The following is a 233815-nucleotide window of genomic DNA, read 5'->3' on the forward strand; positions in this document are numbered from 1 at the left end:
CCAGCAGCTTTTAAAGTATGCAGGTATATGCTGTCCTTTGGGACTATGAGTGTAAACCCCACTGACCACCAGGACCAGGTGACCTAGAAGTGTCCCTGGGCAGAAGCTGCAAAAATTAGGGTGCCAGACAAGTGTATAAGCTCCTTTCTGGGAGATACTGATGACCTAAAGTGAGGCAGAGGGAGAACACAAAGATACTGTCCACCAGCGTTCATTCCAAGAGAGCACCTCAGTAGGCTCTGAGATGCGTGCCAAACCAGAAGCCTGCCCCTCAGACCAAAGCTCCAGGAGAAGCAAATAGGCCTCTTTCACAGAAAAACTGGAGGTCTGTTTCAGTCTGTTGTCTGCACTGTACGCTGGAAGTGGTAGGTGCTCAAGAACTATCTCTGACTGTTATAACCCCATGGGACCCAGAAACACAAGCGCCATTCCACTGGCCTTGACAGCCAGGCGATCACAGGCCGTACCCCGGGCAGCAGCCACAAAAACAGGGCACCCAATGTAAAGTCTGGGATACCAGATGCATGTACAAGCTCCCCCCTGGGGAATACTGGCCCTCTGGAGCATGGTAGAGGGAGAGCAGGAAGATATACCCGCCCTCCAAGGTCTCTGAAGAAAATTACAGCCAGCCCTTAGATGTGTGTTTAATAAGAAGCCTGTTCTTCAGGCTACAGCTATGAAGATAAACTACTAGACCTATTTCACAGAAAGACTAGGTGCCTCAGTCTGTTGCCTCTCTGCTGTGCCCTGGGGTATAGCTGGTTAAGAACTCTTTATTTGTTGTTACAGTCCTGTGGGACCCATGAGCATAAATCCCCCTGGCCACCAGAGCCAGGCAACCTTGAGGTGTACCCAGGGTGGCAGCAGCAAATTCATGGTGCCAAATGAGGGTGTAAGCTTCTTTCTGGGAGTCACAGGCAAGCTGGAACAAGGCAGAGGGAGGGTGCAGAGATGGTAACCATCAGCCTCTACCTTTGGAAAATATCTCAGCAAACCCCTCCATGTGTGTTAAATTAGATGCCTTTCTCTCTGGCCGATGCTTTAAGATAAGCAAATAAGCCTCTTTCACAGAAAGTCTGTGTGCTTTTCAATCAGCTGCCTCCGTGCTGGGCCCTGGGGTGGGTGAGTCTGCCAGTGTGAACCCTTCAAGAATGATTTATCAGTTTGCTGAAGACTTCTGGGTCTCATGAAGGCAAGCCCTGTTGGCTTTCAAAGCCAGATTTTTGAAGGGCTCGTCTCTCAGGTGCAGGTCTTAAATATTGGGGTGCCAGATGTGGGGTTCAAAGCCTTCGCTCCTCAGGGAGAAGCTTGGGGTTTTGAGATACCTCCTAATTGTGGATTTGTAAGCCAAGGGTGGAGTTTATGGCAAAATCGTGTCTCAGCCTCTCCTACCTGCTTTGATGTGGGTTTTTTCTTGTTCACCTGATGTGTAGCCATCACTCAGCTAGTATTGGTCTCTTACAGAGGAAATTTTTCCATGTGTAGCTGTAGAATTGGTGTCTGTGGGAAGAGGTGAGTACAGGATCCTCCTACATTGCTGTCTTGAACCAAATCCCAGACACATCTTTTTTGGGCCCACACTTCAACCCACTCCATTTGTCTTCTGGCCTCCATCTTTTCTGATGAGAAGTCAGTACTCATTCAGGTTGTTGTTCTCCTGTATGTAATTTGTCACATTTTTCTCTGGCTGCTTTCAAGACTTTTATTTAATCTTCGGTTTCAACAATTTGACTATGATGTGCCTGGGCATGGTTTTCTTCATACTTATTCTGCTTAAGATCTGCTGACCTTGAATCTTTAAATTTATATCCTTCACCAGACTTGGGGCAATATCAGTCACTTCTGCAAATATTTTTCAGGGCTTTCTCTGTCTCCTCTTTCTGGAGATTGTCCTACAGGTCCCTGAGCCTCTGTTCACTTTTTTCTCATCTTTCTTCTCTCTCTCTTCTGATTGGGTAGTTTCTTTTACTGAGTCTTTCCTCTGTCACCTCCATTGTGCTGTTAACTCCATCCAGTGAATTTTTTACTTCAGATATTGTGTTTTTTTCAATTCTAGAATTTATTTTTTTAAAAATATGCATTCTCCTAACTTTCATTCGTTGCAAATCTGTTTTCCTTCATGCCATCGAGTATTGTCATAATAAACATTTTAAGATCTTTGTCTGCAAATTTCAACATCTGGTCATCTTAAAATTGGTCTCTATGGCCTGTCTTTTCTCCACAGAGTGGGTCACATTTCCCTGTTTGTATGTTAAGTAATTTGGGGCAGTACCCTGGATGTTCTGAAAGTCATATTGTGGAGACTGGATTCTGTTATATTCTTCTGAAGGGTGGTGGTGATGGTGGTTGTGATTTTAAGCAGGCAGTTAGTTTGGTTGAATTCAAACTGTAAACTCTGTCTGCTGGACATCAGCTTACATCTCAGTTCAGTTCTTTTATTCTTGGCTGGGCTGCTTGCAGTCAGCCCTGTGCATGCATAGTTTAGGGGTCAACTAGAGTTTGGACAAAGCTTATACACACAATTTGGGGCTTCTCCTCTTTCACCCTCTCCTTTCTGGGATATCCCTCCTCACTTTGCAGCCACATAATTGTCCTGAAGTTTGTTCTCTGGTTTTTAAGGCCAAAAAGACTGAGAATTTTCTTTCAGGGTTTGAGCTGCCTTGCATAGCACCAACTGCACCCTACCCTCAGGCTAAAAGCCACAAATATTGGAAACTCATCTCATACTATTCTCTTCTTTCAAGTTCCAACTCCCCTCCAGTATACAGCTGCTTTTATTTACTCTCTAGTGTCTTCAGGTCATCGTTTGTTGTTGTTGTGTTTTTGTTTTTATTTTCCATATTGGTCCAGAGTTTGTAGTTGTTATCTGTGGGAAGGTCAGATTTACTCATCACTCAGAGTATACCTAGGTTTTTTCCTTCTCCATCAGCTGGTGGAGAGAACCTTCCTCTCCCAATGAAGCCATAGGTATCAGCTGAAGGAGAGGCATTAATGGGGCTCAAAACTGGTAGCCTATTAAGTAACTCAGTGAATGGGTTGGAGCAATATTCTCAAGGGCAGAATGTGCCATCTCTGAAACTGGAAGAGGCTTGGCAAGCATGGTGCTTCTTTCTTAGCATTAGGAGTTGCAAGGTGCAATAATAATTCCTGTACCCTAAAGGGAATGTCCTGGCATAACATTCCCTGGATCATTGAGCACTTCAAAACTCCACTTGCATAGTAAGATTTTTATCTCCCAACCTCTTGGAGCACATGGTCTTACTGGGACATAGAGAGTAATGGCCACTTCTTGCTCATCAGGTCCAATTAATATTATGTATCCATATAATGGACCACTGTGATGATACATGGAAGGTCCAGAAAATCAAGGTCCATTTGGACTGTGTTTTGACAGAGAACAGGAGAGTTCACAGGAGAGCCCTGAGGTAAGATTGTCGATATATACTGTTGTCCATCTGTAAATGCAAATTGTTTCTGATCTTCCTTTCTGATCAATATTGGAATATTAGGTCAATAGCCACATACTGTGTAAGAGAGGCTGTGTTGCTTCCTTCCAGTATAGATACCAATCCAGCGTAGCAGTTGCCGTGTGGCTGCCCCTTAGCTAAGTTTGCATAGACCTCTGTCATCTGCCATATCTATCTGGTTTTTACAGGGACCAGACTGGTAAATTAAAATAAGATATAGGGCTTCCCTGGTGGCACAGTGGTTGAGAATCTGCCTGCCAATGCAGGGGACACAGGTTCGAGCCCTGGTCTGGGAAGATCCCACATGCCGCGGAGCAGCTGGGCCCTTGAGCCACAATTACTGAGCCTGCGCGTCTGGAGCCTGTGCTCCACAACAAGAGAGGCCGCGACAGTGAGAGGCCCGCGCACCGCGATGAAGAGTGGCCCCCGCTTGCCACAACTAGAGAAAGCCCTTGCACAGAAACGAAGACCCAACACAGCCAAAAATAAATAAATAAACAAATACTTAAAAAAAATAATAATAATAATAAAAAATAAGATATAATGGGGACTACCATCCTTGCATCCTTTAAGTTTTTTAGGTTAGCACAGCATTTGACCCAAGAGGCAGTATTGTTAGTGATTTACTATCTTAGCCAGATTCGGAGTGATGGGGAGGAAGATAGCAGTTCAGGGGCTTTCATTTGGCCTTTTCTACTATAATAGTCCTTATTACATAGGTCAAGGAACTAATGTGAGGGTTCTTCCAGATGCTAAGTATATCCAACCTGATTATACATTTAGGTACTGAGGAAATGATTATCAGATATATCTGTGAAGACTTCGGACCCACTGTAACAAAGTCTGGAGCCAGGACTACATATATTACCTGACCTCCAGAATCCCTGCTTTAATGATGAGTCTTTGATGTGCTTTAGTTTTGGAACTTTTACTCCCCTTCTCAGCACTGTCATGGTAGTTCCATCATAGTACCTCACTTAACGTGGCCATTGGCTTTCCAAGTATCTAAACACTATCTTACTATTAGGATCAGTTCCAAGGCCTCTTGTCAGCATATTAAACATTGAGTCCTGGAAAAGTATCTCCATGTCAACAAACACTCCTTTAATCAGACTAATAGTCCACCACCCCTGACCCTGGTTCAGCATCCTCAGTACATTTGCAGGCAAGCACTCCTGGCTTTTGCTGCTACATATTAGCCTGGTCCTGTAGCTCCTTTGGTGAATAATTCTTTTCCACCCTTAACAGGCCAGCACTTCCCCAGGTGGGTCGTGCTGAGACTTAACCCTAGTTATTGGCCTAGGGTCCAGAAGGGGATGTGGAGGAAGATCTTGAGGAAGGCAGGTACTGTTTTGCAGGATATCTGCCTCAGGTAAGACCTCTGCATAGTTTCTGCAAGGAGGGGTGCTGCTGTTATCTTCTAGCGAGGGGAAGTAATTCACTTTTGCATGCCCAGAATGTTCAAATGGATCTCAGGTTCAGTATTCTCAGGTGCATCTTTCTGGATATCCCTATCCCAAGTCTCAGCGTCCCACTTCATCCCTATCAGGGGCCTAACTTTGGTGTAGGAGACTTATTGAGGCTGTAAAGTTAGCCACTGCTGAAATTCTACTATTCTTACAGTGTAGTCTTGTGCCTGGTCTTTAGCACAATTTACCTTCCAGCTACAGTAGATGACAGTCTTTTTTGAAAGCTGTTAGTGAGACCTTCTGATTTTCACGTCTTGCCTTAAATTGGTAATTGTCTGCCCTGAGCTTGTCGTTTTCTCTCTTGAAGGCATCAATAGCATCCAGCAATAATGAACTAATTCCATAGTCCTTTAAGTTATTGTTTTCTCTGTATTGCACAAGCCCATACAACTCTTTTCAGTTGTATCTGATTCCAGTTTACCACAGGTACATATTTTAGTAATGTCAATGTTATGGTATATCAGGTGATAATAACACTGCACTTACCATCAGTGATGGCATCTTTATTGCCATCTGACCAGCAAGTGATCAGATTCCAAAATCTCGTCCTTAGAGTCTGTTTCCTGTGACCACTACGAGTTCCAAATGTCTTAGGTAAGGTTCTTCAGAAGCAGACTATGAAATGGGACTTTGTGTGCAAGTAATCTATTTAGGAAATGCTCCCAGGAAAAACTGGAAAATGAATAGGAGAAGCAGGAGGGGAAAAGCAAAGCAAAGCAAGTGTGTGATCTCAAACAAAGTCCCATGGAGGGTAGCTTCAGCTTGATGCCACAGGGGAACTTTGGAATATAAATTGCGCCTCAAGAGTTTTTGTCCTGACTTGTTGCCAGGAAGCTGGGCTTTCGTACTCCCACACCAGTCAGTCACTGGCTAAGGCCCGTCTCAGGGTGGGTGGATGTAAATTCCCCGAGCACTTCTGACTCTGCCTGTGGGCACAGTGGCTCCAGTAGCCCTTGAGTAGGCCTTTGAAGAGTCTCAGGTGTGGGCTGTTAGAAGCAAAAGACACAAGCTGGGGGAGGGGCAAAGAGAAACCTTTAAGGGGGATCTGGGTGGAGCACCAGGGGTATCCACTATAAGTGCTTACCTTTCCTTCCCCCCTTAACTCCTCTTTTACTCCTCCAGTCCTGGAGGAGCCAGGCACAACATAGTGCGTGGGGAAGAAGAGAAGAGCCACGTGGCAGAAATGATGAAGAGGCAGATTAGTTGGGACAGGCTAGGTTATACTGTACTAGCAAACAACCCTAAAATCTCAGCAGCTTATCACAGTAAAGTTTATGATTTCTTATGCCTCATGTCCTGTGTGGATTGACAGAGGGCTGTGCTCCACATGGTCACTGGGGGCTAAAGTTGTTAGAGGATCCACCGTCTTGTTCTGCAATATCTTGAACACACAGCTTCCTGGGTGATTTTTTTTTTTTCTTTTAATTGAAGTATAGTTGATGTATAATATTATATGTTACAGGTATATGATACAGTGGTTCACAATTTTTAAAGGTTATACTCCACTTATAGTTATTATAAAATACTTGCTGTATTCCCTGTGTTGTACGGTATATCCTTGTGGTTTATTTTATACCTCATAGCTTGTACCTCTTAATCCCCTAACCCTGTATTGCCTCTCCCTCCTTCCCTCTCCCCACTGGTAACTACTAGTTTGTTCTCTATATCTGTGAGTCTGCTTCTTTTTTGTTATATTCACTAGTTTGTTGTATTTTTTAGAGTCCATATATGTGATATCACACAGTATTTGTCTTTCTCTGACTTCTTTCACTTAGCATAATGCCCTCCAAGTCCTTCCATGTTGCTGCAAATGGCAGAACTTAATTCTTTTCCATTGTGTGTGTGTGTGTGTGTGTGTGTGTATGTATGTATATGTGTGTGTGTATATACATATATATACACACACACATATACATACACACCACATCTTCTTTATCCATTCATCTGTTGACGGACACTTAGATTGCTTCCATATCTTGGCAGGTGTACATAATGCTGCTATGAAAATTGGGGTATATGTATCTTTTCAAATTAGTGTTTTTGTATTTTCTGGATATGTACCCAAGGAGTAGAATTGCTGGGTCATATGGTAGTTCTATTTTTAGTTTTTTGAGAAACTTCCATACTGTTTTCCACAGTGGCTGCACCAATTTCCATTGCCCCCAGCAGTGTACAAGGGTTCTCTTTCTCCACATCCTCACCAACGTTTGTTATTTGTGTTCTTTAGCCATTCTGACAGGTGTGAGGTGATACCTCATTGTGGTTTTGATTTGCATTTCCCTGATGATTAGTGATGTTGAGCATCTTTTCATGTGCCTGTTGGCCATCTGTATTTCCTCTTTGGAAAAGTGTCTATTCAGTTCTTCTGCCCATTTTTTAATCAGGTTGTTTGTTTTTTTGATGTTGTATTAGCTGTTTATATATGTTGAATAGTAACCCCTGATTGGTCACATCACTTGAAAATATTTGAAATATAGGGAATCACATGGTGCAGCTGGTGAGTATCATCCCAGCCATTCCTGTCTCTTTCACTGCAAGCTTCTAAGTCTAGTTTAAGCTTGAGCTGGATGAGAAAAAGTTTAAATCAAATGTGAAAGTAAAACTTGGTAACTAGACTTGCCAAAATAATTTTAGAAAAACAATGATATTTGCCAGAGATTTTGTCACCAAGGCAGGGGAAAATGGTTTTACCTAGCACAGAGGATGTGAAAGAATTAAGGTTCCTAACAAAAAACTGAAAATAGCCAAAATGCCTAACTATATAATAGTGGTTAAGTAGATTATGTACATTCACAGGTGGGTAGGTTACTTAGCCATTTCAAACTATGTGTTTCCCGAGAACTTTTAATGGTGGTGTTAAAATGCTTATGATGTAAGGGGAAAAAGTTAGGATATAAAACTGCATATGAGAATTCCCATCTCTTACCTGGATTACTGTAAAGGCCCTACTTACCACCCTTCTGCTGCTCCAGTATGTTCTTTATGTTGCAGCAGTCACCTGTCTCCAACATAAAGCCGATGTCACACATGACCTTCAGGATAAAATCTCTGTTTCTTTTCATAGTTTACATATATCTCTCTGGTCTGTCTCTCCTACTTCATTTTTCTCAACTACCCACTTCATACCCTATTCTCAAATTTATATCCCCAGCCCGGACATTTCCTCCAAGCCCCAGATGTATGTAGACAAGCAACATCCCTCTTTGGTTGTGTCATAGCCATCTCAAATTTAACATGTGCAAAATTAAACTTGGTTTTTTTGGAGGTCTCACTTTAAAATTGAACTTTTGATTCCCTCTCTTCAGTACACCAGTGTCCTGTGCCCATCTTTTCTAACTCTGTAAATGCTACCTCTATCTACCCGGTCACCAAAGCCAGAAATTCAGGAATCACCCTTGAGTTTCAGCTCCTTTCCAACTTCAGCTTGCACTTGGACCCTCATGGTCTCTCTGATCCCTCGCTATGTCATGGTATTTCAGCCTCTCAATTTCCATTTCTAACTGGTTGTTCTCTGAGTATACCCCAGTTCAAATCACTAAGAGAGAGATTCCAGTTGATTCAGCTTTGTCTCTACTAGTTTTTTTTTTTTTTTTTTTTTTTTTTTTTAAATGAAATGAGGTTAAGGATTTTTTTTTTTTTTTTTTAAGACAATCAGATGTTTTTATTTATTTATTTATTTATGGCTGTGTTGGGTCTTCGTTTCCGTGCGAGGGCTTTCTCTAGTTGTGGCAAGCGGGGGCCACTCTTCATCGCGGTGCGCGGGCCTCTCACTATCGCGGCCTCTCTCGCTGCGGAGCACAGGCTCCAGACGCGCAGGCTCAGTAATTGTGGCTCACGGGCCCAGTTGCTCCGTGGCATGTGGGATCTTCCCAGACCAGGGCTCGAACCCGAGTCCCCTGCATTGGCAGGCAGATTCTCAACCACTGCGCCACCAGGAAAGCCCTCTACTAGTTTTTTGATGTCCTGAAGGAAGAGTCAACCCATCTTACTGGTTCTACCATTTCATCAATTTTTTAGCATGTTTCCTCTCTCTTGGAATTGGTAAGAAAAAGGTTTTGCAAATTTTTCAAAGTCTCATCCAAAGTGAGAAGACATGGACAAGTAGAGGTAGGAAGGATAGAGCTCCAAACTAATTTAATGATTGTTGGAGGCTTATGACAACATCCACTATTGTGCCTATACACTGAATATTTCATTTCAGTTATTCTTGTTTCATGTCTAGACTTTTTACTTGTTTCTTTTTTTTCTTAATAAAACTTTTCTTGAGATATAATTCATATACCATAAAATTCACCCTTTAAAATTATACAGGCAAATCTCAGAGATATTGTGGGTTCAGTTCCAGACTGCAATAAAGTGAATATCACAGTAAAGTGAGTCACATGAATTTTGTGGCTTCCCAGTGCATATAAAAGTTATGTTTACACTATACTGTCATCTGTGAAATGTGCAGCAGCATTATATCTAAAAATGCTTAATTAAACCTTAATTAAAAATACTTTTCTTGCTGAAAATTAAAAAACAATTACAATAGTAACATCCAAGATCACTTATCACAGATCACCATAACAAATACAATAACAGTGAAAAAAATTGAAGTAGTGTGAGAATTACCCAAATGTGAAGCAGAGACACGAAGTGAGCAAATGCTCTTGGAAAAATGGTGCCTCTAGACTTGCTCAATCCAGGGTTGCCACAAACCTTCAAGTTGTAAAAAACACAGTATCTGCAAAGTGCAATAAAGCGAAGCACAATAAAATAAGGTATGCCTGTACAACCAGTGGATTTGTTTGTTTGTTTTTTAGTATATTCAGAGTTACACAACCATTACCACTACCTCGTTTTAGAACACTTGGTTCCTTTTTAAACTTTTGTTTTTAGCTCTCTGCTGAAAATTTCGAATCACGTCCTCTGTCTCCTCAAAGACAGTAAGCACAGTGATTTTATACTCAGATTACTCCAGTATCTGGCACCCCTGTTGGTCAACTTCTAATGTTCATTGTTTCTGCCAGCTTTAGCTTTAATATTTTCCTATGTGCCTAGTTATTTTTTAATTGTGTGCTAGACATTTTATTTGTAAAATTGTTTGCAGAAATCATTGAAACCTAAGATGTTGTTCCCCTTCAGAGAGGATTCACCTTTGCTTCTGCCTGGAGCTTGTGAGCACTAGCAATACTGCATCACCCGAGGCCAATTTTAGGGGTTTTGATTATTTGAAGGAGAACTATAGTACCTATGAGGCCTGTTAACATCAGGTTTACTGTTATTCATGGGTGTAGCCTTTGAGGGCCCTACAGAGGCAATGGTTTCACTTGGGTCCCCTCCGCCCTGCCCTTATCAGGCTTCTAATCCTTGTGCTCTTGGCCCTGGGAGGTTGTCAAAAGCTCACCTCCACATTTCTGTTATCCACTCTGGGATCAGCAAATGCTCCCAGGGTAAAATACCAGCATCATCCCTCTGGCTCTCCGTCCTTGCTTGAATCCTAGCCTGGTAATTCTTCACTATCTTGTAGTTCTCATATGCCTTCAAGTAGATGTGTTTGTTACTGACCAGGGTCCTTGGCCTTCCTTAATCAATAGAAATTGATAAGAGGCCAGACAAGAAATTTAGGCCAGGCTTTATTGGGGCCCCTGCTGCAGCATGGGGAGAGTGAAAACAAATAACAGGTTCCCTTGCTCTCTCGCTCGCTTGCTGAGCGGGGACCGAGCTGGTTCCTTATATGGGGTGAGGGTAGGGGTGTGTCCAAGGGTCGGGCCCAAACTGTGGTTTGCCCACCCCTTAGGTGGTGTTGTGTGGAGGGGGTGTGCACAGTACCCTTCTTTTGCTCCTGTCTCCCTGCTTTTGCTCCCGGCTCTTCAGAAGTGGCAGTTGGGTTTTTTTGGTCTCTTTGTATCTTGTTGTCCATAATTTGCCCCAACTGCGTGGGCATGCATGCAGTTATTTTTAGTTCCTTATAGTTTCTTTGTTTTTTGTTGCTTGAGGAGACATTTGTCCAGGTGCAAGCATTGCAGCACTGTAGCAAAGGGTCCCAGGTCCCTTGTCTCATCCCCTGTCTCTCCCCCACTAAGGGATTCTACACCCCTTATTCTTAAGGGGTAAGGGGCCAAAGGTCTGTTCTTCTGAAACTTCTTCTTGCTGGACAGGGGCTGTAGGCCCTAGCCTACCCTAGAGGTACAGTTGCTGACTGTTCCAAGGACCTGTAGGGACCTGGGCCATCCTCCGCTGGAATGGGCTGAATTCCTTAAGCCATTATGAGTCTTACTTGAAACTGTTGGAGACTAGAAGACACAAACTTAACCAAAAAGTTAAATAAACAAGGGCCAAAAAGGGGAAGGACAACGATAGCCATTAAAGGGCCTAGAAAGGCAAGGAACCAGCTTAACTTCTGGAGGACTTCTTTAACTGCTGACCAGACAGTGGAGGAGATATCACCCCTACCAAAATTATGAAGCCACTCTGCCTGGGCGTGTATTTCCAGGTGCGGTAGGAAGTATTAGTTATCACACAAAGTATCTTGTCGATGGTGCCTGTCTTCTGAATGGGTATCTCAGATTTTCCACTGGCTCACAGGTGTATTGTTCTTCTTTTGCGACCTGCGGGATTTCTGGATGTAAAAGCTTTGGTCTGGACAAATGTACCCAACTAGCTGTCCCTTGCAGGTTGACAGCAGTGGGGGTGGTTAAAGTTACTTTATAGGGGCCCTTCCATTTTGGCAATAGTTGGCCTTTGGGGGACCCCTCTTTCCAGGCTTTAGGAAGAACTTGGTCCCCAGGGTTTATTTGTGAAGGAATTGCTCCTTCCTCTATATTTTTAGTGGGAGCTGGCAGTGCCCTGTGGGCATAGTCTTGGATTGCCTTCTGAACTTGTCCTAGATTAATAATGTATCTCAGGGCCTGGTTCACTTCCTCATCCAGTAGAATGTCAGTAGTTAGAAAAGGCCTCCCATAGGTCATTTCAAATGGGCTAAGACTCAGACCACTCCTGGGAGCTACACGGACCCCGAGGAGTGCAATAGGAAGAAGTTGGTCCAGGGTTCATGAGTTTCTTGGTAGAGCTTTGCTAAGGTTTTCTTTAAAGGATGGTTCATTTTCTCTACCTTCCCTGAAGACTGTGGGTGCTAAGAGATGTGTAGCTTGTAGTCTATCCCTAGGGCGGTTGTGAACCCCTGTGTGATTTTGGCTATAAAAGCAGACCCATTTTCGCTTTAGAGGGACTTTGGAAGTCCAAACCAAAGAATTATTCCTTTTAATTGGGACTTACAGACTTCCATAGCCTTTTCAGATTGCGTGGGGAAGGCTTCAGCCCATCCTGTGAAAGTATCAACAAACAGCAAAAGATATTTATATCCTGATCGCGGGGGCATTTGGGTGAAATCTAACTGCCAGTCTTCCCCCGGATATGTCCCTCCGTGTTGAATTGGCCTGAGTAACGAAGAGGGGATTGGATGGGCCTGTGGGTTATTCCGGGCACATAAACCACAGGCAAGCGTTACTTGTTTTACTGTTCTTTTAAGCCCCGTCCCTGAAAAAGTCTTTTGCATCAAGTTCCACAGTGCATCCCTCCCATAGTGGGTGGCGTCATGTAAGCTCTTAGTGAGTTTCCATGGTTGGGCCTCAGGGATTAGAGCCTTATCCTCCTTTTTGTACCAGCCTGTGCTTCCTTTCTCATAGCCCCATTTCTCAGCATTTTCTTGTTCCTATGGGGAATACTGGGGGGGGGGCTAGGGAGTTCACGGGGGCCAATCACTAGGGCCATAACTTGTTCGGGTTCCTACAGTCGAGCTGCCTGTTTTGCAATTTGATCAGCTTTGCTGTTCCCTTGGCTCACAAAGGATCCATCCCTCTGATGGCCCCTACAGTGGATTACCGCCACCTGGGTCGGGAGCTGCACCGCTTCTAAAAGATCCAAGATCAAATCTTTATGTTTTATGGGGGAATTTCTAGCGGTTAACATTCCTCTTTCTTTCCAAATGGCAGCATGAGCATGTAGCACGTGGAACCCATATTTAGAGTCAGTAAAAATACTTAATTTCTTATCCTTCCCTAATTGCAAAGCTCTCATTAATGCAGTTAGTTCAGCCTTCTGGGCTGATGTCTGGGGTGGCAGGGCCTTGGCTTCTATGACTTCATCTAGACTAACTATGGCATACCCCGCCTTCCAGGTTCCCATTTCTAGAAAACTGCTCCTATCAGTAAACCGTTCGACCTCAGAGCTGTCAGGAGGTTCATCTAGAAGATCAGGCCTGCTGGAGTAAGTTTGTTCTCTGGTCTGTATACACTGATGCAGTAAGTCTCCACTCTCGACCTCTGAATGCAGGGTTGCTGGGTTCAGGGTTTGGCACACCTTTAAGGCAATGTCTGGGGTGTCCGTTAGGAGGGCCTGACATGTTGTTAACCTTCCTCCAGTCAACCAATGATGTCCTTTGACTTCCAGCACAGAGTGTACCTGATGAGGCGTTAATACATCTAAGTGTTGTCCCAGGGTGAGCTTGGAAGCCTCATTAACCAACAGGGCTGTGGCTGCTACTGCCCGCAGGCAGCTTGGCCATCCCAGGGCCACTGAGTCCAGTTGTTCTGAAAAGTCAACCACTGGTCTCTGATCTGGTCCCAGCTTTTGGGTCACGAGTCCTAGTGCTGTCCCTGCCCTCTAGTGAATGTATAGGGTAAAGGGCTTGTCCAAATTTGGAAGCCCCAGTATTGGTGCTCTGCTCAACTCAGTCTTTTTTTTTTTTTTTAATTTTGGCTGCACCGGCTCTTTGTTGCAGCATGTGTGATCTAGTTCGCCGACCAGGGATCGAACCCGGGCCTCCTGCATTGGGAGAGCAGAGTCTTACCCACTGGACCACCAGGGAAGTCCCTCAACTCAGTCTTCAGAGTCTCAAAGCCCCGCTGGTGGTCCCTGTTTCATTGAAGGTTTTCCCTTTCTTCTCCCTTTAGAACCTCATATAGGGGTTTTGCTGTAAGGCCATAATTTGGAATCCAGATACGACAGAACCCAGCCATCCCGAGAAAGCCTCGGAGTTGCCTCTTTGTGGTTGGGGGTGGTTATACACTAATTGCTGTTTTTCGATCTATGGCCAGGGGTCGTGCCCCTGGGGTCAAAACAAATCCTAAATATTGAACCCTTGTTGTGAGATCTGAGCCTTGGTTGGAGAGACTTTATATCCCCTTTTTTGCCAGAAAATTTAGGACCCTAACAGTATTTTGATCTGAATCTTACTTGGTCTCACTACTTGTCAATAAATCATCAACATATTGTAGCAGAGTTCCCTTCTCAAGGCTCAGTTCCCTCAGTTCCGTAGCTAACACATTTCCAAAAAGATGGGGCTGTCCCGAAAACCCTGCGGAAGCACTGTCCAGGTGTATTGGGTAGCCTCCAGGGGGTCAGGGTCCCTCCATTCAAAGGCAAAAAGGTATTGAGTTTGGATGTAGGGGAATACAGAAAGATGCATTTTTGAGGTCCGAAACAGAGAAATACTGAGTGCTCCCTGGCACTTGGGTGAGGAGGGTGTAAGGGTTTGTTTGGCACCAGTGGGTGAATAGGGGTGAGTGCCTCATTCACTGCTCGTTAAGTCTTGCACAGACCGGTACTCCCCGTTAGGGTTCTGAATGGGGAGGATCGGGGGTATTGCAAGGGGATTGGCAGGACCTAATGGGTCCGTGTTTTAGGAATTTGGTGAGCAGTGGTTGGATTCCCCTCAGGGCCTCAGGCTTTAAAGGATATTGTCTTTTCCAGGGGTATTTTTCCCCAGGCCTTAACCTTATTTTTATTGGGGGAACACATTTTGCCCTTCCTGGCACCGAGGTATCCCAAACTGCAGGATCTACTTGTTCTCTAATTTCTTGGGGGATGTCTTGGGGGAATATTTTGATGACCAGCAGGTGGGTCATCTGGGGCTACTAATAGATGCATTCTCTGTTTGAATTCTCTACCTCCTTGGACTTCACCCTCTCCTAAGCTGTCCTACTAGCTCCTAACTTATTTAGCACATCTCTCCTGAGGAGGGGGACAGGGCATTCTGGCATATACAGAAAGGAGTGAGTAATAATAATGGACCCGACTCTGCAGGCAAGGGGAGACGTAAATCGCCTTACCTTTGGCTGTCCATCAACTCCCATCACAGTACAGTCATGGATGGAGAGGCCAGCCGGCCAAGTCAGAACAGAGCAGGCGGCTCCAGTGTCTACAGGAAATTCAGTTCTCCTACCTGCCACATCGAGGGTGACCCGAGGCTTCGCTGGAGTGACGAGGATGGACTGAGTGGGATCTGGAGCCCGGCAGGCGCTTGGGCCCCGTCAGTCCATGTGTGGGAGTCTGTCATCTGAGACATTCCTGGGGACCTGGGGCCGGTTGGGGTTGCCCCTCCAGCATCCCACAGGACATTCCCCCTTCCAGTGCCCCTCCTTCCAACAAAAGGCACACTGGTTTGGGCTTCTTGGCGGTCTGTCTAGCCTTCTCGGCCCTCCAGGATCCCCTGGAGGTGGTGGGTGAATCAGAGCAGCCAAAAGCTGCGTTTTCTTTATTAGCCTCTTATCCTTCTTGGCTTCCTCCGTTAAGTCTCAGTTATTTTAGACCTTGAAGTGAAGGCCTCCTCTACCAAGGTTGACAACGGGGTTTGGGGCCAAGCCTCAGGCTTTTGTAATTTTCTCCTGATATCAAGAGTAGCCTGGGTGATAAAATGCATGGCCAACAGTGTCCTTCCTTTTGTGGGCTCAGGGTCTGTATTGGTGTACTTCCTGAATGCCTCTGTCACCCGGGTCAGGAAGACTGCCAGGTTTTCATCTTTTTCTTGTGTAACCTCTCAGACCTTATCAAAATGTACAGGCTTCACCATGCACCTTTTCATTCCTTCTGATAGACAAGTAATATAATGTCTCATCCTAGCCTGGCCTACATGATCTTCATAGTCCCAGTGTGGGTCATGTTCTGGGACTGCATCCCCACCCACCTGATAAATTTGGTGGGGTAGATTGGTGGCCAGTAGGCCATCTGCATGTTCCCTGGCCTTTTTTAGTATACCCTTCTTTTCATCCAGGGTGCACCAGTGGGCCAGAATAACCATGACGTGCTGACAAGTAAGAGAGAATGTTCCTATAAGTTTCCCTATGCTGGGATGTATTCCTTGAGATTGAGCATCTGTAAAGCCTACGATGCGGGCTACTTGGAAGTGGCCAGCCCAATATGTAATCTGTAACAGTGTCTGGGCTGCCAAGGCCTGGAGTGATGGGGGACCTAGAGGTGCAAAAAGGAACTCCTGGAGGAATTGGAGTTAGGCACAACGGAAAATGCCACAGGGGTCAGGACCTGAGGGCCTAGAGGTGGGAGTATTCCCCCAGGGGACTGTTTTTTCCGTTTTTTTTTTTTTTTTCCTTTTGGACATAGAGTAAGGTGAGAGTCTAGGCAGCAGAAGAACCCAGAACCCTTTCCTCTATCTGTTTGGTGGCTACAATAAAATTGGGGAGAGCCTGATGATTCCATCTGACACAGGCAACAGCGAGTTTGGACAGTGTTTCCCATGTAATTTAACATATCAAATGAACCCAATTAGTTTAGGATTTCTCTTTGGGATGCCCCAGGGGTCCCTTGAAGCACCCCAAAGTTAGCTGGAAGTCAAAAGAATTTCAATTAGAATTTGATATTTGGGAAGCCTGTCAAAAATTTCAAGAAGTTTTAAAACACCTGGTCAAACAGGATCATAGGTTGCTGTGAAACAGTACTTATTTCTTGAGCTAAGGTGGAAAAAAGATTTCAAAAATAAATACAGATCACTTAAAGGCACAGAAACTCACATGATCTGTTATCAAAAGCAGCATTCCAGGAAAACTTTGTTCTCTTATGAGAGAGAGAAACCAAATCCAGACTTGCATCAGCCTACTCTTAAAATCCATTTACCTAATTAAATTTAATCCAGCCTTAGAAAGTCCTGACCACATACAAAATTCTTTTTCAATTGTTCCTTTTCCACAAGTCTACTGCAAATTTCTGTAGCCATCTTTTGTCCCTTATTCTTTTCCCATTCAGAAATAACCAGATCTAGGACAAAATCACCTTTTTCCTTTTAACAAAATATATTTTCGTTCCTCATACCTTCTTTTCTGAAAACACACATCCTACTTTCCTTAAGCAACCATGAACTGTCTTTTACAGTAGCATTCCTTGATTGGAATATCCCATAACCTCTAGAAACTTCTGTCTTCCCAAAGCACAATTTCTTTCGTTAATGTGGTGCAAGACATGTGTCTAATGACCCCAAACATTTTTAGTTTCCCTCTTGCAAGAAGACAGTAGTAGGTAAATTTAGACCTGTTTAGCAATTAATGTTCCAATATTTCATCTTATTTGAAATGGCCTGGATACTCAGTGGATTCCTATCATTCAACTTAGTTTAGTTTCAAGTTACCAAAATTTGGAGGGACTATTTAGATGGACATTTCCAAAACATAATTATTCCTATAGAGTTTACCAAAAAGCTCTTATCCCAGTTATATTTACTTAAAAGTTTAATTATATCAGGTTATTCTACTTGTTGACAGATTTTATAACAGAAACAATATGCACTTATTGACTTCCAGTAACCTTAGGTACAATAAAAGTATTGATATTATACTTAATGTTAATGACTCTAAAGACATGTCTGTATTAATTAAACCCACAGACTTAAGCTAGACAAGTTAATTTTTACATAAAGACAGAATGTCTCATAGTTTTCCCACTTGAATGTATTTTTTAAATTTTTTTTACATTTGTATTGGAGTATAGTTGATTCACAATGCTGTGTTAGTTTCAGGTGTACAACAAAGTGAATCAGTTATACATATATTGGGAAAAGTATACATATATTATGGAAAAACCCAACATTTTGTCCAGCCCAATATATATATCCATTGTTTTTCAGATTCTTTTCCCATATAGATTATTACAGAATATTGAGTAGAGTTCCCTGTGCTATACAGTAGATCCTGCTGTTTATCTATTTTATATATAGTATTGTGTATATGTTAATCCCAGTCTCCTAATTTATCACTTCCCTCCACGTTTCCCCTTTGGTAACCATAAATTTGATTTCTAGATCTGTGAGTCTGTTTCTGTTTTGTAAGTAAGTTCATTTGTATCATGTTTTTTGTGGATTCCACATATAAGTGGTATCATATGATATTTGTCTTTCTCTGATTTACTTCACTCAGTATGATCATCTCTAGGTCCATCCATGTTGTTGCAGATGGCATTATTTCATTCTTTTTTATGGCTGAGTAATATTCCATTGTGTATATATGTACCACATCTTCTTCATCCATTCCTCTGTCGAAGGACATTTAGGTTGCTTCCATGTCTTGGCTGTTGTACATAGTGGTGCATTGGGGTGCATGTATCTTTTTGAATTATGGTTTTCTCCGGATATATGCCCAGGAGTGGGCTTGCTGGATCATATGGTAGTTCTATATTTAGTTTTTTAAGGAACCTCCATACTGTTCTCCATAATGGTTGTACCAATTTACATTCCCACCCCACTTGAATTTAAAAGACTTTTTTTTTTTTTCTCTTCTCAATTTGGGGGACTACAGATAGATCAGGTAGTTCCTGAGAGCCCAGGCAGAATAATTACATTGCAGAAGCAGAGGAGAGAAATGCAAACTCCTTGAGCTCAGATGGAATAGTTACATTGCAAAGGCAGAGGAGAAAGATGCAAGCTCCTCTCCCCCCCCCGCAACTGCCTTTTTTTTCTTTAAAATCCCAGTAAGTAGCCCAAGGCTGGAGTCTCAGGCAACGTGGGCTGTGTTTGTATTTCAAGGCTTAAGTGCTCCACTATGCCCACAATGTCAGCGGAGACTTGTAGGAGCCGTTGGACAGACAAAACTATATAAAACAAAGATACCAATGACAAAAACTTAAAGACACAAACAAGAAGTTTTCAGGATAAAGGGGACCGGAGTGCAGGTATAAGGATCAAGGGAGAGATAAAGGGAGGAGGGACAGAAAAGACTGGAAAAGAGAAAGAGACAGCAGGAAGATAAAGGTGAGAATATCAGGACAATAGGACTTCCAGCCACTACACAGTATGAGGTTTGAGCCTCTATCACTCTCATAAATCTCCCTTCAGAGAGAGCCCGCTGGACCAGGATCTGCACATTGTGAGGCAAGCCTCTCCCACCTCTCCCACCTCTGCTTGTCACCTGTCAAGGTGAGCCATTGCCAGCCAGAGGGAGCACAATCTCACTAGCTGAGAGGAGTGATGCTGTAGCTGCCCGACGTCCACTCGGAAGGATAGGCCAGAAGTAGGAGGGCACAGAGAGAGGAGAGGTAGAGAGCTATCAGGAGAGGGAAAGGGACAAGGGAGAGGGGGAAAGCATTGCCTGAATGAGGGTACTGAGGCCCCCAGGGGCCAAGAAGGCAGACTTACCAAACATGGTGATGCTGAAGCAAGACATTCAGATGGCCACTTGTCACCCATGGGGAAGCTGCATTCGGTGTTCCCAGAGGTGCCCAGATCCCCTCCCGGGAAGGGGACAACTGCCCCACATTGGGTGCCATAAATCCGTTACCAACCAGGGTTCTTGGCCTCCTTAATCAATAGATATTGATAAGAGGCTAGACAAGAAATTCAGGCAAGGCTTTTCCCTTGCTTGCTCCCAGGGAAGAGGGGGTGGGCATGCGCTGGTTCCTTGTATGGGGTGAGGGTAGGGGTGTGTCCAAGGACCGGCCTGGAGGGGTGGCTTAGGTGGTGTGCCCAGCCCTTTGGTGGTGCTGAGTGGAGGGGGCATACATAGTACCCTGCTTTTGCTCCCAGCTCTTCAGAAATGAGAGGTGGGTTCTTTTGGCCTCTGTGTATCCTGTTGCGCATAACTTGCCCCATCTGCTCATGTACGCAGTTGTTTTTAGTCCCTTGTAGTTTCTTTGTGTTCTGTTGCTCGAAGAGACATTTGCCCAGGCGCAAGCACTGCAGCAAAGGGTCCCAGGTCCCAGCCTGTCTCATGTTCAGTATTTTTGTCCAGATTTTCTAATTGTCCTCAGTGTCAGGACTGATCAGGATGACCTAGTCTGCCATCACTGGAATTGAAAGTTCTCTGTTTCATTTTTTTTTTTTTAAACAGATTTTGAAAGGATTTTATTTATTCTTAATAGATGAATGGGAGTACAGGTTGTTCATATCCAATATGGACTCCCTGTCCAAACACTGTTTATATATTTTTTAAAATTAATTAATTTATTTATTTTTGACTGTGTTGGGTCTTCGTTTTTGTGCGAGGGCTTTCTCTAGTTGCGGCAAGCGGGGGCCACTCTTCATCGCGGTGCGCGGGCCTCTCACTCTCACGGCCTCTCTTGTTGCGGAGCACAGGCTCCAGACGCGCAGGCTCAGTAATTGTGGCTCACGGTCCCAGTTGCTCCGCGGCATGTGGGATCTTCCCAGACCAGGGCTCGAACCCGTGTCCCCTGCATTAGTAGGCAGATTCTCAACCACTGCGCCAACAGGGAAGCCCCCCTCTGTTTCATTTTTAACTAAAGACATACTTGTTAATCAGACCTAGTGAACACGCATGGTAGCACAGTGAGTTAATATACATACAATCTACAGCCCCCAGATCCCTACTGCTCCCTTTATGGCATGAGAAGCCCAGACTGGGTATCTTGGTGTTGCAGCGTGCTGGATTCTGGGTGTTTAGGGGTCAGCTAAGGTCTTACTCCCTGCCCTCATGAAGCCTGCAGTCTGCCCTTTCCTTCCTAAAGTCTCCAACCTTTGTGGGCCAATATTCCCATTTGATTTTGTCTCTGTTCTTCTCGGCCCATCTCTTGAGTTGCTACACTCATGATTTCAACTGTCCTCCCTCTGAGTAAACTCTTTCCCAGTCTTCGTACTGCTCTCGGGGCAGTAAAGGTCAGCCTGAGCCTGGCATGCAGGTCTGGCCCTGTCCTTTTCTCAGCCTCATGGAGCATAAACCATTCACTCTCAACTATAGCCCAGTCTCTGAACGCATGTGTTTTGGCACATACAAGTTTGGCCTCCTAGACTCAGTATCACCTCCACTGGGAAGTCTTCCCTGATTCTCCCGAGCTACATCAGCCTGAACTAACACTCTGCTTCACCAGGTCTGTTTCCCCAGGAGGACAAGCATTTTGAAGCCAGTGTCAATGTCTTATTCATTTCAGCGTCTCTAGCACTTGGCATTTAAGAGGTGTCAATTAATGTGGAAGGATCTCATGGGAAATCTCATGGGAACTTGGGAAAAGTGCCACACATCCCCTAACGCATTGTCTTTTCCACCAGTCGAATGAACCTTTTTCTCTGGGAACCTCAGTCAATTTCTACTCCTTAATGGGAGGCATGCCAGCTGCTTATCCGCCTGCATCCCCCAGACACGTCGAGTTCACAGCCCTGTGGGACACTGTGACAGTGGACTGCCACCTGCTGGTGAGAAGGTTTCTTGGCCAGTGACAGGAAAGTTTCTAGGCCAATGACAACTCAGGGCTACAGACAGAGGAGGGGTTCTTAAGGCATTCCACAAACAATATAAACCCCTTCTCAGAATAGTATTTTCAAATGCACAGTATAAAGCACATAGATTACAAGTGAAACCAGTCATAATGAAATAGGGGTGTCAAAATATTAGAAAATATATATACTATGTGTGATATATGTTATATGTATTTGTGTCTCATTAAATAACAAGATCCAGTAATAGGTCCAATAACTACTATAATTTCAAAATGATGAACGAAAATGATAACTGAAGATGTCTGCAACAGCTGTAATGTGAGATGCAGTCTCTGTGATTTCTACTGCTGACATAGTCACAAGTACTGCTAATAATATTAGAGTTTGTTGCCTATACCCATAAGGAAAGGAAATGCTGAATTTCAGTTAGAGGTTAGTGAAACTAAAGACCAAATATTTCCCATCCAGGTACAAAGATACCCTGAATTCTACCCATGGATCCCTTGTGTGTGTTTGAGGGGGGTCCATGGACTCCAGGTTAAGAACCCCTGAATGAGGTTTTAGAGGCATGGCTGACATTTTTTTGGCTGCGTTGGGTCTTTGTTGCTGCGCGCGGGCTTTCTCCAGTTGGGGCGAGCGGGGGCTACTCTTCGTTGCGGTGCGCAGGCTTCTCATTGCGGTGGCTTCTCTTGTTGCGGAGCACAGGCCCTAGGCACGCGGGCTTCAGTAGTTGTGGCACGTGGCCTCAGCAGTTGTGGCTCACGGGCTCTAGAGCACAGGCTCAGTAGTTGTGGCCCACGGGCTTAGTTGTTCCGTGGCATGTGGGATCTTCCCGGACCAGGGCTCGAACCCGTGTCCCCTGCATTGGCAGGCGGATTCTTAACCTCTGCGACACCAAGGAAGCCCATGGCTGACACTTTTTTTTTTTTTTTAAAGATTTATTGATTGATTGATTGATTGATTGCTATGTTGGGTCTTCGTTTCTGTGCTAGGGCTTTCTCTAGTTGCAGCAAGCGGGGGCCACTCTTCATCACGGTGCACGGCCCTCTCACTATCGTGGCCTCTCTTGTTGCGGAGCACAGGCTACAGACGCGCAGGCTCAGCAGCTGTGGCTCACGGGCCTAATTGCTCCGCGGCATGTGGGATCCTCCCAGACCAGGGCTCGAACCCGTGTCCCCTGCATTAGCAGGCAGATTCTCAACCACTGCGCCACCAGGGAAGCCCTGGCCGACACTTTTGAACATGGCAGAGATGCTGGTGGTTAAGTGTGTGTGCCTCTTGCTGAATGTAATGGGCGCAGTTGGCGGGAGAGGAGCTGTGGAGGAGACAGTGCAGTTCAAACTTTGAAGCCACAGGCACTTTATCAGCACTTACCAGTGCTCTGAGCTTTCGCCTGACTCTCCCCTTACCCAGCATGTTTCCTCGTCTATAAAACGAGAATGACAGTGTCTTCCTCGTGGGTTGTTGAAAGGATTCAGTAAGTTAACATGTAAAAACTCCTGGGGTCAAATGTTCACTGTTAAATGAGAAGGATATAAATGTCTGTAGAGAAAACACACACACAGCCAAGCGTAACTTCTTTCAGAACAGAAACCCCAACGTCTGACCTGCTGTACAACCTGGGAGGCACCAGTGTACTCAGACGATAGGAAACCCTTTCTTTTTTTTTTTTTTTTTTTCCACTGTTCAAGGTTTATTTATTGTTTTAGTTGGTATAACAGATAGTTGGCTGCATTATTTATGTTGATTTTTCCTTTTTACATTACATGGCAATGTATACTATTCTGATACATATAGTACATAAGATTCTTTAGAACAAGACATAACAATGTCTTGTTATGCACAAGACATGCAACACTGGATTTATAATCAATCCCAGAATGTGATTAATTGGAGAATAAAAGTTGGACTAGGCATCTTCGCTAAAGGAACCAGAAGTGCTATAACACAGAGTTAAATACACATCTGGTTTGAAGGGCAACTGCAGCATCTGCAACATTGTCAGTGGTACCTCTTGAGGAAGTAGAACTATTTTACACGAACCAATTTAGGACCACACAAGATAAGTGCCATGCAGCATCAGGATACAGCTGCAGGGGAAACCCTTTCTTGGTTAAGTCTGCCCTGCTTTTCCCACCCCAATCCAAGAGAACAAACCCAAATGCAAAGAGTTTCTCACCTTGTTATTTTATTAGAAGCATATTTACACTCTCGCAGTTAACTTTGCAGAGAACATTTAACAAAAGTTTTTTATATAAAGTTTGGAAACTACATAAAAATAACTTCTATTCTTCATAAAGGGGAAAATATAAGTTAGTTCTATTTACTCTGCTAAAAATTGACTGTAAATGAGAAACAGTTCCGTCTGTCCCTTCCAGAGAAAACGTTAGCACAGAACACAAAGAATACTGCATGGGCCTTCTCAATGTTGGGCATCGCACGCTGGCTCAATTGTGAGACTGGGAGACCCAACCAGACCCCATCCAGAAAGGACAGGGGAGGTGTTAAGGCTAGGGCAGCACTGAGCAGGAAGCAGCAGCTCCCTGAATGAGATTCCAATGTGAACGACAAACCAAAGAAGGAAATGATCAAAGACTTTCACCTACACCATGAAACTGGCATTTCACCTAATACTCATTCTCACACCCCAGGCTACAAAAGGCAGTACTGTAAATAAAGCACAAGTCAGCCCTGCCACTGGCCATCACCTGACCATTCGCCAGTGCTGGCCTCGCCTGGTGGAACTGGGTCTGTGTTCTGTAGTTACACTGTTAGTTCACGTTTTCCCAGCACGTGTGCACCAAAGACAATCAAAGGGGATAATTGTTTCACTTGTCTCATTTGTGTGAGACCTGAAAATTGTCCCTTCTGGGTCAAATACTGAATCAGGCAAGCTGAGTGCTCACTAACCGAAGTGGACCAGTGCCTTCCCATGGCCCCCAGTGCATCTTTACTGCATATGTAAGTCTTTGGAACCCCAAGTCCCTTTTCCTATTGAATGGTTACCCTACTTTCCCAAGATCCATTTACAGCCAGTGCCCAGAAAACCCCAGGGAATTGCTTTAGAAAGACAAAGCACTGAGCCCTTACCTATAGGAGTGAAGAAAGAGGAAGTCCTCCCAGGGTGTGTCAACCACCCCATCACCACCAAAATAGTACCCAGACTCAATACACCCATTTGATTCCTCAAAATCACCTTCAGTTTTCCGTTTTGTTTTTTTAAAGCAGGTATTTTCCTAAGGAAGCCATTCATTTATATTTTTTTCAAGTTAGACATAAAGGCAAAAAAAAGTTTTCTTTGTAAATAAACCGAATGCTGGGTTGAGCATTTGCTTTTACTGGGTTATCTACGCTCTGCAGCCTGTGGGGATCAGAATCTGTGGGAGGCCAGCTGAGTCATCCAAAGGCCCAGCATTCCATCTGCGATACAGAAGCTTTGCTTTTGCCAGGTTCCTGGGGGCAGGAAGCACTGCATTTCTCCCTGATGCTTTTTCTCCCTGAACAGAAGTTCCAGTGACTGCCAGCCTCTGTCTGAAGTGTAAGGCCAGACTCTGAACTAGGAGGGACACAGAGCAGAGGCAAGCAGCCTTCCCGTATCACCTGCAGACAGGATGGGCAAGTGTGAGACAGAATGACTGGGGTGGGAAAGTCTTGTGGGATGAGGAATGTACCCCTGAACACAGGATCCCGTGCGGGGCCAAAAGGAATCGCAGGCTGGCGGTTCAGCCTGTGCCTCTGGTGCCAACCCCCAGCACGCCCAACGGCTCCCCTCACGTGTTCAGTGGCACGGGCTCAGGCAGCGAACATGTTCCAATCCACCTGGCACAAGAGGCCCGGGGGGCCAAGGGGTGGGTGGGTGGGCGTGTGTGTGCAGGAAGGGGGAGTACAAGATGGCACGAAACACTTGCGATCAGGGTGAAGCGTTCAGCCTCTCCCCATCCCAGCGCTGTAGACACTGTCTCAAGAAGAAAGCAGGTTGGGGGAACTGGAGGAAGGAGGGCACCCCCTGAGCAGCTGGCTGCAGACCAGGCTCCACTGGGGACCAAAATGGCTGTTAGAAGCCGTGGTTCTTGGTCTGACACTGCAGGGAATGGCTGAAAAGCCACCGACAGTCACAATAGGGCGCGCCCACGGTGACTTCAGCAGTAGCACTTCGTGCCCACAGACAGCAGAGCTGGTGTTTTGGCAAACAGGAGGGGCCTCGAGGCCACAGAACACCTATTCCTCCTGGTCCCTGGCCCCCCCAACTGCCCAAATCGCTGACAGCTCAAAGGAACCTGGGGCTCAAATGGAATGCACGTTAGGATCAGGCAGCACGTTAGGATCGTAAAACCTCGCCCTCCACGACGAGCGAGAAGTCAGAAACGCCGGGTGGGTCTGTCAGGCACAGCTGGGGTGGCACAAGGCAAGGGGCTGGATTCGAGCCGGCATGGAAGCAAGAGGGAAGGGGCTCCTGAGTTACTTGTTCACAGAGAACGGGAGGGCCCCGAGGCCCGCCGGCCTGCCAGCCACAGCCCTGGGCGGCTGTTACGAAGCATCCGCAGAGCTGTAGGGGAAGAACCTGGTGGCCTTGTTTGGGGTGGTGGGGCTCAGGCACTCTGCCTCCTCGTTCATTTTGAAGAACATCTCCTGCTCTCGCTTCTTCTGGTTCAGCTCTTCTTCCAGAGCCTAGGACAGAGGGCAGACGGAGCTCGTTTGGATCCCTTAGGACACAAGTCTCCCCCAACCACAGGACCCCCACCGAAGTGGCCTTCTCTGGAAATTCCCCTCCCAGGCCTCAGTGCTCGGGTAACTTGGTCTTCCCTCGCTCCTGTCCCAGCGCCCATCACCCAGAAGGTAGGTACCACCTCCTCCTTCCTCGTGCCACAGCCGCGCAGGAGTTTCCTATGGACCAAGGGCTCTGCTTTGGGGAAATGCCAATCTAGATGGCATGTGAGGGAGAAGCAGATGCAGATCAGCTGGCAGGAAAACAACCAAAAGAATGGAGAAAAACCTGAGGTAGAAAATGGAGCAAGAGGTTTAACAGCAGAGGAAACAGAGATGTCCGAGTTACATGGTGTTCCTAACCAGGGCACCGTCCTGCAGAATCAGGGGACTTCTTTTCAAAATATACGTGCAGTCATGCCACCCCCCTGAGATTCTAATTCTGAACGTCTGTGGTGGGACAGGGGTTCTCTACATTGTAAAAGCACATCAGATAACTGCAAGGGGAGCATCTAGACGACAAGCACTGCAGGAGCTTCCCTTGGGCACATGCAAGTTTATCTAGCTAAATTGTGTCCTACCAGAAAAATTTCTTGAGGGTTCTCCAAAAATAAATAATTATTCAATTAAGAAAGGAAGCAGAGTGCAGAGGAAAGAGCAGGGGCTTTACAGTCAAATAGGATTCAGCTCCATTACCAGCTGGGTGGGCCTCTGCACGCTCCCTTTCCTCTCCAAGCCTGTTTCCTCTCGTGTAACGTGGCAATATCACTACCTGCCTGGCCGGGCTACTGCAAAGATTAAATTAAAAACTAATGGGCTATAATTACTTAGTACTTCCTACATGTCAGGCACTATGCTAAGTGCATTACATCTTATTTAAACTCCACCCTATGAGATAGACACCACTATCCCCATCTTAACGATGGAGAAACTGAGGCTCAGAGAGCTTAGGTCACTTGCCCAAGGTCATTCAGCTAGCTGGAAGCAGAGCCAAGATGGGCCTAACTGCAGAGTTCAAGCTCTGAAACACTGTGCGCCACCATCTGCAAAGCCAGGCACACATGAGTTACTCAGTAAATGTGGCTTCTTTATTACTTACTTTCACTGTAGAAGTAACCACTTTCACAGGATTTGACCAGCATTCTATTATGTCTCTCTTTTTAAAACTATTATTTGATGCCCTGAAATAGTCGCAACAAACAACTTAATTACTAGATATCCCCTTAAGCTCTCATTCCTTCAACAGTACTAAATTCTAGTGAGCTCTACCTCTAAGGAAAAATGGGGAAGGGACACTGAATCACAATGCCAGTTTTTCCAGTCTGTTGTAAGATATCCATATTCAAAAGATACTGGAAATCTAGATTTTTATGTAAAATTTCCTTATACTTAAAAAACTGGCAACTTAAAAAATTTTTTGGAATTGCTGTATGTTGGCCATACCTAATGCCTCTAAGCCAATTTCAGCCTGTGGGCCATCAGTTTGTAACTTCTGCTATAGGAATACCGATTTCATTATAATAGCTACCACTTTTTTGAGCACAGAGAGGTTTAATAACTTGCCCCGGGTCTCACAGCTAGTAATGGGGGAGCTAGGACTTTCTCCCACGTCTGTCTTCCTTCAAAGGCTATGCTCTTAAGCACTACTCTATTTTACCTCTATATAACCTATATATTCCTCTATATAACCTACGGCAGGAGTCAGCAGTCTTTTTTCTGTAAAGAGCCAGATGGTAAATATTTTTGGCTTTGCAAACCTTAAGGTCTCTGTTGCAACTACTCAACTGCTGTTTGGTGTAAAATCAGCCAGAGACGATACGTAAATGAACGAGCATGGCTGTGTTCCAATAAAACTTTATTTACAAATACAGGTGGTGAGTCAGATTTGGCCCATGGGCAATAGTTTACTAACACCTCTTTTAAGGGAAGAAATGTTATCTTCATCTTATGGCCCCAAAAAGCAAGCAAGGTTCAGGAGGGAAGACCTGTCTGAGGCCACATTCTGTGTCAACTATGACCCAAGCAACACCTTATTGACCTTACTAGATATTCTATACTTACTGAAAGAAAGAAATCTGAATTTGTCTAAAAATATTCCACGATGTACAGTCATCTCCCCTGCCCCCATATACATGGGCAGCAGCTCAAAGCTGCTGACTGAAATGCAAGAGTGTAAAAGAACGTTTATTCCAGGATGCAAATCATCACCTCTGGGTCAGTGTTCCAGCAGCAACCCAGGTGACTAAGGATAGGATGATTCTACAAAGAATTCTGGGAAGAGGCAGCCCGCACCAGCAAAATCCAGTGCCAGCTCTCCAAATACACACTCGCGGCACCTCCCCTAAGCCCAGGCACCCCCAAGAAGCAATCTGGGCAGTTGCTAGAGGCAAGATGATGATTCATTTTCAGACTCTCAGGATATGCCAAGGGTGCAGGAGCCCTAGGTAAGAGAACCAGGTGAACATCTATTTCCTGATGCCAGATCAGCCTGCGTCAGCAGGAGTATTATTGATTTGAGTGTCAAGTATCAAAAGTCCTAGCGGACCGTGCGTGGTTACAGATAAGTGTGGGCCTATTAACAGGAAGGTCTGGGACCCTGGCCAGCTTCCAGCTAGAAAGCTCCATTAGCACAGGGAGGGAAGCCTCTATTCAAGGACTCCCAAGGCCGTTATATGGCTGAGGTGGGCAACTGCCTCCTGGGCAGATCACAGTTACAGCAAGCAGAGTTCAAGTACGACGGCAGAACAAACCTCAGGGCTCAGGACACATGATCAAGGGTAATTAGGGCAGCTGTCTCCTCAGAGAGTTTAGGAGAGTGGAAGGACATGAGTACGTCCTTGGCCTATACTGTGGGCTGGTGGCTTTCTGCATAACACTATACAATATTATCTTCACTTTACAAATGACCACACTGAGGCCCTGTGATGGTTAATTTATCTGTCAACCTGGCAAAGCCATGGTAACCAGTTGTTTGGTCAAACACTAGATGTCACTGAGAAGGAATTTTTTAGATGTGATTAACATTTAACTCAGTAGACTGAATAAAGCAGCTTACCCTCCAAAATGTGGTTGGGCCTCACTCAATCAGTTGCAGGCCTTAAGAGAAAAGACTGAGGTCCCGCTAAAGAAAGAGGGATTGGGCCTCCACACTGCCCTGGGGCTCAGCACTGCAACATCAACTCTTCCCTGGCTCTCCAGCCTACCGTCTGCCCTGCAGATTTCAGGCTTAACAGTCCCAACAATTGGGTGAGCCAGTTCCTTCCAATAAATCCATAAATCTGTACCTTATCCATATCTGTGTCTATATCCATACCCCAGGCAGACACCGATGGCACAACACGAAGCAGAGCCCACCAGCCCAGACAGGGTTACCTTTTTGCGTGGCCGAAGCTTGTCCCGCCATTCCTTTAGGTTCTGGTTATGGCTTTCGTCCAGAGCCTTCAGTTTCTGGGTTTCATGCTCTACCAGGAGGTGACACTTTTCATTCTGCAATATATTCCAGGAAGTACAGGTAAGAAGCACAGAGGGCTGAGATATACCATGAAGGTACCAGCATCATTCATTTATTACTTCTCCTTGATTATAAACTCCATTTATACAAAACGCTCTACATGTAAATACACATGCACCAAAAGATGCCTGGAAGACTATTCCAGAATCTTAACATTAATAATTCTTATTGAGTAGTGGAATCTGCAGCAATTTTGCAACTTTCTTCTTTGGGCTTTCTGCATTGTTTGAATTTTTCAACATGAATGTATAAAACTAATAACAATAAATCTGTGCCCTAATCCCACCACACAGAGGCAACCACCACAGAATTTTAGATATATTTCCTGTCAGGCTCTGTCCGGTGCATTGTTTAGCTCACCCTGTATACACAATTCTGAAACCTGCCTCCCTCTCCTCTTAACATTATAATGTAAACATTTCTACATTTCTACAAAGGATTAACATTTTTTATAATCGTCATTTTAATTCCTACAAAATATCCCACAGTATGGTTTAATTTATTTAAACATTTCCCTATTTTTGGCCACTTAGGTTGCTCTTAATCTTCACTATTATAAATAGCATTGTGTTAAACATCTGTGCTATGTACTGAATTGTGTCTCCCCAAAATTCATATGTTGAAGCCCTAATGCCCAATGTGATGGTATTTGGAGATATGGGGCCTTTAGGAGATAAACAGGTTTAGATGAGGTCAAGAGGGTAGGGCCCTCATGGCGGGATTAGTGCCCTTATAAGAAGAGACCAGAGAGCTCATATGCTAGAGTGCTCCCTCCCTGTCTCCTTCCCTCCTTTTCTCCCTCTCCCCATCTCCCTCTCTCCCCCCTCTCCTTTTCTCTCCTCTCTCTCTCTGCCATGTGAGGACACAGCAAGAAGGCATCCGTCCGCAAGCCAGAGAGAGAGACTTCACCAGAACCCAGCCATGCTGGCAAAGCTGATCTTGGATTTCCAGGCTCCAAAACTGTAAGAAAATAAACTTCTGTTGTTTAAGCCACCCAGTCTGTGGTATTTTGTTACGGCAGTGTGAGCTAAGATAATCTGTGTGTATAAATATTTTGTATTTATATAAATTATATAATTTTCTGCATCACATACCATTTCTCCAGGAGAGATTTGTGACAGGGGTAAGGGCCGTGGACCTGGCTGAGGCTTGCCAACCAACCTCACTGTTCTCTCGCTGAGGTAGGTTACCTGCCTCACAAAACTTACCCTGGGATCTCTCATAGGCAAAAGTGACAGTTCCCTGTTGATTCCTCACAGGGAATCTTGTGGTTTATAAGGAGTGTATAAGCAGGGGGAAAGTGCCTTTATCCAGATACCTCAACCCTACTGGACTGGAAGAGTAGAACCCCTTGGGGATTTTTATTTGGGGTTTCAAGCTCAAGGGTTCTGGGAATTTAGAAATTGCCTTGGTTGGGAATAATACTTACAGCAGCCCTGAGTACCTCTGGCCTGCCCAGAGCTGGGCTCCCAGCACTCTTTACGGGTTTTCTCAGTTCATCCTTACAGTAAACCCACGAGGCAGGGTTGGTAACATAGATACAGAAGGTGAGTGGCCTGGCTAAAATTCACCCAGCAACAAGCAGCAGAGCCCCTACCTGACAGGCTTCAATACCTGCAATGTTTCCTCCACACCTCCCTGCCTTTCCAGAAATTGCCAGATGGATCCAATAGCCTAGAGAATTTCCTGAGGTCACAGAGGTTTGTGTCAGCCCATCTGTCAGGTATGGCAATGCCTCGCTCCACCACAAGGGGGCTCCAAGTACCAGCTCCCGGGTGGGGGACCCTTAGGGTGAGGCAAACCTTTTGTGAGGCGAACAAAAGGTCAAGGATCTCCCCAGGGAAAGAGGTCACAAAGGGGCTTGTCAATATCAGGATACCTTTTCCTGACTTCAGTGGGAAAGCTTTGAGCTTCTCACCATTAAGGATGATGGTAGGTAGCTGTAGGTTTTTATAGATACCCTTTATCAAGTTGAGGAAGTCCCCCTCTATTCCTAGTTTACTGAGAGTGTTTATCATGAGCAGGGAGTCAGCTTCTGTCAAGTACTTTTTCTGTATCTGTTGATGATACGATCATGTGATGTTTCTTCTTTAGCCTGTTGATGTCATGGGTTACATTAACTCATTTTCATATATTGCACGAGCCCTGGGATAAATCCCACCTGGTCATGGTGTATACTACTTTTTATACATTTTTAAATTCTATTTGGCCACGTTTCATTGGGGATTTGTGCATCTGTGTTCATGAGAGACAGATACAGGTCTGTAGTTTTCCTCCTTGTAACGTCTGGTTTGGTATTAGGGTAATTGGGACACCTTTTCCCAAGACACAGTGGTGACCGAGAAATCCAGCAGCACGCCCACTGCCAGGCCCCGGGCATGGCACGTTCAGCTCAGCTCTGTCATCTCATTTACAAAGCCTCACTCCAGTTCTGCAAAATAGGAATTATCATCCTTACCCCCTGCCTATTTTACGAATGTGGAAACTATGGCCTGGGAGGGTGATGTGATTTGGCCAACATCACACAGAACGGCAGGATGGAAACCATTCCACCCTGAGCTTCAGACACCTTCCCCGTTTGTAGGGTCTTTGGGCCCCCAGGGAGCTGACTGCCTCGGGGGCGGTGAGGCAAGCAGGGGCGGGGCAGAAGGGCAGTACCTGCAGCTGCTGCAGCTCGCCCATGTTGCTCTCACACTGTGCCGCCATGTCCCGCATCTGGCTCTCGTGTTTTTGCTGCTGCTGCAGCCGCTCTGACTTCTGCCTCTTCTCCTCCTGCTGGGAGAACTGCAACAGAGAACAGGTGAGGCGCCTCAGCGGGCCACGGGCCTGGCTGGGGGCCCAGCTCAGCCCTGTCCCAGGGAGACCCCATCTGAGGGTCTGGTTTGTACAGAGCCACAGTGCCCTGCACCACTCAGGCTGTGCCCCCCCGTCAAGTCCTCCCCCCTGAGCTGAGACCAAGCCCCTGCCCTCAAGGAGCCCCCAGTTTGGTGAGGACACTGAGACATGCTAGGACAGCGTATGTAGTAAGCAGGAGTCACAGGAGCCCACGGCCACCGACTCTATCCCCGAGCCACATGGGTGAGTTGTGAGCGGGGTCTCAGTAGAGGAGAGGAAGGAGTTTACCAGCAGAAGCAGCTGCAGGATAGACACCCTGAGTGTGACAGGGAACACGCATGAGAAAGCAACGCCAAGCCTCCTCCCCTGTCCACCAGAGGGGGAGTCAACGTGAGGCTTTTAGGCTTCCGGGCTGTGACTTCTGGCTTCCATTCCATTCCTCCCTCCAAGACCCCGTGCTGCGTCTTATATTCTATACTCCCCCAACCACAGAAGATTCAGGCCGCACCAAACCTGGATCTGGCCCCACTCCAGTGCACCCCCGGCCCCCACCTGCTTGATCTTCTCGCGCTGCTCAGCGGCACTGCCCGCCCCGTTGATGTGGAGGCTCTTCTTGTACATGGCCATGCGCGTCTTGCCCTCGCTCCTCTGAATCTTGGGCAGCCGCGCCTTTTCCTGCTGCTGCCGCACCTTCAGCTGCTCCATCATGCGCTGGTTGTAGCGCTGCATCTGCTCGCACTCCTGAGGGGGACACCCAGCCGGGGCCAAGGTCAGCTGCGTTCCACGTACGCGGGTGTGGTCAGATGCCAAGGCTGCCACACGCAACTCAGGAGCCCAGGACCTGCGTGGTCCAGAATGCTCAGCAGAGCAAGGCTCGTGTCATTTCACTACTCCTCTTAAGTACCATTTTCTCTTCTCACCTTAAAGCTTCCCGTTAGTAACCTCACCTTCTTACCTTCTAAATGCCTTCTTAATCTCCAAAATATACAAAAACAGCTCATACGACTTATCAAAAAAAAAACCCCCAAGCAACCCAATCGAAAAATGGGCAGAAGACCTTAATAGACATTTATCCAAAGAAGACATACAGATGGCCAGTAGGCACGTGAAAAGATGCTCAACATCACTAATTATTAGAGAAATGCAAATCAAAACTACAATGAGGTACCACCTCACATTGGTCAGAATGGCCATCATTAAAAAGTCTACACATAACAAATGCTGGTGAGGGTGTGGAGAAAAGGGAACCCTCCTACACTGTTGGTGGGAATGTACGTTGGTGCAGCGACTATGGAAAACAGTATGGGAGGTTCCTCAGAAAACTAAAAATAGAGTTACCATATGATCCAGCAATCCCACTCCTGGGCATATACCCGGACAAAACTATAATTCAAAAAGATACATGCACCCCTATGATCATAGCAGTGCTATTCACAATAGCCAAGACATGGACGCAACCTAAATGTCTATAAACGGATGAATGGATAAAGAAGATGTGATACATATACATAATGGAATCCTACTCAGCCATAAAAAAGAACAAAATAATGCCATTTGCAGCAACCTGGATGCAACTAGAGATGGTCATACATAGTGAAGTATGTCAGAAAGAGAAAGACAAATACCAAATTATGTCACTTATATGTGGAATCTAAAATATGGCACAAATGAACCTAACTATGAAACAGAAACAGACTCACAGACATAGAGAACAGACTTGTGGTTGCCAAGGCCAGGTGGGGAGGGAGAGGGATGAACTGGGGGTTTGGGATTAGCAGATACAAACTATTACATTTAGAATGGATAAACATCAAGGTCCTACTGTACAGCACAGGGAACTGTGTCCAATCTCCTCAGATAAACCATAATGGAAAAGAATATTTTAAAAAGAATGTATGTACGCATATAACTGAGTCACTTTGCTGTACTACAGAAATTAGCACAACATTGTAAAGCAACTATACTTCAATTAAAAAAGTATTCTGAGGGAATGCATGGGAAAGAGATATAAAATGAAAATGGAAAGAAAGGCAGGACCAAAAAAGGGAAAAGAGGAAAAAAGTGAGAGAGACATGTACATCAGGTGTCAGAGTCAGCGAGGGAGCTGCTTGGGCCATCTGCTTCCCTGCACAGTTTCCCCAATTCCTAGCCCCTGTCCTGAGGCAGGACATCGCCCAAGAACCTCTCAAGCCTCACTGTGGCCAACTTGGCTGCTCTCAGGAGCAAGTGATGCCCCACTGAGGGGGCAGCCTCACGGGTCTCCCAGGTCTCCCAGTGGCAGCCCCCGAACCCAAGCTGACTAGGAGCCTCACCTTCTCATGCTTGCGCACCAGCTCGTGCCGCTGGAGGAAGTACTGGTCCTTGAGCTGCTGCTTCACCAGCTGGTGCCTCTCCTGCAGGTGATGCTCCTCCATCTCCCACAGCGCTGCCTCCCGGTCTGCGGAGGACATGTCACCCGGTGAGGTGCAGGTGGCCAGAGCCCCGCCAGGCCCTCCCCTCCACTGCCCCAAGCCAGGTCTCCTCACACTGGCTGGTAACTGTGCCACGTCCTTAGACTATGTGGGCTGAGCCAACTCCTAGAAACTTGCAGGGATGACAGCACCCAGCAGCACGGTACAGCAGGGAGTGTTTGGAGTCAGGAGCCAGAGAAACCAGAGACCTAGGCTAAAACCCAGCTGCATCACTGGGATTTGAGATGAACACAAAATCCTCTCCAGGCCTCACCTTCCATCTCTGCCAAATGGGCACAACCATACCGTGGAGGGAAAATGTCCTTGGAAGATACTTTTATGTTCAATCTACATTGCACCTCTGCTTTCCTAATGGGCAAATAGGAAGGGCTCACGTGGAAACCCCATGAAGAAGACAGCCTCTTGTCACTATTTCCTCCTTTAAAAAATAGGTGAGACCCTTCATGTCCCATATATGCATTACTGAAACAGTTATCTGGCATTTTATCACTGGAAGTCTATTAACCGACCCTGTGGTCAGGACAGGGCAGGGAGCTGGTGTCAGATGGAGAACCTCACGCCCTGCAAGATACAGCTGGTCATGCTCAGCCCACTGCGAAGTTGTTTATTTCACTGCACTCCTGTTCCATGAAAGCCAGCATCTATCCACAGAACATCAAAACAGTGATTTGGCTTCCAAACCAAAATCAGAACCCCAGTCCCACATGTAGGATGGTTCTTACAGACCATCACATGATAAGAAAAGGAAACAAGGGCTTTTCTGAAACATCCGTGGCTCTATTCAGAAAGTCGGAATACCAAGGACCCCATTGTTCTTGGCCCACATCAAGTACTGAGTGGTTTATACTGTTTAACTGCCCTGGCCATCAGAGTCCTGGCTGTGGCCCCTGTTATAATAATGAGCCAGAGACAGCACTCGTATATTAGTCCTACGTTTACATCTTTACAACAGACAGGGACCATTAGCTCCAAAGCCCACAGGCACCAAACTCTAATTTTCACCCATCCAGTTGTTTTAAGTGCAGTTCAAACAACAGACTTCTGGCCATTTGGAGCCTGCTTGCTTTGCATACCCCATAAAATTGTACCCAACATCTGCTAGCCATAAATTAGATAGCCTGGGGGCTATATACAGACCCCAAGCTCTGCACCCTCCAGAGCTCTCTACCCCAGAGCCGCCTCAGCTGAGCTCCCCCTGCTGAGTGACAGCATCCAGATACATAAGCCCCCTCTCTGACCCCCTTCTTCCCCAGGATTTCCCCCGCCCTCCTCCCTCTGGGTGGTGGCTCACACTGTTGTCTCTGGAGAGTCTAATGCTGGGAGGGACTCGCCAGCATGCAAACCTGCCAAAGCGCCACCACACAAGGGTAGTTGAGAGCTTGGTTTCAAGATAAGGTCTGCAGCCAAGGCCCACTCTACCACTCATTAACTGTGCACCCCAGGCCGAAGAAGAGTCAGTCTCCAAGCCTCAATTTCCTCATCTATAAAAACGGGGAGAACAGTAGGGCCTACTGTGCAGGGTTACGGATAGGATGCAGTGTGACTAAGGTGCAGGATTAAGGCACGTGGCTCGGCAGAGGAGTTGCTCAATACGTGATGGCTGCTAGGAGCGGCTCTCAGTACGGCCCCCCGACCCCCGTTAACCCAGCTCACGTGCAATTTCCACCCACTCTACATTGCTTCCTTTTTTTTTTTTCTCCTTTCCTTGACATCCACAATAATGTCAGGTAGTGTTGTTGCTAACCGGTATCTCTGCCTCAGTCCTGACTTCAGTGGGGATCTTCCTCATGTTTCAGCATAAAGGCCGATGTTTGGTCTTAGGGTGGAGAAGACCTAGCAGCTCTTCCTTGCCCGGGGCTGGGATGTACGTTCGTGGAGAGTCTGGGCCAACATGCACGCCCGCTCTCGGGCACCCACCTCGAAGGAGCTCCTGCTTCCTAGTGAGGCACTCGCGCTCCTTGTCACAGATCTCCCGCCTGTTGTCGGCCGTGATCCTCTTCATCGCCAACTCCAGGTCCTCCTTCTGCTTGGCGAGGAAGTCCCGGTCCTATTAAGTATTTAAAATTTTAGGCGTGTTTATGTATATTGTGGATAATTTTTTTAGAGATACATATTGAGATATTAACAGGTGACATGATACTATGTCTGGGATTTGATTCAAAATAATACAGTAGAGCGGGGCAGTGAGTGGACAGGAGTTGATAATTACTGAGAACAGGTGATGGGTATATGGGGATTCATTATACTATTATACCTGTTTCTGCCTATGTTTTTAATTTTCCTTAATAAAGAGTAAAAAACTGAAATTTAAATTTAAAAGTTTTAGCTACTATACATGAAGTAGATAACCAACAAGGATCTACTGTATAGCACAGGGAACTATACTCAATATTTGGTAATAACCTATAAGGGGGAATTCCCTGGTGGTCCAGTGGTTAGGACTTGGAGCTTTCACTGCTGAGGGCCCAGGTTTGATCCGTGGTCAGGGAACTAAGATCCCGCAAGCTGCGCATCGGGCACAGCCAAAAAAATCCAAAACCAAACAAACAAAAAAAACCTATAAGGGAAAAGAATCTGAAAAAGAATATATATATATATATATCACTAAATCACTGCACTGTACAACCAAAACTAATACAACATTGTAAATCAACTATACTTCAATAAAAATATAATAAATTAAAAATTTTCTTTTAAATAAAATTTTTAGGAAACATGTTAAGAAACTAAAAATTTGCACTAATCTTATCACTCAATGCTAGCAACTGGTTTTGGTGTACCTATATAAATGTATTTACATCTGTTGTTGTTTCACAAAAATTATTTTAAAAGACTTGAAGAAATATTTGTACACCCATATTCATGGCAGCATTATTCACAACAGCCAAGGGATTGGAGACAACTCAAGTGTCCATAAACAGATGAGTGCATAAACACAATGTGGTATATACATACAATGAAATATTATTTAGCCTTTAAAAGGAAGGAAATTCTTATATATGCTACAACACGAATGAATCTTGAGGACAAGGTAAGTGAAATAAACCAGACACAAAGGGACAAACACTGTATGATTCCACTTATATGAGGTCAAATTAGTAGAGACAGAGAGTAGAATGGTGGTTGCCAGGGACTGAAGGCAGGGTGTCATGGGGAATTACTGCTTAATGGGTACAGAGTTTCTGTTTTGCAAGATGAAGAGTTGTGGAGATGGATCATGGTGATGGTACTCACAGTGATGTGAATGTACTTAATATCACTGAACTGCACACTTAAAAATGGGTAAGATGATAGCAAATTTTATGTTATGTCTATTTTACCACAACTTTTAAACATTATTAAAAAGACCTTTCCATGTCATAATGTAATAGTCTTCTATCAAAACTAAGTTTTAATGGCTGAATATATTTCATGGTATAGCTAGCTATACCCAACTTATCTACCCAATATATATAATAGTTGTTTACAGGTTTTCTTTATTTTAGATACGGCTGCTCTTCACAGTCTGGTAGCTAAATGTCCTTTAACCTCTGTGATGATTCATCTTCAAGATTAGTCCTAGAAGCAGAAAATCTAGGCCAAAGGATGTGTACATTTTTGAAGCTCTTGATGCAATTGCCAGAGTGGCCTCCTAAAAGGGCCAGTCTGCTCTCCCTCTGTGGGGACTAGGGCCTGTCTCCCCAACCCTCCCTAGCCCTGCATTCTTTTTCTAATCAACCTGTCAAGGGGCAGGTTGGAGGAAAGTATGATGGTGTCCTGGAGTCAGACTCAGCTTGAGGCCTTGGACCCCACTGTTAACTGTGCAGTGTCACCTCCGTGAGCCTTAGCTTCTTCCTCTGTAAAGGGGAAAACAAACAGCACCTATCCTGGTAAGCCACGAATGCTAAACCAGATAATATACAAAACATTTGTAATTGGAGACTCTAATTTTCTTTGCATTTGGGGGCAGAGGAAGTGGGACAAAATGAGAGCGTGAAGTGAAAAGAAGGCTACTGAGGCTGGGGTAGAGGGGACTGAGTGTAGCTGGGAGAGGCTGACAAGAACCAGACCTATAGGGCCTTGAAAGCATGTGAGAAGGCTGATCTGATCTTATGGACAAAGTGGGAGCCACTGAAGGTTTTAAAGGCCCAGGGCTGTTGGGGAAGGGTGCCATGATCAGATTTGGAATTCGTATTGATCACAACAACTGGTATGAGAGAAAGAACTGCAAGAACTGGAGGGAAACTAGCTGGGAGGCTACTGCAGTAGTCCAGGCAAAAGACAAGAATGGCTAGGGAGTCACAGAGATGTTGACAAGTTGATGGATCCAGAGAGAGTTTGGAGATTAAAAAAAAACAAAAACCAAGCTTCAAGAGGTGATGAAGGATTGCAGGGAAAAGAGGTGTCAGGAATGACAAGGCTTCTGGCCTGACAACACAGTGGAGGACGGTGTCCCCTCAGAACACGAGAACAGGACCAGGTCAGGGAGATCTGGGTTTGGTGTCTTTGAGACTCCAAAAGATGTCAAGTGGGCAGAGGGATGTACTGGGTTGGTCAAGGAGATGTGATGTACAAACAGCTATAAAACAAGGCAGGAAGCGCTAAAGGCTTTGGGAGAGGTGGATGTAAAGGTCTGTGGTATCTCCTAGAGATGGGAGAGCTCACTTCCAGCTGGAGCAAGGGCAATCAAGGAAGGCTGCATGGGGGAGATGATAACAGGGATGATAATCAGGATGGTCTGATTTACTCAGAATGAGAGATAGGTGAGTATTCAAAGGGCAGGGCATGGGCGTAGACAGAGAAGAGCTCTGGTCACCATTCAGGGACTCAAACCTGAGACTCCCCAACCCCTCCACTCCCCAGCTGAGGGGCGAGGACTCACGAGAAGCTGCTTCTTCTGTGCGTGCTCCTCCATCTTCTGCTTCATGCTCTCCTTCCGCTGCTGCCTGGGGAGCTTCTCCACCTCATTCTTCACCTGCACCAGAGACAGCAGAGAATGGCTGGGTCAGGGTACCTCCACACTTCATACTGAATAAGCCTTCAATCCCAGAACTCCTGGGCCAGGGAGACTGAAGATGAGGTTCAGCTTTCTAGGCACTACCCCGACTCTGCTCCCCACTCCGCTGACAGATGGCACCTACTGGCCACCTGTCTGCTGCTGGCTCCAGTTTCCAGACTCCTTCAGAGCAGACAGATGCTGTTTTTGCTGTTTGGTATCCATCCCCCTTCTTCTGATGACAGCACCTCAGTTTCCTTTAGGACAGTGTTTCTCAACCTCTTTTTAAATTGTTGCCCCCTCAAAAGCCCTTTTAGACATTTTTTCCCTGATTACCCAATACCATGAAACTTTAATCCCACAGATATACTGTCAATCTGTTAGATCATTATAATATCTAAGATGTTTTTAACTCCTTGGGGGTGATATCACCCCGGTTGAGAATGCATGCATTAGGTAGCCCCTGCTCAGTCTCCGAGGTTCAGGTGTGGCTGATGCCCCCAGCCCCATCTGACTCTAGGCTGGGCATATGATCCAAGCTGTCAATCAGCATATTCCATGCCTTGGCATCTGGGATTGGTTCAGAGATGAGCGTGTGATCTTCGCTGGGCTAGTGAGAGCTTCAGGATGGGTGCTGGAATTATTGGGGAAAGCCACTCTCTGTCCTTTGGGGTTGCTGAGCTGGGAGGATGTAGGCCATGGTGGACCACCCTGGAGGGGTCTGCCTGAGACAGAATCAATGCATGGAAGCAATGTTAAGAGATGAAGGATTCCTGGTGACACTTCTGCCCTCCTGGTCAGAGACAGGAGTTCTGGGTTTGATGTCTCTGAGACTCCAAAAGATGCCAGGTGGGCAGATGGTGAACTAATAGTATTCTCAAGCCAGCTGGAACTGGCTTTCTGTTTTTTATGACAGAAGAAGAAGAGATTCATGACACTTCACTATAAGGAAGCTAGAGTTCCTCAAACAGTTTTCTCTGAGTAACCCATACCTTCACAGTTACCTGACACCCCAAAACATGCACTCACTGACAGGGCTCTTAGGAGCAGGTAGTGAAGGATTTTTCCATACTGTCCATGATCAAAAAAGAGCACTCCAGGAGAGTTCTACTTCTGGCATGGTGAGGTAAGCCAATGCAGCCTCTCATTCCTGCTGATTACAGTGAAAAACTCTGGATAAAATACAAAAAGCAACTAACTGAGGACTCAAACAAAATCAGGTGGCTATGAAAGGGAGTCAAAACTTATAGAAGGGTCTGGTACCGGGGGTAAGTTTCCTGGGATTTTTTTTTTTTTCCTTTTGCTCTCCTGGCTTTGCCCCTGTCCTAGACAGTGATGCAGTGGCTAAAACTGTAAGAAACATTGTGTTTCTGGCCAAAGAATCAGGCAAAAGTCAATAAAATTAATAAACCTTTAGTCAGATTGACAGAGAAGAAGGAGGAAGTGGAGAAGGAAAAGGAGGAGGGAGAGGAAGAGGGTACTACAACACAAATTACCAGTATGAAGGGTGAAAGAGAAATCACTACAGATCCTAGTCATTAAAAAGGATACTAAAGGAATTCTATGAACAGCTTTATGTCAATAAATTCAGCCACTTAGGTGAAATAGACAAATTCCTTGAAAGAAACTACCAAAGCTCATTCAAGAAAAAATAGATAACTAAAACCAGAGTGACATTACAAGAAAACCACCAACCAAATCCTTTTTGTAAACATAGACTCAAAAGTCCTCATCAAAATATTAGCAAATTCAATCTAGTAATATATAAAAAGTAAACTACATAATGACCAAGTGGACTTTATCCCAGGAATGTAAAGCTCATTCAATATTTGAAGACAAAGCAATGTAATTCACAATATCAATAAAGAAGAAAAACTATATGATCACATCAATTGATATAGGAAAAACATCTGACAAAATGCAACATCCATTTATGACAAAATCTATTAGCAAACTAGGAATAGAAGGGAACTTCCTTAATCTGAAAGAGGGCATCTACAAAAAAACCCTAATGCTAACATCATACTTAACTATGAAATACTAAATGTTTTCCCCTAAAGACTGGAAACAAGGCAAGGATGTCCACTCTACTATTCCTATTCAGCATCCCACTAGAGGTCCTTGCCAGCATGATAAAGTAAGAAAAAGAAACAAAAAGCATATAGATTAAAAAGGAAGGGCTTCCCTGGTGGCACAGTGGTTGACACTCTGCCTGCTAGTGCAGGGGACACGGGTTCGAGCCCTGGTCTGGGAGGATCCCACATGCCGCGGAGCAACTGGGCCCGTGAGCCACAATTACTGAGCCTGTGCGTCTGGAGCCTGTGCTCCGCAACAAGAGAGGCAACGATAATAAGAGGCCCGTGCACCGCGATGAAGAGTGGCCCCCGCTCACCGCAGCTGGAGAAAGCCCTTGCACGGAAACGAAGACCCAACACAGCCACAAATAAATAAATTAAAAAAAAATAAAAAATAAAAAATAAAAAGGAAGAAATAAAACTCTGTTTGCAGACATTATTGTCTATGTAGAAAATCCCAAGAAATCTATTTTTTAAAAAGTAGTAGAGGGGCTTCCCTGGTGGCGCAGTGGTTGAGAATCTGCCTGCCAATGCAGGGGACACGGGTTCGAGCCCTGGTCTGGGAAGATCCCACATGCCGCGGAGCGACTAAGCCCGCGAGCCACAATTGCTGAGCCTGCGCGTCTGGAGCCTGTGCTCCGCAACGGGAGAGGCCACGATAGTGAGAGGCCCGCGCACCGCGATGAAGAGTGGTCCCCACTTGCCGCAACTAGAGAAAGCCCTCACACAGAAACGAAGACCCAACACAGCCATAAATAAATAAATAAATAAATAAATAAATAAAATTAAAAAAAAAAAAAAGTAGTAGAACTGATTCTTTTTGACCCAGCTCCCAGAGAAATGGAAATAAGAACACAAATAAACAAATGGGACCTAATGAAACTTAAAAGCTTTTGCACAGCAAAGGAAACCATAAACAAGACCAAAAGACAACCATCAGAATGGGAGAAAATATTGGCAAATGAAGCAACTGACAAAGGATTAATCTCCAAGATTTACAAGCAGCTCATGCAGCTCAATAACAAAAAAACGAACAACCCAATCCAAAAATGGGCAGAAGACCTAAATAGACATTTCTCCAAAGAAGATATACAGATGGCCTACAGACACATGAAAGAATGCTCAACATCATTAATCATTAGAGAAATGCAAATCAAAACTACAATGAGATATCATCTCACACCGGTCAGAATGGCCATCATCAAAAAATCTAGAAACAATAAATGCTGGAGAGGGTGTGGAGGAAAGGGAACACTCTTGCACTGTTGGTGGGAATGTAAATTGATACAGCCACTATGGAGAACAGTATGGAGGTTCCTTAAAAAACTACAAATAGAACTACCATACAACCCAGCAATCCCACTACTGGGCATATACCCTGAGAAAACCATAGGTCAAAAAGAGTCATGTACCAAAATGTTCATTGCAGCTCTATTTACAATAGCCAGGACATGGAAGCAAACTAAATGTCCATCGACAGATGAATGGATAAAGAAGATGTGGCACATATATACAATGGAATATTACTCAGCCATAAAAAGAAATGAAATGGAGGTATTTGTAATGAGGTGGATGGAGTTAGAGTCTGTCATACAGAGTGAAGTAAGTCAGAAAGAGAAAAACAAATACAGTATGCTAACACATATATACGGACTCTAAGGAAAAAAAAAAAAGGCCATGAAGAACCTAGTGGCAAGACGGGAATAAAGACACAGACCTACTAGAGAATGGACTTGAGGATATGGGGAGGGGGTGGGGTGAGATGTGACAGGGTAAGAGAGTGTCATGGACATATATCCACTACCAAATGTAAAATAGATAGCTAGTGGGAAGCAGCTGCATAGCACAGGGATATCAGCTCGGTGCTTTGTGACCACCTAGAGGGGTGGGATGGGGAGGGTGGGAGGGAGGGAGATGCAAGAGGGAAGAGAAATGGGAACATATTGTATATGTATAACTGATTCACTTTGTTATAAAGCAGAAGCTAACACACCATTGTAAGGCAATTATACTTCAATAAAGATGTTTAAAAAAAAAAAAAAGTAGTAGAACTGGTAAGTGAGTTTAGTGAGGTCAATATACAAGATCAATATACCAATATTTTCTATACTCTAGCACTGACATTAGAAATTGACATTAAGGGGGACCTTCAAGATGGCAGAGGAGTAAGCTGTGGAGATCACCTTCCTACCCACAAACACAACAAAAATACATCTAAATGTGGAACAACTCCTACAGAACACCTACTGAAGGCTGGCAGAAGACCTCAGACTTCCCAAAAGGGAAGAAAATCCCCACATACCTGGGTAGGGCAAAAGAAAAAAGAAAAAAGAAAGACAAAAGAATAGGGACAGGACCTGCACCTCTGGGAGGGAGCTGTGAAGGAGGAAAAGTTTCCACACACTAGGAAGCCCTTTCATGGGCAGAGATGGGGTGGGGGGCGGGGGGGAAGCTTTGGAGCCACGGAGGAGAGCGCAGCAACAGGGGTGCAGAGGGCAAAGTGGAGAGATTCCTGCACAGAGGATCGGTGCCGACCAGCACTCACCAGCCTGAGAGGCTTGTCTGCTCACCCGCTGGGGCAGGTGGGGGCTGGGAGCTGAGGCTCAGGCTTCGGTGGTCTGGTCCCAGGAAGAGGACTGGGGTTGGCTGCATGAACACAGCCTGAAGGGGGCTAGTGCAACACAGCTAGCTGGGAGGGAGTCCAGGAAAAACTCTGGACCTGCCTAAGAGGCAAAAGACCATTGTTTCGGGGTGCCCGAGGAGAGGGGATTCCTTCCCCGTCTGCCCACAGAAGGCAAAGCAACGCCTAAACGAGCTCCAGAGACGGGCGCGAGCCACAGCTATCAGCTCGGACACCAGAGACAGGTGTGAAACACTAACGCTGCTGCTGCAGCCACCAAGAATCCTGTGTACAAGCACAGGTCACTATCCACATGCCCACCCCCCACCCCCCCGCGAGCCTGTGCAGCCCGCCACTGCCAGGGTCCCGTGATCCAGGGACAACTTCCCCAGGAGAACACATGGCTGTTGCAACGTCACGCCAGCCTCTGCCGCCAAAGGCTCGCCCCGCATTCCCATTATAACTACTGTACCCCTTCCTCTCCCCCCCACTGGCATGAATGAGCCAGAGTACCCTAATAAGCCGTTGCTTTAACCCCATCCTGTCTGGGTGGGAACAGAAGCCTGAGGGCAACCTACACACAGAGGCGGGGCCAAAACCAAAGCTGAACCCCAGGAGCTGTGCCAACAAGAGAAAGGGAAATCTCTCCCAGCAGCCTCAGGAGCAGCGGATTAAATCCCCACAATCAACTTGAGGTACCCTGCATCTCTGGAATACCTGAATAGACAACGAATCATCCCAAAATTGAGGCGGTGGACTTTGGGAGCAACCGTAGACTTGGGGTTTGCTGTCTGCAACTGACTTGTGATTTTTATGTTTATCTTAGTATAGTTTTTAGCGCTTGTTATCATTGCTGGATTTGTTTATTGGTTTGGTTGCTCTCTTCTTTTTCTTTTCTTTTTTTTAGTACTTTTTAATTTTTTAATTTTGATTATTTTTTATTTTTTAATTTTAATTATTTTATTTTATTTTTTATTTTTTTATTAAAAAAATTTTTTTTCTATTTTTTTCTACCCTTTCTTCTGAGCCATGTGGCTGTCAGGGTCTTGGTGCACTGGCCTGGTGTCAGGCCTGAGCCTCTGAGGTGGACGAGACGAGTTCAGGACATTGGACCACCAGAGACCTCCTGGCCCCATGTAATATCAATCGACGAGAGCTCTCCCAGAGATCTCCATCTCAATGCTAAGACCCAGCTCCACCCAACGGCCAGCAAACTCCAGTGCTGGACAGCCCATGCCAAACAACTAGCAAGACAGGAATACAACCCCACGCATTAGCAGAGAGGCTGCCTAAAATCATGCTAAGTTCACAGACACCCCAAAACACACCACCAAATGCAGCCCTGCCCACCAGAAAGACAAGATCCAGCCCCACCCACCAGAACACAGGCACCAGTCCCCTCCACCAGGAAGCCTACACAAGCCACTGAACCAACCTTACCCACTGGGGGCAGACACCAAAAACAATGGGAACTATGAACCTGCAGCCTGTGAAAAGGAGACCCCAAACACAGCAAGTTAGGCAAAGTGAGAAGACAGAGAAATGTGCAGCAGATGAAGGAGCAAGGTAAAAAACCCACCAGACCAGGCTTCCCTGGTGGCGCAGTGGTTGAGAATCTGCCTGCTAATGCAGGGGACATGGGTTCGAGCCCTGGTCTGGGAAGATCCCACATGCCACGGAGCAACTAGGCCCGTGAGCCACAACTACTGAGCCTGCGCGTCTGAAGCCTGTGCTCCGCAACAAGAGAGGCCGCGATAGTGAGAGGCCTGTGCACCGCGATGAAGAGTGGCCCCCGCTTGCCACAACTAGAGGAAGCCCTCACACAGAAACGAAGACCCAACACAGCCAAAAATAAATAAATAAATAAATAAATAAATAATAATTAAAACATGTGACCTTGTGTTATGCAAAGATTTCTTAGATAAGCCGCTAAAAGCACGATCCCTAAGAAAAAATGATAAGCTGGACTTCACCAAAATTAACTGCTTCTGCTCTATGCAAGACACTGTTAGGAGAATCAAAACACAAGCCACGGACTGGGAGCAAACATTTGCAAAATATATAACTGACAAAGTACTTGTATTCAGAATGTAAAAATAACTGTCACAATTCAGTAATAAAAAAAACAAATCACCCAGTTAAATAAATGGATAATAGGTTTAAACAGGTACCTCACCAAAAAAGATATATAGATAGCAAAAAAGCACAGGAAAAGATACTCAACTTTAGTCACTAATGAAATGCAAATAAAAAGCCACAATGAGCTACCACCTCCTATCAGAATGGCTAAAACAGAAAAAATAAAACTGATAATACCAAGTACTGGTGAGGATGCGGAGCAACGGGAACTCTCACACATTGTCTTGGAGACGTAAAATAATACAGACTCTTTTGGGAAAGTTTGGCGGCCTCTCCTAAAGTTAAACATACACTGTCACCTGACCCCAAAATCCTACCAGCTATTCTTTACTGTCTCTTCTTCCAGTTCTTGGGTGTTTTCTTTCATGGTTTTAGGTTTGTAATCTGAATTCGGCCCCTTTGTTCTTTAGCTTTAATGGTCTTGGATTAGGGTTTCTCAACCTTGGCCCTATTGACTTTGGGAGCAGATAATTCTCTGTTGCAAGGGATGTCCTACGCACTATGCAGGATGTTAATAGCATCGCTGCCCTTACCCACTAGATGCCGTAGCACCCTCTCCCCAATTGTGACAACAAAAATGTTTCTAGACACTGCCAAATGTCCCCTGGTGAGCACAAGAGTCCCTGGTTGAGAATCACTGTGTTAGAAGTCCTCATAAAATATCTCAAAAATCTCATTTGTGCCACTTCACCTTCCATGTCCAAGGGCTACCTTGGATATATGGTACATAACCATAATTCAGCACCAGTCAGGTGTTCGTCAAAACGCCTCTGACAGCCCCATTCGAGGCATCGTACAATTGAAAGGATGCATTAGCTTAGAAGTGTGTTTTTCAAGCTTGATGATGTGGCTTTCCAGGACGGAAGATGAGAAACAGCAGTTTAGAAAAGGGTCTGGAGGTTTCTGCTAAAGGTACTGAAAACAGTAAGAAGTCTTATACCACTGACAATGGAGGGAGAAAGCAAAAGAACATTCAGAGTAGTCACATGGAGCTACTTAGCAAAGGGACACCTGGACCTGCCCGTAAGTAACCCCTGAGGACAGGGATGTACCAGCGCCACTCTGGCTGAGGTCTATAAAGAGAGGCTTTCTCTCCCTCCACCTCTTTCCCTCAAAAAAAAGAAAAAAAAAAACAAGGCTTTCTACTACATGTCAGAAATCCTGCTTTCTGGTCCAACTGCACATCTTTGGAACAGTCCCTGGACTTGTTTCCCATTTTCTCATCAGAAAAAATTATCTGGCCTTTAACTAAAACTTCTAGGGTCCTTCCAGGAATATAACTCCAGAGATCCAGACTATTTAAGAAATAGTTAAATTATGTTTAATGAGTTTTGCCTAGGAAGGCAGGAAAACAAAGAGTTCTGGAAAGATTTCCTTCAAGACTGATTGAATTTGTTTTCAAATTTAGATGATCTAAGAAGTAAGTTACAATTGTCCACTGAGTTTCTCGTGGATGTTAAGTGTACTGTGTGCATGGGGACTGAGGAGCAGACCATCAATTCCATTCTCATAGAACACACTTATTATACATTTATTATATTTCTATATGTAGACACACACAGTACTAGATTTAGTTAATTACTTGAAACAACAATGAAGAATAAATACGTCCCCATTCAACTAGCTTACTAATAATGATTTTTCCTATATGCATACCTTCTAAATGCTGGAAGGTCATTAGTATGATATTTCATAACAATTGCTGTAACCATGAAAGAGTTCCCATGAGGCATCTCAAGTTTTGCCCTCTGTTATTTTTGTATGTTTTCTATGCCTGAGATCACATCACGACTGGCTTTCTCACATTCAGTGGATCACAGGGAGATGGACAAGGTGAGCCCTTCCTTGCTCTGAACTGATGAAAGTCAAGTCCACGTGAGTCTGTGTATGGTCTTCTTCTCCAGCATCCACGTGTGGATTTCTCTGATGCAGCACTGGGCTGGCTAATGCATCTGTGGGTAGTTCAGAACCTGCTCACCTGGGGGTCCTACTCATTCCCACTTTTGTCCTTCACCCCTGCTGGTGCATCCTAACCACCAATCCAAGGGCGTACCCCTCCCTGCTGGGCTTCACCAGCAGCCCTCACACAGGTGACCTTTGTGATCAAAGGTCTTCAGACTGTGGAGTAGGCAATGGCAGGACATGGAATTGTGGGACACCTGGGGGCGTACCATGAAGCAAAGCCCTTCACCGGCCCCCACCAGCAAGAATCTCTAGACCTTACTTTGGAAACTGATAATAATGATAATGGTAAGAATAACCGAAAGGGCCACCATGCAGTAAGTGCTTACCAGGTGCCAGGTGCCTGGCCTGCATTCTGTCATTTAGTCTCTATCCAGAACAGCTTCATGAGTGATCCTGTCATTATCTGCTTTCACAGAGGAGACAGAGGCTCCGTGAGTTTAAGCAGCTTGCCTGAGTTCAGAGTCGGGATTCAAACTCGGGTCTCTCTGACTCCAGGCCCACACAACCACTTCCCTAGGATGCCATCCTAAAAGAACTTGCTTCTCTCTTTACAAGTGGAAAAGACCATCTTCCCCCTTTACTCCCTCTGATAAAAATGTAGTACGTTCTCAAACTTCTTATAACCATGTAACATGCAACTCTTTCCATACTGACAGCCTCTTACAACAATGGCAAATCTGAGGACAGGGGCTGTGTATGATTTGCTCATCACTGCCTAATACAGGGGTGACAAACAGTAGGAGCTCTAAAAATATATACTGATTAAGTAACAAAACCCCCACAGCTAGCTCTGGGAACCGGAAGCAAGCGCAAGCCTACACTTCGCCTGGCTCCACCATGAAGCAGGTTAAAGCCAGCAGCGAGCCCGAGTCCTGGCAGCAAGAATGCCTCATGGGAGGAGAGTGACAGGGTCACAGTCCTACCAAACGGCAGAAGCCAGAAGCGCAAAGAGGTCAAGCTTTTTCTTTCCATGAAAACTTTTTGAAGAAAAACACCCAGGGAAAAAGAAAAATCTAAAAACTGAATCTGAGTAGAAGCCCAAGTACCAGATCCCACGCACTGTCTCAGAATTCACTGACAGGCTTGAAAACCCTCCCAGAACGCTGCCAACAACGAGAACGTCCACCTTTGTTAAAGGTCAGTGCCGGCCAAGGGCGAGGAACTCCGTGGGGACCCCTCACACCTCCCCGTCCCAGGCACCTCCTCTTTTTTCCCACTTTTACAGTCCCCACAACTCCTTCCCCCACCCACACGTACAAAGGGTGTGCATACATGATGGGGTGAGGAACCAAGAGGAAACTGGAATCCGCGGGGTACTTGTTCTGGGGCAGACACTGGGTGCTTCTCACTTAATGCTCAAAATATCTGACAGGAATGCACGGTAAACAGCACCGAATCAAACAGCAAACTCCTGCCTCTGACTCACCTCCCTCCGTGATTTGGCTCCTCTCTACCTGTCTGATTTCATCTCGTACAAATCTCCCAATCGCTTCCTAAGCTCCTACCACACTGATCATTTTTTCAGTTCCTTCCAAGCTCTTTCCCACACCTCAGGGCCTTTGCATATGCTGTTCCACCCTCCTGGCATGTTCTTATTACTGGAATGTTCTTTGCACATGCCGTTCCACCCTCCTAGAAACATCCTTCTGGTCTCAGCCTAAATGTCACATACTGATCTCTCCGTAACTTCTCTAGTTAACCAACCTATTTGCTCTCACAGCATGTATGCAATGGGCAAGTGCTTTTTTATTTGATGTTGTGCTTTTTTTTTCCTGGTTTCCCTGGCAATTAACAACTCCTTGAGTGTAGGGACCCTACCTATTTTGTTCATTACAGTATCCCTGGCACCTCATACAGTGCCACACATGTAGATATTCAATACAACAGTAGCTGAATAACTCTCACTGTGACAGAAGGCAGCCAGAACTCAGGCAAGAACTCGAAAAATATTGCTGGGTCGGTTCCAGACCACCACAATAAGGCGAACATCTCAATAAAGCAAGTCACGTGAATATCTTGGTTTCCCAGTGCATAGAAAAAGTTATCTTTACACTATACTGTAGTCTGTTAAGTGTGCATTAGCATTATGTCTAAAAAAAAAACAATTGTATATAACTTAAAAAATATTTTATTGCTAAAAAAATGCTCATCATCATCTGAGCGAGTTGTAATCTTTTTGCAAAAGTAACATCAAAGATCACTGATCACAGATCACCATGACAAATATAATCATAATGATAAAGTTTGAAATATGCAAGCATTACCAAAATGTGACACAGAGACAGGAAGGGAGCAAATGCTGTTGGAAAAATGGTGCAGAAAGACTTGCTCAACGCAGGGTTGCCACAAACCTTAAATTTGTAAAAAAGAAAACACAGTATCTGCAAAGTGCATTAAAACAAGGCCTGCCTGTAGCTTGTCCAAAGCCCAGCAGTTTGCTTTGAGCCACACAGCCAAGACTTGGAACCAAGTCTGTGCTCCCGGCATTGGAGCTGGGGATGTGCTTAGTATCAGCTTCTCCCTCCTCCCCCCACACATCTCAGCCCACTGGCCCATCTCTCAGCAGGAGGTTCAGGACCAGGGTAAGTCAAGGCACTCACCTCAGGCACAAAAGGGAATGCCAAAAAACTCAGTAATCAAGATAAATACAATTTTAAAAACTCAAAATTCATCCCCCCAAAAAAATTATGAACAAAATTCAAATACAGACAGGATCAAGTCCTACATTTGCAGGGCTCAGCCACATCGCCTCACACTAACCCCAGCCCTGTCATATCCTGCCTATTTTATTTTATTCTATTTCATTTCATTTATTTTTGGTTGCACCACACGGCACATGGGATCTTAGTTCCCTGACCAGGGATCAAACCCGCGCCCCCTGCAGTGGAAGCGCGGAGTCTTAACCTCTGGACCGCCAAGGAAGTCCCCTGCCTCTGTTTTAAATAGCTGATATTCTGTTCATCATGAATATTTTACACGAATTTTTATTTTAAAACACTGCATCAGAATATTCTTTATCTTGATTATGGAGTTTTTTGGCACCTCCTTAAATTCTGTGCCCTAGACAAGTTGTCTCATCCCAGCCCTGGCCCTGCTCAGCCAGCCAGTGGCCCCGGTTCCCACAGGCAGCCACCGGAGGGCCCCTGGATACACCAAATGTCATGTCCGTCACAGTAAAGTCTAGGAGCTGGGTTCTGAGGTCCCCGAGCACCATAGAAGCTGTTCACCTACTGCTCCCATCTGGAGATTGGGAAGCAGCCTTGATTGGTACGGCTGCCCCAAGGCTTCTACCCTCCTCGTCCCCCTTTTTCCTCCTGAGAGTTTAGGAAAGAAAGTCTGTCCCAGCTTCCCAGTGTCTGGCTCTACAGGGGGAGGTGTGGGCTGGTCTCTGGGACCCAGATGCCCTTCCCTGGGCAGGCTGAGAAATACGCCACCCTTCCCTTGTCTCAGGACCATCTACCTCTTTGCCACCTCCCACTCCCCCTTCCAGCTGGATGGGGAAAGAGGGAGAAGAGGCACATAGGTCCAAACTAGGGGGCTGCTGTTCTGGGAGAAGGGAGAGTAGGGCATGGAGGACGTGTGTGCACCCATCCAGCACCCACTGCCCCTCTGGAGACAGCATCTCAAGTTTCCCTGAACTGCCATCCCTTCCTTCCCCCTGCTCTCTTTCAGTGAGGGCTGCTAAGCTGGGGGGATGTACAGGAAGCTGCCTGAGGCCACATGGCGAGGGCCTGCCTGAAACCAAGTCCACACAGAGGAAAGCAGAGCCCAAATGATGGGGAAGGGGCTCCTAATGGCACAGCTGGAGGGTGTAGATCCAGACATAGCTGGATGTGAGCTTTTCATGTATACAAGCTCCCCAAAATTCCCTCTGTTTCTGAGGCAAGGTTGAGTTGGGTTTTGATTACTTGCAGCTGAGAGGGTCCTAATCCTCCTAGACACCCCTGCTTCCACCCAGCACGTACTCACCTCCTTCTTCATCAGCTTGAGCTGCTCCTGGAACCTGGCATGGTCCCGCTCCTGCTCCAGGCGGATCCGCTTGGCCTCCTCCCGGCGGCGCACAGCGTGGTCTTGCTCCATCTTCTCCACTTGCTGCTTTTGCTGACGCTCCAGGTTCTCCAGCTCTGTGTCAAAGAACTTCTTCTTGGCCTGGAAGGAGCAGAAAGGGAAATTCAGGGAAGTCACCTTATACCTGGGAGGGAGATGGGGAAAGCCCAGAGCCCGTGCTTAGACCTGGGTTTGAATCCCAGGTCTATCACCTCTTTGCTGTGTGACCTGGGACAAGTCACTGAACCTCTCTGAGTTTTTTTTTCTCACATGCAAAAGGAAGACCAGACCATCTACCTCACAGGGTTGTTGCATGGGGCTCAAAGGTTATGTCCCCTCTAGAGATCCTCCTGTGTGACTCAGAGGAGCATCGTGACCTTCATGCAATGCTGTGTTTATAAGTCAATGCCTAATGAGATCAGGAAACAGAGGAATTGGGCAATTGTTGTGAATTACTCTCCATGCCCAATCATCCTCACTCTGCAACTTCCGCTTAAAGAAAACATGGAAGCAAGAAGCCCTATAGGGACCCATCTTTTCTCACGCTCACATTGATTTCTTGTTCAAAACGTTTGTGCATCTGCTCCAGCTGCAGCTCATGCTTGCTGCTCAGCTGGGTCTGGTTCCGATGCTCTTCTTTCTGGAGCAGCCGAAGTTCTCGGAGTTCCTGGCGCCTGAAGGGTGGAAGGATGAGGACATTTCAGTCAGAAAGTGCCGTCAGTGATCATATAACTCATAGCTAGGGACACTGAAGGCTGGGGCGTGGAGAGGCGTCACACAAGACTGGGGTAGAGGCATGACGCAAACTTAGAACTCAGACTTTATTTGACGTTTATTGACAGACAAAACATTAATAATTTTAATATATAAAGAGTGCTTCCAAATCAATAAGAAAAACAGGAATATCCTAATTTTAAAAAGTGGCACAGAACATGCACAGACATGAAACAAAAGACAAAATCTTTAAATTAGCTATGTGGATATGAAATACAAATTAAGAAGAAATAACATCTTCATTAAATAGGCAAGAATATAGGGGAAATTGATACTTTCATATACTGCTGATATGTACAAATTGACACATTTCTGGAGGACAATGCAATAAGTCTCTGCCTTTTGACATAGTAGTTCCACTTCTGGATACTGATTCTAAAGAGATATTCACAGATGCACAACAAAATTGAATAAGGATATTCATAACAATGCTATTTATAATAGTACAAAATTAGAAACAAATGTCCATCAATACAGTCTAACTACATATGTCCATCTGATGTAATTTTATACAACCATTAAAAAAATCAAGTTCTTGCTTGAGATATTGAATTACATGGAAAAAATCTATGAAAAATGCAGCAATTCTTTATGAACAGATAGGGATTGGTCCCTGAATGAAAAAAGCAAGCTGTTGAAGAGTGTGGGTCTCTTATGCTACCTACCATCTGGGTGAAAAACAAAAAGGACCCTATATGTGTGTGCACATGTGCATGTGTGTGTTTACTTTCCTATTTAAACACTGAGTGTTTCTGGAAGGATTACATTGTAAAATATTAACACAAGGAGGGGAGCTGGATGGCTGGCAGAAAAGTGAGAGAGGGAGATTTTTCGCTGTTTACCCTCTTTTTCTTGTCGAGTTTTGAACCATGATATTACCTATTCAAAAATGTAAATACAATCAAACTTTGACCCCAACCACACAGTGTACCTTCATTTGGTAACATACCTATTGTCACTGTGTATATGTGTGTACACAGAAAAAATACTGGTGGGATAAACCCCACCAATTGTGTTTCTTTCCGGGCAAGTCCATTAAAAATTGATATGTATCATTTATGGAATCAGAAAAGAAATTAAAATGATGCAGAAAGAACTTGGGCCTCCTGACTGTGAACGGCGGGCGGTTCCCTGGCAGCCTGTGTCCTATTCCAGTCCCGCGTCTGCAGCCTGTACCATGGCCACCCCCGCTGTGGGGCTTTCCTCACAGCTCTGAGCGGGTAGAGCTACTCAGGAACTGCCCACCAACAGCTGCAGGAGGAGAGGCCTGCATGCTCTCAGGGGTCGGGGGGCCTTATTTGAATCTTAGCTCAGCTCGCTTTCCCTTAGGCAGTCGCCCAGTCTTTGCAGGCTCTGTTCCTGCATCTGTAAAATGGGGATATAACCTTTACCTCTCAGGTTCTTTAAGGTTACATGAGCTGATACCTGTAGTGTCTGCCTGGCACATGGCAATCACTCCCCAAGTGGTAACTTCTCGAATGATAACGAGGAAGAAGAGGCTGCCCAGTCTCTGGGAAAAGCCAGAAATGCTTTCTAGGGGCACAGAAGAAAGCTTCCTTGGGAGCCTCTGCATTTGGGAAGAGAGGAGGCAGGAGGTGACTGCTGAGAGCTGACAAAGAGAGGGAGACCCTGACACAAGAGAGACTAAGGCTCAGAGAACAACCGACCAAAACACGAACAGAGAAGAAGGTAAGCAGCCAGGTTCTGACATTTCCTCCCTGACCAACCTGAGTTCTCACAAGGGAAAGGCAGGCAGACACAGGCTTAAGAAGGAAAGAACCAGCAATTTTAGGCAAAACCAGAAAGAACTCTGACCTAGCAGCCTCAATCTGTGAGAGCAACTATTCGGTGACACCATTCAAAAGCCTACGTGTCACCCAGTCCTCCGGAAATGCTAGGATCCAGGTACGACCAGGGACGTGGGCCAGAGCCCGCCACAGCTCGCAGCCTGGCGGCCTGGCCACATTGACAGGACGTGCGGACCTTCAGACCACAGCAGGCAGACAAGCAAAGCCTCGTTCTTTCACTGTGAGCACCTCTTCTCCACCGCGGCTCAATCTCACCTTTCAAACCTAAGTGGCACCCACTCCTCTGCTTGGGGGCCCAGTGCCAGGGCCAGAGGCATCGCTTCTAGACGGGGTGTGCTGGGTCTGGAATTTCAACCCTAGGAACCTAAACTGCCCAGAGGGGAGGTGACAGAAAGGAAACTGAGCCCTTGGGGTCTGAAGATTGAGGGGTACAGGTCACCTCCCAGGTGACCACTGAAACAGAAGGTGGTGTCATCGTCCAAGAGCAACCACACCCACCCCTCCCCCAGCCTCAAGCCTCTCCAGCGCACACAGATGAGGACACCAGTGCGTGCATGCGTGTGTGTACACGCATATGCATGCACGCAGAAACACCACCAACGAAAAGTCTGCCTCTCATCCCCCTGGCTCCTAGAGGGGAAAAGTGCCCCCAGGCATCCAAAACTGCTTCTATTTGGCTTTGGAATGTCTGTGCTTTTTTTTTTCTCCTTTTTATTTTATTTTATTTTATTTATTTATTTATTTATTTTTACATCTTTATTGGAGAATAATTGCTTTACAATGGTGTGTTAGTTTCTGCTGTATAACAAAGTGAATCAGCTATATGTATACATATATCCCCATATCCCCTCCCTCTTGTGTCTCCCTCCCACCCTCCCTCCCTATCCCACCCCTCTAGGAAAATCAGGCCTTGTTTCTTTTTTTTCTTTTTTTAAAAAAATATTTATTTATTTATTTTTGGCTGCACTGGGTCTTAGCTGCGGCACGCGTGTGGGATCTAGTTCCCCGACCAGGGATTGAACCCAGGCCCCCTGCAATGGGAGCGTGGAGTCTTAACCACTGGACCACAAGGGAAGTCCCTGTGCTTTTTAAAGATATGAATGTGTGTGATATGTTAGAGATGTCCTACGAATCAATCATGAATTTAGCCTTCAAAGGTCTGGCCTCAAGGGAGATTTGTGGGTCCAAGGCCTCCCTCCCTAACTGCAAAACCCCTCAACCCCGCCCCTGGCAGCCCCCCAGCAAGCTTCCTGGTCCAGTGGAAGCCGGGTAGAATCCTCACACAGACAGAGCTTCTCACCTGGATGACCTGAGGCAGGTAAGTTCCCACCAAGAAACAGTTTCCTAATTTACAGAACGGCCGAGATAGGGTCTCCCTGAGGAGGGCTGTCAGGGTGCCTGAGCACCTTTAAAGTGCAACGATGGTTCCTAGCAAACAGCTTTGCCTCACACCCTCCTCCCCACACCAATCCCTTCCGGTTTCATGGGTTTTGCCTCCAAAATGCATGCTGCATCCAACCACTTCTTCCCTCTGTCTGGCCACCATCCTGGCCGGGGTCTCCCTGGATCCCTGCATCAGTCCTGCCCCCTCTACGCCCAGACTCATATGGCAGCGGAGCTGGCTTTCAAAAGGGATGTCACCACTGGTCACTCTCCAGCTGCTTCACTCCAGCTATACTGGGTATGAAATCCACACTCTTCCACCCCTGCCCACAGGCCAACATGACCTTGGCCCTGCAGGTCCCGGGGACGGCTCCCCATCCTTTCCCTCCCACCTTACACTCCACACTCCAGCCCTGCCCTCTCAGGTCCCTAAACAAGCCACGCGGTCAACCCTCAGGCCTTGGCCTTGCAGTTCCCTCCGTGACCCCCGGCTCTGCTCGTGGCCAGCTCCTCTCAACCTTCTGGCTCTGCTCAGGAGATTTCCCACAGAGCAGTGTCCCCGACCCAGGGGCTCACTATCCTATCACCCATTATTCCCTTCACAGCATGTACCAGAGTTGGGAATTATCTTGTGTGCTGTTTGTTGGCCCGTGAGGTGTAAGTTTTACAAAGGCAACAGCCTCAACTACCTGGGTCACCACCATGTCCCCCAGCCTGCTGGGGGGTATGGATACATGGGTGAATGGCTGGCTGGCTGGAGGGGAGGGTGGAGGGCTGGGTAGGTGGGTAGGTGATGGATGGGTGGGTGGATGGATGGATGGAAGGGTGGGTGTGCAGAGGGGTGTGTGGACAGAGAGATGGCTGTGTGGATGGATAGATGAATGGATGGATGGGTGAATGAGTGGGTAGAGGGGTGGATGGATGGATGGGTGAATAAGTGGGTAGAGGGGTGGATGGATGGATGAGTAAATGGAGGGGTGAGCAGATGCAGAGGTGGGTAGGTGGGTGGGTGGATGGATGCATTAGTGGATGGGGGGTTGGGTGGGTTACAGAATGCAGGATCTCAGGCAAAGCCAGCTTCCTTTTGTGTCCTTGATCCCACACTTGGTGCTGTAGACAGACAAACAGCTCTTGCACCAGAAGGACCCACGCCCATCCCTCTCACTGCGTCCCCACCCTATTACCACCATCAGGGCCCTTCCCAGGCTTACCTGAGAAATCTCATCTCCTCGTCCTTCTTCTCATCGTCACTGATGATCTTGGAGGTGGTGATGCTCACCTCCACGCCGTCCACCACAAACTTGCGTGTTCTCTTGAGGGTCTTATTGTGCAGCCTCGAGTTCTGGCCAGGGAAGATCATCAGGCAAAGCTCAGCGTCACAGTTAAGAATCCATGGGCGACACAGAGGGTGCAGCCCACAGCCCTCCTGGCCCCAGAGCCTCAGCCCCGTCCAGGTAGGAGGCGACCGTCCATTGTCCCCCTCTTGCCTCAAGCTTTTCAATGGGGAGGGGAGCCTGAGTGTCTGACGCTGGGCCCTTTCCTCTCCCTGATCTCGCCCTTCAGACACGGCCCATCCCCTGCCCGCTGGCAGCCAGCACTCTCTCACACAAAAGACACGGCGTCAGAAAGAGCGAGCTGGGTTCCAATCTTCCCTCTACCACCTACTGGCTCTGTGAACCTGGGCAAGTCCCTTGAGGTTGCAAAGATGCGATGGGGGTGGGGCATACAACAACACCCGGCTCATGGCAAGGGTTCAACACTTGGTATTTATTTTTGACAGTTATTACTGCAGACCACGATCTCTTATCCTCAATGCCAAAATCCAAAGAGCCCGGAAAACCAGAGTTCATAACTGCTTTGGCAGCCAAATCTGACCTGACCTGAACTCCACAGGAGGCCACGCCCATCTAGAGCCACCATGAGATTATTCATAATCTTTATCTTTACTTTTTCCTATGAATAATCATGCCTTTCACGTGTGGTTGCTTACACAGTGCTGCCAGAACTCCTCCAGGAGGAGTTAAGGGTATTTAAATACCCTTTGAAAGTCCTCCATCCTGACTCGGATGTAGGCCTGTGGGCCTGCAAGGAAGGCATCACGGCCTCTCCCCTCCGACCTCTCCACTGCTTTCCGAGGCCCCTCCTGGTGCAGCGCAGGCCGGCCTTTCCGAGGGCCTGCCAGCCCTGCAAGTGCAGGGAGAGCCAGGGTGGCGCCCAGCAGGAGGCCTCTGCCCTCAAAGTCCCCGCTGACCCCCGTGCCCGCTCAGTCGAGCCCAGCAGACTGTCCTTGGCCCTGAGGTCTGGGTTCCCCTCCCCTGCAGGCTCCCACCTCTTCCCATGGCACCTCGCCCAGCAGCTCTGGATGCTCTCGGCCCTGAAAGGTCACCCTGCAGCTCATCGCCCTACAGCATCCAGCTCACGTGTCCCAGGACTCAGTTCAAGCTGAGTCAGACTAGCAACCAGAAATGCAGGCTGGCTGGAGATGGCGGGGGAGGAAGGAGGCCTGGGTGCAGCCCTCACAATAGAGCTGCTTGCTCCTGGTCGCCGGGCCTCCGCCTGGGGGTAACAGCCTCCCCGTCAAGCCAAGGGTGCTGACGCAGCCGTGGACTCTTATCAGGACAGCCGCGTTCCCTGACTCACTGCCAGCCCGCCAGCAAAGGAATGTTCTCAATACCCTTGAGAAGAGGTGGGGACCCAGCTCTGGGTGGGTCAACCTTTATTTAAAAGAAAAAAAAAATTACTGTTTTTTTTTTTAACCCTTAGTGTCTTTTTAAGAAGAGAAGGGACAGACCCCCTACCCTAAGGAAGATGATTATACATCAAAGCTGCTGTCATCTCCGCTTGTCCTGGTGACCTGTTAAAACTGTGCTTTCTTTCTGTTCCCAAAGCTAATTGTGCTGACTGACTGCCTCTCCTTTGGCTCCCTCTCATTTGGCCAATATTTTTGAGTCTCTGCTGTGTCATTGTCACCAAGTAAGTGACGGAAGGAAAAAACAAAAAAGATGCAGAACCTTCCCTAAATTCAGCCTTGGTTGGGGATGAGGTCCTCAGTGTGGCCAATCAGGTGACCAACAGTGAGTTCACGAATATCTCACGATTTGTGAGATGGGCAGGGAATGCGGTCTGCCCTTCCCGAGGACAAGCAGGCCAAAGCTCCCACCGCGAGGGCAGAATGGCATGTGGGATTCAGAGCTCAGAGTCTGGAGTCTGACCAGCTCCCCACCTCCCACCTGAGCCTCCGTTTGCTGGGCTGTACTTTGGGATGATTGAAGGCGCCTCATCTGTGGTTGCTTTTAAGCATTTTGCAGTACAGGCCTCGTGCTGAGCTCTCAAGTGCAGCGGCTACTGTCATTCACAATGCCACCTCCTCCGGAACAGCCACGAGCCAGGAGGAAGCCTCGAGCCCACTCCCTTTAACTGAATCAGTCGGCAGCTGGACCACATGGCTGACCTCCAAGTCAGAGAACTTTCGATTCTAGAATCATCTCTCCCCCATCTTAGCAGGGCCTTTAACCAAACCCAATTTAAATGGAAACCCAAACTGAAATTAAAACCCAAACCAATTAATTGCCTGACATGACTAAATCCCAGACCGAACTCAGATATTTGGGGGTTTTAACTACGAATCAAATGGAGAGCTCTTTAAAGAAACAGCAGCCTCATGAACTACTTATAATGGAAGGCAGCCATCATATGCTTTCAAACACCAAAACCGGGCAGCAACACATTCTGCAGTGCCCCTGCTCCAAGCCTGAGGCACAAGGGGCAGCATTACCTTGATAGACAGGGAGCCCGTCTCTCTGTTCAGGGCCAGGTCGGCTGAGAGGGAGGCGCCATAGTCCATGCTCTCGGAGGTGGAGAGGCTGCCACAGTCTGAGTCCCTCTTGGAAGGGCCTAGAGCCCCCTGGGCAGGGAGCTCCAGGCTGCCGTTGGCCAGCTTCTCGCCACCCAAGGTCTCCAGGGCGCTGCTGTTGGGACGGCTCTGATTTGCTTTCTGGGACCTGCTGGCTGCTGGACTGAGGTCCCCACCCTGGTCGGTGGCTTGCTTCTCCTCGGATACCTGAATCCTGGCATCCATGGACACCGGTCGGGACTTCCGGAGGGGCACGGGCACGGCTAGGCCGTTCTCATTTCCAGGGGCCACATCTGGGGGGCTGGTGGCTTGGAGGGATGTGTCCCCAGAGGGTTGGTTGGGCCCATTCACAATGTCCTGAGGCTGGCTGGGTGGCAGTGGGGTGAAAGATGATTCTTTGAGAAGCTTGTCAGCATCGAGGCTCAGCTGACTCACCTCAGAGGAGTCCCGAGTGTGGTTCCCCAGAGGCTAGGAGAAAAAAAAACATAGTCAAGGCCATGCTACTGTGTGTCCTAGGCAAGAGTCAGAGATGCAGTGAGGTCAGAAAGTCAGACACCCACAAGATGAAGTGGGCCAGGGAGGTACAACAGGCATCCCTCTCTAGTAAGCCACGGTCCTCCCCACTCCTTATTGCCTAACTAACAATAAAATTATTGTACTACTTGCTTTGAGGAACAGGTATTCCTCCTAGGAGTCGAGGCAACCGTGGCCAGCTAGACAGCTCATGCCCTGTAGAAAGGGGGCAGTGGTTACTCTGCTCCAGCCAATTGTGACAACGTGGGAAAATGGGTCCCCTGTGCCCAGACCTTCCAATTTTTCAAGACAAGCTCGAATGTGGACTTGTACATGACATCTCCCAATTTTTAGATGGCAACTCAAATTTTTAAAAAAATCACAGAAAGGCCAAGCCAAACCTATCCAGGGGCTAGATTCAGCCTATTAGCCACTTTTTTTGTTTTGTTTTTGTTTTTTAGAGCTTTTCAGGGGAAGAAAGTACTGAAAATGTTGCTATTGTGAAATAGAACACTGATTTCTGTGGATGAAACATCAATGTCCAGCCTAATGAATAAGGTGAGCACCCACATAGCCACCTTCCAGGTCAGGAGTGGGACACTGTCCCAGTCCTGAGACCCCGACCTGTGTCCATCCTCCCCCAACACAATCATTGTCCTGACTTTGATCTCGAAGTGTTATAGGTCAGTTTGTCTGCTTTTAAACTTGATACTAACAGAATCATACCAAAAGCACCCTCTTGTGCTTTTTTAACCTTGGATATGGAATCTTCAGAAGCAACTCCAATCCACCTTCTATTCAACACCCAGAGCAATGATGGTTCAAAAATTCAGATCTGATCCTGACATCCACACAACAACGCCCAACCCCTGCCTGAAACCATCAAGGCCCCCACTGTCTTCATGACAAAGATCAGCCTTCTGCCTGTGGAGAAACCAGGTGGGACGTGACACTTTCTGCCTCTTCCCCATCCTCGCTGCCTGCCCCCTCCTGGAACCGGGCCCCAGACACGCTGCTTCCCACTCCCACTCCCAGCCCACACCTGTCCCTGCCACCTATCAGCTCAGCGACTGCACCACTCGAACCTCAGTTTTCCCATCTGTAAAATGGAGCCTGGGTTCTCCTCTGAGTTGCAAGATGCCCGGCACCCAGCGGGGGCTCAGTAAGGGCTGTCGTTACTGTGCTGATTCCACTCGTCCTCCTTGGGGCGTCCCTTTCCTCGTCCTGGTGAGGATTCACGCCAGCTCAGGCTCCTCCCAGGAATGAATTAAACTTGAGAAAGTGCTGTATTGTCCATCCCCAACAGTCCAGCCCCTCCCTCACTAGGTCCACGGCACCATCTGGATAGCAAATCTCCCCTCCTGGGGGAGGCTCTCCCCCAATGGCTACACCAGGGATCCGAAAGTAGAAGCTCAGGACAGAATCCAGCCCACAGACATGTTTTGTTTGGCTCAAATGTTTTAAAAAAATGTAAATTAGCTTTCATTTAAATTTCCACTCAGCCAAGCACCGAAGCTTGCAGATGGGTTACGAATATGCCAAGACCTGGGTCCCCTGGGCCCTCAGGGCAGACAGTCGGGGTCTGGGGTGGCTGGAGCCCTTCGTTCGGCCCGTTGCCTCTGATCACGTGCAGCCTTTATGTGCATTGATCCCACAGTGTGCTACACGCATCCTCATTTGGTATGTGAGCCACAACAGGAAAAAGGCTGGGAAGCAAAATGAGTCAACTACCAACTTTTAAAAACTGGAAGATCTCATATAAAAATCTGACTCCTGGTCTTCCCTGAAAACGTACAGGATTTGGTCAACACACCCTGCTGCCTCATCCCGGCCCATGTGCTGTCTTACATAACTGGTGGCGTGGGGGCCTGTGACCTCTGAGCTGGGGATAAACAGAAAGGAACCCTTCCTGCACCTCCCGGGCCCCTCCCACACCAGTCAAGGCCTGCGGGGATCCCGTCCCTCCAGCACGCCGCCCCCACCCCCGTTCCTCCAGGCCTTACAGAGGTGGCATCCACCGAGTCCTCCTCTTCCGCCTCATCCCGGCCGTCTTCAATCTCCTCCATCACTTCAGCCTTGGCCTCGGCCACCAGTTCCCGCAGAGCCTTGTTGCTGGTGATGCTGCTGACGAAGGGATGCTGAGGGGGGGCAAGACAGCTGGATTAGAACCACTGTGGGCTGGGAGGATGAGGAGGGGCAGCCAAAGCTGGGGGAGGCGATCCCCCAGGCGGAGAAGGCCAGCGGCATCCCTGAGCGAAACGTGAACATGAACTTGGTCAGGCAGACCCAGAGGCAGCTCAGAAAGTCCTGTGTGTGGTGGAAAGTGAGCCAGCTCTGCCACTCACCAGCTGTGTGACACTGAGCAAGTCCCCTTCCCTCTCTGAGCTACAGGCTTCTCACCTCTGAAGTGGAGACAATAATGCCAGACCCACAGGGATGGCATGAGGATGGAATGAGATCACGCACAGGGAAGAGCTTAGCCCAAAGCGGGAGCAGAAGTAATGTTTCAGGAGGTTTGTTTGTGTATTTGTTAATTTACTTTTTTAAAAGGTTTTCATATATGGTTTAAAAAGTATAATATATACAGTATATACATGCATATACACACATACATTATTGAAGAATTACTTACACACAGTAAAGTTCACAAATCATTAAGCTCAGGGACTTTTTCCATACATACACACCTGCTGTAACCACCACCCAGCTTAAGATACAGACCACTGGGCTTCCCTGGTGGTGCAGTGGTTGAGAATCTGCCTGCCAATGAAGGGGACACGGGTTCGAGCCCTGGTCTGGGAAGGTCCCACATGCCGCAGAGCAACTGGGCCCGTGAGCCACAATTACTGAGCCTGCGCGTCTGGAGCCTGTGCTCCGCAACAAGAGAGGCCGCGATAGTGAGAGGCCCGCGCACCGCGATGAAGAGTGGCCCCCACTTGCCACAACTAGAGAAAGCCCTCGCACAGAAACGAAGACCCAACACAGCCATAAATAAATAAATAAATAAATAAATAAATAAATAAATAAACCCAAAGTTTAAAAAAAAAAAAAAGATACAGACCATTTCCATCACCTCGAGAAGGTCCCCATTCCCCGTGCAGTCAACCTCACTCCCCACAGGCACCCAGCTCCAGAGACTAGGTTTGCCTTCTCTTTAACTTCATCTGAACAGAATCATAGAGTACGTATTCTTTTGTGGTTGGCTTTCTTCACTCGACACGAGCTGAGCTGAGGCTATGAGATTCGCCTACCCTGTTGCACATGTCGGTAAACTCTTCCCTTTTGATTCCCGTGCAGTATTCTACCACGTGACTCTGTCACGGTTTGTTTATTCTTCCTGCTGGTGCTGACCATTTATGTTGTTTCCCATTTGGGGCAACTATTAATAAAGCTGCTATGAACATGCTCGTATAGGTCTCAGGGTGGATGTGTGCGTTTGCAAAAGCTTGAGGCCAAGTAGTGTATGTTCTATTCCTAGGCGTTTACAGAAATGCCACATCTTTAAAAAGTGAAGGCTCTTTCACGGACCTTGGAAAACACCAAAGCTTTTTTTTTTATAAACTTTTCTTAATTATCAGTTAGTTGTTTTTCTTTTTAAACGTCTCTTTTTAAATTTATTTATTTATGTATTTTTGGCTGTGTTGGGTCTTCGTTTCTGTGCGAGGGCTTTCTCCAGTTGCGGCGAGTGGGGGCCACTCTTCATCCCAGTGCGCAGGCCTCTCACTGTCGCGGCCTCTCTTGTTGCGGAGCACAGGTTCCAGACGTGCAGGCTAAGTAGTTGTGGCTCACGGGCCTAGTTGCTCCGCAGCACGTGGGATCTTCCCAGACCAGGGCTCGAACCCACGTCCCCTGCATCGGCAGGCAGACTCTCAACTACTGTGCCACCAGGGAAGCCCCACCAAAGCTTTTAAGACCTCAGCAGATGGTAAATCAGCCTGAAGATCTCCCTGGTACAAGTCTGTCTCTGAGCATCTTGTCCCCACCACCAGGTTGTGGACAGGGACATGGGATTCCTCAATTCCCCACACTCACTCGGGGGCTCTTAGAAAGGCATTGGCAGGGGCGGGGTGGGGCAGTTGTTAAGTTGGAATTTGCTCATTTGAAATGCACAGGAAGGCTCTGATGAAATTCACTGTTTTTACTGTCAGTTATCAGCGGAGGAACAGTGTCAACAAGATTGCAGGGAAGTATTTAAATGACTAAAGAGAATAAATTTTCGAGAATAAATTTTCTAACACCTTGAAAACATATTCACAACTGATAGGTCCACTACAAATCATTCCTATCTGCTTGTTCTTTCTTATCTGTTTAGTACATTTGTGGAAGGCCAGAGGCAACACCCTATTCAACCTGGGCACCCCACTCTGCACACGGGAAAGCAATACACCTCACTCCTTTTAAAGAGCCCTGTCATTCAGATCTTCCTAAACCAGCCTGACTTTCTCTAGTTAGTCCAAACTAGTAAAGACGTGAAGAATTTTATTTCTTATCTTTCTCTCCCACACCCCCGTTCACTCGTTGATTCACGCCTCAGCCCCATGTTGAGGCCAGTGATGCACCAGGTGCTGAAATAAGGCCAAACAAGCAGACAGGTAAGCTCCCTGGCCTTGGGGGCTCGCAGCTGAGTGGGAGAGACAATGGGCACGTAACCAAACAACAAGATCATTTTTCAGACCAGGTAATAGGATAGGCTGGAGGAACATGGGCCTGGATTGGTGCGGTGGGTGGGTGGCGGGAAAGTCTGCCTAGGTCTTTGGGCAGAGGGCCCTCCTTGGGAGGTGACATTCAAGCTGAGCCCTGAGGGATGTGAAGGGGCCGGCCAGGGAAAGATCTGGGCACAGAGAATTCCATGCAGGGGGAGCAGCAAGTACAAGGGCTGCAGCAGAGCAGTGATATAAAGAGTTACCCTTTGAAGGTATCACTCTGGCTGCTGTGTGGCTCCAAAGGGTCTTGAATTGGATATTAATAAGGATGTACTAATCGCGAGAGGCAGGAGAGTATAGCAGTGAAGATTGCTGGCTCTAGACTCAAGAGCCAGGCTGCCTGGAATAAAATCCCACTTCCACCAACTCGGGCAACTCACTCAACCTCTCTGAGCCTCAGTTTGCTCATCTGTATACTGGGAATAATAGTATGGCTGTTCTCAGCATTGTAGTAAGAGCTCAAAATGCGGCAGCTATCATCTGTATCATCACAACCACCATCAGCAGCAGCAGCACCACCACCACCACCATCATCCTCACCACCACCAACATCACCACCATCATCATCAACATCATCATCACCACCACCACCACGATCATCATCAACGCTACCACCACCACCATCATCATCACCATCATCAGTGTCAGCATCACCACCACCACCATCATCATCATCACCACCATCGTCATCACCACCATCACCATCATCACTACCATCACCATCATCCTCATCGCCATTACCACCATCCCCATTACTACCACCACCGTCATCATCACCACCACCATCATGGCTATAGCCACCATCATCACCACCATCACTACTGCCCCTGCCATCACCATGCCACCATTGCTACCACTGCCACTATCATCACCACCATCACCAGCAGCAGAACCACAACCAGAGAAGGCTTTAAGCACCAGTTTGCACTCCCAGCCATCCCCATTCCCTCCTGCATCCCCAGAGTGCAGCTTTCTGGAACTGAAGGTAAGAATCAGATCCCAAAGCTTCCCGAGCTTCACACTGCACAACCTCACACATGTGAACTTGAGCAAGAAGCCACGGGACACTTCACTGCAGTTGCTGCAGCAGATGCGGCAGAAACAAATAATGCAAACACAGGCTTCTGGAAATGCCAGGTTTTCATCAGGCCATATCACATATTGACCAAATTAGTGACTCTTAAGCTTGGCCAGGAGCCTTGCTTTCTTGAGGCTGAACATCTTCTGCATGGCCTCCCTTGAGCACCCCGGGGTCTTTAGGAAGCGGAGGGGGAGGCATGGGGAAGAAAGCCTCTGACAGAGGGGCAGGTGAGCGGGACCATTCCCCTGGGTGCCAAGCTCCTGGAATCCCCGGGCGAGCGGGGCTGGCAGATGGGGCAGGCCCTCCTGTGTCTGATTAGGCCCGGAACACTGTTCTGTAAACTGCTCTGGGACACAAAGCACAGACCCCCTCCTACACTGCATCAGCTCTGTTACTTCCAGGGTTGTGTTTAGAAAAGACGTTTCAACCGCCAAGCTGCCAAGGCCCATTAGAGACAAAGCCCAGCACAGAAGGGTGCGGGACCTTCCCGGGTGGCCAGTGCACTGTGCACCTGCACAGGGACGGCCTGGTCTGGGCACATGGGTCCCTAGAAAGGTGCTCGGTCACCCCCGTGGAAGACCCAGATCAGAGGGAAACTCAGCTGTCTGCTCCTTCAAGAAGAGGAAAAGCTGTTCTGTGCTATCTCTGCAGGGAGCCCCAAGGTGCCACAGAGCTCGCCAGCTGGCACCCACCCTCCGGCCAGGGCCTCTCCTGCCATCTACGCAGTCATCCTTCCCAAGAACTTGAGCCTAGTTTTCCTCTGTGTGCTTAGAAACCAACAGCCGGGGTGTCCCACACCCCAAGACTGGCTTTAGAAAATGCCTGATAACACTTTCAAGTTTTCAGGTGTCAGCAACTTTCCTTCAGTCCTCCTTCCCTCCCTCCTAACTTTATTCCACCTCTCTTTCTTTCCTTCATTCATTCAGAGAGGCAACGTACTAGAGTGGTCAAAAGAACAGGCTTTGGAACCAGATGACCAGGATCAGAAATCAGCTCTGTCACTTACACACTGTGTGACTTTGTGCAGGCTACGTAACCTCTCTGTGCTTCAGTTTTATCATCTGTTTGACAGAGATCCAAACAGTACCTATTTCATAGGGTTGTCATGAGGATTAAGTTAGCTAACATTTGCTAAGCATTTAGAATAGAACCTGGCATGGAGAAGAGGTTACATAACACTTTGTTAAGTAAAAATAAGTAAATGTATTTAACGAAGGCCCTCTCCATACCAGGCACTATTCTGGATGACTGGGGCACATCAGTGAAAGCAAAAACGAAAACAAAAACAAAGACTGCTGTCCCCAGGGAGCTGACATGCTAGTCAGGGAGATCAACAATAAACTTAATAAACTTGTAAGTTATATACTATAAGTGCTATGTGCCATGGAAAAATCAAAAGTAGGGCAGGGGAAGGAGAATTAGGAATGTGAGGGTGCAGTAGGTTTGCAGTTTTAAACAGGGTACTTGGGGGAGGCCTCACTGAGAAGCTGCCATTTGAGCAATGACTTGAAGAGAAAGAGTCAGCCATGGAGGTGTCTAGGGGAAGAGCATCCCTGGCATAGCGGACAGGCAGTGCAAAGGCCCTGAGGCTGGAGTGTGCCTGGAGTGTCTGAAGAGTAGCAAGGAGGCTGGTTGGCTGGGGAAGAGTGAGGGGGCAAGAGGAAGAGAAGTCTGAGGAGTCAAGGTGGGGTGGGCAGACCTTGCAGGACCTTGCAGGTCACTGACACTCTGGATTTTACCCTGAGTAAGATGGGAGCCATTAAGGGGCTTTGGACTCAGGAGGTATAGGAGCTGACTTATGTTTTTCCCTCTGGCTGCAAGGGAGGTGGTGAGAAGTGGCTGGATCCTGGGCATGTTCTGAAGCCAGGGACAACAGGATTCCCTGCTAGAATGGATACAGAGTGTGTGAGAAAGAGAGGGGTTCAGGATGCTTGCGAGGTTTGGGGCCTGACTGCTGGCAAGGTGAGGCTGCCATCGACTGAGACAGGAAAGCCATCGCTAGAGCATATTTGGGGAAAGATGGGGGCGCTCAGTTGCAGACGTGTTTAGTTTCAGATATCTACGGACACCTAAAGGGGTGGAGGGTAAACAGCCAGATACAAGGGGCTGTGGGCAAGGAGGGCAGTCTGGGCTGCAGGCAGAAATGCGGGAGTCATGGCGAACAGACGAGCCCATCAAGGTGATGGAGACGGAGGGAAAGGCCCTGGCGCACTTCACGTTAATCAGCTGGAGAAAGAGGAGCAGGCGAAGGAGACAGACGAGTGGCCAGTGAGAAGGAAGGAAACCAAGAGAGCGTGGAGACCTGACATCAGGCGTTGACAGCAAAGGGGAAGAGGGTCGCCTGCGGCTGCTGCTGAGTCCAGCAAGACCAGCACTGAGGCCTGAGCTGACCACGAAGTCCAGAAGGTACTAACGACCTTGACAAGAATGCTGTGCTAGAACGGGGTGGGTTTGAGAGCAAATTCAACAAGTGCACGCTGCGCACCGGACGTGTGACAGCCACGATGCTGAAGACAGCGGGTGGGCACAGAATCGCATCCACTCACACACTTCCGTGACGCAAGCACGACCCACCTCCTACAGAGGAGGAAACTGAGGCTCAGCGTGAGGACCACTCGGGTTTCAGGAGGGCGAGCCTGATTTCAGAGCCCAGGTTACCACCAAGTGATAAGGTCCCAACAAAATATCCGTGCCAGCGAATGAATGGATCATAAACCAGTGGGGGCATAAGTCAGTCAGCTGAAGGCGGGGTGCAGGGCAGGAGGAGGGGCCGGGAGGAACGTGGGGGCCGCAGGCAGATGTGAGGCTCTGGAGGGTGTGCTGGCAAGTCAAGGTCTGGGCTTACCTGTGGCCACTCCAAGTCAGGTGACCTCGGCAGGCCACTTCCCTGGCCTGAGCCTCAGGGTCCTCACCTAAGCGGGTAACGATGCCCCACCCTCCTTAACTCAGAGACGTGGAAAAAACTGACGGCAGCCTAAGCTCTGAAAGGAGCTTTCTTTGTCCGGAGGGATCTCTACTTTCTTCTGCAACCCTTCTGTCTCAGCGAAGAGTCCTCTGGCAGGACGTTTTTTTCTCCACTATGGAACGGAAATTCCTGGCTCTGGCTGAGGCTCCCGGGCTGCCACGAGGGGATGAGGGACAGCTGGTCTCTTCCTGGCAGCATATCCTGGAGGCCGGATGTATCAGGCCAGGAGGTGCCTGCTCACGGGAAACAATTGGCCCCGGGAGCTTGGAGCTTTTGCATCTGACAGTGACAGCAGGCCCATGCACCCCCACCCCTGGTTGGCCTGGTCCAGTCCCTTGCCGACGCCACCCACCAAACACCGCAATACCCCGAAAAGAAGGCCTCTGGTAACTCCAGCCGTGTGCTTTCAAATGCAATGCAGAAATCTACAAGGAACAATCATGAGCCCCAGCAGACAGACCGCATTCTGCATCCCCGCTTCTTTCCATTTTTTAATAATTCAATTCAATGCATCAACTATTCACTGCGCACAGCACTTAACAATTAAGCTAAGCGCTTTACAGTGTCTTCTCATTTAACCCTGGCTATCATCCTCCCTTCAGAGTGAGCACAGGGTCACAGAGAGGTTAAGCCCCCTGAGCAGGGTCTCACAGCCAGTAAGTGGCAGAGCTGGGATTTGAACCCAGGACTTTTCCAATCCACACACTGAATCACTGTGCTACACACCCCAGAGGGACGCACTGTAGCCCAGAGTGCCAACCACAGCCCCAGCACCTGGCGCACAGTAAGTCGGTGCTTGGGAGAAGCGGCTGAATGTGAAGAAAGACTCAAGTGCGCCGTGGAGCGTCGGCCCCCTTTGCTCCCACCACACGAAGGTGGAAGGACCAGAGTGGACAGGGCGTGGGCGGGCAGCCCCTCCACATCACCCAGGTCCACTTCCTCTCCCCTCCCAACAGCATTGGTGGCACGGGGACCGGGATCAGCCGCGCTAGAGACGGCCGGGCATTTCCAAACACAGCCGCAAACACTCCGACACTCACCCCGCCAGGACACGAGGCATCGGCCCCGGGCAAGGGCAGCTCGCAGCTACCTCCAATATTTCAAAGAGGTTCAAGGAAACAGTCATCCATTTCCCCACCTGGAGGCCGTTCAGCCAGCCAAAGGGATGCTCCCTGAGTCAGCTGTCAACCTGGCTGGTCTTGGAGATTCCACACCCAATAGCCAGAGGGAGCCTTGTAAGTGTAAGTCAGATGGTGTCTCCCTCCTCCAAACCCTCACGGGTGTGCCATCGCACACAGGGTGAAGCCTGCATCCTCCCGAGGTCCTGCATGACCCGCCATGACCTGGTCCCCCTCCTCTTTGAAAGGCCTGCTTCCACCGTTGGTCTTTCGCCAGGAACTTGGATTTGGGGAGGGTTCCCCCCATTAACTGAAAAGAGGGGCCAGCTCTGCCTGAACTGCAAGCGACGTGGCCCATGCTGAATGCCTGCCAGCCTTCTGCAGTCTGGAACCCTGCCCGTGCCAGGCAGAGGCTGCCCACGTGGCCAGCCCCCAGTGAAACCCAACCGAGCTCTCCAATGTGCTTCCCAGGTAAACAACACCTCACACGTGTCACCACAATGCACAGCTGGGGGAACTAAGCACAGACCGTGTGACTCCAGTGGAAGGGGACTCTGGAAGCTCCTGCCTGGCTTCCCTCAGGTGCCTTTTCCTCTGTATCTTTTTGCTGTAATAAGTCACAGTGGAGAGTACGACTAGATGCTGCGTCCCGAGTGTCCTCTTAGGGAAGCACTGAACCTGGGGGTGGACACGCCCCCGTACCGCTCTGATCTCATCTCCAGCCCTGCCCCCCTCCTCACCCCGGCTCCTGCACCCTGGCCCCCTGGCTCTCCCGGCTGCACCAATCGTGCCCCCATCCTAGGCCTTCACCTCTGCTCCTGAGCACCATGTGCCTGGCCCCCTGGCCTCCTTTGGGTGTCTGTGCACAGAGCCCCTCGTGTCCTCCTTTTATAGGAGAGCAACCCCTCCCAGGCCCCCCTCCCCTGTGCTGTTCTCTTTTCCTCCACAGCCCTGCTCTCCACCTGCCACATGTACTATCTGCTCGCCAGCTGCCTGTCTCCCCCGCTGGAAGGTAAGGTCCTTGAGGACAGGAGTCTGGGGGCTCCCTTACCACAGCCAGTCCTCCCCGCACGAGGGCCAGCCCGTGGCAGGTGCTCAGGGAACATCGGCCGATGAGTGAACAGTTGTGCACACCATCGCCTGGGCTGGGGGAGGACGAACCCAGCTTCCAGGTCACGGGTGATCTGTCCACAGGAAGAGCTGGGCAGAGGGACAGGCGGCCACCCGGGAGAGGAGACCACTCACCTCCAGGAGCTGTGCAGCGCTGGGCCGGGTCTCCGGGTTCTTATCCAGGGCCGTCTTCAGGAAGTCTCGGAACTCCGCAGACCTGGGAGGACAGACAGGTAAGCTGGGAGCGGGCGAGAGCCGAGAAAACTCCCCACATCACTGACTCCACTCTCCTGGGAGGCGCGTGCTTCCCAAACACGCCCTTCAAAGGACAAAGGGTGCCTTTATAAGCTAAATGGCAGAGGCGACGGGGCCTTCAAGATGCCCTTCTCGTCACAGACATCGCCAACAGAGAGGATGTGGAAATCAGAGGAGCAGGGACTTGCCCGAGGGCACACAGTGAAACACAGCAGTGCTGGGGTTCGAGCCCCAATTCCCAGCCCAGGGTTGTACCACGTGGCTGCTGGGGCTCACGTGGGCTCTTACTCCTGCAGTGGGATCCGGCTTATCTGGGTTACCCGGTCTCCCTGATGGAGAGCCGATGTCCACAGCACAGAGGGAGGAAAGAGCCAGGAGGGTCCAGGGAGCTCAGAGAGGCCTGCAGACCCCCAGGCCCAACTGCTCCCAACTGCGGAGCCCAGCAGCGACAGCAGAGCCCTGGCACCCGGCATCCCAGGCCCGCTGGCCGTCCAGCAAACACCCTCAGGCAGGCCTCCTGGCTACTTACCACTTAGAAGGCATGAGTAGCGTGGGAGGGTCTGACTTGGCGATCTTGAGCAGGACCCGCATGGGGTTGAGCTCGTGGTGCGGGGGCTCGATCTGGGCCATCTCAATCAGAGTGATGCCCAGGGACCAGATGTCGGCTTTGTAGTCGTATGGGGTGTCCTTCATGGTCTCACACATCACCACCTCGGGGGCCATCCTGAACCAACCAAGGGACAACAGAGGGCTCAGACCCTGGCCTCCACAGGCGCTTCTCAGAGACTCAGGGTCAAGGACCAGCACAAGCCAACATCAGGGGGTTGGCAGCACTCCCGAGTCATGAGTTTCATTCCTTTCCATCCCACTGTCTTCCTTAGGACCGTTTTCTCACAGAAAGATGCCTTCCAAGCAGCTCCACTGCCCAAGTCCTGCTGCAGTTCTGATTCCTACCACAAGATGGCAGCAACAATCCAGAACACAGGGTCCTGGGGAAGGGGTGGGTGGGAGCAGTGGGGAAGAGACCCAGGAAAAACTGGGGGCGGGAAGGGGGGTGAAGAGAACACAACAGCACATAGAGAAGGGATGGGAGAGAAAAGGAGAAAGAGGAATAAAAGGGCAGAGAGAGAAAGAAAGAGTGAGTAATAAGCAAGCAAGAAAGGAAACTCACTCCACGATGGGAAGTAAAACAGAAAGTAGTTAGGTATGAAACTGAGAGAGGTTTTTTTGTTTGTTTGCTTGTTTTTAAAGTAATAGTTTTGGAAAAGAAGGAAACACAATGGACTGGATAAGTCTGGGGAGATTTCATATAAGCATAGGAACTGAACTTGTATTGTTCATCTTCATGGCCCTAGCCCTATGCCTGGCACTCAATCAAGAACCATTTTTCAGGGGTGTCAGTTCTTATTAATGGAGCATTTTCTACATGCACCATCCCATTCAAGCCTCACAATAGCCCATTATGTAGGTGCTATTATACCCCTGATTTTACAGGTGAGTAAACTGAGACACACGAAGCTGAGCAACATGGCCAAGGTCTCAGCACTAGTAAGTGGGGGGATCTGGGCTCAGACCCAGTAGGCTGACTCAGGAGCCCCTGCCTCTGTCCTCTCTCCTCTAGACCAGCCAGAGGAACCATGGAGAGTTGGAGGTGTAGCGTTCAGTCCACCATCCCATTTCCAGAAGCTACACGACTTACCAGTAAGGCGTTCCTATGAAGGAATCTCGTTTCTGCAGAGTCTTCAGATTCTTGGCAGACACACCAAAGTCAGCTGCAAGGGAAGAATCTCAGATAGAGTACTGGATGGACATTCCTCCACCCACAGCCCTGGGGCATGGACTCAGAGACACACGTTCCAAATCAACTAACAGATGCCATTTTCTATCTAGCAAACTAGTGATCATTAAAAAACAATAATACCTACTGCTGTAAGATGTATTGAGACATGCACTTTCCTACTTGCTAATAAGAATAGAAACTGAAGGGGACTTCCCTGGTGGTCCAGTGGTTAAGAATCCACCTTCCAACGCAGGGGGTGCGGGTTCAATCCCTGGCCGAGGAACTAAGATCCTACATGCCGCAAGATGCAACTAGAGAGAAGCCCGCACGCCGCAATGATGGATCCCAGGTGCCGCAGCTAAGACCCAACACAGCCAATAAATAAATAAATAATTTTTTTTTAAAAAAAAGAATATAAATTGAAGAGGCTTTTAGGAAAGCAGTTTGGCAATAAATAGCAAGAACCTTTCAAATATCCATACTCTTCTGGTGCAGTAATTCCAAATCTAGTAATCTAACTTAATGGAATAATCGGGGGGGTTTAATTTTTATTATTTATTTTATTTATTTTTTATTATTTTTGGCTGCATTGGGTCTTCGTTGCTGTGCGTGGGCTTTCTCTAGTTGCGGCCAGTGGGGGCTACTCTTCATTGCAGTACACACAGGCTTCTTATTGCAGTGGCTTCTCTTGTTGTGAAGCACGGGCTCTAGGCGTACGAGTTTCAGTAGTTGTGGCTCACAGGCTCAGTAGTTGTGGCTCGCGGGCTCCAGAGTGCAGGCTCAGTAGTTGTGGTGCATGGGCTTAGTTGCTCCATGGCATGTGGGATCTACCTGGCCCATGGCTCGAACCTGTGTCCCCTGCATTGGCAGGCGGATTCTTAACCACTGCGCCACCAGAGAAGCCTGAAGTAATCTTAAATATTAAAAAAAAATTATGCGTAACGATATTCACCAAAGTGCCATCATAATAGAGACGAGTTAAAAACAACCACAATTGCTTAGCTTTCAGGGAGTGATTTTAAAACTTCTTGCATGCAATATATAATATATTCTGTCTTTTCCAAAAGAACTTAAGGGACTCTCCTGGTGGTCCAGTGGTTAAGACTCCACGGTCCCAATGCAGGGGGCCCAGGTTCGATCCCTGGTCAGGGAACTAGACCCACGTGCATGCCGCAACTAAGAGTTAGCATGGCACAACTAAAGGTCCCACACGCCGCAACTAAGACCTGGCACAGCCAAATAAATAAATCAGTAAATAAATATTTTTTTAAAAAAGAATTTAAGATGGTGTATCAAATACACACACACACACACACACACACACACACACACACACACACACAGAGCAAGATGAACTAGGAAATTAGGAGAAGTAAGAAAGAAGGTAAAGGGTAAATAATTGAACAGATTAAGAAAAATGTGATACACACACACAGTGGAATATTTCGTAGTCATTAAAGTTTTGAAGTACTTTATTCAATATTTTAATATTAAATTATACACATTAATATTAAATTTTAACATACATTTCATAATGATAATAGGTGAGGAAGGTTAAGAGGTACAAACTTCCCATTACAAAACAAATGAGTCACGGGGATGAAATGTACAGTGTGGGGAATATAGCCAATAATCATGTAATATCTTTGTGTGGTGATAGATGGTAACTAGACGTATCATGGTGATCATTTTGTAATGTGTAGAAATATCGACTCACTACGCTATGCACCAGAAATCAACATAGTGTTGTCAATTATACCTCAAAACAAACAAACTCACAGAAAAATAGATCAGATATGTAGGGGTTCGGGGGAGGGGGAATTGGATGAAGGTGGTCAAAGGTACAAACTTGCAGATATAAGATAAATAAGTCCTAGGGAGGTAATGTACAACATGACAAATAGAATTAACACTGCTGGGTGTTATATATGAAAGCTGGTAACACAGTACATCCTAAGAGTTCTCATCACAAGGAAAAAAATTTTTTCTTTCATTTTGTAACTATACAAATGGATGTTCACTAAACTTACTGTGATAATCATTTCATGATATATGTAAGTCCAATCATTATGCTGTGACCTTAAACTGATACGGTGCTGAATGTCAATTATATCTGAATAAAACTGGAAGTAAAAATAAATTAAAACTTTAAAATAACATATATTTAAATATTTCAATATTTAATAGAATATTAAAATATTTTATTGGTATATTTATATAGATTAAATGGGAAAGGGGGAGGATGTATATAATATGGTCAGAATTATGCCCCACTCCCTCCCCCACAAAAGGGCAAAAATATATTTTGCATTATTGGAGGAAATGTACCAGCCTGCTTAAATGGTTGCCTGTGGGTGGTAAGACTAGACGAGGTTTCTTCTATTTTCTGAATTCCCTAAGTTTGCTGTGAGAAACGCATATGACTTTCAGGACTAACAGAAAATAAATAAATATAATTTCTCTTTACACACACATCCACCACCACCGGTCTTGCTTCACACACCCGCTGCTAAGGGAAGAGCCCAGCGCCACGAAGAGGAATTTATTTTCTCCAGTGCTCCGGCCTTCAGGGGCCAAGTTTCATCTTCATTAAAAACTAAACTCAGGAGGAAGCAACACCTTGAGAGAACTGTCGATGTTCAGTCTGAAGCCTGGCTTCGAGAAACTGCAAAATTGTTATATAACTGCTGGCCACCCCCCCGGGAGCCTCCGCCTGGGTCTGGAAGCCACGATCAGGTGCTTTAATCAGACTCACAATTTCAAACCAGGAGGGAGCATAATGCTGAGAGACGGGCCTGAACACTAGAGAGGTGGGTTCCAGTCTTGCCCCTTCTATTTCACCAGGTTCATTCATCTATTCATTCAGGTACCATCTGGAACCACACACAGGCCCAGGGCAGAGAATACAGTGGGGAAAAAGCAAATGAAGTCCTTGCCCTCGGGCAGCTCAAAGCTTAGTTGTGGAGGCAGACAGCAATCAGACAAGCACCAACTCACAACCATGTAAAGTGATGGAAAGTTAGGGCTGCGGGGCTGGGAGGGTCTACAGTCGGGGGATGTGACCTCAAGAGAGCAGGGAAGGGAGGACCTGGAGGAAGTCCAGATAAGTGCCACCAGGCTATTCATTCATTCAACAAGCACTAACTGAACATCCCTCACGGGCCAGGCACTGTTCTAGGCACAGAGATGAACCAAAACCCTCACCCTCATTGGCTTGTTATCCTGGTGGTAGAAACAGGTTCTCCACACCACATGATTCCTGGTAATGAGAAGGGCCATGCAGGGATAAGGCAGGGCAAAGGGACAGAGAGTTCTGGATGGATGGGCGGCTATTTTAGACAGGAGGTCAAGGTCTAGGGGAAACTATTTCCAGGCAGAGGAAGCAAGCTGGCTGGAGGGCCGAGGAGGGGCAGGGCAGCATGGCTGGAAGGGGGTGGACTTGGATAAGTGGGGAAATAGGCAGGGGCCAGGATAGTTACCAAATCTCTGACCCTCAGTTTCCCCGCCAGTGACATGGGGATGGTGAGACTGTAGAACTACTTTGTAGGGTTGCAGTGAGAATTAAATGCCGCATAAAGCAAGCAGCTCCAAGCCCGGCTCTTGGTAAATGCTCTGTCATGATGGTGAATATTCCATGGGTACTTGAGCTGGCATCCTCGAGATCCTTAGGTCGGGAAAAGGACGAGGCTGTACTGAGACCCCTTCCTGGGAATGGTCAGGAAAGCTGGTCTCTGAGCCCCAGTCAGTGCTAACCGGACAACAGCTACTCCATCAGCCGATGACAGTGTTCACGGGACCGTCTGGCTATGGGGGTTGGGGGGCTGTCGCCTTCCAGGGTGGGAGCAGCTACTGCTGCAGGGTGAGATGCAAAAACCAGGAAACCGAGGTGAGAAGCCAGCTCTGCTGCTGACCACCCTGTGGCCTGGGCAAGTCGTCACCCCATCACTGGGCTCCTGGGTAAGAATGGGGACCCAGGCTCACCTCCTTCCTGCTGGGTCCGCCTGGGCCCCACGTGGGCCTGGCTATCCTGTAAATACCAACAACGGCTGGCACGCCATTCCACCACATCTTTGCAGGAGACTGACTGCCTCTCAGACCCAGGGTGAGGCTTCCAGGCGGGAGGCTGGAGCTGGCCACTCCCATACCACAGCGCCCACTGGTCCCTTCCGGAGAAGGGAGAGGAAAAGCAGAAACCACCGACTTTCAAAATGACACACAGTTGGTCCCCAGGGCCCTCCCTGATGCAAGTGCCTGCCAGCTTTTTGGGTGGCTGCTACTTCCCCTTCTGGGGACCAGCCAGGAGGGTGGGGCGGCCCCTCCCTGCAGCCCAGAACCCTCACACTGTCCCTGGGCAGCGGTGGCCACAGCCGTTTGCTCCCTGAAGGGAGTTTATAAGCCGTATCCTCCGATAGGTGGATGGCTGCTCTGGGACAATTCAAAGGCAGTCTGGGATTTTCAACAGGCAGTCTCTTCTGTTGAAAACACTCCTCCCTTCCCTTTTCCTATTTTAAAACAAGAATCAGAGACAAAGCAGCAGGCAGGTGAGGACTCCATAAATTATCATTTCCATATGGAAAGAGGCCATTTCTGCTTTGTCCACAGCAGTATCCCAGCACCACATGTGCCACATGAAACACTCAACAGGGCTATCAAATGAACAACAGAATAAATGAACGGACGGAAAAAAAATGGCAAAACTGGGTTTTAAGAAACATGTTTGATAACAATTCTATTTCTGGAAATAAATCCCCCCCAAACAGATTTCAAATATACATGGAAAAAAAATAAAAAGAAAAAAAAAATAAAAAAATAAAAATAAAAAAAATATATACATGGAAGCTTCTGAAAGCATTATTCAAAAAGAGTGAAAAATTAGAAAAAAACCTAAGCTGCTGCTGGAGCCTGGTTGGCAGATAGTTCAGTAAATTTGGGCTCACGCGGACCACGAGATAACATGCAGCCCTTAAAAAAGAACGAATTTGGGCTTCCCTGGTGGCGCAGTGGTTGGGAGTCCGCCTGCCAATGCAGGGCACGCGGGTTCGAGCCCTGGTCCGGGAAGGTCCCACATGCCGCGGGGCGGCTGAGCCCGTGTGCCACAACTACTGAGCCTGCGCTCCAGAGCCCATGAGCCACAACTACTGAGCCCACGTGCCTGGAGCCCGTGCTCCGCAACAGGAGAGGCCACTGCAGTGGGAGGCCCGCGCACCGCAGCGAGGAGTGGCCTCTACTCGCCGCAGCTGGAGGGGGCCCACGTGCAGCAGCGGAGACCCAACACAGCCAAAAATAAACAAATAAAATAAAGAAATTTAAAATGGATTTCTATTTAAAAAAAAAAAAAAGAACGAATTTGCCTTTGTACCTACTAACTTGGACGTGCGTCCATAACACGCTGCCCCCACCATGGTGCTGACAGACCAACGCACTGTGTGGAATGAACAGTAGGAATTCCAGTTGTATCTTAAAAGAATGACCCACGCACACTGCATGCACACAAAGACGTCCACCAACATCGAAAAGAGTCTGAAAGGCTGCACATCAAACTTAATTGTGACCACCTCCCCGGAAGTGGGATTTTGCTGGGGGCAGTATGCTGAGGGGGCCTTACATTTTTTACTGAATACACCTTTTATTCTTTAAAATGTTTATGACAGAGAGTACGCATCGCTTTTATGAAAAGCAGGTTTGAAAAGCTGAGATGCATATGGCGAAGTTTGGGGTGAGGGTTGTGGGGTTTTGTTTTTGTTTTTTCTTTTTTAAAGTAAAGCTCAGTGGGGGCCAGGATGTGGTGAAAGAACTTCACACTCCACTGGGGGGTGTGAACTGGCGCACCCAGCGTGAACGGCACACTGGCCACAGGTATCAACACCACCCGACACGCTGCACACACCCAACAGTCCTAATTCCAAGACTCCCTCTTAAAGGTGTGATTACAGACAGAGACTTGCAGACCCATGAACAAGCATGCCCATCACTACGCTTGTTAGAGGATAATGTGAGAAACCTCACGAGATGCCTAAATATCCAACTCTGGGGATTTCATAGGTCAATTATGGTTTGTGCACATGATGGAATGAAAGAAAAACATTAAATAACCATGTTTCCGAGGAATATTTAAGGATATGGGGAATTATCTGATATTATTCAATTTTTTTAAAAAGCTGACTGGAAAAAAAAAAAAAATATATATATATATACTATGATCCAAATTTTTTAAAAAAATACATGTTAATCTAATAAAAACTAATATTTACTGAGAACTTATAAGGTGTGCAGCACTACACAAAGAGGCTTATGCGTATCATTTACCTTCCTCTGTATGTCATTTTGCATCTCATCAGCATATATATTCCTATGTATGTCATTTATATCTATGACCCTTTGGGGCAGGGAAAAGTATTATCCCCATCTTACAGATGAGGACAAGGAAGTTTAGAGAGATTAAGTAACTTGCAGATGGTCACCCAGATCTAAGGACAAATGTGACGCTAAGCCTGTGCTCTACCACTCTCTGGTCTTTCTGAGCTCAGAAAAAAGACAGGAAGGAAGTAGTGCATCTTGGCAAGATTAGAAGAGACTTTAATTTCCTTCCTTGTGGGTCTTATTCCTAACTGTCTATACGACTATATCTACCTATATACTCATTCATATATTTATTTTCTTATTACCAAGGTAATACTGCTTATCAAAAATTCAAACATTTACAGAATAAAAAGTCTCCATAATCCTGGCAGAGATAAACACTTAAGAGTTTGCTGCATAGAGCTCCAGATTTATTTATAAAAATAAAAATCATATATGTAAATAAAAATATATTAAAATTATATGTATAGATCATTTTCAGGTATTTGCTACTTTTAACAATGAAATCAGATTAAACATACTATTCTGCAACTTGTTTTTCCCCCCTTCACAGTATGTATATACATCTTTACAAGAGACTACACATTTTCTACAACTTAATTTTCAATAGCTGAAGAAGATTCCATTGTATGACAGTACCATAACTTATTTAAGTAATTCTCTACTGGAATAAATTGGATCATTTCTGATTTCTTGCTGTTACTAATACTGTTGCAATGAATACCATTGTACATATTTTTCTATACATGTATAAATAGCACATATTACTTTTATAATCAGAAAATTACATAACAGTGTAAAATGCATTACGTATTATACACACACACACACACACACACACACACACGCACGCACGCAGTGAACTTAGAATGTATGAAGATATATAAGAGAATCTTTCATCTGTCCCCTTAACCGAAGGCAACCAAAAGAATCCAAGATAAGAGGAGCTTTTCCCCAGACAATGCCAATTAAAGGCAAACCACTGCCCAACTGTCCTCCTCTCCTGGACCCTCCACCCCACACCAGGGGAGTCCACAATCTAGCTTGGTCAGGGCTTACACTCGAATTCTAGGTGTCTGAGAAGCTTCCAGGTGGGCCTCAATCAGGGATCGTGCCATGTGCCCCAGGAAGTATTTGGAAATGAATGGGGTCAGTCAGGTTACCACAACAAAAGACAGTACTGCTGCCATTTAGTGAGAAAGAGCCAGGGACACTGCATCTCCTTACACGGCAAAAGTGTCCCATCCAGCCAGCAGTGGCCCTGTGGGCAAACACTAGCCACAACCCTCATGGTGCAGACAGAAAAGTGAACCCTCTCTAGAGGGTTTGGGACCTGCTGAAACTGGGGTGGTGATGGGAGAATCAAAGGCTCCCATCCCCAGCCCTGGAATCCCAGGGGTTTCCTTCCTTAGAGCAGCCGGAGGCATGCCTGGGCTCAAAAGAGGGAGGCTTCCACCAGTCACCCAAGTGACCTCTCTGAATTATCAGGACATCTGCCTTCCCAGGAGCATCATGGGAACAGTACCAGGCAGGGAAGTGAGAAGAGTCTACTGTGATCTGAGACAAACTACTTCCTGTTTCTGAGCCTCAGTTTCCTCATCTATTAAATGGGGGTCATATTATGCAACCAACTGTGAGACTGAAAGATCTGCTCTATTTTTCTGTTTCTATTTTTATTTTCTTTTGTTTTTTAGGCAACCAGGTACACATGACCACTAATGAGGGCTTTGCTTTCCCATTCATTCCCCTCCATCTTCGGCCTCCTACCCCACTGCCTTCATCAACTCTCTCTTCTCCCCCATAACCCTGCATTTTTCTGGTATTTTCTCTCTCTCTCAACCTCAGTTGCAAATTCAGTGCTTTGTTCTTGCTTTCCATCCATTTCTGCCTCACTCACTCCCTCTTCTGGGTCTCTATTACTCCAGCAGGCTGTGCCAGCCTACGGTGGACAGCAATTTGTTTTTCTGGCAAGTCCAAATCTTTTCTCCTTCTAGAAAACCATCTTGCCCACCCCCAACCCCACTGTTTCAGGAGGGCGAGGGGGACTTCCATACTGCTACATGATCCCGCCTCCATTCTCAGAGACTGACTACAAGCTGGGCCAATCAGAGAAGCCCTCCTTACTGGGCCTCCTTGATTGGTCCAGGGATCTGCACCCGAGCCACGCTGGGCCAATCAGAGCTCTTCACTGGGATTATTGACTCTGAGACTTGAAATGATGAGGTTCAGTTCATCCTGCAGGAAGTGATGCTGGGAAAAGTAAAATTAAACCCAGCCAGAAGCTGTGTGTGAGGGGTTGGACTGAGAGCCTAACCAACATGCACACAAAGGCAGAAACCAGAGACAGTCCTGGCAGCATTGTTTTCCAGGGTCCAACTAACTCCATGTCCAGCTGCATATCTTCCCCAGCACGGTTCCATACACCATATACACACATCCTCCTGTCTGCCTTAAGTCGCATGAGACCAGTTTTTATCACCTGCCACCAAAAGAGTCTAAGGAGGGTAGTGGTTAAGCACATGGGCTCTGAAACCAGATGCACTGGTCTAAACCCCAGTTGTTCCTCTTACTAGCTGTGTGACTTTGGGTAAGTTAATTAACCTCTCTAGGTGCCAAATCCTTCCTCTGTAAAATGTTATCAGTTGTCTGTGAGGATTCAATGAGTTACATACCAAACACTGGCTCAGTGCCTGGCAGCCACAATGAAAGAACCAAGACCCCAGCCTGCTGGCAGCAGCAAACAGGAATTCTGGGTTAGGGTCCAAGTGGGGGTGAGAGGCAGGTGACTGGTTCCTGCCAGGCCTACCTGCCAGGCCTCCTGAATATCAGGGGGCCTTTGGAAAGTAGAGATCCTGTAGTAACTTGGACTGATAAAGTAATGGCAATGCTGGACACTACTATTTACTGAGCACCTACTATGTGCCAGGCTCTGTGTTAGGCACCTTGATTTTTAGGCCAGTTCAGACCTCTTCTCGGAACTTGAAAGACCCCAAAAGTTGTGAAATTCACCTCCCACCTTCAGAGAAGCATCTCTGGGGAGAGGAACACAGGTTCTTTGGAGAATGAAGAACATTCCTCCTCACGACAGCTACTGTGAGACATTCCTCAGCCCAGGAAAGAAACTCAACCTTTGCCAGGCCTCTCTGATGGGCTGGGCACCTACAGATGCCTTGCATATATTGTCTCATTAAATCATCATACCAATTCCATGAGGTAAGAACTACTACCCCACTCTGTTTGAGGAAAGTAAGGTTCAAAAGGGTTAGGTGACTCATCCAAGGCCAAAGGCAGGTCCAGGACAAGAGCACAGATCCTTGGACCTCAGAGACCCCACCCCACTTTATATCTGAACTGTCTCTGGTGGCAGACACTCTTCCTTTCCCCCTCTGCACAAATGGATTCCCACCGGCCATGAAGAACTGCTTCACAGCCACCAAGAGCTAGAACGTGTGCTCTGCTTGGCAACTATCAAATGAATCTCAGAGGAAGTTTGAAATCCTAGACAGAAGTAAACATTTAACAGAAGGAAGAAGCAAAATGCCTAGCAGCAGAGAGGGACAGAACCCTGAGCCTCCCTGTGACAGTACTTTGTATTTCAGCCCACTGGTCACAACCCTGTGAGGAGGTTCTGTTGTTACACCCACTGCACAGATGAAAAGACTGAGGCCTGAATGGTTAAATGTGTTTGTCCAGCTCGGAAGTGGCAGAGCCAGGATCTGAACCAGGCTTGTCTGTGTCTAGGGCCGACGCTTTGCTCAGCTCATCCTGCTGCTTCCCATTTATTCCCACTCCATCGAGAAACACAAACTGTCTCTGACGAGGTGACAGCTCTGCTTGGGAGAAAGATCTGCTGAGCAATTCTCTTATGCAGCCCTGAGTTGCATAATGCCCCTCCAGGGGCCCCAGATGGTCCCAGGGACCTAGGGAGAGGCAGACAGACTGCTACCTCGTCTCCCAGGCCTCCTCCACTGCTTCACCAGGCAGATTCCAAGCCCCAGGGGGAAGGAGGATTTTCCAAAGCAGAATATCAGGCCTCAGCAGGCATCCACACCACGGCTCCCAGGGCCCAGCGGTAATTGCGCTCTCCCTGAACTTTTCTTCCTCCTTAATTGGCTTCCTGGTTTTCTCAACTGCATCTGCCAAGTCATTTGGAAAGCTGATGCCCCCATCTGCTTCTGCTGGGTTCCGAGTGGGGTTCTGGAGTCAGCTCGGCACGCCAGCGCCCTCCCGATTGAAGGGGTGTGTGGAGGAAGTCAGCAGGGAAAGGAGACCCTCACTGGGCACATCGTAGCCCGAGACTGCTGGGGCCCTCCCTCCATCCCTGTCTCCACCCGGGGCTTCCCGGGTTTCCCTGTGCTGACAGCCCCTCAGGCTGCTCCTGACCCAGGCTGTCTGTGTCCTGTCTCCTCCATTTGATATGTTCTTTTTTTTTTAGATATTACAGTATGTATTTACTTTATTTTATTTATTTTACTTTTTTTAGTATTTTGCATATTTTCTTCAATTAAAAAAAATTTTTATTGGCGTATAAATGCTTTACAATGTTGTGTTAGTTTCTGCTGTACAATTAACACGTATCTGTGGAACCTAGAAAAACGGTACAGATGAACCTATTTGCAGGGCAGGAATAGAGACACAGACGTAGAGAACGGGCATGTGGACACGGCGGCGAAGAGGAGGGTGGGACAAATTGGGAGATTAGGATTGACATCTATACATTACCAAGCTTAAAACAGGTAGCTAGCGGGAACATGCCATAAAGCATAGGAAGCTCGGCTCGGTACTCTGTGATGACCTAGATGGGTGGGATGGGGGGGTGGGTGGGAGGGAGGTCCAAGAGGAAGGGGATATAGGTATACATTTGATATGTTCTTGAAGGCTGAGCCGAAGGTTTGCCTTGAATTCCCCAGAGCATATAAGACTCTTCTGTCCCCAGACTCTCCCTGACCTGGACCTTCCCTGACCACCTCCCTCCACCTGTGACAGAGCCAGTCCACTGGCAGCTAGAGTCAGGGAGACCCAAGTCCAAACAAACCCTGCTGCTTCTCCCCCCTCATGGACTCATCCCGGGCATCTCATTCCATTGCGGGCCTCAGCGTCCTCACCTGTGATGGGCATAGTCGCCTCCCCTCCTCCAAGTGTCCTCAGGAGTGCTGACTAAATCAGATGACATCTAGAAAGTGCCTTGTCTGATGGCTGGCATCTAGAGGGTGCTTCATAAACCCGATACATATGCGTTTTTATTATCTTTTTTTTTTATATATTTTTTTTATTTTTATTTTTATTATCACTTTTAACTCTTCTCATATTTACCCCTGCATTTATGCAGAGGTAAATATGAGAAGAGTTAAAAGTGATTGTCTTGTGGGGAGGGACAGGGAAAGGAGATGGTAGGAGTAGAGGACACACGTATGCGTTATTTTGGTTAAGAAAACTCATTAGGGCTTCCCTGGTGGCGCAGTGGTTAAGAATCCGCCTGCCAATGCAGGAGACACGGGTTTGAGCCCTGGTCCGGGAAGATCCCACATGCCGCGGAGCGGCTAAGCCCGTGCGCCACAACTGCTGAGCCTGCGCTCTGGAGTCCGTGCGCCACATCTACTGGGCCTGCGCACTGTGGAGCCCACGGGCCGCAACTGCTGAGCCTGCGGGCCGCAACTGCTGAAGCCCACGTGCCTGGAGCCCATGCTCTGCGGCGGGAGAGGCCGCCGCGGTGGGAGGCCCGTGCACAGCAACGGGGAGTGGCCCCTGCTCGCCATGACTGGAGAAGAGCCCGTGCGCAGCAGCGAAGACCCAACGCAGTCAAAAATAAATTAAAAAAAAAAAAAAACTTATTAAAAATATAAAGAAATTCTGACACATGCTACAACATGGACGAAACTTGAGGACATTATGCTAAGTGAAATAGGCACAAGAACACAAATTATTGCATTTATATGAGATTCCTAGAGTAGTCAAATTCATAGAGACATTAAAGAGAATGGTGGTTGGGGACTTCCCTGGTGGTCCAGTGGTAAATAATCCGCCTTACAATGCAGGGCACGTGGGTTAGATCCCTGGGGAGGGGACTTAGATCCCACATGCCGAGGGGCAACTAAGCCCGCGTGCCTACAACTACTGAGCTCGTGCGCCTCAACTAGAGAGCCTGCATGCCGCAAACTACAGAGCCCACGTGCTCCGGAACCCGCGCGCCACAACTAGAGAGAAGCCCGCGGCGTGCGGCAACAAAGAGCCCATGCACCGCAACTGAGACCTGATGCAGCCAAAAATAAAATAAAAATAAATTTAAAAAAAGAGAGAGAGAGAATGGTGGTTGCCAGGAGCTGGGGGCAGAGGGGATGGGGAGATGCTGTTTAATGGGTACACAGTTTCAGTTTGGGAAGATGAAAAAGTTCTGGAGATGGATGGTGGTGATTGATGGTTGCATAGCAATTCAAATGTGCTTGATGTCACTGAACTGTACACTTACAAAGAGTTAAGATGATAAATTTTGTTATGTATATTTTACCACAATTGAAAAGAAAAAAACAGAGAGGAGACATAAAAAAAAAAATAGTAAGGTTTCACTGTATGCCCCTGATGTTCTATTTTCTGTCTGGGAATGGATGAGGGTGGTCTTTCCGTCCATCACTATCTCTCAAATTCTGCCTGTCAGAAGCAAGAGCAAAAGGGGTTGGGCCAGTGCCTCCTTGCAGCGCTGCTGGCCTATGGGCATGATCACTCTTGGTAGCAAGGGGCTGTCCTGTACACTGTAGGGTGCTAAGCACCCCTCTCTCTACCCGCCAGATGTCAGTGGTCTCCCCCAACCTTTAGTTGTGACAACCAAAGATGTCTCCAGACATTGCCACTGTCCCCGGGGGACAAAAATCACCCTCGGTTGAGAACGCTGGATTAGATGCAGGCACGATGGGAACTGTGGCCCTGCGGCCCGGGGAAGACCGGGGAGGACCTCGACATCCCGTGGGAGTGCAGACCCACACTCGCTCCCTCCTGCCCGCAGAGGCCAGGCCGACACCCCAGGCAGGTGGCGCAGGGCCCTGCTTTCCCGCCTCCCCCACAGACACCCCTTACCCAGCCTGATGTCTCCCTCAAGCGTCATCAGCACGTTGCCAGCTTTCAGATCTCGGTGGATGACCTTCTTGCCGTGCAGGAAGGTGAGGGCTTCCAGCATCTGGCGGCAAACCACCTGAATCTGGGGCTCAGTGAGGCCTCTGTCCAGCTCTGGAAACAGAGAGAACTTGTTAACTCAGCAAGTGCTCAATGCAGGCAACTCCATGTCAGGCCCCTGCCAGGTACAAGAAATACATAAGCCGCCAATGTGGTTGAGCACTTACTGTATACCAGGTTCACTTCTAAGCACTTCACATGGTACCTGCTTCGTCCTCACAGTAACCCTATGGAGCAGGCACAATTGTTCCACCATTTCACAGGTTAGGAAACTGAGGCTCAGAGAGGTCAAGTCACTTGCTCAAGGTCACACAGTAGGGAGTCACAGATCTGAGATTAAAAACAGCCAGCCTGGCTTCAGAGCTCAGGTTTGCAAACACAACCTTTCTGAGGGGCAGAGACCCGTTCTGTGAGCGGGCACTGAGTGTCAGGCTCCGTGCTGGGTGTGGGGACACAGAGAAGAGCATGGAAATGACAAGCAACTTTTGGAACACTGTGGGGTTGGGGGGCATGGGAGGGCAGGACAGGCAGCAATCCCTTCTGCCTGGGGAATCGGGAAGCTCCCCAGAGGAAAGGGCATTCGAGCTGTGTCTTGAAGGAAGAACAGGTGTTTGAGAGGAGAAAAGTGGGGCAGGGCATTCCAGGTCAAAGAACCAGCCGAAGCAAAGGCCTGGAGGTGACATGAGCCGGTGTTGAAAAATGTTAACTGGCCGGTGGTGGTGGTGCCAGAGATGGGGAAGGTGATGGGCCGTCACCAAAAGCCTCTTGTGTGCTAGTTGGGGTCGTGCATGCGCACGCACACGCACACACAGACACACACACACCCACTATATACAACCCAGCGTCCACTGAGAGACGGTAGGGCCTTCTTTTCTGAGCAGGTGAGGAGCGCAAAGAAGAGTATTCCACAGCATGTGCAAAGGACCGAAAGTTAAGTGGAGGTCGGAGGTTGGCAGGAGCTATGGAGGCTGCATTTTCTTTGGAATGCAATGGGCAGTCTGGGAGAGGCTCTGTGCGGGACAGAGATACAACCTGAGTTTTGCGTTTAAAAAATTCCTCCTGGTGCAGCGAGTGAAGAGCTTGCAGGGAACAAGAGTGGGCAGGGGGCTTGGCTGGGGGCCACACCGTGGTCCAGGAGAGCTAGAAGGTGGCCAACGCTTTGAAGAGGAAGGATTCCTGACCTGGGTCGGGGAGGGGGGAATGACAGAGTGTGGGACCAGGTGGGTGCAGTGGGGAGGAGGGGTGCGAGAAGAGTCAAGGACGACATGCCCCGCTCTCTGCCCCGCTGGTCACCGTGATTGTTGAGTTTTTGCTGCCGCCCAAGCGCCCTGTGCTGAGGTGAGCCTCACAGCCCTGCCTGCTGGGCCTTCAGGCTGCAGGCTCCCAGGCGGGTGGGCCAGAGCACTGCACTGAGGCCTCCCTCTGGCTGGAGAAGCACTCTCCCTTCTGACTTCCCAGGGCCAGGGCCAGGGTGGAGGCGCCAACTGCACTGTCCTGGGAAGCCCGGCCCCAAAGCAGGGCTCCTGGACCAGAGGTCCCTCTCTCTGGGTCCACAACTGCTCCCCTTCCCAACTGCTCATCCTTAACCCCTGCGCCTCCCCCAGCAGGGGTCTAGGCTCAGAGCCTGAGGGGACCTCAGGGCCACACAGACTGCGCCTGAACCCAGCGCTGCCTCTTACTGGCTATGTGGTTTCTGGCAAGTCGCTCTATCTCCCTGCATCTTCATTTCCTGGTCTGTAAAATGGGAGTATGATGGTAGATGTAGGCAGGGCTCCAGCGATAAAGCATGTTAACTTCTCAGCATGGAGTATAGTCAATAAAAGGTGATCGCTGTTACGTTGGTCCTGAGATTATGTCAGATTATCTGCAGCAAATTTTTTAAATGTCAAAAATGAGTCTGGCTCATGTCTGATTTACTTACATAAATGAAACAGGAAAAATCAAAGTGATGATGTGATGATCATGATCTCAACGCCACCATTTTTGGAGCCTTTACAATGCACTAGGCACAGGGATAAGGATTTGGGTACATTATTTCATTTAATCTTTACAATAATCCAGTGAGGCAGATAGATAAGACACATTTTTAAAGTCCAGTTTATTGAGATATAATTTACATACAGTAATATTCACCTTTTTTGGGTATAGAGTTCTATGAACTTTGGCAAATGTATGTAGTCACAAAAACAGCACCACAATTTATTAATAGAATACATATTTCCATCACTTCCCAAAATTCCCCTGTGCCCCTTTCACCCCCATTCCAGCCCCAAAGCAATGACTAATTTGATTCCTGTCCCTATAGTTTCATCTTTTTCTAGAAAGGCACATAATTGGAATCACACAGTATGATAAATTTTTAAGATGAATTTTTGATTACACAGCAATACATGAATCCTTTCTTCTTAATAAAAGAAGTTGCAACATTGCAAATGAGTCTAAGTCCCCTTTGAAATCACATCCAGACCTGCCCCTCACCCTACTGTTCTTCAGGAGGGCTGAGAGCCAAAATGTTTAGCAGCTAACAAGGCGTGGCCAACAGGATCAGAACAAACTAAGATGGCCATGTGGTGATGTGCCACGTGCATGTTCTTCCCATGCCGTAAAGGAGACAGCCCAGCACCCCACAGCTACCAAGCCAAGGAACCTGGGATGGACCTCAGGAAGCCTGGACCCCAAGCCCAGGCTCATCACTTTGCACAACTCTGCAAGGCGATGGGAGGCAACCTAGGGCAGAAAAGCCCTCTGAGCAGGGCAGGCATCTGCGGGACAGTCAACCCCTGACCACAGAGCTGCAGCCAGAACCTGGCTCTCCTTGTCCCAGCTTCTCTTCTCCCACCTTGATTTCTAAAATGGTGATGGTACTTTTCCTTTAACTGCTGCCACCAAAAAGGAGCAAACCACTTGGGGCTGGAGCAGTCAGTTCCGCCAGGAGAAGTGAGACAGAGAGCCCAAGGTGAGTTTGCCTGCTGGCTGAGCAATAGCCTGGGGTGATGTCCCAGCTGTGAATGAGCTCAAGGACCTGGGACTCATCAATGCCTCTTCCCTCTCTGATATCCTCCCCCAGGTCTCATTCAGCTAAGCGGCAAACCGGGAGAGGCAGGTTGCTAGTTGGTTCCCATTCTCCCCTCTTTTTTAAATATCCAAACATACGGCCAACCGGCCAGAAGACCACATTTGTCAGCCTCCCTTACAGCTATGTGTTACTATCTTCTAGCCAGTGAGATGAAAATGGAGGTGTCACGTGGGGCTTCTGTGATGTCTCCTTAAAAGAGTGGCAGTGGGATGTGTTTTTGTGGACCTGTCCTACCCTCCCTTCTTCTATCCTGCTATTTGGAATTCTGATGTGATGGCTGGAGCTCCCACAGCCATCTTGTCACCAAGAACAGAAAATCAGCATGAGAATGGGGCCAACACAGAGGAAAGTAGGGCCAAGAGTTGGAGAAGGAAACCAAATTCTTACAACAATGGTTTTAAAACCCCTAGCTCAAGCTGTGCCTGAAGCCTGACACTCTTAAACTTTTCAGTTATTAGTGGAAATAAATTCCCCCTCCCACATCCCCCACTTTTTTTTTCCTAAACCAGTTTGAATAGCCCTTATAACCTAGAGCATCTCAACTCATACAAGACCACCATTTTTATGTTGTCAGATTCTACCCAGAACAATGAAAATCTTCAAAGGCAATCTCTGCTGGGAGAAGGCACACCCAAGGGCCATATCACAAGTGCCTGTATCCTGTTCCCCACTGTCATTTACCCACCTGGGAACTCTGGGAGTGGCAAGAGGCTCTGCAAGGAAGGCCAGCATTCTATAGCTCAGGATGGGAAAGGGCTGCCATAAACTTGACACATTCCTGAGATAAACTGAGGGGAAAACACCCTCTTCACAATAAAAACGTGGCTGAATGGTGCTATGTTATACTGAGGGCCTCTCCTCTCCCGAACTGCCCCAGAATCCCGGACATGTTATTCAACCTTCTGGGCCCAAGACTCTCAACCTCTCCTCACTCACTGCTCACCAGGCTGGCAAAAGCAAAGGATAATGCAGGGCGGGCAGCAATTAGGAACAGCATCCCCCAGACCTGGGTTCACATCTCAGCTCTGTTGTGTGACTCTGGGCGAGCTCCTTAACCTCTCTAAGCATCAGTCTGGTCAATAAAACAGAGATGCTCTTTCTGATTTTATACATGAGGATAATATACATGAAAGCAGCTACCACAATCTCTGGCATATAGTGGCCATTCAAAAAATAGCGGTGATTACTAATATTTATTTTTTGTTACTGCTCAAGCTTGCCTGGAACAACAATTTCCCCACTGAGCTCTTATAGAATGGGTGGGGATCCCCACTTTACAAAGAACCTCCCTCAGGTGTCTCATTTTCACCTCCTAAGAGTACTGTGGGGTCCGGCAAGGGGGCACCACACCTGTCTCATGCCGAGGGCTTCAGGGAGCGAATGACCCGCTCAAGGTCATGTGGCTTTTTGAACAGGAAGTGTTGGTCTTCCAAGTGTCCTGCATCCTCTCCAGTAACCCAGCCCCTGCTCCCAAAAGGGGACAGAGTGGGGAGGTACTCAAACAGGCCACGGGCATTACTGGGGCGGAGGAGTGATGGACACCAGTCCTAAGCAGCGCCAACCCCAGCACCACTGCACTGCACCAAGGAAGACTCACCCAGGGGGCTTCCCTGGTGGGCCAGTGGTTAGGACTCCACGCTTCCACTGCAGGGGGCACAGGTTTGATCCCTGGTCGGGGAACTAAGATCCCGCATGCCGCGCCAAGAAAAAAAAACAAAAAGCAAAAAACTCACCCAGCATGATGGCGTCCACAGCTCCCCCAGGACAGAACTCGATCATGATCTGCAGAAAATACAAGGCAAAGTAACAATGAGCAGGAGCCTGGGAGAACCACCAGATCTAGGCCTTCAAGAGGCTCCCAGCCCAGCGCGGCGGATGGAAAAGGGCAATTAGAGTAAAAAGTGCCGTGGGTATTGACACAGGCCCTCCCTCTCTGGTCCACTCCCATCGCCACACTTCCTGCCCCACTCTGGGCTCCTATCATGTATGAGAAGATGCTTTCTCTGTTTTTTAAAGTGCGGATAGAGGTGGGTGGGGAAGGCAGAAAGTGACACAAAATTTAAGGCACTCCCGGCATCTCCTCCGGCTCCGGGCTCCCGGCCCCTGCTTGTTGTAAAGTCCCTCCAACCAAGTTCAGCAGAGGCAGACACAGTGCCTGCAGGGCGGTCAAGAAGGCTCGTCGCTCTAAATAGAAAAGAAAACCTCAGCCATGACCCAGCTGGGCCAGAGCCAGCTCTCCAGCCAGAGGACGGAGAAATAGCCTTAAAGTTTCAATGAGGCCTCTAAGCTTGTGGCCGACCTTTCAGAGGCTTCCTGGCAATGTAAATATGAGGATGTGGTGATGCACGGCTGGACCCAAGTCCCAAGCCCACGGCTCACTAGTTGTGACCTCGGGCAAGTCACTTCAATCGTGTGAGCCCGTTTTCTCAGCTGTAAAATGGGGCTGCTATGCTATTCCTCTTAGCTGGGCCCCAGCTCTGAGTATATTTAGGGGGAAGGACACCCCTGGGGGCAAGAAACCAAAGGAGGTCAAGCAGGGGGCTTTAAGCTGGGCCAGGGACACCAGAGATACTGGGACCAGGGGTAGCAAAACTGCACCACCCTCCCAGCCCAGGACAGCAGGCAGGCCTGCCACACGCTGTGCAAGGCTACTCGCCATGGGAGGGAGCGACGCAAGGGGGCACCCACCCACTCACACACCACCTCCTGCCGGGGAGGAAAGACCTGGCCTCTGACGCTCCTACGGTCACTCTGGTCCTGCCTGGCCATCGGAACATCAGGCCTGACCCCAGCTCCCCCAGACTACCTCTCTACCACTTTGGTGACTGTCGTCCTAAATAAAAGTCATCAGAGATGGATTAATGTCCTGCAACCCAGAACACGAGGAAGTGGTACTTCTTTCTCCCACTCACTCACTCATTCATCTGTTCATTTAACCAACCACCAACCAACCAGGCTTGTTCCCAGGGGTCAGGGTGACCTGGACACAGGCATTGACCTCTCGAAGCTCAGTGTATCATTCTGCCTTTTAATAATCCTCAGCTCCACAAAAGAGAACCCCAAATCCTGTTAATTGCTAGAAAAAACCCAGCTACAAGAGGCAGTGGCGGAAAAGAAGCCAAATTTAGTCACCAAGCAAGGCCACTTACTAGTTAAGTAGCCTGTAAGATGGTGGGATACACACCCAAACCCCACAGGAGTGACAAAGTCATCCGGGCCTTGCCGGGCGACGGGTGAGGCTCAGTCAGTATGAGCTATTCCTATGATTCCTTCCTTGAGCTCAGAGGTTCAGGCTTTTTTGGTTTTCGTGTTGTCCTTTGAGACCCCATGAAAGCCACCCTCTCTCCTCTCACACAGAAAAATGCAAATACAAACAAATATTTGTGTGCAATTCCACTGACTTCTTGCACGCCCTGAAGTCCCACCACCAAACCCAGGTTGGGAACCCCTGCTCTTCACCCGCTACTATCTGTGCGGCCTTGGCAATGACCTACCTCTCTGCAAAATGGGATAATACTATGGATGCCCCCAGAACTACTGTAATGATTGGATGAGGTGGTATTTATAAAGCAACAAGCCTGAGCCTCACACAGAGCAGACCCAGGACAGGCTCAGCCACTCCCTCCTCTAACAGGGGGCAGCTGAAGAGGAAAAGGTGGTAGTGCCTCAGACGGGAATAAAGACACAGACCTACTAGAGAATGGACTTGAGGATATGGGGAGGGGGAAGGGTAAGCTGGGACAAAGTGAGAGAGTGGCATGGACATATATACACTACCAAACGTAAAATAGCTAGTGGGAAGCAGCCGCATAGCACAGGGAGATCAGCTCTGTGCTTTGTGGCCACCTAGAGGGGTGGGATAGGGAGGGTGGGAGGGAGGGAGATGCAAAAGGGAAGAGATATGGGAACATATGTATATGTATAACTGATTCACTTTGTTATAAAGCAGAAACTAACACACCATTGTAAAACAATTATACTGCAATAAAGATGTTAAAAAAAAAAAAAAAGGTGGTAGTGCCTCTTAATTAGCTATGTGACCCTGGGTAAGCCACTTCATGTCCCTGAGCCTCAATTTCTTCGTCTATAAAATGGAACTAATCTTCTCTCCCTCCAACATCATCAAGACAGCCAATGACATGCCCAACACAAAAGCCACACCAACTAATACGCACTTGTCGAATCTAGCAAAGGAAATCACTAGAAAGTGTCACACTTAGACCATGTTATTTAGGCTTCCTACAAAAATATGCCTTCCCAGAACTACAGTTCATCAACACACCCGTTACCAGTATCAAAAGTCAGTATGAGAAGTGGTCAAACCCAGGCAGTTCCTGCATCTTTCAGTGAAACTGTCCCTTACACAACATCCTTACTCAAGGTCCCCCATGACCCCTCCTCTCCGACGCCAGCACTAGGAAAGCTTGAGCATTGTGCCATGCTGGTTTGCTTCCTCTTCTGCAATTCGAGAGCTCCATGACCCCTTGCCCTTCCCGTATTTTTTTACTTATTATTATTATTATTTTGCCTTGGCTGCTGGGAAGCTCTGAGCTTAGCTTTGGTTTTATTCCCATGAATAAATGTACCGACTTTTCATTCTATGCCAGGATTAAACCTATAATACTTCACAATTTGCATATGGACCCCGAAGAATTATCTTTAGGAGATGAGTGCCCTGTAACACAGGCGTCCCCTACCCCTGGGATCTAACGCCTGATGATGTGAGGTAGAGCTGATATAATAACAGAAATAAAGGCACAAAAAATGTAATGCGCTTGAATCATCCTGAAACCTTCCCCCCCCCCCACCCCAGTCCATGGAAAAATCGTCTTCCACGAAACTGGTCCCTGGTGCCAAAAAGGTTGGGGACCACTGCTGTAACCCACACTTCAAACTGTGAAGCTTTTTTTTGAAACAGCAGTCCTTGTTCGGAGTTAATCAGAGTGATGTTCCATTAATTAACTTTTTGTAATTCTGCCCAACTGTACTCTCACATGTGGCAAAATAAAGTTTGATTTTTCTTCTTTTTTTTTTAAAGTTGCTTTTTTTTGTCCTTTTGGTTTAAAAAGCTTCACGTCCTGGTGCCTTTTATGTGATGCCAAAAAAAAAACAAATGTCCCTTTCATGACATGGTTCTCACTGGGTTCCATTACATGGATCTTAACACTTTACCTTTCAGCTTGTCAGTGGTAGGGTCACAGGGGGCTTATATTATAAACTTCTCAGGGCTTTTACAGAAATGCATGAGGTTTAATTAATAAAATAATAATCTCAATAAATGCAATAAAAACAATAAATAAAAAGAAAATAATCATCTTGATGCCTTAGGAAATTACTAAATATGCCTGCTTAGAAAAGAGAATAGAAACATACATCAATACCCACAGAAGGATTACCGGTGTTCTGTACTTTCATGTATTTTCCATATTTTATTCAACTAATATGTAATATAAAATTTTATATTAGAAGTACTCTTTTTTTTAATGGAAAGTACTGGCCTAAAATCTCCCATGGCTATAGATGCATCTATTCATCTGAAGGGGGATGGGGTTGTGCCCATCCACGATGAAGGCCCCAGCAGGACCATGCCCAGGGCATCCTGTGATGAAAGGAGGCTCCTCAGGATCCAGGGTTCCTGGGTACAAAGCTGATGGCCTCTAAGCCCTCACCAAGCCCAAAATCCAACAGCTCCCAGTACCAAGGACCGACTCCTAGAACCCATCAGAGGCTCATCCATCACTCTTCCTCGAGAGGGCAGCAAGCAGCTTGTGACCCAGGTTTTTCCCAGGATCTGGTGAAGGGAGGTTTGTGATCAGCTTAACTCATCAACAACTATCAACTGAGAGTCTACCAAAGGGCTCACATTGCTAGGCAAAGCAGGGGCCACGAAAGAAGCATTTGATCAACAAACACTACCTGAGCTCCTAGTCTATGACAAGCCTGGGGACCCAGGACGATTCACACAGGTTCCTGCCCTAAGACCACAGGCAGAGGCAGACGCAGACAGAGGTGAATGGTGCAGGCACATCGTGACTATAATTACCCAGAATCTGTGGCCACAGTGGTTAACCCAGCCTGGAGCTGGAGAGCTTGATAAAACACAGATAATCGGGCCCCACCCCAGAGTTTCTGATTCAGTAGGTCTGGGGGAGGGTCCAAGAATCTGTATTTTGAACAAATGCCCCAGGGATGTTGCTGCTTCTCCCCCCGACTATACTTTAAGAACCGCTGCTCTATAGGAATTCGCAAAAGAGCAAGAGGTCTAGACCCTGGAGTCACATCTCTCCTCCGCCTAGCAAAAACATAATGTAAGATGGTGGTACAGAAATCTTGGGGACAAACTGGCGGAATTACCATTTCTTTTATGTTCCTTAATTAACCTGAACTTCATCATCAGTGTTTCTTTTACTTCTTGCCTCTAACCAAGGAGCTAGGGGCTTGGGGAGGATGTAAGATCATCCTGGTGAGCCTTTACCAAATGATGGTTTGAGAAGCCCTGGGTATTGGCAAAGAGGCTTTAGGGATTTGCCTTATTAGAGATGGTCAGATTGAAACAGAGGAGTATTTCAATGAGTACTTTTTTTAAAAATAAGTATAAATATAATTATTTAAATACCCTCTCATCTTTAAAAAAAAGATTTGAGGGTCTTTGAGTGTGTGTGTATCAAGGGGCATGATGAAGATCAGGTGGGTAGAAGTGACACCAAAAGCACAAGCAATAAAAGAAAAAACAGATACACCGGACTTCATCAACACTAAAAGCTTCTGTGCGTCAGTGGACACTATCAAAAGAGTGAAAAAACAACCCACAGAATGGGAAAAATGTCTGCACATCATATATTTGACAACAGGCTAGTATCCAGAATATATAAAGAATTCTTAAAATAAAACAATAAAAGGACAAATAACCCTATTCAAAAATAGGTAAAGGATTTGAATAGATGTTTCTCCAAAAAAGATATAGAAATGGCCAATAAGCACATGAAAAGATGCTCACTATCACTGGTCATTAGGGAAAGGTTAACCCAAGCCACAATGAGATACCACTTCATGCACTTCATGCTAGGATGCCTAGAATCAAAAAGATGGACAATGGTAAGTGTTGACAGGAATATGGACAAATAGGAACCCTCATACACCCACAGCAGGAAAGTAAAATGATGCAGGCACTTTGGAAAACAGTCTAAATGTTAACAGTTTAAAATGTTAAACGTGGCATTACAATATGATCCATACAATTCCCCTCCTAGATACATATCCAAGACAATTAACAACATATCCACTCCACAAAAGATCCCAAATAGCCAAAACAATCTTGAGAAAGAACAAAGCTGGAGGCATTATACTTCCTGATTTCAAACTATATTACAAAAGCTATACTAATCAAAACAGTTTGGTATCAGCATAAAAGCAGACATACAAATCAGTGGAACAGAATAGAGAGCCCAGAAATGAACCCATGTATATTATGGCCAATTAATCTACCAACAAAGGAGGCAAGAATATACAATGGGGAAAGGATGGTCTCTTCAATAAATGGTGTTGGGAGAACTAGATAGCTACATGCAAAAGAATGAAACTGAACCCACTATCTTACACCGTACATAAAAATCAACTCAAAATAGATTAAAGACTTGAATGTTAGACCAGAAACCAGAAACCTCGTAGGAGAAAACACAGGTGGACATCGGTCTTGACACTGCCCTTAGCAATATATTTTTTTGATCTGACTCCAAAGGTAATGGCAACAAAAGCAAAAATAAACAAATGGGACTACATCAAACTATAAAGCATCTGCACAGCAAAGGAAACCATCAACAAAATAAAAAGGCAATCTACTGAATGGGAGAAGATATTTGCAAACCATATATCCAAAAAGGGGTTAATATTCAAAATATATAAAGAATTCATACAACTCAATGACAAAAAAACCAAACAACCTGATTAAAAAACGGGCAGAGGATCTGAATAAACATTTTTCCAAGAAGACATATGGATGGCCAACAAGCACATGAAAAGATGCGCCACATCACTAATCATCAGGGAAATGCAAATCAAAACCACAATGAGATATCACTTCCCACCTGTCAGAATGGCAAGTTGGAAGTCTCACATTTCTTGATTTCAAAACTTACTACAAAGCTACAATAATCAAAACAGTGAGGTACTAGCATAAAAACATATAGACCAATGGAAGGAGATCCCAGAAATAAACCCTTGCATATGTAGTCAAATGATTTTCAACAAAGGTGTCAAGACAATTCAATGGGAAAAGGACAGTCTTTTCAACAAATTTTGTTGGGAAAACTGAATTACCCATATGCAAGAGAATGAGGATGGTCCCTTACCCTACACCATGTACGAAAATTTACTAAAAATGGATCAAAGACATAAATGTAAGAGGTAAAACTACAAAACTCTTAGAAGAAAAAAATGGGGGAAAAGCTTCATGACATTGAATTTAGCCATGATTTCCTGGTTATGACACCAAAAGCACAGACAACAACAACAAAAAATAAATAAACTGGACTTCATCAAATTAGATAACTTTTGGACATCAAAGGACACTATCAACAGAGTGAAAAAGCAACCCACAGAATGGGAGAAACTACTTGCAAATCATATATCTGATAAGGGACTAATATCAAGCATATATAAAGAACTCTTTCAACTCAATAACAAACAAAAAAATTGGGCAAAATACTTGAACAGACATTTACAGGTATACAAATGGGCAATAAATGCATGAAAAGATGCTCAGCATTACTAATTAGGGAAATGCAAGTCAAAACCACAGTTAGATATCACTTTACATCCATTAGGCTGGCTATTTAAAAAAAAAAAAAAAACAGAAAATAACAAGTGTTGGCAAGGATGTACAGAAATGGGAACCCTGTGTATGTACAATGGTGTGGCCACTGTGGAAGCGAGTACGGCAGTTCCTCAAAAATTAAAACTAGAATTAAAAAAATTAAAAATGGAATTGCCTTATGAACTGGCATTCCACTTCTGGGTATATACCCAAAAGAACTAAAAGCAGAGTATCAAACAGATGTCTGTATACCAATGTTCAGAGCAGCATTACTCACAATAGCTAAAAGATGGAAACAACCCAAGTATACATCAAGAGATGAATGGAAAAATAAAATATGGCATATCCATACAATGGAATATTATTCAGTCATAAAAAGGAATGAAGCACTGATACATATGAATGAACCTTGAAAACATTATGCTAAGTGAAAAAAGTCAGACACAAAAGGCCACATATTATGCGATTCCATTTGGATGAAATGCCCAGAATAGGCAAATCCATAGAGACCAAAAGGAGATTAGTGGTTGCCAGTACCTGGGGGAAGGCTCCCAGGGCAAGAGACCGTGGGCTCTGAAAATATGACCCAAGTGCTTTTCAGCTCAGAAAACTGCTGACACTATGTGCCAAGCCCTGTCCCAGGCCCTTTATTCACAGTCTCTCATTTAATCCTCACACAGTTCTATAAGATGAAGACAGTAATAATCTCCATTTTCTAGATCAAGGGTCACCAAAGTTTTTCTGTAAGGAACCAGATAGTAAATATTTTTGCCTTTGTACTTATGAGCTCTTTGTTTCCCTGGAGACCTCAGCCCATAAACATGTTCAGAGGGTGCCCGACAGGGGACAGCCTGCAGTCCTGCTGGCTTTCCACTCTGGCTGGAGGCCAAAGGAAACTGGAAACCTGTGTTTACCTCGATCCCCTATCAGTTTAGATTAAGCAGCTGTCATGGTGTAGCATAAGGGTCACGGTCTTGCTACATGATCCTGGCAGGCCACATCACCCCTCCTATCATTCATCCATTCATTCATTCATGCATTTATTAGGCACCTACCCTGTTCCTGTACTATTTTAGCCATGGGAATTTAGCACTGCACCTGCACAGCTCAAATCAAGAAGTACTCTCTTCCCTCTCAGGCCAGTGTCCTCTCTGAGTTGCCCTGGGACTGGTTACTATAAAAAACTTCTTTGCAGCTGTTGCAAATGAAGAATCAGCTCAATACTCCTTAGGACTGAGAGAGCCAGAATTTAAAATCTCTTCTCTACCTGATTGACTCTTCAGGACTAAACCCTGACCCCACAGTGCCATGCCAAGCTGATTTCCACCCTTCTAAATAACACACACAGAAAACACCACCTGTGCACTGCTTCCCCCATATAATCTCACTCCACACCCTCAACCTCCTCAGGACGTAAGCAGTTGCCTGGTCAGTGAACCCGGGTCAGTCTCAGTTTCCCCACCCATGACATTTAACAGGAATCGAGAGTTTATTCTGTGCCAGGCCCCTTTGCATGGATTATCTTACACGCACCATTTGAAGTGGGTATCCTAAAAAATGCCTCTACCTCATGGGGTTTTTGGGAGGATTAAACAGGATAATGGATGCCTGGCTCTTAGAACATTACCTGGCACACAGTAAGTAAATGCTTGATAAATGTTACCAATTATTGTCAGCATTTGGTGATACTTTATTCCCATTTTACATACGAGGAAACTGAGGTTCAAAGAGATGAAGGTCACATAAATAGTAAGTATCAGAGCCAGGACCTGAACTGGGACGTATTTGGGTGCCAAGTCAGCTCTGTTTGTCTCCCTGATGGAAGAGACCTAGTGACCCCATCCTCCCTTCCTTGTGCCTCAAGAAGGAAGCCACAAGCTCGAGACACAGCCCCCAGGTGGTGGAAGAAAAGGCCCCTCTGTCTCCCTGCTCCAGCCCTCACTGGGCCCCACTGGTCAGCTCACACACACCAAGTAAGCTCGCTCACCCAGAGATACGGGAGCCAGGATGTCACAGCCCAGAGAAGAGAGGGCCTGGACCACCCACAGGGTTTTAGACATTAACGTGTACAGCCCACAGGCAGGAGGGCCAAGTAGCAGGACGGGTCAGCACTGCCACAGCCCGACCGTCCGCAGGGGACAACTGAGGGATGCTCAAGCCATACCCTGGAGACCACACGGTGCTCGGGGCCTGGGTCCCCTCCTTTCCCTGGCCCTTCCTGAGGCCGGCAGGAGTACTGGGTACACAGAAGGGGCTCAATAAATAAATGTTGGCAACAGTCCTGGAAGTAAAATTAAATAAAATTAAACCTCTTCTATAGGTCTGGACATAGTCCCAGATCTGCCCCTGTCCTTCTGTGACAGTGCTGTCAGAACCACTTTCCTGCTTTGAGCCTCAGTTTTCCTACCTGGAAAATGAAGCTTTTTTTTTTTTTTTTTTAAATTTCAGGGGATCAACTTTTTTTTTTTTTTTTTTTATAAATTTATTTATTTATTTATTTTTGGCTGTGTTGGGTCTTCGTTTCTGTGCAAGGGCTTTCTCCAGTTGAGGCGAGCGGGGGCCACTCTTCATCGCGGTGCGCGGGCCTCTCACTATCGCGGCCTCTCCCGTTGCGGAGCACAGGCTCCAGACGCGCAGGCTCAGTAGTTGTGGCTCACGGGCCTAGCCGCTCCGCGGCATGTGGGATCCTCCCGGACCGGGGCACGAACCCGTGTCCCCTGCACTGGCAGGCGGACTCCCAACCACTGCGCCACCAGGGAAGCCCAAAATGAAGCTTTTAACATCTCTAAGGTCATTTTCAACACTGACATTTGAGGGTCCAAGGTGATGGACATCACTTTATCATTGAATAAGCAGTTAATATTTATAAAAGTCCATTCATATCATCCATTATCAGAGCCTGGACCTGGTATGTGAATAGTAAGTGTTCACTGAATGAATTTATGAAGAATGAAGAAATATGAATGAAACATTTCAGTGGCTTTGAGATGCCCAGAAATCAGGGCAAAACAGCCAACACAGACTAACACAGCTGATTCTGCAAAGAAAGCTGGACAAAAGCAAGCCAGTCCCTCCCTCTTCTGCCACCCAAGAGAATAGAGATGATGGCTGACATTACTGAGTGCCTAATGCATACCTTAGAGTGCTAAGCATTCTACAGGCATTCCTTTACTTACTCCTATGAGCAGTTATACTTATGTCTATTTTACAGATGGGGAAACTGAGGTTTGGTGGGGGAAAGGGCTTCCCCAAAGCCACTCAGTTCCTAGGTGAGAGAACGAGGGTATAAACCCAGGTCTGTCTGACTCTAAGATGCAAAGATTGCTGAAATGTGCAGCCACAGGCAAGCTCCTTTCCCTCTCCAGGCTTGTTTCTTCTTGGGGTAGGAGGGGTAGGTGCTGCAATCACCCCTTCCTTCCCAGGTCTCCCTACCCTGACAGGCAACGTCTCCTGGGCACGGGGACACCCCATCAGCGCAGAAGACAGAGGCTTCTGGTCACTCAACAGAGACCTGTAGAAAGAAGGCCCCCCCCCAAAAAAACACAACAGTGAACACAAAAATGTCTCCAGCTTCTCAGCAGCCGGTCCCCGTAGGTGGAGTCCCAGAACCTCCACACCTCTGAGCTCCAGGCCAAACAATGCGGCCATTGAGTGGGGCAGCCCTCACCCACAAGGCCTCCCAAGAACGCCGGGCCTTGCTCCTCCGCCTCCAGCTCCACCCACCACGTCACAGAGAGTCCGAGGAAGGAATCTGGGCTCCCCTCGAGACTGTGGGAACTGAGTGCCCCCTGGCAGGAAGGAAGGGCACAAGGGATAACCTTGGGGTTCCAAAGGGGAGGGGATGGGGTCCTACCAAGGCAACAGGGAGCCTCTAAGCCTGTCTGGCACATTCTATGGCACCTCTGCCACAACCCCTGCAGGGAGGATTACTAGATGAGGAGACCGAGATGGCTCCACATCCAAGTGTGCCGTCCTCTGAGCTTGAGTCCAAATGCTGCCACTGTGTGTCTTTAGGCAACATGCTTCACCTCTCTGAGCCTCTATTTGCTCATCTGTAAAATGGGGACAACACATTCCAACCGTGATGGGGTCCTGAGGGGAGTAAATGAGATACCACATGTGAAAACAACAAGCACAGTGCCTGGCACCCCGCCAGAGGGTGACAGACGACAGTCACTGTCATCACTATGATGATTATCACCATCGCCACTCTCCTCATCACACCAGGAAATCAGGGCTGGAACCAGACTTCAGGCAGATGCAAACTGGATTTTCAGCCCCTAGGGGAGACACAAGCAGTTCTCTGTCTGCACAGACATTTTTCATCTATTTGACCATCTGTCTGTCTGGCCACCATTACCTAAAGCCAGGGGTGGCAGGGCTCGTGCCGCCATAGAGAGGAATGGTCCAGGGCCATGCCCCTCATTAGATGGACTCACAAATCCACAAGACTAGGAGTGACCAGGGTCACAGGAAATACAGACACACAGCTGCAAGGCCTGCCTGACTGGTAGGAAACGGCATTTTCAACTAAAATCGTTAAAGGTTTGTGGCATGTGAGATGGTCCTCGAGGGACAAGTAGGATTTGAAACCAAGGGGAGAGGGGTGGCGATGTGGAGAGGTGGGCATGGCAGGCAGAGCCAGCGCTGAGCTGCTCACAGAGCAGCGAAGATGGTGCAGGGCGTTCGTGTCCTATTACATCCCCAAGGGCAACCCCCAGTCTTCCCTGACTTATTACCCAAGAGACAAAGTCTCCAAGGAACCAAAACACCTGAGTAAATAAGGTGAGCCCCGGGTTTTGACTCTGGAGTCAGATACACCTGGGTTCCAATTCCAGCCCTGACACTGACTAACCTTGGACAAGGAAAGACCTCGGAACAAGCGCAGAGATGTGAGCCTCGGTTTGCTCATGTATAAAGTGTGGGGAACTATAGGATCTGCCACCTGGGTAGTGAGCAATGGGATGACTTGGGGAAAGCCCACGGCTCAGGACCCGGCACTCGGCAAGTGTGCTCCAACCGTTAGTAACACCAGAGGCTGTATCCACGTGGGAAACTGAAATGACCAGCCCACACTCAGAGACAAGCCCCCAGCGCCAGTGGCTGCCCATGAAAGGTTGAAGGAACAATCTGAGAGTAGCAGAGAGCAGGGCAAAAACACTGGGCGCCTTGGGCAAGTCTAAGCATCTATTTGCCCATACACTCTACAGTCTTATTCTGTCCATCCTCTGCCTCCCCACCCCCGCTGCCCCAAAGAATGTAAATTCCCAGAGGGCAGGGCTTTATGTCTGTGCCTTCAGCAACTAAAACAGTGCCTGGCACACAGCTGGTGCTTTGGAAACATTTGTTGATGAACGAATGAATGCATGAGTGAGTCAGTGAGTGAACGCATGAATGAATGAATAATGGCTGCCCCACGTGCTCCGGGGAGGGGGGTCCAGTCACATGAGATCGCGGATGTGGAACACCAGACACAGGAAGGAGTGATCACAACGGGGATGCAGAGATTGCCACAGTGGCAAGTATTGAAGGTTCCATCAGTGATGACACAAGTCTGAGGGCTCCTGAGACAGAGACCAGGAGGGACACAGCCAGGAAGGAAGAAGTGGCCCTCGCTATCCAAGGAAGACAGAAGACAGCCCCTCAGCCCCCGGCTCATCCCTCTGTTTCCCCACTTTGCCTGCCCAGGACTGGGATTATCTGTTCCCATCAGGGCCAGACAGGGTATAAATGCAGGGAAGCGGCCAGGGTGGGGGTGAGGGCAGATGGGAGAGCAGGTGGCCGTCTATGGGGTAGCAGCCCTCAGCCCAGCTCATAGATGCCGCAAGGGAATATGGGCCCCTGTGGCGAGAGCTGCTTCAAGCCAAGCCAAACACTTGGATTCCTATATGAAAAACACCAGCTTACAAAGGGCCACACTATTGCAAAACACTAGAAAAAGTCTGCCTTAGGTACAGCCTGTGGACCGGGTTTACACGTTTATCTGCCAATCTAGACTTTGAACAACACACGTGACCTGTCAGCTGGGTGCCTGGCACGGGGCTCCTACTGTCTTGCGAGCTGGGACGAGCTGGGTCTCTAATCCTGGGCCAACAGCTGCGAGATCAGTGTCATCACCCTTCATGTCCAGATGGGGAAACTGAGGCTCAGAGATGTGTCTGGGGTCACACAGCAGCACAGAGGCAGCAAGATTCCAACCCAGGTCCAGCTGACTCCAAAGCCACTGCTTGATGGACCGAAGGAACGAGGGTGTGAGTGAAGCTGGGGCAGCGGGTGGGGGGCGGTGAGTGGCGATGGGAGGAGCACACAGGAGTGCCACAGAGGGGATGACCGCTGGCTGATGGGGTCACATGGTGAACTAAATGCCTGGGAACATGGCAGGCAAATCCCCGGACCACAGAATCACCCTCGCTCCTATGAATGTGACACAGAGACCCCGGTCCGGCCATTCCAACAGCAGGATTCCAGGCAAAACCCCACATTATCCCGGCCTGTCCATCCACAGCTACACCATTCTACTGCCATTCTACCTGCTAGTAGCTGACAGGCCACCGCACCCAAGGTAGAAGCTGGATGGATCCTCGAGCCACAGGCCCCTCCCCACCAGACACTGCCAGAAACTGGTCTGCGGGACAACGGGGTCCTCAAGTGGAGGAGGGGGCACAGACTGTGTGGGCTGGCACCCGGGGGCGCGGGGTGCACCGCAGAGGTGGGAGCCAGGCTGATCTGAGTTGGAACCTGGATGTGAGCCCTGAGACACTGTCTCTGAGCCTCAGTCTTCACATCCATAAAATGGGGGTGACAACATCTCAATCCCATAGAATTGTGAGGATTCGGCAAGATAATCACGAAAGGGCCCAGCACAGAGAAAGTTCCCAGCAAAGGCCAGCTATTTGTGTTCTTTTGCCGACTCTTCCCTCTCACCTTCACCCCCCACCCCCGCCCCACCCCCCTCCTGATTTACCCTCTGGGCCAAGAAGTCACAAGCTTCTGTACCTGCTTCCCCACCCTGAGCCTCAAGGCACTCTATCTGTACAACAGAAGCGGTAAGAAGTAACAATACACTTACCCCAGAGGACTGAGAGGGCTGCACAGAATTTCAAGTGCTTCACAAAGTGCTATTATGGATGTGCGTGTGTGTCCCCAGAGTGGATACCCCTACAGGCCTAATCCAGAAGGACAGCAGGAGTCAGTGAACGCCAGGGAAGCCCAGGGGCACCAGGACCCCAGAGCCCATGGGAAGAGGTCCTGGCCCACAATACTGCGGAGAAGGGCCACCACAGGCCACACAGCTGACCACGAACCCGGAGTTCAGGATTTCAGAGATACCTGGGCTAGGACAAACTGAGCCGACTCGGGCCAAAAGGCCTCCTTGAGATCATCCCTTCCAAGGCCCTGGCATTAGGGGCCAGGAAGCAGAGGTGCAGGGAAGGGACAGTGCTTCCTAGGGTCACAGAGGGTTGGTCCCAGATCTGGGAAGATCTCAGGTCCCCTGATTCCATCCAGGCCAGCATTCCTTCTGCCGCGCTGAGTGACTTTCTAAATGCACACAGCGCAGTTAGTGACTTTCTAATGTCACATTCTCTTTAGAGTTCTGGTATTTTTTAAGGCCAGATATGCAATCTCTGTCAGTGACCAACAGCTAGCCTCAGAGCCCAAGGTGACAAGCCACAGAAACCCTGGCCAGTGACATGTAGTCATATGAACACATGTGGACAGCGGGGCCCTCCCACACACACCCTGCTCTGTGACCCTGGGCCCTGCACTTCCTCTTTGTAGAATGTGCACTTTCTGACAAGAAGTCACACTCTGAAAAGCCTACAGTCACTCCTTCAGTTTCTCTCTCTCTCTCACACACACACACACACACACACACACACATAAACAAACTTGGTATATACGTACAGGAAATTCCCAGCCGCCTTACAAACCTATTTTTGCATTCCCTAGGCCAGGAGTCCTAGCTTAAATGCCACCAGGTCTGAGGAGCTAACTTACGGGGCAAAGCAGCTCTGCCTGTATGAAAAAATGTCATCTTGCACACTTTTCTAAGAGCACAGTCCTCTTGCTTATCTGCACTTTCCTCAGTTTCAATAGAGACATGGGAATGAGAAATATATCCTCTCAATTCTACTTTAAGAAAAACAGTGGCAGATATAGAGAACAGACTTGTGGTTGCCAAGGGGGAAGGAAGAATTGGGAGATTGGGATTAGCAGATGCAAACTAGTATGTATAGGATGGATAAACAACAAGGTCCTACTGTATAGCACAGGGAACTATATTCAACATCCTGTGATAAACCAGAATGGAAAAGAGTATGAAAAAGAACGTAAATCACTTTGCTGTACAGCAGAAATTAACACAACATTGTAAATCAACTATACTTCAATAAAATTTTTTTAAAAAGAATGAAAAACAGTGGCACACACCAATAACATACAGCCCTTAGGCTGAGTATTGGGGACAGCAGGGAGTAGTGAGGTCTGAGGCTAATTAGAGAGCAAATCTCCACCCAAGGGGCTGTTGCTGCTCAGCCCCAGGCAACTGCTGCCACATCTTCAGGTTGTTCAAGAAAAGTCTAAAGGCCAGAACTTTATGTGCCATCTTCTGACAAATGCTAGCAGCAAATTTCTAAAACCATCTCACGTGCCAAACAAAATGTGTCTGTAGGCCCGTTCTAGCAGACACCCTCCTCCTCCCAACAACAAGAGGCCGTGAGTGGCAGAGACACGTCGTTCTCAACCGAGGGCGGTTTTGTCCCACAGGGGACATCTGGCAACATCTGGAGACGTTTATGGTTGTCACACTGAGTGGGGAGATGGGGGTTCTGCTGGCATCTAGTGGGTAGAGGCAGGGACATTGCTAAACATCCTACAACGTACAGGACAGCTCCCCGCCACACAGAAAATGATCCAAACCCTGATGCAGACCAAACAGAGTCCAAAAGGCTTGGAAGCTACTCTGGGGACCACCATGGGAGTGGGGGGCTGAGGGTGACAGGAGGCCTGCCCAGCTTAGGGCAGCTGCTATTTTCTCTGTGGCCACAGGACTTCCGTGAAGATTTCAACAGAGGAGGATTTCACAGCTAAGAATGCTGGGAAAGCCCAGGTGTAGACAATGAGAGTTGAGACGTGAGCTGGGTGAGCAAGACCACTGGCCTTCGGGTCAGGAGAGGTGGGTCCAAACCCAGCCTCTGGCCCCTGAGTGTCCCTGGACAAGCTGCTGAGCCTGCCCGCCTCAGTCCTAAGAGGACCGTCCCCAACCTCTGGCCTTCCAGGCTTGGCCAGACCCAAACACCCCTGGCCTGGGCGCATCCCCAGGCGGAGGTCCTGAGACTGGGGCACTGCACGGCACCGGGGGAGAGGAGTTCCTCCACCGTGCTTGTCCTTCCTGCCAAGCCCCGTCACTGCCGAGCGCTAAAGAGACCCGTGGTGACAACCTTCCTCCTAACAGGGAGCACAGGTCCTGGGCTGAGGGCTCTGGCAGGCAAAGGGATTGGGCCAGAATGGAACAGAAGTGGTTTATTTTGTTTTATTTCTATTTATGGCAAGTGGGTCCTAATTTTCCATTTCGGGTAATGAGACGGAAGTTTCTTTTTCAATTAATGTAGTTAATTTCTAAAAAGTGAGTCACCTTAAAAAAATATTAACTATTCCAGAGGTAGGAGAATGAATGAGGTTTGGGAGAGGCAGCCCTACGGAGAGTGTTGCATAAATATTACAGCTCTTTAGCTTCGAGAATGACAAGTTCATACCTGGGGGGAAAATCCAGGGAGGCTCTCCAACTGTGGAGGCCTTCCACGCAAGCAAAGGAGTCAATGCTTTGTTTGGTAGTCAGCAAGGAGATTCCTGGGCAGATAAACTTGTGTAAAACTTTCTGCCCAGACAAAACTTGGGGGCAGAGGGACTTCTGAACTTTTCCTGTGCCAGGGCTCCAGGGGTGGTGGCCAGGCCTGGCTGTGTGCACGTGAAAGGGCTTTCCTCACCCTGTGCTGATTCCTTCATCCACCCTGACATCACCTTTCTTACTGTCTGGGGGTGACATGGATCACAGCGAAGCCTCGGGTAGGTTCATCAGGTGAAAGGCAGAAAAGCCAGAAGAGAAGAGGCTGCCACAAACCAGGGGGTGAGGGTGTAGTGGGAATGGAATGAAAGGACTGTGAGAGGAGGGGAGAGAGAAGCAATGGCATTAACTAAGCACCCACTTTGTGCCAGACACTGCTGCCCACTCCCGACCTCACTTAATTCTTACAATGGGAGAGGTTTTGCTACTATCATCCCCATTTTAGGGATAAAGAGCTAGAGACTCAGAGGTTAGCTAAGATCTCAACTGGTGTTACGAGCCAGGACTTGTCCCAGTTCCTCCACTGCAGGGTAGGGAAGACAATGCATGAGACAGACATCGAGAAGAATCAAAGGGACTCAGAAACTAATCAGATTAATGGCCGAGGAAGAGGGCAGACGCTGGACTGCTTGAAACCTCCTAGAGGTTTCCCAACACCTACAATAAGACCACAACCCCTACCTCCCTGACCCCATCTCCTACCACCCCCACCCCATCCCAGGCACACCAGCCCCTCGCTGCCTTTGAATGCAGTAAGCATGCTCTCACCTCAGGGCCCTTGCAGTTGCTGTCCCCTTGACCCTCCCTTGACTGGGTCCTTCTCAAACGTCACCTCCTCAGAGAGGCGTCCTGCTGACCATGCACAGAAGGTGACTTGCCCTGTCCCTAGCCACACCTCTGATTTCATACCCATCATGGTCCTTATCGTTACCTGAATTATGTGTTTCTGTGCTTACTGGCCATCTTCCCCACCAGACTGTAAGCTCCATGAGTGTGAGAATTGTAACTCTTGTTCACTACTGAATCCCCAGTCCCTAGAACAGGGCCTAGCACACAGCAGGCCATGACAATCTGGTCTCCTTTCATATGGTTCTCTGCTTCTCTTCCTTTGCCATCCTCCAGCCACAACAACTTTTGTCTGGTCCTTTAGAGGCTTCACTGGCTCCTGCCTCAGGGCCTTTGCACTTCCTATTCCCTTTACCTAGAACTTTCCACCTCCGAATTTTCTGCAGGTCTGCCCTGCATCCTTCCTTTGGGGCCTCAGCTAAAAGGTCACCTCACGAGAAAGGCCTTCCCTATCCATCCTATTTAAAGCACCTGTTCCTGACCCTACCCTGGGAACCTCTATCCCATTTCCCAGTTTATTTTTCTTTCACACACTTATCACTTGCTGAAGTCCTCTCATTTACTTCTTCATTTGCTTCCATATCATCTGCTTCTACCACAAGACTCTGAGCCCAGTGAGGCCCGGGACCTGGCCGATCTGTATCCTCAGGGCTTGAACTGGGCTGGGCACAAAGAAGGAATTCAACAGACACTTGTTTACATGAATAAATGGAGAACCCTATGGTCTGACAGGGCTGCAGGCTTAATTCCCCCACGATGACCCAAGCTTCTAGAGATAGGAGCCAGAAGTCCCGCGGTGAATAGGTAACAGATCAAGACATAGGGTTTGCTGTCCTGTCAAAAAGGCTGAGGGCAATGAGGGGTCAGGAACCAATCAGAAGGAGCTTTCAAAATCCTCACAGCCTGCAAAGCAGGACTCCACAGCCACCTTCACTTCTCAGCCAGATTCAGCAGAAAGGAAGAGCTTCAGAGGCAGGAAGATTCCTCCTTTCCTCCCTGCAAGCTACCAATAGCTGGAGAATTGCTTTGGTCAAAAGCAAGCGCATCCTTTCATGAGTTTGTTGGCCATCTGCATGTCTTCTTTGGAGAAATGTCTATTTAGGTCTTCTGCCCATTTTTGGATTGGGTTGTTTGTTTTTTTGATATTGAGCTGCATGAGCTGCTTGTATATTTTGGAGATTAATCCTTTGTCAGTTGCTTCATTTGCAAATATTTTCTCCCGTTCTGAGGGTTGTCTTTTTGTCTTGTTTATGGTTTCCTTTGCTGTGCAAAACGTTTTAAGTTTCATTAGGTCCCATCTGTTTATTTTTGTTTTTATTTCCATTTCTCTAGGAGGTGGGTCAAAAAGGATCTTGCTGTGATTTATATCATAGAGTGTTCTGCCTATGTTTTAGCTGCATAGCACAGGGAGGTCAGCTTTGTGCTTTGTGACCACCTAGAGGAGTGGGATCGGGAGGGTGGGAGGAAGGCACAAGAGGGAGGGGATATGGGGATATATGTATACATATAGCTGATTCACTTTGTTATACAGCAGAAACTACCACAACACTGTAAAGCAATTATACTCCAAAAAAAGATGTTTTAAAAAAAAAAAAAAAAAAGCAAGGGCAATGTCGGCCCCAGGGTATGGTCTGTGGGCTGCAGGTGCCCCACTGCCTTCAGTCTCCCCAGGGCAGGGCTGGCCCCAAAAGGGGAGGGGGTCTGCCTGGACCTCCACTCCTTCCCCTGCTCTGGACCAGCCCTGGGGGAGCAAAAGCAGGGTCCTGTCTACCGGAGGAGGGAGACACCAAGACACAGAGGCACTAAAATGTGACTGGTAGGAGAAGAGAAAACTAAGGAGCAGAGAGAAGAGGAAGAGGAGGTAAGTTCCACCTAGAGGTACCAGGGAAGAATTTAAAAGGTCTCATGGAAGAAGCGATGCTCCTGCTGACTCTGCAGATGACAGTGCGGAGGGCCTGCCTGGAAGAAGGCGCTAGACAAACAAAGGCCTGGACGTACCACCTGCAAGTAGCTTAGAACAGCTGGAGAAGAGAGGCCTGGGAAGATACTGACAGATGGACTATAATTAGCCTGTGTACCAGGTAACGGGTTTGGAATGTATTCTGGAGAGCTGTGGAAGGGCTGTTCATAGGGCAGTGTGACATGAGTAGGGCCTCTCATCCACAGTCTCTGACATCTGTATGTCTGGGCTTGTGACTAATTCACTGTGTGACTTTGGGTAAATTCCGGACCCTCTCTGGTCTGCAGTTGCCTCATCTTTCAAATGAGATGTTGGCTGCATGACATCCAGCTGTAGCATTCTGCGGTTTAGTCAACACTCCTCTGGTGTGGCTCCAGAGGTGTGCCAGAGCCAGCTTTCACTGGCTTGTGAGGACTGATTGTTAAATTTTCAGGAATTTTTGTAAGCTGGTAACATAACCATTGTTTAAAATTGTTATGTAACCTTATTATTTTAAAAATTGAATTAAAAACAACAAAGATGATAAACACTCAAAACTCATCGTTTCCCTAATTATTTTAGCACATTCTAGTGTTCTCTCTACTCTTAAAGTTATTTACATCTATCGTATCTGTATGGCAGGAATAACTTCATCATGGAGTGCTACCGCATCTCTTCCCAACTCTGTGTTAGTGACATTTTGTCTTAGCTTGAAATTGACCATGGTGGGAATACACCACAGAAACTGGCAGATGCTATAAACCAGGGCTGTTGTTCCCAGAGAGTTTATTGTTAAACATTTACCATCATGTTACTCTGTCTCTGTCTCACTCCCATAAGACGTGTAGGAAAAGAGACCTAACCCTTGAAAGACTTTCCCAGAGGGCAAAATCTGGCTCAGGGCTAGGGGTGGGGGTCGGGGGGATGGGATTGTTAGGGAGAGGGGCAGTTATAAACCGAAGGAAATTCATGAGTTCAGCCCAGGGTTTCCCACATTCACTTACGTGGAGGGCCTGGTGTACATCCAGAGCTGCATTGTCTACACTGTCTAATGCAGGAGCCACTAAACACATGTGGCTATTGAGCACTTGAAATGTGGCTACTGTAGAACAACATGTATCATTTTATTCACTTTTAATTAATTTAAGTTTAAACACTGGTACTCGGGCTTCCCTGGTGGCGCCGTGGTTGAGAATCTGCCTGCCAATGCAGGGGACACGGGTTCGAGCCCTGGTCTGGGAAGATCCCACATGCCGCGGAGCAACTAGGCCCGTGAGCCACAATTACTGAGCCTGCGCATCTGGAGCCTGTGCTCCGCAACAAGAGAGGCCGCGATAGTGAGAGGCCCTCGCACCGTGATGAAGAGTGGCCCCCACTTGCCACAACTAGAGAAAGCCCTCACACAGAAACGAAGACCCAACACAGCCATAAATAAATAAAATTTAAAAAAAACAAACAAACTGGTACTCGATTCTATTATTGGGATATATTTAAGAACGTTGGAACAACCTAGGGATGTGAATCTACTTTTTCACCTGTAAATTTTATGACATCTAAATACAGATCAAGCATTTTCTAATGAAAATTTAGCTCCTGAATTGAGATGTGCTATAAGTGTGTAACATATACTGGATTTGAAGGCTTAGAAGGAAAAAAAGGTAAAATATTAATAATTTTTACATTGATGACATGTCAGAATGATAATATGTTTTATATACTAGGTTACATAAATTATATTATTTAAATTAATTTCATCAGTTTCTTTTTGCTTTAATGTGGCAATTAGAAAATTTTTAGGGAACTCCCTGGCGGTCCAGTGGTTAGGACTCCACATTTTTCACTGCCAAGGGCCTGGGTTCAATCCCTGGTCGGGGAACTAAGATTCCACAAGCCGAGCAGTGTGGCCAAAAAAAAAAAAAAAATTTCTTTTTTAAATTACATATATGGCTCTCATTATATTTCTATTGGATGGTGCTGGTTTAGAATATTTGGGGTTGTTTTTTTCCCCCACTTTTACCATTTGATATTCAAAAGCAGAAGTGGGGGGCTTCCCTGGTGGCGCAGTGGTTGAGAATCTGCCTGCCAATGCAGGGGACACGGGTTCGAGCCCTGGTCTGGGAAGATCCCACATGCCGCGGAGCAACTGGGCCCGTGAGCCACAACTGCTGAGCCTGCGCGTCTGGAGCCTGTGCTCCGCAACAAGAGGGGCCGCGACAGTGAGAGGCCCGCGCACCACGATGAAGAGTGGCCCCCGCTTGCTGCAACTAGAGGAAGCCCTCGCACAGAAACGAAGACCCAACACAGCCAAAAATAAATAATAAAATAAATAAATAAATTTAAAAAAAAAAAAAAAGCAGAAGTGGTCATAAGAAACCACTAGAAGGATTTTGCGAAGATTACAAATTCTAGAAGAAAATGAGCTAATCTTGCCACGTTGCAGGTAGGGTGGTTTGGTGAGTGACCTCCACCCCGTCTGGGCAAAGTCCATCCCTGGCTGCCATGGCTGGGGAAGAGGCCCAGGACACTTGGGCAACAGTTAATTTCTCATCCCAAAGCCCAGCCCCTGAGAGTGGACCCCAGGCCAGGGCTGATTTTGTCAAAGACACCCACGCAGAAAAACTGGCTCCTGGAGCCGCACAGAAGGCCTGGCCTGGCCACAAGATGGGGCCAAGAATCATCACACAGAAGGCAAGAACCAAAAAGTTGGTGCACCTTCAAGCTTATATCTCAGAATGAGACTCCTCCCTTCCACACACTTCTGTACATGCTGTCCCTCAGACTGCCTCTCCTTCTCTCATCCCTTGGAGAGCTATGCATCCTTCGAGATCCAGTTCAAATGTTCCTTTCTCTGAATCCTTTCCTGACCAAATGATGTTCCCATCTCACATCCTTGGACTTCTGGCCTAGTCTATTCTTACCACTTCCTGGTCAGTCTCGGTGCTTTCACTCTTGCCCCCTCAGACCTGATTTCTTTCTAAAACGCAAAATTTGTGTCTCTCCCTGTGAGACTGCCACTGGGTCCCTATTACCTAAAGCAATAGTTCTCAAACTTCAACAAGCATCAGAGTCACCTAGAAAGCTCCTTAAAACAGATGGCTACACAACATTGTAAATCAACTATACTCCAATACAACTTTAAAAAAAACAAAACAACAACAATAAAAAAAACACAGATGGCTGGGCCCTATTCTAGAGATTCTGATTCAGCAGGTCTGGGCTGGGACCTAATATTTTGCATTTCAAACAAGGTCCCAAGTGCTACTGCTGATACTACTGGTCCGAGAGGCTGTAGTTTGAGAACCACTGATCTATTAAAAGATCAAGTGCAGGGGCTTCCCTGGTGGCTCAGTGGTTGAGAGTCTGCCTGCTAATGCAGGGGACACGGGTTCAAGCCCTGGTCTGGGAAGATCCCACATGCCGCGGAGCAACTAGGCCCGTGAGCCACAACTGCTAAGCCTGCGTGTCTGGAGCCTGTGCTCCGCAACAAGAGAGGCCACGATAGTGAGAGGCCCGTGCACCGCGATGAAGAGTGGCCCCCGCTTGCCGCAACTAGAGGAAGCCCTCGCACACAAATGAAGACCCAACACAGCCAAAAAAAAAAAGATCAAGTACAAACTCCTCACCTGGGCATTCAAGGCTCTCCACAACATCGCCTCCTATGACTGCCCTCATCTTTCACCACGTGCTGCCCCAAACCTAGTCCACCCGTGATCCCAACATGCCACACCTTTCCCGCCTGCACACCACTGCCCACGCTGATCCTCCTGCCTGAAACCCTCTGTCCGTCTTGATCCACCCAGTTCCAGGGCCACTGTCCTTGATTTCACAATGTCTAAAACCCAAATCTTCAAAAATGAAGAGATGGCACCTTTAAGGGTCTACAAAGTAACAAATATAGGCTATAGGGGCAAGTACAAAAGAGGAGGGTGAGAAATGATTTTAGCCAAAGCAGCAGCCCTGGATAAGAAAGTACCAGCCTAAAGTGACAACTTTGGGACAGAAAATTCTGGTGTATCTATTTAAACAACCTCATCACAGCCACTGGCCAGTTATAAATTGTCCTTTTTCTCCATCGGGTTTTCCAGCTCTGCCACTTTCTAGCTGTGTGGCCTGGCAGGGAGGAACTTCCTTAGTATCTTTGTTTCTCACTTTCATCTATAAGATGAGGATAAAGCAACAACCTCAAAGAATGAAGATTCAATGACATAATGCAAGTAAAATGCACAGCAAAAGGCCCAGCACACAGTAAGCCTTCAATAAATGTTAGCTGTTGTTGGTATTATCTTTGGACTTGGGAACATAATGAACTTGATATCCAGTCACAAACAATAATGGGAACAGACACATAAAACATGTTTTTCTTAATGGGTACGTAATCAGCAATTCAATGAAGATTGTGTTGATGGATAGCAGGATAGATGGATGGATGGATGGGTGGGTGGGTGTGCGTATGTGTTGTAGTTAGGTGGTTTGATGGAAAAACTCACTTGTATAATATCAAAAGTGGCCCTGGGGACTTCCCTGGTGGTGTAGTGGTTAAGAATCCGCCTGCCAGGACTTCCCTGGTGGCGCAGTGGTTGAGAATCCGCCTGCCAATGCAGGGGACACAGCTTCGATCCCTGGTCCTGGAATATCCCACATGCCGTGGAGCAACTAAGCCCATGCACCACAACTACTGGAGCCTGCACTCTAGAGCCCACGAGCCACAACTACGGAGCCCGCGTGCCACAACTACTGAAGCCCGTGCTCCACAACAAGAGAAGCCACTGCAATGAGAAGCCTGTGCACCTCAACAAAGAGTAGCCCCCGCTCGCTGCAACTAGAGAATGCCCGTGTGCAGCAACTAAGACCAAACAATGAAGACTCAATGCAGCCAAAAATAAATAAATAAACAAATAAATAAATTTATTAAAAAAAAAAAAAAGAATCCACCTGTCAATGCAAAGGACACGGGTTCGAGCCCTGGTCCGGGAAGATCCCACATGCCATGGAGTAACTAAGCCCCTGTGACACAACAACTCAACGTGCGCTCTAGAGCCCACGAGCCACAACTACTGAGCCCACATGCCACAACTACTGAAGCCCGTGCTCCACAACAAGAGAAGCCACTGCAATGAGAAGCCCGCGCACCATGAAGAGTAGTAGCCACCCTCACCGCAACTAGAGAAAGCCCGCACGCAGCAACGAAGACCCAATGCAGCCAAAAATAAATAAATTAATTTAAAAAAAAAAAAAAAAGTGGCTCTGTGAGACCGGCTTGGCAATAGACACTTAAAAATCTTAAAAATTCTCCTAAAGAGGTTCTCAGGCAAGAACACAAAAATTCAAAGATGTCCATCACAGAGTTGCTTATAACAGCAATTAAAATTTTTCAAAAAAGCAACGGCCTAAATGCTCAATAGTCAGAAGATGGAATTCTACAGAAAAAGAAAAAAATGAAGATGCAGCTGTTCCCCTAAGACGTGAAAAGTTGTTCTTAATATATCTTAAATACAAAGGGTAAAAAGTGAAGTAACTAGTTTGGTGTAAGTTCATCTTTTTTTAATAACTATGAGTGTGTGTATATATAGAAAAAGTCTAGAAAAATATATTCCAAATGTTATCAGTGGTTATCTTTGGTGTAAAGATTTGGATGGTATTAATCTTTTTTGTTTTTGTATTTGCTTTTCTGTATACTCTCATTTTCCTCTGATAGCCATATATTTTTAAATTTGTTTAATTTCTTAAAAGAAGAAAAATTTTTTAAAAGGCAGCTCCATGAATCAAGACAGAAGAAATGCATAGGCTCAGCTTCCTGGGCCTCAGCTATGTGACCATGAGCAAAGAGCCTGCCCTCTCTGTCCGTCTGTCCCCTCCCCTTTGGAAAAGGGTGACCAGTCCCCTGCCCGGCTCTCCTTCCAAGGTGCCCAGAAACAGTGGATGAGGAAAGGCTTTGAAATCCACAGCTGACAGTCAGGTGATGGTGGTTTTATTCCCCCCAGTGACATCTAGAAGACTCCCCAAGGAGATGCTCAGAGAAGCAAAAGAAAGCTGGCCTCCATTGCGGGGCAACCAGTTTTAGTGGACAGAGCTCTGGGCGGAGCTGGGGCGCCAAGTTCTCATCCCCCTCGGACACTGGCTTCCTTCATTTCTGTGAAATGAGAGGGATGAACTTTGACAGTGGTTTCTAAACCACTCCTTTCGTTTTCTTAAATAACAGGATCCTTTTCTCAAATGAAACACAGATTTCCCCATTAAGCATCAGTAGCTCTCTTCCTCAAAATCAGGCATTCTGTGCAAAAAGAATCAACTTGGAGCCTATTTCACATTATTTCAAATGGGAAAAATTATAAAGCATGACGTGTCAACTCAAGACTCCCCATTAATTTCCTAAAATGTAACTAACACATAGTAACACTCTCCCTGTACATGATAAACTATCGTGATAGGAGGTCCAATGCTTAAAACATACCCTCTTGGGAATCCCCTGGTGGTCCAGTGGTTAAGACTGGGCACTTTCACTGCCATGGGCCCAGGTTTGATCCCTGGTTGGGGAAGTAAGATCCTGCATGCCACGCCAAAAAAAAAAAAATCCCCTCCTGACCACCAAATCATTATTAACAACTGGTAACTGCAGTAGCACGAGCCTGGGCCTCTCTCTCAGATCCGGCACATTCCGAGATGCCCAGGCCCCACTGACCCTCGCTCCCTTTGCAAACTGTCTACATGTGATTCTGACAGTCTTCTAATTACATCTAGAATTCACGAGATTTCCTGTACATCATTTCGCTACAAATGTTATGCTGAGTTTTAGGAACGTAAATATGATGTTTTACGGGCTCAACATTGGCTGAAAAGGGAGTTTGGAAACATGTACCTTCTAGGAAGTTTGGGTTTTATAAACTGAGAGGCATTAATACTAGGAGAACATCAATGCGGGAGCCATTCTGCAGGACAGGCTCTATGAAAACCAGGGCACCCCGCAATTCCTCCAAGGGTGATGCTGAGTTGGGAAGGTGGGGATTGAAGCTGTATCTGCACTGTGCACCTCAAAATATGAGATTGCTGACGGAGAGTGGGGGCTATTAAAGGGTTCCCTTTAGTGCTGCCATTGAAAGGCATCCCCTTGGAGCAGCCGCAGCAGTAGTAATAACAATGCCACCACAACAAATAATAAAACAGCTCACACTCAGCGAACTCTGACATGTGCCAGCTACTCTTCCAAGCACCCATCATAAATTAGCTCATTTAATCCCAGGAACAACTCAGTGAGCTAGGTACTGTTATCATCCCCATTTTACAGATGGGGAAACTGAGGCAAGGAGAGGTTAAGAACTTGCCTAGGGTTATCCAAGCAGAGTTGGGATTCGAGGCCAGGCAGCAGAGTCTCAGAGTTCTTTCCCGCTCCAAACCACTACCCCTGGCCCCCAAAGTGGGGAGGCTCTGCAGAAAGAGGGGGCAGGGGAACCAGAGCCCCCCAACTTCACCTTGTCCTCGCCCCAGCCCTTGCCCTCAAAGCAGAAGCTGAGAAAGTGTTGAGGCCCTTAGAACCAGGCAGGGTCCGGTGGCCCCAGGCCATGGGAGCCAAGGGGGACAGGCGGTGGTAGCTTACCCACAGCTTCCAGTCATAGTAGTAGGCCCCCAGGAGCTTCACGATGTAGGGGTGGTCACAGGTGGCGAGGATCTCAATCTCCACGATGTAGTCCTCCAGCTCCTCCTCATTCTTGGTCTCAATTACTTTGGCGGCAGCCAAGGCACCTGTCTCCTTGTTCTTGGCCTGCAAAGTGAAGACATGGAAGGTCAGCAGCCATGGTCGGCAGGAAGCTGACCCCTGGAGGCCAGCTCAGAGAGGCCCACGTGAGTGGGAAACAGAGGCCAGATGTCCAGATGCGGATGAGAGGCTGAAGTAGGAGGTACGCTGTTCTCAACAATGGCCAGTGCTCGCTCGTTATGTCAGCTCAGGAGGGCATGCATGAGGAACAATGTTCTGTGGTTAATAATAAATTATTTTAAGTACAATACACCCATACTATAGGATAAATAAAAATACAAGAGCAGCATAGATCTAGAAACAACAACATGGAAAGATTGTTTATTGTTCAGTAAAAGATCCAAGTCACTGAACAATAAAAGTGGTGTGCTTTGTTATAAAGCAGAAACTAACACACCATTGTAAAGCAATTATACTCCAATAAAGATGTTTAAAAAAAAAAAAAGTGGTATGATGCTTTTTATATAAAAAAATGGAAAACTACTCTTTTATAAATGCTCACACATGAACATAATTGCATGGAAAACTCTGGAGAGATACTGCCTGACAGCAGGCTGGGGAGGAGCCTGAAATGGGGACAGATTCAAAGGACACTTTCACTCTCTCTGTACTGTTTTAAAACTTTAATAGAATGTTTCGTGCATTTATTTGCATCATTTCACATACATTAAAAGTAAAATGAGGGACTTCCCTGGTGACACAGTGGTTAAGAATCTGCCTGCCAATGTAGGGGGTTGGGTTTGAGCCCCGGCCCGGGAAGATCCCACATGCCACAGAGCAACTAAGTCCAAGCACCACAACTACTGAAGCCCGCGCGCCTAGAGCCCATGCTCCACAACGAAGAGTAGCCCCGCTCGCCGCAACTAGAGAAAGCCTGCGTGCAGCAACAAAGACCCAAGGCAGCCAAAAATAAATAAATAAAGTAAAATGAAAAGGGTTTTTAGTGCCCACCAGTTACAGTGGAAGTAGTTCCTAGATGCATTTCACCTGGTCGTAACAACAGTTTCTTATTTGATGAAAAAGGGAGAATTTCACACGTATGAGGATAGCTATAACTTTTTAAAAACGGAAAATAAGTGTTGGTGAGGATGTGGAAAAATTGGTACCTTTGTGCATTGCTAGTGGACATGTAAAATGGTGCAGCCACTGTGGAAAAGAATTTGGCAGTTTCACAAAAAGTTAAACATAGAACTACCCTATGGCCCAGCAGTTCCACTGAGGTATGTTTGCAAAAGAACTGAAAGCAGGGATTTGAGCAGTATCTGTACACTAATGTTCATAGCAGCGCTATTCACAAGAGCCAAAAGGTGGAAACAACCCAAGTGTCCATCAGCAGATGAATGAATAAACAAAATGAGGTACAGTCAGCCCTCCCGCATCCTTGGGTTCCACATCCTCAGATTCAACCAACTGCAGATCAAAAATATTCAGAAAAAAAAAAATCAGAAAGTTCCAAAAAGCAAAGCTTGAATTTGCCACGTACCTGGCAACTATTTATACAGCACTGACATAGACTTAGGTATCATAAGTAATCTACAGATGACTTAAAGTATACAGGAGGATGTGCATAGCTTATATGCAAATACTATGCCATTTTATATAAGGGACTTGTGTATCCATGAATTTTGGTATCTGCGGGGGGTCCCAGAATCAATCCCCCTGGGATACCGAGGGAGGACTATATATACATCCAATGGAATGTTATTCAGTCTTAAAAAGGAAGGAAATTCTGACACAAGCTACAACATGGATGAATCTGGAGGACATTATGCTAAGTGAAATAAGCCAGTCACAAAAGGACAAATATTGCATTATTCCACTTAAATGAGGTCCCTAAAGTAGTCAAATTCATAGAGACAGAAAGTAGAATAGAGGCTACCAGGGGCTGGTTACCAGCAGGAATGGGGAGTTAGTGTTTAATGGGTACAGAGTTTCTGTTTGGGATGATGAGAAAGTTCTGGAAATGGATAGTGGGGAAGGCTGCACAAACACTGTGAACATACATAATGCCACTGAATTGTACAGTTAGAATTCGCTAAAACAGTCAATTTTATGTTATGCATATTTCACCACGATTTTAAAAACTGAGAGCGAGCAAGAAGTAACCGTGTAATAGTGCAAGCAATTTCACCCACGATGAGCTGGTGCCCAGGAAAAGGGTGCAGGGCCCACTGTTTCCCAGGTGGTCCCGTGAGCCTCGAGGGCTGCTGCTGGGAGCACCCACCCACCATGCTGCTGTTGGTGATGAGAGGTGTCCTGGTGTTAAAAAGAGAGCATGCTTTCCTACAACACGGGCCTAAAAGCCAGCTGCTCGTCTGCAGCCTTTGAACAGCAGTCTGGTGTGGAAAGCACGGAAACAGTGAGCCACCCTGGACTCCACCGTGGTGCCTTCCTGTGGACAGCACCGCACGCCACTCGCCTAACAGGACAACTCTGCCACCTGATCCGCTGGAAACGCCAATGGCTGAGTCGCTCCCGCATGCCCAAGTACCCCTGTGGATGACAACCGGCATTCACATCAGCTCATGTGACACCCCATTCCACAGACTTAGAGAGGGGACGGGACTGGAACTAGGGAGGCAGCACCAAAATGTGAATCTGGGTCCTCTAACTTCCTGGATTCCGAGCGCTTTCCACTATCACACAAGGTCCCCCTGTCATCTCCAGAATTCAGAAGCCTCTGAAACCAGATGCCAACAGGCAAGAGCACCCCCAGGCCAGCCCTGCACGGGGCACTCACAATGCAGAGACACAGTGACCCTCCTCCTGGCCTCAAGGAGCTCAAGGGCCAGCTGGAGAGACCCACCCCTCTACTGCCTGTGGCGAGACGGTGAGCTTATGGGGGGTGGGGGGTGGAAACTGGGAGGGGGTGCCAAGCCCCGCTAGGGAACCTTCTCGAAGGGAGTGATGCCAATAGGCAATTTATACGCTCATTTGTAAATTTACTCCCAGTTTAGGTAAATGTTTCTGCTAATTGAGCTGCAAAGTCCCCAAGTCCCAAGCAGTGACAATCATGGTTTCACATTTGTCAAGGACCCACTCTGCAAGGGACCCTGGTCCACACGTCAACCTGTGCTAACTCATTTATCTCCTCAACCACCCTACCATGTAGGTGCAATTATTATCTCACGTACAGATGAGGAGACTGAGGCAGGGTCCCAGCGACTTGGGTGACAAAGCTGATCTGGAACGCTGGCAGCCCCGCTCCCGGCTCTGCACTCTTGGCGGCCACAGTGTATGGAACCTTCCATATCTGGCCCAGGAGCTCCGTTCAGGGAAGGGAATTTCATGCGGGGCCATTCCCCCGAGGTCAGTCCCTGTCCTAGAATTCACGCTGCTCACTCGGCCCTAGCTGGGTGGGGTCCTCCCCCCTGAACTCAGTTTAGAAAGCTTGTTCAGAATGCCTTAGAAACTCATTGATTTAGCATTTGGGCTTGTCTCTCTCTCTCACACACTCACACACACACACACACACACACACACACACACACACACAACTGATGATGTGCCTGCCTTTTCATTTCTTGTAAAGCTGATTTTCTTCTGTCCCACTAGAGGACCATCAAAGTATCCTTTCACATTGTACAGTACTCATTCTCCTCCTCCTCTCCAAATCCAGAGAGAAGTTAAGGCCCACTCTGCTCCTTTACAGAGAAGACAGGAGCGGGCTTAGTGGGTGGCCAGAGCTAGGGCCAGGTGACCAAGGCAACCACCCTGAAGATGCCCTCCCAGCCCCCAGCCACAGCGGCACAGGGAGAGCTGAGTTCACCTTTCACTCCTGAGAGCTGGTGAAGGAGGCTGCAGCCACCTTTTCCTGGGTTTCCTCAAAAGGACTATTTTCTCCTGAAGGTAGGTGAGGCCCAGGCGGGGACCGTTTTCCAGGAGCGCACAAAACCTGTTTTGCCCTCCATCCTGAAAGGCAGCACTGACCATGGGGCCCAGCCTCTGGCGGGGTGCCAACATCAACATTGAGAATCACCCACTGCCCAGCACCTCACTCAGATTTCACAGAGACCCAGGGCCTGCCAGAAAGGGGTTGGTAGCAATCGTGGTACATAAAGCGACTTGGCCAAATTAAAAGCCTGGTTAAGGTACTGTCAACTGAAAAAAAAAAAAAAAAGCACAACATGAGAGTTGTGGGCTAAGTTTTATTTGGGGCAAAACAAGGACTACAGCCCAGGAGACAGCATTTCAGATAGCTCTGAGAAACTGCCCTAAAGAGGTAGGGGGGAAGGTCAGTATACATGTGATTTGGGTGAAGGGGGAGTACATGCAATCAAACACATATTTTTTGCAGGTTTCTGCTAGTCTCATGAAAGCTACTGCTAGTCACGAGGAGCAGACGTCACCATGAAGGATTTTAGTGCTTTTCTAGATATGAGGAGATACAAGAATTGGGCTCATAAAATTGTCTTCTGAAAATATCTAACTATCTGAAGACCTGTTCTGCCAGTTTTTTCCAGTGCACAGAGCGCCTCATCTCTGCTCTCCACCCTGAACTCCTTTCAGGGGCTGTTGAAAGACAGCAGCTGCAGCAGCTCATGATTTAATCCTTGTAGAGGTAGATGGCAAGTGCCAATTTGTAGGTGACAGCAGCAATCTATCACCTTGAGGCCACAGAGAACATAATGATGGCTGAAGATAAAAACAGCTAACACTGTCTAAGCACTCACTGTGTGCTGCGACAGGCCCTGAGTGGAATTTCTCATTTCATCCTCAAGGCAGCCCTTAGAGACAAATATCAGCATTCCCAATTTACAGATGAGGAAACTGAGATTCAGAGAGGCACGGTGAGTGTCTCAGGTCACACAGCAAGTGGGAAGGTGAAGGCTGAATACAAACTCAAGCCTGCCTGGCTCAAAGAGCCTGAGCTCCAAATCACTTCCCAGCACGCACTTCTTGGCGAGTGCCCAGTGTTCCCTGCTCCATCTCCCTTTGCTAAAGCCAATAGCAACCTCTCAGCGTCAGAGCGCTTGGCAGCTGCGGAGGACTGAAACTGCCAGGATTTAATCTGCCCAAGAGTCATTAAGGCAGGTGCCAGCCATCATGTCCATTTCCCAGATGAGGAGACTGAGGCTCAGGGAGCTATCAGGACCCACCCAGGATTGTGAGCTGTGGTGGTCTCCTGACTCCCAGTCCAGTGTTCTCTTTACTACACTAGGCTGGCAGGAATCAGCTTAATTCTATTCATTCATTCATTCAACCATTATTTACTGAGTCCATATTATGTGTGAGGCACTTTTCTAGTGAAGAGTTTCTGCCTAGAGGGAGAATCAGCAGGTTGGAATCATTGTCCTCCCATAGCATAATTCACCCTTCCCTGATTTTTCTTCAGAGGAGCCAACCCACTCTCATTCCCAGTCCCTAAGCTGTAACGGGGCTGATTCCACCACCATATCTAGAAGCAGGCGGGTGACTTATGCCGGCCAATCAGAACACTGCATTCCCTCTAACCACAGTGATTGGTTCAGGGATAGACACGTAATCAAGTCAGCTAATGAAATGCAACCTCAGAACAGTTGCTGCCCCAAGCCCTCCTTTACTGCTAGCCTCCAGCACTGCCTACCACAGTCCTGGAGCTTCTAGGTCATCGTGCTCCCAAGGGGAGCCTGAAAATGAAACTAGCTCCGAAGTAGCAGAGCCTAGAGAGGGCCTGAGAGGACACTGCTAGATCCCCTCAATTAATTTTTACAATAGGGTGGTGTTATTATTAAGGGCCTCGTTTTATATATATAGAAGAGAACTGATGCTCAGAGAGGTGAAGTCACTTGCTCAAGGTCACACAGCAGGTAAAATAGCAGGGCTGGGAGTTGAATTGGGGCCTGTGTGACTTCAAAGTCCATGACCGCTTTGCCAGAGGTGCCTGTAAATTCAGCCAAGGTCCTTTCTGGGCCTCTGTATCCCCCTCTGTGCAGTAGGAGAGAGGGGAAATGATAACCAAGCTCTCTCCAGGGTCTGATGTGAGGGCATCTTGGGGAGTGGGTGGGCACTGGAAAGCTAAGGGTGGTCCACGTGGACGGGGCACCCACGGGAGTTGATAGGCAAGAAGTCATATAAAGAACAAGTGGCCGTCTGTGGCCTCTGACGTCCGTCTCTCCCACCGGCTGAGGCAAGACTGGGGTCCAGCAAAAGACGGGCGGAGCGCCCACCCAGCCCTCCACCGCTGGCCGGCAGTGACTAACGCCTCAGCCCACACCCTTGAGAGCGCACACACAGTGGCCACTTGTGCTTTCTGCCCAGGCACCTCTGTGGGAACAATCCTCCCCCTTGTGCGGCGCAGGGCCCAGCCCGAAGGAGGTGGGAACAACCCTCCCAGAAGAAGCCCTGCCCCACCCAAAGGGCCCAGCCAGCCCAGTCAGGGACTGGGAGCTTCCTGAAAGTCAACCACACAGAGACGGCCAGCTGGGCACAGCCCCCAGGCCCTCCTCTTCCCTCCTGGCTGCAGGCTGACCACTGTGTCCCTCCCTCCTCCTCCAGGGAAAGGGCTGATATCACAGAGCTCAGGGACCAGAAGGAACGTTAGCCACCCCTCCCAAGCCCCAACTCCCAATTCCCAGTCTGCAGATGGGGAAACTGAGTCTGTGAAGGTCATGCAGTGCCCAGAGTCTGATCTGTGACAGCTGCCTTATCTGTAGAACCAAAACAGAGTACATGAGAGCACAAAAGCAGAAGGGCCTGGGAGGGCGCGTTGCTGCGGCACAGCTCACTTCAGGCCTGGGAGCTGGTGGAGCTGCCTGGAAATGAATCCTAAAGCGGGGCGGCAGGGGAACTGGCCAGCATCCATTTTCCCTTGCGGATTCACAACTCCAGTTCCCTTTGGGAGCCGTCTCTCTTTCAGTCTCAGCGCCAGGGATTCATGAGGCGCTGCTGAGCCCACCTGGTCCTGGCACACAGCCCAGCCCAGCCCAGCCCAGCCACTCAGTCCTGACCCTCTCAGTCACAGCCAGTGGCAGGCCAACAGGGTCGTACCTGAGTGGTCTTTTGGTTTGCTTTTGTTGTTTTTTTTTCTGTAAAATTATCAGCAAATAAGTTTTTTCTTTCTCTGGGGTTGCTAAACTGGCAGAACAGAAGGCTGGAGGGTCTCATAGCCCACCTTGCCACCCCTTTGAAGAGCCTGCTTGAGGGTGAGGCCAAGACCAGGGAAGACGAGACCAGCCACAAATGGAGGAGGGCAGATGCTGAGGGTCTGCGAACACCTGGAGCCAGCTGATCCTGAAGGTAGAATCTGCCCTTAGACTTTCCTCAGGGAGCCAACAAACTCTCCTTTGGATGACTGTCATTTGCACCAAAAAGGAAATGAGCTCCCCAACGCTGAGGTTATTACAGCAGAGAGCAGACACCTATGGAAATACTTCACCATCCAACATCTGTGTAACGAGGCGCTCTTCACTCCCAAGAGCACCATGACCTACAAAGTGACCTTCACTGAGGCCTCTCGGAGGACCTGACTGATAATCTAGGATCAGGGACCCAGATGGGAAACGTGGTTACTAACGGGCCACAGGCAGACAGAAACCATGGGATTCTTCTGCCAAGACTCTCTTCCCAAAAAGCGGAGAAGATCACTTTACACTTCTTAAATTAACAAAGCAAGGGACTTCCCTGGCAGTCCAGTGGTTAAGACTCTGCGCTTCCAATGCAGGGGGCACGGGTTTGATCCCTGGTTGGGGAACTAAAATCCCACATGCCACAAGGTGCGGCCAAAAAAAAAAAAAAAAAAGCAAGGAAAAATGACCACCTCTACTGCTGGTAACCAAACCAGTGGTAAAATGCATAAACTGATTACTGACAAGAATATAAACAGATTCAATCTTGTAAAGATGAAAACTGGCAATAGGTTTCCAGAGCCTTGAAAATAACTTTTAAGCCTATTAGCCCTCATTCCTGAGAATGTAAGGTCAGGAAATAATTCCAAAAAAGACAACAGAAGACATGTACTAGGATCACATTCACATTAGCCCATAATTATGGCAAAAAAGTGGAAGTAACCTAAATGTTCAACTATAGGATGATGGTTAACTTAGTGGGATATTAAGCAACCCTTTAAAATGATAACTAGGAAAATAATATGATAAAGAGAAAAAATAATTAAGCCATAATAAGTAAACAAAGCTGGATGATAAAATTGTAGCTAAGCTATAACTCTGGGAAAACTGTGTGTGCCTCCGGACGGGGAGGTGCTTAGACACAGCATGAGGAATGCAAGTGGTTTCTAAAGGTTATTTTCACCCAATGACATCTGGCAATTACCCACAGGGGGCCCGGTGAGGACAGACTGGGGTTGGGGCACAGAAATTGACCAGTTCATCCAGATCTTGCCTTAAATGTTTCCAGAGATGGGCACTCTCTCCTCTCGGGAACCCACTTGAGCTGTGCTGTCCAATATGGTAGCTACTAGCCCCATGTGGCTATTTCAATTACCTGAAATTAAATGAAATTTAAAATGTAGTTCCCCGGTTACATTAACCACACTTCAAGTGCTTAATAACCACATGTGGTTAGTGGCTACCATGCTGAATAGAGCAGATACAGAACAGTCTTATCACTGCAGAAAGTTCTGGTAAGTGGGCAGCTCTGCACTCAAGGCTGCACCTGGCAGAAAAGGCATTCTCACAGAGGTGAGGGAGCATCTAAAACACTCCCAGACCCAGCCTCAGAAACATGCATTTCTTTCTCTAGGAAGAAGCAAAGGGCTTGAGCGCAGAAAGTGGGTAGAAGAACATTGGGTGGTGATCCTATGCTCGTGAGGTCGCCTAGCAACCTGGCTGGGCAGCAGGCGTGAGGAAAGGCTCCCAGCTGACCTGTCAGAGGAGCAGCCCAGGCGGGTGGGTCAGAGCTGAAGAATGGAGCAGTCAAGGCGAAAGGTTTCTGTTTTCCCCATCCCCTTGATTGATTCTGGACGCTGGGCCAGGCATGTGTCAAATGAGGTTCAAGCCACTGGAACCAAGAAGAGGCTTGGTTTGTGCCCCACAGTATACAGCTGTGGTATTCCTGCCTGAACACACTTAATCTTTGCATGGTGATGACGGTTACCAGTCGCGGGAAAGGCTTCAACTCTATTAAGGAAGGAGGAAATCGGGGCCCGGAGGAAACCAGGGTCACAGCAGAACCGGCTACGTGCAGGAGAAGGGCCCAACATCAACTCAAACAGGGTGGTCTGAGGGCTGCGGACAGGATGGGTGGCAGATATGGCCTTGGGCTCAGATGCTGCCACCGCCCCCGGGCTGGTGGGCATGAGTGGGTGGGCAGAGTGGAGCCATAGGCACCACGGGCCAAGATGAAAAAGGCCTGCTGAGGCCTCCTATGGTCTCTTGAGGCAGGATAAGGAGCGCCCCACCTTAGCCAGCACGGGTCCACAAGGGATGCAAAGTACTGCCACCTCCTCCTATAGAAAACGAAGGCCCAGGTAGAGAAGGTGACTTGTCCCAGGTCACACAGCTAGGAAGTGGCTGCCAGGGTTCGACTCAGGTCCAGCTCTCTGCCCAGTGCTCTTTCCCCTCAGAAGCCCTCCAGAGGGAAATCTCCAGGGGCTCCCACCCAACCGCTGTGTGTGCCAATCCCCCTTTCCCACGTCTCCCTCCATTGCCTTTAACCAGAGACCCTCTTAGGGCAAACCCTCAATGGCTCCCTGCTGCTGGCACGATCAAGCCCAAGTTCCCGGCCCAAAGCCTTGGTGACCTGCCCCTTTCACTTTTCCAGGATCCCACCGCTCCCCTGCGCTCACCTCCTGCTACAGCCAGTGCCTGACTGCTTCCTACGTCCATGCTTTTCTTTATGCTCTTTCCTCCACCTGGAGTGCCTTCGCCACACCTGTGTTTAAATTAACCATCCCACAAAGTCTAACTCAACCACAGCCTGCTCCGTGAAATGTTCCCAGCACCCCAGCCCCCCTGCCCTGCTAGAACTTCTTCACACCTTATTAGGGCTTTCCTCACCAGACCGCCTGGTGCCATAGTCATTTGTGTTCACAAATTCTCTCTGACCTGGCTGTGAGCTCTGAAAGGCTAAGCCCGTGTCTGATTCATCTTGTTCTGCCCCAGAGAGCCTGGAACAGAACAGCCAGTGGATGGATGGGAGCATGGGAGGGTGGGTATGTGGGAAGATGGGAGGATGGCTAGCCAGATAGGCAGATGGGTAAGTGGCTAGATGAATGGGAGGATGGGTGGGAGGGAAGGCATGTGGAAGGATGGGTGTGTGGGAGGATGAATGGATAGATGGGTGGGTGGATGGGAAGATGGGTAAGTGGGCTGATGTATAGATGGGTAGATGAGTAAATGGGCTGATGGACAGATGGATGGATTGACAGATGGATAGGACAGTGAGTGACCAGGAGGATGAATAGCTGGATGGGAGAACAGATGAACGTGAGAGCGATAAAGGAATGAAAGGTATGTCTAGGGAGCAGACAATCATCAAGTCTTCCTTTCTTCCCAAAAGGCACCAGAGCCTACCTTGTTGCTGGCTTCTGTGAACAACCAGCCTCTCTTCTTCCCTCTACACCACAGCCAACAAAGTTCTATTTACAAGTACCAATGCTACTCCATCCAATATCCCCAACTTAGTAAACTGAAAAATGGGCAAATTTCTTTCTTTTTTTTTTTGGCCTCAACACACAGCACACAGGATCCTAGATCCCCGACCAGGGATCGAACCCGCACCCCCTGTACTGGAAGCGCAAGTCTTAACCACTGGACCGCCAGGGAAGTCCTGGAAATGGGCTAATTTCTAGCAAGTAATTTCTGGAATGGAAACAACAAAGGACCTAGGTTCAAATTCCAACTCTACTACTTACCAGCTACGTGCCCTTGGTGAAGACAGGAAACTAGACTTTAGTTTCCTGCTGGAGATGGAGATAATACCAGTGACATGAAAAAGTTTATAAGCCACCATGGGTTAGTCAGTTGACTATTGGTTGTTACTGCCTTCAGTGGGACTGTGTATTTTTGGTTTTCAAAAGCCTAAAACCATGTTTATCTCATTCACCAAGGTATCTGTTATTCTATCTGGCCAATAAGTATTTTAAAATAATAGATGGATGGATGGATGGGTGGGTGGGTGGATGGATGGATGGAGGAGTGAATCGGTATGTGTATCTCCTTGTAAACAGAGAGAAATGAGGCCCTCCACACAAAAGAAAGGAAAGTGACACGAAGTCCATTGTCTCCTCAACACATTTAGATTCCTGAATCTAATCTGTTCTCTGGTTTGGGAAGATGGGCCCTCTTTACCTTGGGAAAGCCAAAGCCTTTGACTGGGCCAGGACATACACAGTTAATGAGAGGAAACCACTTCCTGATCAATAATCGCCGGGCCAAGTTTCAGTTCAGTGACAAATGAAACGGCTGAGTTTCAGAACAAGTAACACTTAAGGATGGCAAAGATTATGAAGCACAAAAGCAGAGGAGTAACGTGGCTTCCAAAGACGGGCATTTAATACTCTCTCCCTTGGAGAGGAGAAGCCTGGCACGCAGTCCTGGCACAGCAGGGAAATGCTGAGGCTCCAAATCCTTCTGGGCCAGCAAATAAAAAAGTAAAACCCGAACAGGATTGGCCCCAAAGATACCATCTCATGGCCTTGGCCAAAAACCCAGGCAACCTGCCCAACTTGGCTGGGGATATGAGAGGTTTCAGATCTCAGCTCTTCAAAAGTTCTGGGGAATCCAACCCCGCGCATCACTGATAAAGCAGTTAGGACAGGTGACGGGGGCTCTGCCTCCTGGAGGCTCCTGCTCCCACCTTTCCCAGGCTCCCTCTACCCAGAGGACTGGGAGAGGACTGGGTGCTGAGTCACGGGGGGCGGGTGGCCTGGGGTCAACGGCACAGAGGAAGGAAGCACCTTTATCCAGGCCGCCGCCCCCGACCCACTCCTTGCACATGCAGGCACCTTTAAGCCTCACCTCACTCAATCTTCACCACAAACTGGGGGTCATGTACTCTTATCAACCTTGTTTTCTAGTCAGTCCCAAATCTCAGAGAAGTTAAGGTTGCCCTGTGTTTTCAATCAACAGTACTTTTTGTGCTGTTTTTTTATTATTCCAAAAGCATTACACACTCGTTAAAGAGCATCTTCAAAATATACTGGTACAAAGAAGAAAATCAAACCAGGCATCGTCCCAGAGATAACTGCCTTAAGCATCTTGGAGCACCTCCTCCCAGGATTCCACAGTACAGAGGTACCTGGACTTGTCTGGGACCCCACCCTAACACTTCCCAGCTGTGTGACCCCAGGGGACTTACGTGACCTCTCTGTCCCTCACTTTCCTGCTTGGTACAATAAAGATGTTAGCAGTTCCCGCCTCATGGGCTGTCGTGAGCATTCAGTGGATTAATATGTCAAAGACGCTTAGAGTAGGGCTGGGCCGTAGTGCACGCCCCACAACTGTCCCCTCATGCTTGTCTCTCTCTCTCCACAAATGTGTCCTTGCATACTTCATAAAAATGGGATTCGACTATATACATTGATTTGTCATTCTCCTTTTTACTTAGCAATATGCCATGAACAGCCCTTCAGATAACAAAACACCTACCACAGCATCCCCTCCAACTACTGCAGACTGAATGGTGGGTCCACCGTAGATCTAACCAATCCCCTGTCGTTGGGCTCTCTACCCTGGTCACAGGGTGCTGCGTCCAAAAGCCTGAGACTTGATTTACAGCTTGCCAGACAGGTCTCCAAGTGGCAGGGTCACTCCAGGCCTCACGGGTCACACAGGTGGGTACCCTAGAGAGCACTGAGATGTGAGGCCAAGCCTGGGTCAGTTCTGCAGTGTGCCCTTAGGAACTGGCCTTGTAAGATTGCAGGTGTAAAGACACTTTGGTCCCACTTGTGAAAGGGACTGTATTATCCCCCTTTTTCAGAAAAGGAAACTAAGGCTCAGAAGGGTGACATCATTTGCCCAAGGTCACTGAGCAAAGACAACGGCCTTGCTGGGACTCATGGGATGAAGGGCATCACCAAGTCCAGAGCCTGTGAGGAGGACTCTTGTGGGAGGTGTGGGGTGATTCAGGGGTCTTCTGAGGTGCACCTCGCTGGTCCCCGCAGGCGGTCCTGCAGACGGATCAGAAGGTCGGGATGGGGGACAGAGGCTGGCACTGGTGCTTGGGGTTCCAGGTTCCTCATGAACGGAGGCACACCAGTCACCTCTCCTCAGCCCCAGCTGTCACCTCGAAGTGGGTGCAGGGGTGTTGAAGGCACTCGAAGGAAAAGGAGGCTTGAGAAAGAACTAGGCCTACCCAATCTGGCACCAGAGCCCACCAAGATGCAAATCAAAGGTAGAAAGAATCTCAAGGCCCAACAGAGAGGCATGCCAGCTCTGATGGGGTCATTCCTCAGGGCGACAATGCCAGCTTTGTGGCAACCACCTCAGAGGGCCAAGAATTGGGTCTGGGCTGCCAGACAAGACAGGCTGGAGCTTTCCAGGAAGGAGGGCGAAGGGAAGTGAGGCACCGGCATTGGCTTCTCCCTCCAGGGCATGAATGCTGCTCTTCCAGCCACCCAGGATGGCCTTGGCTACGCTGGATCAACTGGTCACACGGCGGGCATGGAGCTGAGACTGCCCTCCCCGGGCAGGGAACTTCTCAAAGGCTGGACGGAGCCTTCTTTACTGTCACTGAATCATGTTCAACCTCATAACACAGCCGTAAGCTTTAGGCTGATCCCCGGGACTTGACACACCAGCGTCTACCCAGGAGCAGCCTCCAGTGTAACAAGCAAGGGGAGGTGGACCAGGAGCCCCAAGGGGATCTGCCTGTCAATCATCAGAAAGCCAGGCCAGGTAATCTAGTCAACCCGCAGAGAACATCATCATCATCACAATGACAACACTCCCATTCACTTCTCCTTCCTCCATGCTGGGCACGGTGTTAGGGTTGGCCACACGTCTCCATCTTCACAAATTCCCTGAGGGAAGCACTATTTTGATCCTCATTTTACAGCTCAAGATACTGAGCCTCAGAGAGGTGAGGTGACTTTCCCAAGGTCACACAGCAAGCAGGCAGCAAAGCCAGGAGAAAGCTCAGAACTGATTTCAGTGCCTGCACTCATCACCACAGTGCTGTTCTGCCTAAAGAGAGGGGGGAGCCGGGGTCTGGCATTTACTACAACTCGTTTATTCATTCAGCAGTTATTAACTCAGTATCTACCACATACCTGTTATCCACAAAAGATGGATAATTCCCTGCTCTCCAGGACCTTACGTTCTCCAGAGAGGAAAGAAAATAAACAAGGAGACACACAAGAGAATCCCAGTTTGTGACAGGAGCCTTGAAGGAAGTCAGCAGGGAGCTGTCACTGTGGTCAGGAGGGAACATGGGAGTTGAGACCCAGAGGATGAGAAGGAGCCAGCTGTGCAGTCATCGGAAGAGAGTGGCAGGCAGAGGGACCAGCAAGTGCAAAGGTCCTGAGGCAGAAACGGCTGTGCTTCCTTCAACTGCTCTCAGTGGCCCCCATCCTCCTTAGACTTGGAGGCTGGCTAATGTTAACTCTTTAGTCACCAGCAGAGTGGTTAACCCTCCACCTGCCACCCTTAGGGCTTGAATTCTGGTTCTGGTACAGCCTGTTCTTAGGAGGAAAAAATAAGCTATAGGAGAAGGAAGAAAAAAAACTGTAGCAAAGGGGAAAGCAGAGAGAAAGGGGAAGAGAAAGAAGAGTGAGCACATGGAGAGTGGGAGGAGGGGGTAGAAGGAGGAAGCTCTTTTGCAAGTCCCTTCCTCCCTGCCTGTCCCTCCCTCCCTGCTGGCAGCCTACAGGAGTGCTCAGCACCTTAGGACCCACAAGGGCCTCAGAAGCACCCAGCTTCCCCACCCTGACACCGCCCCGTTCCCCTGCCACTTCCTCTGCTAGCCCTGCCCAAGACCATCACCACTTCCTCCGCATTTGAGGCCACCATCGCCATCCCAGGGCTCAGATTCAGTGGAGGCTGAGGCAGGCCCAAAGAAGGGTCACATTCCTGGGCTCACAAATGTCAAGGCCACAGGAGGTACCACACTGAAGGGACCCTGGACCCTCTCCTCCCAATAAGCCCCTTTGTCTTCCCCTCTGTATTGTACAGCAGAAAAGGCAGAGGCTCCTGGCCAGAGATATCTGGGTTTAAGTCCCAACTTTGCCACAGAAGAGCTGTGTGATGCTGAGCAAGTCACTGTACCTCTCTGGGCTTCTGCTTCATCAGGTGGGGATACTAACTCCTGCCTTTCATGGGGCTGGTAGAAGAATATATGATGGAATGATGGACAGATAAGAACGGAGAGGGACTTTCCTGGTGGTCCAGTGGTTAAGACTCCGTGCTTCCACTGCAGCAGGCACAGGCTCAATCCCTGGCTGGGGAACTAGGATCCTGCATGCCACGTGGTGAGGCCAAAAAAAAATGAATGGAGCAAAAGTCAACTCCCCACTCATTTATCTTGTTCACCTTGGAACCCACAGTGCCTGACACGTAGGAGGTGTTCAGCTGATCATGCTAATGACTAACATCCATGTGAGCTTTTCCGGAGTCCTGAACTAAGTGGTTTACATGGGCTATTTCATACTCCAACAACCCTATGAAGCAGTACCTTTCTGCAACTAAAGAAACCGAGGCACAGGTAAGTACTTTTCTCAGGATCACATAACCTGCAAGAGGGAAGGCCAGGCTTTAACTCCAGGATCCAGGATCACATCCAAGTTCCCGGACCATCTCTAGTCCCTGGCAAACGTGAGCTTCCCTTCCCATCTCACCGACTCTGCTCTCTTTCCTTACTGACTACCAGGCCTAGTTCTCTAGAACCCTCCATGCCGCTCACCCACGTACAACATCTCCCTCTCGGGCTAGTCCCCTTCCATCAGTCACTTCCCCTCCCTGGACTCTAACTTGAGCTCCGACCACAGCTCTGGTCCTCCCTCGCACCCCCACCGGCTCCAGCCGCCAAGACGTGGCCACTCTGTCCCAGCCTTCACTCATCAGTGGCTACCCTGACCTTGGGAAGCCAGGATACCTGGCTCTGGCATCCCCCAATTGTGTGGGCAAGCCACTCCCCATCTGGTGACCATCCAAAGATCACTCTTCTCTAACACCACACAAGGCTGACCTCATGACCTGGTCAGGCCCCGGAGGCTTGGGGCAGGCAGGACGGTAACCGTCATATTCAAATCCCTCAACTTGGCATTCAAGGCTCTCTTGACTTGGCCCCCACACACTGTTCTAGACCTGGCCCGCCCTGGCCAGCTCTCCAGGCCGAGCCCAGCTCCCAAACCCACTGAGCACTGGGCTTGAGGAGGCATTTGAAATGTGTACAGTAGAGCAGGGGGAGGGCACCAGGTGCTGGCGGACAGAGAGGCCAGATCTGCGCTGCCCAGTATAGCAGCCAAGGTCACTACTGAGCACCTAAACCGTGGCTGGTCCACACCAAGACACACTGTAAATGCCAAACACACACCAATTTCAAAGACTTAGTATGGAATGGGAACTTTAAATAACTCTTTCTTTGTATTGATTATATGCTGAAATGATCATACTTTGGAAATACTGGGATAATTAAAATATACTATTGAAATTCATTTCTCCTGGTGTTTTTCCTTGTTTGAATGAGGCTACTAGAACATTGTGATTTGCACACGCGGCTCCTGTTACATACCCTTCGGACAGCGCTGCCCCAGAGGCTGCCCCTCACTTCCAGCAGATGTGGCCCCGCAGGAGTACACGTGGGCGGTACCAGCATATATGATATTTCCACAGAAGACATGGATCAGGGCTCTTATGTGAACTCTCCTGATCTCAAAATGCTGGCAATCACTTTAAATTTGGTTCAGGCACCATGGGAGCCACACAAACCCGTCTGCAGGCCCTTCCTGGCTCAAGGGCCACCAGGGGACAACCTCAGGCCTCACTGTCCGGCCTCTCTCCTGGCCCAGACTTCCTTCCCTCCAGCTTTCTATCCCGTCCCACCTGCCCTGCCCGGTGGAAGCCGTCCCTTCTCACTCCAGCCCCATCTTGGTCCTGCTACAGCTCTCTCACCCTGGCAGAGCTTTCTTTTCCTCCCCCGTGTGGCCCTGAAAGCAGCAGGGGAGGCAGGCGCCTGGCCCATCCTGAGCACCTCTGAGCTACTGGTCTGATTCTCACAGCTGCTCTGTGGGGTGAGTACTGGTCTCAGCCCCACCGGACACATGGGGAAACTGAGGCTCAGAGACAAGCCACTCGCCTGACTTCACACAGCGGCGAAGTGGGGCAGCCAGGATTGAAAGCCTGGTCTGCCTGGCTGTGAGGCCCAAGTCTTTCATCACACACCCAGCGATGTGATACACACAGGAGAACGCGGCCTGTTTGCTGAACTGAATCGAGGCACATTCATTTGTATGAGGCAGCAGTGTGCCACGGGAGTGATCTTGCCCCCCAGGGGACATGTGGCCTTGTCCAGAGACATTTTTGGCAACTGCGGGTGGAGGGGGAGGTGCCGGCAGTGGTGGTACTTTTGTGTGTAGAAGCCAGAGACGTCGCTAACATCATATAATACACAGGCAGCCCCCACAGCAAAGAATGAGCTGCCCCAAACGTCAACAGTGCCAAGGTGGGGAGCCTGTTTTCACGGACAAGCTACAAACACTGAAGTCCTTCTGCTTGTCCCCAGTTTAGCTACAGTAACTGGCCAGGACCTTCTCCATCTGATAGCAAGAGCATCAACCATAATGAACTATCATCCTTTCCTGCCCACTTCCTGGGTGGAGATCAGGTGCTGAATGTATTACACCTCCCTAGCTCACCTTGTCCTCCATTGTCCTCCAAATTATCACCTCCGTTTTACAGACGAAAGAGTCTGAGGCTCAGAAGGCGGGGGATCACTTGTCTGGGGTTACAACCCAGATCCTCCTGAGCCCCAGCTGCTTCCCTTAACCACCCTGCTCCACCGCCCTCAGCAGCAGCTGGGCCTGGGAGTGACCATCCCAGGCTGTTTTCTGGGGGCCTGTGGCGCGGCAGCCCCTGGGGGTTTCCCCCTAGTCCGGGTAACCTCAGGAGGCCAGGGGACCCTGGGTGGAGGTGAAGGCTGGGGGCACAGTTAGTTGTTTAGCTCACTTCACCCTGGCCTGCTCTAGACCCAGCCAGAGCAAGTCAGGGCGGCCAGTGCTAAATCAGCCCCTCCAGACCCAAGCAGACCCCCTGGGCAGGCAACATCCCCAAGAAACTCCGGCCACCTTGGTTTTAGGACCCAGCCAGGAACCCACTCACAATAGCATGGACTTGTGTTTAAAAACACTAGACTGAGCGGAAATAAGGTTACTGCCTGGGGGCAGAGCTCTTTCCGGAGGAGGAGGGGAGGCGCACGGGAGACCTCGGCAGACCCCGGAGGAAGGAGGAAGCGGAGGAGCGGAAACCGAGGCTTAAAAACTCTTCGGCAGAGAAGAGGGGAAAGGAGCCGGCCTGGCCGGGGAGGGCTCAGAACCTAAGCTTTGTCTGAACTGGGTGGCAGGGCAGGATATGGCACCCGAAGGATGGGGCTTAACAATGGCTCTCTGAGCCCGGGGGCACCTGAGGTCCCCACCCGTGGGGCAGCCGCTGCCAAGATCCCGGGTTCCTGCAGGGTCCCAGAGGACTCGGGGATTGGCTCTTAAGCGAAGGCAAGGGGCAAAGGGGGCCTCTATTAATTTATCTCATTTTCTTTTAAAAACCACCCTCAAAGAGCCATGCATCACTCCCTCAACCGAGTAACTTCCTTCTAGGAGTCTAGCATAAAAAAATGATTTAAAATTTAAAAACTTTACAAGCAAAGCTGTTCATCAATATAGAGTCAGCTTAGGGCTTCCCTGGTGGTGCAATGCAGGAGACACGGGTTCGAGCCCCGGTCCGGGAAGACCCCACATGCCGCGGAGCAACTAAGCCCGTGCGCCAGAGCTACTGAGCCTGCGCTCTAGAGCCCGCGAGCCACAACTACTGAAGCCCGCATGCCTAGAGCCCATGCTCCACAGTAAGAGAAGCCACCGCAATGAGAAGCCCGCACACCGCAACGAAGAGTAGCCCCCGCTCGCCGCAACTAGAGAAAGCCCGTGTGCAGCAACAAAGACCCAATGCAGCCAAAAATAAATAAATAAAAATATACAGTCAGCTTTGCTATAAAGTTTACTTTAAAAAAATGCCAATTTTGTTCCAACACCACCGATGTATTAGGGAACAATTTTATCAAAAGGCTAAATTCACATTTGCTTATGTTCTGTTCTGTCTGCCAGAAACACTAGGTGAACGCAGAAAGCTTCACCCAGGTGAGCCGAGCAGCAAAGGAATGCACAAATGGCACAAGCACCTCAAACATCTGTCAGCAACCTTTAAGCCACACCCACTCCATCTGGGGGTCCAACGTGCCCCCTGATTTCAGATAACCCTCTTTTCAGATAACCCTCCTTCCACAGCTTCACGTACTGCAATGCTTCCCACCCACGGCCACAAGCATCCTTGCAGACCTCTTTCCCAGTTCAGTGCTGTATTTATTGCGATAATTTTGTATTTCTTATCTGCAAAACTTGTGTAAAACGGTGCTACTTGTTTTCTAGGTTCCTATCTTTATTTTTTTCTAATGTACCGATGAAGTTTTTGAGTGTTGTGCCCTTAGCCCCATTTTTCTCACAAGGCCTCTGATTTTTGTTGCATGTTTTGCACAATTCAGGGATTTTTAGGAAGGCATATTTACATTACAGCAGACCTGACTGTATTGTGTAAAGGGCTTAGCACAGCGCCTGGCACATGATAAGCATTTAGTCAATTTTAACTTGTTAATAGTAAAAAGAAAATGGGGGGGGGGGTGGGAATTACTTAAATATCCAATAAGATTAAAATCATGGGGGCACTGAGCCATCCCAGAAGGTATGTGTGAAGCATTTAGAATAACACAGGAAGAGGCTTTAGGAATGAAAGATAACATAAAACACTGTAGGTGTGTATTATTACAACCCTGCATTAAAAAAATTTTTTTCTCCATAAAAATCGATTAAGTCTGGAAGGAAATATATCAAAATGTCAACAGCAACTGATGGGACTTAGGGTAATGTTTTTCTTTTTAATTAAAAAAAAATTTGTACTACACACCTAATTTTGCAAAATCATAAACCTTTTAAAAGCTTAAAGACAACATAAGATGACAACTAAAGCAATTTTCAAGAAGCAGAAAAATCACCTCAGCCTGTTAACCCAACTCTTCATGCCCACACGCTCCCTGTCTCTGTTCAGCACATAAGTATCTGTTTCACCCACAGCTAGGACAGCGGGCACACCCTGCTGAAGGCAGTTTCTTCCATTCAACCCGATATCAAACACTTCCCTTTCCATCTTGTCTTCAGAATACAGATTATTATTAAGGGCAAGAATTTTGAAACTATATAGCTTGTGACTTTTACTTTGTATCTAGTAATGAACTAGAAATGATTTTCTTTTGAAATCAATTTGAAATCGCTTAAGGAGTAGGTGAGCATGAACTTGACTGTGCAAAAAATCAATCCTACGAGCCTCTTTTTCTCCCGAGATCAACTGATGATTTATCAGGGAGAAGAGGGAAAAAGAGGCTCCATTATCTTGAGACACTAATGTCTCAAGACATCAGGCTTTGAGCCTCTGCAAGACACTCCTCAGGAAATCTGTAATTGGAGTCCTCTTCTGACAAGCCTTTGACAAATTGGGATTCCTATGTCTTCTTAAACCAGCGAAATCCTCAGAAAGGCCTTCACCACCTAGGCTGCCAGGGGAAGAATCTGCTAGTTCTAGGACAGGGAGAGGAGATGCTGCTGGCCATCACTTCGCCAGCTCGCAGCCAACTGGTTACCAAGGTGCCATGTCAAAATGGAAGTTCTGGTCCCAGACATAAACCCTAGATGGAACCTCTGGCCTGTGCTGCTGAAATGGCCATGCCAGGGAACAATGAAGTGGGAAGGAGTTATGGTCCCTGATTAGAATCTTTAGTAAAGCAATACCTGCTTCAACTTCAGCCTCTAAGGGGCTGACTAAGCAGCACTTCTCCAGGGCAGGAGACGAGGTCACAGGGATCTCTGATCCAAGACGGGTCTTCCTTAGCTGGTAACTAAGCCCAGAGCCTTGGGTTCTAGTCCCTTTCTTTCCCTGAGCCCCTGTATTCCTGCGTGTAACATGGGGTTGGGTTAGATCAGAGGGTCACACACTAAGGCCAGGCAGGGAACCTAATAAATGTCCAGGTGTGTCAGCCATCACACAGCTCTCCTGATCTACCTTTCCCTTGTCTTAATTATGAGAAAATCATGGATTCGGAGGTGGTGGGGAGGGACTTGTGGTGTAGCCAGGCTCATAGCTTTGAGCACTAGACTCACTTTTAAAAGGGCCCACGTGCTCTGGAGAACCAGGAGGAGACAAAATAACTTGTGAATCAGATGGGCTCCTTTGTATGAAACTTTCAGTTGTAAGGGAGTTTTATGGGGCTAAAGCAGGAGGAAATGACAATCGAAACTGACAAGGGGAAAATCTTAGCAGCCTAGAAGCAAAGTTCTGCGTTTAGGTTTGAAAGAAAATGAACCTCATGAAGCCAGGATTCATTAGGGGACAGGGACAAGACTGCAATGGAAAGTCAGCCCCTAACAGAACAACATCAGCGAGAGCCAACAGCATGCACTGAAAACACCAACTGAACCTTCTGGAGAAAGCGGGGGATGTGGTGAGCTGACCAAGGGTCCAGCTGTTCTCATGGTGGTCAGAGCACACCTGGAAGAGCAGGCTCCGTCAGGGGAAGGCAAGTACACCGGCGGGGTGTCCATGGGGGCCGCAAGACTGAGGACAGTTTCCTGGTGCCGCTAGGAGGAAGAGGTAGCTCTGAGAAGGGGAAAGAAAAGATGTGCGAGTGAAGTATGTGCTGACGGCCCCGGAATACGTGCAGAACCCTCAGGCAGAGAAAGGCAGCAAATCAAGGCAGCTGAGAGCCACAGGTATGAGTGTCACAGAGGCCAGCCTTCCAACCACAGAACCTTTGCTCCAGTGGGGCTTTCACCCTGTAACAGGAAGTGCTGGCTCCGTGGGGAGGTGGTAAGGTAACAAAACAGGCACCCTGATGGGCCTGGGTGACTTCAAAATTGCCCCTAGAGCAATGTTTCTCAAACTTAATGCGCACGTAACATGGGGGATTCTAATCAGGGGGATCTGGGCATCTGTTAAAATGCAGACCCTACTTTATTATTTATTAGGTCTAGGGTGGGGCCTGAGATTCTGCATTTCTAACGAGCTCCCAGGTGATGCTGGTGCTACTCCTCCAGGGACTACACTTTGGTGATTAGGCTCTCCACCACTTTCAAGGCAAAGAGAGCAAGTCTTGACCAGGGGTGGCCTAGAGAAGCTCTCTCTGTGGTCCAGGCTCCCAAAAGGGAAATCCTGGGGTCAGGGTGGTCTACAAGCTATAGGAGCCCCAAAGAAGGTGATGGTGGCTTAGGAAGGAGGTGCCCTCCTGGAGAAACCACCAGCTTAACATGTGGGTTTCTCTCAGTAAAGAGTTTCCTGGGGGAAAGGAGATCAGGGAAAGCGTGGAGTCAAGCTCTAAGTGTTTGGGTCCCCAATACGACTGAGCAACTCAGAATTTGTTCTCAGGACCAGAAACCAGACAATGACCCGCTGCAAACGTGACTACAATTAATCAGCTCTGCCCCACCCACCCCTCCGCAAAAGCTCTCTGTCCTTTTATTCTTCTAGGGAAAGGTGACTGCAGACTGGGAGACTCCCCAGCTGTGACTCATCCACATACTCAAATCTGACCCCCGAAGCGCAGGATTCACGAGGCCCTGACTTTCCCCTCTGCCCAGCCCCAGCCCACATTTCCATGCCTAACCTCTCACTCTAGACAACCCCCCCCTCCACCTCCTGTCTCTCCCGTCTCTGGCTCGTCTTCAGGTGTGTCCCCAACTTCATCGGACTCAACCCTTCCAGACGCAGCCGAGTTTCTCTGTCCCCATCGCCTCGGCACTCTCACAGCATCTGAGTGGCCTCCCTTAAAAAAGTATGCCTAGTAGCAGTTTTACTGCGGATGCCTCGTCTCGGATGCTAAAGTCCTATAAGCGCCCCCTTTGTCTCCCCCTGCGGCGCCGAGAGCCGTGCGGGGCGCACAGGAAGTGCTCAGAAACTTAGCTCGGGGGCAGCAGCCGTGCCCGGAGGGGACGTCCGGCACGCAGGGACTCAGCCGGGCTGTGTGAGGATACCCCACCCCCACCCCAACGAAGAACAAGGATCACCAGGACAGGACCCCGGGACTCCGAGTTCAGGGCCGGGCAGCTCTCTGCGTTCTCCCAAGCCGTGGCCGAGACTGACCAGGGCCAGCGCCCCTTCCTTCCGGAGCCGCTCCACGCGCCCAAGCCAGCCACCAACAACACAGCGCCCTCACCTTGTAAACCTTGCCGAAGGCACCATCGCCCAGCTCGCCCACGATCTCCCACACCTCGTTGGGGTCCAGGTCCCGGCGGACGTGCTCATATTCGCGGGACTTTCTCTTCTCGAAGGTAGACCGGCGCAGGATGCGGCGGAAATTGGCGAAAGCCATGGCTGGGGGCACGCGAGCCGGGGGGCGAGGTGGCGCCGGCTCCGGCTCGGGCTGTGGCTCCGGCGGTCGCGAGGGAGGGGCTGGAGGACGCCGCAGCGCTCGGGGGTTCTCCCCAGACCCGCCCTTCCCCGCAGCCAGACCACGGTCAAGTGCGCCCTGGGCTGCGCGCGGCGGGAGCACCCGGAACAGCGCAGGCGGCCGCGGTCCCCGCCCCCGCTCGGTCCAATCTCCGGGCCGCCTCCCGATGTAGACCCAGCCCGCAAGCCCCGGGACGCGTTCCGGGGACCCGGCCCCGCCCCCGCCCATCGCCCCGACTCCACCTGCCGCTCCCCGGCAGCGCCCGGAGACCCCCTAATTGGCTGCGGGCGCTCCCCGGCTCCGCCCGTCGCCGCAGGGCACTCTGGAAACTGTAGTCCCCCGCGCGCCGCACGCCCGCGAGCCACGGACTAGGCTTTGGCGAGCTTAGGGGACCCTACGGCTGGACCATACCGGGTCTGGGAGGCCCACCGTGTCTCGTGGCTCCCAAAATTTCTGCGGGAGCGAAAGGGGAAGCAGATTGGTTATTCGCGAGCGCCCACTGATTGCTGTCCAAAGACCAAAAAGGCGAACCGGCATTAATCATTGAATCCGCCCCGTAACTGCCCCGCGCGGCTGCTCTGCTCGCGCCCACTTTTAAGGTGGGAGCGCCCGGCGGGCGAGGGCACTAGCCCCGGGCTGCACATCCTGCTGGCGGATCCGGTGCGGATTGCTCGGCGTGGTGCTGCCTCCTAGCGCGGGAAATGCTGCGCCCTTGCGGCGGCGGTCAGTCCCTGAAGACCCAGGCTCCCCGGCTCGCCTCCTGCTTCCCAGGGGCTCTGCCCCACCGAGATCCACCAACCGGCCAGGATTACAGGGCTAAGAGAGAGCGCTCCTTGGGGACTTACTTATCACATGCTTCCTGCTGGATCTTCAGATATATCTGCATATTAGGTAATAAACGTCCTTATTCTTAATTTTCCAATTTTTAAAAATAAGCTCATTATACATAGAATTGAAGTTTTCTTTGACCACCATCATCCTCGATCCTGTCCGTTTTCTACCTGCCACTGTTAACTGTCTCTAGGACAGTTAACACTTGTATCTAAATCTAAGTGGGTTCCAAACAGCGAGTGCTGAGGGGTGGGCAGGTGGGCAACCTGTAAAGCTTATTATGGTAACTCTCCCACATAAGCAAATCGAGTCTCGGGGAATGTCACACTCCAATAGACCACGTCCCTGCGGAGAAGGTCCATGTTGAGGTGTTTTCACCCCTTCCTGAGCAGCATGCAAACACCAAGTATAGTTCTAAATTTGGAAAGCCAAATGCAGAAGCCTAGGGTACTGGTGGTGGTCTGCACAAAGGATGCCCTGAGTAAAGGTTGCCCAGCACTTTGAAATGTCCCCACAACTTAATGAGTGGTTGCAATCGTAGAGGGTCTTTATCACTAAAAGAAAGAAATGCAGCACAAGACTGGGCTGTCACCAAGTAAGCCCAAGTTTAAACCTCCCAGAACAAGCTGGAAGGCCGGTCTTTCATTAGTTTCAGTCCATTTGACCAACACTGTGAAGGGGGGTGGGGGGACAATGGGGGAGGCTTTCCCACTGGGAGGTGGGGGCTCTGACCACAGGTCAGTCTAGGGGGGCTGGGACAGTTCATCCCCAAGCCGGGCCAGGCCACACAGGACTCTGTGAGACTGGCTCTGCGATAGCGCCAGAAAAAATGAAATGAGAAACAAAAATGGAGAGCTTCACTCAAAAATGTTATAAGTGAAAGAAGCCAGACACAAAAGAGCACACGTTATATGATTACATTTGTATGAAATGTCTAGAAAAGGCAAATCCATGGGGACAGAAAGCAGATTAATGGTTGCCAAGGACTAGGCTGAAATGGACATGAGGAGTCTTATTGGGGTGATGAAAATGTTCTAAAGCTGGATTATGGTGATGATATAATAACTTGGCAAGTTTACTAAAAATCACTGAATTGTATACTTGAAATGGCTGAATCTTATGATATGTAAATTATACTCAAGTACAGTTGTAAGAAATCAAACAGAGAGGTTCAACAAAACCAAAGCTATATCTCTGAGATAACTAATAGACAAGGCTGGTCAAAAAGATAAAAAAAAGAGTTGCAGAAAGAAAAATATTCTCCAAGACAATGAAAATGAAAAAAGAGACAGAATATTAGGTACAGTAGAGATTTTGATATCATAATATTTTAAATAATTTTATGTGAATACAATTTAATGTGACATGGGTAACCATGTAGAAGAAAATATAAATGATATAAACAAATGATATATAAATATATGATATGATATATAAAAGACACATAATTTCAATAAGAAATAGAAAGCCTAAATAAGCTAATAACCAATAAAGAAATGAATCAAAAATCTAAAGTCTGCCCCCACTGAAAGACATCAGGTTATGTGGTTTTACAAATAATCTCTCCCTTTATATAAATACTTTAGGAAGATAGAAAAAAAGGAAACAGACTCATTTTTATGAGATGAGCTTTACTACAATTAGGTAGGAATAGTAAAAGAAAATTGTAGACTAATTTCACTTAGGAAATAGATGGGGGGTGGGGGGAAATACGAGCAAGATGAAACCAGAGGCTAATAAAAACATCATGACTAAGAAAGGTTTATCCAGGAATAAAAGAATGGTTCTATCTAGGAATAAAAACCATTAAAGTAAAACACTGGATTGACAAAGAAGAAAATCGTATACTCTTGATAGTCACAGAAAAAGCATTTGACTGTATTCTTAGGCTAGATTTCCCCAAAGATAAGAATCTGAATGCAAATAGTTTATTTGGGAGGTGATGCCAGGAGGCACCAGTAGGGAGTGGGAAGCCTAAGACAGGAGACACTTGAAGCCAGTAAAGGGTGTACTTTGTAGATGATTACTGCTCTGGCCAACTGGGGCTTAATCCCACTGGGGAATTCTGGGGATCAGGATGCAACACACTTCAGACTCAGCCTATCTGACAGTCAGGGACACTGGGGAATTTTCCTCTAAACCTCATCTGTCCTTGGCCAAGGGCTGCTCCCTAGGGCGGCACTTCTAGCCTGCCCTGCTAGAGGGCCAAGAGGACACCTGTAAATTGAGAGATGTCACGGGTCTTTGTACAGCTTCTGCTGTAACAATCCTTACACTTATTAATTTCTTCTACTTTCCTATAGCATTTGCTAGAATCTTTAGCTTTATGTTAAACAGTAACAGTGAAAATAGGAATTCTTGTCTTGGTCCAGTATTTAATGGAAAAGGGTTTAAAGTTTCTCCTTTAAGTATGATGTTTACCAAAGATTGTGGCAAAAGATCTTCACACAAAGTTCCCTGCTATACCTAATTTGCTAATAAGTTTTTCTCATAGCTGTAGAACTTTATCAAATGTTTTTTCTGCATTTATCATATGATTAATCATAGGAGTTTTCTCATCTAGCCTATAGACATGGTAAATTTCATTTATTGAAACATTCTTGCATTCCTGGAAAGCAAATATTTTATCTCCCTCTAGAGGGGCTAAGTAACATTCCCAAGGTATGCTTCTTCATAAGTCAGTCCCCATTCACGCGCCTCACCCCAGGCAACCACTAATCTGTTTCTTGTCACCATATATTGGAAATATCTTTCCTAGTTAACCATATAAATGGAATCATACAGTAGTGCTCTTTTAAGCCTGGCTCCTTTTCACTCAGCATAATATTTTTGAGATTCATCATGTTGTTGTATGTATTTGTGGTTCGTTCTAATTGCTGAGTAGTGTATGGCTATACCACAATTTGTTTATCCATTCAGCTGTTGATGGACATTTGAGTTGCCAGTCTTGTTATCATGAATAAAGCTACTACGAACATTTGTTTACAAGGCTTCGTACGGATATATATTTTCATTTTCCTAGATGCACCTAGGAGTGCAATTGCTGGATCATACACTAAGTATATGGTTAACTTTTTAAGAGGCTGTCCAAGTATTTTACAAAGTGGTTCTATCACTTTACATTCCCACAAGTGATGTTGCTCCAATCACACTGATAACATCAGTTTATAAAAACTCTAGCCATTCCAGTGACTATGTAGTGCTATCTTACTCTAGGCTTTTGCCCTCAAGACATTTGCCAAATCCTAAACTACAGAGCTTAGGGAAAGAGGTCACGAGACCAAACAGAAAGCCAATAGGCTCATGGACCAAAAAGCTAAGCAGAGCCTAGATTGTGGTCTCCAAATACAATTTTCCATAAAATGATACTATGGCTCCTTGGAGAAGTCTTTCTAGATCTAAGACAGGAAATATCTATCCTTACATCAACATCTGTGCCTCTGTCTTGAAACAAAATACAGATGGCAAATATGCACATGTAAACATGCTCAACTTCATTAGTCATCGGGGAAATGCAGATAAAAACCACTGTATCCATTTGAGCAGGCTGTTATGCTGCAATAAAACCCTCAACATCTTGGTAGCTTAACACAACAAAGATGGTTTCTTACTGTATAGAAAGCTACAAAGAATGTAGCATCTATCTTAGTGAGAAAAAAAGATGGATGATCTACAAAACTATAACTGTTCTTGAGCATATCAAAGAACTGAGGTCACAAGGCAACCAAGGAAAGTGAATTCTAAGAAAGAACAAGCCCCTGCAAGGAGAGAGAGGGCACACCAACCACTGGACCTTTGGCAGAACATGGCTGAAAATGGCAGCCACCGTACAAGTGAAGAAAGCAACTACAGTTTGAGCAGATCATTAGAGGCAAAGTTTGGGATACCATGTCAGTGTGGAATAGCCGGAGTTCCCAGACACAAGGGGCGATCACACACACTGGCAAACTCCTTCCCATGGGTCGCCAATGGGAGCCTGTGAGAAAAACTGGGGGCAGGGCAGCAGACTGGAGACTGCCAGTTCTTGCTGATGCAGGAGTGAAGGGGTGGTTGGTGCCTGCCGGGGGATGAGTATAAGGTCTCATCTACTTCCTCAGAAGTAGCAAAAGCAAAATTCTTCAAAGCAATAGCTTTCTGTTGCTGGGAGAGGGGAACCCCTCACTCTCAAGGTCCAGATAAAATCCACGGTTCTCACCCCCAGGACATGGAAAGATCCTCTGTCTTTTCGTGTAGTCACTGAGGAACTCAAGACTGATAAGGAACCATCATCTATTTTTTAAATTTATTTTTTATTGGTGTGACATTGGTTTATAACATTAAATAAGTTTCACGCGTACACCATTATATTTCTACTCTGTGTACACTGTGGCACCCTCAGAACACCATCATCTTGAATGTTACTGCTACTATGGCACTGGAAAAGAGAGTTCTGACATTGTGGGAATTGTTTGTTACAGAAGTTAGCAGTACTCACCCTAATACGCTGGGAAAATGCAGTTAAATATTAACACCATTTTTTCTCCCTTCCCCTAGCAGCAATAGATCTTTCCCTACGTAGCTCCTGGTGAGTTCTGAGGGCACCACAGCTTGCTTCTTCATGTGACATTATTTTTAGTGTTTTATACAGTCAATATTCATTTAGATTTACTCACATATTTTCAATTTCTGGTACTCTTCATTCCTTCCTGAATTTCTGTGTTTCCATATGGAATTATTTTTCTGTGCCTGAAGAATTCACTTATGGCTGTTAATTTTCTGTTTTTGTGTGTATGGATTTATTTTGTTAGTTACCTCCTTCTGTCATAATTGTATTGCATTTAAATTTTATCATTTTAAACTCCCTATGACATTGTTATTATTTTACTCCATGGTTGTTTACTTGCACTGACCCATGTATTTTTACTACTTTGTTGCTCTCTATTCCTTCTGATATCTTGGATTTTCTCTCTGTGATCATTCTCTGACTACCGTAAGTTGATCCTTTAGAATTTCTTTTGGGAGGGTCCGTTGGTGATCATTCTTAGTTGTTTGGTTGGTTGTTTGTTTTTGCCTGAATACAGCTTTATCTCATCCTAATTTTTTTTTCTTTTCACTATAGAAAATTTCAAACATATTCAAAGTAGAAAAAATAGTATAAGCTAGTACTCCTGTATACCCATCAGTCAGTTCATGTTTGAACAATCCTGTTATATGTATACCAACACCCATGGGCCTGGATTATTTTGAAGCAAATTCCAGACATCTTACTATTTTATCTTTTTAAACCACCACCACATCCACTGTCATTCCTAATATTACATCCAATCAGTGTTCATAGTTCTCCATCATCTCATGCTTTTTGGTAAGCTGTTTGTTTTTGTGGGTTTTTACGTACACAATCTATATGAATTAGGATCCTCATAAGTCCATACACTGTAATTGGTTGATGTGATTTGAAAGAAATTTAACTATTAATCTATAGATCCCTCTTCCATCTCTTTTTCTTTTCTTGTAAATGTTTATTGAAGAAGTGGAGTCATTTTCTTTTAGAGCTTTCCACAGTCTGGGTTTTGTTGGTTGTGTCCCCATAGTGTCATTTAACATGGACCTCTGCTGTCCTATTTCCCTGATTTATATTTTCTATAAATCGATCAAATTCAGGTTTGATTTTCCTCCTCATTCTTTTAAATGAAGGTGGAATTCACATAATATAAAATTACCTATTTTAAAGTGTACAATTCAGTGGCATTTAGTACATTGATGGTGTTGTTCAACCATCACCTCTGTCCAGTTTGAAACATTTTCATCACCCCAGTGGGAATCTTTGTATCCAGTAAGCAGTCACTTCCCATCACCCACTCCCCCAGCCCCCAGCCCCTGGCAATGACTGATCTGCTTTCTGTCTCCATGGCTTTGCCTATTCTGGATATTTAATATAAATGGAATTATACAATATGTGACCTTCTGTGTCTGGCTTCTTTCACTTACTATAAGGTTCATCTACACTGTAACATGTATCATTCCCTTTCATGGCTAAGTATTTCACTGAATGGATGTGCTACCATTTCATTTGTCCATTCATCAGTTGATGGACATTTGGGTTGTTTCCACCTTTTGCCTATTATGAATAGTGCTGCTATAAACATTTTGTACAAGTATCTGTTTGAATACTTGTTTTCAGTTCTTTTGGATATATATCTAGGAGTGGAAATGCTAGGTTATATGGTAATCTCATGTTTAACTTTAAGGAACTTCCCTTCAGTCTTGAAAGATGATTTTACTGAGTGTATAATTTTAGCTTGGCTATGATTGTTTTTACACGTTGAAATAGTATTACATTATGTTTTGGTTTCCATGTTGTGAAGAAGTTGATTGTTAAGTTTAATCATCAGTCCTTTGAAGATAATCTTTCTTCTCTGATTGCCTTTAAAATCTTTGTCTTTGGTATAATGCAGTTTCACTCTGATGTGTACATATATGTATTTCTTCTTATCTCAACTACTTAGGACTTCAGTCTTTTGAGAGGTAATATAGCATAGCTATTAAAAAGCAGTGATTATTGCCAGACTAGGTTCACATGCTGACTTCACTATTAATTAGCTTAGTGACTTTAGGAAAATTACTTAACTTTTCTGAGCCTTTTTTAAATTTTTATTGATACAATTCATATACAATATTATACAAGTTACAGGTGTACAACATAGTGGTTCACAATTTTTAAAGGTTATAATCTATTTATAGTCATTATAAAATATTGGCTAGGGAATTCCCTGGCGGTCCCGTGGTTAGGACTTTGCGTTTTCACTGCCAAGGGTGCAGGTTCAATCCCTGGTCCAGGAACTAAGATCCCTCGTGCAATGGGGCATGGCCAAAAAAACATATATATATATTGGCTATATTCGCTGTACAATATATCCTTGTTGTTTATTTTATACATAATAGATTGTAACTTGAGCCTGTTTCTTAATCTGTAAAATAGGTATAATAATCTCTACCTCATAGGATTGTATGATTAATCTTCAGACTAAATGAGTTAATATATTAATACACTTAGAACAGTGTAAGATGTTACTATGTAACATGTAGTTATGTAACTGTTCACCTTGATAATGATGATGAGCACAGTCTGTGGGTGGGTGTCTTTCAATGGTTTTGGAAAATTCTCAACCATTTTTTTTTTGGCTGCTCCGAGTGGCTTGTGGGATCTTATTTACAACCAGGGCTTGAACCCGGGCCACGGCAGCGAAAGCACTGAGTCCTAACCACTGGACCGCCAGGGAATTCCCACAATTTTAATTTTTTTATTGACTGTTTCCTATGATGCTTTGACGTAGGAAGACCTTTACTACCAGAGCTTCTCTCTATCCAACATTCTAATTCTGAGGCAGAATTCTCTCTTCCACTTCAGGTTGCCAGAGTCTGCGGCTTAAAGGGCACCATAATGAAACTGAAGCAAGGATCGTTTCTGTGGTACCTCTATCTGGATAAACTATATTGCTTATTATCCGTGAGAAATGTGAAGGCTTTGGTGCAGTATTTTCACCTTCTTGATGTGCACCGCAAGAAAACCTTGAATGGTTAGTACTTTCAGAAATGCTTCCTCTGGGTCATTACCTGGTTTTTAACGAATGTGCAGGAAAATTTACAGAACTACAAACTATTTCATTAATGTATACATTATATCTTCTAAATGAAGCACAGAGAAAAATTGCCAACAGAGACTTGAAGGCAGTTCTGTGAGGAGGATAAAACTACAGGCTCTGGGGTTAGGTCCTCCACCCATTATTCCTGGGTGATTTGGAGAACAACATCATCCTCTTTTAAGTCTCATTTTCCTCATCTGTAAGTGAGGCTTCTAATAATGGAGTCCATCTCACAGTTGGAAAAAAAAAAGATAAATGAGATAATGCATGGAAAATGCTTAGCATGGTGCCTGGCACACTGTAAGGGTTTAATAAGTGTTCCTTATTATTACAATTATTCCTGGGGACTGAGCCCCACTCAGGCGTTAACCCTCAAGACTCCCTTAGCAAGACTTCTCGTCTAGCGAATGGGAGGTTTGAATCAGATGATCTGCAAGATCCCTTCTAATTCTTGGTACTTGTGAGTGACCAGAAAGTGCTGATGATCTCGACCCTGTCTTTGAGTGCACAAACTAATAGAAGACCAATTAAAACACTTTAGGTTTTTTTAAAATATTTATTTATTTATATATATTTTTGGCTGCATCAGGTCTTAGTTGTGGCACGTGGGCACTTTCGTTGCGGTGTGCAGGCTCTTCATTGCGGCATGTGGGCTTCTCTCCAGTTTTGGCGCACAGGCTCAGTAGTTGTGGTGCACGGGCTTAGCTGCCCCACAGCATGTGGGATCTTAGTTCCCAGACCGTGTCCCCTGCATCGGAAGGCGGATTCTTAACCACTGGACCACCAGGGAAGTCCCCTAGGTTTTTTTCGTTTGTTTGTTTTGTTTTGTTTTTAGGACTGGGTATAAGTACGGTGTCCCTACTCATTGTGACCTGAGAGAGATGTCATTTATCAATAAGGAGTTTCTTCCATAAAGATATTTTAAAGAATTCATTCAATCTTTATAAAATAATAAAAAGATACTTTCATTTTCTCATCTTTCATGCCTCCAGTTTACACACAGTATGTCACCAAATCTTCACAATAACCCAGTCCTAGATAAAGCAACTGTAGGACGCCTAGATGTAAACAGAAGATCTGGGACCAAAACCCAAAGCCCACACTCTTAGTCTCACCAGCCTTTGCTGAGCAGAGTCTGATCTCCCTGGTAACTAAATCACTCCCTGGTGACGCAATACCCAAGAGATAAAGTCATACTTGTGTCTTCTGGTCACCAAGGGACTGGATGGTGACCTGAAAGAGTGAAGGCATAGCCTTGAGTTTTGCCTTCCAGGGAGGTAGTGACTTAAAGCCTTGGAGACTTGAGTGGGCCAGAGCCAGCTGATTGAAACACAGTATTTGTTAAGTAACTACTAAGTCTCACAATAAAACATTTCTCAAGGAGCAAACATCACGGTGTTTACACATGGTGTGTTGTTCCCAAGTGCTCGTACCTGGTTGGACTCATACCTGGTGGGACGTGGGGAAGGAACATCAAGAGGCCATCAGAAACCCCCAGATCATGACATTGTGACGACTGGTTTCACTGTGCACTTAGCCAGCTTCAGCCAGGACTCCAAACCACACAGATGTGCTTTACGGATTTAGTGGAGTCATGTCTTGTGCAGGAGGTAGTCTCTGTAATCAATGGGCAAGGAGAAATCACATGTAGACAAAGTTACACTTGAAAATCCCTGAAATCCCCTGGGTGATTTGTACATACAACCTGTACAGCCATATATCACTGTGTAAACTTATCACCATGTTTGTTTCTTCCATCTAACACTCCCTGAGACAGATGATTAGTGAGTGGAATTTCAGGCAAAAACCTTCCATGTCCTTTAAATTACAGTATTTTTTTCTCTGATTGTATATGACTGTATATGCATTAACTAATGTGCAAAAGATATGGCTTCACTGTGGAAAGAGCAAGGCTGTGGAGTCAGACGGACCACATCTGAATCCCAGCTCTGCCACTCAAAGTGTGGTCCATTGACCAGCAGCTGCCGCATCACTTGGGAGCTTGTTAAGAATGCAGACTCAGTCCCATGCCAGAGTTCCTAATCAGAATTGGTGTTTTTACAAGATCCTCAAGTGATTGGTATGCCTATTATAGCTCAAGAAGCCCTGAGATTAGTTACTACCTGAGGCTTATTGTAAAAGGCTGTGTAGGGTTCAGGGTTCAGTGACATGTGGCACTTAAAGCGCCCAGCGTCTAAGGTGCTCAGTGATAGCTCCTTTCCCCCATCACCGAATGCATTTGCTTTATGTAAGCATGAGGAAAAGTGATACTTTTACGGAAGAGGAATGATTTTTAAATTTCTCTTGTTTTAATCCTCTCAAGTGAAAGGCCCAGGTGAAATGTCAGCTTTTCCAAGAATGTGTCATAGGTCCCCAGTGAGAATTAAACTCTTCCTTCTATGTACCAGGAGCACTTTGAGACTTTTATTGGTTACGTATACACATCTGTCTGCTCTGTCGAGCGTATAAGCTGGGCTCAGGAACCAAGCCCTATCCACTATCTCCTTCTCCACAAGTCCAGGTACAGTGCTTTTCCACACAGCTCAAGGGCAACTGAGGTTTGAGAAATTGTGGAAGGTATAGTGGCAAAGCTGGAAACAAAATATTATCGTTACTATGGCCAGGTCAACAAGCTTCCAACAGGACAACCATTTATGTGGTTCCCAGATGTTTAACATTTTGGAACCGTTTCAGAATAATCCATCTCATCTCCTTACCAACAGATGTGCTATTCTACCACTTCCTTCATCACGTGACTGACCTGAAACGGAACCAGATCACAATCGTGTTTAACATGCTGGACTGGAATGCTGTGGGCGAGATTGGTTTTGACCAGTTCTACATGCTGGTTTGCATACTGCTGGCACAGGAGGCAAGTAACGAGTCAGGCTCTGTGGAGCACAGGGGGCACAGCTTGGCTGCTGCCACCATTTTGCTAAAGGTAGCACCGAATTAAGAGTGCATCAGAATTTTTCTTCTCACTTGAACCAGGAAGAAAAAAAAATGGGGGGAGAACTACTTTTGGTTCCTAAATGGCCCATCTATAACCTAGGAGTTTCCAAAGGTTATCCAGCCTCCCTCCCACATTGCCTTTATAAAGAATGAATCTCATCCTGTCACATCCCTCCTTGGCATGCCCTTCCTTGCCCCTTGTAGCTGGTGGGTCTTAAAATAATCACTAGTAATCCTAACTGCCTCTCTTCCGCAGTGATCCCTTTTCTCAGAGAACTTTCTGAAGGGGATGAATGATAAAGACAAGACACACTCTTCTTTGGGTTCCCACCTTACCTGGTACACACTCCTAGTGTGTATTTACCTCTTTCCCACTCCTTGAGGAAAGGCACCTTGTGTCAGCATTTTACTGCCAGTGCCACAATTTTCTAAGTAGATTTTCACTGAACATAAGGAAATACATTCTAGTGACTAGAGTTCTGTCTGGCAGAACCAATCACTACAGGTGGCATTAAGTCCCCCTTGAACGCAGATGCTGAAGCAGGATCTGATACATCGACCATAGAACCCTTTCAGCCCTGAGCTGCTATGATTCTGCCTTTTGCTTTTAGCTGTCTAGGAAATGGATTAGTGAATATATGAGTCTTGATGTCGCAAGTTTAGAAAGTAGCACCAACAACATATTTACATATTTCTCCCAAAGCAGAACCATTTGGAAGAGCAATTTATTTTCCGCCATTCCCGGCCTGTTTTTGAGCTGCTTGACCTGGATGGGGAGCTGAAAATTGGCCCATCCAACTTCCACATGTACAACTTTCTCTTCAATATTAAAAAACAGCAACTCAGAGACCTGTACCATGACTTTGACATCACAGGTGACTGTGTAAGTGCAGATCCCTAAAGTGTGGCCCGGCAGCCCCTCTGTCCAAAGGTAGAGGACCATGTCCTGCTACCTACAGTGGAGACGGGGGAGGAAGAGGGTGGGAAGAACCTACTGGAGCGTGTCATGGCTCTGGGATCATAAAAAACTAAAGAGATATATAGGCCTGTGAAAGAGAGAGGACTGAATAACTAAGTGCTACATCATAGAATGTGGATATAAAATGATATAAGTTTGGAGAAGGGAACTTTGTTTAGAAGTTCAGTTGAAAGAAGGAAATACATTAATATGGCAGAAGTTGGTCTTAGGGGAAGGGTTTATAGATTTTAATAAGCAGAAAGGAAGAAATTCTTAGATGGGAACACATGAGCTAAATCCCAAGAGAAAACAACTGTGGAGAAGACAGTGGATCCTGCCTATTTAAAGAGGAAGTCCATGTTGACAAGCACATGAGAGCTAACTAAGGTTTACAGTTTAAAAAGATGGCTCATACTCTGAAGAAGCTCAGATGGCAGCCTGAGGGAGTCTGGACTTGAAGTAGCAGAAGTAAGAAAGTGACCCTTGGTGCCTTTAGAGTCTACAACAGACTCTCTGTTCCTGGCTCCTAGACTACAATTAGACTATAATTATGTCCTAATTACTGGGCCTCTTTAATAAAGTTTCCAAGGTTTTAAATGAGAAGTGATTACAATCCTGCTGTCATCTGAAACAAAGTATCAAAGCCTTCCTGAAATAACTTTTCTTTTTGCCCCCCAACACAAGCGTCTTAATTACAAGGAATTTAAGCTGTTTACTATCTTCTCCATGGACAAATACCAGGAGAGTCAGAAAGCAGTGAAAGAGGAGAAAGAAAGCTCTGCCCAAAAATAAAGTGTCACAAGTTCATGTGAGCCAAAGAGAGAGTCTTCTTGGAATAAATGATTTTGAAAGTAATTACAATTGTTAACATCTCTAAAAATAAATTTAGAACATCAAAGTAGATATCTTTAAATTGATTTTTACACATGCGGGGTTCAGATAAGCACTCGTCAATCAGCATATTCTTAACTTTAATAACCTTTAGACCTCACAAATGACTCACAATTATGTAATGTGAAGTAAAAACTTTCTCTTTGTTGACACGTCCCAACTCTGCTGCTGCTTTTCAGATCAACTCTGTCCATTACGTCCCTGTGTATCCAAATAATTACCAACTCTTACTGGAGCCAAGCAGTTGGAAGGTGATGCTTTCCTAACATTTGTCACTAGTGGTCCAATACTTTCAGAATTCTAATTCTCCCACTCCTTAGGCTAAAACAAACTTCAAATTGGCAAATGGCGAAGCGCCTCCAACCATAAGGGAAACTGACTTCTAAGGATATGGGGACTGTGTTCTTCCTAGAATTTAAATTACTCTTTGATGTGTTAAGTGCTTAAGCAACTATACCAAATCTACTAGGGTAAAATAATTATTACATGCCCTTGTATAATTCTATTTTTTTGTATAACTAATGCCTTGAACAATTTTTAAGTGTCTTTAGCATGGGATTTGTGAATCCTCCCTGACTACTGTGATGTTAATGATAACTACCACTGAGTAAGTGCTTGCAATGGGTCAGGCAGGGGCTTTAGACGCATGACTTTATTTATCCCCTAACCCTGCGAATTAAGTGTTATCCTCAATTTACAGATGAGGAAATTGAGGTGTCAAGATTAAGAACCTTACCCAAGGTTCTTAATGACTCACTAGTGGCAGGACCAGAGTTCAGATTCAAGGTCAATGAGACGCTTGTGCTGAGAACAAGTGATTTGAGTAACTCACTTCAGTCTTAGCAGATTCTGTTTAAGTTTTAAGCTGGCGTTTCACTGGCTCAGAAACCCCTTCTACCTAATGCTAATTACCACATCTCCTTCCACCATAGATTTCTGAGGGACATGTTTGGTGATTAAAGAAATACAGCTCATTTACTATAAACCAAGAATTTCTTAAGGAAACAATATATGCAGTATAACTGACCGTAAGGCATTCAGTGAGTTCCAGAGTACTTAATAATCAAAAACCACTTTGTCAATGTGCGACAGACAAGAATACTGCCTAAGGCTGTCATTCATAAGTCACAGGTAATAACTGAAATCATGTTAATTACTATGAACATTCTCTGTATTTACGCTAACAGTCATGAGATTTCGATAGCACACTTATGAGTAACGCTTAGCAGCCAGAACTTTTGTCTTCCCCACAACGGTTACTACAAAAACTAAATGGAGCTAGCGGGAATCCCCTAGCGGGAATCCCCTGGCGGTCCAGTGGCTAGGACTCCGTGCTTTTGCTGCTGAGGGCACGGGTTCAATCCCTGGTTGGGGAACTAAGATCCCATAACACAAAGTAAAACCACATGACACAGGTTTCCACCTAGACTGTCAAAGATCAGTAAGTTGGTCAGGGACGTCCCTGGTGGCGCAGTGGTTAAGAGTCCGCCTGCCAATGCAGGGGGCACGGGTTCGAGCCCTGGTCCAGGAGGATCCCACACGCCGCAGAGCAACTAAGCCCGTGTGCCACAACTACTAAGCCTGTGCTCTGGAGCCCACGAGCCACAACTACTGAGCCTGAGTGCCACAACAGCTGGGCCTGCACGCCTAGAGCTGGTGCTCCACAACAAGGGAAGCCACCGCAATGAGAAGCCTGAACGCCGCCACTAAGAGTAGCCCCCGCTCACCACAACTAGAGAAAGCCCGTGGGCAGCAACGAAGACCCAATGCAGCCAAAAATAAATAAATTTATATAAAAAAAAAAAAAGTTGGTCAGGGTATAGGAAAATAAGAGCAGTCATATTGCTATAGTATTAAATTGGTAAAAATCTATTTGGAGGGCAATTCAGCATCTACTCCCTAAATGTATATACTGTTTGATATAGCAATGTACATAGATGTAAAGATGTAGCTATAGAAAAGGACATTTCACAGTAGCATGGTTTATAGTACCAAAAGACTAGAAACAGCCAGACTGACCTGTGGTACTCCAGACAATGGAATACTACTGCACCTGTAAGAGGAATGAAGCAGATCTAGCTCAACATATATGGAACAATCTCTAAGATTAACCATTTTAGAGAAAAATCAAATGTATAGAACAGCATATTTATGGAAAAAACAGGGTAGGGCGGGTAAATATACTCACATACACTAGAATGGTGGTTCTCACATTGGGATCCCCTGACTAGTAGCAGCAGCACCTGAGAACTTGTAGAAATGCAAATCATTGGACCCCACTCAGACCTACTAACTCCGAACCTCTGGGGGAAGAGCCCAGCCATCTGTGTTTTAATAAGCCTTCCAGGTAATTCTGATGCATGCTGAAGTTTGAGAACCACTGTGGTAGAGCATCTTTAAAGATACCTAGAAAACTGGGAACAGATGTTACCTCTGGGGAGAAGAAATGGGAGATGAAGAACAGGCATCTTCAGAGAGACTTTTCACTTCGGTATGTTTGGATTTTTTTTCCCATGTGTATGTATCACTTATTTTAAATAAAAATTAACAATCAAAGCCTACCACTTTGATCCAAAATGGATAAAGAAATGAGCTCAGTGCTTCTGAAAAACTGAATTATGGGTTTTGGTTTACAGCATGATTCTTAAAAGAAAAAAACAACAACCTATTTGAGACCAAGATTTCAATGCAGCAAATAAAGTATATCTATAAATGACCATGTATGGTTTGACATAGCAGAGCCTAAGTTTGCTAGTAATGAACTTGTTAGTTACTGAGCTGGGAGGTTTTAAAAAGGGGAAAAACCTTTTTAGAGGTTTTTATCGGAATGAAGCAGATTACCCTTATTGTGGAGAGTAATAATAATTAAAAACCCAGAATAAAAGCAAAGACAAAGAGAAAAATTGAACTTTTTTTTAAAAAAAAGCACAAAAACCCTACATACTAAAATTGTACACATCAAGTATTGGTCCAATCTTATATCAATCTATTTACAATTAAACAGCACCATGGTTTTCTCACCTAGGTTAGTTAAATGCCCAGAAAATTGTTATTCAAAGTACATGTTCCTTTAAAATAAACTATTAAGAGAGCTCAAATCCTCAACAAAAAAACTTCTACCAACTATAGATTGTTATATCACCAAATTTACTTAAGAAAAATAGATTTGAACACTTTTTTGTCCTCCAGTTGACAAACTTTGAGAGATGTTGCTGTTCAATGTGGCACACAAATTAATAAGGAAACATTTTGATGACAGGGGCATTATATTGAAATACCCTCGCATATCTCCACCTCCATATATAAAAATACTCCTTTGGAATTAATGCTGCTGTTGCCTCTTGAATTTAGATTCAATTATCAGTAAACCTAAATTAAATGTAGCCACAATCTTTAAAATGATTGCATGAAAAAGAGAAGTAGTTAAAGCTCTCAGAAACATATGTTACAATTATAGATATTATGTGCAATCAGGCTATAGGAAATTTAATAGTATTTTAAACATTACATTTAAACTAAATAGTTTCATTTTGCCATTAAAGTTAATAATGGTGCTTCACATCCAAACTACATGTGAAGGTTTGATTATTTCTCATTTGAGAACAACGTAAGTGCCTTCTTGCTTCTACTTTTCCATCTCATGGATTCTCAGGGGTTCAGAAATCACGTGGTAGACCCCTTCTCACTTATGGAACCAACCTTGAAAAGGCTCCAAATTAAATATAATCCTTGGCAGGTTTCTTCCAGTCCTAGTACAGAAGAATCAGGTTATCTCACCAAATTTTTCAGTCCTCTAATATAATCTGCAGATGCTTCTTAATTTGCCTCTTCGCTAGGAAAGATGAGAGAGGAAAATTCTCATCCACCACAACTACAGGTAACAGTGAACTATGGAAAGCACTAAAGCATAAAGCAACGTATCATCATTTGGTCTCACTGTCGACGTTTACGTGATGTCAGTAAATCTTTCTTTCACACTAGCAAATCATGAGTTGAAATTTTTTCTAAAAGATTGAAGACAGGCACAATTCTCCCAGGCACAGACAGAATGGGTTTTCCTTACACCCTTCCTGCAAATTGGGGGAGAAGAGATAATTACTTTATTATCCTACAGTAGGAGCAGCTGTACTTGATTCCGTGCATTCCCTGGGATTCCCTTGAATCCCTGGAATGATTCAAGTACATTCCCAGCTGTACTTGATTCCATGCATATACATGCATTTGGGGGCACAGTTAGCTCTGAAAAGTTCTAAGCAGAGTAGGTAGATCAATGAAGGTATTACATAGTAGTGTCCTTCTAAGCCTGGATATGAAACAGCTTCATTATATAGACATTTCAAAATACCTATGCAGCAAGAGGACAACAGACTTTTCAACTAAGTTATCAGTTGAAAGTCAGAGATCTGAATGCACTGACCAAATTATTGCCTAGTGTTCCAGAAAGGTGCCTGCCACCAACGTGCTGGAAGGCACCAAAATTTAGTGTGAATGTAAACAAGGAGCTCAACATATGGGGATGGGGAAAGCAATACTGAAACACAATTTGCCAGTCTCTACTCCTTTATGGCTAAATATTAATTGAGCAAGGAATTAAGACCAGAAAAGAAGAGAACCTCAAGTACTGCTCTTTTCAGTTTCCATTTTAAAAAGCTCAAGTTTTATAACTGTTATTGTATTTTTTTGTATTTGATTTACTTTTTAAGAATTCTGTATTCACAGGTGCTTGGTGCTGTTCTACATGGATGCAATGGTCTATTTACAGTCCGACTCATTTAAATACAGCCATTGTATAGTTGTTGGGTATTTTAAAATAAATGGTTATCTATTTCTTAACTGCCTCTTGAATTAGAAACTGTAATTACATGAGTCTCAAAGGCTGGCTCTTTGTGTTTTATTAATTATTTTCGTTGGTCTCCATCACAGATGGAAGTTTTCACTGGTAATTCCTCAGAACTAAATCCATTCATACGGAATTCAGAGCAGTGAAAATAAATTTCACACCGTAGAGTAGGAAATGATAACAACAACAATAAAAAGGAGCAGGAGGGATCTGGGGACAGCCGACAGGACCAGTTCAGTTCTCAACTGGTGTTGGGTTTTGCAAAGGTTGGCTCATTATAACCTGCACAACATAGTCCTTTGGGATCTTCAGCTCTTCCAGCTTCATTTTGTCGGTGAGAGGTCTGCCAGAGAAGAACCACCGCTGACTACCCGGTTCCACTCCTTCTGCTGCATGTAGCCGCCTCTTCATGTGGTACACTGTGTCTGTGCTGCGGACCACAAGTTTGAGGTCCTTGCCGGTGGAAAGGCGCAAACGGAGCTGAGATTCATACCCCGAATTGGGTGGTGGCTCAGGAATATCCAGAGTCTCTATGTCGCTCTTTTCCTCTATCATGTTGATTGGTGGTGCCAAGCAGTAGACTGGAAGCTGATACCTATTCCCCAGTTCATCATAGCACTCTGTAAGTGCACCTTCAGAAAGAGAAGATATGAAAAAGAGTTTAATCTAAATGAATGCATTTTTCTTTACATCTTGCAAAATGCTCAAACATCTCATTGGCTTGCCACTGTAGAGAAAAAATTGTAAAATAAGGCCAATCTCTGTCAGTGATCATCAATAATCATTATCAAGACCCATGACCAAATATTTGAGTGTTTATCAAATTTTACATTAATCAGGACCCTAGCTCCTTGCCCTCACTTCTTCTAAGTCATTTCATACCTAATTCATACTTTTGTTAAAAAAGGAAAAGAAAACACACAAAATTCCAATTTACTAATATTATCAATGCTTAGACCAAATTAATGGGAGATGCAAATTACATTGGGATATCTTTTTAGGAAATGAATCAGCTAACGTTAAAAAAAAAGGCAAAAAACCCCAGATCCCTAAGCTCAATTCTCCACAACACAGTGTTCCACAGTGGTTCTCTTAGTGCCTAGACTTCCTAAGTTGAAGTACTTGGCCAGAAGTCCTCAGTCCAAAGAGATAACAAACTAGAGATGACAAGCTTACCAGCTGCCACTGTCTCATGGCTTATGTATGGATCTCATTAGCACAACTACCACAGAAATGACTGAGGTGTTTTATTTAACCCTAATTAGTCAATCTGTTACAGAGAAGCTTTGAGTTAAAAAGGAAGAACAAAAGGGGCATGAAGTTTATAACTTGCTAGCTCAGGGGAGGGGGAAAAAAGTGTTTATGGTTTAAAAGAAGGTATTGATGGTTAATTTCTTTATAAAGTATAAACTGCATTGTAATTACCAGAGCTTCCCTTGGGGAACTTGAAAGCATACTTAATGAATGTTTTATTGTAAGGTTATTCATAATGTGTCTTTTGCTCAAACTGGAACATTAACGTCAGCTGATTATCAATTTGGGTAAAAACCAAAAACATCTACCATATTCAGAACACTCATACACAGGCTAATGAATATGGGGCGTGGACACTGAGAAATGGTTACCAATGAACAAATGAGTTAATAAACTGATCTCCATCAATAGGCTGAAAATCCAAAGCATCCCAAATGAGACTGGAACAGTCACCAATCCACCAAGGGTTGAACTGGGCCTGCTTTCTAAGTTACATAAGATGGGCTGGGGTGAGAACTCAGGCACCAAGCATTAATACACGCGGATCTCCTCTTTCCTCTGTGTTTAAAAATAATGTTCAGCCTCTGTGTTATTCACTAATCTGAACACTGCTATGACTGTAGAAATAGATATGCTTCAAGCCCAGTTGTGATCACCAGCAGTTCCCTACACTAGTAACCATCACACTGCAGTATCAATATTATTTATAAATAGTCAGTTGTGCAAACTTCACTGTTTATATACTTGATATAGCCTTGTCCTAAGGCAAAGAAACCTCAGAGCCTTTCAGGTGGGCTGCCCATTAGGAAACTAGCCAAGAGAAGGTGGAGAGTTCACTACAGACTCATCATCTCTCTCAGGAAAATACCTTCAAATACATATCCCACTGATACTGGGGCGTCAGTAATGTCAGCCTGATAGGAACAAGAACATATATACTTACATAACTGTTCTGCTAGAAAAACATTCTCTTAGAGAGGCACCATTCTAAATCATTACCTTTGGAATCAGGAGACCAAGATGATACTCCCAGCCTTGTTATTAACTAGGTGTACAACCTTGAGCAACATTCTTTAACTTGTAATACTTCTCTCAATTAGCAAAATGAGGCAGGATAAAAATGGCCTCTAAAGTGACTTCCAGGTTTGCACATGCTGCTTCATCTTCATGCACCACAAGAGGCAGAAAATAAAAGTGCAAACCAAAGCTGTCAAACTACAGGCAGAACAATGTCTTGACCGAAAGACAGCCTGTATTTTTAGCCTCCCTAGAAACCGGGACGAGAGGTGCCATGGCAGCCTCTAGCACAGTGCTGAAACAGTAGTGCATGCCAAGCTTAAACAAATGTACAATCTAACAGGCACTTTGGCTCTTCCTAGATCTGAATACTCACCCTTTCATCACAGTAGAAAGCTGAGTCTTTCCCCTTCTGCCCTTCAGCCCAGCAAGTCAGGGGTTCAGTTTTCAGACTCAAATGGGTGAGAATAAAAACTCCATTGAAGAGGTACAGCTGAAGATGGCATACCTTCTTATTCTAGCTCAGGCAGCCTCCCATCCATGAGGCTGGAAATCAGCTATCCAGACTCTGTTGCTTAGAAGCTCCCATATTCCAATATTTTGGGGAAAGATAACTTGCAAATTTATTTAACATGAAGTTTTCTGGTTTATTCCTTTCCTCACTCCTACCCGTCAAATTATACTGTAATCTGAGTTATAAATATGCTCTAGTTTTAGATTAAACGAAAAACTAAATAGGGGAAGAATTCAGGCCATGAAGTCAAATATTATTTAATTACATTTTTAGGCTGCAGTTTTATGGGTTACCCTCTCCCCAAATTTAATATCTGGGATCATAAAGTATCAATAAAAATAATCAATATAGCCCAGAGCTGAATATTACCCCCAAATTACCTATTCAGAGCAAAATCACTCCTCTGCAGGCTCAAACTCTTTTGAATAATATACTGCTAAATCCTCCACCACTTTATGGCCCCATATCTCTTTATTAAAGACAAAACTGCTCTGCTAATAGTGGTCTCTATCACACAATCTCTTTAGGACTTAATAAAGATCACTAGAAAACAATTCTTGCGTTCCAGAGTTGCTACATGAACACTTACTAAACACCTGGAAGTCTGTAGGATATGTCACTGGCACTAAGTAGAGAAGGTTACAAGAGAGCCAAGGCTGTCCTTGACCCCCAGGAGCTTATAATCAAGGTGAGCAGACACAGCATACCCACCAAAGATTTAAATACAAATTGATACACTGAAAATCAAACATAGGAGCTGAGATATCACACAATAGAAATGTGACTAGAGTTGGCAGAGCCAAGAAGGAAAAATTCTGTAGAAATAGTGTGTTCTGGGCATGACACAATACAAATGTAGGGCATCCCAAGAAATACGAATGATATGGAAACAAGAATTAGTACAAGAGGGACTTCGCTGGTGGTACAGTGGTTGAGACTCCGCACTCCCAATGCAGGGGGCCCGGGTTCAATCCCTGGCCAGGGAACTAGATCCCACATGCTGCAACTAAGAGTTCGCATGCCACAACTGAGGAGCCCTCGAGCCACAACTAAGGAGCCCACTTGCCGCAACTAAGACCCAGTGCAACCAAATAAATAAATATTTTTTTAAAAAAAGAATTAGTACAAGATAAGTAGGGAATAACAAGTGGCTCTGCTGAGGTGGAATACACAATCGATGGTGTGAAATTACTAAACAGAGAGCAATAGTGAAAACCTGATAGGAGGGTTCAGGAGTTTAGACTTAATACTCTAGGAAATTTCTAGAGGAGGCTAGTATAGGTACATGTGGCTAATATAGGTCCATGAGTCATTCATCCAACAAATATTGAGTGCCTACTATATGCCAAGCAATGTTTCAGGTGCTAGGGTTATGCTAGTGAAGAAGACAAAGCCTAAAGATTATTTTATTATTTGCATGAAGGGAGAGTGACTGACTGGAATCAGGGGGCCCTGCTAAAATGACTGGCTGACTAACAATGAAAAGAAATGGATCTGAGAGAACTGGTAGTAAGGGGCAAGACCTAATGACAGGTTATGAAAGGCAAATCACCTAACCAGGAAATGAGAGTGACAGAGAATTTAGGGTTACAAGATTCTCTACTTGGATTCTCTCTTTTTAATTTATTTATTTATGTATTTATTTTTGGCTGCGTTGGGTCTTCGTTGCTGCGCGCGGGCTTTCTCTAGTTGTGGCGAGCGGAGGCTACTCTTCGTTGCGGTGCGCAGGATTCTCATTGCGGTGGCTTCTCTTGTTGCAGAGCACAGGCTCTAGGTGTGCGGGCTTCAGTAGTTGTGGCACACGGGCTCAGTAGTTGTGGCTTGCAGGCTCTAGAGTGCTGGCTCAGTAGTTGTGACACACGGACTTAGCTGTCTGCGGCATGTGGGATCTTCCTGGACCAGGGATCGAACCCATGTCCCCTGCACTGGCAGGCGGATTCTCAACCACTGTGCCACCAGGGAAGCCCTCTGCTTGGATTCTTAACTGCTTCAGGTTCAGGGAGATACTTCAATTGAGTTATCTGAAGGTAACTGAAGAAGCATATTGGGAAAAGGGTAAAAGCAGTTTGTAGAGTAATAATCTCGAATGTGTTAGTTTAAACATAAAAGCAAACACTTAAGAGGGCTTACTAGCTCTGTCTAAGCACTTTGCATACATTAACACTTAATCCTCACAACAGCCCTCTAAAGTAAGTCTATCATACTCATTTTACAAATGGGAAAATTGAAGAAGAGAGAGGTAGCTTGCCCAGGGTCAGAGATAGTTAAGTAACACGGTAAAATAATCTGATTCCTGAAGAAGTAAATGTGTAACATAGGGATAAGGCTATAGGGCTTGTGACAGCTCTACAAGACTCCCAGGTTAATGATATTGTTAAGGGGAGGAGGAAATGTGCTTGGAAAAAGGCAGAGGACAAATACAAGAGGGATGAAGAACCAAATGTGAATCACAAGGAGCAAGAAACCAACACTCCAAACGCAGCCCAACAATACGTTTGCCAGTGATGTTAGTGACAGGTCAAAGAAGGATCTGGAAGATGAGGCAAAAGAAAGTAGTGACTAAGAAGTTTCAGTGCTGCGAAGCCACCACATGTAGTGACAAAACGGACCTATTACTATCACTGTCTCACCTATGATATTTAAGAGCAATGTGTAAAAAACAGGGCATGGTTAGAAGACAGAGTTTTGCTTAAAGAAACACTGTATTTAAACACAGAAGGGAAGGAACCACTCTAAAAGTTGAAAACATAAGGATTTTTTTACGTTTCCAAAAATCACTCCTAGCTACGTTTGCATTTGCAATTTACAAAACGTTTTTAATCATCACCCACTGGCCACTGGCAGTGCAGTTCATCTAATAATTCTTCACTAGTTCTAAAGACATTCTAGCCAGGCTTGCTTAGATTGTTCACCTAAGTACACTTGTCTTTTTTTCCCCTTCTCCTCAAAAACCCATTATAGGCCTCACTCAAGTCCTAGCAGAGACAGATGGCCACCAGGATAAATGATTGCCAGGCCACTGCTTCCCCAGGTCAGGAAGCCCTGAAAGCTCCCCAGGGTAGGAAGAAAGCTGCCAAGACTACCTTCTGTTCTGATTTCATACATAATTTTTTGAAGTTGTTTTTATTTATCTTCTATCTAGATGACTGGCCCAGATGTTCTATTTTTCTTGGTCAACTCTTTTCTATGGCTGTTTTTAATTAGGCTTCAAAATATTTCAGAAGAAACTTATAAAGATAAGACTAAATTATATACCAAATAATAAAAATAGCTTTACTAAATGCCAGAACGTCTAACACTTTATTCTTTCTCAAGTAGTCTTTCATGTTAAAAAGAAAGACGTCTTTTTAAGCATTCAAAGGCCTCACTGGTTTTCCCTCTATGTTCACTCCTGCAAGATTGCAGCTCAGTCTTAAAATTTTTACCACGTGAGACTTGCAGAGTTACATGAACAAATCTGCAAAAGTTAAAAATCAATTTTTATGTAAGGAAACTTTTGAGGATATTAAAATGTTACCTTGATTGTAGTGATGGTTTCATGGGTGTTTACATGTCAAAGCTGACCAAACTGTAAACTTTAAATATGTGCTGTTTAGTGTTCTTCAATATACCTCAACAGAGTTGAAAACATTTAATATTTAAAACATACTAGCAATCTGATATAGAAAACGGTCCTCCCAAAATTAATTAAGAAATTAGGAAAGCAATATCCTAGAACTTCAAGGCTTTTGTCACATTGGGGGTTTCTTCCAAGGATGAGAAAGGACGTCTTTATTCTCGACTTCACTTTTCTAACTGATCCAGAAGGCATGAACTCTTCATAAAACATGACTTCCTAAGACAACAGAAGACCTAAACACATAAGTGAGTTGGACACAGCTAAATAGGAAAAGAACACTGAAATAACAGAAAGAATGGGAAGGAAAGAAACAGTGGGTTAGACCTATGATTCAGGCAGCCCACTGTTGAGCCTGACAGAGGAACAGAGACTGGAGAAGCAGTAAATCTGATAGAAGCAACAGTGGCTTCGGAGCCAGCGCACCCAAATTTTAATTTGAATCCTAATCTTGGACATATTCAGTCTGTTTCCTCAAGGACTATACTATCTACTTCACAAAGTAGTTGTAAGGATTAAATAATAAAACACATGCAAAATTGACTAGTACATATAATAAATCCATTGAAAACAGTAATGTCAGTTCCCTTCTCATACAAGTTTTAAATCTCAGAACCAGACTTATGGAAGAAAGCTCACCAACAGCAATATCACAAAGGATCAAAGTTTCATAATGTTTGAGTCCACTGCTTTATGCTTCATGGGGTCCTTTACAAACCTCACAATAATGTCAAAAGGGCCATCGAAATTACCCTTCATCCAGGTATTATGAGCCGTCTTTCAGGACTAACAAATTACAGGCTCTCTCATGCAAACACTTTGCTGGGAATTATATTAAGCTTATGTCTGATAGTCAGGCTTTAGGAGAAGCAGGTTCAGTTGTCTCATCCCACCAAATTAGCTATTAAGACTGGGATTCAGAAGTACCAAGTCTATCATCTCTTCTAGCAAGCACAGGTGAAAAGTGGCTTAGTTTGGATGTATTACCAAAGTCTTACTATGGTTAAGACCATGATTAACAGCTTGTGTAACATTTGGTCACATTTCTAACGGGACACTGATCTTTAATTCCAACTCTTTAAAATGAACAGAGGAACAGACCAGCAGCACTCGGGCACTGGTTTATTTAGCTGACCTGGCTTTACAGAAGTGGAAGTCGGTGCAGTACACTTCCTGGGACCACATCAGAAACCCTGCTTTCCATCCACCCCCACCACCCAGAATGGCAAAGAAAGGAGGTCTTCTTCAGAGACAAGCCTACTGACTCAGGAACAAACTCCCACCTCAGCTATTTTAGGCGCTTTGTTGCTCTACCTGAAGAAAAAGGGTGACAGCAGCCGAGGAGTGGATAAAGCTACACTGTGTAACTCCAAATCATCTTTCTTTCGTTGAGGATAGAGAGAGGAAAAGGATATAACATGTAATTTATGATTAGTCAGTCATCAGATCCTTTATTAAGGCCCCATTTCATTTCTAAACACAAGTCTGATAAAAATCCTGTCTCTCATGTATGTACAATTTTCATGCTTTCATTCTTAAGCTTTATGTTCATGAATTAAGTTTATTAAATGACAAATTCTTATAGGGACCTTTAAAGGAATCAGAATTCATGGCTTGCTTTTTTTAAAAAAAAAATTTATTTTATTTATTTATTTATTTTTGGCTGCGTTGGGTCTTCGTTGCTGTGCGCGGGCTTTCTCTAGTTGTGGTAAGCGGGGGCTACTCTTTGTCTCGGTGCACGGGCTTCTTGCGGTGGCTTCTCTTGTTGCAGAGCACAGGCTCTAGGCGCCTGGGCTTCAGGAGTTGTGGCTCGCGGGCTCTAGAGCGCAGGCTCAGTAGTTGTGGCGCACGGGCTTAGTTGCTCTGCGGCATGTGGGATCTTCCCGGACCAGGGCTCGAAGCCGTGTCCCCTGCATTGGCAGGCAGATTCTTAACCACTGCGCCACCAGGGAAGCCCCATGGCTTGCTTCTTAATGGGCGTCTAACACACTTAAAGGAAAGAGAAACAAGGCCTACACATATGCATTTCCTATCTGTCCATGTCTGAGAGAATCCACTTGTTTCTCTTTTGTATTAATAGAAGTATATCATTTTAAAGTATTCTAGGGACTTCCCTGGTGGCACAGTGGTTAAGAATCCGCCTGCCAATGCAGGGGACACGGGTTCGAGCCCTGGTCCGGGAAGATCCCACATGCCACGGAGCAACTAAGCGCATGCACCACAACTACTGAGCCTGTGCTCTAGAGCCTGCAAGCCACAACTGCTGAAGCCCATGCGCCTAGAGCCCGTGCTCCGCAACAAGAGAAGCCACCACAATGAGAAGCACGCACACCGCAACGAAGAGTAGCACCAGCTCACCACAACTAGAGATAGCCTGCAAGCAGCAGCGAAGACCCAATGTAGCCAAAGATAAACAAATAAAATAAATAAATTTATAAAAAAACAAATAAAGTATTCTATATAGTGTGGGAGAGACCTAAAATGATACACACGGAATTAACATTGAAAATTACTCGTCTAGTAACTTTACAGAAAACACAGATGAAATGACTTGACCTTGTAACTTAGTTGCTTTAGTTACCGTTAGATCTAGGACTTGAGTTCAAAACCCAATTTCATGACTTTTACCTCGGAAAAATAATGTAACTTCCTTGTGCTTCAGTTTTCTCATCTGTTTAAAATGGGGACTGTTGTGGGTGATTATCACAGGCATGAGAATTAAATAACATCAACTCAAAACATGAATTGATAGTATTTTATTATTTCTGATTCTCAGACCAGGAGTTCTTTTCATCATGTTGGCTTCCTATACACAGAAATGCTCTATTTACGCTATTTATAAGTGCCTTAGTTTTAAACAACTTAAACTGCATTATACATAATTTAATTTATTCACATTTGATATATTCTGAGATAAGAAAGATCAGGAAAAAGAAAAAAAAATTCTGGGCAACTCCCTTCCCACCTGGATTTTGAAGGTGACTAAAAAATAAAGTTTTTTCAAGAATTACTATTTTCTACCTCCCATATCCTGAAGAATGAGAAAGGACAAAAGAAAATGGCCTTCAAAAGTCCAACTGAATGACTAGTAACGTTTAGCCATGAGAAGTAAGAATAAACTTGGAGTTAAGACTTTAAATATGAGAAAAGTAAGTGTTTGGGTAATAGTGAGCAGCTACTCCTCCTATACAGGGAAGATTAAGAAGGGAGCTTTTACATGTGAATTGCAGCGAGATGGAAAACACATTAATTGTAGATGCTAAAGAAATAAACAACAACCTTTCTAGAAAATTGGAAGGTAGGGAAAGGAGTAGGCAATTTTAAAAATCTTTTTAAATCTTCTGAATAATAATTTTAAAAAAGCATTAAATCCTCCTCTTTACCAGATAAACAGATACTGTTTCTGAATGAGCTCTCACCGAAAATATCTGAATAGCCACTATGAACCAGACTCTGTGAAAAATGAAAATAAAAACCACCCTCTTTTCACCCTGTTTATGCTAATTTGGGCAAGCCACTTAATCTATAATCTGGTTTCACAGGCAAAACACTGTATTTAGGAATGTTTTTAGGAATTTTAGGTAGTGACAAAATAGCACTCAATTAGAAAAAGGAAATAAGCTCTTTAAGAAATTTAAGACCATGAGTAAAAAATGCTGTGTAAATAATGAAAAATAAAGCTCTTCTAGGATGGGGAGGCTGTGGAAAAGAAGTAGCAGACATTAGAATCACTGAGGGAGCTTTTTCCACAATAGTACACTATTACACATGTCCATATCATCCTCTACCTGAGTCATAATTTCCAAAGTGAAAATATATGTTCACATGTAAAATCCCCAGGTAGTTATGACACCAACTTCCCTCTTAAAAATCCCTACTGCCATTTGAGAATAACAAACTAAAGACTTCTCACAGATATTAATAGAGGAAGATAATTAAAGAGCACAGAATTATTTTGTGCTTGGACAAGGCAGGAATATAATAAATATGACCTGCTGACTGGAATTAAGATGAAACACATTAATTATCAAGGGAGCCACTATAAGAGAAAGAAAAGAAAGAGAAAATATGGGGAAAAGGGTTTTTTGTTGTTTCCTTGAAACAACAGAAAAGGTAACTATCATCACAAGAAAAAAGGCCATTGACAAATACATAATTTTTATGCATAAAACCCTGACACTAAATACAATTTAAATCAAAAAGGGCATAATCCTTGCTTACTTCGAGCATACAATCTAAAATAACAGACAACACAGATACAAACAACATTTACAAAGACATTTTCATATGGCTTTCAAGCTTTAAAGAACTTTTTATAATATTTATACTGGGAAGATAATATGAATAAGGTTGAGATAACAAAAAGATTATGGGAAGAGAAGAGAGGATGAGATGAAAACAAAAAACGAGATTTTTGGAAGAAAACTTAGAAAGGCGTGTATATCCTAGGATCTCTTCAGGCTGTCAGTCTATGATTAGTTCAGTAACCTTATGGGTAATACTGATAGATGGAGATGAAGGGGATGGGCATGGATCAGGTGTGAGATGATGCTAAACTAACAATGTCCTCCTCACTGCTAGGTATCTAATTAATAAATCTACTACTGGGCTTCCCTGGTGGCACAGTGGTTAAGAATCTGCCTGCCAATGCAGGGGACACGGGTTTGAGCCTTGGTCAGGGAAGATCCCACATGCCACGGAGCAGCTAAGCCCATGCACCACAACTACTGAACTTGTGCTGTAGAGCCCGCGAGCCACAACTGCTGAAGCCTGGGCGCCTACAGCCCATGCTCTGCAACAAGAGAAGCCACCACAATGAGAAGCCCGCTCACCGCAACTAGAGAAAGGCCGCACACAGCAACAAAGACCCAACGCAGTCAAAAATAAATAAATAAAATAAAATTTTAAAATAAATAAATCTGCCACTATTGTTGCTATTGAATCAACATAACCTCAAAATTCCATTAGGCATATGCCCAAAAGAAGGGTATCCTAAAAGCCAAAGAAAGATGTTACCAGTAGACAATACACCCAGAAAATGATTGAAATCTATAATTTAAGATTTAGGTGCAAGGAATTTACTTGTTAATGTCAGAGTTCAAGAAATACAATCATCGAGAGGGTAGACAGCAGAAGCAAGAAGAACTACAATCCTGCAGCCTGTGGAACTAAAACCACATTCACAGAAAGAAAGACGAGATGAAAAGACAGAGGGCTATGTACCAGATGAAGGAACAAGATAAAACCCCAGAAAAACAATTAAATGAAGTAGAGACAGGCAACCTTCCAGAAAAAGAATTCAGAATAATGATAGTGAAGATGATCCAGGATCTCGGAAAAAGAATGGAGGCAAAGATAGAGAAGATGCAAGAAATGTTTAGCAAAGACCTAGAAGAATTAAAGAACAAACAAACAGAGATGAACAATACAATAACTGAAATGAAAAATACACTAGAAGGAATCAATAGCAGAATAACTGAGGCAGAAAAACGGATAAGTGACCTGGAAGACAGAATGGTGGAATTCACTGCTGCGGAACAGAATAAAGAAAAAAGAATGAAAAGAAATGAAGACAGCCTAAGAGACCTCTGGGACAACATTAAACATAACAACATTCGCATTATACGGGTCCCAGAAGGAGAAGAGAGAGAGAAAGGACCCTCACACCGGTCAGAATGGGCATCATCAGAAAATCTACAAACAACAAATGCTGGAGAGGGTGTGTTGAAAAGGGAACCCTCTTGCACTGTTGGTGGGAATGTAAATTGATACAGCCACTATGGAGAACAGTATGGAGGTTCCTTAAAAAACTAAAAACAGAATTACCATATGACCCAGCAATCCCACTACTGGGCCTATACCCAGAGAAAACCATAATTCAAAAAGACACATGCACCCCAATGTTCACTGCAGCACTATTTACCATAGCCAGGTCACGGAAGCAACCTAAATGCCCATCGACAGACGAATGGATAAAGAAGATGTGGTACATGTATACAATGGAATATTACTCAGCCATAAAAAGGAACGAAATTGGGTCATTTGTAGAGACATGGATGGATCTAGAGACTGTCATACAGAGTGAAATAAGTCAGAAAGAGAAAAACAAATATCGTATATTAACGCATATATGTGGAACCTAGAAAAATGGTACAGATGAACCGGTTTACAGGGCAGAAACTGAGACACAGATGTAGAGAACAGACGTATGGACACCAAGGGAGGAAAGTGGCAGGTGGGCGATGGTGGTGGTGGGATGAATTGGGAGATTAGGATTGACATGTATACACTAATATGTATAAAATGGATAACTAATGAGAACCTGCTGTATAAAAAAATATATAAAATTTTAAAAAAAAGATACAATCACCAGCACTACTATTTACTAAGTATTTTCTGGACTATGGTAAGCAATTTACATGTCTTATAATCACATTTAATTAATACAACCACCCTACAAGGTAGGTACTTACAATCCATATTTTACAGATGAGAGAACTGAAGCTTACAGAAAAGAAGCAATTTGCCCAAAGGCACATAGCTGTAAGTAATACAGTAGAGGCAAGAAGTAAGGCTAGATCTGATACCAATGCCTGAGCTAAACAAGAGCTAAAGCCTATGCAATATTTTAAACTCAAAATATGAAGTACTTTGGGATGTTTAGGGTTTAACACAACAAAATGTGTCCAAAGTAAAATTTCAATTACGTAATTACACCTAAAAGATGGAAGGGATTTCACCAATACCACTGAGGTCTAGGTAAAAACATGTAACTAAATAGCTAAGTTATAAACTGATGGTGAGTTAGAGTACCTGACGAAATATAATTCAAAAGTCCACCCAAGAAACATTATTGATAAGTTTCAGGTATGAACAAGGGAAATCAATCAAGGGTACCAATGACAATAATATTAATACACATAAAGTTATTACAGAGCTTTCAAAGAGGAAAGCTTGAGGAAAGTCAATTTGATTCTTTCATGCTAAAGCAGAAAATATTCCTTAAACATAGAGGGGACAAGTAGAGGCTCATCCAATATTCTCAAATTTCCAAGAATAATTCTCCCCAGTCTGTTGGTTGGTGGGGCTGCCAGGATCATTACTTTGCTGTTCACACAGATAAGCAGAAATGAGGGACTTGAGTTTTTAGAGATCTGAGCCCATTTCTAATAGGATATGCGTAGGTCCCTACCTTAAATGTAACAGAGCTGTTATGCCTCCATGAACTTGTAAACAAGGCCATAATGTACAGAACAAAATTCGATTTTCCCATAGGTAACTATGACAGGTACAAAGTAAGGAAGTCAAAGTTCCAAGGTTCTGGGCCTTGGGTTCCTAAATAAAGACAATCGCAGATAAACGCCACCCCCATCCCACTGGCGGGCCTGTACAGATACCAATCTATTCTGCTTTTAAAATATAGGATGTAAGCAGTAAAAAGAGACGGATGATAAAACTAACTGTAAAGGAAGGCCCTTCCCTTTATATTATATACAGGTAGTATTTGAAGACAAATTATAGAACTAAGAAAGGTAATGGAACAAGGTGATGTCCTCTCCAGTCACGTAAGAGGTAAAGAATTCAGAGACTATCCATGAAAATGGGACTAAAGAGTCATACTAAAACTGCATTCTATTATACATTTTTCAAATGTAGGACGGATCATTTTTACACCTCCGTAGAAAAAGTGATCTATAATATAGTGGGTGCTCAATGTTATTAACCCAAGCCCATCCTAATAAGGTTTTATTAATAAAGAACAGGACAGCTATGGAATATATATTTTTAAAAGTTTCTTGGAAGCACAATTAATTCAGAAAACTAATGGAGATTTGGAAAACTGGGAAGGATACTAAGTTAAATATCTTTTATTTGACAAAGAGTCAAAGCAGATGATTAAACAGTGAAAAGCACTGTTCCTCTGAAACTGTAGACAAAGTAAGATACTGATCGATACTCATGTTTCTCTTCAGATCATATGAATCTTTCGCCTTTTACTAAAAATTCCCGTGGGGGGAAAAAGAAAGGAAAGAAGAAAAGAAAAAAAAAGGAAGATACTGCAAACAAAACAATGAAAGTATAATAATAAATAGTAAACTATGCAACGAAATACAGGATTATATCGGGCCTAAAGAGACAACTTAGAAAAATATTAACTTGAAAAACTGAAAAGTCAATTTATAAATATAGTAATCAACAGAAGAATATACTGTAAAATTAACATCTAAGTCTTAGTATAGCATGAAACTTTTCTGTTTCTAATCAAGGAGACTAAACATGAGGATATGCATGCGTCCAGCATACATGTGTCCCTGGAAACATTCAAAACTTATGGTGGTCCTTAGAGTCACATTCCTAAGCAAAGGAGAGAGGTTTCTAATAAAGCTCAGGCATACAGTCATAGAAAACTGTCCTTAAGAATATGTGAGACTCACTTCAAAGTTTAGGTTTGCTCATTATGTTAAAAACAGGCTTAATGAGAAAGGATAATGACTAAAGGTGTGTCCACTGAGTCTCCATGGCTTCTGAGATCTAAATTTGAGACTACTTCTCTAGTGCTAGCAGGAAACCAGTGTACTAGAAGCTCTATAAGACTGGGGCAGGGGGAGGCCTTGATGGAGAACTAGATTAGACGGAGGTTAGAAAATACAGGTTTATCAAGTGTTCTCTTTCTTGATATTAAAAAATACACACACACACACACACACACACACAAACACACACACACACACAGAGTAAACCTATCTCCAGCTAAAAGATATACAAGAAGTAAAGAGGAATGTTCCTCTTTGCTACATTAAAAAAAAAAAAAAAATAGAATAATGCATAGCAGGAAAATGAACTCTTCCCATTTGGTTTCTTGCCATTAGAAAGGAGCTGATGATGTCCCGCTCTGTCCTTGACAACAACCAAACCTACCATGTGGTAACGTTATGTTCGCACCATCAATGATTGCCTGCGCCAGTTCATGATCGTTGCTTTCAAAAGCATGTGCTGCAGCCTTCAAGGCATCCCAAATCTCTTTACGGCCTTCAAAAGCTGGTGCAGTATCCCAAAATTCATCTCTCTTGCTGCGCAGTTGTCCATCTGTCATGGGATAATCGCTTTTCCATTTGGGTTTCTCCTTTTTCAAAGGCTGGTTACGACCTAAAGCGACTGAGAAGAAAAATAAAAGGCTGACATCAAAACCAAAATTTACAAAAGATGTTTTAATAGCTATCTGGTCATTCTTCTTTGGTTCTTTCATCAAAATTATAGCTGGAAGTTGGCCCACTAGCTAACTCTTGCGTTCTGAATTCCCCTAACCTATTTTATTTTAGATCTACAAGAGCAAATGGAGACATTAGGTGGCTCTACCCAAATCTTCCAGTGACAAGTTAGTAGCTCTTTTCCATTCAGTCTGCCTTCTCCAAAGGAGAATTTTTTAAATTACCGAGAAAAATCCTAGTAAGTGTTCCATCAGACAGCAGTGGCAGAATTTAAAAAGAGTCAAAGGATAGCATAAAAGAGAGGTGAGACACTAGGAGAAACCAAATGGCATATGTTCAAGGGTCCTTGAATCTCAGGACCCTTGAACATATGAAGCCGGAAAGCAGGAACTGAGAAATCTCAAAGAGGGAAAAGACTACTTTGTGGTATCCAAAGGAATAACAGCCAAACCACCAGATCCACAAGGAAACCTGATCATAGAAAAGCTTCCTCTCGCACCCTGTTCTGGACATGAGTCTAAGAACTGTGAATATCTTTCTCTGAAACTCAAATATAGGAGCTAATTTAGAAAGGGATGAGGGAGAGAGGTAGTGCTTTACTCTTTGGAGGGACCAGGATTGGAACAGGCGATCCTTGATACTGGGCCAAAGGAGAAGTGCCCAAACGCAAGGAGAAGAACTACAACACCCTACTCTAGTTTTAATCCAAGAGGAGAAGAAAAAAGAGGGTAAGAGTCCACTCCTTTTTTGCTCTAAGAGGCAGCATGGCTCCTTAGAGAATGTAGAAGTAGTGCTATAACGAGTCTGAGGCAGCTTCTTTGCACCCAGATACTTACCTGGCATATGATCACTGATCTCATACTGACATACAGAGACATTCTTATCTTACACAGAGCCATAGATAAGAAATTGTTAAACAGATGGAAGAACAGGTAAAAAGAAAACTGAAGCTCCATGGAGTGTTGGGTAAGAGTGGGTGTGAAATAAATGACAGAGTGGGTAGGAGGGAGAGGGTGTATGTCAAAATTCAATGTTCTATATTTAATTGCAGGAAGAATACTAATTTAAAAGAAATTACTCTCAAAATGGTTCTAAAGAATCCCTGAAATCAACCACTCCCTCACTGGCCCAGGGCCAGATGAAATTTGGGTTACTCATAACAGAAATAAAACAAAATAACTCTAGCCCCTAGGCAATCTCTACATCCTATACCAGGCTATATTTCAAGATGACGGGACCAATTCATGCTGCAAAGTGTATCTGGTTTGACACTTGGAGTAAACCATGCTCTCTTCACCCAATCTGGCCACCTTATTTCAAGGCAGCACATCAGGTCTCATCCCCTCACCTTCAGAACACCCAAAGGTGTTCAGAATATGTCAGATAATCATATTCCACCCCTTACTGATTCCACCACCAAGGTAAAATTAAAGGTAAATTTTATTTTCTGCTACATTAACCTTTAGATGAGTCAGAAACAGTTTAAAGACAACATTCACTATTAGTTTACTGAGTAGGGAGTGGAAGATAAGACATCACAAGTGTATACCTATTTGAATAGGTATCTAATTCAATACTCAAATAAATACCTATTTGAATAAAATTTCATGTCTACTTGAATAGTTCCAGAGAATTGTCTAATGTCATATGTATTAAATGTATGAGAGAGAAAGTTGATATAATTCTGCCATTGTGGAAGAATCGCAACGCAAAGGCAAAGACAACAACAAAACCTCCACGATCGCGGTACTTAAGCAAAGGAAACTGAAAGGCCCTCAAAGAGAAGAACCCAACAGAAAAACTAGCTCACAGTAAAGGCAGAAAATACTTTGGAAAAAGTAAAAGCACCTTCCTTACAAATATGACAGCTTTATTTTATCTCCCCCCATCTGCAGAAGGCATAAGAATAAAGTCAAATAAAAAGTATAGATGGGACTTTCCTGGTGGCACAGTGCTTAAGAATCCGCCTGCCAATGCAGGGGACACGGGTTCGAGCCCTGGTCCGGGAAGATCCCAAGTGCTGCGGAGCAACTAAGCCTGTGCGCCACAACTGCTGAGCCTGCGCTCTAGAGCCCGTGAGCCACAACTACTGAGCCCGCGTGCCACAACTACTGAAGCCCGTGCGCCTAGAGCCCGTGCTCCGCAACAAGAGAAGCCACCGCAATGAGAAGCCCGTGCACCACAACGAAGAGTAGCCCCCGCTCGCCACAACTAGAGAAAGCCCACACGCAGCAATGAAGACCCAACGCAGCCAAAACTAAATAATTAAAAAAAAAAAAAAAAGTACAGATGATACATTATGCTGCTTAGGGATAATCATTACTCTAAATGCATTTTCAAATCTGTATGCTGCCAACAGTTCCAAAGTAATTACTTTCTGTAAAAGTAAATAAGACAAAATGAATGCTTGTGACATGTAAGTAAAGCTTACTTTTACTTCCGCCTAGGTCTCTGCTTTCCCTATATCACAAACATATGTAATGGAGAATATCTGCCTATCAAATGTCCACTATAAGAATACTTAAGTCTTGGGACTTCCCTGGCGGCACATTGGATAGGACTCCGTGCTCCCAATGCAGGGAGCCCGGGTTCAAGCCCTGGTCAGGGAACTAGATCCCACATGCATGCCACAACTAAGGAGCCCATGTGCCGCAGCTAAAACCCAGCACAACCAAATAAATAAATAAATATTTTTAAAAAATACTTAAATCTTTGCAACATAAAATATTATTTTAGTGAAACCACTGAGCAGTACAGAATTTTCACTACAAAATATGAGGTTAAAAGTTTCATGTTAAACTAAATGTGGTTTATTGTCTAAGTTACTTTTGTTAAATAAACTACCTGGGGAAGAAAATGAAAATTTAGCAAAAGCATTTAAACTATAATCCTGAAATATTTATATTCATGAAAACATTTAAGGTTGTTATGAGGATTTAATAAATTAACACTGTATAGCACTTACAATAATGATAGATATATAACAAAACTACAAATAAGTGCTTGTTAAATAAAAATAACTTTGGAAGTATATATGAATTTTTAAATCTTCAAACATTTTTGCAAAAATACACAGACTAAGTCTTTTTTCTTTCCATGATTTCTGAACAGAACCTGACATTCTGAGACCATAAAACAAAGTACCTTCCTTGACTTAAAAAAGAACTGTTCTATGATTATCATGTACTTCCTATGAATTTATCAGTGTACATTTTTTAGGAATTTGCTCACCAAATCTGTGCTTTGATTTTAGCTGATATCACAAACCTGTACTTCTAAAATACTTATAACACAGAAATCGGCCTAGCAGGTAAGTAGCTATGTCTGCACCAACTCAATCATTTTCAATTATTATGAAATAAGTCATAAAATGTATATACTCAATTGGATTACATTTTATGCTCTGACACTTTCGGATTTATCCGTTTCACACATCTTCTGACTCCTGATACCAAGAGAGAGATGTTCAGTATTAATCATACTATCTGGAACTAACTACTATGCTCTAACAATAAATTTAAAGACAGGAAACAGGGACTTCCCTGGTGGTCCAGTGGTTACGATGCCACCCTTCCAATGCAGGGGGCGTGGGTTTGAACCCTGGTCTAGGAACTAAGATCCCACACGCCATGTGGTGTGGCCAAAAAAAGAAAGACAGGAAACAGTTCTTATTCCCCAAATTTGTTTCTAAATCTTTAAATTATAGGCATCCAACCATACTAAGTTTAATTCCATGGTTTAACATACAAGAAACAAAAGATTAATAAAGCAATTAATTTTTTTAAAAAAATCTAAGTTATTTCAGAAAACACCCTTTTTTCCCTATCAATACACATTTACTTTCAAAACTTTGCCAAAAACTCACCCTCTCAGAAGCCTCTTGATCACATTCATCTACTCCTTATCTTCTCTTTCCTTGTAACCTTTCAACATTTCTTCCCAAAGATGTGACAAATAAATAGATCTAACATGTAAAAACCCCAAGAAAGATTTGCTTCTCAGAGCTAAATATCGATAAGAAACACAATCTTAAATATTTTTACTCCACAACTGAATGCATTTTGCAACTCATTTTGACATTTTATTGGTAAAAAACAATGATCTCCAAAGTGAAGTATGTTTGTAATTGTTTTCCTGCTTTTGGTTCCTCTTCTGAAAACTGATCTAATATTGGGACTCTTCAAATGAAGGAAGGAGAGGCCATTAATGCACAGGTACTGTAGATATCGAGATATGACTCAAGAAATAATAGCTTTAACAAACTGAAAACTCCAAGAGTTTTCCTAACACAACATTCAGGGGAAAAAAACTGAATATTTAAAAAGATCACAATCAAAGGGAAAAATGTTGTTCAGAAGAATTCTGAAGACTTTAAAGAAACACAGTATAGGACTGGGATAATGCACCTATTTTAGATTGATTAGAGTCTTAACATCATGAAAATGAAAGGGAAATTTTTCTGTCACTTCAAGAGTTAAGAATAGATCCTACAGAACCCTTCTGTAACAGATTGTGCTAGCCTAAAAGGATAGTTGTAAAATATTTTATTCTCACGTAAATTTAGAATACACTATATATACACATATGCACACATATATTCCCTAAGGCAACTAACTGCCAAAATAAAAACAGGGATATGGGGCTTAAAATGCCTAAAATACGAGCAGTAACATGCCAACAGTCAATACCAAACCCATATCTGCTCTACTGTCTGAGAATTTAGAGGTGGAAGAGACCTTAGATGGTATGAGCGACCTAACGAGGATAAATGACTTGCTCAAGGTCAAAAAGAGCCAAGACCAGAACCCAGATGACTAGATTCAAAGGCCAGAGCTCTCTTTCCATTATAGCACTCCATGTCTTACCAGAGCTGAGAAGTGTGTTTTCTTGTACAAACCAAATCAATTATGAAGGTTCACTCAAAATAAAGCATGTGTTGAGCTGTTTTTCTAGTATCACTCATCCATCTTTCACGGGCTTCATTATGACCAATGGAATGTCTCTGGTAGGACAAAGGAAAAACTAACCAAGCAGCACCAGCTCCCCAACTCCATCCAATTTACCACCTAATTCATTTCTTTGGAGATAGGCTCACCGAAGAAGAACCGTATAAGGAAAGAGGTAATGCAGTTTTCTGGCCTGTCAGCTTCAACTTACAAAGTACTCAGCATCTATACCACATTAGGCACTAAAGATCACATGTATGCATACTTACTTAAGTAACTTAGATACATCATTTTTCAATGCTACAATTTTATAATAAATAGAAATGAGAACTTTGATTATACTTCTACCCTAAAGTTTATAAAACTTAAGCAACTAGAGCATAATTTTAAAGGCATATATAATAATTTCTAATGTTGTTTGAGCTACCTTTATTGAGGGGGAAAAAAAATCAACATAATGACCTCATATCGACTTCCTGGCCCTGTTTCTCAGAGTATAAGTCTACTTACCAATGGTCTGAGCATACAAACAGGCAACAGGAAAGCCTAACTGCAACATAATGTTTCAAAGACTTTTTTAATGGATGAGCCTTATTAGAAATGTTACAAAAATATACAATTAAATCACACACACAAAACAACTTTATTAAAAAGGGCAACATTACATAAAACTGGGACTAAGAATATGGTCACCTAACACCAGCACACTGTACCTTCTAAGTAATACATTAAACTTTCAGATGGTTCATTCTACTGGGGGGTAGGGAGGTGGGGAATGGCTTTATCCAGCATTACATTCTTTGGAATGCAGGGGCCTTTTCTTCTCTCAATTTATGGGCAGTTTGGGGGAGGGAAGCACACACAAATCAAGGATGCCCACAATTTCCACTACTATCTAACACTGTGTTGAAAGTACTAGCCAGCACAAGCAGACAGAACAAAACAATTAGAAGTGTAAGAACCAGAAAGGAAGAAAACCATCTCTAACTGCAAATGATATGATGGTATGACTGGAAAATACAAGAAAATCAGTGCTAAAATGAAATGATAAAAGAAATTAACATAGTAACAGGATATAAAATGTAGGCCTTCTTATATACATAAACTACCCAGCGAGAAGATGCAATGGATGAAAAGGTCCTGTTTATAATAGAAACATAGGGACTTCCCTGGTGGCGCAGTGGTTGAGAATCTGCCTGCCAATGCAGGGGACACGGGTTTGAGCCCTGGTCTGGGAAGATCCCACATGCCGCGGAGCAACTAGGCCCGTGAGCCACAACTACTGAGCCTGCGTGTCTGGAGCCTGTGCTCCACAACAAGAGAGGCCGCGACAGTGAGAGGCCCGCGCACCGCGATGAAGAGTGGCCCCCGCTCACCGCAACTAGAGAAAGCCCTCGCACAGAAACAAAGACCCAACACAGCCAAAAATAAATAAATAAATATCATAGAAACATAAAAGATATAATACTCGGAATGCAACAACTCAGGAAAACTTTTTTAAAACCCCTGAAAGATGCAAAAGTAGACTTGAACAAAATGAAGACATCTCTTGTACTTGGACTTCGACACTATAAAAATGTCAATCCTTCTAAAGTTAACACCTACATTTAACATGATTCCAGTGAAAATAATTTTTTCAAAACTTTTTTCTCGTGCTAGATGAGTTGATACTAAAATACATATGTGGGACTTCCCTGGTGGCGCAATGGTTAAGAATCCGCCTGTCAATGCAAGGGACACGGGTGCGATCCCTGGTCCAGGAAGATCCCACATGCCGTGGAGCAACTAAGCCTGTGCACCACAACTACTGAGCCTGCGCTCTACAGCCTGCGAGCCACAACTACTGAAGCCCGTGCGCCTAGAGCCCGTGCTCCACAACAAAGAGAAGTCACCGCAGTGAGAAGCCCGTGCACGGCATTGAAGAGTAGCCCCCCCTCTTGCTGCAACCAGAGAAAGCCCGCGCGCAGCAACAAAGACCCAACACACACAAAAATAAACAAATAATTAATTAATTAAAAGAAACAAATCAACCTAACTGTATACCAAGTGTTAAAATTACTATACAGGGCTTCCCTGGTGGCGCAGTGGTTGAGAGTCTGCCTGCCGGTGCGGGAGACGCGGGTTGGAGCCCTGGTCTGGGAGGATCCCACGTGCCGCGGAGCAACTGGGCCCGTGAGCCACAATTACTGAGCCTGCGCGTCTGGAGCCTGTGCTCCGCAACGGGAGAGGCCGCGATGGTGAGAGGCCCGCGCACCGCGATGAAGAGTGGCCCCCATTTGCTGCAGCTGGAGAAAGCCCTCGCACAGAGACGAAGACCCAACACAGCCACAAATAAATAAATAAATAAATAAACCCAAAAGTTAAAAAAAAAAAAAAAAAACAAGTATGACTGAGATGCAGTACTATATGGTTAAAAAAAAATTACTATACAAATTAAAAAATAATGATTTCAAGTTAATTTTGAACATGATACTCTGACTATACATCTTTAGTGGGATAAATTCTAAGGAAGAAAAAACATACTACAAAGATATCTTAAACTTTACTCTGTATGTTAAAATACTAAGAATTCATGTACAATACTAATTACTATAATTCTAAAACATTTGATGTTTACTGTAGGATAAAGCAAGTAAGGAACTACATTAACATCAATAGAAACCAAGATTTTTTTATGAAAGGGAAGAAAAAATTAAATATAAAATATAAAATAAAAAGACAGGAAAACAGATTTTTTTGAATTGGAAATAGCAATAGGAACTTGTAATCTAATGATAAAAAGTATTTTATAGCTCTGTTGACTAAAAGGGCTTAGAAAGAACAACAACCCAGTAGCACTGAGCATACCTAGCTCCCAGATCTTAGTTTTAAACACCTTTCCCCACTGAAAAGGTCCTAGGGCTATTCAGAGAAACAGCTATTTCTAAAATTAGAGCTGGGAAAATTCAAAGCAAGGCTGGAACATCTGGTTGTGCCAAGAAAGCAAGAAAGTGCTCAAAAGACTAATATTAATGAGATCACTTCAAAGGCACAAAGGACTCAGTTTGAAGGAGATGTCTGCATCAATTTTGCAGCATCAAAAATAATGACTGAAATGGACTTTAAAATACTGAATAAATAAAAATTCGTAAATCACTACTAATACTAAAAGGGAAAAATAGGGCTTCCCTGGTGGCACAGTGGTTAAGAATCTGCCCGCTAATGCAGGGGACGCGGGTTTGAGCCCTGGTCCAGGAAGATCCCACATGCTGCGGAGCAACTAAGCCCGTGCACCACAGCTACTGAGTCTGCGCCCTAGAGCCCACGAGCCACAACTACTGAGCCCGCGTGCCACAACTACTGAAGCCCGCGTGCCTAGAGCCCATACTCTGCAACAGGAGAAGCCACCCAACGAGAAGCCCGTGCACCGCAACGAAGAGTAGCCCCCGCTCACCACAACTAGAGAAAGCCCGCGTGCAGCAACGAAGACCCAATGCAGCCAAAAATAAATAAAATTAAATAAATAAAAATTTGTTTAAATAAATAAAAGGGAAAAATAAGAGAAGAAAGGCTCTTTCTTACTGACAAATGCTGGTAATAAACAAAGAAAAGAATGACATATTTAAAAGAATCATTCTTTAGAACCCCATAACTGATTCAGGTAAGGATTATCAATAAATATACTAAAGCATCATGGGTAACAGGATACATAGGGTGTCAGAGGATCACCCCAAAATATTGTGAACTGCTAAGGAGAAATTACACTGTAGATACCTGACATTCATTACCTTAACCAAGTGACCAAACTTAGCCCCCTGATGTGCTGCAATATGAAGTAAACAAGACAAAGATGAAGTGTTCTTACCCAAAATGTTTAACTTGACTCTAATTAAACTTCTAAACCTAACTTCTCATTTATAGGAAATACAAAGACTAAAGGAAAAAGTTAAAACATTTTCAGACATTGCCAAACATCCCCTGGAGGGCAAAACTGTCCCCAGTTGAGAAACACTGGTCTACACCAAATGAGACAAAATATGAACTTTGGTTGGAACCTGGTATGGAAAAAAGTTATAAAAGATAATCTGGGACAACTAGATAAATCTAAATAAGAATAGATAATAGATGTCATTAAGAAATTACTTTAAAATTTTCCTAGGGGAATCCCCTGGTGGCGCAGTGGTTAAGAATCCGCCTGCCAATGCAGGAGACATGGGTTCGAGCCCTGGTCCGGGAAGATCCCACATGCCACGGAGCAACTAAGCCCACACGCCACAACTACTGAGCCTGCGCTCTAGAGCCCACGAGCCACAACTACTGAGCCCACATGCCTAGAGCCCGCGCTCCAGAACAAGAGAAGCCACCACAATGAGAAGCCTGAGCACCAGAACGAAGAGTAGCCCCCATTCGCCAAGTAGAGAAAGCCTGCGTGCAGCAACAAAGATCCAACGCAGCCAAAATAAATAAAGAAAGAAAATATTTTTTAATAAATAAATAAGTAAAATGTACAATTTAAAAATATATATATAAAATTTTCCTAGGTATGAAAAAGTATTGTAATGACACAGCAAAATAGCCTTATTCATAAAGTAGAGGCATGCTGAAATTTTTATAAGTGTTACGATGCCTACAACTTTCATTGGTTCAGCTGTTAAAATGGAGAGTGTGCCTATATATACAAAACATACATATACACACATACAAAAGAGAGAAAAAATGTGAATACAGCAAAACGTTGGCTACAAATTTACATGGGAAGTACATGTGTACTCATTTACCATTATGTTTACACAACTGTTGAAGCTCCCCATATTTGATTTTAATAAAAGATTAAGGAATTATACATTTAAGATACAAAGCAGATAATTCACAAGCTGAATCCTTGCTACTCAAACTCCCACTTTCAGAGTCCTCTTTAGGTATGGCTTTTAGGCACATACCTAATCCTCATATATCCCCATGTCCAGATTCCAACGCCAATCCTGAGCATTGAAGCTTGTTGGGACCATCTACAATTTAGAACACAACAACTGAACGGAGATCTGGAAAACTCAAAACAAAAGCAACAGAAGTATTGAACAGTTATTACTTAAACTCTCATCTGTGGGATAGTGCTTATTTGGAACAAAGAGTTAATAAATCAGCAATAACATTTTAAAAGAACATTAAATAATGAAAAAACACCCAATTTAGGGCTTCCCTGGTGGCGCAGGGGTTAAGAATCTGCCTGCCAATGCAGGGGACACGGGTTCAAGCCCCAGGCCAGGAAGATCCCACATGCCGCAGAGCAGCTAAGCCTGTGCGCCACAACTACTGAAGCCCGTGTGCCTAGAGCCCGTGCTCCGCAACAAGAGAAGCCGCTGCAATGAGAAGCCTGCGCACCACAACAAAGAGTAGCCCCCACTCGCAGCAACTAGAGAAAGCCCATGCACTGCAACAAAGACCCAACACAGCCATAAATAAATAAATAAATAAGAATTAAAAAAAAAAAACGGCCAATTTACCAAGAAGATATAACAATCATAAATGTGTATGCACCTAACAAGAGTTTCAAAGTGCATGAAGCAAAAACTGATTGAATTAAAGGAGAAATAGACCATCCTACAATTATACTTAAATACGTTAAATTCTTCTATGAGTAACTCATAGAACAAGAAGCCAGAAAATCAGCAAGAATACAGAAGACCCGAACATTATCAACAAACTTGACTTAAATGACAATGATACAACACCCCACCCAACAAAAAGAGAACATACGTTCTTACCAAGTGCATATACAGGGCCATTCACCAAGACAGATTATATAAACCTTAAAAGAAGTCATACAAAGTATGCTCTACAACCATAATTAAATTAAATTAGAAATTAATAACATAAAGATACATGGAAAATCCCCAAATAACTATAAATTAAATAATACACATATAAATAAGTCATGAGTCAAAGGGAAATTAGAAAATAACTTGAATGGAATGAAAATGAAAATACAATATATCAAAACTCTAGGATGGACTTCCCTGGTGGCGCAGTGGTTATGAATCTGCCTGCCAATGCAGGGGACACGGGTTCGAGCCCTGGTCCGGGAAGATCCCACATGCTGCGGAGCAGCTAAGCCCATGCGCCACAGCTACTGAACTTGTGCTGTAGAGCCCATGAGCCACAACTACTGAGCCCGCATGCCACCACTACTGAAGCCCGCGTGCCTAGAGCCCGTGCTCTGCAACAAGAGAAGCCACCGCAGTGAGAAGCCCGCGCACCACAACGAAGAGTAGCCCCCACTCGCCGCAACTAGAGAAAGCCCGTGCACAGCAATGAAGACCCAATGCAGCCAAAAATATATAAATAAATAAATAGTTTTTTAAAAAAGAAGAAAAAAAAACTCTAGGATGCTGCTAAAAAACCTGCTCAGACAAAAACTTACAGCATTAAAATGCTTCCATTAGAAAAGTCTCAAATCAATAAAGCAGGCTTCTACCTTAAGACTAAATGAACAAATTAAACTCAAAGTAACCTTAAGAAAGAAAATAATAAAGAGCAGAAACCAAAGAAATTGAAAACAGAAAAATACAGAAAAATCATAAAAGTAAAAGCTGATTCTTTAAAAATATCTAACTGATAAATCTCTACCTAGACTGATCAAGAAAAAAAGAAGACAAGTACTACCAATATCAGGAATGAAAGAGGTAATATCACTATAGACCCAACAGACACTAAAGGGATAACAAAGGAATATCTATCTATTCACGAAGAAAACGATAACTTGACTAGCTCTGTATATACTAGCTGTCTATATACTAAAGACATTGCATTGTTGCAACAAAGAAAACTCCAAGTCCAAATGGTTTCATTACTGAATTCTATCAACATACAAGGAAGAGATAATACTAATTACTCACAATCAGTTTCAGAAAACAAAAGAGAAGGGAACACTAAGTCAATTTATGAGGCCATGACTGCACTGATAACACCACCAGACAAATATAAGAAAACTATCAACAAATATGCCTCATAAACATAGATGCAGAGATGACTTAAAGACCTTATCAATCATATAAGAACTGAAAGAATTCATCACCTACATACCTGCACCACAGGAAATATTAGAAGTCCTTTGGGGACTTCCCTGGTGGCGCAGTGGTTAAGAATCCGCCTTCCAATGCAGGGGACATGGGTTCAATCCCTGGTCTGGGAAGATCCCACATGCTACGGAGCAACTAAGCCTGTGCGCCACAACTACTGAGCCTGCGCTCTAGAGCCTGTGAGCCACAACTACTGAGCCTGCATGCCACAACTACTGAAGCCCACGCGCCTAGAGCCCGTGCTCTGCAACAAAAGAAGCCACCGCAGTGAGAAGCACATGCACCGCAACGAAGAGCAGCCCCCGCTCGCCACAACTAGAGAAAGCCCGTGCAAAGCAAAGATCCAACGCAGCCAAAAATTTTTTTTTAAAAAATCCTTTGGGCAGAAATAAAATGATAACAGATGGAAATATGAATCTACATAAAGGAATGGGGAGCACCAGAAATGCATAACTACATGAATAAAAACATTATTATTCATATTGCCTTAAAAAAATATTGGGTTGGCCAAAAGCTTTGTTCATGTTTTTCCATAAGATGTTACAGAAAAACCTGAACTAACTTTTTGGCCGACCCAATAACTGAGTGATATCATTGGAAAAGGAAGAGTAAGGACTTCCAAAAATCTTCTCCTCCAGTAATGCAATGAGAACATTGGCAAAAACTCAAAATAAACTTCTTCAGTATTTTGGAAATTAACCAAAGACCTGCAACAATCCAGGGAACATTTATTCTTTCTTATTCAAGAAAAATAGCTGAATTTTGGTAAAAAAAAAAAAAAAAAAAAAAAACTGGGGCTTCCCTGGTGGCGCAGTGGTTGAGAATCTGCCTGCTAATGCAGGGGACACGGGTTCGAGCCCTGGTCTGGGAATATCCCACATGCCGTGGAGCAACTGGGCCCGTGAGCCACAATTACTGAGCCTGCGCATCTGGAGCTTGTGCTCCACAACAAGAGAGGCCGCGATAGTGAGAGGCCCGTGCACCGCGATGAAGAGTAGCCCCCGCTTGCCACAACTAGAGAAAGCCCTTGCACAGAAACGAAGACCCAACACAGCCATAAATAAATAAATAAATAACACATTAAAAAAAAAAAACTGTATGTGGTATTTAAGCATACCCTAGACCCATCCCCCTCTCCTCAGCTCCAGGGTAGCCTTGAAAACCAACAGATAGCAATACAATGAAAGCTACCAACTCAGCAGCCATAGGAAGGGTCAAAACAGGGTTGGTACTCTTTAAAAGCCCCATCTGCAGAGAATTGTCATTTTTTGGCCTATCTGAAAGTTCTTTAGAAAATACTACTCATAAGGCTTGTCCTTATTTGACCTGACTTAGAGATAACCCAGTATGAACAGCCTTTTCCTGGGGGCATTTGTCAAAAACAATCAGCAGCAATTGTTAAACACTGTACCTGCATGGGGCAATGAAAAATTTGGACCAAGAAGCTAATCAAAGCTGGAGAATGAGATGTCCAGGAAAAATGATATATTTCTGGGGATCTAAAAGGTTACACATATGCATATAACTGTGTACACACAGGGCCGTGCATTCAGGAAAGACCTGAGAAGGTCCTACACTCCCACTTATGACTGAATATTGAGGCTCTGTGCACAAAGGAAGTAAGAGCTAAGGAAACTGCCTGAGTTTTGAAAGTAAGCCCTAATCTGAACATAGGGCCACTCAGCAAAGAATAGGAGACTTACTCATTCTAGGCTGTTAAGGAAATCTGTCCAATCATTAGCTTACCACTAAGCTAATTAAGCAGAGATTTCAGTGGCTACACCTAACAAAGAATATAAACTTTATAGGATAAGTTCAGGAAAGTCAGTAAACAAAAAGCAACAACAATAACAAACCCTGAGGGAAAAGGGAGAATCTGATTTCCAGGGTTGCCATATATTAAATGTCTAGTTTTCAACCAAAAATTATGAGGCATGCAAACAAACAAGAAAGTATGGCCCACACATGGGAAAAAAGGCAGATAATAGAAACTGTCACTGAGGAAGCCCAAGCATTGGACTTATTAGCCAAAGATTTTAAATCAGCTATTTTAAATATGTTCAAAAACCTGAAGGAAATCATGTGTAAAGAACCAAAGCAATGAGAATTAAGTCTCAACAAAGAGATGAAAATTAGTTTTTAAATTATGGAGTTGAAAAGTACAATAACAAATGAAAAATTCACTACAAAGGCTCAATCGTATATTTGAGCAGGCAGAAGAAAGAATCAGTGAACTTGAAGATAGGTCAACTGAGATGATCTTGTCTGAGGAACATAAAAGAAAAAACGAATGAAAGAAAATGAACAGCCTCAAGTGGGGCACTATCAAGATTACCAATATACACACAATGAGAGTCCTAGAAGAAGGGAGAGAAAGGGGTAGAAAGAATATTGGAAGAAATAATGGCTGAAAACTCATATTTCATGAAAAAGATCAATCTACACATGCAAGAAACTCAACAAACTCAGAGATCACCACCTAGAGGCATTATAATTAAGCTGTCAAAAGTAAAAGATAAAAAATCTTGAGGGACTTCCCTGCTGGTCCGGTGGGTAAGACTCTGTGTTCCCAGTGCAGGGGGCCCAGTTCTATCACTGGTTGAGGAACTAGATCCCACATGCATGCTGCAACTATGAAGTCCACATGCCGCAACCAAGAGCCCACATGCTGCAACTAAAGATCCCACATGCTGCAACTAAGACCCCACGTGCTGCAACTAAGACCCAGTGCAGCCAAAATAAATAAATAAATATTTTTAAAAAAACATTTAAAAAAAAGAATCTTGAAAGAACAAGAAGCAACTCATCACATACAAGTATCCTCAAAAAGTTTAACAACTGATTTCTTATCAGAAGCCATGGAGGACAGAAGGCATTGGGACAACATACTGAAAGTAATGAAAGGAAGAGTGTGTCAACCAAGAATTCTACATCCAGGAAAAAGTATCCTTTGAAAATTAAAGAGAAAATAAAACATTCCCAGATTAGCAAAAACTGAAAGGATTTGTTGGCAGCAGACCAGCTCTGCAAAAAATACAACAGGGAGTCTTCAGGCTGAAATAAAGGATACTAGACAGTAACTTGAATACACATTAAGAAATAAAGACCAGGAATCCCCTGGCAGTCCAGTGGTTAGGGCTTCACACTTCCACTGCAGGGGGCACAGGTTTGATCCCTGGTCGAGGAACTAAAATTCCACATGCCACACAGAGGGAGGGAGGGAGGGAGGAAGGAAGGAAGGGAGGAAGGACGGAAGGAAGGAAGGAAGGGAGGAAGGAAGGAAAAGAAAATCAGTAACATTACACAGGTCAATATAAAAGACAGCATATGTGCATTTTTTTCTTTGTAACTTTTTGTTTCCTCCTATTTGATTTTAAAGACAATTGCATAAAAAATAATTTAAAATTTGTGTTGATGAGCATACAATGTTTAAAGATGTAATATGTATATCAATAACAGCCCAAAGAAGGTGGGAGGGAATGGAGCTGTATAAGTTTTTATATGCTACTGAAATTAGGCTGGTTTCAATCAGAACTGAATTGTTATAAATTAAGATATTAATTATAATCCCCAGAGCAAGAAACAGGAAAATTACTCAAAATATATAGTAAAAAAAAATTTTAAAGGAATTAAAATGATATGCTAGAAAATATCTATTTAACACAGAAGAAGGCACTAATGCAGAGATGGAAGTAAAAACGAATAAGACATACAGCAAAAAAACAGCAAAATGGCAGGTATAAATCCTATCTTACTAGTAATTACATGAAATATAAATATTAAAGCATTCCAATCAAAATGTTGAAATTTGAAGAATGGACCAAAAAACACAATCTAACTACATGCTGTCTACAAAGAGACATTTTATATTAAAAAACACATTTAAGTCAAAAGCAAAAGGATGGAAAAAGATATATCATGCAAGCAGTTATCAAAAGTGGAGTGGCTATATTTATATCAGACAAAATAGACTTTAAGACAAAAATTTTTACTAACAAAGACAAAGAAGGACATTTATAATAAATGCATCAATTCATCAGGAAGATGTAACAATTACACACATATATGCACATAACAACAGAGCTCCAGAATATGTGAAGGAAATATTGACAGAACTAAAGGGAGAAATAGTTCTACAATAATAGTTAGAAACTTCAATACTCTAATTTTCAATAATGGACAGAATATCTAGACAGAATATCAATACAGAAACAGAGAGGATTTAATACTATAAACCAGTTAAACCTAATATACATATATACAGTTGACCTGAGCATTCCAACACAGGTTTCAATGCTCGGGTCTACTTTTATGCAGATATTTTTCAATAGAAAATACCTCTGTACTACATGGTCTGTGATTGGTTGCATCCACAGATGTGAAGGAGCCACAGATGCAGAGGACCAACTATAAATTATATACAGATCAACCCCCACTTGTTCAGGGTCTACATATATAGAACACTCTGCCCAGACTAATAAGTTAGGTTACAGAACAAGTCTCAATAAACTTTAGATAAAATCATACGACATATCTTCTCTGACCATAATGGAATAAAGCTAGGAATTAATAACAGAAAGAAAGCTGGAAAATTCACAAATATATGGAAATTAAGCAACACACTCTTATACAACCAATGGACCAAATAAGATATCAAAAAGAAAATGAGAAAATACATTAAGACAAATGAAAGCAAAAACGCAAATACAAAAACTCATGGGATGCAGGGACTCCCCTGGTGGTCCAGTGGGTAAGAATCCGTGCTTCCAATGCAAGGGGCCCAGGTTCAATCCCTGGTCGGGGAACTAGATCTCACACGCATGCTGCAACTAAGAGTCCACATGCCGCAACTAAGCCCGCACGCCACAACTAAAGATCCCGCACGCCACAACTAAACATGCTGCAATGAAGACCCCACATGCTGCAACTAAGAACCAGCACAGGCTAAATAAATAAATAAATATTAAAAAAAAAAAAAAAGAAAGAAAAACACCTCATGGGATGCAGCAAAAACAGTGCTTGGAGGGAAATCTGCAACTATAAACATCTACATTAAAAAAGAAGACAGATCTTAATCAATAACCCAACTTTACACCTTAAGGAAGAGTAAAGTAAACCCAAAGCTAGCAGAAAGAAGGTATAATTAAAGATTAGAGTGGAGATAAACAAAATAAAGGACAGAAAAACAACAGAGATTCAACAAAACCAAATGCTAGTCCTTCTAAAATATGAACAAAACTGACAAACCTTTAGCTAAACTGACTAAGAATAAGAGAGAAGGCACAAATAACTAAAATCAGAAATGAAAGTGCAAATATTACTACTGACCTTACAGAAATAAAAAAATATAAGAGAATACTAGAATAGTATGAATTGTTGTACACCAACAAATTAAATAACCTAGATGAAATGGACAAGTTCCTAGAAACACAAAATTATCAAAACTGACTTAAGAAGAAATAGAAAATCTCAACAGACTTATAACAAGTAAAGAGACTGAATCAATAACCAAAATCCTCCCACAAAGAAAAGCCCAGGACCAGATGGCTTCACTGGTGCATTTTACCAAACATTTAAAGAAGAATTAACACCAATTCTTCTCAAACGCTTCCAAAAAAACAGAAGAGGAGGGAACACTTTCTAACTCATTCTATGAAGCCAGCATTCCCTAACCAAAGCCAGACAAATACAATACAAAAAACCTACAGACCAATATCCTTAAGAAGCCAGACGCAAAATCCTCAACATAATACTTGTAAACTGAATCCAACAGCATATTAAAAAGATTATGCACCATGACCAAGTGGAATTTATCCCAGGAATGCAAGACTGATTCAGCATAGAAAATCACCGTAATATGCCATATTAATAAAACAAAGGAGGGAACTCCCTGGTGGTCCAGTGGTTAGTACTCAGCACTTTTACTGCCGTGAGCCCGGGTTCAATCCCTGGTAGGGGAACTAAGATCCTGCAAGCTGCATGGCACGGCCAAAAAATAAATAAATAAAATAAAAAATTAAAAAACAAAGGAAAAAACTCACGTGATCATCTCCATGACTGCAGACAAAACACCTGACAAAACCCAACACTCTTTCATGATAAAACACTCATAAAGCTAGGAATAGACAGGAACTTCTGTGACATGATAAAAGGTCTTTATGAAAACTCACAGCTAACATCATACTCAATGAAGAAACACACTGAAAGTTGCCCCCCAAGATCAAGAAGACAAGCTAAGAAACTCTTATTGCTGTTGAGGGGGGAGGGAGGGAGGGGGAGAGAGAGAGAGGGAGGGAGGGAGAGAGGGAGGGAGAGAGAGGGAGGGAGGGAGGGAGGGAGAGAGAGGGAGGGAGGGAGGGAGGGAGAGGGAGACCCTCTAAGTACTGGTGTGCTTCACTGTACAATCAAGCAAAAAAAGTTCTTATTCTTTGGAAATTCAAAGCTTTTTAATTCAGACATGTTTGAATTACATAAGAGGGTATACAAAAACATCATTTAAATATCTGCAATGATGACGATCATTAAATATCTGCACTACATACAATGGAGGAAACCAGCCCATTTCAAACAAGGAGTTCTATGAGACATTCAAAACCTTAAGAGCATAGTTATCACTACTGTGCATGATGGTATAACTATAAAGTAATGAGACTGTCTATCAAATGCCACACCTAAAACAAGTTATGTATAATCACCATGTATTTACACAAATGTATTCTGAGTAGGTACTGCTGATGAGGCACTGTAAGGCCAAAAAATACACTGAAAGGTATAACATAATTTGGAGAACCAAATTTTCACTATTCAAAAGAAGTCCTACAACAAAAAAAAAAGGAAGGAAGGAAGGAGGGTCTTCCCTGGTGGCGCAGTGGTTGAGAATCTGCCTGCCAATGCAGGGGACACGGGTTTGAGCCCTGGTCTGGGAAGATCCCACATGCCGCAGAGCAACTGGGCCCGTGAGCCACAATTACTGAGCCTGCGCATCTGGAGCCTGTGCTCCGCAACAAGAGAGGCCGCGACAGTGAGAGGCCCGCGCACCGCGATGAAGAGTGGCCCCCGCTTGCCACAACTAGAGAAAGCCCTCGCAGAGAAACGAAGACCCAACACAGCCATAAATAAAATAAATAAATAAATTAAAAAAAAAAAAAAAAAAAGGAAGGAAGGAAAGCAGACAGACATGTATCAGCTCAGTTGTACAAAAGGAAACAGAAGGATAAATCAGAAACTAATGGTACTGGTTACTTACAGAGGGTGAGTGGAAATGCAATGGAAATAATGGAAAGATGGGTAAGAGGTAGAAATGAATAAGGGTTACACTTCTGAGTATACCTTTTTGCCTAGTTCTAACTTTTAGAACTATGTTAACATTACACACACTCAAATAAGCAAACAAAATCAACAAGAGGGGGAAAACTAAAAATGGAACACAACTAGAAATCAATGAATTTAACTGTATTTCAAAGGATTAAAAAACTACATTAAAAGGGTGTGTACCTAACCCAACATTTGAACACAGTAATTTTGTTAGTAATTTTACCCTTAGGCTACAGACATAAAGAACTGTAAACAAATACTGAATTCTAGTTAGTAGTTTTGTTTTTCACAATGAAATGTATTAGCAATTCCAAACTATTCTATGTGTATTCTCAGACTGAGTAAACAAGTAAATACACTGAGGAAATTGGGAGCCAGGTTTCTTTATTCTTAGAAAGAGAATTATAAATATGGACAGGGAAAGGCTAGAATGAACCCTGTACCATTAGACTGAATGAGAGAGATCAGTATGAACTCATTGTTTTTAATATATAAAAAGGTACAGATGTGTGTTATACACATGTATATATCATATATATCTGTATCTCCTATATAGCTTAGGGATATATAGGCTATATATAAATATATATCCTAGCTCTTTCCACCGTGAGGATCTAGAGGCAAAGACACTCCAATAGCACCAAACACACCTGGATTCTAGATTTTGGCTTCTAAATATCATTCTCCACTAAAAGGAACCAGGGGTCCCTGGCTGATTCCAGGGCTCTGACAGGTAAAATACAAAATGAAACTGGAACATCTTGTTATGTCAGAAAACAAAGAAGTGATCAAGAATAATGAAGTCATGTCAAAAGAACGCAGAGGCCAGCTTGGCGGAGCTCCCACTGGCCAATCTGGTACAATTTGAGCATCAAAATAAATAACAATAGTAACAGATTATACCCCATGGAATAAAACAGAAAACCATGAGTCCATACCAATGTAAATAAGTAAGCAAATAGGGGAGATGAGAGCTCTTTCTTACATTAAAATGCTGATTAATAAATATAAAACAAATAGTGAAATTAGAAAAATCACAATTTGAAAACCACCATAATTATTTAAGGCAAGAACTACCAACGGATGCTAAAACTAGTGCCTGTTTGATAAGAAACAAAATATTTACATAGACTCAGTCTTCCTACTAGATATTTATTATTTGCAGAGGGAAAAACAATAACTTTGCAGGGAAGAATCTTGGCTGGCACCGTAAGTGATTAAAGTTAACATCACCAATAACGGGAAAAGCAGACATTATATGACCCCTGACATGATGCACTAAGGACACAATCTCACTTCTGTGGTATTCTTACCCAGATTGCATAATAATGGAGGAACCTAAGCATGAGGAAACATCAGACAAATTCCAATTGATGAACACTCTGCAAAATAACTGGCACGTACTTTTCAAAATGCCAACGTCGTGAAAAGACAAAGTCTCCAGAACCGTTCCAGATTAAAGAAGACTAAAGAGATATGACACTTAAACACAATGAATGATCCTAGGTGATTTTCTCTGAATATTAATGAAGACAATGGGGAAATCTGAATAAAGTCTAGAGTAAATATTATTTCAATATTCATTTCTTGATTTTGATTATTATATTGTGGTTATATGAATGTCCTTTTTCTTAGGAAATACACACTAAAGTATTTAGGGGTAAAAGGGCTTACTGTGTGCAACTTAATCAAACAGCTCAAGAAAATTTAAGTATTTACACACATGTATGTATATATAAAGAGTATGATAAAGCAACTGTGATAAAATGTTAACATTTGGGGAAATTCAGATGAAGGGTACCAGAACTTCTTTGTACTGTTTTTGCAACTTTTCTGAAGTCCGATGTTATCTTTAAATAAAGTAAAAAAGAAAAAAAAAGACCTGTGACCCTTTGATAATCCCGTGGATATAATTTGGATTTGGTACAACAACCATGATATTAACTTAGATCTCACTTGGCCCCCAAAACCCACGACACCGTAAGGGTGCTGATTGTGTCTAGACAGAATTAGACACTTTGAGACTTTCCTTGACCAACTCAAAATTCTTCAGGAAAAGGAAGAAAAGTTCCTGTAAGCATTTCAAAAACCCTGCAGGGAATGATCCCTACTACTCTGACTGTTACATCACAGGTGAAGGCAGCAGTTTGCCAAAAATGTTGCTTTTCTCAGAAAAAGTAACAACAGTCAACAGAGAATGCATACTGTGGTCCAGCCACTGTGCAGAGTGCACTCTATACCATCCCACTCAATCCTCTCAATAACTCTAGTGTAATCTCTATCTTAAAATGAGGAAACAAACTTAAGAAGGTAAAGTATCTAGGTGGGGAGGAGGATAAGGGAGACGACAATAGTAATATCTGTTTCACAGGATTGTTACAAAGATTTAATGAGGTAATATTTCTCACACAATTAGAACAGTGCCTGGAACATAAAAAACAATACCTAAATGTCTGTTAAATGAATAAATATAAAAAATATCCCGAAGATCATACAGCTAAATGGTATAGCTGGGATTTAAACCTAGACTAACTCCAAGGTTCATATTCTTAGCCACTAGGACTATGGTGTCTCGTGGTTTTAAGAATTACTAGAATAAGTGTTCAACATGGTCCCAGACTTTCACCGACAAAGTGAAACTACATGATCAATCCATCTCTAAAGTCATGGGGTTCCATGAGGTTTCAAAGCTGTGAACCAGTACTTAAGATGGCATAGCAAGTTGGCATTGATCTGAAGTACCCAAACAACATGCTATTTCCCAGACACTAATTACTAAAAGCATGTTGGTGCCTGTCCCAAGCCCAGTGCCAAAATTAGTACTAAGTGTTTCCTGAGAAAGATACTAGCAGTCCATACAATTCTTTATTCAAGATGGTTTCCCTTTTCAATCTGAAAAGTTTCCTTTGCTTGAGAAATTCTAATGTTTTTAAGAGCCTGCCAAAGATGTGGGTAAACATACTTTACTTGAAATTGTGTTCCTCTGCCAAGTCCTTCTCCTTGAATGGGATTCTAAGTGCAAAGAACTCTTGCTTTTAAGAACAGATAAGAATCCAAGAGTAGGTACAGCAGAACCATAGAAAATAATGATATTCTGGCTTGTCTAAGATTTTGCCACAAAATCCATAAAGCAGAACTGGGGCTCAAACATCAAATTCTCTATCAAGTTAAAAAGAAAGTGATATCTGATGCAAACAATCAAAGTGACAGAAAAACTACTAGAAAGTGTATTGCCTTTGGGTTAGATTCATGGGAAAAGAAATATATCTTGGATGTCATTTAATCCTTTTAAATTGCACCTATGGCTATCACCATTACAAAATCCCAAGCTTTACTTTCAGCTTATTTAACTTTTCAGAAGGAAGGAAAGAAATACTAAATTCTTGCAAACTGCCCACAAAAAAGCATCAAGCAACTTGCCAATTATAGTGTGGTATTCCTTTCTCCAGTTTACACTGCATCTCCTCACATTAAGTCCTGGAATGTGCATCTCTCACATCATTATGATGACTCTACTAATTCCTAACTTTTAAAACAGCCAGCTCAATTTTAGAAAAAATACTGACAACACTCCCAAAATGAAAAGCTAACAATGACATACTCATTATATCCCAAAGCTAACACATCAGTAAAGTCAAACTCTAGAAGCTGTAGCTGTGACCTCAAAAAGCACATCACAGTTTCTCTAAACATATGAACACATTTTTGCTTCACTCTCTCTTTTATACACACAGCCATATACTCTGAGTCTGAAAGGATGTACACGAAAATGTTTACGTTAGGTCACAGGATAAATTTTTTCTTAAACCTGCTTTTTACATTTAAAAAAATTTTCAGTTTTTAAAAAGATTTAAAAATGACCATAAGTTAGTAAAAAAAGGATTCATCCTACACAAATTCTCATATAAAACAAAGAGATTATATATAATAATGTATATAATATGCATAGTATATGTCTATATATCTACGTATACGTTGTATATGTGTATAGTGTTTATGTTGTATATATATTGTACATATAATGAACATATATGTATAAGAGTGTGCATGCTATGTATAGGAATCAAAAGCTTTAATTATTCTCTTTTCTTACTTAGAAGGCAAAAGTGATCTTACAAGTGCTCCAGTCTGAACTTCTGGACAGGTATTGATTTAGTTTAGCAATGTTATAAGTAGCTTGTAGCTTGTATCTAGAAATAAATGCAAAGATATTGTTAACCAATACTTTAACTATTTTAAAATTGTATAGCATTTCCCCCTCCAAGATTTTACTACAAAAATAACTCACCAATGTTGTTTATACTTCCTATTTATTATTAAATCAGAACTATCAGAATTATTTCTCAACGGAAACTGAATTTTATTCTACGTCTTAATTTTCTTTAATCTCCCTCAATGTTTCGCCTGAAAACGTCTTTTCCCTCCTCTGATAAATGGTGAAACTTTCATACACCTAAGACTTTTAGTATACATCCTTGTCCCAAACTGAAAAACCTACCTCTACCACTGAAAAGTAAGTTCTGTCCCTATTTATTATTCCCTTCTTAAAATGGTTAAAGATCATCTGTGACAGAAAAAGAAAAAGGTTCTTTTTCCAGTCATTTGCTTGCCCTATACAGTTACACTGTAATTTCTAGTCAGTACACTTAGTGCTGGTATACAGAAAACAAAAATACAAACACACACAAGAACCTGTTTTCTACCCCATGATGGATCCAATGCAAAAAGATAGTCTCCTTCTTGCCTCCAGTAGTATTTATTACATTTTATTACAGATAAGCAATTTTCCCCATTCTCAAAGCTCTTGTTACAGCTTAAGTGTCTTATTCAAGGTTCAGTCTAGAAATATTGGGTATCATTTTATTGTTTCCTCAAATTCCTTTTCATTATGTCCTACTTGTTATATGTAGTGGCACATCTCAATTTTTCACTTCATAGTTATGAGAATTTAAAGGGTATATAAACTACTCTGAGTCATTTAGGAAGAGAAAAGTATCCATGACAAGATGCAATCATCACAAACCAAGAGCCACAAAAGCCAAATTCACAGAAGGGTTTGTTCAACAGGCCCTGCGTGTTAATTTTTGCAACACAGCAATGATCAAAGGCCCAAAAGCTGTTTAATCACCATCAAGTTAAAATTATTATTTCCAAGTCAAGAAAGAAATTTATTGGTGACTGCCAGAAAAAGTACAAGCTCTGATAATGAAACTATATTATGGGACCACCATAGGTTCCCCCCTCCCCACTTCTGAATGAGACACTCCAGGTGACGGATGGTTTCAGTTCCTTTTATCAGGTATAAAAACCAGGAGTTGGTTTCAAATGTCCATATGCTGATATTATAAGCACAGACACTCATTCACTTCTGGGTTCCAATCCCCATCCTTAAATTTCTGTATATACTAATCAGAGTGAACTTTCATGTAACCTCCTTCAACTCACCCTTCAGGACAATCAACACTCTATGATTTGAAGCAGACAGATATTCTAATACTCCACTAAGGGTGATTTAAGAGCACCCTTTATTAAAAAGACTTTATAAGCTTTCTCCAAATTAGACAAAGCCTTCTTTTCTTGTACTTTAAGGACCTGAAGGAAACTTGCTTCCCCACAAAGTTCAACTGCTAAATTCAAGTCAAGCTTGAATAAAACTGAATTTTAAGCTGAAAACATTCAGTCTGGGATAGGAGGCAGAGGTAACGATGAAAAAGAAGGTAAATGAGTAAAGGGGCACAAAAGAAAATGAGCAAGATTATCACTTTTTTCCATTTGAGCCAGTTAGATAATTAAGATCTTAGTTCAAAATTTCTATCTTGTGAGACGCAATATAATTTGTTGACTAAGATCAAAGACAATTACCCACCTCATTTCTTACTGCTGCCATCTCCATTTTGGAGTATGAACACAAGAGTCCTTAAGAACCACATTTCATTAACTTCAACTCAACTGTGTTTACTGCCATGAATGAAAACACTCACACACACACACACACACACACACACATTCTGCTCCAAGGATAGAAAAGTCAACCAAAACCCTTCCTTACCATCTGTGGAGAGAATACTGAATTAGAAAACAGAAGACAGAGCTTACAGTTTGGGCTACTCTTTTTATTCCTTAATCAGATCAAAACATCTCTGTGCCTCAGTTTCCTCCCTTCTAAAATGGCGATATTAATATCAGCCTTCCTTAAAGTCAAAGGTTCCTTGTAAGAATCAAGAAAATGTATGTGGGACTTCCCTCATGGCACAGTGGTTAAGAATCCGCCTGCCAATGCAGGGAACACAGGTTCGAGCCCTGGGCTGGGAAGATCCCACATGCCGCGGAGCAACTAAGCCCGTGCACCACCACTACTGAGCCTGCACTCTAGAGCCCGTGAGCCACAACTACTGAAGCCCGGGTGCCTAGAGCCCGTGCTCCACAACAAGAGAAGCCACTGCAATGAGAAGCCTGCGCACCACAACGAAGAGTGGCCCCCGCTCGCCGCAACTAGAGAAAGCCTGCGCGCAGCAACGAAGACCCAACACAGCCAAAAATAAATAAATAAATTTATTTTTAAAATGACTTATCCAAATTGGTGAATTTTTGTGTAGCCATTTTAATATTGAAGGTGGAAGAAGAAAAAAACATTTTCAGTATATCATGCTTTATTATTTCAAGAAAAGTAAAAATGCAACTGAAACACAAAAAAAGATTTGTACAGCGTACGGGGAAGGTGCTATGACTGATCGAACGTGTCAAAAGTGGTTTGCAAAGTTTCATGCTGGAGATTTCTCGTTGGATGATGCTCCACAGTCGGGCAGACCAGTTGACGTTGATAGCGAGCAAATCGAGACATTAACTGAGAACAAGCAACATTGTACCATGCGGGAGATAGCCAACATACTCAAAATATCCAAATCAAGCACTGAAAATCATTTGCACCCGTTTGGTTATGTGAATCGCTCTGATGTTTGGGTTCCACATAAGTCAGGTGAAAAAAACCTTCTTGACCATATTTCCACATGTGATTCTCTACTTAAACATAATGAAAACGTTCCATTTTTAAAACAAATTGTGACGGGCAATGAAAAGTGGATATTGTACAATAATGTGGAACTGAAGAGATTGTGGGGCAAGCGAAATGAACCACCACCAACCACACAAAAGGCTGGTCTTCATCCAAAGAAGGTGATGTGTATATGGTGGGATTGGAAGAGATTCCTCTATTATAAGCTCCTTCCGGAAAACCAGATGATAATTCCAACAAGTACTGATCCCAATTAGACCACATGAAAGCAGCACTTGACGAAAAGCGTCCAGAATTAGTCAAAAGAAAACGCATAATCTTCCATCAGGATAACGCAAGACCGCATGTTTCTTTGATGACCAGGCAAAAACTGTTACAGCTTGGCTGGGAAGTTCTGATTTCCGCCGTATTCGCCAGACATTGCACCTTCGGATTTCGATTGATTTCGGTCTTTACAAAATTCTCTTAACGGAAAAAATTTCAATTCCCTGAAAGACTGTAAAAGGCACCTGGAACAGTTCTTTGCTCAAAAAGATAAAAAGTTGGAAGATGGAATTATTAAGTTGCCTGAAAAATGGCAGAAGGTAGTGAAACAAAAGGGTGAATATGCTGTTCAATAAAGTTCTTGGTGAAAATGAAAAATGTGTCTTTTATTTTTACTTTAAAACCGAAGGCACTTTTTGGCCAACTCAATAGTTTTTATATGGAGGAATGTGGTTTAGAAAATAAATAAATAAAGGACGAATAGTTCTGAGCCCCACAGTGAAATCAGTCTTTAGTAAAGTACTTCAGAGAGCAGTTCCACCCTACAAGTTGTCCCCAGGCTCTGCCCTTCTCCAACATCCCCTAAAATGTCTCCTCAGAAAAACCCCAAACACCTAAATTCAGAGAATTCTTAAAGGGTGTCTTCATTATTCCTTGTCAATATAATAGTTTACAGGCTGCATGTGAGACCTAGATTTCTGCTGCATTCAACATAAGCACAGAATCAGCTCAAAAACAGCCTGACATAAATGCTACTGGGCTGGGTGGGCTTTAAATATAATTAACCCTCTTTTCATATGCAAAGCAATTCAAATCACCACTAAGTTTGCTAAGGATGACAGAATAATACACAAATAAACACAAAATAAGTGGGGAGACTTTAACAAGCAAATCAGATCACTCCCTCCTTTCAGCAAATAGGCAAATAAGAATCTATCCCAGAGTTAATTATCATGAGGAAGATCACTAAAGATAATAGGCCCTTGTACAACCAAGGACATAGTTGTACATTACAACATTACAATAGTTTTTATTACTATACATTTCACCCAAAAAACAAATGAAATAACTAAAGGCAAGTAGTAAACTTTTCATTCTCCAAATGATAAAATAGTCACAACTATTCATTCATTATTTCACTTATTTATTCAATCAGCAACTACTGAATGCACATGTACCAGTAACTATACTAGATACTAGGCATACAGTAAAGAAGAAATCAGAAAAGGCCCCTGACCTCACAGACCTTATAATATTGTGGGAGAAGACAGGAAATAAACAAGTAAACAAATAATTTCCAAAAGCAATATAAAAAAATAAAACATGGGGAAAGATCATGCTATTTTTAAGAACTGTAATAAAAAGCACTACACAGCAAATATTTATTTACATTAAGGCAAAGGCCCTGAAATGGGAAGAAGCTAAGCTTTATTCACTACATGCAAAGATCTTCCGCTGACATCCCTTCTATGATTCATCTCAATCTAGTCCATTCTTCATAAGCAAGAGTCAGACTCTCACAAACATGGCAGACAGCAGACCTCACCTCCAGGTCCTTCTCAGCACCTCTTCTGATTCTAGTTCCTCCTTCATAAATCACAAACACAAGATCTCATCCAACAATCCCTTTTCCATGAAGTACTCACTGTCTGAACTTCCAAAGGTTAAACATAATACAAGTTTGCCCAACTGTAGGCAAAGAGTTGGAATATTTTATGCTCAAGAGAGAAAAGAGAAAAGTGAAAAGTGACATGGCGTCAGAGGTAGGGAAAAGCAAAGGCCTAACCATGCCAAGGTGCACTTCCAGCTTCAAATGAACTGAGAGGTGAGGTTCACATCTTGAATAATAAAATACCTACACTTACAGAGTGCATTCTAAGCCAAAAGTTGCTCTGGAAGAGAAAGACCACCCTGAGGGCTTGTTCCCCATCCTTTTAATTCCTGGTGAAAGCAAATCAATTAGAGGGAGTAAGTGAACCAACTTCCAGATCTGTAACCAGATGGCAATTACTGGTATAGCTACAACAGTCACCATCTTCTTGATCCCTTCACTATTTTTAATGTTTTATCTTTCCTTTGTTTCCTCTAGAAGTTAGCATCAAAATTAATTTGGATAACATATTATTTCTCTGAATTGTGTAAACTTCTTAATTAATATAGTACTATTCTTTCATTAATTCTATGAAACTCCAAATATCTAATACAATGCCCAACACAGTACACGGATCCTGAGAGTAGAGAAAACCTGATTGAAATTATGTGTGTTAGGTTAAGACTTTCCCTAGGATCTAGTCACACAACTTTTTAAACTGGTTCTAAAGAATTCAAGAGACCAAACATGTGTTTCAGCATTCCATAAACATAAACTATTTTGTAAAATATATTTTTGCTATTTTTTAAGAACCCTAATAAAAAGTACCACACATCTAATGTTAAATTTCAAACATAAAGACCATCATGAAACATGTTAGCTTATGCTGCTTGGTCAAAATGATCACAGAGTCATTGAAATGAAGCTTCTCTTGCCTTCTCTACGCATATATGAAACTTAAGGAACGTCTTGTAACTGTGTCACTGATTGGGAAAACCACAGCTCTGCATGTGCCTTTTATTAATACAAGCACATACATGTAACACAGCACCAGGGAACACACTAATACAGCACATGGATGTCTGGGCTTCACTAAATGTCAGAGCAATCTCATATGCATCTGCTCAGTATATGCCCTCATCTTAAAAATTAACTGAAGAATGCTTAAAGTAAAACATAAACCATAATACTGTATGACATGTTAGTGTTTAAGTTCTGAGTATAGCTGATAGTGTTAGTGATTCAAACTTTTAAAAAATCTCCTATAGAACTTTATGAGACTCTAAATCAGTTATTTTTATTTTTTAGTGACTATATACAATCAAAATAAAAAGAAATCAAATGCTGAGACTGATATATTAGTGTTCAGTGTAATACATACCTAAAAAAGAAGATTCAACTGTCTAAAAAGTTGGAGTCTACTGATCTCATCCAACATGCTCATTTTATAGATGAGAAAAAAAACTAAGAAACCAGGAAGTCAAGTGACTTATTTAAGGTAACTGAAACAGGGAAAAGAGGTGGAACCAGAACTGAAGAATTCTGACTCCCAGATCTTTTCGTTACACTGTATGGTCTTATTTAACAAGGTTTTTGTTCTAGAATTAAATAATGTTCTATCAAGAAAATATCACTTTCTCCCTAACACCATTATAAAGTCAAAGATGTGTTCCACACAATTGTTAACTGAACCTAAAGTACTATGAGAAAACTGAAGTCTCTGTCCCAGGTCCAATGCAGCTTATATTGTGAGAATATAAGTAACGTACAAAAATAACGATGACAGATCTTTGTAAAAATGGGAGAACGGGATGTGGATCAAAGGGTACAAACTTTCAGTTTTAAGAAGCAAAAGTTATGAAGATCTAATGTTCAGTATGGTGACTGTTAATAACACAGTACTCTATACTTTAAAGTCGCTGAGAGTAGACCTTAAGGATTCTCATTACCAAGAATGTGTTAATTATCTTGATTTGGGTAATAGTTTCACAATGTATATGTATATGAAATCATGATATTGTATACTTTAAATATATACAATAATATTTTTCAATTATTCCTCAATAAAGTTGGGGGAAAGAACAAGAGAAGGAGACTAAGCACTAAAGAATAATAGTACTACGATATTCAGGATGGCAGGATTATTTCTGCGTGGAAAAATGAAAAACAAAAAAAGGCTCATACTTGTTCCATAATGAAAGGTTATCCCAGTGTTGGAAGTTAGATAGCAGAAAAGAACTAGGAAAAGTTTGGATTTTGGATCTACTATAGCCTAGGAAATAAAGAATCATACATATTTTGTTAGAATTAGATCTACCTGGGACTTCCTCTGTGGCGCAGTGGATAAGAATCCACCTGCCAATGCATGGGACACGGGTTCGATCCCTGGTCCGGTAAGATTCCACATGCCGCAGAGCAACTAAGCCCATGCGCCACAACTACTAAGCCTGCGCTCTACAGCCCGCATGCCACAACTACTGAAGCCCACACGCCTAGAGCCCGTGCTCTGCAACAAGAGAAGCCACCGCAAGGAGAAGCCCGTGCACAGCAACAAAGAGTAGCCCCCGCTCACCACAACTAGAGAAAGCCTGTACGCAGCAACGAAAACCCAACGCAGCCAAAAATAAATAAAAATTAAATCTTAAAAAAAAAAAGAATTAGATCTACCTAATTTCCAGTCTAAAGAAAATACAGAGGCTATAAGAATTCACTAAATACACCACAGGGAAACAATCAGACAAATCCAGATGGTGGTACATAATATAAGACTCTTCAAAAAGTCAATTATCATAGGGAAGAAAAGCGGGGGGAGGTTTTCTAGATTTAAAAAGATTGAAGAGGGGCTTCCCTGGTGGCGCAGTGGTTGAGAATCTGCCTGCCAATGCAGGGGACACGGGTTCGAGCCCTGGTCTGGGAAGATCCCACGTGCCGCAGAACAACTGGGCCCGTGAGCCACAACTGCTGAGCCTGCGCGTCTGGAGCTTGTGCTCCGCAGCGGGAGAGGCCACTATAGTGAGGCCCGCGCACCGCAATGAAGAGTGGCCCCCGCTTGCTGCAACTAGAGAGGGCCCTCGCACAGAAATGAGGACCCAACACAGCCAAAAATAAATAAATAAATAAATAAATAATAAAAATAAAGGAATTCCTTTAAAAAAAAAAAAAACATTTAAAAAGATTGAAGAGGGATTTCCCTGGTGGTCCAGTGGTAAAGAATCCGCCTTACAATGCAGGGGACGTGGGTTCGATCCCTGGTCAGGGAACTAAGATCCCACATGCCGTGGGGCAAATAAGCCCATGTGCCACAACTACTGAGTTAGCACACCTCAACTAGAGAGTGTGCATGCAGCAAACTACAGAGCCCATGTGCTCTGGAGCCCATGCTCCCTGGAGCCTGCACGCCACAACCAGAGAAAACCCGCCGCCACAACCAGAGAGAAACCCACTACTAGAGAAGCCCATGGGCCGCAACGAAAGATCCCATCATTGACCCTGCGTGCCACAACTAAGATCGATGCAGCCTAAAATAAATAAATAAATAAATAAATCTTTAAAAATCTTAAAAAAAAGAATAAATTTCTAAAGAAAAAAGATTCAAGAGACAAACAAATGCAATGTCTAAATGCAGATTAGATCCTATTTTGAAAAAAACAGATATAAAAGACACTTGGGGGACAACTGGGAGATTCTGATTATGGACTAGATCTTAGGGAATAACAGTTAATCTTCTTAGGAGTGATAATAGTATTGTTATGTAGGAGAAGAGCTTTATTTTTTAAAGATGCATGTTGAAGTGTCATGATGTCTGTACTCACTTTCAAACAGTTAAGCAAATGTATATATACATACACACACACATTTGTTCAATCTAATTGATGGGTATTCAAGTGTTTGTACCAGAGTCTTTCAACTTTTCAACATGTTTGAAAATTATCATTAAAAATGTTTTAAAAAGAATGAGATATCTTGATAGAGAAGATCTAATCCACTAATCCGCTGTTTTTCAACAATTTTTTTTTTCTTCAGAAGAAACTGAGCCCAAAGTACCACAGCTAATGCAGGCCTTTTCTCAATAGAGATTAAAACTCAGGCAGATCTGCAGAATCTTAGCCCAAACTCTTCACATATGCCAGAAAACTGGAACCCAAGAGAAAACAACTGATCTGGGACAAACACCTACATGTATATGTAAAAACCAAACATATTTTTTATGGGTTTTTTTCTATTTTATTTTTTTAATTTTTAAAATTTTTATTGGAGTATAGTTGCTTTACAATGTTGTGTTAGTTTCTACTGTACAGCAAAGTGAATCAGCTATACGTATACATATATCCCCTCTTTTTTGGATTTCCTTCCCATTTAGGTCACCACAGAGCACTGAGTAGAGTTCCCTGTGCTATACAGCAGGTTCTCATTAGTTATCTATTTTATACATAGTATCAATAGTGTATATATGTCAATCCCAATCTCCTAATTCATCCCACATCCCCCTTTCCCCCTTGGTATCCATACATTTGTTCTCTACGTCTGTGGCTCCATTTCTGCTTTGTAAATAAGATCGTTCATACCAGTTTTTTCAGATTCCACATATATGCGTTAATATACGATATCGGTTTTGTCTTTATGTTTAATATGTAATAATCCCATTACAACTACAAAAGGAGAAAAATCTGTTAAAGACTATAACAACCTAGTACATCAGAAATTTGTACAAAATAACTTCAGAATGCAGCATTAAATGGGAATTAGTTCATTAGATGCACAAAAAAACAAAAAGTAAAATTTTAAACCACTTAACTAGTATCGCCTATAATATTGTCTCACAACTTTGTCTATTGATTATGCCAATTATGCCTTCCAAAATCTGACAACATACCCTAATAACTTCATGTTTCACCATTCCCTCGACAAGCTTCTTGCCAGTCCCCCAAAATGCCATGTTTTTTCATATTTCTATACAAGTAATTTCCTCTGCACACAGAATGCCCTTCTGCCTTTTCTTCATCTACTCCTCTTTCAAGACCAACTTCTTATATCACCTCTCCAATGAAGTTTTCTGACAGTGCTCCACACTGCTCCTTGAATTTCCATAATACTTTTTTCATTGCTATAGAGACTTTTTAAACTCTTCCTAATTATTTAAACATATGATTCCTTCATTAGACCATAAGCTAACCTGATTTCACAGAGCAAGCCTTATTTATATCTCTACTTATAGTTAGCTTCAAGTGCTGGCAATTAGAAATAACAGAAGCTGTCTATTTTTAAAAGACAGCTTTCTTCCTTTCAAGAAGAACCTAAAAAATAAAGTGTTTGCCCTGAGTTGAAAGTGATAGTTTATTATGAAGCAGATTCATACCTTGAATGACTTGGACTATTTGTTACTCTGCCCCTTTGATACTCTTGTCACACAGCCCACAAGCATGGAAACTATCTGAACAAATGCAAAGAAGCAATCTGACCCTGCTTATACCTACAAGCCAATTATAATAAATGCATAAAATTATCTGAAGGGTTTCTTGTGAGGGTAAGAACTTAAACAGAGAAGTCCCAAAGTCACTAATTCATTACTTACTGAAGTCTTGAGCAAATGTATATCATTAAGACTTCACACTCAAGTAAAATTCATATAAAATTACCCCCACATGTAAATATCTCTTTTTCTTAGACAGCTACCTTCAACAGAAATTTCATTTCTAAAAACAGAGCTATAATGGAAACTTCTAAAAGTTTTACTGCAAACATGCAAAAATATGGCATTACAATACCCAATGTATACTCAGCAATATTTAACCACTCAGCTCAATATATGGAGTATATTAAAAACCAAGCTTGATTCTTGCTGCCTGCAAGTCAAAGTAGCTGATGCAAGATGAATACATGCTTGATTGTTCTTGGCCAACACACATGCATCTTTAAGTACATATGCATTAGTAAAGTCTCAACCTATGGTCCTTGAACTACCAGTGAATCATGAGGAGCCTGCTGGTAGCCTAGTACTGCCCGACAAGCAGAAGCAGAAAGTTGGGTAGGGATGGTGAGGGGTGGCGGGAAGAATCAGGTGCAGTGGTCCACCAAATGAAGATAAACCATTCAAGTGGTCTGCAGTAAGGAAAAAGGAGAGAACCACTAAATCAGCAAATTGATCGCCCAATTAATATGATCATGTTGTTTACCAAAATCAACCTAATGCTCCCTTGCAACAAGAGAAGAATGTGTTTCGGTCAAAAACCCCAAGAGAGATAATTCATTAACATAAAGGCAAAAGTTCCTTATTACTGTTATTAACACTCAATACTCATTCACATTAGAAGACTCACCTGGGTATAGTACTACTAGCAAGGTGCTGCCAAAGCTTTGCATTTACAGTAAGAAAATCAGATTTAAAAATAAAATCCACTGATTACAATTTCTCCATAAGAAAGACAGGTATTATAGACTAGGGCCATCAAAAATCAAAGGAATGACAATTCCTATCATTTCTAGTGGCTTAAATCTTCTGTCCATACTGTGTATCACTAGCAACTGATTCCTAAATACAAAACCAGAGATGAAAAAAACAGCCCATTTAATATCCATGATGAGACTCTTCTTTCAAAATGTCTTTCCAACATAAATTCCAAAATAATCTTGACTGGGAAAAAATTTCAACCCTCTACTTAGTAGAAAATTGAAAACGAGTGGAACTAGCTCAGTGGAAGGTAGCTGATGAGGCGGGGGCTACAACATACCATGTCAGTTTTTAATGTAAACTGGAGTTTTAAAATCTTTTCTCAAAGAGGATTCAGCTTGCCCCATATGGCAGTATTTTCCAACTGTAGCTTCCCTGGCCTAATTTCAGTTCTCATACCTCCTGAACCTACCTACCCACCCACAGTACCACTCACTGTATTTCCAACCTGCGTTTTCTTGCTGTGGATGTCCCTTTTGGTTCTTTCCACACAACTCCACTCCTAGTCAAATCAGCCACCCTCTGCTTTATCAAATAAATGCCTCCTATTTCACAGTACATCTCTCTCCAAATAGTATGAAATTTTATGCATCCCTCTCATAAAGCCCCAGAGCTCACCAACCCAAAAAAAAATATGAAAGATTTTTACTTCTACTGTCACACTAGGGATAAAAAAGGAGGAGACTTAATCTTTAGTCCTAGTCATGTTCAGTGTGCTTCATTTTTTACTATAGGCACAGCCCTAAGAGTAGAAGCAAAAGAAAATTCAATAAGCAACCTAGTTAGATGATGTGTATAAATAATATATGGGACACTGAAAATATATAAGGAATAGATTTGCATGATATTCTTGGTGAAGAAAGTAACTGATAGGCTTCCATGGTGGCGCAGTGGTTAAGAATCCGCCTGCCAATGCAGGGGACACGGGTTCAATCCCTGGCCCAGGAAGATCTCACATGCAGCGGAACAACTAAGCCCATGTGCTACAAATACTGAGCCTGCGCTCTAGAGCTCACAAGCCACAACTACTGAGCCCGTGTGTCACAACTACTGAAGCCCGCGCGCCTAGAGCCCGTGCTCCGCAACAAGAGAAGTCACCGCAATGAGAAGTCTGCGCACCACAACAAAGGGTAGCCCCCGCTCGCCGAAAACCCATGCACAGCAACAAAGACCCAACACAGCCAAAAAATAAAAACAAATAAATTAATTAATTTAAAAAAAAAAAAGAGTAACTGATGTCTTGTAGAGGATGTGTTTGTTCTGAAGTACACCAACCTCAAAAGGGCTGTTGGTATATTCTGGGGCTGGATGCCTAAAAAGTCTATCTTGTATTAGGATATGAGTCAAACTACAACTAGAATTTCTGCAACCACCGTACTAGAATGAAAAGTTCAAATACAATCAGATCTATCAGTTTCACAGGCAGACCTGTTTTCCCATTTCCCAATAATTCAACAAAATTCAGTAAACTAAGTACTTACTATGGTCAGGTCCTGAGAGATGATTCTCATTTCTCTACCTTTTGTGAAATTTTCATGACTCAATTCTTAGTACTTTCCTCCTCTTTTTACTTACTTATAGCAGTCATTCGCTTTTAAACCTTCAGTCAATCCCCCAGGTGATTCCAAAATCCACATTCATAACCCTGAACATTTAGGAGTTCCATATCTAAACTTCTGCACATTCCTAAATGATATCTCAACTTAAAAATTCTTCTGGGGCTTCCCTCGTGGCGCAGTGGGTGAGAATCTTGCCTGCCAATGCAGGGGACACGGGTTCGAGCCCTGGTCCGGGAAGATCCCACATGCCGCAGAGCAACTAGGCCCGTGCGCTGCAACTACTGAGCCCGTGCGTCTGGAGGCTGTGCTCCACAACAAGAGAGGCCGCGATAGTGAGAGGCCCGCGCACCGCGATGAAGAGTGGCCCCCGCTTGCCGCAACGAGAGAAAGCCCTCGCACGGAAACGAAGACCCAACACAGCCATAAATAAATAAATAAATAGATAGATAGGTTCACAAACATGGTATTTTCTTTTCTCTTCTGTATCCATCCCTACATCCAATAAATCACCAAGTCCTGCCATTTTTTTTTACCCTAATGGGTTCCTCACTCCAGTCTCTTCCCATTGTAAGCAATCCTCTATCAATGTTTCTCGAACTTTAACGTGCATGAGAATCATTTGAGAATCTTGTTAAAATGCAGATTCTGATTCAATAGTTCAGAGCTAGGGCTTGAGATTCTGCGTTTCTAACATGCTCTCATGTGATGGCAATGCTGCTGGTTGAGGGACCACACCTTTGAGCAGCTGAGGCCACTTTGTTTTCCTTTATTCCCTCAGCATGTGCACAATTTATTCAATGGTATTTTTATCTGTTTAAATAGTGTTTTATAGTTGCTTCATGTGTGCATATTTTATTACGTTTTCCCAGAAAAGGATTCTGACATATTCAAGAAATAGGATAATGATTCCTTTTTTTGGAACAACAGCAACCAATACAAAGTTGGGCATATTATAGGTACTCAGCGCTTGTTAATTTTAAAATGCTTCCCCAGAAAATACAACAATCACCTCTTGATTACGAAGTTGAAGTAGGTTTATGGATTACCTTTGTCAACTTTTTAAAAGCCATTTCACTGCAGGTGCTTCCCTGGTGGCGCAGTGATTAAGAATCCACCTGCCAATGCAGGGGACAGGGTTCAACCCTTGGTCTGGGAAGATCCCACATGCCACGGAGCAACTAACCCCGTGAGCCACAACTACTGAGCCTGAGCTCTAGAGCCCATGTGCCGCAACTACTGAAGCCCGCGCACCTAGAGGCCTTGCTCCGCAAAAGAGAAGCCACTGCAAGGAGAAGCCCGCACACAGCAACAAAGACCCAATGCAGCCAAAAATAAAAATAAATAAATAGAGTTATAAAAAATAAAATAAAATAAAATAAAAACCATTTCACTGCAAATCAAACTTTTCACCAGATCTGACAGAGGAAATAAGCTTAAAACAGCTTTCTAGATTGACACGTATACACCGATGTGTATAAAATTGATGACTGATTTAAAAAAAAAAAACAAACAGCTTTCTATTCATAGTTAAGAAAGCAAATGTTAATTTGTAAATTACTGGTTATAGATTTATTCTTTCTCCATCAGTGAAGCATTAAATACATATTTAAAACTGAAACTATAAGCACAGGCAACAAAGGGAAAAATAGATATACTGGACTTCATTAAACTTTTGTGCATCAAAAGACACCATCAAGGGGGCTTCCCTGGTGGCGCAGTGGTTGAGAATCTGCCTGCTAATGCAGGGGACACGGGTTCGAGACCTGGTCTGGGAAGATCCCACATGCCGCAGAGCAACTAGGCCCGTGAGCCACAATTACTGAGCCTGTGCGTCTGGAGCCTGTGCTCCGCAACAAGAGAGGCCGCGATAGTGAGAGGCCCACGCACCACGATGAAGAGTGACCCCCGCTTGCCGCAACTAGAGAAAGCCCTCGCACAGAAACGAAGACCCAACACAGCCATAAATAAATAAATAAATAAATAAATAAATAAATAAATAAATAAATAAACCATTGAAGTTAGTTACCTTACTTTACAGTTTCCAGGATGTGGGGTTTTTAAAAAAAAAAAAAAAAAAAAAAAAGACACCATCAAGAGAGTGAAAAGACAACCTACAGAATGGGAGAAAATATTTGCAAATCATGTATCTTGATAAGGGTTTAATATACAGAATATATAAAGAACTCTTACAACTCAACAACAACAAAACCCCAAACAACCCAATTAAAAAATAGGCAAAGGACTTAAGTAGACATTTCTATCTATTAAAAGAAGATATTCAAATGCCAAATGAGCACATTAACATCACTAGCCATTACAAAATGCAAGCCAAAACTACAATGAGATACCACTCACTTCACACCCACTAGAAAGGCTATAATTTTTAAAACGGGAAATAACAAGTGTTGGTGAAAATGTGGAGAAACTGGAACCCTTGTATGCTGCTAGTAGGAATATAAAATGGTACAGCCACTGTGGGAAAGTTTGGCAGTTCCTCAAAAACGTAAACACAGAATTACCACATGACCTATCAATTCCTAGGTTCTCCTAGGTATATATCCAAAAGCACTGAAAATAGGGATTCAGCTATGTGTACACCAAAGTTCATAGCTGTATTATTCACAACAGCCAAAAAGTGGAGACAATACAAATGTCATCAATGGATGAAGAGATAATCAAAATGTGGTGTATATATATACAATGAAATATTATTCAGCTATAAAAAGGATTTAGTATTGATACTTGCTACAACAGGATAAACCTGGAAGACATGTAAGTGAAATATACCACCAACAAAACAATAAACACTGTATGATCCTATTTATATGAAATATCTACAATAGGCAAATTCAGAGACAAAACAGAGATCAGCGGTTACCACAGGTTGGGAGGAGAGGGGAGCTAAGATACTGCTTAATGGATCCAGAGTCTGTTTGGAGTGATAAAAAAACTCTGGAAATACAGTGATGATGGTTGCACGTTGTGAACATAATTAATGCCACTGAACTGTACACTTAAAAGTGGTTAAGGGGCTTCCCTGGTGGCGCAGTGGTTGAGAATCTGCCTGCCAATGCAGGGGACAAGGGTTCAAGCCCTGGTCTGGGAAGATCCCACATGCCGCGGAGCAACTGGGCCCGTGAGCCACAACTACTGAGCCTGCGTGTCTGGAGCCTGTGCTCCGCAACAAGAGAGGCCACAACAGTGAGAGGACCGCGCACCGCAATGAAGAGTGGCCCCCACTCGCCGCAACTAGAGAAAGGCCTCGCACAGAAATGAAGACCCAACACAGCCAAAAAAAAAAAAAAGTGGTTAAGGTGGTGAGCTTTATATGTTATTTTACTAAAATTTTTAAAACATAAAACTAGAAAAAAAGAAAAGAACTAGCATTCTTTATTATAGCCCTGAGTTTAAGCTCTGACTCTGCCGTTTATAAGCTATGCCATGTTAAGCAAGTTATTTAATTTCTCCCAGCTTCAATCCATCTATGAAACAGAGATACTATCCACCTCCCAGAGTTGTTGAAGACTAAATGAGAACATAATCACAGTACCTGTTACATAATAAATACTGGATAAATGGTAGCTGTTGTTACTCAAAAACCATTGTTCTCATCAAGTAGGTGTTAAGGCTGCTATAAATGGATATCTGAAAGAATTCCATGATATTCTCAAGACACTCTGAAATAAAGAAGTCAATGTTCAGCATTCAGAGTTATCCTCCTGTAAACCTGGAAACTGGTGACCGCCTGGGTCAGTAATCTTGGGATATCATTGAATGTACAGAATAAATGACACACCCAGAAAGTGAGAACCTACTTTGTACATCACTATTTTCATTAAAGAAATGATCAAAATATGAATAGAAGGTAACTGGCTGTCTTCAATGAATTTCATTTTATTGTTTTTTCTTCACATATTTCTTATTTTTAAAAATCCTCAGAGATATAATTACTTAGCAAATGCCTTGGGCTAGAGCCTTGTCTAGAGGATCTAAGTGCCAACCTCAGCATCACAATGTCATAATAAGGTGGAGAACCATACAAAATATGCTGTCTATAAATGTCAAAACAATTGGAAATTCTAGGAGTGTGGAAGCTTGGAGAGACCTGTTAAATAATCTTGCATAACTCCTGTAATATACCTTTCTTGATTAAAATTAGGCATTTAAAAAATGGTCAAAGTAGCTGAAACTCAAAAGCTGAATTCTAGGCAAGGTATGCCAGAAGATACAGCTACTGATTCCAAAACAATAGACAACACAAATCCTATAACATGAATTAAGCCATTTCCATATTCTATAACCTCTTACAAAAATTTCTCAAAATTTCTTCAAAGAACTAATCCACCTAGAAAGGAAGTTTTTCTCAATATACACAATTATTTGCATACTTAAGAGACTTAGATTCAGAGGGAAAGGGAAAGTACAGTATCTCAAAGAGCCAAAAAAGTTTGTTTTTTTTAAAGTCATCTTACTAAGTCTGCTGATATTCAGAAAGTGAAGCCATTCTAAAACGGTGATGTTTGCACAACACTGTGGATGTAATTAAATCTGTCATGAAAAGCATCGGAAACTGTATTTTACTCCATGCTGATAAAAAAATTTTCATAGGCCAATATGTCCAGATTAAAACTACTAACAACTGTTGTACGTCTCAAAAGTGAAGGATCTGTGCCAACACCCTTAGGAAAAAGTCTTTCCCTTCCCAACAAAAATCTATCATAATAAGCAAGAAACTATTTAACATGTTAACCTGAAACACTCACCTGAGCTAATTCCTTTAAACCACAATTAACTCTTTAACTATCATGACAATGAAGAATAAAGGCCTCCCTAATTAAATTCCAGAAGTAATCCTTTTATGCCACACAGCTCATTCCTCACCCCAGTTACATCAGGGTCATGCCTTCTCTCCAGAAAAAAAATAAAGAGGTTTGGTGATTGAGGTTCCTTTTTTCTAAACTTTATTTCAAAAAGGTAAAGCACAGCTTAAGATCCAGAGAACTCAGTTCTCAAAGAAACTGATACTATAGTTATCTAACTAGATACCATTGGTAATAAACTACCAAAAGCTAATACTTCTTGCTTTAAAAAGCCCACGCTAATAATGCCTGGCTCGTCATAAGTCACACTACCAAAAGGCCATAAAACCATAAATTGGTTCAAGTGCATTACCAATAGAAAAACGTTGAATTAGAATATTAAAATAAGTGTGAAAAATTTTAATAAAAACTAAACACTACCTATAACAAGCACGCTACCTATACTTACTAAAAAGTAACACCACCTATAGTTCAGTACCATTAATTATCACCTCACCCGCAGGAAGAATCATCTGACCCCCAAGTTGATCTTAACCTAAGGGTGTTTTCAATCATGCCCTTTTTATCTTCCTGCCCTGTTTTCAGGGCAAATCTCATTGTTAATGTGCCACTGAGTAATTATGCTCTGACTTGAAATGCACTATAAAGTACCGTTTTCATGGACGATTTTTTCAAGACACGCTTCGCTGAGCTCTCAAACTATTTACCCAGGACTTAGACATACAGGATGCCCATACACTTTAAATGAAGTGGCATGGCTAAACACCAGGCAATTCAGGACATTCATCAGCCAAACCATTCATGTACATGGTTTACAGATGGAGCTTAGTGACAGGCAAGCAGCTGGTCTAAATGCTAGCTAGCATGTTAAGAAAAAGTTGTAAACCCACCCATCCCCAAACGACTTAGTCTAGGAACTTATGCCCCACATTTTGAGACGTCTAACACAAGGTTGGAACAAGACCAACACTGTCATCTTTGCTGTTCCTAAAAGCGATTTCTTATTTAAAACATTCTGTCCTCTACACAAGCTACAGAATGGACTCAGCAAGAGGTCATTTAACTAAAAGTAGAATTAACTGTATTATTCTTCTGCTATACTACAACACCAATTGCATTAAAATACTCTCCTCAGCAAACTGCTTTTTACAATAAATAAGAAGTGCGTTTCGTGTTACAAAAACTTTTACAGTACCGATCCTGCTAGGGTAAACGGACTCTCAGGCATTTGTACTTTTATCCTACATATTTTCCTTTACGTAAGACGAACAGGAATTTGACTAGCCCACCTCGACACTGGTCCAACACCCCCGGGCTGTAGCAAGAAGCCACGTTTTACTCGGGAAGACCGTTTCCCCACCCCTCGTTAAAGTAATGCCTGTGGCCGCTTGAGACTTCCCCAGCCGAGCTCCAGAAACTTGCAGGTTTAAAAGGCCAAATTGGAACCAACCAGGGCAGCTGTCATCTGAAACTCAGGAAAGCTGAGACCAGCCAACTCTGCTGAACAAGGACGGGTGCGGAGAGATGTGACGGGGCGCGTCGGAGGGAAGGCATCAGGCTCCCCCCCCCACCCCCCATCAATTGGCTTTTCTGCAACCCCAGCGCCGCCATCCTGTTCCTGAATAATTAAACCAGCTGGAGAGGGAGTGAGGGTGGCCAGAGGCAGTGTCTGGTCCGAGTTTCCCGAGCCGAGGCGGTGGGGTCGAGAGGCCGAGGGCTACATCCCCGGAGCGCTGAGGGCTTTATCGGGGGCCAGGGAGAAAAGGGGGCGACCCCGCGGCCGGCGGGGCGGCCGGAAGCGGAGCGCGGGGAGTGACGTGGAGGCGGGGATGACAAAGGGGCACGGGGACCCCGGCCGCGCGGCCCGCGGGCCCGCAGGGGCCGGGACAGGTGGCCGGGCCTGGCCGGGAACAATGGGGGGCCGAGGCTGCCCCCTGGCGCTCACCTACCTCCGGTGCCCTCCGAGTTCTCGTTGAGGCTGCCCGAGGAGTCGTGCTGGGCGCCCACACACCCGCCCATGGGGGCCCCCGGCGCCTCGTCCGCCACCTCCGGGCGCTCGTCCGGGCCCGCCGCCGCCTCTGCCTCCTCCGGCGCCGCCGCCGCCGCCGCCGCCGCCGCCGCCGAGCTCCGGACAGGCGCGCCGCTCCGCTCGCCCGCCGCGGCCCAGCCTCCGCCCCCCTCGCCGCTCCACCCACCGCCTTGGCTCGGCCCCTTCCTCCGCGCCCACTTCTACCTCAGTCCCCGGGCCGCCCGCCCGGCAGGCCTGTCCCGCGCGCCGCCCTCGCCTCCGGCTCGGCCCCGGCAGGCCGGGGCTGGCCCATCCCGGGCGAGCCGCAGCTCCCGCCTCACCCCTTCACAGCCCCGCACACCCGCGTCCAGGCGAGCCCAGCGCCGGCGCCGCCCGACCGCCAGGCCCCATCGGCCCCCAGGCCGCGGCGCCACCCTCCGCTCCCGAGGCCTGGGCTCCGCCGGGCCACCCCGGAACAGCCGGGGGAGGCGGGGCCGCGGGAGGCCGCGCACTGATTGGCTGCGGGCGGGGCCGCGGGCGGAGGGGTAGCCGGGAGGCGACGAGGCAGGAGGAGGGCGCCTCCGAGCTGGAGGAAAGGAGGTGACTGAGGAATTGCTCCCGGGGACGAGGCGTGGAAAGTAGGCGTGGAGGAGGGAGAGGCGAAGACGGGAAGAAGAAAGGAAGTCGATGAAGGGAGAGAGAGCAGGAAAGGCGGAGCAAAAGTGAGAAAGGAGAAGTGGAAAGGGGCGAAATCGAGTTTCTGACTCCTCGGGCGGCGTCAGCTCTTTCTTGTAGAAGCGGGTCGGGAGCGGAAGGTGGTGGTGCACAGAGCAGTAGTGATGGGAGACTCGCAGGCGGGGTCCCAAATAACTGGCGGAGGGAATGCATTAGGCTGGCCGAAGGTTGAAGTCCCAGCACCTTTTGGATTTGTGTAGAGTTCAGTGGGTTGGTATCCCGAGTCTGGGCTTACCCTTGCCTGCCCCATCCCCTTGCCCCCTAAAATCTCTGTGCCCCATTATTAGACGTAGAGGCGGTCATTGTGGTTGCAAACTGAACTCAGATTACAGAGGCAAGCCATCCGGTGCAGGGAGAGATAAGCGTGGACCTTAGTTCAGGGGACGTGGGCTAGTTTCATTCTCACAGGACTGATTATTCAGACACAGTGCTACTTCTCAAGATCCTCCCTTTAAGTATCCTAAATCGTCTTTAGAACAAAGTGAAATATAAATAAATAAAATACCCTGCTTTTTCTAAACTAGAATTTGGTACACTGACCACGCCCGACGTTCTTGGCGGTTGCTATCCCAGTCTAAGCCAAATTGTTAATGGTCCCTTCAGAATCGTGCTTCTTGCCATGATGCCTTAAAATTTTTATCACCTCGCTTGGGTCTTTCTAAAGCTTATTTCTGCCTAAGAGCTGTTTTAACTATCTGCTCCATTTTTATAATCAGATTTCTTTTTTTAACATCCTGGGTCAGCTTTTGCTTAGCATTAAAGAAACAGTTTTAAGTAAAATACCTAGGAAGGAGACTCTATGCAGCTTGGAATTTGAATTTAAATATATTTTCATACACTGCTGGTGGAAGTGTAAATTGGTTCAGTCTTTTTGCAAAGCAATTTGGAAACGCAGATCAAAAGCCTTAGAAATGTTCATACCCTTTGACTCAGGATTATCCCACATGTGGGAATCTAACTCACAGAAATAGTCCAAAAGAGAGACAAAGATTCATTTGATAATCAGATTAAAATGAATGTCCAACGAACAAACAAAACCCTATACTTATATGAAAACACAGAAATGCCTTGTGAGAAATAGAAGTCTGCTATATTAAATTTATACTGACAAATTAGCGTTGTCCTGGGTACTCATGAACATTCAAAGAGCTTATATACAAGTGACATCTTTATGAGTTTTCAGAGGGTGGTCTGAAATTCAGTTACTGTGTTATAAAGCCTTCTATCTGATCATTCTCTGCTAAGTATTCACATTGGCAGACAGACACATCACTTCGTCACTTCCCCAAAGGAGAGAAGCTGCATACTGATATCTTCAAAGGGATTGCTTTGTTCTAAATTTTGCTCTAGAAACTGTAGAAACCAAGACTTCCACAATGTCTATTAAACAGATGGTAGGCACCCAAGTGATGAGTGCTTTCTGAGGAGCATTGAGGAGTTGGCACTAGGAGGAGAGAGCAATGTCATTGAGAAATTCTTAGCCATGGATGTTCTCCACCTTGCCTTTATCTTAGAACAGAGACAGAAATTCCCAGGAGAGAGTAATGTGGTAGTTAAGGGCCTCACAGAATCTGGCTTCTGTCCTGTACTAGCTGTATGACCTTAAATTTCTGTACAGCTCAGTTTCCTCACCTGTAAAATTTGGCCAATAATAATGCTGCAAACCCTGTGGGAACTCCTTATTAACTCTCCTCCTTACTTCACCTCTAGCATCACCTGTCTAACCATACTGCATAACCCAATCCACTTAAGATGTTTTATATAAACATGCCTTTGTGTGTGTGTGCGCGCTTTTCTACATTTTATAACATCTTTATTGAGGTATAATTCATATATCATATATTTCACCAGTTTAAAGGGTAGGATTCAAATCAATTGGTGCAGCCACCATGGAAAACAGCATGGAGATTCCTCAAAAAATTAAGAATAAAACTACCATGTGATCCAGCAATTCCACTTCTGGGTATTTATCCAAAGAAAATTAAAAACACTAACTTGGGACTTCCCTGGTGGCGCAGTGGTTAAGAATCTGCCTGCCAATGCAGAGAACATGGGTTCGAGCCCTGGTCCAGGAAGATCCCATGTGCCGTGGAGCAACTGAGCCCGTGCACCACAACTACTGAGCCTGCATGCCACAACTACTGAGCCCACGTGCCACAACTACTGAAGCCCATGCACCTAGAGCCTGTGCTCCGCAACAAGAGAAGCCACCACAATGGGAAGCCCATGCACCGCAACAAAGAGTAGCCCCTGCTCACCACAACTAGAGAAAGGCCATGCAGCAACGAAGACCCAAAGCAGCCAAAAATAAATAAATTTATTAAAAAAAAAAAAAACACTAACTTGAAGAGATGTGTGTACCCCCATGTTCATTGTGGCACTATTTACAATAGCCAAGGTATGGAAACAGCCTAAGTGTGATCAGTGGATGAATAGATAGAGAAAATGTGGTGTATATATACAATGGAATATTACTGAGCCATAAAAAGGAGACCTTGTCATCTGTGACAACATAGATGGACCTCGAGGGCATTATGCTATGTGAAATAAGTTAGACAGAGAAAGATAAATACTGTATGATCTTACTTACATGTGGAATCTAAAAAAAAACAATGTAACTCATAGATACAGAAAACAGGTGGTTGCCAGAGGCAGCGGGTGGTGTGTTAGCAAAATGGGTGAAGGAATCAAAAGGTACAAACTTCCAGTTATAAAAGAAATAAGTCATGGTGATATAAGGTACAGCATGGTGGCTATAGTTAATAACACTGTATTGCATATTTGAAAGTTGCTAATGGACCTTTCATACAAATGGGGATCATATGAGGTCTTTTGTGACTGGTTTCTCTCATGTAGCATAATGTTTTCAAAGTTCATCCATGTTGTAGCATGTATCAGTACTTCATTCCTTTTTATGACTGAATAATATTCCATTGTGTGGATATACTACATTTTGTTTGTCTGTACATCAGTTGATGAGCATTTAGGTTGTTTCCACTTTTTAGCTATTATGAATAAAGCTGTTGTGAACATTCATGTACAAGTTTTTGTGTGAATGTAGGTTTTCAGTTGTTCTGGGTAGATACTTAGCGATGAAATTGCTTGGTCATATGGTAACTCTATGTTTAAGTTTCTGAGGAATTGGCAAACTGAATTTTCCAAAACAGCTGTACCATTTTATATTCCCACTAGCAGTTTATAAGGGGATATAAAATGGTGCAGCCATTTTGGGTATGTAGGGTATCTCATTGGGATTTTGACTTGCATTTCCCCAATGACTAATAATGTTGAGTGTCTTTTCATGTGCTTATTGACCATTTGTATATCTGTTTTTGGAAAAATGTCTACTCAGATCCTTGGCCCATTTTAAAATAGGATTATTTGTCTTTTTATATTGAGTAGTAAGGGTTCATCATATATTCTGATGAATATCCCTTAGCAGATACATGATTTGCAAATATTGTCTCCCACTGTGGATTGTCTTCTAATTTTGTTGATAGTGCACCTTTGAAGCATGAAAGTTTTAAATTTTGATTAAAAGTCTATTTTACCTATTTTTTCTTGTGCTTTGGACCTCATACCTAAGAAACCATTGTCTAATCCAAAGTCATGAAGATTTATACTTGTTTTCCTCTAAGAGTTTTACAGTTTCAGCTCTGACTTTTAGGTCTTTAATCCACTTTGAGTTAATTTTTGTATATGGTATGAAGTAGGGGTCCAACTTCATTCTCTTGCATGTGGATTTCCAGTGTCCCAGCATTTGTTGGAAAGACTGTTCTTTACCCCATTTAATTGTCTTGGCACCCTTTTTGAAAATCAGTTGACCATAAATGTTTGAGTTTATTTCTGAACTCAATTCTATTTCTTCTTTATGTCTACATTAGTCTTTATGTCTGTTTTTATGCCAGTACCACACTATCTTGATTACTGTAGTTTTATAGCAAGTTTTGAAGTTGGGAAGTATGAACCTCCAACTTTATTCTCCTTTTCAAGATTATTTTAGCTTTCTGGATTCCTTACATTTCCATATATTTTATCAGCTTTTCCATTTCTGAAAAAAAAAAAGACAGCTGGAATTTTGATGGGAAATGTGTTGAAACTGTAGATCAGTTTGGTGAGTATTGCCATCTTAACAATATTAACCTTCCAATTCAGGAACATGGATGTCTTTCCACTTATTTATGTCTTAAATTCCTTTCAATGACATTTTATCATTGTCAGTGTACAAGATTTGCACTTCTTTTGTTAAATTTACTCCTAAGTATTTTATTCTTTTTCATGCTATTGTAAATAGCATGATTTTCTATTTACAAATAGATTTATTGTCTTTATTTCCTTTTCAGATGGTTTGTTACGAGTATATAGACATACAATTGAGTTTTGTATATTGATCAAGTATCCTACAACCTTGCTGAACTTGTTTATTAGCTCCAGTAGTTTTTGTTTCATGTATTTTGGGGCTTTGTTGTTAGGTGTTATATGCTTACAATTGTTATACCTCCAGTGCCTTCTTTATTCAGCTAATTCTCCAAGGAGAACTGGCAAAGGGAAAGGAGGAAGGAGAAGAAATGGGAAGGAGGGGAAAAGGGAAGGGAGAATGAAGTCCAGTAGCTGTCAAACCCTAGTGTGGATTTCAGTCACTTGGGGAGCTTGTTAAAATCACAATTTCCCAGAGATTCTGATGGTGGAGTCTTGGAACCAGCATTTTTAATGCATGCATCAGGCGTATCCTGATGCAGTTTGGTCCACAGATGGAATTTCAAAAAACACATGTTCTTGACAAAACTTGATTCTCCACATTCCCTGCCAACCTGTTTTTACTTTAGTCTTTTTCATCCTCTACAAATGGCACTATAGTCCATCCAATTGCTCAAGCCTCAAACTTAAGAGCTATTGGTGATTCCTCCATCTTCCTCACCTCCTGCCCCCAGTCCATTATCAAGTCCTTTATATGCTATCCATTAAATATATTCTGAGTCTCTCCTCTTTTTCCCTGTCTGTGTTGCCACCAGCATCTCTCACTTTGGCTACTGCAATACCCTCCTAACCGGACTTCCTGTACCCTTTCCTACCTCCTCCTATACTTCATTCTCCAGTCAGCAGCCGTCATGATTTAAAAAAATTTTTAACATAGTACACTGCACATACTTAAAGTGTATACTTTTATAAGTTTAACAAATATATACACCTATGAATCCATCACCACAATCAACATAATGAATATATCCATCACCCCAAAAGGTTTCCTCATGCCCCTTTGTAATCCCTGTCTACTGCATCTCCCGAGTCACCTGTCCCCAGGTAACCACTGATCTGCTTTATGTCACTATAGATTACTTTGCATTTTCTAAAAATTTCTGTAAATGAAACCGTACAGTATGTACTCTGTTTGGTATGGCTTCTTTCACTCAGCATAATTATTTTAAGATTCATCCATATTTTAGGGTTTATTCCTTTTAAATACGAGTAGTTTTCCACTGTATGTTTATGCCAGTTTGTCCAATCACTTGGTGAACTTTTGGGTTGTTTCCAGCTTTTCGTGATTACAAGTAAAGTTGCTATGAACATTTGTGTACAAGTCTATGTATAAGCACATCCTTTTCTTTCTCCTGGGTAAGTATCTAGCAGTAGAATGGATCGATCATATGGTCATTTTGGGGGGGGGGGGTTGTTTGTTTGTTTGTTTTTAAAGAAACTACCAAACTATATTCCAAAGTGGCCTTACTGTTTAGATTCCCATCAGTGTTGTATGAAAACTCCATTCCTCCACGTCATCACCAACACTTGGTTTGGGTCAGTTTTTATAAATTTATTTATTTATTTATTTATTTTTGGTTGTGTTGGGTCTTCGTTTCTGTGCGAGGGCTTTCTCTAGTTGCGGCGAGCGGGGGCCACTCTTCATCGCGGTGCGCGGGCCTCTCACTATCGCGGCCTCTCCTGTTGCGGAGCACAGGCTCCAGACGCGCAGGCTCAGTAATTGTGGCTCACGGGCCTAGTTGCTCCACGGCGTGTGGGATCTTCCTAGACCAGGGCTCGAACCCGTGTCCCCTGCATTGGCAGGCGGATTCTCAACCACTGCTGGGTCAGTTTTTAATATTAGCCATTCTAATAAGTGTGTAGTGAGTAACTCACTGTAGTTTTAGTTTTCATTTCCCTAATGACTAATGATGTTGAATACCTTCTCCTGTTATTATTTACCATTTGTATATCTTCTTTTGTGAAGTGTATGTTCAAATCTTTTGCCCATTTGTAAATTGGGTTGTTTTCTTATTATTGAGCTTTGAGAGTTCTTTATATTTTCTGGATACAACTCTTTTATCTGATATTTAATTTGCAAATATTGACTCCTATTCTTTGCCTTATCTTTTTATTCTCTCTTTTTTTTTTAAATTGGCCGCACTGCGCGGCTTGTGGATCTTAGTTCCCCGACCAGGGATTGAACCTCAGCCCTCAGCAGTGAAAGCACGGAGTCCTAACCACTGGACCGCCAGGGAATTCCCTAAGTGCACAAGTCTTGTATATCTTTTGTCAGATGTATCCCTAAGGACTTCATTTTCTGATGTTATCAATAACAATATTGTTTTTATAATTCCAATTACTGCCCGTTTGTTGCTACTACATAGAAATACAATTGATTTTTGGATGGTGATCTTGTTCAATCTTACTAAATCATTTGTCAGTTCTAGTAGCTCTTTTAGAGATTCCATTGGATTTACTAAATAGATGATCAGGTTGTCTGTGAATAAAGAGAATTTTACTTCTTCTTTTCCAATTGGTATATGTTTTTGTTCCTTGCCTAATTTCACTGGTTAGTAGGCATTACAATGTTGAATGGAAGTGGTAAGTTCAGACATCCTTACTTGTTCCTTATCTTAGGGGAAAAGCATTCATCTTCATCATGAAGTATGATGCCAGCTATAGGCTTGTTTTTAAATAGTCTGCAAAATATACATAACATGGTGTTTATCATTTTAAAGTGTACAATTCGGTGGCATTAAGAGCATTCATGTTTGCAACCATTACTACAGTTTAGTTGCAGAACTTTTTACTCACTGCGAAAGGAAACCTGGTGCTCATTAAATAGTCACACCCCGTTCCTCTTCCTCCAAGCCCCTGGCAACCTCTAAAATGCCTTCTATCTCTATGGATCTGCCTATTCTGGATATTTCATATGAATTGAATCATAGTACAGTGGCCTTTTGTGTCTGGCTTCTTTCACTTAGCAGGTATCAATACTTCATTCCTTTTCATGGAAGAATAATATTTTATTATGGATTTTATTATGGATATACCACATTTTGTTTATTCATTCATCAACTGGTGGACATCTGTGTTGTTTCTACCTTTTGACTATTGTGAATAGTGCTGTTATGAACATTCACATACAAATTTTTGTTTGAACATCTGTTTTCAATTGATGGCTAGAACTGATGGGACATGTGATAATTCTATGCTTAATTTATTGAGAAGCCACCAAACTGTCTTCCACAGTGGCTACATCATTTTACCTTCCCATCAGTAATGCATGAGGGTTCCATTTTCTTCACATCCTTAACGCTTGCTATTGTTGCAACTTGAGTTGTTGTGTTGTTGTCATTCTCCTCCCCCTCCCCCCTCCCCCTCCCCCTCCTCCCCTTCCTCCTCCTCCTCCTCCTCCTCCTTCTTCTTCTTCTTCCTCTTCTTCTTCATTGGGTGTGCAGTGGTATCTCATTGTGGTGTTGGTTTGCATTTCTCTAATGACTAATGATACTGAATATCTTTACATGTGCTTTTTGGCCCTTTGTGTATCTTCTTTGGAGAAATGTCTGTTCAAGATCTTTTGCCCGTTTTTTAATTTGGCTTTTCTTTTCATTGTTGAGTTGTAAGAGTTAGCTATAGGTTGTAAATAGATGCCCTTTATTAGATTGAGGAAGTTCCTTTCCATTCATAGTTTACTGAGAGTTTTTCTTGTTGTTTTTTTTAAATCACAAATGGTTTGGGGGGCTTCCCTGGTGGTGCAGTGGTTGAGAATCTGCCTGCCAATGCAGGGGACACGGGTTTGAGCCTTGGTCTGGGGGGATCCCACATGCCGCGGAGCAGCTAGGCCCGTGAGCCACAATTACTGAGCCTGCACGTCTGGAGCCTGTGCTCCGCAACAAGAGAGGCCGCGATAGTGAGAGGCCTGTGCACCACGATGAAGAGGGGCCCCCACTTGCTGCAACTGGAGAAAGCCCTCGCACAGAAACTAAGACCCAACACAGCCATAAATTAATTAATTAATTAATTAAATTTTTAAAAAATGGTTTGGGACTTCCCTGGCGGTCCAGTGGTTAAGACTCTGTGCTTCCAGTGCAGGGGGTGCAGGTTCGATCCCTGGTCAGGGATCTAAGGCCGCACATGCCTCAGGGCCAAAAAACCAAAACATTGTAAAACAGAAGCAATATTGTAACAAATTCAATAAAGACTTTAAAAATGGTCCGCATCAAAAAAATCTTAAAACAAAAAAATGGCTTGCCAAATGCTTTTGAGGGGCATCTACTGAGATGGTCATATGGTTTTTCCATTTAGTTTGTTATTATGATGAGTTACACTGATTGATTTTCAAATGTTAAACCAAGCTTGAATTCCTTGGAAAAATCTGACTTGATCATGATGTTTGTCCTTTTAATATACCATTGGATTCACTTTGCTAAAATTTCGTTCAGAATTTTTCCATCTATGTTTATGAGGGATATTTGTCTATAGTTAGTTTCCTTTAAAATTTTTTCTTTAGTTTTGGTATCAATATCATTTCAATGTTTTGGAAGGGGAAAAGTAACTCTAAAGAACAGAGGAAAGGCTGACTAAGAAGCAGCCACGTCCCTTGGGGCTGAGATAGTGCTCTTAATTAAGGAAGACATCCCTCTAAGGTTGAGAGCCAGACCTTCTCAGAGAGGACACGGCCCTGGTTTGGTGAGTACTAGAGTGGATATTGTTGTGCTACACCAGTGAAATTGCTGGAGCTCCACACTCCAGGACTGGCTAGAAATCTGTCCTGTAGGGTGCTAGAAATTGTCTCACTGGAGCCATTCTGCTATGAATCTACCTGAGGGGAAGTGCCTGGGGAAGCTGTTGTTTGCTAGGTGTTGGTTCCTGTGCATTGCAGGAGTTGGATCTTGGGGAAGTTGCTGCCATTGCAGGAGCCTGGTGTTGAAGCAGTTGTGTATCCTGAAGAAGCTGCATGAGAGAAGCGGTTTGTGCTACAGGAGCTAGGCCACGGGCAGGGTGCACACATCACAGGAACCTGGCCCTGGAGAAGTTACCCATGCTGCAGCAGCCAATGGGAATTCCTCCTGCAGTGTCTCTCCAGTGCCCTCTATTGTCAAAGCTAAACACTGTGCCTACTGACAAAGGCACAATATTTAAAGGGCTCAAATCCATTTTTTCAAAGCAGGCAATGAAGAGTGATTTTGGATCTGAGTTGCAATAATTTGATAACTGGCATAATTTCCTACCTGGAAACTTTTAAACCTTGTATTTAACAATGCTTGAATATAAGAGAATCACATAAATTACAGAATTGCTACATGTTAGAATCTATGGTATATATAATATGTAAGGCATATATCCCAAGGAAAATTCATATATATATCCAAGGAAAATTCATAGCCCTAAAATCTACATCAATAAAATTAAACAGAATTAAATTAAAATTATTTAGATTCCCGATTTAAGTTAGAAAAAGAACAAGAGAAACCACAGGGAAAAAAATTATAAAGATAAAAGCAAGAAGTAATGAAGTAGAGAACTAGAAAACAGTAGATCAAACTAAAAATCAGTTTCTTTGAATAAAGTCAGAAAATAGACAAACAGCTAGGCAATTTAATTTTTAAAGTGTGTATGGAGGAGAAAGCAGAAATCTGTAGCAAAAGAAATGACAAGAGAAAAGTAGCTATTAACACAGAGGAAGCCAGAAGGTCATAAAACAGTCCTTAATTTACATACATAGTGCCATGCAAAAACTGTGAACCTAATAAAATGAATAACGTCTTAGGAAAATATAGTTGATCAACACGGACCCCCCCACCACCAAAGATAAAATTTTAAACAAATCAACCTCAAGGAAGAAATATAGAATGATATCAAAAACTATCCCACATCAAAATACCAAGCTTAGATGTCCTCACAAGAGAATTCTACCAAATATTTAAAAAACAGCCCTATTGCTACATAAATTGTTTCAGAGTAGAGAAAAATGAAGGTAAGCTTCTAAATTTTTTCTATGATGTAGGTTAACATTGATAGTGCAAGTTAAGAGCCACACACCACAAGATAAAATTACAGACCAATGTTATTTACAAACATTGATTTAAGAATCCAAAATTTAGCAAACAGAAAATTAAGAAAATTATAAACCATGACCAAGAGGGGTTTAAAGTAATACAAAGATGGTTCAACATTAAGAAATCTATTAATATAATTTGACATATTTACATCTAAGAAGAAAAATCATGTTGTTATTCCCATAAGAACTAAGAAGAAAAATTATGTGATTATCACCATATGTGTTTTAAAAACTTTAACAAAATTCAACACCCATTCCAAAAAAACAAACAAAAACTAATGAAACAAACAAAAAAATCTCTTGAAATAGGAATGGCTGGACACTGCCTTAACATGATAAAATATATATACCTTAGTCCTAAAGTCAGTATCTTACTTAAGTGAAAAACACTAAAGATCAGGGATAAGGCAAGGATACCCACTAACTCCACTAATGTTTAACATTGTGTTGAAGGTATAAGCTAATGCAGTTAGACAAGAAAAGTCAAGGTAGGCATAAGAATTGAAAAAAATATTAGTTATAACTTGTTCTATTGGCCAAAGACATGAGAGTGTACCTGGTAAACTCTAGGAAATCAATGACAATACTAACTCAAACAGTAAAAGAATTCTGCAAGGTACAGCGTATAATGTTAACACACAAGGGGGTGAGTGGCCAAGATGGCAGAGTAGGAAGACCTTGAGCTCACCTCCCATGGGCACACCAAAATTACAACTATTCACAGAGAAACTATCAATGAGATCAAACTGAAGACTAGCAGAAATGATTTCTCACAACTAAAAAGATATCAAAAACAACCACAAGACAGGCAGGAGGGATGGAGACATGGTTCAGTCAAGACCCACACCCCCAGAGAGGTGACCAACAAGGGGGGGGATAACCACAATTACAAGGGTTCTCTCCAAGGAGTGAGAGGACTGAGCCCCACATTGGGGACCCCAGCCCAGCGGTCCTGCACCAAAATACAAGCCCCCAGAACATCTGCTTTAGAAAGCCAGTGGGGCTTGAGTTTGGGAGAGCTGAGAGGCTGTAGGCAACAGAGACTCTGTTCCTAACGGGTGCACACAAAACCTTACATGCTCTGAGACCCAGTGCAGAGTCAGTAATTTGAAAAGATCCTGCGTCAGACCCCTACTCGCTGATCTTAGAAGAGCCTCCCAGAGTGGCAGGAGGCAACTGGGAACTCCCCCTGGGCACACAGATGCTGCGACAGACATTTTTCAGAGCTCATATACCACAAAGATGCTGGTTTCGACAAGGGCCATTTTGGAGTCCTCCGTCTAACCTATTAGCACCAGGCGCTTACTCACCCACCAGCTGGCTGGCACCAGTCCCAGGACCACCCAAGCCAAGCAGCCAGCCAGTGGGAATCCAGCCCCCACCACCACCACCAGCAGGCCCAGGACCTGGACCCAGCCACCAGCAGATCAGAACCAGCCCCAGGACCCACTGGGCCCCAGAGCCAGTGATACCAGGAGCCAGCCCTGTCTACCAGCGGGCCAGCGCCAATACTGGGCCCCTAGGCCCAACTGCCAGTCCTGCTGGAGCTCAGCCCCACCCAATCAGCAGCTCCACCTGAGGCAGGGCCCAGCAGCCAAAGAGAAATTAAGAAAACAATCCCATTTATCATTTGCATCAGGACTTCCCTGGTGGCGCAGTAGTTGAGAATCTGCCAGCCAATGTAGGGGACACGGGTTCGAGCCCTGGTCTGGGAAGATCCCACATGCCGCGGAGCAACTAGGCCCATGAGCCACAACTACTGAGCCTGCGCGTCTGGAGCCTGTGCTCCGCAACAAGAGAGGCCGCGATGATGAGAGGCCCGCGCACCGTGATGAAGAGTGGCCCCTGCTTGCTGCAACTAGAGAAAGCCCTCCCACAGAAACGAAGACCCAACACAGCCAAAAATAAATAAAATAAAGAATTATTCTGCCTTCCTCACCAAATTACTTAAAAAAAAAATCACAATCTACTGAGATCTGAAAAAATAATAATAATAATTTGCATCAAAAAGAATAAAATACCTAGGAATATATCTAACCAAGGAGGTAAAAGACCTGTACCCAGAAAACTATTAAGACATTGATGAAAGAGATTGAAGACAACACAAACAAATGGAAAGATATACTGTGCCCATGGACTGGACAAATTGATTTGTTAAAATGACTATATCACCCAAACAATCCACAGATTCAATGCAATCCCTATTAAAATGCCAATGGCATTTTTCACAGAACTAGAACACATAATTCTGAAACTTGTATGGAAACACAGAAGACCCTGAAAGCTAAAAAAAATTCTTGAGAAAGTGGTAGGGATGAAAATATTACCTTTCCTCTGTTTTTTCCTTTAAAAGGGCAATGTTGTAGCAAATAGAGAGACTAGCTCTTCCAGCCTGCCTTATTGAGACATCATCTCCACCTGCTGAGGTTTTCCAAGCTCAGGAACCTGATTTTATTTTTTCATGGAGGGTGAAAGCTCAGGGTAATGACAAGGAATAGATACATAAGATGGAATGCCACACTATTCATTTATGCCCGGGAAGATAACTCTCCAGTCCTGGTCGCTTGTGCCAGTCTCCCTCCTAACGCTGCAGGTGGGACCTTTCAAGAGACCAAGTTCAGAAGGTTGCTTGGTAAGAAAA

General features: G+C 44.7%; 4 protein-coding genes and 1 long non-coding RNA gene across 8 annotated transcripts; 3 read left to right on the forward strand and 2 right to left on the reverse strand.

Annotated features, from left to right (window-relative positions):
- Positions 1–3433: 3433 nt before the first annotated feature.
- Positions 3434–30569, forward strand: LOC309623741. 2 transcript variants are annotated; one of them, XR_014241511.1, is made up of 5 exons: positions 3434–8502; positions 8877–21341; positions 24871–24943; positions 26019–26201; positions 29388–30569. It is a non-coding gene; the product is annotated as an uncharacterized lncRNA (long non-coding RNA). The 2 variants fall into 2 exon arrangements; XR_014241512.1 differs by lacking the exons at positions 3434–8502; positions 8877–21341 and having other exon boundaries at positions 24822–24943.
- STK10 (serine/threonine kinase 10) lies at positions 23022–143637 on the reverse strand. 2 transcript variants are annotated; one of them, XM_082380858.1, is made up of 19 exons: positions 143179–143637; positions 119683–119847; positions 92384–92432; positions 87479–87628; positions 73970–74042; positions 72800–72994; positions 72151–72232; positions 63042–63176; positions 60448–60993; positions 57884–58014; positions 53258–53381; positions 52630–52809; positions 39748–39840; positions 36804–36933; positions 34728–34852; positions 32968–33156; positions 32239–32364; positions 29442–29555; positions 23022–26033 (listed from the first exon to the last, which is right to left on the reverse strand). In XM_082380858.1, exons 1-19 carry the CDS (start codon positions 143332–143334, stop codon positions 25893–25895), a joined length of 2904 nt encoding a protein of 967 aa, XP_082236984.1. In that variant the 5' UTR covers positions 143335–143637; the 3' UTR covers positions 23022–25892. The 2 variants fall into 2 exon arrangements, with proteins under 2 accessions (XP_082236984.1, XP_082236985.1); XM_082380859.1 differs by lacking the exon at positions 23022–26033 and adding an exon at positions 26193–28509.
- On the forward strand, positions 63184–70104 carry LOC309623736 (uncharacterized protein). Its single transcript, XM_082380884.1, has 2 exons — positions 63184–68511; positions 68790–70104. The coding sequence occupies exon 1, from the start codon at positions 66172–66174 to the stop codon at positions 66904–66906; it is 735 nt and encodes a 244-aa protein (XP_082237010.1). The 5' UTR covers positions 63184–66171; the 3' UTR covers positions 66907–68511; positions 68790–70104.
- Positions 143638–144312: 675 nt separating the features above from the next.
- On the forward strand, positions 144313–157052 carry EFCAB9 (EF-hand calcium binding domain 9; the record flags this gene model as incomplete). The annotated part of the gene is given in 6 exon segments (XM_082380449.1): positions 144313–151799; positions 154589–154737; positions 155524–155700; positions 156460–156543; positions 156545–156583; positions 156987–157052. Coding segments are annotated over 6 exon segments (651 nt in total). The 5' UTR covers positions 144313–151663.
- A 2513-nt stretch (positions 157053–159565) lies between these two features.
- On the reverse strand, positions 159566–220306 carry UBTD2 (ubiquitin domain containing 2). 2 transcript variants are annotated; one of them, XM_082380885.1, is made up of 3 exons: positions 220078–220306; positions 176827–177063; positions 159566–162138 (listed from the first exon to the last, which is right to left on the reverse strand). In XM_082380885.1, the coding sequence occupies exons 1-3, from the start codon at positions 220145–220147 to the stop codon at positions 161741–161743; spliced, it is 705 nt and encodes a 234-aa protein (XP_082237011.1). In that variant the 5' UTR covers positions 220148–220306; the 3' UTR covers positions 159566–161740. The 2 variants fall into 2 exon arrangements, with proteins under 2 accessions (XP_082237011.1, XP_082237012.1); XM_082380886.1 differs by lacking the exon at positions 176827–177063.
- Positions 220307–233815: the final 13509 nt, after the last annotated feature.

The sequence above is a fragment of the Balaenoptera borealis genome, assembly GCF_965194805.1.
Source record: "Balaenoptera borealis genome assembly, chromosome: 2".
Lineage (NCBI taxonomy): Eukaryota > Metazoa > Chordata > Mammalia > Artiodactyla > Balaenopteridae > Balaenoptera > Balaenoptera borealis.

Coding starts and splice junctions, on each gene's coding strand:
- LOC309623736 (XM_082380884.1), top strand. CDS start 66,172: ATGGCTGTTCTCAGCATTGTAGTAAGAGCTCAAAATGCGGCAGCTATC.
- STK10 (XM_082380858.1), bottom strand. CDS start 143,334: ATGGCTTTCGCCAATTTCCGCCGCATCCTGCGCCGGTCTACCTTCGAG. Junction 92,433..119,682: donor ACTATGACTGGAAGCTGTGG/GTAAGCTACCAC, acceptor TATTTTCTGCAG/ATCATGATCGAGTTCTGTCC. Junction 26,034..29,441: donor AGCTTCGGCCACGCAAAAAG/GTAACCCTGTCT, acceptor CCTCTGTCCTAG/GCTCTGGAAGAAGAGCTGAA.
- UBTD2 (XM_082380885.1), bottom strand. CDS start 220,147: ATGGGCGGGTGTGTGGGCGCCCAGCACGACTCCTCGGGCAGCCTCAAC. Junction 177,064..220,077: donor GAACTCGGAGGGCACCGGAG/GTAGGTGAGCGC, acceptor TTTTCTTCTCAG/TCGCTTTAGGTCGTAACCAG. Junction 162,139..176,826: donor GAACATAACGTTACCACATG/GTAGGTTTGGTT, acceptor CTCTTTCTGAAG/GTGCACTTACAGAGTGCTAT.